The sequence below is a fragment of the Engraulis encrasicolus genome, unplaced genomic scaffold (genome assembly GCF_034702125.1).
Source record: "Engraulis encrasicolus isolate BLACKSEA-1 unplaced genomic scaffold, IST_EnEncr_1.0 scaffold_53_np1212, whole genome shotgun sequence".
NCBI classification, from domain to species: Eukaryota; Metazoa; Chordata; class Actinopteri; order Clupeiformes; family Engraulidae; genus Engraulis; species Engraulis encrasicolus.
Window position 1 is genome coordinate 349,942 of NW_026945852.1, and position 246,380 is coordinate 596,321.

The 246,380-nt window shown below is 42.4% G+C and overlaps 2 protein-coding genes and 1 long non-coding RNA gene across 3 annotated transcripts; 2 read left to right on the top strand and 1 right to left on the bottom strand.

The window, feature by feature from the left end:
- Positions 1–71,413: 71,413 nt before the first annotated feature.
- Positions 71,414–114,114, top strand: LOC134444378 (NACHT, LRR and PYD domains-containing protein 3-like). The gene is made up of 9 exons (XM_063193713.1): positions 71,414–73,199; positions 74,108–74,281; positions 84,421–84,594; positions 91,013–91,186; positions 92,540–92,713; positions 97,601–97,774; positions 107,025–107,198; positions 113,473–113,646; positions 113,965–114,114. The coding sequence occupies exons 1-9, from the start codon at positions 71,467–71,469 to the stop codon at positions 113,984–113,986; spliced, it is 2,973 nt and encodes a 990-aa protein (XP_063049783.1). The 5' UTR covers positions 71,414–71,466; the 3' UTR covers positions 113,987–114,114.
- A 13,251-nt stretch (positions 114,115–127,365) lies between these two features.
- On the top strand, positions 127,366–211,925 carry LOC134444387 (NACHT, LRR and PYD domains-containing protein 3-like). Its single transcript, XM_063193719.1, has 21 exons — positions 127,366–127,379; positions 129,050–129,158; positions 134,702–134,776; positions 136,168–136,293; positions 137,902–138,024; positions 138,559–138,681; positions 139,385–139,507; positions 140,674–140,796; positions 146,470–146,592; positions 147,300–147,422; positions 148,062–148,184; positions 151,424–151,540; positions 152,166–152,226; positions 158,050–158,245; positions 158,383–160,162; positions 192,970–193,143; positions 200,325–200,498; positions 204,183–204,356; positions 206,082–206,255; positions 209,699–209,872; positions 211,904–211,925. The coding sequence occupies exons 4-21, from the start codon at positions 136,169–136,171 to the stop codon at positions 211,923–211,925; spliced, it is 4,032 nt and encodes a 1,343-aa protein (XP_063049789.1). The 5' UTR covers positions 127,366–127,379; positions 129,050–129,158; positions 134,702–134,776; position 136,168.
- Positions 211,926–216,163: 4,238 nt separating this feature from the next.
- Positions 216,164–217,610, bottom strand: LOC134444388 (uncharacterized). The gene is made up of 3 exons (XR_010033951.1): positions 217,526–217,610; positions 216,519–216,593; positions 216,164–216,280 (listed from the first exon to the last, which is right to left on the bottom strand). It is a non-coding gene; the product is annotated as an uncharacterized LOC134444388 (long non-coding RNA).
- Positions 217,611–246,380: the final 28,770 nt, after the last annotated feature.

The following is a 246,380-nucleotide window of genomic DNA, read 5'->3' on the forward strand; positions in this document are numbered from 1 at the left end:
TAAGCGGTTAATTCAAAGCCAAGGGAAACCACCGGACGTCATGTCAAAACAATAGCAGACTCCTGTGACATATCATACTAATGTATACACTTTCATGTGACTGTAATCACTGTAGTATGCTTGTCCCTCCACTGTAATCACTGTAGTATGCTGGTCACTCTCCGTTTATTAGTGTGAATAAATACATAAATAAATGATGAATAATTCTTTAAAGTGGAATTCACCTTTTAAACTCCACTGTGGTGACTCTGCTGCCACTGTTTATAATATCTTCATATTACATATGTTTAATATGTAAACACTGTTTATAATATCTTCACATTACATATGTTTAATATGTAAACACTGTTTATAATATCTTCATATTACATATTACATCTTTTCATTGTTTTACTAACAGTTTTTCTTACGTTGTTTTTCTAACTTCCATTGAGGTGTCAATTTGCACTCCTATAATTTCACCTAAATGAAAATATATGTAATTCAAGTTAATCTTACGTTGTTGTTGTTGTAAGCAAAATGTTTCTTATCAAAAGCGGTGTACTCATTATTGCTGTGATGTGAGAGGTGGTTGTAAGCAGCCATGTCAACGATGTGTGTTTAAATTGATTATAATCCTGTTTGCAATTCACATGTCAACCGGGTTTAAGGCAACATTACATGATTGGCATAACACAGTGGCAACACATTAATAGTCTTTATTGTTAGAGAAATATGTGATTTGTTTTGAAAATCTGTGAACATATGTCTTGCCAATAGATTTTTTTTCTCACTGCAATCATTTTTTAATAAACGTAATTTTAAAAAAATGAGCATAGGCCTACTCCAAATATTTTCCCAAAAGGTATCGCTGTTTGCTAGCTGTCTGCTGATGTTGAATAACCTTTTGGATGCTTTTGGGAATAAATAAAAATGTTTTTTTTGAAATGTAAACAAAAGTTGCCCCCATTAGAATAGCTCATATCTCGGAAAGGGCTGAGCCAAAAAATGTGGCATCACCGGGTACTGACAAGTCAAGGGTAGCGTGAGCAATACAACAGCACATTGAAATTGGCAGGAGTTGCCCTTTAAGTCTACTCATGTCTGGATGATTCTTTTAACAACATTATCATGAAGGAACTCTCAAATCCCATTGTGAGTAGCACTGTGTGCATCCAGGCTGAGAGCACATTGGATGAAATGCCTGAATATGATGAATATGCACTGACCAAACAAAAAAAAGTTTCAACCCAAAAAAATAGGTCTCTCACACTGTAATATGTTGTTGGTGCACCTTAAGCTTTTACTATGACACAAATTTGCTGTGGCATTGTTTTGATTAATGTCTTTAACCAAAGTGTTCCCACACAGTTTGTCCCCCTCGTGGCCACAAAGTTGCCACCTCTTAGTCAACGCATCAGTGGGAGGCACAGTACGATACCGCTGAGCTAAAGTACCGGCCCCATAGCCCAACGCTACTGCTCTGTATGGAGCTTCGGGAGGGAGGTCTACTAGCGGTCCCATAGCCCAACGCTACTGCATTGTATGGAGCTTCAGGAGGGAGGTTTACTAATGTTCCATCCACACCACACACTGCTAGTCGGCCTCCATTACACTCAACCCCAAACCTCACTCCCACCTTGGTCATGGCACCAGTGTAACTGAGGTGTTCCTGCACAGTCCACCCCCCACAGGGCCGCGAACTCAACACCAAGTCATCAAGGCCTCAGTTCGGAATGGGAGGCACAGCATGATACCGCTGAGCTAAAGAACCGGTCCGATAGCCGCACTGTATGGGGCTTTGGGAGGGAGGTTTACTAATGTTCCACGTTAGGCTAGACTCTGCTAGTTGGCCTCCGTTACATCTGCAATGTCACATTTAATTCATTGTTCATTAAGATCTTTACTGATGATGGTAGAGTCTGAAGGCNGCCCAAGGCCTTCTCCACGTCATCCCAAAGATTCTCATTTAGTAGAGTAGAGTAACTTTATTGATCCCCAGGGGGGAAATTCAGGTATCCAGTAGCTTACATAAATACACAAATACACAAAAGCCCACATGGACATTTCAAGACAAAAATAACACAGGAATAGTCATCAGGGCGGGGAAAATAAAATAAAAAGTAGAGATAATAAATGTAGAAAAGGTAATTATGCAAAAAGACATTCTGTGAGTTGGGATAGACCAATGCAGAAAAAACATACTCTGTCAGTTAAGGTAGACAATCATTTAGCGCATTCAGGCTGACTGAGAACTGTGCTGGAGCCCATTCCCGCGTACTAATCGCGAACAGGCCGCCGTGCTCATGCAACAGATATCGCGAACCGGAAAGTTGGTTCGCGATGAGGAGAACGTTGGGGAGCCCCGTTGAAATGAATGGAGCATTCGACCGATGACGTCACACCATATAATAATGGTAGGTAAAACTCCAGTTCCTCTCTTAATGGCTGCAGTGCCTATTGCTAATCTCTGAGCATGCCACTACAAGTAGTCTAGCTAAGTAGGCCTAATGGATGACAGTGGAGGGGTAAATTGTGAGCTGTCTTATAAACATATAAGCCTAAAATGTAGCCTAATAGCACTTCCTTATCAATTCAGTTGAAAACCACAAATGTTGTGTTTTTTATAATTAGTTTCCAATGTTATATAGCCTAATGCCATTCATCTTTGTGGGGAATGGCTGAGATGGGCCTACATGATGGTGAATCTATTTTTAATGCAGAAATTGGAATACGCCTATGAAATTGAGCTGCATTGTTATGCTGTTGATCTACTCCAATAGGCTATAGGTGTTAGGCCTACTATCTAGGATTGTAACAAAGGCACACTCTGCATCATATGATCACACAAATTATGTGATAGGCCTAATAGGCCTAACTGAAGAGATTTTAAATGTCATTTATAGTAGACAAATGAATGTGCATGGCAAAAAGTTCTAGTGGCTTTTAAACAAATGACCATTTTGGATGCATTGATACCGATACTTTATAGGCCTACTATCATGCCTGGCCTCATACCCATTTTCATACCTGTAGATACCGATGACCCCCCCCCCCCCCAAAAAAAACTATCCCCCGTCGCGTTGCGTTGCGTTACGTTAAGTTGCGTCACGGTCTGTCTGATCAAAAAAGTCATAGTTTACCCACCTCTAATTTGACCACTACAGCCCTGCTAATACTAAAAAAAATACATCATGCTCATCTAAGGCATTTAATATTCTAAAAGGATTTAAATATTTTTTTTTTAATGAGATGTACTGTCTGTATACTATGTCCTAGTGGGAGTGCAGATATTGCAGGATTAGTTGTAGTCGTCATAGTCGTCACTCCAGGTAACACTCTTGTTTTTGACGCAGAATTCCAGTGTGATGACGTACGCTATGGCTATGCTAACGCCATATATTACACAAAGACAAATGTAGAGCAGGAATAATGCCAGGTCCAACTTCTCAGCAAATGCCCTGTACTTCTCCTCCTTCTCCTCTTGCTGCCTCTTGGCCTTTAGGATGTACGCCATGCTCCCCAGTGAGTCCTCCTGGATGGGCTCTGCGGTGTTGTCCTGGTCTCCACCAATGACTCTTCCATTGCCTCCTGGAAGACAAGGGGTAGATTGGCACCTCACAATTGTGATGTGTTAGAGTCAGCCACTGCCTAACCACGAAGACTGTTTGGTGCATACTCTCTTTGATACACTTTGTGTCTTGAACCTGGTGGGATGGGAAGTGCATTCATTTGCTGAGGCTGGTAAACCAGCGCCACCCGCTGGACGCCGAAGTAATTACTCTGGTCTCACATTTAGGCTGGTTTATCAGGCTATTCATTTGCCCCTTTTTATAGACATTGTAGAGTACACCCTTCCTGCTAATCAGGTTCCTACAAGACAGCGGCTAATCAGATCATCAGATGAGAGATCAAAAGAGACAGTCTGAGGGGTCCCAGGTTGTCACCAGTCATCTACAGCTGTGTCTCTCCCATTGGGGGGTCAGCCCTATGTTCCCACAGCCCTATGTTCCCACAGCCCTATGTTCCCACAGCCCTATGTTCCCACAGCCCATTGGGGGGTCAGCCCTATGTTCCCACAGCCCATTGGGGGGTCAGCCCTATGTTCCCACAGCCCATTGGTCCCACGGCTTATTCCTGCTGCTCCATGTTCCCACATTTTAAAGAAATTATTCAAATATAGGCCCTATGCTATACAACTCCATGTTCCCACATTTCCAAGTAAACTAACAGAACATACCTTTGTAACATCGGGCCTAAATTTTAATTAATTATTAGAAATGTTGGAACAGAGAGCAGCAGGAATGTGCTGTGGGACCAATGGGCCTGAAAAATTATGTTAAAAATCTTAGTGATGTGGGACCAATGGGCTGTGGGAACATAGACACGCTCCCTGTTATTGGAAGCCAAAGTCGCACGATATCAGTGGGACCCAAGACTTAAAAAGAAAGAAAAGAAAATCCAAAAAAGGCCTGCCTATTCACTCCAATTGGTTGTTTTTTTCCCAAACTTGGATTCCATGGAGGGGCACTGCTTATAGGCTAAATGGAGTAGTAAGCGCTCCAATTAATCCATTTTGTCCTGGAGCAACATTTACGCTGCATTCAAGTTCTTGAGATTTGAGCTGTTTTATTAAAAATATGGGTAAGTTAGAGCTGAATGAACACATTCTAGTGCAAAATGAAGGTTCTAGCTTTTAAATGAAAATTATTTCATTTTTTTATGTGCTACGGAGGCTGAGATATTTAGGTTTTAATAGGGAGAGGGCACCTTTTCCCAAAAAAGGGCTAGGCTAAAATGGGTTAAGCAAGTGTTTTCTGAGGGATACTCATATTGGAACAAGAAGCTGATTTGTCCTCCCTTCCTGATTCAAAAGGATTAGTGCTACTACACCTGACCAATCAGTTCAATCAATTGTTACTGTAGATCCCCTGTTGTCCACCTGGTATCCTGGGGGTGTGAAGACTAGCGCATCTCCATGATGGCCCGTAAGGGCTGTAATGTAACTAAAACATGTTTCATTTATATATAATCCACCAGAACCAATACATCTAGAACTGCACATACAAACTGAGACACAGTAGAGCGGACAGCATTCCTACCAGAAAAGCAAGGTTTTTCAACAGTTTCTTCCCAGCAACAGTGAGACTGATGGCAAAAAAGAACATTTGATCCACCTTTTTTTATTATTCTTTTGATCTCTTTTATTGTTATCACTTTTTAATGTATTTTGTCTTCCTATTTTTCTATTTAATTCTATTTATTGACTCAGAGGGCCTGCACAAGAGTTCCTATGTGCTTGGACTACTAGTTTATGCACAAATGGCAAATAAAGTACTTTGAACTTTGAACTTTTGAACTTTGAACTTTGAAATCATGTTTGAGACAAATCAGGTTCCAAGAGGTCCAGGTTCTACAGATTCAGTCATACTACAACTTGGTTAGTGTCGTAGGACAGACTGACCATTCCACTGAAAATGTTCTACAGTGTATCATCACCCATTTATTATCACCTTCTTACATTCCATTTGATGTAGTGTTTAGGTACAAGAGCTCCCTGTACATGTGTGACGGAGGTCATCTTGCACCTGTTCACCCCCCTCGGGGATCGAACGTGCAACCTCGTCAACTACAACGGTTCGGCAATGGGAGACACAGTACGATACCGCTGGGCCAAGAGACTAGTCTCTCGGCCCAACGGCACGAGACTGTATGAAGCTATCGGAGGGAGGTTTACCAACGTTCCACGCCAACTCTGTGTTAGCCTCTAGTTAGCCTCCGTTACACATGGCATGCAGCTGTGATGAGAAGGACTGCAGCCCTTACCCTGCTGTGTGTGGGTCCCGTCCAGGAGGTTGTCATCCTTCCCCTTCTTACAGGTACGCAGGCAGGACAGGAAGGTACAACCACCTACCATGTGGGTGAGCACCATGGAGCTGAGCATACTCTGTAACATCAGTAGCAGGCTTACCAGGTAATGGTACCCTGAGGTGAGCAGACAACAGCGTAGAACAACTCAATCGACATGCAATCGATGGTACGAGACTATGAAAGCACCAAAAAGACATAATCCACATAAAAACTTCATATATTAAAGGGACACTGTGCTGGAAATGGTCAAAAAAGGTACTGCAACTATGCTGCTCATTGAAACTGTGTCGCCTATTGCCAAATTTGACCTTTTCATGATAGTTTACTAAGTAATAAACTAATATTTTCTAGTATGGCCCAAGTACAGTCATTTTTGCAGCTAAAAATGGCTATTTCTGGAAATTCAAAATGGCGGACCATGGAGAAGATCCCCCTTTTCATGTATGAAAAGTGCAATTTTTCCAGTCATAATGAATACTTGGAATTTCATGGTGGTGGTAAATATTAATGAAAAAGCTAACATTAGTAAATGGGTAGCATGAATTCTGGAAATAAACAACTAAAAATCTCACACAGTGTCCCTTTAAATAATGTGGTCAAATAGACGTAGGTGCATAGAGTGGCCCATTGACTGTTCTGACTGAACAGCACTCCAGAACACCTCTCCTTTCAAGTTTCATCTTTTTATAGTATGAGTATTGACAACATACAGTAGATCCCAAGTAACATGTGAAACTCCCTTTGTGTTTGCTTCTGTAGGCGTTGTTTTACTCAAAGCAAAACTAGTCAGTGTCATGTAGGGGTGTAACAAGTAGGAGAGGCCATTTTAAAATGTGTGTGTGTGTGTGTGTGTGTGTGTGTGTGTGTGTGTGTGTGTGTGTGTGTGTGTGTGTGTGTGTGTGTGTGTGTGTGTGTGTGTGTGTGTGTGTGTGTGTGTGTGTGTGTGTGTGTGTGTGTGTGTGTGTGTGAGAGAGTGCGAGCCGTGCGTGCGTGCGTGTGTGTGTGCGTGCGTGTGTGCGTGTGTGTGTTGCCTGTTGGCCATCGATATAGAACATTAGATGACACGTTCAGCCATTTGGCATGGGCCCTTGGGACTTTTATGCTGTTCACACCATTTCAATTGTGTTGTACTGCCACTAACAGGGTGATTTGTACACTGCATGCCTGTTGTTCATGCAAGCAGGGTAGCCGACAGGGGGGGAACAAAGGGTTAAGGTGTCCTGGACACCAGGGATAGAGGGGGCACAGAATTGGGTCCTCCTCATAACATTATCAGAGAGGTGGCCTTTCACATGACTTTGTCCCCGGCTCGGCCAAAGCTGTCAGTGGCCCTGCATTAAAGCAGCGTTACTTCCGTACAAAGATGGCTGTATACACTGCATAGCGGCCAGCTTATACATACATTTAGCGTGTTGCAGGGCTGTAGTGGAGGGTAAACGCCGTTTACGCACCTCTGGAATTTAGGAAATAGCGTTACCCACCTCTAAATGCGTTTACGAAGCTCTTAATGGCAATTACGCACGTCAAAGTTCCTTGCGCCTTGTGATCTGCCGTTGGAATAATCCAAAATAAATTTGGTGTCATTTAAAAAATATTGTTGAACATACTTAACGCTTTAGTAGGAATCATTTTCATCTGCTCTGTATTCGGTTATGTGACCTTCCAATCAGTGCCTTTCAGCTGCGGCGGTGACACCAATCAGGATCCAGGGAATATGTAAACACATACACGTTGTGTAGTTGCCTGCCTGTCTACCTGTTCAAACTTAATCATCATGGATATTAGGAGATATTTGAAGAGACCATCCAGTGCTTCCACTTCCGCAGATGCCAGCAAATGGCCTCAAGTACAAAGTAAGACTGACAGAGATCAATTTACATGAGTCGTTAAATGTGCTTTATAAATAAGTTTGACTTAACGAATTATGGCAATGACAGAACGAGCTTTCAGATCAGCTAATGCGTAGTCATGCTATCCTTGTATTGCACTCGTCACCCATCGCTAGTCATTCTACATCACGAAAGCAAGCAATATGCCACCAGTGTAATTTTACAACAATAATTCGACGTTCTCGTGCTTCAAGGTGAAATGAGAATAGCAAATCAAACAAAAGGTCAATTGTCATTCTAAATACCGCAAAAATACGATTTATATGAAGGCTTATATATTATTTTTTGTGTAAAACAAAAATAGCAATCTTATATTTTCTAAATATAAAACCATATAACAAAAAAACGTGCTGTATAGGCTATTTATGCTGACATAGGTAGTTATAGCCTACATGAGTGATCCTTTAACTTATGTTGTCAGTGTAATTGGCAGGCTGTTTAACTGGTGTTCTCAGCCCCACAACTCTTAAATTCTACTTTTTTCAGGCAGTGATGGCCCTACAGGCAATGAGGCAGAGATCACAGGGAGAGGAGAAACACCAGGAGACCAGATAGAGATAGAAGAGGAAAGAGGAGGAAATGAAAGAGGACCAACAGAGAATGAGGAAACAGAGGAAGATGAAATAGGAGATGAAGAAACAGGTAGTGCGAGAGGAGACACGCACACACACACACAGACACGCACACACACACACACACACCATATCTACTGTAGATAGTTCTTACTCTACACATACTTTTCTTTACTGTTGAAACACACTGCAAACTACAAACACATTTGTTGACTGTCATTGATTTAATATGACTTTAACTGATAACGTCATGGAATATGGCCAGGACAGCCATACAGATTTGGGACACCTTGCGTTGCTTTGTGCTCCGTCGCGTTGCGTTGCGTCGAGTCGCGTCACATCACGTCGCGTCGCGTCACGGTCTGTCTGATCAAAAAAATCGTAGTTTACCCACCTCTACAGCCCTGACTCTAATTACATGTGGATTCCTGTTGCTACTGTTGCTATAGCCACCCCAACCCAGGGGGTGGGGCTACATGGACCCAGCTCGAAACACCAGCTGGGGGCCACCGGCGGGGAACAAGTCAAGTCAAGTCAGCTTTTATTGTCACTTTCTTGATATGCACACGTCATACATGGAAAATGAAATTACATTTTCTCTCTACACCATGTCAGGACAAAAAAATATACGAGACTGGCATTCAAGTCAAGTCAGCTTTTATCGTCACTTTCTTCATATGCACACGTCATACATGGAAAATGAAATTAAATTTTCTCTCTACACCATGTCAGGACAAAAACATATACGAGACTGGCATTCAAGTCAAGTCAGCTTTTATTGTCACTTTCTTGATATGCACACGTCATACAAGGAAAATGAAATTACTTTTTCTCTCTACACCATGTCAGGACAAAAACATATACGAGACTGGCATTCAAGTCAAGTCAGCTTTTATTGTCACTTTCTTCATATGCACACGTCATACATGGAAAATGAAATTACATTTTCTCTCTACACCATGTCAGGACATAAACATATACGAGACTGACATTTTACAGACTGACATAAAGTGAGGGCGGCCTGTGCCCGCTACGAGAGCAGGTGTGGAAGGAGGGGCACAGTCGCGGCGGCTGGTGGTCACCGGAGTAAAACGCTCAAGTGAAAGCCCAACTGCTGTGACACAGCACTCCACAGCACACAAGTGAACACAGCACACTGCACACACTGAAATTGCATTTATGCCTCACCCGTGCAAGGCATTGTGAATTACTCTCCTGTTGCTACTGTCGGGTAATATCCACCCCAGGCCAGGGCCTAAATGGACCCAGCTCGAAACACCATCTGATCTGGGAAGTAGCAACGGGTTACGCTTTGTTCATCTTAACGTGCGCAGGCTATTAAACAAGATAGACTCTGTTTGCATTTGGGCATGGCTGACTGGGATGTCATGGTTCTTTCATTTAATTGATTGATAAGCATGAGGAGATATCCCAGAAACCCAGTAGACCGTATCACCACGTCCACAACACAGGCATGCATGCACGCACACACACGCATGCGCACGCACACGCACACGCACACACACACGATTGAAAAGGTGAATGTGAGGTATACAATGTTAAGTGTGCACATGCGCGCACACGCACACACACACACACACACACACACACACACACACGATTGAAAAGGTGAATGTGAGGTATACAATGTTAAGTGTACACACACACACACACACACACACACACACACACATACACACGCATGCGCACGCACACACACACACACACACACACACACACACACACACACACACACACACACACACACACACACACACACACACACACACACACACACACACACACACACACACACACAGACACACACACACACACACACACACACACACACACAAACACACACAGCATCACCTTAACATCTTTGTGGAGCCCACCCATTGACTTCCACTCACATTGTCCCTAAGAATAACTAAAAAATGCTCAACTGTGCCCAAACCAAAACAATTCGGAATTCTAACCTGTCAATGAGTAAATGAAACAACAAAACTACCCCTGCAAAAGGGGTCAAAATGGGGTCAAAGATTTTGGGTGTGTGTTACTGCTCAGTCACTATCGTACTGAAGCTGTATACATAATGTCCAACACTGGGTAGCCTATGTGTGGTGTACAGTCAGGCTCATACTTTGAACTGCACCGTAATTGCTCCTTGGAAGGTAGATTAGATTAGATTAGATTACCTTTATTGTCTCTACAGGAGGGACATTTTGTGTGGACATTAGGTGTGGTTTACAATGGACAAACAAAAATTAGACAAGAGTTGGGTACCACAGAGGGAACACACAGGAAACATCCAGTAGGCCTACAGTATATGCTACACAAAGAACAAACATGTAAACATAGATGGATACACAGTCTAGTTTGCCAACAGTCATAGCCCCACAGCAGACAGTCATTTTATAATGAAAACCACCCTTCCTCTTGACCCTGTCATCATCATTAATACTACACCTTTGGATATCCATTGTACATACTCTTCTCCTTCCTTAAGGCCTTGTGTCGTGTTTTAGTAGTGTAGCACTGTGGTAGTTAACTTTTCAATGACTGTTGTTACACTGGTGGAACGGCGTGCCGGTTGCCCCTTAGATTTTCATCTCAGCATGTAGTGTTCAAATTGATCTCTCCAAATCCAAACCCACCTGAGCGATGCTGACCCAGCTCATTATAGCCTGACTGATGCCTTGCATATGACATGATGTTACTGTCCCTTTAAGATGGAGAATGGCCTTATCTAAGACACAATAAAGCTTTGAAAACAGCTTGCTTCAGGAAGACAAAGTTCATTCTGCAACAGGTATCAACAAGCTCAGGTGTGTTCTTATCGACAAGCTCAAGTGGATTATGTGGTGACACGAAGGTCGAGGTGGGTGCAGTTATTTGTCTTCTAGAAAATTGTGAAATAGATTCAGAATGTAATTGGAAATTATAGTAGAATTCAATGATACACCTGGCACTTAACGGTTTTTGCTGTTGTTACGATTCACTTACACATTTCATTGGCATTATTGTAAAGGCAGATTTTTAAAAAATATATATGTTCTATGTATGTCTACTGTTGCCCAGTCTTGCACTTTATATGTCTGTAAGGGTATTCTATAGGTACTCTAGATGTAATGTATGTGTCTATGTCTAATTGTCTATGTCCACACCTAGAGTCTAGAGTCTATGTCTGCCTGCATGGGAAAGTAAGAAACGTAATTTCAATTCTTCGTATGACCAGCGCATGTAAAGAAATTGACAATAAAACCGACTTGACTTGACTTGACTTGACTTGACTTGACACATGGTAGCATCTGGATTTTGATGGTCGGTTGTTTTTCTCAACTACAATGTAATAGTTTAACCAACACCTGCAGTGAATGCCTCATTCATATTTCTAAACCCACATGTTGCCCTAACGAGTAACGAGTTTCAAATTTGTACATTAACTGAGTGGAGGTTTTATGTCCCCTCATAGGCAGAGCTGTCATTCAAAATGGGTTCCGTATGTGTCAGTATCTGTCGGTGGGTGGTGCTTGACTGAATAAAGGTTGGCTGTTGGCAGTTGAGTTATCATTAACTGTGTCAGGCGCTAGACTCATATTCACTATCTGGACAAATCTCACGGTTTTCCATTGCAAAATGTCTTTACTGGCAGGAATTAGCGTTAGGGATGGGTTTTGATCCAGAAACAAACATTATCTGTTGATCAAAAATACACTTTCTTCATCGACAGGTTAGAATTTTGGTTTAGGCACAGTTTGACATTGATCTCAGATAAAGAACCTGTGAGGAGAGAAATGTCCATCTTGATGATTTCATGAGCAGAGAGTTTTTGTCCGCATTTGTCGGACGCTCACTAACGTCATGTGAGAGTACTGATGGTTGTCTGCCTAAAATGGCATATTCATGGCCTTGGCATATAGACCACTTTCCTGTTTGTACACAGATGTGACGTAATCAGGCTGTGCGCATTGCACACATTGTTAGAGCAGACACCACCATGTACTGCACATTTGTAAAGAACTAGCCAGGTTATTTTGTTTCCGAAATAAGAAAATGGATGGTCACAATAACTTCAGATATGAAGTGGGCTCCATGCACACAGGCATTCCTGATGGTGTTCTCAATCCAGTCGGTACATTTAATTTCTTGTAACCACAAAATTCTATGCTTCTGGAACTGCCTATTCCCCCTCAGAATAGCGTAACAAATTTAGGATCTCTATTTTATACTATACACTTCGGGATGGCGCACACACACACACACACACACACACACACACACACACACACACACACACACACACACACACACACACACACACACACACACACACACACACACACACACACACCCCTCTTGTGGTCTCTACTCTCCCATAAGCGACCTGTTTAGAGCCAAAGAGATGAGTATTCTTATGCCATGCCAGTCCAGAGGGGGTTCACTCACTGGTGGTCACCGGTGGTACTGCACCTCGCAGGCAAGTGAATGGGTGTCAATGGGGTTTTCATTTGCCCGCGTGGACACCCAAGTTTGCTGGCTACAATGCGAACCAATAGGAGTGAAGCTTCTCCTCTATACTAATTTCCCTGGCCAGTCTTTGGCAAGAAGTCATAAGCAGTCATGCCATATTGTGCTGGTGGCATATGTGCACATGCATGTCTGATATCCATCTCCTGCCTCTGAAATGTAGGCCTGTATGTGTACCATGTGCTGTGTGTAGTCACCTGTGGCCTCTCTCTGTTTCACAGTCATGTCACGGCACTCTGACTCATCTGCAGAGAGCTCTGTGTCATTGAGGAGTGACAGGTCAAAAGGTGGAGTCCATCCACGCTTCCAAGAGGAGGGTGTGTCACATGACCAAAGGTATGTATTTGAAGGGCTCTTCATGCCTGGTGATGACAGGGCAGTAAAGAGTAGGGCAGGATGCCAGAGAGAGGGAGACGGGGCAGCACTGGGAAATGACCCAGGCTGGNCACGCATGCACNTTAGGGTGCATCAAATGCCCCATATGAAAAGATATTGCCTTGGCCCTAAAGTAAAAATGTTCTACACCCAGTAAAAACACACTGTGTAAAATACTTTGAAATCTGGATGATGTCTACCGGCGCCACCAGCCCCATGAAAATAGAAAATAATGATGATAGTCAAAATCTTGGATAAGACATTCTTGAAAAAACACAAGTCATTCTAAGGAGCATTCATAGCTTTAGTACAGATGTTCCACCAGGTATTAACAGCTACCTGTACAATCATGTAGGCCCACAGGTGAAACACACAAAAGTCATACAGCTTCGCAATCTCTTGCTTGATACAGTTGGTCAGCTGGTTCATTATATTGGCTTTAATTTGATTATGTGGCACTGGACTTCAGCTTTGGAATCCAGGTTGCCCATCACCATCACCATTATTTTGTATTTTCATGGGCCTGGTGGACCCGGTAGAATTCATCTAAATTTCAACATATTTTACACAGTGTGTTTCTACTGGGTGTAGAACATTTTTACTATAGGGCCAAGGCAATATCTTTTCATAGGGGGCATTTGATTCACCCTAATGCACATGACAAATCACATGTGGGGGCTGTAGCGTGCTGTACCACAGTGCTATCCTCCAGCAATCCTGGTTGCTTCACTCCACTCTCTTACAGTATGTTGCTCTTTCTGTTCCACAGATTGAGGCCACAGAGACCGCTGTCATCTGCAGAGAGCTCGGTGTCATTGAGGAGTGACAGGTCAAAAGAGGGAGACCTTCCATGCTTCCAGGAGGAGGATGTGTCACATGACCAAAGGTATATACAGTATTTTATTTGTATTTTTTTGTGTCTGTTGATGATAGGAAAGTCCAGAGTATGACAAGATGAGAGTGAGAGAGAGATGGGGCAGGGCTGGGAAATAAAGTGTGTGTGTGTTGGGAATACTCATCACCAAAGCGATACGATACACATCTCGATACACATGCCAACGTTTCAATACATTCACGATTCATGAAATTACCAATGATAAGATACAATACGATTTCCCTATTTGCTGTGATGCAGTACGATATGGTGCGATACAGTACAGTTAAAGGCTGTTCTTATTACTTTACAAATACTGGAAAACAGAGATGTATAGTAAAAGTAACGAAGTACTGTAATTAAGTACTAAACTGCAGTATCTGTACTTTTTTGAGTAATATTTTTTTCCTCATACTTGTACTTTAACTGCACTACATTTTTCTGATGAAATTAATACTTTTACTCCGATATATTTTTCATGTGCTGCTTTCGTTACTCGTTACTCGTTTCTATGCCCGAGCGCTAGATGGCTCTGTCATCACCAGATATGATGGAACGTGTTCACGGTCAGTGGGCGATGCAATGGTAGGGAAATAAAAGCAGATTGCATTCTCGCGCATGTCTTTTGGCGCAGTCAGTGACGCTCAGTTGCCATTGACACTGGCATGTTGGCAAGATGGATGAGGTAGACGATTTTTGATATTTTAATTAATTTGATTATTTTTTTTATGTGCACTTATGACTTTAAAAAAAAAAAAAATACTTGAAGCACAATGAGCTGGTTGGAAGCACTGTTTTAAGCAGTACAACTACTGCCGTACGTTTTCTTAAAAACTGAACTTGTGTTACAAAGCTGTTTTAATAACCAACCATAATGGTATTTGCACTTCATAAGAGACTTATTGTACAAACCAAATGGTATTCAAACTTTTGACTGACTTTTCCCCACCCCCAATTTTTTTTAATGCAGTACTTTTACTTCTACTTCTACGTTTTACTCAAGTAGCAAAACTTGTAATACTTCTACTTGCTTTACTTAAGTAGAACACATTTTGAATACTTTTGTCCTTCTACTTGACTAAGGTAAGGAAAGGTTACTTTTGACTTTTACTCAAGTCATTTGACAAGATGATACTGGTACTTCTACTCCACTACTTTTCTCCAGTACTTTATACATCTCTGCTGGAAAAGCAACAGAAAGCAGGGAGAACTCCTTTTTGCTGGACACACTTTGCATAGCAAATTAATTCTTTAAAATATCTCTGGAAATGATACAAATTAAAATAGCGTTAAATCTTTTTAACCAACAAATGGGAAAGCAGATCTTCTGCTCATATTGGAATATTGTAGACCTACAGATGGGATTATTTAGTCAGTGGACATTCCAAGAACTAGACTTACATGAGCTCTGAATTTATCTACACTTGATCCAAATTAGAAGAATTTAGGAGATGTAGGGAATAGTGTTACTAAAACCAGAAGGGGGAAATAACGTGCTCATTGTTTGAATAGGCTACTTACAAATGGAGTTTGTACAATTAGCAATCAACCAGACTACTGTGTACTGTACAGGGGTGCATTTATCAAAACCAAAGTTGCTTACTACATTAGCTACTTTGTTGCTTTCAATGCATTTTCCCATTGGCAACTACCGAAGTTGCTAACAGGCTAACAACTTCCCTTTTGAGAAACTCACCCCTGGGGTTCCACACTGCTGACAACAAGGACATACAAAATGTTTGATTCGCCACCTGGGACTAAGGTGCCACTTATTAAGTTCCCTGGTCACTGGAAACGTAACATTAGATAAACAACAGACACGTATGCCCATACCCTTGCCCCCAATAGCTTCATGCAGCTACTACTGTAGCCATGCTCTTCCCAAGGGGTCCATACACAGAAATCAAGCCAGCCATGCTCTTTCCAAGGGGTTCATACACAGAAATCAAGCCATGCATATTAAAACACTGCAGGCTCTTTCCGAGGGGTTCATACACAGAAATCAAGCCATGCATATTAAAGCACTGCATGCTCTTTCCAAGGGGTTAATACACAGAAATCAAGCCATGCTCTTTCCAAGGGGTTAATACACAGAAATCAAGCCATGCTCTTTCCAAGGGGTTAATACACAGAAATCAAGTCATGCTCTTTCCAAGGGGTTAAGAAACAGAAATCAAGCCATGCTCTTTCCAAGGGGTTAATACACCGAAATCAAGCCATGTAATGCATATAAAAACACTGCATGCTCTTTCCAAGGAGATAATACACAGAAACCAAGCCATGTAATGCATATAAAACACTGCATGCTCTTTCCAAGGGGTTAATACACAGAAATCAAGCCATGCATATTAAAACACTGCAAGCAACAGAAAAGCACACAAATTAACAAAAAGAAAAGAAAAAGAAAACTCATGCAAATGTAAATGGAAGCAAAGCACACACACACACAAACAAAAAGCAAAACAATTAATAATTGCTAACGGAAAGCAACCAGGCACTGCAACTTAGCAGCACTTAAAACAAACATAATTAAATAAAAATACATGCAAGAAAAACAAACAGAAGAATCAATTGGAAGTGCAATACATGTAACCAGTTGCAGCTATAAGCTGACGAAGGACAAAGAGCAGCAAGCAGCAAGCAGAGGAGGACAAACATGGGAGGATCCAGTATGGGTCTTATGGCAACTAAAATGGGCCTGTAATCAATTGGCCCATAAATTGCTTTACAAGGTGAAGGTGCACTGTGTAGGATGGTGGCCAGAATAGGTATTCTAAGTAAGTGTTAAAGGAGGGATTCTGCAGATTTATGCCAAATTGTCGTGACCCAGCACTAATTAGCCCCACACAGGCGAGTTTTTCACAGTTTATTTTACACAGGTTGGCAAGGTGCACACATTTCACTGTCCCACAGAGAAATCCACAGATGGTAATGAGATGGCGATTTACAGACCCAGAATAAATCAGTCCCCACTACCCAACACCACTATTTACAGGCACGAATCAACGGAAAATAAATCAAGTACAGGATATAATAATTCCCCAAAATAAAGGCACAGCAAACACAAGGCAGCACATGAGTTATAGCACACGGCTAGCTAGGAGCACACAGTAAGATTAGTACACGCAAAGTGTGTTTACAAACAAGAGTTCATAACAAAAACATGCACAGTGAAAACCCAGAATGTGACAAACTAATATTTGCTTGCATGACCAAAGTACACAATGCACCTTTAATGATCATGTCATAATAATGTGGAAATGAAATGAATGGTAAAAGTTGGGCAAACAAAGGCAAACTTTAAATGTGTATTTCTATGTATTTTCCATCAGTAGCCCCGTACGATTTTGTTGCTGTCGACCAACATTGACGGAAGCACATGAGCGAGAACTTGTTGTCACGATGTGGGTGTTGGGTCATTCCACGCCAAATCAACAAGAGCCCGCGCACTTAGGTCTCAAAAAAGTCTGAAAATATTACCAAGTGTACCCATGGTACTTAAAAGAAACACTGTAAACGTATTTGAATGTAAGATGTATACTCTCCGTGTTACAGCCAATTTTACTGGGGGAGGGGGGTGCCCATTTTATTCACACTCTTTTTTTGTCAAAGTTCACAAGCCCGTACCTCAATAACTAAACCAAGTAGGAAGCTCAGATTTGGCATGCTGGTACATAGATAGGAATAGTTTGTTGCTAAACTGTCAGTTTTGGTCTGTATGATCCTGCATCGTCATAGCATTCCCTCAAAGATGATACAAATTGTACTGGAGTTTTTGGCTGTGCTCTGTTTAGGCCTTCAGAAGACATATTTGTGCCCAACATAGCCTCTTTATTTTTTCCCCTTGTAGAGACAAGTAGGAACACTCTCATAAAAAGCTATACATAGAAAGGAAACCCCATCAGTGTTTGACCAGAAGACCTCACAAGTCTGACAAATCATTTTGGATGTCATTTTCAGAGCTCCAGAGCCCCTTGTGGCATTGTCCACAGATTTTTATTTTATTTTTTTCTTCATTCTCCATGAATTCTTCTTTTTAAAAATGTCAATGAGACTTGTCTTATGTGATGTTTTGTTTTTTTAATTTCCAACCTGAAAATTTCCTCCTTACTTAACCTAGGGCAGGGATTTTAACAGTACTGAGCCCCAAAATAGTGGCATACCCCTTTAACATTTTTCATGCAGACGGCCTCGGAACAAAATATTGATACTTCTGCATGAATAATCTATATTTAGTAGAGATTTTAGGATCCTGCCCAGGCCGTAACCAGACATTTTCAAATACCGAGGACAAATATGAATACAGATGTTAACAAGTTAATAAGCATGTTATTGGACACTTGTAAGGGTATTACTACCTGCTTACTAGTGACTATAAACGCTTATTAGAAGAACCTTATTCTAAAGCGTTACCGATACTTCTGCATGAATAATCTATATTTAGTAGAGATGCACCAGATCCTGATTTTTAGGTAACTGCCGGATACCGGATCCACTGCTTAAGATCCTGCCGGATACCGGATCCACTTTTTAAAATCCTGCCGGATACGGAACCGGATACCGGATACCGGATACCAGATCCTACGAAAGGGTTGAAACACATAGCCTACTCGCACATGTGGGCCCTTTTTACTACGTTGGCTCAAACTATTTTTTAGAGTCATTGGCTTACTGCCACACTGCCTGCAACAGCTGCTTCCAAAGGGCTTTTGCAGCGATTGGGGTTGTGAAAGACTGACTGAAAAGCCTAGGCTACGTAAAAACTAGAGATGCACCAGATCCTGATTTTTAGGATCCTACTGGACTCCGGATCCACTACTTAAGATCCTGCCGAACCTGGATCCTGTGAAAAGCGAGCCCTATTATCCTGCCGAATCCGGGACCGGATCTTAGATCCATGTAATTAGCATAGCCAAATTAGCATAGCCAAACATTAACCAGAGAGGTGGTTACCAGTCACCACAGAAGCCATCATATCTCCAAGAGAAGCTAAAACCAAACAAAGCTAAACGAGTGTACATATGTGTAATAAGACGCCAATGTTGAGCTCACATGATTCTAAGAACTTGCATTGATTTGTTCCTCTGTGTTTTCAACGTGGTGCAAAGCACTGTATGCTTTGAGCTGTAAGCTTCCGACAAGATTGGCAAAATTAAATTTTTTCTTAATAGGGCAAAAAATCACTCCAAATTTTCATAGGTAGTAGTTTGTCCTATTGTGTAAGCTGAAACATGTGTCTGGTGTGCAAGTTCAGCATCATATCTTTGTGGGATTTTCTTAAAAACTCGTCTATGGGAGTTTCAATAGGATCGCCCTGGTAGTGGAGTCGTAGGCATGTGCAATTTTTCTCAGTCATTTCAAATTGGTGTTAAAGTTTGGTTTTCACTTCCAAGTTTAAGTTTAGGGTCTATAGAACAATTTGAGTTCGAGTGTCAAACACACAGATAACAAAATGGCCTGCGGGGGGCGCACTAAAATATATAAACTGCTATAACTTTTGATTAGTTAAACCAAATTTAACATATGAGGTATGTATGGATTCAGCATGAAGAGGAGGGGCTGGTGAGCTAAGTATTCCGTCACCAGATTAAAGACACACTGTAATAAACACACTTTTAGCCCATGGACAACAAAATTCAGGGTTTTTTTAAGATAAAGGGTGAAAATACCCTCAAAGTTGCAAAGACACATAATTTATTGTTACAAGCTATTGTAAATAAAGCCTGAAGTACAAAGATACCTAGTGTACCTATACGCAAATATGGCTGCATAAAGCCTGTGATATTTACGACCCAGCTTGCAACTTTGAGTTTATGAATTTAGGATCATGAGTACCAGCTTTTTTCAATCAAGCCATACTCTATTAACACATAAAATCACAAAAAAATTATATCTGGAAGAAAATAAATCAATAGTATTATTATTATTATTATTATTATTATTATTATTAAGACTGCATTTCCGGAGAGACAATGCTATTAGTATGCTTGTGGCTTCTGCACACACACACACACACATACAGAGCTGTCGTATACACACACAGAAACACGAGGGAAAGAGATAGAGCTCTGTGTGTGTGTGTGTGTGTGTGTGTGTGTGTGTGTGTGTGTGTGTGTGTGTGTGTGTGTGTGTGTGTGTGTGTGTGTGTGTGTGTGTGTGTGTGTGTGTGTGTGTGTGTGTGTGTTGGCGCGTGCATGTATGGAGATGCTTCAGGTGCCTTTCAGCAATGGGTGGGTAGGGAGAGGTAAGGGTGGGATTCAAACCTGCAACCCTCTGACAGACCAACACCTGATACCCAGTAGGCCACTGCCACTTACTGTATAGAGTGGCCACAGCAGCATATTAGGCCACGGTTGTCCAGGTTCTACAAGGCTGCATGTGTGTGTGTATGAATGAAGATTCTAAAGGTGACAGTTTGGCAGTCAATAGCTGAGTAATATGTGCAGCCTTATCTCCAAAAGTTTTACAAGTTGTCAAATGGTATTGACGCACAAATGGCATAACCCTGTTCTTCATGTCAAAGCTGAGATCACTTTTCTAGGCCAAATGGTTCAGTCAAAAAGTGGACATATTCAGGCCTATGCGCTGAGCTGTTCACACATTTTTAGATGCGTCCCAGCATCTCTATAAGAGGGTCTGACTGTCCGTCCGTCCGTCTGAAATGTATTCCTTCAATTGTTCCTTCCTGTGCCCACAAGGCGGCAGAGTTGCCATTTTGGACCGGAGCGAATGCGTGCAAGCCAGAACGTATGCTATGTGTTCCTGTGGCCACAAGGTGGCAGAGTTGCCATTTTGGACCGGAGCGAATGCGTGCAAGCCAGAACGTATGTTACCAAACAGGCAAGACTAACTGACGAAGCATTGAGAGACAACTGAGGGGGGCATTCAATTTTCGCCATTGTTTTGCGTTTGGACAATGGGAGGGAACTTTATTTTGGTTCGTCAGAAACTAGCGGAAATTAACGATTTAGAAGTCGGCAGGCAGTTTTTGACACAGATGTTTGTGCTCGGATAGAGGGGCGTTTGCATTGCACAACGCTCCACGACATGGAACCGTAATTAGTTGACAGGCGACCCGCAGCGCATAGCCTACAGCTCTTCCTCTAAACGCTGACCTGTAACATTTGGTTAACATTCACATTTTCCTTTGTGCTTGGATAGAGTGGCGTTTGCATTGTATAACGCTCCACGACATGGAACTGTAATTAGTTGACAGGCGACCCGCAGCGCAGCTCTTCCTCTAAACGTGGACCTGTAACATTTGGTTAACTTTTTCTTTCTTTCATAACATTCACATTTTCCTCCACTTTTCCCCAGTCCACAAACTCGGGTTCAGACGTCTGTGTGTAGCCTACGAGCCCCCCTTTTAATATTCCCAGCAAGTTTAGGCTACTTAGTTCTGCCTTTTCACTCGAACAACAAGTGGACAGCTGGGCCATTTGACATACGGTGTGTTACTCGTAGCCTACAGAGGGAGGTTTTATCGTTGGCGGGCTCGTACCCCACAGGTGCTTTTCGTTGCGCTCAGAGAGAGCACAGGAGAGAACGCGTCTTTCGTAATTGCTTTGCAGTCGTGTGCATTTGATAAACTCTGGCACGGAAGTTCACTGCTTTGTGCCTTGACGGTGAAGCTGGTATTGAAAAAAAAGGTCCATAATTCACCTAAAGGGTGAACCCATAAGCGCATGATTCACCCAAACGGTTTTATTTATTTATTATTTGTCGATGTTTAGATTCTTTCCCACATGCACATAATGCTGAAATGGCGTGATACTAAAGGTTGTTAGGCCTAATAAATGTCTGGTAATTTGTAATGTAGCCTATACTTGATCTAGGCTATGTGAAATTTCAAATCATAGCCTATGGTTCTTTTCCAAATCCAAGAATGATGATAAGCTTATTATACCCTAAACTGCAAAAAATAAAGCCATGTCTCGCCATTTTGCTGCCTGCCACATTATTTGGAGTGTCCATGATGACCAATAAACAAAAAGTATCCTCGGGGGGCGTTGACAGGTTAGGAGGAGGCCAGGGGGGCGTTTGGGGGGAAAAATGGCATAGTTGGAACTGGCATAGAGGGACGCATCTGTTGTCCGCCTGTCGGCCTTGTTTCTAAGTGAATGGGGTCACATCATAGGGATTTTAAAACTGCTCTCTCTCAAACATTTTTAAGAGTTGGCTAATGCTCTTAACACAGTTTGTATTCAGAGCCAAGACCTCTCTGACAATGCCTTTACCTAGTCGAAAAGTGAAGCGGTTTATTTTATTTTATTAAAAGCCCCAGGACAGGTCATCTCTCACTCTAACTGCCACAGTTTGTGACATCATCATCTTGACCATTCTACCATTTATTTCAATGAGGGGGAAAACCGAGAGAAAACTGAGGAAAACGAGTCTGGTGAACGAATGAAAGGGGGTAGGCCAGCGAAAAATACACCACCTTGAGCCCTTTTCGAGCTGTTCGTTTTGGCACTCAAACCGTGTCTCTATCTCTAACGCTGCAACGATTCAAAGCTACCATACTAATGAATGGAGGTGAATGGAAATACGTAGAATAATAATGAACTGTCGATGAACAATTAGTATGCTTTCCTGCAAGCATATTGAATAATAAACTGTCGGACAACAATTGGTATGCTTGCTGGGGGCAAGCAGAGGCCTTTGGCAAGCATACTGAATAATACTATAGGACTATTTCATACATGGAAGACACAATCATCTGCTGTTATGAAGACATCTCTGTCATCTGGGAACTGTCCATTTGTTACCAGCACAGTTGACAGGAATAAAAAATGTTATTATCTGCATTTGCCAGAAATGCCTGCCAATCTGGTAACAAATGGACAGTTCCCAGATTTGGACTACACTACCAAAGATGCCGTTGCCAAAGATGTATACTACTAGAGGTGAAGCGCAGCTGTACTAGTACTTGTACAAATATACCTGCCAGATCTTGGTGCAAGTGCATGAAGGCAGAGTTAAAGTGCACACGTCTGTGCAAGTGCACATGCAATTTCTAAGACTGACCACTGACTGTTATTGTATCTGTTCTCTGTCATAGTTATTGTAGAGTGTAGTATTGGGATAAATGTTAGCCATATGTCTTCTCGTTGTTTTTGAATGCCGGAAAAACTGTTGTTCCTCATAGTATATCATCATCATCATTATCCTCATCATTATCCTTATCATTATTATTATTATTATTATTATTATTATTATTGATTTACTTTCTTTTAGATATTAAGTTTTTTGTGAATAAAATGATGGCTTGATTGAAAAAAGCTGTTACTCATGATCCTAAATTCATAAACTCAAAGTTGCAAGTTGGGTGATAAGTATTAGTTGGGTGCTAAGTATGCTAAGGCTTTATGCAGCCATATTTGTGTATAGGTATCCTAAGTATCTGTGTGCTTCAGGGATATTCTGAACAAATCAAGTTAAGTGATAACCCAGGCTTTATTTACAATAGCTTGTAACAATAAATGATGTTTCATTGCAACTTTGAAGGCATTTCCACCCTTTATCTTAAAAAAGCCCGGATTTTGCTGTCCATTGGCTAAAAGTGTGTTTATTACATAGTGTGTCTTTAATCTGGTAACCGAATACTTAGCTCACCGGTTTCACCTCTTCATGCTGAATCCATACATACCTCATATGTTAAATTTGGTTAAACTAATCAAAAGTTTATATATTTTAGAGCGCCCCCCGCATGCCATTTTGTTATCTGTGTGTTTGACACTCGAACTCGAATTGTTCTATAGACCCTTAACTTCAACTTGGAAGTGAAAATCAAACTTTAACACCATTTTGAAATGACTGTGCCTAATACGACCCCACTATGGTGTTTGGAACGTAACCGCTAGGATCGCTGTTTTCCACATTCCCTCGCTATTAGATGGTCAGCTACTGTCCCATGAAATGCTAAGGGGCGGTACTTTCAAGCCCTAAAATCGTTTGTGCGCGCGTGTGTGTGTGCGTGTGTGTGTGTGTGTGTGTGTGTGTGTGTGTGTGTGTGTGTGTGTGTGTGTGTGTGTGTGTGTGTGTGTGTGTGTGTGTGTGTGTGTGTGTGTGTGTGTGTGTGTGTGTTGTAGGGACAGTCGCGTAAGAATCTGAGTTCTCACAAGGACCACACCACTTATGCAATTGAAGTTGCGTTAATGTAGGGGAAGCTGATAGTGGATTTACTCCTCATGCGGCTATACCAGGAATTGAAGGTAAAAATCTCGTTTGGGAATTTAATTAATTATGAATTAATTAATATTAATAAACAAATTAATTAAAATGTAATTTAAGGACCGTCTCATAAAATCCTTGGATTATCAATCACAATATTCAACAATAAATTGCTAAACACAGAATTAATAATAAGTTTTGTACTGGGGTTACTCAGCGGGGCACAGTGAACAGTAAGGCCTATTCTCTGTGATCAGCTGGGGTACACAAGCACAAAAGTTGATCTGAAGGCAAAGTTCTATAGTAGGTTGGTTGGGTGTACAAAGCAACAAGGACAACAAAATGCAATCAAATGGTTTACTTTTATTAACTACTAGGATAACTAATAAAATGCATTACATTCAAAGTCGGTTAAATGGAATAATAACAATAATAAGGCACAATAGTATAAAACAAGAAAGAAAGTAAAAGAGGGGACAAGAAAGAAAAGGGGGACAGGCTTTCAGCCTGTGTGTGTGGATGTGCGTGTGTGTGTGTGTGTGTAGCAGAGGTCTGGTTGCTATAGGCTATCACGTGTGTGTGGTTGACTAAGCTAGCATTAGCTACAGAAAACATAGACCATGGAAAGGCTACTGATAAGTAGCCGCTTAGCAAAGGCCTAATGTCGATTAGGCAGGGCCCAATGGGTCCACAACAATGTCTAGGTTTCTGTAATAAATGCACACAATTCCGAGTGGAATGGAGAGAGATATGAAGGGGGATGAGAGAGTAGTAGTCAGTGGGAGGAACTCGCACTGATTACTATTTGTGTGTCTGTTGCTGGGCAACAATGGCGTCCTCTCGGCTAGGTTAACGTTAGCATCAGAACCGTGAACAATAGGGATAGCTAGCAGCTATGTAGCAAGTAAACCGTGTGGTTTCAGGCGCTTCAAGTCCCTTAGTGGACGCACGAATGTATCAAATGGTTCTGGAATTAACGATAACAAGTCCGAGTAGAACAGGGAGAGAAAGAAAACGAAATAAAAGAAATAGCAAGTGGGAGACGTTGCCGTCTACGCAGCCATTACGAGTTGTAAAACTACAGGAAGTGGGGTTTCAGCGTGCTAGTGTAGGCGCTGCAAGCCCAACTTGGCTAATGGCTAACTTGCAGAGCGCTCCGAGCAGAGTTGACTATTCAGAGAATGGTTTACTACAGATTATGCACTCAAAGTGTATAAAAGAGTACCGAAATGCTCTGAGGGTTCTGAGGGTCTAGTATTTCGAAGGGGAGAGAGAGAAAGACAGAGAGGGGAAAGAGAGATGGAACTCTAGTGGCTATGCGTGTCTGTGTAAACAAATGGTCTTGCGGTGAGCTAACCTAGGGCCTGTTACGGCCTGTTACTACAAAAGGCGCAGCGCATGTATTTCTGGACTAGTAAGCAAAACGGCCACGCTATGACGATCCTCGGAGAGTTCCGAACATTGATGGTTAATCAATACTTGAACTATTCCGTGCGCACGCCACAAGCGGGGTCGCTAGGCCTAGTAGCCATTAATACAGAATAGAGCTTAGATCGGGCCTAAGGAAACAAACCCGACCCTTCCGAGCCCGTGCTCATTTGAGCCCGGTCCGGCCCGGCCCGTTACATTAACTGTAAATTATGAGCCCGAGACCGATTTAAGCCCGCCCATTTTTTTTATGTGGGCCGTTATAGCTGACGTTTTAAAACTTCAATTTTGAGTTGCTTGAAGTGAACCACGGAAATTGGTTAACAATTACCCTGAGGAACAATGCAACAAGGACAACACGTATAGCCTAAATGTGTGTTTATTCGTAGGCTAATTGGATCGCAGCCTACATCCAAATAAAAAGACTTAAAATAACCACGATGATAAACACAGAACATAACCATGATGATTAACACAAAAATAGGCCTACACTATTTTGGAGGCTTATTGGCCTACTTGGCTAGTACAGTAGAACAACAGAAAGTTTCAGAATATTTGTAGTCTAAATAGGCTAAAATAAATTGCCTATTGAAATAGGCAAGGCTGGGCTATAAAACAAAGTCACAGTGCAAGCACGATTAATGTCCATATTTTCACTAATATACAAAATTTACACTAAATAACAATAAATTGGCAAAGTATAAAATCGAACAAGTTGAAAAAAAAACCAGCCTACTCATTAAATCAGGCATAGCCTTGCGCAACAACTCGAAGAGTCCTATCGAAGAGTCAAGAAGATTGGGGCGGTATCAGAGCCTTCGCTCGAGACACTAAACGATAACATAAGGATTAACAACGTAGGCTAATTATAGGACTAAATAATAATAAAAAGAATTATGCTTATTAAACTGCAGGTCCACCCCAGGTTTACGTCCTGTCTGTTGATTGGAGCCTCCTGCCTGAGGATATGAAGGGAAATTAATTAGACCAAATAGGCTATGCTGCCTGCTAGTATAACGTAACAAATAGGCCTAATAGTAGCCTACATTCATCATAAAGATATAGCCTACTTACGAGGTTCTACATGTTGTTATTATTATAGTTGCAGGTTTTAGAGCCGTCCTTCTCTGCTCAATGGTTCGTCCGGCTGCACTGAAGACGCGCTCACTGCTGCTGCTGCTCGCTGGAATGCAGAGGACGGACCGTGCCAGCCTGGAGTCCGTTTCTCGATTCTTGCCTTTGCTAACCGTCTTAAGTCGGTCTTGAGTTGGTCGTAAGTTGCTCTTGAGTTGGTCTTAAGTTGGTCTTAAGTTGGTCTTCAGTTGGTCTTTAGACGTAAGACCAACTTAAGAACAACTTAAGACCAACTTAAGACCAACTCAAGACCTTGGTTACAACGTTGGTCTTAAGAACGAACAAAATGGCTAACGTCGTTAGCAAAGGCACTGTCGAGAAACGACCCCCTGGCTAGTTTTGGGTATACCAATCCATTGACCTTCCACCACTTCAATAGGTCCCTGTCGTCCTCCATGACATGCCTATTAGCATTATATTTGGTAACTTCATCGTCATCTTGATCAATGTCGTCATCTTTATTCTCCCACTCAGCAAAGTCAGCGTCTCTCCTGGGCCTGGCTGTCGGTGGTGTGAGGCCAGTTCTGTCAGCCGCTGCTGCACCTGCAGCATCCTCATTCATTGGCCAGCAGGGCTGTAGTGGAGGGTAAACGCACGTAAACGCCGTTTACGCACCTCTGGAATTTAGGAAATAGCGTTTACCCACCTCTAAATAGCGTTAACCCACCTCTAAATAGCGTTTACGCAGCTCTTAATGGCAATTACGCACGTCAAAGTTCCCTGCGCCTTGTGATCTGCCGTTGGAATAATCCAAAATAAATTTGGTGTCATTTAAAAAATATTGTTGAACATAGGCCTACTTAACGCTTTAGTAGGAATCATTTTCATCTGCTCTGTATTCGGGTATGTGACCTTCCAATCAGTGCCTTTCGGCTACGGCGGCGACAATCAGGATCCAGGGAATAGGCCTATGTTTACAACCACATAGGCCTACACGTTGTGTAGTTGCCTGTCTGCATAGTTAATCATAGTTAGCCTAATCATCATGGATAGAGTGACCAGACGTCCTCTTTTTCCCTACTTTTGAGACCTAAAAAATGTGCGGGGGGAATTTCAGAAATGTCCGGGATTTTGTTGGACTGCCTGAAATATAGACCTAATTCATCTGCATTATAATGTTCATTCCGTTCCATTTGACTCCACTGCAGGTTTCTCCCTACCGTTCGCAAATTAGTCACACCCTTCTCATCAAATCTAGCCACTTCGCACCGTGTGTCCGAAAGAAGTAGGGGACAAGCCAGCGCCCCATGTTTACAAGCGAAAGCGCATCTGTCCGCCGGTTCTACACAGGAGTAAGCCTGGTAACACCACCAAACCCATCATTTAGGGAGGTACACGTTTTGTTACACTTTGTCACAAGATTCTTTCATGATCTGACATTTCCAAGTTATTTGCAAAAGCAAGTTCTCAGAGCTAGAAGTACTCATTCCTGAGTTAAGAAATTAAGCTTCTTCTTCATCAGCTTCTTCTTCTGTCTATTGCCTTTGCAGTTATTGATAACGCTGTATGGGTTATCTTATGAATGGTAAAACTCCAGTTCCTCTCTTAATGGCTGCAGTGCCTATTGCTAATCTCTGAGCATGCCACTACAAGTTGCCTAGCTAAGATGACAGTGGAGGGGTACATTGTGAGCTGTCTTATAAACATATAAGCCTAAAATGTAGCCTAATAGCACTTCCTTATCAATTCAGTTGAAAACCACAAATGTTGTGTTTTTTATAATTAGTTTCCAATGTTATATAGCCTAATGCCATTCATCTTTGTGGGGAATGGCTGAGATGGGCCTACATGATGGTGAATCTATTTTTAAAAACCTAATGCAGAAATTGGAATACGCCTATGAAATTGAGCTGCATTGTTATGCTGTTGATCTACTCCAATAGGCTATAGGTGTTAGGCCTACTATCTAGGATTGTAACAAAGGCACACTCTGCATCATATGATCACACAAATTATGTGATAGGCCTAATAGGCCTAGCTGAAGAGATTTTAAATGTCATTTATAGTAGACAAATGAATGTGCATGCCAAAAAGTTCTAGTGGCTTTTAAACAAATTACCATTTTGGATGCATTGATACCGATACTTTATAGGCCTACTATCATGCCTGGCCTCATACCCATTATCATACCTGTAGATACACAGATACACCGATGACACCCCCCCCCCCCAAAAAAAAACCGTGTCGCGTTGCGTTACGTTGCGTCGCGTTACGTTGCGTCGCGTCACGGTCTGTCTGATCAAAAAAATCATAGTTTACCCACCTCTAATTTGACCACTACAGCCCTGTTGGCGAGAGTAGGGTGCGAACATAGGCGTGTACTTCGGATACTTCCGCGATAGACATCATCCTCAACTTGCTGAATTTTGGCCACAGAAAAAGAGCAACTTTGTGTAGCATGTCCACTTTGATTTTTTGTCGTATGAAGTCAGCATGTCGCTGGCGCACGAAGGCTTGCTGAGGAGAGTCGATGGGAGAGAGCTCGCAGTGCTTCTTCAGCCTCTCAACCCAGAGGCAGACCAGGTTGATAGTTGGGTATTTGTCGCCTTCCAGCTCTCTTTGGGCATGATAACAAGGCTCCAAAAAGGTGACAAGAAAGTCCAATAAGTCCGGGGCGATGTTTTCGATGCGCTGAAGCTCACCGCGCGTCTCCAGTTTCTCCCATAGTTCATGAAAGATGTCCTGCACTGACTTAAGCGTAAGGTAAACGGTGCTGAATCGTGTCTCTCCCATCTGTAGCACTGTCTTCGATAATTGCGCAGCGAGGCCAGATTGTTTGAGATGTCTCACGAGTCCTTTCTACGGAAGACGAGAGCGGCCCATCTTGTAGTACTCTTTTAATTCACCTTGTTATCCCGAGATAACGATATAATTAATTCGAGACCTCGAGAAAACGCAACAATTATTCCGTGATCTCGAGAAAACACAACAATTATTCCGTGATCTCGAGAAAACACAACAATTATTCCGTGATCTCGGGAAAACGAATCATTTTTTTATGATCAGTAAACAGCTGACAAATGGGTCATTCATAGGCACCACGGGAAGAGCTTTTGATGACTTCGGGGTTCTCATAGTTGCAACGCTTGTCTTTACAATGTCTGGAATAATGGATAACCTAATAAGGCAATATTTTGATCAGGGGATGACACAGGCAGAGATTGCATTAAGTCTTTCAATAAGGAATAATTTCAAAATTAGTCCGCGGCACCTCCGCAGAAGACTGGCCCGGCTTCGTCTATCGACGGAGATATAGCGATCCAGCTGAGGTCGTAGAGTTCATCTCGAGTCTTATGAACGGACCAGGACGGCTTCATGGCTACCGTATGATGCACGCAAGGTGCCTTTTAGCTGGATTCCGTGTCAGTCGGGATGTCGTTGCGGAGATCCAGACCACCCTTGATCCCGTGGCCGTGCAGCGTCGGAAAGGCAGGCGACTGCGGCGAAGATCATACAGTGTTCCGGGGCCTAATTACGTATGGCACATGGATTCATATGACAAGCTCAACCCCTTTGGCATTGGGGTGAACGGCTGCATCGATGGATTTTCGAGGTATATAATTTGGATGGAAGCAAACTCTACCAACAGCAACCCGTGCGTAATCGCAGCCTATTTTACGCAAACTGTCTCTAAACTCGGAGGCTGCCCCAAAATCCTGAGATCATGGAACAGAAAATGTCCATGCCAACAGACTACAGACTTTTTTCAGGGAAGATGACACTGGAGAGGCCCCTGGGCCCCCTTGTGTTATACAAGGAAGGAGCACGGCAAACCAGAGAATCGAATGTTGGTGGGGGATGTACAGGAGACAGAACGTGGACTACTGGCGAGACGTCTTCAGAGAGTTCCAAGCTACGGGTGATTTCAGCGGTGATTTCGTCGACAAGGGTCTTGTGCAATTCTGTTCCCTGAAGATTATACAGGTAAGGAATCAATACGCAATATGCTATTTATTTTGAGAGTAAAACGGTTGAAATAAAGTGGTGGATGTGTGCGTAATATTGTGCGTAACGGTTTGGCCATTGTGCGCAACTAGCCCAATTTGCTAGCCTGATTATCATCGACATTCAAATCTCTTGAGGGTGTTGCGTCACTAGGGGGGCAAAGTCTGACTACCAATTTGCAACCATTGCAAGGTGTTTGGGTGACCCATTTTGCTTGAGAAAAGAAATATCAGTTATTATTGTTTCACATTGACATTCACTGACTTTGGTTCATTTTCTCAGGGGAACATATAATCTGAAAGCAAAACGAGAGACCCCCCTTGCTAACCCCATTACATATTTCTATTACACCGGAGGTGTTGCTGGGTCATTTTGACCAGTATCATTTGGGGGGGTTATAGAGCAATATTGTCTAAACTCTCTGATATAATAGTGATCCCATGTTGGGTCGACAAGGCAGGGGGTGATATATGTGGGAAAATGAGCGCCAATATTTTTGGGTTGTGCATCAATGTTGGCTCAGTCTGAGAGCCTGGACAGTGACTCACTTTCTTCACCATTTCCTTATCTTTCGCTCTCTGAATCTCTCACTCAAAAATATATTTACACAGAAATTCACAAGCATGATGAAGGGAACATGGTGAATACGAGCTATGCCCCCCCCTAACATTATTTTCCATAGGCCCGGGTCAAAATGACCAACACCTTCAACAAAAACACAAACACCTTACAAGGGTTAAAGCCGTTAATTATAGTTGTAAACAATGCTTCTCACTAATTGCCTGCCTTACAGGACGAGCTGGACACAGTGGTGCAAATGTGGGACAACCATCGCATTCGTCCGGGAAGGAATGGACGTGATGTCTACCATGGCAAGCCAGTGATGATGTACAACGTACCTAAGCTGTGTCATGCACAGAATTATCTGCATCCAGTTGAACTGGACAAAATAAGCACAATCGTAGGTGAAGACATTTGCCAGTGGAAAACAGATATTTCATGTGACATTGACCTACATGACTTGTGCTTGATGGTGATGGAGGAACACAACTTGACTCACCGCCCTGGAGCTGAAGGAGCCATTAAACTCTACAAAGACCTGAGGCCATTGATAAGGGCACTCCTAGAAGAAGCGGATGACTGATCAAACATATTACTGTTATCATCTGGGTTCATTGTTCCTAATGCTAGACTCTTGCCTTAATCACTACACTGCCTTACTTGCTCTAGGCTACCATCATACAGTCACACAGCATTTTGTGCTACTGAATCACAGGGTCAGGGCTGAAAATGTATCATTGTACATATTATTGTATACCGTATATTAAATGTAGTACTACTGGAGCACAGGACTGGAGAAGAAGTACAACAAGCACTATATAAAAATAAGTTTTGCAGCGAAAATGTCTGGAAATTCAAAATGGCAGACATGGAGCATATCCATCTTTTCAAGAATGAAAAGTGCTCTTTCCCAATCATAATGAATAAGGCTGACAATGTGAGATTGTGATAAGCAGGCTTGTTCGTGAAAGGTCATTTGCGAATGGGCAGCATGAATTCTGGAAATGATCTGGAAATGTTACACAGTGCGTCTTTAAATATTAAAGAAAAACTCTACTACTGAAAGGAAAAGTTAAGAAGTAATAAAACAGCCCTGATGCACAATTGCCATCAAGGCAAAGGGATCTCAAACAGTTAACCACTGCCTCCAGGTTAACTTACTCAGATTTGTCTTTTAACTGTCCTTATCAAGTAGTTATTTCATCATATGAAAGTGGAAATGGGTGTAAACACTACTCCAAAAGTTCAGACACTGTATTGTAGTAGCCTACTACTTCCACCTCGTTACTCTGACATCTCTAGTGCCTCATGCTTGCATACTTCAGTGGTTATTCTCAGTACTAAAGTGGCATATACTGGCAAATGTTGATATTCTAGGGTCTATATGTGCGTTCCAATCACAAGTGTCCTCCACTTGTGCTTGTGGCCTCGTACCAGGAAGTAATACATTGTAATGACATCAAAAACAACAGCATTATATTTCAATATCTCGCAAAACTCAATTGTAAAGTCATTTTCAAACAGGATGGTAAATTAAGAATAGTCCCCCAAAAATTGTTTTGGCTAGGCTGACAGCGGGGAAAACGTAATCGTTTTCTCCACAGAGGCGGGGCATCATCAAAACGTGAGGCCACAAGCCCAAGTGGAGGACGCAAGGTCGCATATTGGAAAGCACTGCTGTGTCACCAGGCAAAAATGCCTACTTGGAATTTACCCTAGCAACCTTGAGGAGTTGGGACACACCACCAATAAGACACACGGGACTACAGAATTAAAGGGTTGATTTTTTTAAATTTAAAACGAGACCACACAATGAGAACACAGCAATCCATGTAAGGAGGGTGAATAACTACCGGTATACACAGCACACTGTAGGTCAATCAACTTGGGCGAGCTGGTTGGAAGGGGCAGGAGAGAACAGCACTAGTCCACAGGTCAGGGGGTGGATGGGAGCCCGATGAGGTCCCCGTCTTTGGGGGAGGGGAAAGCAGCAATAGTCCGATCTGTTAGGTCCCGTCCGGTACCAGCGGGCTGTGCAGCTACATCAAATGTGACCTGAGAGGAGGCATACAGAACACAACACTGTAATCAGGTTAGGCACAAGTGTCATTACAAACTTACGCGTGATGACAAACCCACGCCAGGAGAGGGACAAAGCCTGGGCAGCAGCAGAGTAGGGCAAGTACAACGGGCCAGGGCAGGTTGCCGTTCCTAGTTCCAGCATGCATACAGGTAGGGCTCAGGGGTAGTGAAAGAATATGCATTGATGGAGCAACAGAGACAAGCACAGCACTGTTGCAGCAGTTCAGGTGGTTAAAGGGTTAACAGCATGCATAGGGGCAGGGATTGGCACTTGGGGGATAGCAACAATTGCACTGGAAGAGATGGGGGCAGCAACAGCAGCATGGATCAGGCCGGCTCCAGTCACTGTCCAAGTAGGGGTGGGGTCTCCTGGTCAGCTACCCGCATGTATAAACATGGCACACTTAAGGTCAGGGGTGGGTAACCTATGTGTTGAGGACCGTTTGCAGCCCTTGAAGCGTTTTATCCGGCCCCCGATATAATTTTAATGTTATGCATCCTTCACATGAAATATGACATTGTAAAACTGCATTGGCAATACAATCATGTTATATTAAGGGGGGCTAGAGAAGGTGTGGTCTCTTTTAAAGTTTGCTGCCTTCAATATAGACATGAAGTGCAGGGGAATATGCTGGTTTGTGTTCATAGTACAGCCCTCTGAGAACTTCTACGGCCCTTGGAGGAATTTGAAGTGGCCCCTCGAATGAAAAAGGTTCCCCATCCCTGCTTTAGCTCAAGCAGCACAGCTGATAGGCTAAAGTGGGGAGAGGGAGCATAATAACACTACAGACTCACACGTGAAGACAGACCAACGTTGGGGAGATGTGGTGGCGTTCCGGCAGGAGTGGGCGGGGTACAGTAGGTCGGAGCCGCCTGGTTTCCTGTGGGCTGGGGCTAGAGAAAAAGAGATGGGGAGGTTAGCAAGGTAGTTACGCCAGAGGGGCAAGAGGGGTAAGCACAGCACGGTTGCAGTAGTTCAGGTGACTAGGTTAGTAGCCCATGCAAAGGGAGGGGCCCGGGGGATAGCAGCAGCTCTTGCAATAAGGGGACAGCAATGGTAAGCACAGCACAATTTACAGCCATGTTGGGGAACTATAGCAACAGTCATACAGGCAAGGGTCGGGAATAGTAACAGTAGCACATGCAGTGGGCAAGCGCTTCAGAGTTTTAGCAGCTCAGGTGGCTAGGGGAGTAGCAACATTAATGCAAGCAGGGGTTGGGGGAAGCGATTGGGTTTGTGTGCGTGTATTGTATTGTAGCCTACATGTCTATATCAGTATGACAGAGTTTGAAAATTGCACATGTGTGAGTGTGTATTGTCTGTGTACTGCACATGCTGTGAATGAATGTGTCAGAGAAAGAATAAGCTTAGTAAATTCATGTATGAGTAGGTTAGTGTGTGTGTGTGTGTGTGTGTGTGTGTGTGTGTGTGTGTATTGCACATTGGGGACTCACTGCACATTGGAGACTGGTCAAACGCAATTTCAAACTGGTTCTGTGCCAACACTGTTACATAGATTTTTGACAATAAAGTAGGCCTACAGTCAGTGTCGGCGCTATGGGGGGGCATTTGTAGGCAGTGCCCCCCCTAGTGGCCACTGGTGCCCCAGCACCCAACACAGGACAAAAAATATACATATAACACACTTTAAACCATTGCATTAAGACTGTTTAACTTTAATATCCTTTTTATATTACACGTGCAAAGTAACATCAATACAATTAAAATGGGGAAAATGTATTTTGTTTTGCTTGCATTTTAGCCATCTGGCACTAATGACATCGGCATGTGACAGTCTGTGGGTAAAGCAAGTTTGTCCTCAAAGGCATACCGTAGTTGTGCACGTCACCCATCCTACTAGCGCGCGGTATCTCCCTCAACAGTAAACTAATAATGATAGTAGTACCTAATAATACCTATTGATTTGTTATAATGTCCTGATAGTTAAGACAACACAAGTAACCCATCCACATATGACATATTTCTGGATGTGGGTAATGCAAAAATGTCATGATGACATTGTCATCTAGCCTGCTGGAGGCGGAATGGGAGACAAGAAGCAAAACAATGTTAGCAGTTTGCTAGCTGGGTTGGATATGTCAAATAGTGTGAATAATTGCGAGAAGCACTGTAATCAAGACAGCATTTTAAGGTAAGGAAATTTGATTATTGAATTTGCCCGCCGCGGCATGTTGACTTGGGTCTATTTGATTTTGCCTGGTGCGATTGTTGCTACTACTAGCCCCTCATGCTTTGAAGTTTGGCTAAGGATGGGTGCGCTTATCTAGACAGAGTAGACTCAGACGTAGCAGCTCTATTCTTTTTGAAAAGATTTTGTGCACATTTAACTCTGTGCCCGTGCTCATCACGTTTGCGTTTACTTTCCTCTATGAAGAGTTGAATGAAAAAACTCCCTCAAGGCTATTGAAATGTCAAAACGACAGCGGAGTAGGCACGTTGTCAAGATGAGTTGTTTGAAAAATAGATCGGTTGCACAATGCATGTGTTTTACAGTGTTTCTCTTGTGAATTTCAGGCGTAAGCTTAACCTATAACGTTGTTTGATATCCTAACGACGCATAGTTACACAAAAAAAAATCAAACGCTGTATTAATAGGCTACACGCTTTGAGGTTCGGCTTGTCTGACATTTTTTTTAAATATCCTTCCTCGAGACAAACTACTGAATATTTCAGCGTCCATACCACCTACATCTAGCCTGGGTCCGCTATTGGTATCAGTGGTATGACGCTTAGTGAAGATGAGTGGGATAGTTGAAGGCTCTTTGGAAGAAGGGATGTCTGCAAATGACGCACCACGCCGTGCCTATTTAGTGACTGTCTACTCTAGTCTTTTCTACCGGAGGTGGTAGCTGTCCATGGTCCATAGCACGTCTGGCTTAGCTATTTCACAGGCTACCAGAATGATAATCCCGATGGAGTGTTATTCCGTTGTTGAATGCATAATGTAAATTGTTGCTGTAAGCGGTAGCCTATTAAAATGCAAACATTCGGATCTATATTTTGGAGTGGTGTAGTGAAAGCAACGCTGAGAAGCAGAGCTCAAAATCAAAAAGCGTTTTTGTCCAAAATGCTCGTATGGCGTGGGTAGCGTCCCCTGTTGCTGTGAAATGCCTTGTTGTATCTTGACGGCCTATAAAAGTACAGTATAATCCTGGACACATATCACGTCTGTGCTGAATGTGGTTTCCACCTTGCACTAAACAATCTTGCTTACAGACATTGGTGTTTGGTAGGGAGGAGGAAGTGTTTTCCACAGTAGTAGCGCGATCAGCCTGAACTAAACGTGACTCTGCCACCAATTCTAGGCTATAGGTGAACTTGACTCAAACTTGTTAAATGGCAGTGCCCCACCGTTGTTTACCTACGCCCCACCATGAGATGTGTGCTGGAGCCGACTCTGCCTACAGTTGACTTGACTTGATAGCAGCACACACAGAAAGGAGTTAACAGGGCGAGCACAGCAGTTCAGGTGGCCATGGGCCAGCAACATTATTATAATGCTGGCAGGTATCGGGGGTAGCGACAGCAACACAACGATGGGTTACCAGGGGCAAGCGAAGGCAAGGAGGCAATTGCAAGCACAATGGTAAGCCTACGGTGGCGGTGTAGCGAGCAAGGGCCAACAGAGCATTAGGCAGGCAGTGGCAAGGGGGGTATATCGCACAAAGTGACACTTACCTTGCCCAAAGGGTAGAAGGGGGGCTCCGTCCACCGTTTCCCGTCCGTGATGGAGTCCTCCACAGCGATTTCACAGTTTACAACTCCTCCAGTTCTTCACTGTTCCCTCTCGGCTATGTTCCTCTCCGGATAGCTGATGCTTTTAAATTGCACTCTTGCCTACCGCTAGAGTGGTTAATTACTAAAGTGGCTCTCATGGCTTTGCTTTACATTGATTAACAAACTGAATTGGCATGCCAGCGTTTACCAATGAGCTGTTGTTTACCTGCACCTCAAGTGTCGCTGTAACTATTGTTCCCCTCGGAAACAACGTAAGTGAATGCAGTTCCGCCTGGTGACACGACATTATTGTTTTATCGAGATCTCCAATTAATTATACCGTTATCTCGGGATAACGAAGTGAATTAAAAAGATGATACTGAGGCCGCTCTTGGCTTCCGTACCTTTCGCAGCAGATATTGTCTCTCCTATGTCAGACGCATTGTCGGCCAGTGCGTCGGGATGCAGGCCATGGCGAAGGACAGTATTAATCAAGTGATCGAGACAAGAAAGCCTCCTGTATATCTCCAGTGCTTTGATTATGTTGCTTCCTTCATCTGTCACCCACACTATTCGATTGAGGGAGCCAGGTTCGAGGCCAAATTTGTTCACCAGCAGGCGATTTATCTCACGTCTTATGTTCTTCCCTGTTTTCGCATCCTCAATGGGAAACATTGCTGTGGTAAGAGTTTTACCAACTAATGCGAAGTCGTCGGTGATGTAATGACACATTATTGCGATGTAGCTTATCTTTTTGTAGTCATCGGTCCACATGTCTGTGCTCATCCCCACGTCTCCATTCTTCAGAGCATCTTTGAGCGTCTGTATCAGAACTTCCCTCTTTTCCTCTGCCTTTTCTAGGCAAGCCTTGGAAATTGTGCTGTGGTGAGGCAGGGTGGACTGGGCTGACACACGACCATACGCAGCGCCAATGTTGATTAGTTCTTGGGCTAGCTCCTGGAAACCCTGGCCATTTACAACGTAAAATGGCCTTATGTCCTTGCAACAAAACCCAACGCATTTCTCTGTGAGGGCTTGCTTCGCTCTCAGGGGTATGCTTGGAGAAGTTACAAAAGATGACATTGACGGCTGACTATCATCCTTCTTTGCATGGCAAGCCTGCTTCATGTGTCTGTTCAACGAAGAAGTACCCGTTTTTTTGCTATCATAACTGAGCAGCATGCCACACTTGTTGCACTCCACAAAGCCGACACATGCATTGTCATTATCCACGACTTGCTTAAAATATGCCCATACCTCCGACTTCCCTTCAAACTTGCTCAATTTTAATTCTCCCGTTTTTATTTTTTTCTTAACTTCTTCAGGCTCCATGTTGCACGCCAATTCAGCACAGCACAACCGGGCAGGCTCGTTTTTACGCTTGCCAGTGGAGGAAAACTGCGCATGTCACGTTGCCTTTTGCAATTTCGTAGTCTGACTTCTGCAACTTTGTATTCATTCAGAAAATTATCTATACAGAATATTTCATCAAAGTAATAAATAATTGTGCCCGTACCTATTAAGATAGTAATAAAATAAAAATAATAATAATTAAAAAAAAAAAACAGAAAAGCTAATTCAAGCCCGGTCCGGTCCGACCCGAAAATAGTGGCGGGAAATGCCGACCCTACCCGGCCCACGGGTCGGGTCGGGTCAGTTCGGGCTCGGGTGCGGGCTGTGAATCTAGACTCTGATACAAAATGGGTTAGCAGAGGGGAACATGAGCTGGAGCAGGAGGATAGACAGAGAAGCAGGAGAAATGCAAATAAACATGTGCACATGAAAAATAACTCAAGTCATAGTTCAAAAACACATCTATCTCAGTACATAAGCTATGCCCAGTGCCTACTGTGTGAGATGAAAGGGATCCAGTTACCAAAGGGCTCGGTGCGTCCGCCTGGAAATGGGGTTGCAGTCCAAAGTTTCGTCCTCTCGAGAGTTTGGAGCTGCAAAAGTCTTTGTTGCGGCTGTGATTCGTCGGTTGAATCCCAAATGCAAGAAGTTTGTTCCACGGAGGCGTGCGTGGATATTTCTCGCAGTGAGCTCGCCTTTAGCTCACAGTGTCCGGATAAAGTCTTTAGATATGACCAGGCAAGATCTAAGACTTGACGTGAGGAATTCTTTGCAAAGGTGTTTTAAGCTTACAGTGTGTGTAAGATGAACTAAGCAGTCTATGTTTGTTATTCGGCCGGATATCAAACAATACTTTGTCCAAAGTCGTTGCGCATTGCTCTATGCGGTGTTGATCGTCCAGCGGCCAAACCAAGAGTGAGGAGTTGGGGCAAGATATTGGGTTATCAAAGGTCATTGATAACCAGGTGATTGTGAATGGGGCTTTAGTCACAGCGCCTCCTAAAGGAGGAGGACTGAGAACAACATGGCTAGGGACCCTGGGCCAGCCATTTGGTGATCAGAGGGGAAGTAACTCTTATACTAATGATTAGTGATGACCTTCGTCTCAATCATCAACTTTGTCATGAGTTTCTCTGCGTAGAGAAGTGGCAGGAATTGTACCTACAGTGTGTATGTGGGTAGATGACAGGCAGAAAAAGTTTTTTTTTTTTTACAAAACATTGTTTATGAGGGAAAAAGTATATGTCTAGATAGTGCAGAAATTAATCTATCAAAAATCCAAGTGGTCACAATGTTGGTGTATTAATTACCTCCGCCAGGAGGTTACGGTATGTGAACACCCGATTTCTGTGTTAGCATGTCTGTCCGTCTGTCGCTCTGTTCATTCGCTGCTATTTCGTGGCCTGCCGCAAGGTGGCCGAGGTTAATTGAGCAATGACAGGGCGCGCCTGCGAGGTGGATTGATGGACAGTGACCACACAGCCAGAATGTATTACGCATAGACATAGTCTATGTCTATGGTATAACGCGCAGATTTACTGTGCCTACATGGCTGCGTAGCCAATAGCATACCAAATGATATATAATAGCCAATATGCCGACAATATGGCACACATATCGTCGCAGAGTTCTCCGAGTGTTTACCCTGTCAACCAAATCAGCGTTCACGGAGTTAATTGCTCTCCGAGTTCACGAAGGTTGGCGATATTAATAACAGCGAACAGTGTTCAACAGTGAACCAACAGCACCAAGGAGGGAAAGGTACCCAGTCTTCTACATGAAAGGTTAAATAAAGTTGTGTTGCGACAGTCACCACAAAGACAAACAGAATGCACAGCGGGCGGATTTGCTGTGCCTGCATGGCTGAAGCCATAGGTGCGTATAGTCAATAAATAGTCAGCACCAAAACACAATGTAAATAGGCTATGTAGACTAATGGCATGCATATCGTCACAACTTTCGCGGAGTTAATTGTTCTCCCAGTGTTTTCCATGTCAACCAAATCAGCTTTCTCTCGCCTGTTGAAGTTTGTAGCCCACGGAGGGAGGAAAAAAAAAAAAGCCTAATAACGGTGAAGTTGGCTATCAATGATGATGACCAGACAGCGCCAAGGAGGGAACGGTATCCAGTTCACTACATTTAAGGTTAATCAAAGGTTGTGTTTGACAGTGATACCAAATCGTGAGAGGGGGTTAGATCATTTAGTGGCATGTGGCATGTGTCAGTGACATGCGGAAGTGCCGCAGTGACATGTCCATTGATTTTATATTAACCACAGACTTATACTAATTATTATCAATAAGTGTAATAATATTTATTAATAAAAAGTATTATTTTTAATTATTTATGTATTCTAGGTCTGTAATTACAACAGTTAACGGGCATGTCAAGCGCCGTCACGGTTGGCATGTCACGTTGGTTACTATGGTTACAGTGGCTACTACGATGTCAAACTGTGCCTAACCCTAAACTTATTCCTAAACCTAACCTGTCAGTGAAAAAATGTGTGTAAACCAACCGAACTGTGCCTAAACCAAAACTAATTCCTAAACCTAACCTGTCGGTGGAAAAATGTGTTTTATAGTTGCATGCCAGTGATGCCACTTCCGCATGTCGATGTCGAACTGTGCCTAAACCAAACTCATTCCTAAACCTAACCTGTCAGTGAAAAATGTGTGTACACCAACCTATAAACATGCCGAACTGTGCCTAAACCAAAACTCATTCCTAAACCTAACCTGTTAGTGGAAAAATGTGTTTTATAGTTGCATGCCAGTGATGCCACTTCCGCATGTCACTGGCACATGCCACATGCCACTGAATGATCTAACTCCTACTGCAAATCGTTCTCAAAGGCCAAGGTACCCCCGTAGTCATATCATTCACTATAGGCTATATTATGGATTGATATTAATAGCTGCGCTATTCAATATTGTGGCAAAACAATTATGTGATGAAAGGCATCATGCTTCCAATCATGAAAATGTTTATAACAACACAATGAATGAACAATGATACCAAGGCTACACACAGTATAGCGATGGGATACAATATTTTTCAAATTAGGGCCTTTAGCCTATGGCATGAGCAATCACATTTGCCAATCACACAATGGCAGGTGAACTAATACCAAAGCTAACCAGGTGAGGTGACATAAGCCTTAGCTAATAAAAGAGACACATAATTTGGTTAAAATTGAATGTTCACTTCTCTTAACACTGTAGGCCTAGCCTATGAATAGCCTAGGCATGCATGGATTATATCACTACATGTCACAAATACTACAACCAAATTCAGCTTCCTTGGCGGAGGTTTGCACTCTCTGAGCGCATTTCTAGTTGATTATTTATTTACGTTGATAAAGCAATTTGCTGAAAATATGTCCTTTGGTGTGACGTTAAGAAATGAATATATTAAGTAATGTAGAAATGGCTTGATGGCGTTCTATGAACATTGTTACACTCTTCATATTTCTTGAATTTTTTTTAAAGTCTTAATTTAATGAGAAATAACCATTTAAGGATTTTTTCCCCATTAGAGGTGAGCTTATTAGAAACCTTCGAGGAAATATAGGGATATCTTTCTTTTTAAATGTTCAAAATTGTCCGAATTTATACTAACATTTCAGGGATGATAATTTGTTCTTCCCTAATGCAATATTCAGTGTTTATCAAATTTATTGTTAAGCTCAAATTTAATAACAATATTTGAGCGTTTTAAAAATGTCACACCGTAGGACATTCATGTCACACTAAAGAACAGAAATGCAAAACTGAGCCAGAAACAAATCAACATGATTATTTTGTCTTTTGATCATAATGTAATGTTGTAGTCAATATTGACCTACACTTTATGCTTATAAGTCTTTAAGTCATAGATTATCAGCCTATCGTAACACTTAATGACAGCCATGCGGTCATTAAATTTAAACTGCAGAGCTCATAAGACTCATACTGAAGGGTGACGTTGGTATGACCATCACACCTCACCCTCTTTGTAGGTATGCTTTGTAGGTATCACACCATCGAACCTGTAGTGTGTAGTGTCTGTAGTTGGTATCTCAAGCTGGACAGCACATTTATGCTATATTGAGCTCTCCACAGCATACTTTATTCATCTATACTTCTCTATACTCTCTCACTCATCTTTCCTTCACTGTTACCGTTGTATTTTATGGTTTCAAAGCACCAGTATCTAGAATCAACAGCAAATATTCATCAACAATGCATCAAAGTATAAATTCCAATGACCAATAAAGGAATAAGTAATTTGAATACACAATATTTATCTAGTCAAACAACAAAATAAACCAAAAAATTACAACCAGTTGTTTTAAAACCTATTTCTCAGATATCTAGTCCTTTGGTGTGACCTGTTTGTCCTTTGGTGTGATAAGTGTCACACCATAGGACTTTTGAGTTAATTTAAAGCCATGTCGTTGCCAACTGAAATACAATTTCACCTTTAGTAAGATGCATTTTCATACATCTACATAAGAAAAAAATATGAAAAATATACACTATTGTCAAAATGTATTTTATGGCTGTCACACCAAAGGACTACAAAACCAATACATCTTGTGGTAGCAAAACATAATTGATTGATTGAAGAACTCTGAGAGAAAAACCTAAAATCCACCCTTGCCATTGGCTTCTTAAGGGTCTAAAGTCACAATTTATGTACCGCTGGAGCTTCAACAATAGATAATTATCCACAGAATTAACCAAAAATATGATGTCACACCACAGGACATTGTTTTCTGTGACAAAGTTTCATAAGTCCATACGGTCTCAGAAAAACAGGAAAAATGTTAAGCATTACTTGCTAAAATAGACACCTTGAAAAACATGCAGGGCTGTTTAGACAAATGACTGAGCTCTGATTATTTATTTAAAAATGTTTTAATATGGAGAACCAGGCTTGCCTCAGTCACACCATAGGACAAATGTGACATTTGACTCAAAATTAAGTATACTTATTTAAGCTCTGGATTTATTACACATTACTTTTTCACAACAACGACATTAGTTTAATCATTTAAAGCATTGACAATTTTGAAAGCATGAATTTACTAAATTTTAAGAGCCTGCGACAGCAAAATTTACACGTCACGTCATCTACCCATGTGTGTGTGTGTGTGTGTGTGTGTGTGTGTGTGTGTGTGTGTGTGTGTGTGTGTGTGTGTGTGTGTGTAGGCTCTCTGGCATCAGTCAGTGTAACATTACAGGTTTTCTCTGTCTGTGTAGTGCACTAAATCTCTTGTTTTGTTCTTTCTGTTCCACAGATCATCTGTACAGAGCTTGGTGTCATTCTGGAGTGACAGATCAAAAAGTGGAGACCATCCACGCTTCCAGGAGGAAGGTGTGTCACCTGACCAAAGGTATGATTTTTTTGTTTTTTGTTTACTTTTTCTGTCTCTATTAATAATATGGCCCCCAAGGGAGCAGTGCGGCGGTGTGGTACCATCATGGAGGAGGATGGAGGAGAGCACTGGTTAATAGCACACCCCACCAACCTGGCAGGTCAGGAGTGAACCACTGGGCTACAAGTCTGATGCCATAACTGCTTACCCATGACTGCCCTTTTGACTTGTCATTTAAGATGAGTGTGTGTGTAGGCTCCCTGAGCCAGTGTTTGACATTTGAGTCATTCCAGGAGGAATACAAAGGTGTGTGTGGTGCACTGCATCTCTTATGTTCCACAGATTGATGCCACAGAGACTCCTGTCATCTGTACAGAGCTTGGTTTCATTCTGGAGTGACAGATCAAAAAGTGGAGACCATCCACGCTTCCAGGAGGAAGGTGTGTCACCTGACCAAAGGTATGTATTTAAAGGGCTCTTCATGCCTGTTGATGCCAGGGCAGTAAAGAGTAGGGCAGGATGAGAGAGAGAGAGATGGGGCAGCACTGAGAAATGATAGCCTGATTATCATCGACTTTCAAATCTCTTAGAGACTTGGTCTGACCAGGAGCATAACAATTAACATTTCCAAAACGGCATTTCCCAGATGGCCTCCTTTGATTTGCTAATAATTGTTTGCTTCCCAACAAAGTGGGAGGAGTTCCCGTATTTGCGGGAACTCAGAAAGTTACTGACCTGACTGGTAGCAACGCTGAAGCTGTTGCGTCACTAGGAGGGCACGGCCTGGCTAGGAATGACCAGCACTGGGGGGTAGCCCGAAATGCATCAAAGTTTTATGACAAGAAAGTTTGATGCACTTTATAATAAGGACCCCTTGTTAAGCATACAGTAAGTTAAGGTTTATTTTAACATTAGTTAACGCTTAGTGAATCACGAGTTAGCCATTATGTAAGTGGGTGGTTGACGTTTAAGGGCGTAACGCAAAAAAAAAAAAAAAGTTGTTCAAATTCCTGAAAAAAATGATGGATAAAAATTGGAAAAAAATTGAAAAAAATAAAGCACTTAGTGGGCTGTGGAATTTCACCTTATTTTTGGCATTTTTGGGAAAATGTGTCCTGCATCAACTCATAGCATAGGCATGTCACACCGCAGGAAAATTGAGTCACACCATAGGCTATTCACTGCATTATGGCCATTTTAATCCTTTTGTATACATGACTGACATCTGAGCTCATGCTAACTTGATAATGATATTATGTTTAATCTTAATATGTGTTTTCATTAATAAAAAACTTTTTTTTCCTCCTATAAGAGCAGTCACACCACAGGACACCATAAAATGAACCTAAGCATTGCGTGACAGAAAGATTGCAATATGAAGACATATTAAGAGGTTAAGAGTCACCTTAAACTTCCACAGCACTCTCCAATAACTGAGGTACTGACTGGTTAGGAGCCAGTCTTTAAGACCCTTGTAGTTGGCCTTGCAGCTGCCCATTCACAAACATTGACATACATGTCACCCCACAGGACGCAATTTGTGTTACGAAATTGAACTTGTAGTTAACATTACTGTCTTGAGTTTTTTCCACATTCACATATCTTAATCTAAAGTTAAGATTTATGCAATCATGCCAAATGCTTCATACATTATTCAAAATGTTGTTGGTTAATTTATATATATATTATTATATATTGTTTCATTAATGTTACAGTCACACCACAGGAAATTTGACATATAAACCTTTACATAAATCTTAACAAAAATGTTTCTTCTCATCTAAGACTAATATGAAACATAATGTACCACATCTTCTTTCATTGACATTTGTTTTTTAAAGGAAAATAACAGTTTTGTAGGTTTTTAACCAATGTTACGAAAAAACAAGGCGTCACGTCTCCCACCCAAGTATTATTTCTCATTTCTTAATCATTAAGTACTACAGTTAGTAAATGTCTTGTGTGTGCTGATGTAACGGTTCGCTAAGCATTCATTAACTCTCATTGAAATATAAGTTAACCATGTTTTAGTCATGAGTTATTCATTTGTATGTCTTGTTAATCATTAACGAGTTATGTTACGAAATGATTTTGTTTAAGTGATTAACCGGTCTGCTAAGCATTAGTAAACTGTAATTATAATGTAAGGTAACAGTCTTTTAATCAAAAGTCAACCGTTATGTAATTATTATTTTTCATTCATTAATCATTAAGTATCACTGTTGGTAAATTATTTGTTTGTGCTGATTTCACTGTCCGCTAAGCATTAGTAAGCTATCATTAAAATGTAAGTTAACCGTCTTTTAATCACGAGTTATTAATTTTGTATTTCTTGTTAATTATTAAGTACAGTCAGGCTTTTAGGCAGGATTTTTTTTTAGGGTGTCTAACTTTTTTTAACCTGTCATTTGTGCGTGGCGCACGGCTTTGCCGCACGGCTTTGCCGCACGGCTTCGACCCGCAGGCAAAAGTGTTTTAGGGCGATCTTGGGGTATTCTCCCCCGCAAAATCTTTACACTTCTAATGCTCTCAAATGCAATTTCCTGCAATTTGGGGAGCAAATTTTGACCAATACAACCAAGTGTTTTTGCCTTTGTTAAAACATTTTTGTACCAACAGTAAGGCTGGACTGGGGGGAGGCATGTGTGCAACTAAATAACAAACAAAAGCCTAAAATAACAAACCAAAGAAATGCAAACAAAACACATCTCAAGTAAAACCATTTTCTTATTTTCATATTATAAAATATATTACAAATAATCCCACCAGTAAAAACACCCCTGCTCAAAATGGTTTGGTCTGCCAAACGGCGGACACCCCCTCTATTTTACTCAGATTGGAACATTCACTTGTTGCTGAACGAGGAAGTGGCAGCATGCCGGTGACCTGGTCTGTTAAATGTTACAGAAATGTTTTACACAGTATTTCTAACCAAATAAACGTCTATGAATATGCCAGTTTGCAAGTGATGTTTGTTACTCATTAGAGATCGCTAAACAGATGGAAGTTGATAAATTAATGACGCTACGAAATGCGTGTTTTGAAACGCGGTGGAATTTTACACTGAAACATGCTGGAAGGCACTCGTTACAACGCTAGCCGGTTAGGTGTATTTTATATTTTATCTTCTAAAACTTCCAAAATGGCGTTGTAAATAAAAATTGTCCATCGTTGGAAAGCTCGGACTCTGCGAATTTTGAACACGAATGCTTACGAATGCTTAGCAAACAGTTACATCAGCACACACAAACCATTTACTAACGGTAGTAGTTAATGATTCAGAAATGAGAAATAATACTTACCGTCAATTTCCAAATAATAGACCGGGCTATTATATTACTTGTCTGAATCGCGTGAGAGACCAGGCGAATATTTGAGACAGGCGGCTATTTGGGACAGGCGATTAATTCCTTCTTCCCAAAAATTATTTCCCTAAACTGGGAAAATATGGTTCTCAATTGCTTTAAGCAATAGTAGGCCTAGGCTATGTTATTGTTAAATGTACGACTAACAGTTAACACAGCGGGTGCTATTGACATGCACGATTTTGAAGACTTGTCAATTGAAGAACATTAGGCTATCGGGGAGGATTGAGGATAAATCTTACACCTTTCCTTATTAATGGAAAATTAATTCCATGCTTTAGAAAGTATTCAAGAACCTAAACAATATGTAGGCCCTAATTGCTACACAGTTCACGGGTTAGGCTATTTATTCAGTGAGGTTGTGGATATTGACACCTGTCCTCCGCGACCACAGATAGCCCCTACCTGGAAGAGAGCGCGCAGTTCAAGAGACAAGTAGCCTAAACAACTGCTAAATGTTCAGCGGTGTCTGTAGTCAAATTATCACAGCGGTGGTAGATGATTTTATGAAGACCTGGAAGTCTTGTCTATCCTACTTTGCAGCAGACAAAAACCAGCAGACAAAATTGCTGAATGTGTATGCAGTAGTCCCTATAACGAAGGATTCTCCTGCCAGGATAGCGTTGGACCAACCAGAATTAACCAATTTACATGTTGAATGTTGAGAGGAGGCATTTTGAAAAGTCGAAGTCCTATTCACAAGGATATCATAGCTACCTTTCCTTGTGTCCTATGCACTACAAAATATTCAAGCACCTCCTCATCTGTGATAGGCTAAACACGATTTATCCAACAAGCTTGTGGATATTATTGCCACCTTTCCCCTCTGCGGTAACCAGTTGCCTTCCCAGAAGAAGCAATCTGAATCTGAAAGAGTGTGCACTGTTCAAGACCGCAATGGTCATCTGGTCCGTGGTGTCAGCATTCAGCCAAAATGGTGACAGTTTTTTATATAAAATACCTTATCCGCAGCAGCCAAAATCAGTCAGACAATAAGTGCTTAACAAGTACGTGCAGGGTAGCGAATGCTCCTTCTACCAGGCTAAAGTTTGTAAGAGAGGGGTGATTGAAGGGCTAAATTAAGTCCAAATCAAAACGATCAAAATTCGGTCGATTTATTTACAATACTATACATAACACATAGCACAAAATAACACTCACCCACAGAAAACTCCCCCTCCCCCCCATGATCAACCCCTTTACCTGTGTTAAGAGGACACTGGCCACCATCAACCCACGCAAAGCAGCTGGCCCAGACAACATACCAGGCCGAGTGTTGAAGGATTGTGCAGAAGAGCTGAAGGATGTCTTCACAGACATCTTTAACATCTCTCTGGAGCAAGCAGTCATCCCATCACTTTTCAAAGCTGCTACCATCATACCTGTGCCGAAGAAATCATCACCATCATGCTTCAATGACTACCGTCCTGTAGCACTGACGCCCATAATCATGAAGTGCTTCGAACGGCTAGTCCTGTCACACATCAAAGCCACCCTACCCCCCACCCTAGACCCCTACCAGTTCGCATACCGAGCCAAGCGATCCACGGAGGATGCAATTTGCTCTGCCCTCCATCCAGCCCTCACCCACTTGGACAATAAAGACTCATATGTGAGAATGCTGTTCATTGACTTCAGTTCAGCATTCAATACCATAATACCACAACAACTCATCAGAAAACTGGACAAACTAGGTTTCAGCACCTCCCTCTGCAACTGGCTGCTGGACTTCCTGATGCAAAGACCACAAGCAGTACGGGTAGGGAACAACACCTCAAGCACCCTGACCCTGAGCACGGGGGCTCCGCAAGGTTGTGTTCTCAGCCCCCTGCTGTTCACGCTGCTGACACACGACTGCACAACGACCCACAGCACTAACCATCTAGTGAAGTTTGCGGATGATACAACACTGGTGGGCCTCATCACCAAGGGCGATGAGACTCACTACAGAGAAGAAGTAGACCTGCTGGCCAGATGGTGCAAAGACAACAACCTCCTGCTGAATGTCAACAAGACCAAGGAGATTGTTGTCAACTTCCAAAGGGTCCAAAAACAACTGCCACCACTGACCATCGACGGCGATGCTGTGGAGAGAGTGAGCAGCACCAAGTTCCTTGGAGTGCACATCAGCGACGACCTCTCTTGGACCACCAACACTACATCACTGGCGAAGAAGGCCCATCAGCGTCTCTACTTCCTGCGCAAACTAAAGAAGGCAAGTGCTACACCCTCCATCATGACAACATTCTACAGAGGAACCATAGAGAGCGTCGTGTCCAACTGCATCACAGTGTGGGGAGGAAGCTGCACGGAGAAAAACAGGAAGACACTCCAGCGTGTTGTGAACACAGCGAAGAAGATCATTGGAGTACCACTCCCCTCCCTGCAGGACATTTACACCACACGCCTCATCCGGAAAGCACTGATGATCATCAAAGACACAAGCCACCCTGCACAAAAACTGTTCAGCTGTACTGTACTGGAAAGAGGTACAGGCGCCTCCGTTCCCGTACCACCAGGCTGGCGAGCAGCACAATGCACCAAGCGATCAAGATGCTGAACACTCAACCCACTCTCCCTCCACTGTCAGCCTCTAGCCAGCAAGGCCACTGACAACCCCCCCCCCATCCCCCACCACCATATCTGCGACTGAACATTCCACCTGCACTACTATACTTGTGACTGAACTTTCAACCTGCACTAACTCAAAACATGCACACACACACACACACACACACACACACACACACACACACACACACACACACACACACACACACACACACACACACACACACACACACACACACACACACACACACACACACACACACACAAGCACACTGCACTTTCTGCACTGAACCCAAACATACACACACTGACACACACTGACACACACACACACACACACACACACAGACACACGAACACACACACAGACGCACACCGCACCTTCTACCTGCACTAAACACATACACACACATACACACACACACACACTGCTGCTGGTGTACTTGACAGACCTTTTTAATATTTATTTTTCTTCAAAATGCTACTATTACCATGTCAGAACGCTATAAAGGACTTTTTTAGGAAAAGCACAAAAGCACAACAATACCTCTTAATGTATGTCCTCTACAAGTCTTCTGTTGTCCAGTCTTGCACTTTAAATGTCTGTATGAGCACTGTCTATGTCCATACTGTCTTAAGTCCATGTATAAGTACTGTCTATGTCTATACTGTCTATGTCCTTACCTAGATTAGTCTATGTCTGTATGGGAAAGCAAGAAATGTAATTTCAAATTCTTTGTATGACCAGTGCATGTAAAGAAATTGACAATAAAACCTACTTGACTTGACTTGACTAACAGAAAGAACATGTGTAGGAGGTCAACAGAAAATAACCTTACCTGAGCACTAAAGGCAATGTCAAAGTAAAATACAAACACAAAATCAAACAAAGTTTTTTTTTTAATGTGGCAACACTTCAAGTTTCACAAAACCCACTGGTTAGCAGCAGGTTTTACGCACACATTTCGAAACGGGTAATCACAGATGCCGCTCTCTTCCTTGCTCTCCCAAACCCCAACTTACACTGGGTTTAATACACCCTGCAATACTGGCAAACTACCATTTCATTTGTCCATGCAAATACCTTTACGCAGTGGTTAACTAAAAGTAGCTTATAGGCCGAATTAAGGTAGACTACAGCCTAACACAAAACGGTTTCCATCTGCACACAGATGCCACATATTAATAGGCTACCATACAAAAAAATGCAAAGCTAGCAAATGAAAATAAAAAGCATTTAAATTAACATCCCACTAAACAATCTCTTCCCCAAAGTCAAAGTTGCAAAGGTGTGCGCTTCCGCCTCGCAGATTGATGCTTGACTGCAGTGTGTTGATCAGTGCAGTGCGTGCAGGGTGTGTGCGAGTGCGTGTGCTTCGCCATGCACATTGAAGACAGTTCAACATGTCAACAATGTCTCATGTGTCCATATAGTGCACAAAACATTAGAAGCATTGTAAGAGAAAATGCTTGCCAGTTTAGTGCGAAGGGAGGAGAATCCGAGACCTGTGTGAAGTTGGCACCCCATATGTTGAAAATCTGAATAAAAGCATTTTGGTTCGTTTGTGCATCGTTTCTGCAGGCAAAATGAGCGTTTGTGCACAAACCCTCTTTAAGATATTTACATTTTAAGAGGTTGGTGACCTTAGGTCACTCAGCACCCCATTAACATCCAAATGACTCAAAAATGGTTGGAATCGTTTGTGCTTCATTTGAGCATGTTTGTGCAGGCAAAATTAATGTTTGTGCACAAAACGTTTTATGTTATTTAACTTTTAATTTTTTGAAAGTAGTTCACTCAGCACCCCATTAACATCCAAATGACCTCCAGACTGATCCTCCATTGAGGCAGTCGATTCATATGTCATATCAAATAGGGAGGGTCACAGGCAGCCTCAAAATGAATGGCAGTGACCCTCTTCACACTTTACAATTCAATTCAATTCATTCTTTATTCCAGACCCAGGGGGATCCATATCACATTAAAAAGGCAAAGCATCACAACAAAGTACATATCTTAAAAAACAAAAAGCAAACAAACAAAAACCCGGAACAACTGACAAAGAAAAAGAAGGGAAAAAAAAAAGCCAGAGATGTATCATAATTCTCAAGTCATTGTCCCACATACAAACATGTTTCCACATGTTTGAGAAGAGTCTCACAGAGCTACATTTAGGGCTGGCCAGGACAGCAACTAGGGTATTTTGTGACTCAGATGCCCTGCACATGAATTTATACATAAGATTACGCAGCACAGCTGCACAAGTAGGTACCCCAGCATTGACAAACATTTGGCTGGCACTTGACCTCCTAGGAATTCTGAGCAGCAGCCTCATGCTGTCGTTGTATGCCACCATGAGTTTCCTCATGCGGCCCTGTTTGTAGTGGCACCACAGGTGTGCTGTATACAATGGTGTACAGTATGCTTTAAAGAGTGAGATCTTGACCAACTCAGAGCACATACTAAATTTGCGGCACAACATGTTTGCTTGCACATACAGTTTCTGCCGTTGCCTGTAGATATCGCCATCATCTGTCAAGTCATTTGCAATTATGTGGCCCAGATATTTGATCTCACTGCATTGAGAGAGTTCGGTGCCAGCCAGATTGATGTGAGTACCAATAGACCAGTATTCTGGTTAAAAACCCAGGTACCCCATTTTCGGTCAGTTTTAAAAATAATTTCTTATGATTGATGCGGTCAAACGCCTTGGAAGCATCAATGAAACACATGAACATTGAAGTATTTTGTGCATTATATCTATATAAGATTTCCTTTAAAACATATATAGACAGGTCTGTGCCAAGTTTTTCCTTAAACCCAAACTGGTTGTCTGTAATCCAGACATACTTCTTTATTCTATCCAGAAGCACTATTTCAAGTATTTTAGATAGGACACTTGCCAGGGCTATTGGCCTATAGTTATCTGAGCTATTTATTTTCCCAACTTTATCTTTTATTACTGGTACCAGCACAACTGACAGCATGGAGTCAGGTAAGACTCCATGTAGACCTGTGTAGCACATAGCCAACAGAGGACACAATTTCTGACCGGCATACTTGATGTGTTCTGCAGTAATATTGTCCAGACCGCATGACTTATTCTCTTTTAGCTTCACCATTGCTTCCTGAACTTCAGCAGGAGTTACAATAACATCATTATTAAACTCAACATTATCCACTATAAATAAGTCACTTTTTACACAGTTTAGCAGGTCAGAATAACGTTGACGCCATAATTGTGAGATCTCTTCAAGCCCACTCACACCATCTATATTGGAGGGTAGAGGGGTTTTGCAATTATTAATAGATTTTATTTCTTTCCAAAAGTCATTAACATTATTTTTTTGTAGCTTCCTTGCTAAAGAATCATTCCTCATAGTATTTTCATTCCTTGTAGCGTAGTGCACATTTAAACCGGGCATTTGTGCGTTTTTTGTCCTCAAACAGGGGGCCATGTCTACTTTTCCCTGCCTCAGCCCACTTTTTAAGAGCATTTCGGGCCTCGCTTCAACATGGTCCTTCCACCCTGGTTTAACATTAGATGCTTTTGTTCTGCGTCTATACAGAGGCTTGCTTGCCATATAAAGAGACCTCACAATAGCTTCATACATAGAACACAACTCTTCACCATGTTGTACATTATTACAGTTCATATTCTGACATAATACATCTTTCGGGATTTTGATGTTACCCAGCAGAGCATCAGACTGATGTTCATACATAGCAAGGTCAGTCTCAGACAATTTTGACCACTCTATTTTGCCAACATCAGTGTTGTTATCTATAGGCAGCAACACAGGTAAACTGCCTGTGTTCAACACCAAAAGGAAAGGTATGTGGTCTGCAGTAGCCATATCATAATCAATGTTTATGTCTTTGATGGAGTTGTGGGCATCCACAGTACACAGGCAATGGTCTAGCCAGGAAGTGGAGTGCCAGGCCTCACTTACATATGTGTAGCTATCATTGGGTAAAAGTATCTTGCTAGATAACATCAGCCCACTGTCAGAACAGAACTGATTTAAGTGATTACCAAACAAAGAATTTGCATCAGTTACATCAGCATTCAGATCCCCAACAATATAAATAGATGTGGTAGGATTGTCCTGAATAAATGCCATTATAAACGCCAGTCTGCTGAGGTACTCATCCTCATTTTGCCTACATTCATATGGTGTGTAAACATTCAGAATTATTATTTTCTTGTCGTCACAGCACAGCTCAATTGCAATAGCCCAGTCAACTCCTAACCTTATGACTTTAACTCCTTGGTCAAGTTTTTTATTCCACATCGTGGCCACTCCTCCTGGAATCCTTCCCCGGACAACTTTAGCCCTCAAGTCTGTTGTTGATTCCCCTGCCCCGTGAAAGTCAGTATGTATGGAATTGGAAATGGAAGTCCCTCCAGATCTTGCTTAGCCAGGAACGTCTCCCGTACGCACAAGATGTCGCATCTCTACAATAGCTTGTCTACCACAAATCTGCGTGATTTATCAGTTTCGCTGTGGCCAACACGCAGCCCGCGCGCATTGTAAGACGCAACACAGGGATTAAAGTTCTCCGGCCCCGTGCCGGATTTCCGGCTTGCAGCGATTGACCGTGGGTTAAAAAAATAATAAAAAATACTCGAAAATAAATTGACGGCAAATAAATAATAAATAAAAAGATAACCGAAATCCCTCCTGCGTTTGTCAGCCAATGGTAGCAAAGGAGCGCACTAAAACTAGCATTGTTAACCAATCAGAAGAAGAAGGGGGCAGGTCTTAGGAAAGCTATCTTGCTCGAGTCGGACCACCACAGCCAGCCGGTCTAGAACTACTCACAGTCGCCTACTCGCCGCTCTCATGCCGCGGTCACAGAGCAGTGTCAACTCGCTCTACATGGCAAGGCACCTTGCACCGTTTACTGCTCTATGAGCAGAAATATGTGTAAAGATAACTAAACTGCATGCTATGGATTGGTGATGCCGTTGTCGTCAAAAACATACCGGTAAATGAAACTGGACATTGTGTTTGGACATACAGAATGTCCATAAAAATAGGGTGACCGGATTTTTGTAGTCAGAAACCGAGACACTTTGAGCGTGAATGAAGGAAAATATTTGGCGGGTGCGTCTGGGGGTCCTCCCCCAGGAAAATTTGTATTTTTTAGATGCAATTTCCTGCATTCTAAGCAATTTTAGAGGTCGGAATGACAAATTGCAACTGACTCCTTCAGACTTTCTATACAAGCGCTGGCTGCCATTAATTGTGGCAGGTAAACATGTAATCTTTTCCATATATTTACCCTGATAGACAAGGCGTAATGTAGTGGGTGGCCAAAACCGGGACATATTTGTGTCCCGAGAGAGTTTGCTCGGGACATGGGACACACAACTCCAAACCGGGACTGTCCCGGTCAAACCGGGACGTCTGGTCACCCTACATAAGCACTACAGTGCTGAGCTTCTCTGCTCAGTGCTAATAATTAGCTGTCAACAACAACACACAAGGTTCTGTTTTTTTCCACAGACGTTCGATCCCTCTGTGTCTTTTCATAATTTCTGAACCCAATTTAAAACCTAATCCAGAGCTGTCACAGCATCTCCCGGAGTGTGGAGCGGGCGAGCGGAACGTTTATCTGTGTCTCATCTCCCAATGTCAACCACTGTACACCTGTGCATTATGCTACGGGTAGTTCCATTCATAATAATGGCTGGATACCGTGATTCCTGAAACTTTCTGGGGTTGTTGGAAGAGGTTATAGGAAGATGTGCTTCAATCTACAACTACGTGTGAGAACACCAACAGTAAGAGAATTATTTGTTGTTAGAATTTAACCAAAAAAAAGCTTAGTTTCACTTCAGCATGTTGCAGATGCCACACTCATGCTGAGTTTTGTTAGCGCGCTTACTACCGAACTTTTATGCTAATGTTTTAGCTGAGAAGAGTCGGGTTACTTATACACCACCTACATATTAACCATATTATATCCGATGGAAAAACAATGCAAAAGTATTGTAACGAGTCTGGGTTTTGCCTATGTTGTGTATGTCATGTTCCATAATTCTGTTCTGTTCTATTTGTGTGTGCGAGACACTGTTGGGGTTCCAGTAAGGGGAGCGGGAAGTTCTGTGTTGTACTGCGAGATATCTAGCAGCTGTACTACAGTTGGGTTACCGGTAAGCTGTATAATTGTTCTCTATTTTATGTGGCGTGGCTGTGGCCAACAACAGTCTCGATTAAACGGACACTTCTGTCTACATCCTGTGTGTTCCCTGGCTACCAAACGCTACACTGGTGTCAGAAGAAAACTTCGGTTGGTTATCTTGTCTCGGTCAGCTGTCTGTGTTTCGATAGCTAGCATCTGTTAGCTTCCCGTTGCTGCGGTGATGATGGACAGTGTGATTATCAAAGTGGAGGAGGAAGCTGACGATTACCCTCACTGTACGCCGGTGGTGAGGAGAGGACTAGACACACAGAGATTTTCCGAGGCACAAAGTCGGTTTCCTGGGGTAAACCATGACTTCGCAGCTGCTGGTAGGGTCGGGCGGAATAGAGACGTTATCCCTCGCGCACAATCGGAATCCCTCAGAGCTCGCAAACCGGTGACGTCAGTCAACGCGCCGAGCCAGAATGTCAACAAAGATGGCGGCGCCCTGGGACAGGAAGTACCGGTAGGAATTAAGACTCCCAAATACACTGGAAAAGCGGACTGGGATGCTTTCCAGGCTCAGTTCGAGTTGTTGGCTTGTGCGAGTGGCTGGTCGGATGAGCAGAAGGCACTTCAGCTCGCGCTTTGCCTGACGGACGATGCTTTATCTTGCTTGCTGCTGCTGGACCCGAGCGAGCGAGCTGACTACAGTGCGCTTACCGGGGCGCTAGGGCGGCGCTTTGGGCAATGTTTTCGGTCCGAGCTCCTGCGGTCTGAGCTGCATGGACGTCTGAGGCGAGGAGGAGAGTCACTGAGGGCCCTGGCGAATGACATTGAGGCGCTCACCCGGCGGGCTTATGCACACATGCCCAACACTGTGCAGACTGAATTGGCTCGTGATCAGTTCCTCAGAGCCCTTTCTCCCCCTGATCTGCGTGTGCACACTCAGCTGGCCCGGCCCAGCACACTGACTGAGGCACTGGAATATGCATTGGAGAGGGAGATGGTGATGGGCGCTGCGCTGCATGGTGCTGCTCCTCTGGTCCGAGCAGCTGGAGAGTGTGAGGCTGTCCAACGACCACCGTGGGTGGATGAGGTGACGGAGCTGATCAGGGGGCTTGCTCTGCCTGCTGGGCGGCGCCAGGGGAATCACTCCGGGGACCTGCACACACCGCGGGAGGGCCAGACGCGCCTCTGCTGGGCCTGTGGTCGGGCCGGGCACCTGAAGAGGAACTGCCCTACCCTGTCTAGAGCTGCGGAAAACGGGATGGGGTCACAGTAAGCGGGACGCTGTGTGGCCCCAGGACAATGTCCCGTGCACAACCCATTCAGGGGGCTCAGGTCCCAAAGGGCGGTTGTGATGGGGAGCAACAAGTGGTGGTGGTGGGAAGGACTTCAATTTCGGACTTTTGCCATATTCCCATATGCATAGAGGGGGTTCCATGTACGGCCTTGGTGGACACTGGATCTACAGTTACAGTGGTGCGGCCTGAAGTGGTGCCTGTGGGAATACAGCTGGAGCACACAGCAGTTCAACTCCGTACTGTTACTGGTGAGCTAGCACCAATGAAGGGGAGGGGTCTGCTGAGGGTCACAGTTGGGGGGCGGACTATGACACACACTGTGTGGGTTGCGGAGGTACAAGACTCCTGTATTTTGGGGCTGGACTTTTTGCGGGAGAAGGGTTGCCAATTAGACCTGGGTAAAGCCACACTGAGTTTTAGTGATGGACAGGTTGTCAATATGAGGCCCCTAGATACCCATGCAACAGCGATGTCACCAGGACCCCACAGCTGCTGTGTGGGGGAGGCCCAACTAGGAATCCGGGAGGTTACGGATGAAAGAACCCCCCGTGAACTGCAGTGCGGGGCGGAGCAAGCCGCCGGTTGCCCAGCTGTCCCTGTGAGCACACCACAATCTTCGGCGCCGGAGACGGAGGGCTGTGGAACTACACCAGGCTGGACGGCGGAAAGACAGCGAGCACTGCGTGAGGTATGGCAACAGAGTGCAGAGGGCCTTGATGCACAGCAGCAACAGCAGCTGTGGCAGCTGTTGACCGAGTTCCACGACTGCTTTTCCTGTGACGAGACAGAGCTGGGACAGACCTCCCTGGTGCAACACTCCATCGACACAGGCACTGCTGCACCAATACGACAGCGTCCCCGCCGCCTGTCACTGGCCAGACAGGAGGCAGCCGACCGGGAGCTGGCCTACATGCTGCAAGCGGGCGTCATCGAGCCGTCAGAGAGCCCCTGGGCGTCGCCAGTGGTTATGGTGCCAAAGAAGGGAGGTCAGTGGCGTTTCTGTGCTGATTACCGCAGACTCAATGCTGTAACCACAAAAGACTCTTTCCCCCTCCCACGTGTCGATGAGTGCCTGGATCTGGTGGCGGGGTCCTCCTGGTTCTCTTCCCTCGATCTCCGGAGTGGTTACTGGCAGGTCCCACTCTCTCCGGAGGCGCGTCCCAAGACGGCATTCTGCACGCGGGATGGGCTGTGGCAGTTTAAAGTGCTCTGTTTTGGACTGTGTAATGCCCCCGCTACCTTTGAGCGCCTTATGGAGAAGGTGTTGGCAGGTGTTCCCCGGTCTGAATGCCTGGTCTTCCTCGACGACATCCTAGCCATGGCAGCTCATTCGACACTGCTATGGGCGCACTGCGACGGGTACTGAGGCGGATTCGTGAGGCCGGGCTGAAGCTGCACCCTGAAAAGTGCCGGTTGCTGCGACAGGAGCTGACCTTCCTGGGTCATCGTGTGGGAGGCGATGGAATCGGCACCACAGAGGACAAGGTCAGTGTCATACGGGAGTGACCAACCCCTGCGGACCAGGGGGAGCTTAAAAGTTTTTTGGGATTGGCTTCCTATTACAGGAAGTTTGTGCGGGGTTTTTCCTGCATTGCTTCTCCCCTGTACAGACTCCTGCAAAAAGACCAGCCATTCTTCTGGTCAGAGGACTGTGACCAAGCTTTTCGCTCACTGCAGCAGGCCCTGATGAGCGCACCAGTCCTGGCACCCCCTGCACCTGACCTGCATTTTGTTCTGGACACAGATGCGAGTGGGGTGGGTGTCGGGGCTGTCCTGTCACAGGTGTGGCCGGAAGGGGAGAGAGTCGTCGCCTACTACAGCAAGGCCCTGAGCAAAGCAGAGCGTAGGTACTGTGTCACACGCAGGGAGCTGCTCGCAACCGTGTTTGCGATTCGGAACTTTAAGTACTACCTGTGTGGCCGTCCCTTCACCTTGCGCACTGACCATGCCTCCCTGCAGTGGCTCATGACCTTCCGAGAGCCAGAGGGGCAGCTGGCACGTTGGCTGGAGGAACTGCAGTGCTATGAGTTCAACGTCATCCATCGAGCAGGAGTGAGCCATGGCAATGCAGATGGACTTTCCCGACGTCGGCCGTGTAGTGCCGACGGCTGCCGGTACTGCGATCGCCGAGAGGAGAGAGAGCAGGAGCTGAGTCAGGAGCCGGGGAGCTGCGTGCGGTGTGAACTGAGCAGGGAGCTGCGGTTGGTGGACAGCACAGAGTGGGCAGAGGGGCAGCGACAAGATCCAGACCTGCAGCCGGTGGTGTTGTGGGTGGAGGCCCAGCAGCGACCCCCATGGGAGGAGGTGGCCGCTCTCTCCCCGTGGACAAAAGGGCTGTGGTCTAAATTCGCACACTTACGGTTGCAGGATGGTGTTCTCCAGAGGGCATGGGTGGAGCCCGCTACTGGGGAGGGGAGATGGCAGATCGTGGTGCCCAAGAAAATGCAGAAAATGGTCCTGGCCGCCATGCATGGCTCTGCTGGGTCGGGGCACTTTGGGGTTAAAAAGACTCTCCGCCGCCTGGGCCAGGCCTTCTACTGGGGTCTGATGAAGGTGGATGTGGAGGACTTTTGCCGGAACTGTGACCCCTGCACTGCTCGCAAGGGTCCACAGGGCCAGTCCAGGGCTCACCTACAACAGTTTCCGGTGGGAGAGCCAATGCAGCGCGTGGGGGTCGATGTAGTGGGGCCATTGCCATGCACAGAGAGAGGGAATCGCTACATTCTCACTGCAGTGGACTATTTCACTAAATGGCCTGAGGCATATGCGCTGCCTGATCAGGAAGCAGAGACAATAGTGGATGCACTGCTTGGGGGAATGTTTAGCCGGTTGGGGGTCCCAGAATCCCTCCACAGTGACCAGGGGCGGAACTTTGAGTCGAAGGTGTTTGCCACAATGTGTTCCCGCTTAGGCATCACAAAGACCCGCACCACACCCCTCCACCCTCAGAGTGATGGTTTAGTTGAGAGGTTCAACCGCACTCTGGGGGAACAGTTATCCCTACTCACCTCCAGCCACCAGAGGGATTGGGATATGCACTTACCCCTAGTTTTACTGTCGTGTCGCACAGCAATCCAGGAGTCCTCTGCCTGTACACCTGCCCTCCTCATGCTGGGTCGGGAGCTGAGAACGCCTGCAGAGTTGGCTTTCGGGAGACCTCCGGACACTCCGCCCATCCCAGCAGGTCCTGCCTATGCCAAGCGTCTGCAGGATCGCATGGACTCTGCGCACGCTTATGCTCGCAGGCAACTGCAGGTTGCAGGGGTGCGGCAGAAACGCAACAATGACCTGCGAGCAAAGGGGCGCCATTTCACCTCCGGGGAGCTGCTTTGGGTATATTCACCCAAGAGAAAGAGGGGCAGATGCCCCAAACTGGACAGTCCATGGGTTGGGCCGTGCCACATCCTGGAGCGTCTGGGGGAGGTGGTGTATCGAGTGCAACTACCCTCCAGGGGGCACAAGGTAGCGCTCCACCGGGACCGTCTGGCACCGTACAGGGGCTCTGCAACACCGGGAGGGACTACGGGGACTGCCATGCCCACTGGACCACCCGCCTGGAGAGCATCGGAAGCGGGTCCCCATCTGCGAGTCCTGGGCCTTCTACACCTCCTGCAGCCAGCCCAGGGGATGCAAACCCCTGGCCCTCTACACCTCCTGCAGCCAGCCCAGAGGATGCAAAACCCTGGCCCTCTACACCTGCTGCGGGCAGCCCAGGGGATGCCTGGTCCGGGGCCCTGCCAGCAAGCCCCGGCCCATCTACACCTCCCGTCGAGAGGGGAGGTACCACCCCTCCCAATGCCACTCCCCGGGGGCGGCCACAGCGGAGGAGACGTGTGCCTCCAAGATTCAGAGACTTCGTCCTCGGGGACGAGGACTTCAGTAACGGGGGGGTAGTGTAACGAGTCTGGGTTTTGCCTATGTTGTGTATGTCATGTTCCATAATTCTGTTCTGTTCTATTTGTGTGTGCGAGACACTGTTGGGGTTCCAGTAAGGGGAGCGGGAAGTTCTGTGTGAACTGGGAGATATCTAGCAGCTGTACTACAGTTGGGTTACCGGTAAGCTGTATAATTGTTCTCTATTTTATGTGGCGTGGCTGTGGCCAACAACAGTCTCCATTAAACGGACACTTCTGTCTACATCCTGTGTGTTCCCTGGCTACCAAACGCTACAGTATTGACATTGGCGCTGTGTTCTCAAATAGCACCTAGCAAGATGGCATGCAGACAGCAGCAAGTTTCATCCCACTAGCTGTAGTATAATACAGGTTTGGTTGTTGGGTGTATTATTCTTGTCATTGGCACATTTTAGTCTACATTCACATCTGAAGGTGCCGTTTTCATGATGATTGTGAGATTGTTTAATAATATGTCACATAATGGCTTGTTGATGGCTTTTAACAATCTGTTAATGGGCTTTAGTTTTCAGTGGAATTCTAGTCATTGATTGAAGGCTAACAATAACACTGCTCTCTGGTGATGGACAGAACAACTTGAGCTTGATGATGAAGCAAGGCAGTCTTTTTTCTGAGAATAGCCCAATAGGAGAGTAGCCCAAATATTTACAGGGCAGGCACCACAAATTCTGACCTAGAGCTAGCTCTATCCATGGCTCTATTCAGACTGACTGTACAGCTGAGAAACCTAGAACCCATCTATCTACAGACACAGACAACATAGTCCAGTAGCCACCAAAATTACATTAATGAATTAAGTTGATTTGCATGTGTAATTCGTTAAAACTAAAAGTATTTTGCATTATTATTCAGCCATGTCCAGGCATTTGCATTTTCTTTTCTTTTAAGGCAGGATTAAGCACTTAGGCCTAAGTAACCAAAGATGCTTTTACCTCTGTTATGTATCTAACATGTCATGGTATTTCAGTCTTTGTTGCTCATATTCTGCTACACATACTTTTCTAATGCTTTTGTGATGAAATAGCCTATGTAACTACAATATTATGCATAATAAGTATGTAATTATGTAATAAGGGTTAGCGCTATTGACACCCTTGTGGTCTCCTTGGTAGGCCCTATTTGAGTTGCAAAAGTTATTCAAGTCATTCATCATTTTGACCCTGACATGGCACCCACATAAGAATAAGATCACTAAGATAAACATAACTGTAAATACTAAGCTTAAAAAGCAATGAAATTCTCGTTTCACCGTGTATCGTATAGGGTCGCGTGGACGGACCAAAAAGTTTAGGCTCAGGATTTTTTAAAACTTTAATCCCTGCGCAACACAGATGTTCATAGATAGTCTTTGGATTCACTGCGCACCTATGAAGACACATTCTCATGTTGAGCAGCAGGTGTGTCATTGTATTTCAGCTCACTGACCCCTCGTCACTAAGGACTCTTGGGCCACGAGCTTCATATAAACGGCGCACATAAACCCCAGCAGGCCACAGTTTTGGGTCATACATGTCCGCAACATTAATACATTCAGCAGTAATGTGGAATGAACCATACCTGCTGCGAGCCGACTCAATCTTTCGACACGTCACTGTTTCATTCTCCAGAGAGATACACACGCAGCGTGTCAGCATCCAGGCTGGGAGCAAACTTGGTGGCAAAAACATTCACCACCTTTGTTTTCACCACTCCAATGCTGCTCTCAGTAGCGATTCCAATAATCCCATTACTCCTCTGTTCGCGTTTCATATGCGCCTGTCTGCTTTGAGATCTCGATGGCCCCGTTGCTTTCACCTTCTTGATTCCTTTTCTCACGACATCATTCCACGGTGGTGACAACTGTTGTAGCCGTGGTGAAGTGGCTGCTACGTCCAAGCGATCATGCTGTAGAGCGGCGCCCTCCGGTTCATTCACCCCCTCGCACGAGGTGCCAGCAGCAATCCCTGGGTTCAACGCATCTTCCCAGCAGCGGGGAGCGTGGGTGATTCCTCCTGGAGTCTAGGGCCTGTTGGTCTCCGCTCCCCCTCTCCTGTGGTGCAGACAATCTCAGGGTCGCAGCCCGGCGTGCGGTAGCTGGTCTCCACTGCTGTTACTCGCGGTCCATGGCTGCAGCAACTGACCCCAAGTTTTCGCTCACTTCAGCCTGAGTCTCCACTGCCTTCCTCAGGCCAGCTACTTCTTGGCTTAGTCGCTCAACTCGGCTGAGTAGGGCAGAGGCGTCCATATTGCCAAACCCCACAGGTGGAAGTTCATCCAGATAATGTGATACAAAACGTGGAATGTTTTCCCCGCATTCATTTAGAACTTTCAGGCAGGCTTTGATATTATTGACATCCTTCTGCGCGCCTTTGTGCGCGACACAGCGCAATGAACTCGGGCAAATGTCAAACAGGAGTCGTTTGGACTCCTCGATCCACTCCGATGAAAAATTGTTTGTTGTCAGCAAGATAATTTCATTGTGGCATAAGGTCTTCATTTTAACCACAATAAAGTTTAACAGTTCATCTTCAACAATCACCTTGCCATTTTCAGTTTTGTAGATTGTAGGTTTTACGCGAGGACACCTCTACCTGCGGCACCTGCTGTCGCCGCCATGACTACACTTCACACTTCAAAAAAGTGGGACAAACAGATGACCACGAGCACTTGTAGAATCCACAGCCCTCCCCCCATTTCTTAGTTATTTCACTTTTAATTTTGTGAAAGTAGGTCACTCAGCACCCCGATTTTCTTGTGTACAATATGTCATGCTTAATGATTATATGGATTTTCTACTTTTTTTGTATTTGTATTGCTATGTTTCTTTATGGATGCTATACATAGAAATGATCTGAACAGGAAAACAAACAGCACTTTATCTGAAGAATATATAAGACAAAATGTCTGGCAACTATCAAACGGCACAACAGCGTGTGAACATGTGAAACCAACAACAAAACTGGCAGAACTGATCAGACTGTAACGGGCTTGGTATAAACAAGGCAGACTAGAACATGAAACATTTTGTCTGGCAGTGCAAGATTCAAAAGTGCAGGCTGTGGGTTGCTCCAAACCATTCAAGCTGCCTCTGCATGTTATGACCAACAAAATCAGCAGTAATTCAAACGTGTGGAGGACGGATTTGTGACAAACCTCAAATGGGAATATATTCCCTCAAATATTTCCCTCATTCAGGGCTGTTTTATTAGTTTTCTTGTTGAACAAAATCAATCTTTGGTGTAGATGACAACATGCGGTAGGATGACAGACTTGTAACAGGCCATTGTAACGTTTTTGGCAAGGTCATCATATTCCTCCTATCTACATGAGGATTGCTGACAGAGGGCCACATAATGCCCAACCATTTTTGAGTCATTTGGAGGTTGACGGGGTGCTGAGTGACCTACTTTCACAACATTGAAAGTTAAATAACTAAAAAATGGGGGGGGGGGCTGTGGATTCTACAAGTGCTCGTGGTCATCTGGATGTACCTATGTTTGTCCCACTTTTTTGTCATTTCCCTGAATTCATGAGGTAGGCTGTGAACTTTGAAGGAAGTTTCCCTAGACTCGTTCACTGCCATTCACTTTGAGGCTGCCTGTGACCCTCCGAGTGCTCCGCCTCCCTATTTTGCATATGAACCGACTGCCTCAATGGAGGATCAGTCTGGAGGTTGACGGGGTGCTGAGTGACCTACTTTCGAAAAATTAAAAGTTAAATAGCATAAAAACGATTTGTGCACAAACGTTAATTTTGCCTGCACAAACAAAGCACAAACGATTCCAACCATTTTCGAGTCATTTGGATGTTAATGGGGTGCTGAGTGACTTACTTTCAAAACATGTAAAGTTAAATAATAAGTAAAAATGGTGTGAAAAATGAGGGATGGTAATTACATGGTTACAACATTTTTCACAGAAACGCCACTACATACCCTACCTACACTCGCCTTCACGCACAGACACTTTCATTCAGACACTTTAATAGAGTTCTTCAGTAACGCGGAAGCATGTAGTAGATTGTAGTCTTTCATGTTAGCATTAGACTTCCTGGTTCGTATCGGCTTCCGGCCTCCATTGGGAATGAATAGGGGCCAGTTTCAAATAAGCTCCGAGTGCAAGCACGCGCTTAGCGAACCCCCGCAAACTGTCGAGGGTGTTAAAAATAGGCTGTAGGTATGACATGGTTGATCATTTTGTGTCAAACTTCGACATAAATACGATGTTGCGTCCATATGCTAAACCCGGAAACTTTTGGCGACTACAGAAGCGGCGCCTGTATCTAACGTCATGTACGTGCGGAGGGTTGTACCCATGGCAACCAAAGGAAAGCGTGTAGTTCCGAAGTTTTAATGATCAGAAAGGGGTTAGCAATATTGAATTATAATCGTCAGGATTTAACATGTGAATACACCAACATGATGATACGATCCGTTCCACTAATGAGAAAGGGATGCGGGGACACGCTAATGTTCGTTGTTGTCGTGCAACTTATATTTTTGCCAAACCTGAATCTCTATGGCGTGTTGCAATGTAAAAAAATCGCCATAGAACCGGAAGTCCAAACGCCGCATACAAGTTGACGTCAACGCTGAAGAACTCTATTCAGACACTGACACACACGCGCATGCGCACGCAGCACCTGTAGCCTTCCAAACATTCATTCCTCAGAAGTTTACTTTTACCGCGGTTAGCGCGAGATGACACCCACACGCAGTAACATGTACGCATTTGTCTAAACATTCATTTACTCACCATCTTAGCAAGCAACGCGGTACCCGTTGTCTTAGCTCCATAAATCCACACGCATTTCAACAACATCACGCTACATTCAAACATTCCGCTCTACTCACATTCTGGTGCGTCAGCAATTGGGTCCGGGGGGAAACCAGAGCCTCTCGGAACCAAAGTTTTTAAACACTGATCTGGCAGTGTTGAGAACGTTCGGCACCCGGAAGTGGAATGTTTTGAGTAAATGTTATTATATCTCGTTATTGCAAACATGTAGGAATGTCAGTATTGTTTGTGTCTTTTGTAATATTTTTATTGTTGGTTTGGGAATATTGTGATATTTTGTATGGGGATTTGAAAGTGTGTTTTTAATACTTTTTGTAACTTTATTTTCCTATTGGTTGAGTTGTGAACCAATCAGCAGCAAGTGGAAGATTGTGAGCTCTTTAAAAGGGCAGGCCTTTCTCATTCTAGAGAGAGAGGGTGAGGTTGACACACGCTTGCTGCGAGGCTGTGTTAGAAAGAAAGTAAGTGCAAGGAAGTTTGTATCTTGAAAGTATTTTGTTATAGTTGAAATTTAAGTTGCCTGATTGAGGCCGGTTTTCTTTTGCGTTTATTCAGTCTTTTTTGTTTATCATATTTTTGTATCACTTCCGCACTGTAAATAAATCTGCACCCGTATCCACGATATTTTCAGTTGCCAAGTTTCCGTCTTCTTTTAACCGCTAGTTGTAAGGGCCAGTCCTGACATGAGTTGGGGGTAGAGAAGCCCCTTTCTCACAAATGGTTTGTGCACAAACATTAGTTTTGCCTGCATAAACGTGCACAAACGAAGCACAAACGATTCCATTTTTGAGTCATTTGGAGGTTAATGGGGTGCTGAGTGACTTACGGTCACCATCCTCTTAAAATGTAAATATCTTAAAGAGGGTTTGTGCACAAACGCTCATTTTGCCTGCACAATCATGCACAAACGATGCACAATCGAACCAAAATGCGTTTAATCAGATTTTCAACATATGGGGTGCCAACTTCATACAGATGAATCCGAGTGCACATGTCTAGGCTACTCGTTTTAAATGTGGATTTTACCCACATTAACCCGTACTACAGTGTTAAACCCTGAAACACCTGCTTCCCCCGAGTTCTAGATTGCAAAATTTCCGACATTTAGATTCACTGACGCATCCTAAAAACTAAACAAAACAACGAGGCTAAGACTAAGGGGGGAAACATGCAGTGCCAGTGGTCAAGCCTTCTTCCTTGATTCATTTAATGATTATTTAGACCGGGCTTTTATTCAGAACCGGCCATTATCTGTCCAAATATCCTTGTGCACCCGGCCCTTAAAGGGAACCCGGCCGCTAATTGGAACTCGGCTATTGTATGGAACTTTACGGTACATAATGACTAACTCATGATTCACTAAGGGTTAACTAATGTTTAAAAAGGGTTAACTAATGTTAAAATAAAGCTTAACTTATCATTATTATAAAGTGTTACCAAAAAGCTCAGAATACTATGAATTAGCATCTAGCTAAGTCTAGCTTCTGATGGAAACCCGTAGGCCTACAACAGATTTCCATTTAAAAAACTTTGATGTAGCTACTCAAAAATAGGACTATAGGCTGGCAAGTGTATGTTTAAAAATCAACTCAAATATTTTTCCCTGTGCCTTAGACACACTGAGTGGATAGAGACACCACTTCGAGAAGCTCTTGCAGAATGTATACTAACGTATAGCTTTGAAATTCTTTGTTTACTCTGTTGTTCCTTCAGAGAGCAGAAGAAAGGTACCAGCGTTCACCGGGAGCAGGGGAATCTAACTTGTGTGTTCCAGGTAAGTGAATGTGTTTCAGTGCCATGAAATGAACCAAAGTAATGGCAAATACTTCAGTCCTCAAGTATCACAAGTCCTTAAGCCTCACCATTCTAGTCTGTGAGATTGTTTATATAATAGTTTTAGTGACTTTAGCTGATTTTGCGGAACTCTTCACACTGGAGTGGTTAAGCCTGAACCAGGCTACAAATGTTTTCTAAACTAGCTGTGCACTACCAAAGTCCTCTATGCCTCGGTTTACATGTCAACAACCCCGCGACTCTACAGAATGAAGTATTGAGTAACTTTGAGCCTTGTAAATGGGTGGAAAATACAGATTTATATTTATATGTGGTGCTGACAGACTCGATGCAAAAGAGGAATGTTGGCATTGGCTAACTAGCGCTGGATTTCTGAATGCAGGGGACTTAAGCAGGTTAGGTATGTGGCAAAAAGTTAGCACTATTTAACACTATTTAAGCCATTTCACACTGGATTCCCCCTTTAAGCCTCCGAGCCACCAGTTTTGGGCTACAGCATAAATTACCGTGGGAACCCTAGATTTCATTGTAATTCCAAGCATGCTTTGCAATCCTTTGGTGTGAGGTTGTCATGTGAAGAGTTATGCAAAAACAGCAACAATAAGAAACAAAAAATAAGATTAAGCTATCAGAAAAAGCTATTTGCATACTGTACATGGATTTTGTGGTGTATTGTGTGGCTGTGACTGTGGTGGCTAATTATTATTTTATTATAATACACTGAATATCATTTTTTTTTTGTATTGTTAGTGGCCTATTCATCTTCCGGCAAATAATTGTTTTTGCTTCAGCAGGACTACTATAACATTTTTTAAATCTTTATTTTTGTTTTAATATACAAATGTTAGAACCAACTTTACAAATTCTACTCAGAATGTGCACGAGTCTTCCAGCGACACCCCCGCCCCCTTCTAAACACACCTCTCCCATCCCATCAGCAAAGCTACTTTCCCAACCAATTCATCCTTTAAACAGGACAACTGTGTCAACAAATTTCATGTTGTAGGCTATTAATGTAGGCCTACAGCAGGCTATGCAACAGTGTGTGATATCGCTCTAGAAATTTTAAGACGACCAGTCTCGTGGTGGTTTTGCATGTCTAAACATAACTTGAGTCCAAGCGCGGTTTTGGGGCGTGTGATATTGGTAAGCAAGAAACCAGGTAACCAAGCCAAACCAGGGTCTCCCCCAGATTAGATATTTTTTTAGAAGCGGCGCTCTGAAATGGTGATTCTTGAACTCTTCAGATAACCTCCCTGCTACTACTCAGTCATTTTTCTACCACGCTGCGTTTCATATCGCATCCTTCACTCCACCACTTGCAATCCACATGTTTGCATTGTAATGCTGCTTAACAACAGTTTACAGTAAATGCATCCAACAGCATAACACCACCGCCAGACGTTGACAGCATAGGCGACAGACCAAGGGACAGTGAACACGACAGCTACCTGTGTTAGCTACTTGATTGACAGCTGTCATGGCATGACAGAAAGCTGTCTTTTCACTCAAAAACAGGCCTACAACCTAGAGACCAAAAAAGCCCTTCTGAACTATTAACAGCAGTTAACTTCCAGCAACTACAAACAGCGAAACAGCGGACATGAACCCATTGGCTTACCTTAAAACGTTGTCTTGACCGCAGAATTTATCCCAACTTTTAATCCATGCGTTTCCACCACCATCGTTCACGTTCCATAGTTTTTGTAATCCACATCATAGCTAGCAAGAAAGGGACTGTCTTCGAGATTAACTTTAATTATAAAAGCAACTGGTCTGAGCCAAAAATGTAATGTAAATATGACGTCTGTTCTTAGCTCCACTTCTTGAATCTAGCCCTGTGTCAGCTCAAGCCAATGACCGTGAGAAGCAAAAAGCTTATGGCGCTTCAAATCTGGGACTTCAGTGGCTGTTAGCCAATCAAAAAAATAGATTTACTGCCATTAACTTCAATTCATTTGCAATACCTCACCACACCATCGCAAGCATAGAGATTCTATGTCGCTACCTGGTGTCACTGTTGAGTCAGCTGACACAGAGCCGTTTACAGAGTGTAGTTCCGTTTTTTGCCACATATGAAAGTGAATGGTCCAGGGAGGCGCTATTTCGCACATTGCAAAATGCAAAGGCAGAAATCTGATATTTTCTCCACAAAAGTGAGGGGGACGGGTCCAGGTGAATGAAAATCTGGGTATGTCAAGTCCCCCCGTCCCCCCCGCTATCTGCGCCCATGGTCGTGTACGGCTTCATCAAGTTGTTCACACCATGGTTGTTGTTAGCGCAAGCCTGCTAGCTACTTAATGGAGGTGGGATGGCATAGCTGTCTGGCTACCGGTAAAAACAGGATGTTACCCTACAGCTCTAAATGTTTGAAACGCAGCAACAGCCCAAAACGTAATGCTATTAAAGTAAGGATATTTCCAGCAATCATCGTTGGTTCTAATATGCTGTGCAACAGTTATTACGGAAACAGACAGACTTTCACACCGACAGGCTACCTAGCTAGCAGGCTCGCCACCACTAATAAATAATTAGCCTCAGGAACAAACGTCAACACGTTGTATTTGGTCCTCATTGACCATGGCTTTCAGTCCACCTCTCGTGCACGTTTCCATGTGGGGGTTTAAAATATACTGTACACTATGCTGAGTTTACTTATTGACATCCGTTTCAGGTGTCATTCTGCTGTAGTTACGTGGTGGTGAGCTAAACGCTGCCTTGAAACAACAGCCACCCCACCCCCCACGTGCGCACCACGGCCGCCTTGAAACTGTTCGAAGCTTTGCGTGTTGATTGGTTATATTCCGTGTGCCAAACCAATCAGACGCTGTGACGGGCGGGGCAATGCTCTCATGAACTCAAAGTAGGGAGAGAGAGCAGAATAGAAGACGCATTCAGAACGAAGCGGCTGCAAAATTGGTTGTGAAAATTATATAAACTTATCGGTGGAAATTTATGGAAAGAATGGCCGATACCGATATCCCAAAAATGCTAAATATCGGCCCGATATATCAGTGCGGTCGATAACCGGTCGGGCCCTATTAATTAACCTACCCAAACCCCAATGACGTTTTAATACATCACAGATTAATTTGTCCTTGTATAGTGTGCTACAGGTGAGTGAGGAAAAGACCATTGTGTTTGTGAAGAATGAGATGCAGAGATTTAAGAGGATTCTTAATCCAGACTACCAAGGAAACTTTGCAATGTATCTACACAGATTTGCTGATTGGTGTGAGGTTAATGTGTTTCTGTGAAGAGTTCTGCAAAATGGCTAAAATTAAAAAAAAAAAGGGATTTGGCGAGAAAAAGAAAAAATATTCATATACTACACATGGATACTTTTGTCCTTGTATGGTCTGCTCCAGGTGCTTGAGACAAAGATCTTCACATTTGTGAAAAATGAGCTGCAAAGATTTAAGATGATTCTTAGTCCAGATTACCAAGAAGACTTAAAGAGAAAAGATGAGGATGAGAGTGATGCCAGTGAAGGAGCTCTCAAGATGGCACTACACTTCTTATGGGAGATGGAGAGAACAGATCTGGCTGACAAACTAAAAGAACGTAGGAATTTTTCATTATTTTTCATAATCTCATGTCATTTCCATACATTATTTGAATCATTTAGGTATACCATTATGGAAAAGGTTAAGTTGCTATTGCTTGTGTCAGTGAATGTTAATATTCCTTTTGTTTGTGCACCAGATGAGCTGGATGTACTTTGTCGAGCTGAACTGAAAATGCATCTCAAGAACAAGTACCAGAGTGTGTTTGAAGGAATAGCCATGCAAGGAAACTCTGCCCAGCTCGAAAAGATCTACACAGAGGTCTACATCACAGAGGGAGGAAGTGGGAAAGTAAATGAGGAGCATGAAGTCAGGCAGATTGAGTCCAGATCCAAAATACCAGTTGAAAGGGAGAAAAAAATCAAAAGCAGGGACATCTTCAAGCTCTTACCTGGTCAGGATAAATCAAGCAGAAGAGTTATGACAAAAGGGGTAGCTGGCATTGGTAAAACCATCTCCATTCAGAAGTACATCCTGGACTGGGCTGAGGAAAAAGACAACAGTGATATCCACTTCATTTTTCCATTGCCTTTTCGGGAACTGAACCTTGTGAGAGATGAACATCACTCTTTGATGAGTCTTCTTCACCACTTCTTTCCAGAGCTGAAGACCTTAACCTTTGGCAATCAAGGAAAGTATAAAATATTGTTCATCTTTGACGGCCTGGATGAATGTCGACTCCAACTTAACTTTCAGAAGAATGACATTTTGACCAATGTGACAGTTCCAACTTCCCTGGATGTACTCCTCACAAATCTCATAAAGGGAAATCTGCTTCCCTCTGCTCTACTTTGGATCACCTCTCGACCAGCAGCAGCCAGTCAGATTCCACCCGATTGTGTTGACCTTGTCACAGAGATCCATGGGTTCAATGACGCACAGAAGAAGAAGTACTTCAGGAACAGGTTTAGTGATGAGAGTTTTTCTTGCAGAATCATTTCTCACATTGAATCATCAAGAAGTCTCCACATCATGTGCCACATACCAGTGTTTTGCTGGATCACTGCCTGTGTTCTTGCAGAGATTCTTGGCTCTTCAGGAGGACGACAGCTTCCAAAAACTTTGACAGAGATGTACACATATTTTCTGATCTTCCAAACAAAACAGGCCAGTCAAAAATTTGACAATGTGCATGACCCTGAGCCACAATGGAACAAGAATCTTATCCTTTCTCTGGGAAAGTTAGCTTACGAACAGTTGGAGAAGGGAAATCTGATCTTCTATAAAAAGGACCTGCGAGATTGTGGCATTGATGCTAGAGAAGCTGCAGTGCGCTCTGGTGTCTGCACCCAGATCTTCCGACAGGAATCTGGAATTTTTCAAGCAACAGTGTTCTGCTTTATCCACCTGAGTGTCCAGGAGTTTCTAGCAGCTTTGTATGTGTTTCTGATGATGGCAAACAAAAGGCAAAATGTGATCTCCAGACACCAACATCCCGAAGAAGAATCCATGACCATCTTACACAAGAGTGCTGTGGAAAAAGCTCTGGAGTATAAAGATGGCCGCTTTGACCTCTTCCTCCGGTTCCTTCTTGGTCTTTCTCTGGAATCCAACCAGACTCTCCTGCATGGCCTACTACAGAGAGAACAAAACCAGATGTGCAATGATGAAGCGATCAGTTTCATTAAGATCAAGATTAGGGAGGTTCCTTCATCAGAGAGGACAATCAACCTATTCCACTGCCTGAATGAACTGAATGACCACTCCTTAGTGGAGGAGATCCAGAGCTTCTTGGGTGCAGAGAATCTTTCGGAAGCCCAGCTCTCACCTGGCCAGTGGTCGGCTCTCGTCTTTGTGCTGGTCACATCAGACCAGAAGCTGGATGTGTTTGACCTGAAGAAATACGTCAGATCTGATGAAGGTCTCCAGAGGTTGAAGCCAGTTGTGGAGGAATCCAAAACTGTTCTGTAAGTTTTTTTTTATTTTTAGTTTTACCTTTATTTAACCAGGGAATAAAATCACATTGAGAATAAAATTGTCTTTTTCAAGGGAGCCCTGGCCAAGGCGGTAGCACACATTACAATTTTACAGACAAGGACACAGACAAAACAGAAAATGTTAAAATGGATGTAGAGATAAAATTACGCAATAAAACCATTATAATAATAAACATAAAACAAGATTACAAGGAGATTACAAGATTAAAAGCAAGTGCAGACAGATTTAAAAGTGTCATTAAGATAGGCTTTAAACTCAGCTACAGACATAAAAACAGCAAGCTTAAGAGATTTTTGAATCTCATTCCAAGCAGTTGAGGCACAATGAATAAATAAAAAGCAGTTTTACCAAATTCTGTTTTCGATGGTATTGAGTACTCTTAGGGGGATAAGGGCTGTTGACTGTTTAGGAGCATGTGTTTTTTTATAATTACCATCTTTAAACAGTAGTTATATATGGTTGTTATCCCGTTTCAGGCTTGATAGGTGTGGACTCGGTGAAATGAGCTGTGAAACGATGGCATCTGTCCTCTGCAACACATTTTCAAAAGTGCAGACGTTGGATTTTAGTGACAACAGTATTGGAGATGTTGGAGTCAAACATCTTTGTTGTGCGCTGAGGAACTCAAAATGTATACTAGAGACACTCCAGTAAGACATTTTAATCCTTTTAAAAATACTAATTCTGCCCCACTTTCGCTTCTTACACCTTAGTCCGCCTTACTCCACAAATGTGCATGTTAATATGAAATGTTCTGAACATTATCTTGCTTTCTACGTAAAATACTGTACATAAATTGTAGGATCAATAGTATTATATAGTGTTGTACTAATACAATAGCAATGAACAATTAATCACTAAACACCCTTCTGTTCAGACTGGCGAACTGTGGTGTAACAGGTGAAGGATATGCTGCTCTTGCCTCAGCTCTCAAATTAAACCCTTCACATCTGGAGGAACTGGACCTGAGAGGAAACGACCCTGGAGACTCTGGAGTAAAGCTGCTTTTGGAATTACAGCAGGATCCAGCCTGTAAACTTCAGAAACTGAGGTAAGATAATGCTGTAAAGCATCTCCCGATGCAAGTGTCTGAGATTTTGAAGTTTTGAAACTGAATCTGGCTATCTGAAATGTGTCTGTGTAGTTCTTTTTTTGCAACTTTCTGTGAAAGCTCATCACCCACATTGAGGGACATTTTATTGTAAGCTGTGTTTTGATGTTGGATGTGATGTCTGAAGTCTCTCTGCCAGGGATTAGTAAATAAGTTTTGACACAGGCAAGATTTTCTTTCTGATAGTTCCATCGCAGGCCATGACCATACTTTATTTAACTTCAAAAAATGAACTACATTCCGTTTCCAATTTAATTTTGCTTCATAAACTGATGTCCCCACAGAGGTGTGAACACAGAATATTAAAGGCTTGGAGGCTGAATATGCAAACAGCAGCGAGATCTTGATGCAGTCATTCTCGGTCCAGTGCAGCAGAAGTTTTTGTCTCTATTTCCATTTGCAGGGAATACCACTGGAGATGTGGGACACAAATTGTTGCATCTACATCAACTGTCATTTGTCACAATAAAATTAATTGTGACAGACGGGGGACGTGTCATGATTGGTTGCCACAGGGGTTTGTTGGCCCATTTGAAGGTGATTATGCAGAGATAAAGCAGAGGAAAAGCGCTGGAGTGCTTCTGTGCGGTATTACAGTAGGCAAGACTAAAAGGTTTTTGAGATTGTGCTTATGAGATGAAATGCCAGACTCCTGGGACATCTTTTCCTCTCTATCCCTGTTTATTCATTGTCAGGTTCTGTGGACATTTTTTGTTTGTTGTTCATTTATCTGGCCACTAGATGTCACCATCAGTCTTTGTATTTTCTGTTTTACCCTTTGCATTTGGTTACACTTGTCATCTTGCCATTTGTTAATTGAATGTACAAGTTTTATATGAATTATGAAAGATTTTATATGACAGAGATTTTTTTTGTATTTTTTGGTAGATAAGTGTAAAATGAAACATGTACAATTTTGGCAACTGCTAAACTTTTATATGATTCCAGTCCCTCATACATACAAATAACAGAAAAAGTTCTTTCTTACAACACAGTTTTTTGTTAGAAATATGTCAAATGAAACATACAAAGTTCTGGCAACTGCTAAAGTTGTATATGATGACAGTCCTTCATAGAGTATCCATGCAAATGTCAATAAGATGTAATTCCTTAACGACTCAGGCTATGACTACACTGGGGTGCCTTTCTCGAAAGTGTAGTTGTTTGCCAGTTAGCAACCTGGGTTGTTGTCAATGGAAAATTGCATTCCAAACAACAAAGTAGCTAACATAATAAGCAACTATGGTTTTGAGAAATGCACCCCTGGTGCTCTACCCCATCCTCCTCCATGACTCAGGTACCCTGAGCATGGTACTGTCCTACCGCGCTGCTCCCTTGGGGAGCCACTGGGGGCTGCCCCCTTGAATGGCTGAGGTATCGATTTGCTTTAATATCATTCAAAAAACATTGAAGGTCATCATAGAACATACAATTTGTACTGTATTTATAATAGTTTTACTTAATACTTTGTATGAGATATCACTGAAGGGGCCACTTTCATACATGACATTTATATTTTTTATACAATATTTTACAAGGATTTACCATTAAGACAGTGGTAAGTTCTTACAAGTTCTGAACACGTTCTTTTCATAAGGAATGTGTATTAATTTTATATATATTTTCCGTATGGGTAATGCAGGGGTTGAGGAGAGGGGAAAATGCAGGAGTGCTTCTGTGTGGTATTACAGTAGACAAGACTAAAGGCTTTCTGAGATTGTGCCTATGAGATGAAATGTATGACTCCTGTGACATCCTTTCCTCTCTATCCCTGTTTATTAATCATGTCTATTGTTCTGTCCACTGTGATAAGGAAGAAATCAAGGGAGGACAGTATGGGTGTTAAGGGCTATATGTTCATGGGTCTGGAAATGTGAGATAAAGTTTGGGGAGGTGTATGCATTGATATTGTGGCCAGTGTGTTGTTCTGTGCTGTGGTTTGATGGGGTGGTAGCATTAGAGAGAGAGACGCTGGATATCTGGACAGCCTGGGAAGGTGTATCTGCATTTATATTGTGGCCAGTGTGTTGTTCTATGTATGCATTTATTAATGTGTATCATGACATTAGGACATGGTGTATACAGCTGGGAATGTGGGATATTGGAGAAGGGATATTAGTAGTAGTGTTGTATGTTAATCTGTTATGGCAGTGTGTTGTTCTATGCTGTAGTGTGATGAGGTGGTAGCATTAGAGAGAGACTAGATGACTGGTTAGGTGAGGAAGGCAGGGTCTGTGGTGGGCATGGAACTGGAGACTCTCACTACAGAGTAGAACCCTCTCACTACAGCAGCCCAGAGTAGGACCATGAGCAGACTACACTCCAGCCATTATCTTCATCATCCAGAAGAGTCTAATCAGATACAGACTCTTGCCCATCTTCTTGATGAGGTGGTAGCATTAGAGAGAGACTATAGGCGAGTACATTTAGGGTTTAACCCCAAAAAAATTGATACAAAAGGTTTTTTTATGGATTCTATTACTTGCTAAATGACCTGCTAAATGACATACTAGAAAATCTAGTAAAATCTGACTTTGGGAAATGAGTTTTTTCAACATGGCTGCCATAGGCTTATTATAAGGGTCAAGAAACACTCCAGGTGAATAGGCCAAAAAATTTAGCTTGCCGATATCACCATGAAACTTAATCCGGTAATTACTCATATATTTTTGAGAAAAAAAAAGTATTGCAAGTTTTCTGAATTGTTATGTTTTAATATGGTAATTGGACTATATCTAATTAAATATGCATTACATTTCAAAATGCAAAACCTCAAAATCTGAAAAAGCCAAGCTCAAAATTACTCTTTTATTTTGTTTCTAGTAAGCCAGAAGATATCTTCAGAAAATATTATGGACATCTCTTTTTGTTTTGTAGTAAATCTAAAAATCTTTGTGCAGACACACCAGCTAGCATTTTTTTTTTCAAAACATGATTATTTAACATCTCTCTTAGATAAATAATTGAGTTTTATGTGTCTCAAGTTCTTCCAGACATTCTTTGAGTCTGGTGGTATCATTCTTAGCATGTATCAAGGGCAAGGTCAGCTGTTCTCAAATCATAGCCTCTCCACAGAGGTGTCCTAAGGGCTGGTGCTGGGACTCCTATTTGCCATGTACACCACATCACTGGGCCATGTTATCTGTTCTCACAGCTTCTCATACTACTGTTACACCGATGAAGCACAGTTACTTTGTGCCAGATGACTCCACGGTCACACACATTTCCGCTTGCCTCTCTGAACTATCCACAAGTATGAAGGAATGCAACCTTCAGTTGAGCCTCGCCCAAACGCACTGCTGGTGATCCCAGCCAAAGATTTAGGTTGCCATGATATCGAGCTCAATATGGATTCTGCTACTGTTGCCTCAAATAAGGCCACAAGAAATCTAGGTGTCATTGTTGATGACCATCTATCATTCTCACCGCATAGCCTCAGTTTCCCAGTCATGTCCTCTTTTTCATGCCCTAATTGAATACAAGGCCCTGACCCTTGCCTATGAAGCTACAACAGGCCCTATTCTGGCTTACCGGAAAGCTATGCTAATGCCCTATGTCCTTTCAGGACATTGTCTGTCTCCAGTACCAACCGTTTCACCTTGCCCTCTACTTACACATGTAGTGGCTCCTGTCTATTCAGTTCAGCTGCTGAAAGACCCAAAATACCTAGTGACACCATGATTCATCACTGATGATGTGCCCTGACAAACAGCACATTGATATTATCATAGCAGTAGTGTCTTCATCCACCCAAACAGCACTCCAAACAAATAGATCCTGAAAACATGTTAGTTCATGCCAATGTAATTATGATGTAGTAACCTTTATTTTAAAAAACTTTGATCTTGAAAATGACACCTTTCCTGAAGTCAGATTTTCCTAGATTTTTAGTATGTTATTAAGGACACTTAGAGGTAACAAAATCAGTTGAAAAACTTTTTGTATCAATTTTTTTGGGGTTAGGTCTTTTTTTTTGCATAGATGTACTCGCCTACTAGATGACTGGTTAGGTGAGGAAGGCAGGGTCAGTGGTGGGCATGGAACTGGAGACTCTCATTACAGCAGCCCAGAGTACAACCATGAGCAGACTGCACTCCATCATCATCAGTCTGGACAAGGCCAGCCACTCCATGCACAACACCATCATCAATCTGTCTGGACAAGGCCAGACACTCCATGCACACCATCATCAATCAGAGGGGTCTGGTTAGCTACAGACATAGAGGACTGAAGTGCACGATCCCCCTGCCAGTCCCTCTCCTACAGGACAGGCAGGTTACAGAGGTCATTTGTCCCCAAGGTCATGCAGTTGTTTAATGCCACACATCATAGAGGGCTGAAGTGCATGACCCCCCTGCCAATCCCCTTCTAACCTTGTGGAGGCAGCTAGATCCAAACCTCCCAAATGCCCCATCCAGGATGATCACTGCACTAAGGCAGTGGTTCCCAACCTATGGGTCGGGACCCAACCTATGGGTCGCCAAAGATCCACAGGGGGTCACGAAGACTTCTTGATTTTAAGGGGTTTCATTTTAAATACTTTAAATAGCCGATGCTGAATAAATGTCAAAGCATTTATTTAAATAATATAGGCATAGAAGCAACAAAATGTAAAAGTACAAATTTAATCTATATTTGACCAAAGACGAATAAAGGAATAAAACAACTAAAAAAAATGAAAAAATAAACAGAGGGTCATGTGACTCCCTCTCGTGCAGGCTCTCGTGCAGTTGGGTCATCAAAGTTTACAATGGTAAAAACATGGGTCCCTGAAGAAAAAGGTTGGGAACCACTGCACTAAGGGACTCTCATAGCACTGGATAGTCTTCCCTCAGGACACTTCCGATACAGTATTTATTTTTCAAAAGAAAGAAGTCTACCGCACACTTTCTTGACTTTATCGCTCATTTTATTAGAGTGAACAACGCGTTTCGCCTGAGGTATTACCTGAGCTCTGTCAGGTGTGGCTTAAATAAAATTTTGTCACATGGTTTTCTCTTATTCTTCAAATGCAACATATAATACATAGGCTATAATACGTAGAACTATCTACAATAGAAAAACGGAGCAATCCCATCCAGTGTGGACAACATTATATCAAAAAGACCATCAGTAAAACCATATTCAATTACAGTCATTTCATTAAAGTTAGTCCAAATGTTACAAGATGAAAATCTGCACAATTTACATACGCCAACATATTTACACAATATTCACAAAAAACAACTCAAGTCCTCATTCAGTCCCAATGGTTCAATAGTTGACAGTTCATTAATCCAGTACGCTTCCCTCCTTAAAGGGACAGTTTGGTCAATTTCAACATGCAGTTGTATTGCTCACGCTACCCTTGACTTGTCAGTACCTGGTGATCCCACATTTTTCGGCTCAGACCTTTCCGAGATATGAGCAATTCTAATGGGGGCAGCGTTTGTTTACATTTTTAAAAAATGAAACATAGGCCAACTCCAAATATTTTCCCAAAAGGTACTGCTGTTTGCTAGTTGTCTGCTGATGTTTTATAACCTTTTGGATGTTTTTGGGAATTAATAAAAATGTTTTTTTGAAATGTAAACAAAGAGCTGCCCCCATTACAATGACCAGGATCTCGGAAACGGCTGAAGGCACTCACAAGTCCAGGGTAGTGTGAGCATTACAACTGCATGTTGAAATTGACCAAACTGTCCCGGTAACACTTTATTTTAGGGACACATCTATTAGCACTAATACATAAAATATTAATGCATGTGTAAGTAACTTGTAAGGCATGTACTAAGCAAAATAAGACAGTTGTTAAGCATGTATTCACAAATGTCTTGTTCATGCACAATAAGGGATTTATTACCAATATAACCTTAGTAAGGACCTAGTAGACCTAGATTTCTATTTATGTGTAAGCAGTAAGGGCCAGAATACAATGTGTATAAGCTCCTGGTACACTGTGTGAACAAACCCTGAACAGTGTGAAAACAGATGTGGAATAAGGGTCCCTATTCTAAAGTGATGCATTGCTCAGCCCAGATGGCTTAGGGCCCCCGCACTACCTAGGGCCCCCACTCTACGTGTCCCCCCCGGGAAGCAAAGTGTAAGAACATTTCAGAATCTACATTAGTCTCAATAGGTATGAAGATCTCACTTATTCTACTCATTATATCAATGAGTAATTGGAAGCATTATATAGCAAGGATTGGACGTAAAGTTATCAATGACGGTGGGTGGTGAGATGTCATTTTTTCATACACCAATTAGTTTTAATTGTAAAAACCCTACAATAAATGCAGAATATAACGATGAATAATAGTTTGGAAGCGAAACTAAGCTATTCCTTTCTGATAAATAAGTTAATGTTTGAGAAACTTAGCTACAAGAAGTGCAGTGCATGATGGGTAGGCTACGCCCTTAGTCAGAAATGCAATGCATGGCCAATGCAGCAATGATAATATTTCTGTTGTTACGTACATGGCAAATTGTTTGGATAGCAACTAAATTTCACAAGTGAGGGGAGGAGCTAAGGACGTAGGCTCAGAGCTGGGTAGGTTGTCTGTTGGCCTAGATTGCGTACCCATCATGCACTGCACTTCTTGAAGCTAATGTTCTCAAACATTCACTTAATTATCACAAAAGAGTAGTTTAGTTTTGCTTCAAAACTATTATTCTAATGTTCTGCATTTATTTTGGGTTTTTTTTTACAATTAAAACTCAGTGGTACATGAAAAAAAATTACATCTCACCAACCCACCGCCATTGACAAGTGTACGTTCAATCCTTGCTATATATAGGCTCTTGTTACCTCCCTCTCATTGATATGAACAAGAGAAAACTAGATGACTCAGCTGGGTAAGTATTCATTATTTGATATACCCTTACACTTTGTAGATCGGGGGGGGCTAGGTAGTGCAGGCCTGGGTGGTGTGGGGGCCCTAGGACTTTGGTAGTGCAGAGGCCCTGAGCCATCTGGGCTGACCAATGCATCACTTTAGAATAGGGACCCTTATTCTGCATCTGTTTTCACACTGTTCAGGGTTTGTTCACACAGTGTGTCGGGAGCTTATACACATTGTATTCTGCCACTTACTACTTACTAATAAATAGAAATATAGGCTTACTGGTCCTTACTAAGGTTATATTAGTAATAAATCCCTAATTGGGCATGAACAAGACATTTGTGAATACATGCTTAACAACTGTCTTATTTTGCTTAGTACATGCCTTAGGCATTAATATTGTATGTATTAGTGCTAATAGATGTGTCCCTAAAATAAAGTGTTACCACTGTCCCTTTAGAAGTTGCTTGATTCTGTTGCCACCCTTAGGATTGGAAGTTTAAGGTGACTCTTAACCTCTTAATATGTCTTCATATTGCAATCTTTCTGTCAGGCAATGCTTAGGTTCATTTTATGGTGTCCTGTGGTGTGACTGCTCTTATAGGAGGAAAAAAAGTTTTTTTTATAGATGAAAACACATATTAAGATTAAACACAATATCATTATCAAGTTAGCATGAGCTCAGATGTCAGTCATGTATACAAAAGGATTAAAATGGCCATAATGCAGTGAATTCCCTGTGGTGTGACTCCATTTTCCTGCGGTGTGACATGCCTATGTTATGTGTTGATGCAGGACACATTTTCCCAAAAATGGCAAAAATAAGGTGAAATTCCACAGACCACCAAGTGCTTTGTTATTTTTTCTTTTTTTTTTTTCTTTTTTATCCATCATTTTTTTAAGGAATTTGAAAAACCTTTTTTTTTTTTTTTGCATTACGCCCTTAAACGTCAACCACCCATTGATATTGTGGCCAGTGTGTTGTTCTGTGCTGTGGTTTGATGGGGTGGTAATATTAGAAAGAGAGACGCTGGATATCTGGACAGCCTGGGAAGGTGTATCTGCATTTATACTGTGGCCAGTGTGTTGTTCTATGTATGCATTTATGAATGTGTATCATGACATTACGACATAGTGTATACTGCTGGGAATGCGGGATATTGGAGAAGGGATATTAGTAGTAGTGCTGTATGTTAATCTGTTACAGGTATGGCAGTGTGTTGTTCTATGTTGTAGTATGATGAGGTGGTAGCATTAGAGAGAGACTTGAGAGGTGAGGAAGGCAGGGTCTGTGGTGGGCATGGAACTGGAGACTCTCACTACAGAACCCTCAGCAGACTGTACTCCAGCCACTGCACTTCATCAACCAGAAGAGTCTAATCAGATACAGACTACAGTCCATCTTCTTGATGAGGTGGTAGCATTAGAGAGAGACTTGGTGAGTGATGAGGAAGGCAGGGTCTGTGGTGGGCATGGAACTGGAGACTCTCACTACAGAGTAGAACCCTCAGCAGACTGCACTCCATTCTGGACAAGGCCAGCCACTCCATGCACACCATCATCATCAGTCTGGACAAGGCCAGCCACTCCATGCACACCATCATCATCAGTCTGGACAAGGCCAGCCACTCCATGCACACCATCATCATCAGTCTGGTCAAGGCCAGCCACGCCATGCACACCACCATCATCAGTCTGGACAAGGCCAGCCACTCCATGCACACCATCATCAATCAGAGGGGTTGATTAGCTACAGACATAGAGGACTTGAAGTGCATGATCCCCCTGCCAGTCCATCTCCTTTAGGACAGCCAGGTTACAGAGGTCATTTGTCCCCAAGGTCATACATTCATTCAATAATACACATCAAAGGGGACTGAAGTGTATGATCCACCTGCCAATCCCCTTGTGGAGGCAGCAAAACCAAACCTCCCAAATGCCCCATCCAGGATGATCACTGCACTAAGGGACTCCCATAGCACTGGATAGTCTTCCCCCAGGACACGTCCAATACAGTATTTATACAGAATACAGAATCTATACAACTCCAACTTTCTTTTGTTTACCACATGGCACCTTATCACATCAGATCACCTTCTACCTCTTAAGACGTTTTGGACTTTTGTTTTTAAAATTATATTTTTATATTGTGTCTTGTACAGTATTACACTACCCACTATAGCGTATACAGTATAATACACACACAGCTGTGTAACATGTTCGATCTATCATAATGTCTGTACAATATGTGTATATATGCATTTGTGTGCAATATGTTCGATTTGTCTTCGTATGTGGCCCAGTGTATACGCATGTGTGTTTGGAGTGTTGGTGAAAAGCATTAGTGTGGAAGTGAGTGAAATTAGTGATTCGTCTGTTGTTTCTGTAGGATGTTGAAGAGTGATGCTGCAGACCAGGCCTGTGCCTATCTGACTTCAATTCTACATGAAAACCCTTTACTGCTGACAGAGCTGGATCTAACTGGGAAGATACCAGGAGACTCAGGAGTGAAGCAGTTCTGCGCTCTACTGGAGGACCCACACTGCAGAATCAAGAATCTCAAGTTAGTTGAGTTTGATCAGTATACGTAACTTGTAATACAGAACCTGTGCTCTAAGTATGTGTGTCATAAGAACAGAAATCAGCATTCACCAGTTATAGCCATGTAGTAGTGGAGCAAGTGTACATCATACAATACACACACATGTGCGCACACCCAACGTGCACACACGAACCTTATACAGCTATTATCCTATAGATGGCATGGCAATATGAGGAGGAAGATACTAAAGGGCTTAAAGTGCTCAGGAGACTTTGCAGGGTAATATTACTCAGGTGCTCATCTGTACCGGGTGAAATGTAGGCCCAATGAGGAGGAAGATGTTTAATTTATGATAGAATGTTGACTGCTTTATTAATAACAGTAGTGGTAAGTAAAGTAGACTATGTAAAGTAAAAGTGAAAGCCCATTGGGAAACTCCAACGATCATTTTCATTGTGACACAGCACTCCACTGCACACAACGAAATTGCATTTATGCCTCACCCGTGCAAGGGAGCAGCCCTCAAGGGCGCCCCAAGGGAGCAGTGCGGCGGGACAGTACCATGCTCTGGTGTATGTGGAGGCACCTGTACCTCTTTCCAGAGGGCAGGAGGCTGAACAGTTTGTGTGCAGGGTGGCTTGTGTCTGCATGAGTCCAAAATGTCCAGTGTCCTGCTTTCTCTGTCTCTTATTCTCTGACTCTCTACCCCCCCCCAGGCTTGTTAACTGCAGTATAACAGAAGAGGGCTGTGCTGCTCTGACGTCAGTGCTGATTTCAAACCCCTCACATCTAAGATATCTGCATCTGAATGGTAATAAACTTGGAGATCCTGGTGTGAAGCAGCTATCAGCTCTACTCAGGATGCCAGACTGTAAACTACAGACACTGTGGTAAGCAAAGAGACAAAGAGTGTGTGATGCATCAGAATAAACACTGTTATAGTCGTCATGGAAACACTAGAAATTATACTTTTACAGCTAGCAGGTCTTGATTACAGTTATGCAGAAATGTGAGCTAAGTCTGGTCTGTGTAGGAGCCATATTTGATTTTTTAGGCCACTCACTGTGTGTTCGACAGGTAGGATGGTAAAGATGGTAAAGTCCAAACTTACTTTGGACAAATTGCTATATTTTCGGTTTATTTGGAACAGCAATTTGATTTGATAAGTCAACCGGACCACTTGAGTAAAGCAACAACATCTCTTTTTATTCAACTCTCTGTGCTTGCTTAAAACCTTGGATAGTGCGTCGGAACAACTTGCCACCTGCCTCACTTGGCGTTTGGAGAAACGCCTTTACAGTCTTAAGTCAAGTCAAGTCAAGTCGGCTTTATTGTCAATTTTACACTGGTCATACAAATAATTAATATTACGTTTCTTACTTTCCCATGCAGACATAGACATACTTTAGGTATAGACATAGACAGTATAGACAAAGACAGTACACATACAGTACAGTACCCATACAATTCACATACAGACATTTAAAACACTAGAACTACCACGGAGGGGTCAATTGACCTTTTTACCTAAAAGCCCCACAAGGGGGTCATTTGACCCTTTGGACCCCCTGTGGACACTCCTTTTGTTGTGGAAATGTGGCTGTTAGCAGCTCACAGCTGTCACTTGAGACACAGAGTGTGTGTGTGTGTGTGTGTGTGTGTATCTCTCTGTGTGTGTGCGTGTGTGGATCTCCAATGCCTGTTGAGTGCTGTATCTCTGCATCTTCGTTCCTTGGAGAGGAGCTTCTTTCACCACAAAATTCTTGAGGGAAATGAAGCAGTAGTCCACATGCACTGGTATTTATCCATCTAACAATTGCCAGGTTGCATTCACATGAGTCATTATGGTCACATGGCATGGGAGATTCACACGTTAATTTTTTTCTCGATTGGTTTGGCTAATTTCTCGAAACTGAGATGACATTCTCAAAACAACACGGACAAATCCCCAAACCAACTTGCGATTTCCCAAAACAGAATGGCATTTTTCATTGCTTTCATCAGATATCAAATGCTTTGTACATGTCTCAAATGTTTAGTACATCTCTGCAGATGGATATGTACAAATACCCTTCAGTTGACACATTCAGCATACATTTAGCACATTTTCCAAATAAATTGACCTTGCTTATCTAAACGAATTAGACAACTCTCAGTCTAATGGTTGCCCTCTCCAAAACACGTCAGCATTATTTCATTGTGTAAGTCATCATATGCAAAGTGGTCTACGCAATTCCCAAAACAGTCAAGGACATCATATTTTAAGAATTTCATTACATAGTAAATACATGACAGGTCAGATGGTATTGTAACTTTACTAGTTAGTAGAAAATAATTTTACAACCGTGTATACTACAGTTTCCTCTGTTATTTGGCTAATTTCATGACATTTTTTCAAACGACATTCTGTTTTGAACAATTGCTAGTTGCTTTGGCATTTATCCATGTTATTTTGAGAACGTTATCTCTGTTTTGAGAAATGAGCCAAACCCATGAGAAACCTGTGATATATGGGCATTACTTTCTGTATATGAATTTACAGTAAAGAAAGTTACTGATAAATGTCCTTGGTAAATTATCTGTGTTGTCAAACTTCAATGGTTTCACTCACTTTTTCATTTTTATACATAGTCGAAATCTGTTAGCTGAACGTAGATAAAACACCTAACCATTTTGACTGGCAGTGCTTACACAATGGCAAAGGGACAATGTATTTTGGGGGTACTGATGATATATGTGGGGAAGAAATTTAGCTGTGACACATGGGTAAACTGTTTTTGGGGTGATATGAGCGAGTGATGAGGATCCATATAGTTATGCTGAACCATCCAGTTTATTTTGACAGAAGGACTAAATGAATGCAAATGAGCCAAAGCAATTGAGAAGGATCTATGCCATTTTGATGGTACTGACTATTTATATGTGAGACGGTTTAGTGCTGATGCAAGAATGAGGTGTTTTGGGAGGTATATGACATTTTGCTAGTTATCTGAACTGTTGTGCAGAAGTGTAAGAATGTTTGGCCAAATGACCTGATGGTTATAGGAATGTCATCTCAGTTTCAAGAAATGAGCCAAACCAATCGAGAAAAACTGTAATTCAACCATTATCTGGTTGCAGCCATATGATTCGTCATGATCACATGGGACATTCACACATTCATTGATGACTTATATGAAGAAAATGTGCTGACATGTTTTCAGGACAACCATTACACTGAGAATCAACCAATTGGGATAGATCAGCAAGGTACATTCATTTGAAAATTCTACTAAATGTAAGCTGATTGTGTTAACTGTAGGATACTTGTACATAGCCATTTGCAAGGATGTACTAAATGATTGAGACATGTACAAAAGCATTTGAAATTTGATGAAAGCAATGATAAATGCCATTCTGTTGTGAGGAACTGCAAATTAGTTTTGGGATTTGTCCATGTTTTGAGAATGACATCTCAGTTTCAAGAAATGAGCCAAACCAATTGAGAAAAACTGTAACACACTGTCTGCCAAACTGTGCTATCTGTCTTTGCTGCTGATATCTTCATGCAAGTTGCTATTTACCTGTGGTGATTTTGGAGGCTGACAGCCCTTGGGAAGAAGCTGTCTGTCCCTGTTTGTCTTGGCTGTTAGCACTGTAAGGTGTGACCCCCTCACCCCTCACCCCACACACGGCCCCTAACAGCCTCATTACCATAACAAAATGAGTGATTAGTGTATTAGGTAAAAGCTGCGGGGTCAAATGACCCCTCTCTGGTACTTCTAGGTAGGCAGAAAAATCCTGGTAGTTCTAGTGTTAAAGTGCAAAACTGGACAACAGAAGAAATGTAGAAAACATATATTAAAGAGGTATTTGTTGTGCATTTTTCAATATGCGTTCTAGTATGACAATTCTGACATAGTAATAGCAGCATTGGAAACATTAATAAATATTGGAGTAAGTAATTTGTAATGTGCACATATTTACATTGTCCTAGTATGACATTCTACTTTAGTGGTAATAGTATTGGCACATAGAAATAAATAACAGTTTGCCACAGCTAGACAGCTAAAGTGTTTTGTGTGTTTATTATTTACATTTGGGTTGGTAGCTAGTTATTCAGGACAGTCATTCAAGCATAAAAGGCATGGAAAGCAGTGTGTGTGTGTGTGTGTGTGTGTGTGTGTGTGTGTGTGTGTGTGTGTGTGTGTGTGTGTGTGTGTGTGTGTCATGGCCGTAACTACCATTGAGGACACAGAGGTCATGTCCTCTGTATTTTTTTTCAGTAATATAAAATGTTTCATGTTTCAGTCTGTATATACCAACCCCATTTATCCTCAAGGCCGTGATTTATGAAAACAAACTTAAGAGTCTGACTGAATTGTTTGAAGCATTCTAAATGTACAGCATGCAGTCAGTGGTGGACAGTAACGAAGTAAATGTAATTCGTTACTGTACTTAAGTAACATTTTCATACTTTCATACTTTACTCAAGTATTTTTATTTGGTAAGACTTTATACTTTTACTTCACTACATTTCAAAGCGAAATTTAGTACTTTCACTTCGTTACATTTACAGAAACACTCGTTCCTTACTCGTTCCTTTTTTTTTTAATTTAAGGCGATACACGTCAGGTGAATTAATTAATTTTTAATGCCCTGGTCAAATGAAATCTGAGATTTCACCCTTGTGTGAAGAAAGTGAAACTGAATTCGATTGGCAGACTCAGAGATTCGCCATTGTGATTCGTTGTAATGTGTCACGTGATAACACGCTCTACTGTACAGAATTAGTTTTAGAAGGAAAGCGAGCAGAGCAAGACCACTGATGTGTCCACTGTTGAGACTTGCGAGACGAATTGAAATAAGAAGAAACGGTACTTTCTAGTAACATGCGGAAAGCACAGCAAGACAATAAAGCAGGCGACAATAACGTTGTTAGAGTGTATTAATCTGCACGTCGTATTCGTTGTGTGAGGGGGGAGAGGTTTAGCTCGCAGGCTGCATTGACAAGACGAAATTTGTCAGATAGGCTTCGAGTTTGAACTGAATAATCAGCTAATTGATACTTAATGTAGGCCCTACTGCTTATTTGACTTACTGTGCTATATCTGTGTTATGACTGAGAGTCACGGAGTCACGTAATTGCCGCTTTTGTAGCGTGTTGGTTTCTTGAGTCAAGTACACAGGATGCCTATGCTGCTTATTCCAAACCATCCAGGCGCACAACTCCGTGATAGCATTCTTTCCCCTCAATATATTGCAGTATTTTCTGAAGTAGTTGGGGATATCAATTACTTGTCTAGTAGACTCCCCTGTCACCAAAAAATGATTTGCTTCAACTTTATGGAAAAGAGGCTTGTGTAAAGGGTTTGCATCTTTACATGAGGATTGCCATGCCCACCATGTTGCAAAGTGAGGCTACATGCAACATGTAGGCCTATCCTTGCAACACAAATCCTTTCCTTTAAGTCAGGTCAGTAGGCTACAGTGGATATGAAAAGCACTGGCAATACCACCAAAGTGAGGTTGTAAAAAACAACAGTAACAAAGTAAAAAAAAGAGAAAAAAGTGGACTTTGGCTAAATATTGGCCCAGTGATGTGCACAGGCACAAAAGGCTTTTTCATGACCAGACAGATAAGTGTTCCAATTAAGTTGTATCAAGTAGGCTATTGTAAATTATTGGCATCTAGCAAATAGAGACCATTACAAGTAGGTCTATATGAAGATGTTCCTATCTTTAAAGGTAGCTTAGAATCGCAAGAAATCTGTTTTGTCCATACATAGGCCTAAGCCAATTAACATAACCAAACACTACATAATAATAATAATAATAATAAGAAGAAGAAGAAGAAGAAGAAGAAGAAGAAGAAGTCTACCAAAACCATAATTATAACTATAATAATTATAAAAATTAAATTATTATTATTATTATTATTAATAAATTATAAAGTACTTTATTGGCTACTACTCTAACTCCTTGCTGTCACAAATAAGTAGGCCTATACTGGACTGTAGGCCTACGGCTGGGGGGTATTGTAGTAGTTGTTCTAATAGGCATATAATCAATTTCAGCCTAATCATTTTTAATATTAATGGCCCTTTCATGTGTTCTTTTGGGCATGTTAGGGTCAGTATTAAATGTTTAGAGAGGTGAAAATTAACTTCTGATGCTATAACATCCATGGACAGTGTTTCTAAGGCCTGTTATGGCCTAGTTCTAACATGTTGGTATAGCCTATGCAAATCAGAGGATATTGAATTAGATATGACCAAACTAGGCCTACAACACTTAAATATTAAAATTGCACCAAAAGCTTCATTTTTAAGTTTTTACTTTTTACTTTTAGTACTTAAGTATTTTTGACGGCAGATACTTTTGTACTTCTACTCAAGTAAAAAAGTGAGGTGAATACTTTCACTTTTACTTGAGTAGTTTTCAATGCAAGGTAATTGTACTTTTACTCAAGTACATAACTGGTGTACTTCGTCCACCACTGATGCAGTACAGCATGCAGTATTTGACCTCTGTATTTGAAAATGTCTGGTTACGGCCCTGGTCTGTGTGTGTGCGTGTCTTCCTGCGTGCGTGCGTGCGTGTGTGTCATATAGTCATATTTCAGTAATATAAAATGTTTCATGTTTCAGTCTGTATATTCCAACCTCATTTATCCTCAAGGCCGTGATTTATGAAAACAAACTTAAGAGTCTGACTGAATTGTTTGAAGCATTCTAAATGTACAGCACACAGTATTTGACCTCGGTATTTGAAAATGTCTGGTTACGGCCCTGGTCTGTGTGTGTGTGTGTGTGTGTGCGTGCGTGCATGTGTGTGTGTGTGTGTGTGTGTGTGTGTGCGTGTGTGTGTGCGTGCGTGTTTTGAGTTTGTGCAGGTTGGATGTGCAGTCATTTCAAATATAACAGCATGATAAGCAGTGGTAACGTGTGTGTGTGTGTGTGTGTGTGTGTGTGTGTGTGTGTGTGTGTGTGTGTGTGTGTGTGTGTGTGTGTGTGTGTGTGTGTGTGTGTGTGTGTGTGTGTGTGTGTGTGTGTGTGTGTGTGTGTGTGTGTGTGTGTGTGTGTGTTAGTGCAGGTAGGATTATGCAGTCACAATGCAGTGTGTGTGTGTGTGTGTGTGTGGGGGGGTCATTGGTGGGAGAGTGGGTTGAGTGTTCAGCCTCCTGATTGCTTGGTGTATGTGGAGGCACCTGTACCTCTTTCCAGAGGGCAGGAGGCTGACTGAACAGTTTGTGTGCAGGGTGGCTTGTGTCTGCATGAGTCCAAAATGTCCAGTGTCCTGGTTTCTCTGTCTCTTACTCTCCCCCAGGCTTGTTAACTGCAGTATAACAGAAGAGGGCTGTGCTGCTCTGAGTTCAGCTCTAGCATCAAACCCCTCACACCTCAGAGGTCTGAATCTGGAAAAGAATAAACTTGGAGACTCTGGAGTGAAGCAGCTCTCTACTCTACTCAGGATGCCAGACTGTAAACTAAAGGAACTGTGGTAAGCAAAGAGACAAAGTGTGTGATGCATCAGACTAAACACTGTTATAGTCACCATGGAAACACTTTTACACTTCTACTTTTACAGCTAGCAAGTGCCTTGATTACAGGTGTGTGTGCGTGTGTGTGTGTGTGTGTGTGTGTGTGTGTGTGTGTGTGTGTGTGTGTGTGTGTGTGTGTGTGTGTGTGTGTGTGTGTGTGTGTGTGTGTGTGTGTGTGTGTGTGTGTGTGTGTGAGTGAGCTGGTGAGCAAAGAAAGCAAAGTGTGTGCTGCAGTAGACTCAACCCAATTGGAGTCATCATAGAAACTCTTGATTACAGTTGTGCAGAATGTGTGTCTGTGTGTGTCTGTGTGTGTGGTTCAATTTAGATTAATACTTCACATACAGCATGAGCTGTAGGCATATAACACGCAGCTAAAATAATGTGACGTGTAAGCAAACAAATGCAAACAGGGTTGCAGTGCATATGCGAGTCCTTAGTAAGTGAATGAAGGCTCTTGCGACCACTTCCACGGTCCGCTATCAGAAAACCCAACAAACCCAACATGCAACTTTTGGCAGCGCGGTCGTGGGAAACACTTCTCATTTGAAAACATTGTTTTATTTACCGTATTCAGATTTGTATCAACTGCTGGCATTCCGTGATGAAAAACAGTCTTACATCAAGTTTATTTTAACAACATTTTTTCATTACGGTGTAGAGTTAGAGACAAGCATGCCATGGGCACCGCGCAAACCAGGTCATCCTACCTTGTGTCCTTTTATCAAGAAACGCAACATATCACACCAACTAGAACGAGGTTCACAAGTCGCAGGATGTCATCGTAGCGCAGACTGGTAGCGAAATTTCCATCACATAAACAAAATGTCGACCTCTCTACACTTAATGCACATTTTAAATCATGTCAGTTTATATCTTTTTTCATATTACAATGTAACAATCTCCGATGCCCTTTCCCTTTCCCCTCCGCGCCAGGGAGGTGTGTTTCTTACAGTGCAGTTCAGTTCAGTTCAGTTCAGTTCAACTTTATTGGTACCCGAAGGTAAACTGGGTTTGCAGTTTAAAATGAAAGATGGCTGTCCTTACATAAAAAACACACAAGACACATGACATATAACATGGAGTCTAAAAACACATATGGGCTACACAAAGAATAAATAAATAATACAAGGACATTTGACTTATAACATACAACATATATACAAGGGGCGGAAGTGCAGTTTTGGAGCACAACACTTCATACAACCTTCAGAACACTTCAACCAATGTGTGTGCCTGTGTGCGTATGCGTGTGCTTGTGCTTAGTCACTCTGATTCTCTGACCCCCCCCATCTCTCTCTATATCTCTCCAGGCTTCCTGACTGCAGTATAACAGAAGAGGGCTGTGCTTCTCTGGCTTCAGCTCTGGCAACAAACCCCTCACACCTGACACATGTGAATCTGAGTGATAATAAACTACAAGATTCTGGAATGAAGCAGATATCAGCTCTACTCAGGAATCCAGGCTGTAAACTACAGGAACTGGGGTAAGTAATAACACCAAAGAGTGTGTGAGGAAGCACACTAAACACTATTATTGTTCATCATGGAAACAATAGGATGGTTGTGTGTGTGTGTGTGTGTGTGTGTGTGTGTGTGTGTGTGTGTGTGTGTGTGTGTGTGTGTGTGTGTGTGTGTGTGTGTGTGTGTGTGTGTGTGTGTGTGTGTGTGTGTGTGTGAACTTGTCCTCTTGTCTCTCATTGTCTCCCATCCCTCTATGGCCCGGGGTATACTGTACTTGCTGCAGGATACACACATGTGTGCATGAACATGTTGCCATGTGTATGTTATGTCAGCTTTGTATGACACCACTGACACAAGGCACAGGTGCAATATGGTGCATTGCTGCTCACACAGTACTCTAGTAAATGCACTTGGTTAAACAAACACAGTTGTGTACATGCAGTAATGCAGCAAGCATCTCCCTGTGTGCAGCAAGCAATCCGTGTGTGTGTGTGTGTGTGTGTGTGTGTGTGTGTGTGTGTGTGTGTGTGTGTGTGTGTGTGTGTGTGTGTGTGTGTGTGTGTGTGTGTGTGTGTGTGTGTGTGTGTGTGTGTGTGTGTGTGTGTGTGTGTGTGTGTGTGATGTGAATAAACAATGAATGTGTGGGGACCTTTTCCTATTCAGTCTCCCTCATGACATGTGTGGGGGGGGGGGGACCTTTTCCTATTCAGTGACCCTCATGTGTGGGGACCTTTTCCTATTCAGTGACCCTCATGTGTGGGGACATTTTCCTATTCAGTGACCCTCATGACATGTGTGGGGACCTTTTCCTATTCAGTGACCCTCATGTGTGGGGACCTTTTCCTATTCAGTGACCCTCATGTGTGGGGACCTTTTCCTATTCAGTGACCCTCATGACGTGTGTGGGGACCTTTTCCTATTCAGTGACCCTCATGTTAACTCTCTGCTAAGGTGTAGAGGGGACTCCCCCCTCTGTAACATGGAGACAAACACAGTGGGCCACAGACTACCTCTCAGTCTCCACCCCCTGGGCCAGAACCAGTTGTTAACTCTTTGGTGTCGGAGGGACTCCCCTCACTGGAATGTGTACATGAAGAGTTCAGATGCAAAACCCCCTAACTCCATTTCTGAAGACCTGCACTTCTATATTTTTAGAGAACCCTGTTGTTGGTTTGGTTTACATTCATGTACTTGATAATACATATTAATAGTTATATTACATAAATAAAATGCAAAAACATGCAATTTTGATAGCATTGTATTAAATAAAAATGAATTAAGATTATTTTCTGAAAAGGCACTTAGGGGGTTTTGCATCTGAACTCTTCACATACACACAGTAGACCACTGCTTAAGGCTGATGCATAGTCACGCGGTGCCGATTGCGGGGTAAAGCATAGACGTACTGTCAGCGGGGGGTATTGCCTCATAGTCGACCTACATGCGAATGCGTGCGAAAGGGCGTGGTGTTTTTTTTCCCGCCGAAAATTCAAGAGTGGGGCAAGGGGGGAGGGAGGAGGAGATTTTAATGACGTCAATTCACCTCCGTGACAACAGGGGGCGAACTAACTCATTCAGTTGAGCCCAGTCCCTAGAATGAATCACAAAGCTAATCAGCTGGCTATGTAAAACGTAATATTCCACTAGTAGCCTACTTCTAAAAGTTGGGGCATAATTAGATGGTACAACATCAGTTTATTTTTGGTCAAGTACTACATGAGATTAAATGCAAGACAAACGCCATTTTAAAAGACAATAGACAGCATGAATGGCCATTCACACCTGGGGCCTAGTAGTAGCTAGCCAGCTAAATCAGTCATTACAAACTCAAAGCTAGTTGACTAGCCACCTGAAACGTAATTCTACCACTAACAAAGAGGCTTCTTGCTATTAATTTAAAAAGTTGTGGCGTAATTAGACATGAATGATAGCATACAAGATTCTCTCTTTATTCATGTTTTACAGTTCAGGTGGTTAAAATGCCAAACAAAAGCCGTTTTAAATACAATACATCTAATGGCCATATTAACAGCTAGCTTAGCAACTGTCAGCCAAACCCATTCAAACTCTACAGGACATTAGCGAACCCTGTTTTAGAAGCTAGCTAGCCACACTACTTGTACTATATACTGTATCAACAAAGAGGCTTCTTGCTATTAATTTAAAAAGTTGTGGCGTAATTAGACATGGATGATAGCATACAAGAGTCTCTCTTTATTCATGTTTTACAGTTGAGGTGGTTAAATGAAACAAAAGCCATTTTTAAATACAATAGATAGCCTATCTAATTAACAGCTAGCTTAGCAACTGTCAGCCAAACCCATTCAAACTCTACAGGACATTAGCGAACCCTTTTTTAATGAGCTAGCTGCCACACTACAAAAGAACAAAGAGGCTTCTTTGCTACTACCACACTACAAACATATCATTTCCATGATGGCCTTTTATGGATATTTCTAATTGATTTTTTGGAAGTTGTACTACTGAAATAAAAAACAGTTTCTCTTCTCCCTGTCAAGTAAACTCCAGTGATTTCCTGCCAAGTCATCTGCATCGTGTTTTTCGTTTTCCTTCAAACCTCCGCGGTAGGGTAGAAGAATAGAACACAACTGACCTATCAGGGCTGAGTTCCCCCCGGACTGCCGTAAGCGCATTGACCAATCACCGTCTTCAAGCATAGCTCAGCTCACGGACATTTCAGCCTGGGAGAAACATGCGTGTACTGCAGCCAGGGGTCGTTTTGTCGCTGCACAGGGGGGCGCTGTGGCTCATTCTCTGTGCAGAACCCCCGCGAACGCGCGACTCTAAACCCCCCTTTAGTCTGAATGGTGGTCCCTGGGCCAGAACCAGTTGAAACCTCCCGGTCTCAGTAACAGAAGGTGCCAAAACAGTGTCCTGTTCTCTCTGTCTCTCATTATTTACCCTTCTACCACATCTTCTTTATCTCTCTCTCTCTCTCTCTCTCTCTCTCTCCATGTGTGTGTGTGTGTGTGAGCAGCAGCTGATGTGTGTGTCCATTCCAGTGTGCTTGTGTTTAGTTATGTGTATGTGCACCTGCATGTGTGTGTGTGTGTGAACTTCTTCTTGTCTCTCATTGTCTCCCATCCCTCTATGGCCTGGGGTATACTGTACTTGCTGCAGGATACACACATGTGTACATGAAGATGATTCCATGTGTATGTTATGTCAGCTTTGCATGCGGTAGGACACCTGACACAAGGCACACGGTGCAATATGGTGCATTGCTGCTCAGACAGTACTCTAGTAAATATGTGCACTCGGTCACACACAGTTGTGCACACACAGTCACGCAGGAAGCATATCCTGGGCCTATCCCTCAATCTCTCTGTGTGTGTGTGTGTGTGTGTGTGTGTGTGTGTGTGTGTGTGTGTGTGTGTGTGTGTGTGTGTGTGTGTGTGTGTGTGTGTGTGTGTGTGTGTGTGTGTGTGTGTGCGTGTGTGCGTGCGTGCGTGCGTGCGTGCGTGCGTGCGTGTGTGTGTGTGTGTGTTGTATTTCCTACAGTGGTTGGGTGTTTGTGTTAAGTCAGGTGTGTGTCTGTGTCTGCCTAAGTAAGGGGGTTTTCAGTCAGTGTTCTGCTGCCCACTAGTGGTCCATGGCAGTATTGCTGATGGTCTGTAACTTGCTATGTATTTAAACTACTGCACTGCATGTATTCAAACTAAAGCTACACTTTACTGCACTTTAGGCACCATTTAGTTCTTTTGTACCTGTTGGGTATTACATCCCTCCATACTAGTTTTTGTTTTCATAGCAAATGTCCTTAAAGGAACAAATGTCCTTAAAGGGTCACAGGCAGGATTAAAAGGTAAGTAATGACTGTCCTGAGTCAGCTGATGCTATAATGAGTCATTAGTTAGTGAATGGTGACTCTCCAGACCACTTTCACACTCTGCTGTCAGAATTCCCCACATGGAACTTTTTATGGAGTAGAATGAGCATCATGGGGATAAAATCTCATGAGAAAAACTGACTTCACGTGCTGCTGGAGACATAGCGGTATTCACATTTGTGTTGATTGTTGGTACTCTGAGATGAAAAACATTAACACCGCGAGGGGACTTAAACAGCATTTGTTTAAATTATTGTGTAGATTTTGAGACAGCCATGCCACAGGCACCCTGCAAACTCACCCAAACTGCAGAGGATGACTTTAAGTTGATATGTATATTCCTTGATATTACAGGTAATTCTAGTGACTCATCAGAAGATATCATGTGATAGTTTGCTACTCCAGTGTATTAGCCATTTATTTGGAGGTGGGGGCTCCTTAAACTGGAAGTAGGGGGTGGTGCCTGTGGGGGACCTTTTCCTATTCAGTGACCCGCATGTGTGGGGACCTTTTCCTATTCAGTGACCTTCATGTGTGGGGACCTTTTCCTATTCAGTGACCCTCATGACATGTTTGGGGGACCTTTTCCTATTCAGTGACCCTCATGTGTGGGGACCTTTTCCTATTCAGTGACCCTCATGTGTGGGGACCTTTTCCTATTCAGTGACCCTCATGTGTGGGGACCTTTTCCTATTCAGTGACCCTCATGTGTGGGGACCTTTTCCTATTCAGTGACCCTCATGTTAACTCTTTGCTAAGGTGTAGAAGGGACTCCCCCCTCTGTAACATGGAGACAAACACAGTGGGCCACAGACTACCTTTCAGTCTCCACCCCCTGGGCCAGAACCAGTTGTTAACTCTTTGGTGCCGAAGGTACTCCCCTCACTGGAATGTGTACATACACACAGTAGACCACTGCTTAGTCTGAATGGTGGTCCCTGGGTCAGAACCAGTTGAAACCTCCTGGTCTAAGTAACAGAACCAAAACAGTGTCCTGCTCTCTCTGTCTCTTATATACCCTTCTACCTCCTCTTCTTTATCTCTCTATCCCTCTCTCCAGGCTTGATGACTGCAGTATTACAGAAGAGGGCTGTGCTGCTCTGACTTCAGCGCTGATTTCAAACCCCTCACACCTGAGACACCTGGATCTCGATAAGAATAAACTTGGAGACTCGGGTGTGAAGCAAATTTCTACTCTACTCAGGATGCCAAGCTGTAAACTACAGCATCTGAGGTAAGTAATGACACCAAAGACACTCTTACAGTTCATCATGGAAACAATGAGATGGTGTGTGTGTGTGTGTGGGGGGGTGCGGGGCAACAGCAGCTGATGTGTGTGTGTCCATTCCAGTGTTCTTGTGTTTAGTTATGTGTCTGTATGCACCTACAGTACGTGTATGTGTGTGTGAACTTGGCTTCTTATCTCTCATTGTCTCCAATCCCTCTATACTGTACTTGCTGCAGGATACACACATGTGTGAACATGTTGCCATGTGCATGTCATGTCAGCTTTACACATCTGACATAAGGCACACGCTGCAATATGGTGCATTGCTGCTCAGACAGCACTTTAGTCTGTGCACTCGGTCACACACAGTTGTGCACATGCAGTCATGCAGCAAGCATCTCCCAATCTGTGTGTGTGTGTGTGTGTGTGTGTGTGTGTGTGTGTGTGTGTGTGTGTGCGCGCGCGTGTGCGTGTGCGTGTGCGTGTGCGTGTGCGTGTGCGTGTGCGTGTGCGTGTGCGTGTGTGTGTGTGTGCTGCCAGATCCAGCTCAACGTACCAATGACTGTTTTAGTACTTAGTGGGTATTACATCCCTCCCTACCAGTTTGTTTCATAGCAAATGTCTTTAAAGGAACAAATGTCCTTAAAGGGTCACAGGCAGGATTAAAAGGTAAGTAATGACTGTCCTGAGTCAGCTGATGCTATAATGAGTCATTAGTAAGTGAATGGTGACTCTCCAGACCACTTTCACACTCTGCTGTCAGAATTCCCCACATGGAACTTTTGATGGAGTAGAATGAGCATCATGGAGATAAAATCTCATGAGAAAAACTGACTTCACGTGCTGCTGGAGACATAGCGGTATTCACATTTGTGTTGATTGTTGGTACTCTGAGGTGAAAAACATTAACACCGCGAGGGGACGTAAACAGCATTTGTTTATATTATTGTGTAGATTTTGAGACAACCATGCCACAGGCACCCTGCAAATTCACGCAAACTGCAGAGGATGACTTTAAGTTGACATGTATATTCCTTGATATTACAGGTAATTCTAGTGACTCATCAGAAGATATAATGTGATAGTTTGCTACACCAGTGTATTAGCCATTTATTTAGAGGTGGGGCTCCTCATCTATTAAACTGGTAGTAGGGGGTGGTGCCTGGTTGGTTAGTTTTCACCTCATACTTACTTTTCAGTTAGGCAGGTAACATATGGTATACACCCTGTCCAATGAAGCAAGTGATCACAGACTGTAGAACAGGAGACAACCTGCTCACATACATGAACATAGATGCTCATGGCAGCACGGGGTGTGGGGACCTTTTCAGTGACCCTCATGACATGTGTGGGGACCTTTTCCTATTCAGTGACCCTCATGTGTGGGGACCTTTTCCTATTCAGTGACCCTCATGTGTGGGGACCTTTTCCTATTCAGTGACCCTCATGTGTGGGGACCTTTTCAGTGACCCTCATGTGTGGGGACCTTTTCCTATTCAGTGACCCTCATGTGTGTGTGGGTGTGTGGGGGGGGGGGGGGGACGACGTGTGTGCATGAACATGTTGCCATGTGCATGTTATGTCAGCTTTGCATACAGTAGGACACCTGACACAAGGCACACGGTGCAATATGGTGCATTGCTGCTCAGACAGTAATGTGCACTCGGTCACACAGTTTTTGCACGTAAAAAGTCATGCAGCAAGCATATTCTGGCCTCTCTCTCACCCTGTGTGTGTGTGTGTGTGTGTGTGTGTGTGTGTGTGTGTGTGTGTGTGTGTGTGAGAGAGAGAGAGAGAGAGAGAGAGAGAGAGAGAGAGAGGAGAGAGAGAGAGAGAGAGAGAGAGAGAGAGAGAGAGAGAGAGAGAGAGAGAGAGAGAGAGAGAGAGAGAGAGAGAGAGAGAGAGAGAGAGAGAGAGAGAGATACTTTGAATTGGGTGGGTTGAGCAGAAGCCAAGTGCACTTGTGCTAGTGTGGTTGTATTTCTGTGTTAAGGTGTGTGTGCGTGCGTTCGTGCGTATGTGCGTGCGTGTGTCCACATCCAAATAGTCTTCACATGAGGGCAGTCAGTGCTTGAGAGTGTTTATACATTGTGTCTTGATCTCAGTATGGTGTGTGTGTGTCTGCATGTGTCCACAATGTCCAGTGTCCTGCTATGTCTATGATTCTCTAACTCTCTACCCCCCCACACCACCCCCACCCCCCACACAAACAGGCTTAATGACTGCAGTATAACAGAAGAGGGCTGTACTGCTCTGACTTCATCTCTGGCAACAAACCGCTCACACCTGGGAGATCTGGGGCTGAAGGGGAATAAACTTGGAGACTCTGGAGTGAAGCAGCTATCAGCTCTACTCAGGAATCCAGACTGTAAACTACAGTGGCTGTGGTAAGACAAAGAGATAAAGAGTGTGTGATGCATCAGACTAAACACTGTTGTAGTTGAGATGGAAACACGAGAGAGAGAGAGAGAGAGAGAGAGAGAGAGAGAGAGAGAGAGAGAGAGAGAGAGAGAGAGAGAGAGAGAGAGAGAGAGAGAGAGAGAGAGAGAGAGAAGAGAGAGAGAGAGAGAGAGAGAGAGAGAGAGAGAGAGAGAGAGAGAGAGTTAGAGTTAGAGAGAGAGTGTTAATTGGGTTGAGCAACAGCTGGTGTGTGTGTCCATTCCAGTATGAGTGTGTGTGTGGGGGTGTGTGTGTGTGTGTGTGTGTGTGTGCGTGTGCGTATATGCAGCTGCATGTGTGTGTGTGAACTTGGCTTCTTGTCTCTCATAGTCTCCCATCCCTCTATGGCCCGGGGTATACTGTACTTGCTGCAGGATACACACATGTGTGAACATGTTACCATGTGTATGTCAGCTTTGCATACGGTAGGACACCTGACACAAGGCACACGCTGCAATATGGTGCATTGCTGCACACAGGTCAGACAGTACTGTTAATTCAATACTTTAGCGTGTGCGTGTGCGTGTGCGTGTGCGTGTGCGTGTGTCTGCATAAGTAAAGGTGTTTTCAGCCTGTGTTCTGCTGCCCACTAGTGGTCCATGGCAGTATTGCTGGTGGTCTGTAACTTGCTATGCATTTAAACTACTACTCTTAAAATAATACTGCCAGATCCGACTTTATGCACCAATGAGTGTTTTAGTACCTGGTGGGGATTACATCCCTCTGTTTTTTTCTATAGCAAGTTTCCTTAAAGGGACACTAGGTTGGATTTAAAGGTACCTAAGTAATCACTGTCCCAAGTCCACTGTTGTCTGCTGCCTGAATTCCCCACATGTAACTTTTGGCTGATGGAGCCGAATGAGCGGAAACAAATCTCAGGGATTGAAAGGTAAGTAATGAGGAGCAGTTTCTCCCATTTAGTCAATTATGTAGAGTGAAGCGTATTTGTAAAACACCTGAGAATTTTAGGAGAAACAGCGATGAAATGATCACCAACTTTTCAAGAAGGGGTTACCATAGAAAGGTTTTGAACAATGCCATAGAAAAAGTAGAAACCATCCCAAGGTCCAATTTACTTTCAACAAAAAATAAGGTTAAATCAAATAAAAGGATAATATTCTCAACTGAATACCATAGGCAATCAGTGACTTTACGCAGCATCATAAATAAACACTGGCATATTTTAAAATCAGATACCCAACTCAAAAGCACATTTCAAGAACATCCTCTCATAGTGTACAAAAGAGGTAAAAACTTGAGAGATCAGTTGGTGCATTCCTACCTTCCTCCTAACACTTCTAGTTCCCAACCGGTGTTAACTCCTATCCCAGATGGGAATAGACGATGTGGATCTTGTACCCAATGTAATTACACCTACAAATGCAGCAAATTTAAACATCCACACACAGGAAAAGATATCCAAATTAAAGGAAAAATTTCATGCAACACCACATCTGTAATTTATTTACTTACTTGCCCTTGTGGTAAATCATATGTGGGCAAAACATCTAGAGCTCTAAAAACCAGGATTGCAGAGCACAGAATTTAGCCTGGTACACACCAGACGGTGTATGTGTAGCTTCGGTGCACCCTGGTGGAGCAGAGCTTCACACACTACCGTCTGGTACACAGCCATAGAGCACGCTCCGTCTCCAACCAGAAAATAAGCTGAGAATTTATTGCTTCTGCACGGCCTCCTCACCAACAAATTCCTTCAAAAACCTTCCTGTTAAATAGTCTCTAATCTGTCTTGTGACTCCTCAATGTGAGTTACCGTTTATATTGAAGAAATAAATGCTCCGTCTATTTTCTGGTTGGAGACGGAGCGTGCTCTATGGCTGTGTACCAGACGGTAGTGTGTGTAGCTCTGCTCCGCCAGGGGGCGTCAAAGCTACACACACACTGTCTGGTGTGAACCAGGCTAACAGAAGTACCATTAGATGTAAGAATTTAAATTATCCTGTAGCAGCTCATTTTGTGGAGTTTAATCCCCCATTTCTTCATTAAAATACATTGGAATCGAGAAGGTGACTTTGCCCCCTAGGGTGGGGGAACCTAGACCTGTTAAGTTACTATCAAGAAGGGAGCAATTTTGGATTCACCATCTTAAAACTCTAGCACCTCACGGTTTGAATGTGGACTTTGATTTAAAATGTTAATTGTGATTGAAACTTGACATGTAGACCATGATTAACTGATGATATTATTAATGATGATCCATTTGGACTGATGCTGTAATATTGTGATATTGCTGTAATATTGTAATACTGTAATAGTTTGATCTTTTTCTTTTTTTTCTCTTTTATCTCTCTTTGCTTTCTAAAGTTTTTTTGTAAAAAAAAAAAAAAAAAAAAACAGAATGTAGTACTAAGGATGTGAACCATGAGTGAAAACACTTATGTTGATTGTTATGTGAATGTGATGTCCATTCCTTCATTGTAACCAATAGAACACTAATTGACACCTGTTTGTAAGCTAATTATGTGTCAGGTGGGAGCAATTGAGCTTCCCCTTTAAAAGGCAAGGGACTACCTTTTATTTCACACGTGACCTGAGGAAGGCCGACAGGCCGAAACATTGTCACATTAAAAACCTGTTTACTTAACTCGAGAGAGTGTGGCACTTCTCTCTTCCTGCAAGTAATGAGGGGTAGCCATGGCTCAATGGATAGAGCGCTGGCCTTTAAATCAGAGGGTTGCAGGTTCAAATCCCATCCTTACCAGCACTGTCACCTGAAGTGCCCTTGAGCAAGGCACCTAGCCCCACATTGCTCCAGGGTCTGTAACCAATACCCTGTACCTAAATAACTGTAAATCGCTTTGGATTAAATAGTGTCAGCTAAGTTTAATGTTATGTAATGTAATGACTGTCCTGAGTCAGCTGATGCTGTAATGAGTCATTGTAAGTGAATGGTGACTCTCCAGACCACTTTCACACTCTGCTGTCAGAATTCCCAACATGGGACAATGGAGCCAAATGAGAGACGCTGGAAAAATTCTCATCAGAAAAACTGACTTTACGTGCTGCTGGAGACTTAATGTGCTGCTGGAGACGTATTCACATTTGGCTGTTGGTACTCTTAGACAGGTCATCAGCTGGGAAAATTAGGCCTTTCGTCCTACCGCACTTTTCTCTGTGGATTACTGACCAGAAGCCCTATTGGAAGAAATTAAATCATGGGGCCACGCCAATTTTTGCTCAGAATTCAATATGGCCGCCATTTTCCAAAATGACTTGTTTTCATGCATTATTACATTGTACTATAAGGTGATATTCATGAACGATGAACTACTTTCAGCACTATTCTGTCCTATTTCTTTACATACATGTTTACAAAGGTTGACTAAACTAAAATAAATGAAAATAAAGTTGGCCACCTTGCAATATCCAAAGGAAAGTGCTGAAAATAATGATTGAAATGCACATACAGAGTCTATGACTGGGAAAATTAGGCCTATTGTCCTATCAGGGTTTTCACAGTGGACTATAGACCAGAAGGCCTATTGAAAAAGATTAGAACTTGGGGCCATATGTGCTCCAAAAGTCAAAAGGTTCTATGTTTTTCAGAATGGCAGACTTTCACACATTTTTCTCAATACTGTAAGGCCATAATTACCAATAAAGATTTTTCAGTTAAATTGTCTTATCTCCTTACAGACGTGAGTATAAAGGTTGTCTAGAAAAAGGCATGAATATATATACAGGGGGTGGACAAAATAACTGAGACACCTGTCATTTTAGTGTCATTTAGTTCCTCCTGCGTCCACATTGAATCCTGTTGGATGCGGTTCATCCTTCTTGGTGGTATGCAGACATTACCTTGGATACTGTGGCTCTTGATACATCACAAAGACTTGCTGTCTCGGTCAAAGATGCAACAGTTACACAGAATTTCTCCTTTTTGAACTCTGACATGTCACCCATAATGTTGTGTGCATTGCAAAACTTTGAGCAAAACTGTGCTCTTAGCCTGCTAATTGAACCTCCACACTTCACTTTACTGGTGCAATGTGCCATTAATGAAGATTGGCCAACAGGCTGGTCCACTTGAGCCATTAAACTTCCAACACTAAAATGAAAGGTGTCTCAGTTATTTTGTCCACCCCCTGTATCTTGCCACTTTGAAATATCCAAAGGAATGTTGTCAAATGATTGAATTTCACAAACACAGTGGACTGCTGAAAAAAAGGCATATTGTCCTGCCAAACTGTGTGTTTGTGTGTGTGTGTGTGTGTGTGTGTGTGTGTGTGTGTGTGTGTGTGTGTGTGTGTGTGTGTGTGTGTGTGTGTGTGTGTGTGTGTGTGTGTGTGTGTGTGTGTGTGTGTGTGTGTGTGTGTGTGTGTGTGTGTGCGCGCGTGCGCGCGCTTGTGTGTGTGTGTGTGTGTGTATGTGTGCCTGAGTGCGCTTTTCTCAAGTGTGTGTGGCCAGTGTGCTTCTTTACATACACTGACATAGACACAGTAGACAGGGTGTGTGTGTGTTGGGGGGGGGTAGGGAGGACCGAATGATGTGGAGGAGCGGGGGGATGAATGAGGGGATGAGTGGGGGTAGGGGGGCAGAGTGGGGTTGGGGGGGAATGAGTCGGGGTTGAATTAGGAGGTGGGGGGGCAGAATAGTGTCAACTTAAGGAAGAAGAAATCCGCACTCACAAACTGCGTCTCATTATTTATTTATATTACCACCATGTCCAAAAAGCAAACGCGTTTCGGCTAACAAGCCTTCATCAGTGCGTGGTACAGAATAGTGTGTGGGGGGTTCGGGGGGGCAGAATAGTGTGTGTGTGGGGGGGGGGGGGGGGGGGGGGGGGTAAGTTGAGTGTGTGTGTGTGGGGGGGGGGGGGGTGTTGACCTGCCAAACTTGTCACATTGGGTGGGGGGTGGGCGAGTATTTTGTGGGGGGGTGGGGGAAGAATGAGTCAGGGGGGTTGAGCGTGGGGGCAGAATAGTGGGGGGTGAGTGAGGGGTGGAGGGGCAGAGTAGCATGGGAAGGATAAGTGAGGGGGTTGGGGGGCAGAATAGTGTGTGTGTGTGGGGGGGGGGATGAGTGAGGGGGTGGAGGAGGCAGAATAGTGTGTGGGGGAAAGACACTGTAGAGCAGGGGAAAGATGAGCGGGGGATACGCACGCACACACGCACGCACACTCACCCTTGCTTTATGCAAAAAAATGTAGGCCTGAAAAACTTTTGGTCAGAAATCTAATGTGAAAAAATTGGCAGATCAATAGCCTTTTTTCAGCAGCCAACTGTGTATGTGTAATTTAATCATTTTCTGACAACAATCCTTAGGGTATTGTCTATAGGAAATGTACATCTTTCTGTTGCCAACCTTTGTACTCACGTCTGTAGATAGGAGATTTCACTGACAATAGGTTATCTTTATTGATAATTATGGTCTTATAGTATTGAGAAAAATGTATGAAAGTCTGCCATTCTGAAAAACAGAGAACATTTTGAATTTTGGAGCACATTTGAGATGGCAACCAGCTGGTGAATCTTTTTCAATAGGCCTTCTGGTCTGTAATCCATTGTGAAAATCCTGACAGGACAATAGGCCTAATTTTCGCAGCCATAGACTCTGTATGTGCATTTCAATCATTATTGTCAGCGCTTTCGTTTGGATATCAAGGTGGCTGACTTTATTTTCATTCTATTTTGTTTAGTCAACCTTTGTAGACATGTATGTAAGGAAATACCTGTAGGACAGAATAGTGCTAAAAAATAGTCATGAATATCACCTTATAGTACTTATATTATATTATAATGCATGAAAACCAGTAATTTGGGAAAACGGGGCCATATTGAATTTTGGGCAAAAATGTAGATGGCCCCATGTTTTAATCTCTTCCAATAAGGCTTCTGGTCAGGAATCCACAGAGAAAAGTGCGGTAGGACAAAAGGCCTAATTTTCCCAGCTGATGACCTGTCTATCTTAGATGAAGAATATTCACACCGCGAGGGGACTTCATTTTTTTTACTAGTCTGTAGATTTTGAGACGGGCATGCCGCAGGTATCACACACACTTAAGAGTGCAACTTTAAGTTGACATGTTCCTTCATATTACAGATACAATTATATTACATTATAGTTCCTTGATATTACAGATTACTCATCCAAACATAGCGTTTGATAGTTTGCTACTCTATTGTATTAGCCATTTATTTGGAGGTGTGGGCTGCTCACCTGGTAAACTGGAAGTAGGGGGTGGGGCTTGGTTGGTTAGTTTCACCTCATACTCCACACACTCACATTTCAGGCAGTGAGTGTACATATCTAAGGCACCGTGTCTTGATAATAAGATCAGTGACCACAGATATCTGAACAGGAGACAACCTGCTCACATACATGAACATGGACATAGATGCTCATGGCAGCACGGGGTGTGGGAGTCATTTTATTTGGTGCCAAAGGGACTCCCCCCTCCGTAACATGTTAACACAGTGGGCCACAGACTACCCTCCGTAACATGTAAACACAGTGGGCCATAGACTACCCTAACATCCGTAACATGTATGTATATACACAAACACAGTGGGCCACAGACTACCCTCCGTAACATGTATATACACAAACACAGTGGGCCACAGACTACCCTCCGTAACATGTATATACACAAACACAGTGGGCCACAGACTACCCTCCGTAACATGTAAACACAGTGGGCCACAGACTACCCTCCGTAACATGTACATAAACACAGTAGGCCACAGACTACCCTCCGTAACATGTATATACACAAACACAGTGGGCCACAGACTACCTCTCAGTCTCCACTCCCTTCTACCACCTCTTCTTTATCTATCTCTCTATCTCTCTCCAGGCTTCAGTCCTGCAGTATTACAGAAGAGGGCTGTGCTGCTCTGACTTCAGCGCTGATTTCAAACCCCTCACACCTGAGAGAGCTGTATCTGACTGGTAATAAACTTGGAGACTCGGGAGTGGAGAAGATATCAGCTCTACTCAGGAATCCAGAATGTAAACTACATGAACTAAGGTGAGCACAGACACATCGAGCTCAATGAAGTTTAATAAGAAAACTCAGAAATAGTTTTTAACCCACCACCATCAGACTACTGAAGTGTGGCTATCTGCTAGGTATATGGGTGTGAATGTATGTGTGTGTGTGTGTGTGCGTGCGTGCGTGCGTGCGTGCGTGCGTGCGTGCGTGTATATCACTTCCTACTGCTCTGAACGTTGAGCATCATGGAACGTGTGTGTCTGATTTTGTCTGCATCATGTTATGACCAGGGACGGACTGGACAGTCTGGCATTTGGGCACATGCCAGAAGGGCCGCGGCCTTTTAGATAACCTTCGCGGCCCTTCCAATGCTCGTTGCGGCCCCATAATCATATGTCTGGGATCTATGAAGCAAATATCACACTGTCTGCGTTCAAAGTTCGATTCAAAACTGCGTCCTATAATCATCGTTTCGCTATTTATACCACTGACACTGCCATACATTACACACGGACGGTGGCATATTGATGGGTGGGTCTCATTATGTTTCATGTTGTATTTTTCCTGAATATATATTCCAATGATGTAAAAGTGTTCAAAATAATACAAAAAAAAAAACTATAGCCTACCTATTTATATTTTGCTTTTGTTTGAGACAACTGTAGTAAAGCATTGCTTTGTGGGATTTTTTTTTTTATTTACGTTCGGTTCCCGCCATAAGAAAAAGAACGTAGGCCTAAAGATTCATCAACATTCTGAAGCTTGTTGTAGAGAAAAACTGACGGTAGATGTCGCGACGCGAATGGACAATTATAGCTATTAAGAAAAATTAATGAAGGTCCAGGAAGAGGAGGAATTAAACGAAAGAAGGGGGAGCGGCAATGGAAATTGATAGCACATTTGACTTGACTTGTGGAGGTGTTTGGTGGTCACTACGCGGTGAGATGCTGCCATCTTGTGGTCTTTTCAGGTATTTTCTTAATCAGTTCAGTCCTCCGTTTCCCTAGTGACTGACGATAAACTTCCTGTGAGCATTGCGGTGTGTGGCGGACAAGAAGTGTCCCATAAATTCAAGGTTGTTGTCACTGAAAACACGGTGTTCTGTTCGAATCTATGTCTTAGTATCTATTATGCCAGCTTCTTGGCTTGCTTGGAAGAAGACCATGAAGAAGTGTGTTGTTTTGTCTCTGCAATCGCCAAGAAATCACAAGGCCATTCACACATGGAATAGCAATTGTCTCTCTCGCCCACACAAATATGGATATTAGAAGATGTGTTGCACCGCCCGACGCTACGAATAAGACCAGGTAGGGCTGAAGGATTTCCATTAATAAACATTGTTTGTGTCCGCCGTGACACTTTTTTTTATTTCACGTAAGGTCGCGTTTCTACTGTCATAAGCCAGTCCGTGGCTAGTCTCGCTACTAGCCAAGGTGATGTGATCTGTAAACCTTTTTAGCTTGTGGTAATCTGGGGGCTGTTATAGTTTTTCTTATTCGTACTGTAAGCTTATTCTTAACTTCATGACTTGGTAATGGGCTCTCGAATTGGTGGCTTGTCTTGCTGAAATACATTTTAGTAGCCATATCGATGTAGCCTACGGTATGTTGTTTTGCGTTCAGCTCTGGACTGGTTAGCATAGAAGTTGGACTGACTCCCACTCATAGTCTTGTCATCATATAGCTGGGCCACTGTCCAGCGTTAAGAAGGGGCTTTTGCGTAAAGAAGCGGTGCGAGAGCAAAGCGGACATCAAAAGTGGTTGGTTCATTGATTTTATAGTGTGTGTGTGTAGGCACGTTGATGCACGTTGAACACTTCAGTGTTTACTAGGCCTACTATTTCATTAATAGTCACAATTTCTCTCTGTGTGGGGCGGGCCAACGAGTGCAGAGTGCGCTTGTTATAACGCACCGTTTTCGACGTGTAGGATGCACCATGCACCTAGTTCTAGTAGGATCAGGATGCACCTTGTGTTTACCAATGTGTTTTCATGTGGTGCGCGGTCACCAAGTTGTTGCAACTTCCGCGAAGTGGTGTGTGTGTGTGTGTCTCTCTCTCTCTGTCTGTGTGTGCGTGGGGTGGGGTGTGGGGGGGGGCGCTACTGGGGGGTCTTGGGGCCGCGGGGCCGCGTTGTGGGTCAAAATGCCAGGGCCGTTTCTCTATCCCAGTCCGTCACTGTGTTTGACTCTGGTGTTTTGTCTGCATCATGCTGGCGATTTGTCTGCATCATGTCTGACTCTGGTGTTTTGTCTGCATCATGTCTGACTCTGGTGTTTTGTCTGCATCATGTCTGACTCTGGTGTTTTGTCTTCATCATGTCTGACTCTGGTGTTTTGTCTGCATCATGTCTGACTCTGGTGTTTTGTCTGCATCATGTCTGATTGTGGTGTTTTGTCTGCATCATGTCTGACTCTGGTGTTTTGTCTGCATCATGTTGGACTCTGGCGTTAACTCTGCACTCTGTGCTGCCATGTGTCTCACTCCTGCACCACATCCACTAGTGCTGGGTGATGTGGGGAAAAGAATATCACAATATGGATTACTTCTAGTGTGTGTGTGTGTGTGTGTGTGTGTGTGTGTGCGTGTGTGTGTGTGTGTGTGTGTGTGTGTGTGTGTGCGTGTGTGTGTGTGTGTGTGTGTGTGTGTGTGTGTGTGTGTGTGTTGTGTGTGTGTGTGTGTGTGTGTGTGTGTGTGTGTGTGTGTGTGTGTGTGTGCGTGTGTGCGTGCGTGTGTGCGTGTGTGTGTGAGTGTGTGAGTATTTGGTGAACACACTGCATTCCTATTCACTTCACTTTGGAGTATATCACTTCCTACTGCTCTGAACATTGAGCATCATGGAACGTGTGTCTGACTCTGGCATTTTGTCTGCATCATGTTGGCATTTTGTCTGCATCATGTCTGACTCTGGTGTTTTGTCTGCATCATGTCTGACTCCGGTGTTTTGTCTGCATCATGTCTGACTCAGGCTTGTCTGCATGCATCATGTCTGACTCTGGTGTTTTGTCTGCATCATGTCTGACTCTGGTGTTTTGTCTGTCATGTCTGACTCTGGTGTTTTGTCTGCATCATGTCTGACTCTGGTGTTGTGTCTGCATCATGTCTGACTCTGGTGTTTTGTCTGCATCATGTCTGACTCTGGCTTGTCTGCATGCATCATGTCTGACTCTGGTGTTTTGTCTGCATCATGTCTGACTCTGGTGTTTTGTCTGCATCATGTCTGACTCTGGTGTTTTGTCTGCATCATGTCTGACTCTGGTGTTTTGTCTGCATCATGTCTGACTCTGGTGTTTTGTCTGCATCGTGTAGGCATTTTATCTGCATCATATTGTTGTTTTGTCTGCATCATGTCTGACTCTGGCGTTAACTCTGCATCATGTCTGACTCTGCCGTTAAAGGGACAGTTTGGTCAATTTCAACATGCAGTTATAATGCTCACACTACCCTGGACTTGTCAGTGCCTGAGATTTGTTTTTCTTCTTCTTCAGCCGTTTCCGAGATCCTGGTCATTGTAATGGGGGCAGCTCTTTGTTTACATTTCAAAAAAACATTTTTATTTATTTCCAAAAACATCCAAAAGGTTATAAAACATCAGCAGACAACTAGCAAACAGCAGTACCTTTTGGGAAAATATTTGGATTTGGCCTATGTTTAATTTTTTAAAAATGTAAACAAACGCTGCCCCCATTACAATTGCTCATATCTCGGAAAGGGCTGAGCCGAAAAATGTGGCATCACCAGGTACTGACAAGTCAAGGGTAGCGTGAGCAATACAACTGCATGTTGAAATTGACCAAACTGTCCCTTTAAGACGCACTGTGTGTGTGTGTGTGTGTGTGTATGTGTGTGTGTGTGTGTGTGTGTGTGTGTGTGTGTGTGTGTGTGTGTGTGTGTGTGTGTGTGTGTGTGTGTGTGTGTGTGTGTGTGTCCATAGTGTGCCTACCTCCACGGCAGTACTACCTGCATACATGATATTTGTCATTGTGCTTCCTGGACTGTGCACCTGGGGGTGGCGTGTCCCTTTAAAACAGACGTTTGTGTATGTCAATACCAGTGGTTGTGTACACATATTCGTTTCAGTTATTGTGATCAATGTGTGTCTGCATGAGCCTTTGAGTAACTTTAATGCAGTGCTCTGTCTTTCCGTCTGACTGTCTGACTGTCTGACTGTCTCTCTTACTCTCTCTCTGTCTGTCTCTCCCTTTCACTCTCTGTCTGTCTGTCTCTCTCTCTCTGTCTCTCTCTCTCTCTCTAGCCTTAGGGCTTGCAGTGTAACAGAAGAGGGCTGTGCTCATCTGACATCAGCTCTGGCATCAAACCCCTCATCACACCTGATAGAGCTGTATCTGGATAAGAATAAACTAGGAGCCTCAGCAGTTAAGCAGATCTCTGCTCTGGTGGAAGACCCAAACTACAGACTTGAGAAATTACAGTAAGTAAAACCATGCAACATCATGTGTGCAATATTTATGTGATTGTTAACTGACAGAGATTGTTAGTTATTGGTCTTGAGAAATACTGAAATAATTGAAATAATTTCTATTACAGTTGAAAAAAAATCAGAATTATACTATTATTATTATTTATAATATCAGTGTATTCCCGGCAATGTGACAGCATCACACTTTAACCACCTTAATCACTCATTACCTGTCTGTCTATGTGAGTAACCTGTTGCTAAATTGGCAGTCATACCCTAATAGCTGTATACCTTATTGTCAAATCTTTGTGTTTTTAATATCTTTTTCAGCTTGGAAAACCCTGGGAAGTAGCCTCTTAGTGCAGATGGGGTCGCCGGCGGGCCTATTCACTATTTGCTGAAAATACTCAACTACATCATAACAACATTGCTATGACATTACAGAGAGCCTTTAGTAATAGTCTAAGACATAGCCATTACAATTTTCGTGACAGTAACGTTATAACGTAGGCTCTGGTGCCAGTAAGGTTATAACATATGCTCTGGTGACAGTAAGGTTATAACATATGCTCTGGTGACAGTACGATTGTAACATAGGCTCTGGTGACAGTAAGGTTATAACATGGGCTCTGGTGACAGTAAAGTTACAACATAGGCTCCGGTGAAAGTAAGGTTATAACATATTCTCTGATGACAGTAAGGTTATAACATAGGCTCTGGTGACAGTAAGGTTATAACATAGGCTCTGGTGACAGTAAGATTATAACATAGGCTCTGGTGACAGTAAGGTTATAACATAGGCTCTGGTGACAGTAAAGTTATAGGCTCTGGTGACAGTAAGGTTATAAATAGGCTCTATGCTAAGCGGTTAATTCAAAGCAAAGGGAAACCACTGGATGTCATGTCAAAACAATAGCAAGCGCCTGTAATATGTCTTAATAATGTATATACTTTCATGTGACTGTAATCACTGTGATCACTGTTATGTAAGTACTGTTATGTCGCCCTCTCCATTTATTAATATGCATGAATGAATAAATGAATGCTGAAATATTCTTTAAAGCGGAATTCGTCTTTTAAACAACTTTGTCATCACTATATCTGATCATGTGCTAATAGAGGAATTGTGCTGCCACTGTTTATAATATTTCTATTAAATATTAAACATGTTCATGTCTTTTTCTAATGTTGTTTTACATTGGGGTGTACTTGCTGTTGCACCGCATGATTTCACCAAAGTGGAAAAATATGTGTAATTTAAGGTAATTATTAACCTTTCCCGTTGTAAGCAAAATGTTACTGTTCAAAAGGGGTGTACTCATTATTGCTGTGAGGAGCGAAGTGGTTGTAAGCAGCCACGTCAACAATGTGTGTTTAAATTGATTATAATCCTGTTGTCAGTTCAGGTAAACCGTGTTTAAGGCAATATTACATGATTGACATTACGTAGTGTCAACAAAGAGGTGAGTGTGTGTGTGTGTGTGTGTGTGTGTGTGTGTGTGTGTGTGTGTGTGTGTGTGTGTGTGTGTGTGTGTGTGTGTGTGTGTGTGTGTGTGTGTGTGTGTGTGTGTCCATAGTGTGCCTACCTCCACGGCAGTACTACCTGCATACATGATATTTGTCATTGTGCTTCCTGGACTGTGCACCTGGGGGTGGTGTGTCCCTTCAAAACAGACGTTTGTGTATGTCAATACCAGTGGTTGTGTACACATATTCGTTTCAGTTATTGTGATCAATGTGTGTCTGCATGAGCCTTTGAGTAACTTTAATGCAGTGCTCTGTCTTTCCGTCTGACTGTCTGACTGTCTGACTGTCTCTCTGACTCTCTCTCTGTCTGTCTCTCTCCGTCTGTCTGTCTGTCTCTCTCTCTCTCTCTCTCTCTCCCTCTCTAGTCTTAGGCGTTGCAGTGTAACAGAACTGGGCTGTGCTCATCTGACATCAGCTCTGGCATCAAACCCCTCACACATGAGAGAGCTGGATCTGGATAATAATAAACTAGGAGACTCTGGTGTGAAGCAGATCTCTGCTCTGGTGGAAGACCCAAACTACAGACTTGAGAAATTACAGTAAGTAAAACCATGCAACATCATGTGTGCAATATTTCAGTGATTGTTAACTGACAGAGATTGTTAGTTATTGGTCTTGAGAAATACTGAAATAATTGAAATAATTTCTATTACCGTTGAAAAAAAATCATAATTATCTTATTATTATTATTTATAATATCAGTGTATTCCCGGCAATGTGACAGCATCACACTTTAACCACCTTAATCACTCATTACCTGTCTGTCTATGTCAGTAATCTGTTGCTAAATTGGCAGTCATACCCTAATACCTGTATACCTTATTGTCACATCTTTGTGTTTTTAATTCCTTTTTCAGCTTGGAAAACCCTGGGAAGTAGCCTCTTAGTGCAGATGGGGTCGCCGGCGGGCCTATTCACTCTTTGCTGAAAATACTCAACCACATCATAACAACATTGATATGACATTACCGAGAGCCTTTAGTAACAAATTAAGATATAGCGTTTACAATTTTGGTGACAGTAAAGTTATAACGTAGGCTCTGGTTTATAATATGGGCTCTGGTGACAGTAAGGTTATAACATGTTATAACCTTACTGTCACCAGAGCCTATGGTATAACCTTACTGTCACCAGAGCCCATGTTATAACCTTACTGTCATCAGAGCATATGTTATAATCTTACTGTCACCAGAGCCTATGTTATAACCTTACTGCCACCAGAGCCTACGTTATAACCTTACTGGCACCAGAGCCTACGTTATAACTTTACTGTCACCAAGACAGTAAGATTATAACATAGGCTCTGGTGCCAGTGAGGTTATAACATAGGCTCTGGTGACAGTAAGGTTATAACATAGGCTCTGGTGACAGTACGATTGTAACATAGGCTCTGGTGACAGTAAGGTTATAACATGGGCTCTGGTGACAGTAAAGTTACAACATAGGCTCCGGTGAAAGTAAGGTTATAACATATTCTCTGATGACAGTAAGGTTATAACATAGGCTCTGGTGACAGTAAGGTTATAACATAGGCTCTGGTGACAGTAAGGTTATAACATAGGCTCTGGTGACAGTAAGGTTATAACATAGGCTCTGGTGACAGTAAGATTATAACATAGGCCCTGCGACAGTAAGATTATAACATAGGCTCTGGTGTTAATTCAAAGCCAAGGGAAACCACTGGAAGTCATGTCAAAACCATAGCAGGCTCCTGTAATATGTCATAATAATAATGTATACACTTTTGTGACTGTAATCACTGTGATCACTGTTATGTAAGTACTGTTATGTCACCCCTCTCCATTTATTAATATGCACAAATGAATAAATGAATGCTGAAATATTCTTTAAAGCGGAATTTGTCTTTTAAACAACTTTGTCGTCACTATATTTGATCATGTGCTAATAGAGGAATTGTGCTGCCACTGTTTATAATATTTCTATTAGGCCTAAATATTAAACATGTTCATTTATTTTTCTAATGTTGTTTTACATTGGTGTGTAGGCCTACTTGCTGTTGCACCGCATGATTTCACCAAAGTGGAAAAATATGTACACTATGTACATATTATTAACCTTTCCCATTGTAAGCAAAATATTACTCTTCAAAAGGGGTGTACTCATTATTGCTGTGAGGAGCGAAGTGGTTGTAAGCAGCCACGTCAACAATGTGTGTTTAAATTGATTATAATCCTGTTGTCAGTTCAGGTAAACCGTGTTTAAGGCAATATTACATGATTGACATTACGTAGTGTCAACAAATTAATAGTCTTTATTGTTAGGGAAAGATGTGATATATTTAGAAAATCTGTGAATATATGTCTTACCAACAGATTTGTTTTAACCACTGCAATCATTTTTAATAAACTTAATGTTAAAGTTCATACAATGTCTGGGTGTTTTTTCCAACAATATCATTGTGGCACTCTCATGGTGGCCATCTTACCAGCACTAGGTACAGTAGGTATCCAGGCTGGGAGCGGATTCAGGAAATTCCTGTATATACGGTACAGTACACTGCCCAGCCAAAAAACAAGTTGCAACCCAAAAACAGGTCACACATCCTGTATACAGGGCTAATAGTTTTCAGGCTCCATGACTGATTTCAGGCTTGACAGAGTTTGCAAAAATAAAAACATTGATAATAATTAGCCATTCGGTTATTCTTATCTCAGAAAGTGTTACAGGTTCAGGGATTTCTTCTACTATCAGGCTTGAATAATGGTCATACACTATTAAAGGGGTATGCCACTATTTTGGGGCTTAATACAGTTAAATCGTTGGTAAAGTGTCTTATTGTTCATGTAAGCCGTTGTCTTGCTGTAAGACAAGTTAAAAGAGGGAATATGTCGCTAAGCTAGTGAAAGTCAATGTATCCGTGTAGCATGCTACAATGCTACACGGATACATTGACTTTCACTAGCTTAGCGACATATTCCCTCTTTTGACTTGTCTTACAGCAAGACAACGCTTAACATGAAAAATAAGACACTTTACCACCTTTATAAACCCCAGCCAACGATTTTAACTGTATTAAGCCCCAAAATAGTGGCATACCCCTTTAAATGTTTGAATAATGTGTCAAAAAAATAGGCCTACGTTACGTCACTATGCAGTATCTTGTCGTCGTCATTTGAGCAGGGGAAAAAGTTCTGGCTCAGGATTTTTTTTCACTATCTCCCTCGTGCGTGCGTGCGTGTGCGTGCGCGCGTGTGTGTGTCAGCTGGTAATGGCTGGTATTGGGAGTTTAATGAGCGTTTGAACAACACTGCAAACACTCTAATGCAGGGGTCCCCAAACTTTTTTCTCTGGGGGCCACACTATCATTCCTGACTGTGATCAGGGGCCGGGATCAATCATGTGGGCTCATGTGGGCTTTATACTAGGACACTGCCTGTTGTAACCATAATTTCTAGCACAAAATAGTTCATTACAAGTGATTTGCAAAAAAGTGAGTACTTCACATGTTTTTCAATTTGAAATACCACAGGTATTCCTATTAAATTCTAATGTAAAAGTACCAAGGAAAGGTTAGAAAAATATGGTGATTGACAGTTTATGAGTGATACAATAGAAATGGTAGGCCTGTTTATATTACAGTGAGATGAGAAACTATCAAGACAAGATAGGATTGCTTCTTTGGGGCAGTTCAAATGGTGAGGTGCAGAGAGGTGGAGGGCCGGTCAAAGGGGCGTGGCGGGCCGCATCCGGCCCCCGGGCCTTAGTTTGGGGACCCTTGATCTAATGACACACACACACACACATACACTGCAACATGATCTCCAAAAATTCTGTGCTCCTGGACACAGAATTATTTTCCGTGATGGACACACAGAAGTGCTCTCTCTATACTCTCACAGCTCTATGTTTCCACAGTCTTGTGTTTTCTCAGGATTTTTCTCATTTCAAATATTCAAAATATTCTTACTGACAGGTTAGGGTTAGGGATTGTTTTGGTCTGGGCACAGCTAGTTTTCTCTATTGTTAATGCAGTTACCACAGAGGTAGATCACTACAGTCTATACTAACCAGTTACCACAGAGGTAGATCACTACAGTCTATACTAACCAGTTACCACAGAGGTAGATCACTACAGTCTATACTAACCAGTTACCACAGAGGTAGATCACTACAGTCTATACTAACCAGTTACCACAGAGATAGATCACTATAGTTACTAACCAGTTACCACAGAGGTAGATCACTATAGTTACTAACCAGTTACCACAGAGGTAGATCACTATAGTCTATACTAACCAGTTACCACAGAGGTAGATCACTACAGTTACTAACCAGTTACCACAGAGGTAGATCACTACAGTCTATACTAACCAGTTACCACAGAGGAAGATCACTATCGTCTATAGTTACTAACCAGTTACCACAGAGGTAGATCACTATAGTTACTAACCAGTTACCACAGTGGTAGATCACTATAGTTACTAACCAGTTACCACAGAGGTAGATCACTATAGTTACTAACCAGTTACCACAGAGGTAGATCACTACAGTCTATACTAACCAGTTACCACAGAGGTAGATCACTATAGTTACTAACCAGTTACCACAGAGGTAGATCACTATAGTTACTAACCAGTTACCACAGAGGTAGATCACTACAGTCTATACTAACCAGTTACCACAGAGGTAGATCACTATAGTTACTAACCAGTTACCACAGAGGTAGATCACTATAGTTACTAACCAGTTACCACAGAGGTAGATCACTATAGTTACTAACCAGTTACCACAGAGGTAGATCACTATAGTTACTAACCAGTTACCACAGAGGTAGATACCTACAGTCTATACTAACCAGTTACCACAGAGGTAGATCACTACAGTCTATACTAACCAGTTACCACAGAGGTAGATCACTATAGTTACTAACCAGTTACCACAGAGGTAGATCACTATAGTTACTAACCAGTTACCACAGAGGTAGATCACTATAGTTACTAACCAGTTACCACAGAGGTAGATCACTATAGTTACTAACCAGTTACCACAGAGGTAGATCACTATAGTTACTAACCAGTTACCACAGAGGTAGATCACTACAGTCTATACTAACCAGTTACCACAGAGGTAGATCACTATAGTTACTAACCAGTTACCACAGAGGTAGATCACTATAGTCTATACTAACCAGTTACCACAGAGGTAGATCACTACAGTTACTAACCAGTTACCACAGAGGTAGATCACTACAGTCTATACTAACCAGTTACCACAGAGGTAGATCACTACAGTCTATACTAACCAGTTACCACAGAGGTAGATCACTACAGTCTATACTAACCAGTTACCACAGAGGTAGATCACTACAGTCTATAGTTACTAACCAGTTACCACAGAGGTAGATCACTATAGTTACTAACCAGTTACCACAGAGGTAGATCACTACAGTCTATAGTTACTAACCAGTTACCACAGAGGTAGATCACTACCGTCTATACTAACCAGTTACCACAGAGGTAGATCACTATAGTTACTAACCAGTTACCACAGAGGTAGATCACTATAGTTACTAACCAGTTACCACAGAGGTAGATCACTACAGTCTATACTAACCAGTTACCACAGAGGTAGATCACTATAGTTACTAACCAGTTACCACAGAGGTAGATCACTACAGTCTATACTAACCAGTTACCACAGAGGTAGATCACTATAGTTACTAACCAGTTACCACAGAGGTAGATCACTACAGTCTATACTAACCAGTTACCACAGAGGTAGATCACTACAGTCTATACTAACCAGTTACCACAGAGGTAGATCACTACAGTCTATAGTTACTAACCAGTTACCACAGAGGTAGATCACTATAGTTACTAACCAGTTACCACAGAGGTAGATCACTACAGTTACTAACCAGTTACCACAGAGGTAGATCACTATAGTTACTAACCAGTTACCACAGAGGTAGATCACTATAGTTACTAACCAGTTACCACAGAGGTAGATCACTATAGTTACTAACCAGTTACCACAGAGGTAGATCACTACAGTCTATAGTTACTAACCAGTTACCACAGAGGTAGATCACTATAGTTACTAACCAGTTACCACAGAGGTAGATCACTACAGTTACTAACCAGTTACCACAGAGGTAGATCACTATAGTTACTAACCAGTTACCACAGAGGTAGATCACTACAGTCTATACTAACCAGTTACCACAGAGGTAGATCACTACAGTTACTAACCAGTTACCACAGAGGTAGATCACTATAGTTACTAACCAGTTACCACAGAGGTAGATCACTACAGTCTATACTAACCAGTTACCACAGAGGTAGATCACTACAGTCTATAGTTACTAACCAGTTACCACAGAGGTAGATCACTATAGTTACTAACCAGTTACCACAGAGGTAGATCACTATAGTTACTAACCAGTTACCACAGAGGTAGATCACTACAGTCTATACTAACCAGCTACCACAGAGGTAGATCACTATCGTCTATACTAACCAGTTACCACAGAGGTAGATCACTATAGTTACTAACCAGTTACCACAGAGGTAGATCACTACAGTCTATACTAACCAGTTACCACAGAGGTAGATCACTACAGTCTATACTAACCAGTTACCACAGAGATAGATCACTATAGTTACTAACCAGTTACCACAGAGGTAGATCACTATAGTTACTAACCAGTTACCACAGAGGTAGATCACTACAGTCTATAGTTACTAACCAGTTACCACAGAGGTAGATCACTATAGTTACTAACCAGTTACCACAGAGGTAGATCACTACAGTCTATACTAACCAGTTACCACAGAGGTAGATCACTATAGTTACTAACCAGTTACCACAGAGGTAGATCACTACAGTCTATAGTTACTAACCAGTTACCACAGAGGTAGATCACTATAGTTACTAACCAGTTACCACAGAGGTAGATCACTACAGTCTATACTAACCAGTTACCACAGAGGTAGATCACTATAGTTACTAACCAGTTACCACAGAGGTAGATCACTACAGTCTATACTAACCAGTTACCACAGAGGTAGATCACTATAGTTACTAACCAGTTACCACAGAGGTAGATCACTACAGTCTATACTAACCAGTTACCACAGAGGTAGATCACTATAGTTACTAACCAGTTACCACAGAGGTAGATCACTATAGTTACTAACCAGTTACCACAGAGGTAGATCACTACAGTCTATAGTTACTAACCAGTTACCACAGAGGTAGATCACTATAGTTACTAACCAGTTACCACAGAGGTAGATCACTATAGTTACTAACCAGTTACCACAGAGGTAGATCACTATAGTTACTAACCAGTTACCACAGAGGTAGATCACTATAGTTACTAACCAGTTACCACAGAGGTAGATCACTATAGTTACTAACCAGTTACCACAGAGGTAGATCACTATAGTTACTAACCAGTTACCACAGAGGTAGATCACTACAGTCTATACTAACCAGTTACCACAGAGGTAGATCACTATAGTTACTAACCAGTTACCACAGAGGTAGATCACTACAGTTACTAACCAGTTACCACAGAGGTAGATCACTACAGTCTATACTAACCAGTTACCACAGAGGTAGATCACTACAGTTACTAACCAGTTACCACAGAGGTAGATCACTATAGTCTATAGTTACTAACCAGTTACCACAGAGGTAGATCACTATAGTCTATAGTTACTAACCAGTTACCACAGAGGTAGATCACTACAGTCTATAGTTACTAACCAGTTACCACAGAGGTAGATCACTATAGTTACTAACCAGTTACCACAGAGGTAGATCACTACAGTCTATACTAACCAGTTACCACAGAGGTAGATCACTACAGTTACTAACCAGTTACCACAGAGGTAGATCACTATAGTTACTAACCAGTTACCACAGAGGTAGATCACTACAGTCTATACTAACCAGTTACCACAGAGGTAGATCACTACAGTCTATACTAACCAGTTACCACAGAGGTAGATCACTATAGTTACTAACCAGTTACCACAGAGGTAGATCACTATAGTTACTAACCAGTTACCACAGAGATAGATCAATATAGTTACTAACCAGTTACCACAGAGGTAGATCACTATAGTCTATACTAACCAGTTACCACAGAGGTAGATCACTACAGTTACTAACCAGTTACCACAGAGGTAGATCACTACAGTCTATACTAACCAGTTACCACAGAGGTAGATCACTATAGTTACTAACCAGTGACCACAGAGGTAGATCACTATAGTTACTAACCAGTTACCACAGAGGTAGATCACTACAGTCTATACTAACCAGTTACCACAGAGGTAGATCACTATAGTTACTAACCAGTTACCACAGAGGTAGATCACTACAGTCTATACTAACCAGTTACCACAGAGGTAGATCACTATAGTTACTAACCAGTTACCACAGAGGTAGATCACTACAGTCTATACTAACCAGTTACCACAGAGGTAGATCACTATAGTTACTAACCAGTTACCACAGAGGTAGATCACTTTAGTTACTAACCAGTTACCACAGAGGTAGATCACTATAGTTACTAACCAGTTACCACAGAGGTAGATCACTATAGTTACTAACCAGTTACCACAGAGGTAGATCACTATAGTTACTAACCAGTTACCACAGAGGTAGATCACTATAGTTACTAACCAGTTACCACAGAGGTAGATCACTACAGTCTATACTAACCAGTTACCACAGAGGTAGATCACTATAGTTACTAACCAGTTACCACAGAGGTAGATCACTATAGTTACTAACCAGTTACCACAGAGGTAGATCACTACAGTCTATAGTTACTAACCAGTGACCACAGAGGTAGATCACTATAGTTACTAACCAGTTACCACAGAGGTAGATCACTATAGTTACTAACCAGTTACCACAGAGGTAGATCACTACAGTCTATACTAACCAGTTACCACAGAGGTAGATCACTATAGTTACTAACCAGTTACCACAGAGGTAGATCACTATAGTTACTAACCAGTTACCACAGAGGTAGATCACTATAGTCTATACTAACCAGTTACCACAGAGGTAGATCACTATAGTTACTAACCAGTTACCACAGAGGTAGATCACTACAGTCTTTAGTTACTAACCAGTTACCACAGAGGTAGATCACTATAGTTACTAACCAGTTACCACAGAGGTAGATCACTATAGTTACTAACCAGTTACCACAGAGGTAGATCACTACAGTCTATACTAACCAGTTACCACAGAGGTAGATCACTATAGTTACTAACCAGTTACCACAGAGGTAGATCACTATAGTTACTAACCAGTTACCACAGAGGTAGATCACTATAGTTACTAACCAGTTACCACAGAGGTAGATCACTACAGTTACTAACCAGTTACCACATAGGTAGATCACTATAGTTACTAACCAGTTACCACAGAGGTAGATCACTACAGTCTATACTAACCAGTTACCACAGAGGTAGATCACTATAGTTACTAACCAGTTACCACAGAGGTATATCACTATAGTTACTAACCAGTTACCACAGAGGTAGATCACTACAGTCTATACTAACCAGTTACCACAGAGGTAGATCACTACAGTCTATACTAACCAGTTACCACAGAGGTAGATCACTATAGTTACTAACCAGTTACCACAGAGGTAGATCACTATAGTTACTAACCAGTTACCACAGAGGTAGATCACTACAGTCTATACTAACCAGTTACCACAGAGGTAGATCACTACAGTTACTAACCAGTTACCACAGAGGTAGATCACTATAGTTACTAACCAGTTACCACAGAGGTAGATCACTATAGTTACTAACCAGTTACCACAGAGGTAGATCACTACAGTCTATAGTTACTAACCAGTTACCACAGAGATAGATCACTATAGTTACTAACCAGTTACCACAGAGGTAGATCACTACAGTCTATACTAACCAGTTACCACAGAGGTAGATCACTATAGTTACTAACCAGTTACCACAGAGGTAGATCACTACAGTCTATACTAACCAGTTACCACAGAGGTAGATCACTATAGTTACTAACCAGTTACCACAGAGGTAGATCACTACAGTCTATAGTTACTAACCAGTTACCACAGAGGTAGATCACTATAGTTACTAACCAGTTACCACAGAGGTAGATCACTATAGTTACTAACCAGTTACCACAGAGGTAGATCACTACAGTCTATACTAACCAGTTACCACAGAGGTAGATCACTATAGTTACTAACCAGTTACCACAGAGGTAGATCACTATAGTTACTAACCAGTTACCACAGAGGTAGATCACTATAGTCTATACTAACCAGTTACCACAGAGGTAGATCACTATAGTTACTAACCAGTTACCACAGAGGTAGATCACTACAGTCTATAGTTACTAACCAGTTACCACAGAGATAGATCACTATAGTTACTAACCAGTTACCACAGAGGTAGATCACTATAGTTACTAACCAGTTACCACAGAGGTAGATCACTACAGTCTATACTAACCAGTTACCACAGAGGTAGATCACTATAGTTACTAACCAGTTACCACAGAGGTAGATCACTATAGTTACTAACCAGTTACCACAGAGGTAGATCACTATAGTTACTAACCAGTTACCACAGAGGTAGATCACTACAGTCTATACTAACCAGTTACCACAGAGGTAGATCACTATAGTTACTAACCAGTTACCACAGAGGTAGATCACTATAGTTACTAACCAGTTACCACAGAGGTAGATCACTATAGTTACTAACCAGTTACCACAGAGGTAGATCACTACAGTCTATACTAACCAGTTACCACAGAGGTAGATCACTATAGTTACTAACCAGTTACCACAGAGGTAGATCACTATAGTTACTAACCAGTTACCACAGAGGTAGATCACTATCGTCTATACTAACCAGTTACCACAGAGGTAGATCACTACAGTCTATACTAACCAGTTACCACAGAGGTAGATCACTATAGTTACTAACCAGTTACCACAGAGGTAGATCACTATAGTTACTAACCAGTTACCACAGAGGTAGATCACTATAGTTACTAACCAGTTACCACAGAGGTAGATCACTACAGTCTATACTAACCAGTTACCACAGAGGTAGATCACTATAGTTACTAACCAGTTACCACAGAGGTAGATCACTATAGTTACTAACCAGTTACCACAGAGGTAGATCACTATAGTTACTAACCAGTTACCACAGAGGTAGATCACTACAGTCTATACTAACCAGTTACCACAGAGGTAGATCACTATAGTTACTAACCAGTTACCACAGAGGTAGATCACTATAGTTACTAACCAGTTACCACAGAGGTAGATCACTACAGTCTATACTAACCAGTTACCACAGAGGTAGATCACTACAGTTACTAACCAGTTACCACAGAGGTAGATCACTACAGTCTATACTAACCAGTTACCACAGAGGTAGATCACTATAGTTACTAACCAGTTACCACAGAGATAGATCAATATAGTTACTAACCAGTTACCACAGAGGTAGATCACTATAGTCTATACTAACCAGTTACCACAGAGGTAGATCACTACAGTTACTAACCAGTTACCACAGAGGTAGATCACTACAGTCTATACTAACCAGTTACCACAGAGGTAGATCACTATAGTTACTAACCAGTTACCACAGAGGTAGATCACTATAGTTACTAACCAGTTACCACAGAGGTAGATCACTACAGTTACTAACCAGTTACCACAGAGGTAGATCACTACAGTCTATACTAACCAGTTACCACAGAGGTAGATCACTATAGTTACTAACCAGTTACCACAGAGGTAGATCACTATAGTTACTAACCAGTTACCACAGAGGTAGATCACTACAGTCTATACTAACCAGTTACCACAGAGGTAGATCACTACAGTCTATAGTTACTAACCAGTTACCACAGAGGTAGATCACTATAGTTACTAACCAGTTACCACAGAGGTAGATCACTATCGTCTATACTAACCAGTTACCACAGAGGTAGATCACTATAGTTACTAACCAGTTACCACAGAGGTAGATCACTATAGTTACTAACCAGTTACCACAGAGGTAGATCACTACAGTCTATACTAACCAGTTACCACAGAGGTAGATCACTACAGTCTATACTAACCAGTTACCACAGAGGTAGATCACTATAGTTACTAACCAGTTACCACAGAGGTAGATCACTATAGTTACTAACCAGTTACCACAGAGGTAGATCACTACAGTTACTAACCAGTTACCACAGAGGTAGATCACTATAGTTACTAACCAGTTACCACAGAGGTAGATCACTATAGTTACTAACCAGTTACCACAGAGGTAGATCACTACAGTCTATAGTTACTAACCAGTGACCACAGAGGTAGATCACTATAGTTACTAACCAGTTACCACAGAGGTAGATCACTATAGTTACTAACCAGTTACCACAGAGGTAGATCACTACAGTCTATACTAACCAGTTACCACAGAGGTAGATCACTACAGTCTATACTAACCAGTTACCACAGAGGTAGATCACTATAGTTACTAACCAGTTACCACAGAGGTAGATCACTATAGTTACTAACCAGTTACCACAGAGGTAGATCACTATAGTTACTAACCAGTTACCACAGAGGTAGATCACTATAGTTACTAACCAGTTACCACAGAGGTAGATCACTACAGTCTATACTAACCAGTTACCACAGAGGTAGATCACTATAGTTACTAACCAGTTACCACAGAGGTAGATCACTATAGTTACTAACCAGTTACCACAGAGGTAGATCACTACAGTCTATACTAACCAGTTACCACAGAGGTAGATCACTACAGTCTATACTAACCAGTTACCACAGAGGTAGATCACTACAGTCTATACTAACCAGTTACCACAGAGGTAGATCACTATAGTTACTAACCAGTTACCACAGAGGTAGATCACTATAGTTACTAACCAGTTACCACAGAGGTAGATCACTATAGTTACTAACCAGTTACCACAGAGGTAGATCACTACAGTTACTAACCAGTTACCACAGAGGTAGATCACTATAGTTACTAACCAGTTACCACAGAGGTAGATCACTACAGTCTATAGTTACTAACCAGTTACCACAGAGGTAGATCACTATAGTTACTAACCAGTTACCACAGAGGTAGATCACTATAGTTACTAACCAGTTACCACAGAGGTAGATCACTATAGTTACTAACCAGTTACCACAGAGGTAGATCACTATAGTTACTAACCAGTTACCACAGAGGTAGATCACTATAGTTACTAACCAGTTACCACAGAGGTAGATCACTACAGTCTATACTAACCAGTTACCACAGAGGTAGATCACTATAGTTACTAACCAGTTACCACAGAGGTAGATCACTATAGTTACTAACCAGTTACCACAGAGGTAGATCACTATCGTCTAGCTACTAACCAGTTACTCAGTGCAGTTACTTGATACAACATACAAGATATTCTATTTGTCATGATGAGTATATATATATGAAACATATATATACAATGAAAAGCTTCCCTGCTCTGAGAGTCCCAAAAAAGGTTAAAAAAAGAAAGTAAAGCGGCAAAAATAGGAAAAAAATATATTTAAAAAGTTGAAAGCTGCATTTTTTTTAAAAGGCAGGTTGGAGAAAGGGGAGATGTGATGAGTGGATTCCTTACTATGTTGACGTTTTTTTAATTCAACAGTCTGATACATTGAGGGAAGAAGCTGTCCCTGAGTCGGCTGGTGTGAGAGCGTATGCACCTGTATCTCCGGGCAGATGGTAGAAGGGTGAAGTGTGTGTAGCTGGGGTGGTGCGGATCAGCTATAATTCGTTTGGCCCTCCTCAGACACCGCTGATTGTAAAGATCCTGGATGTTGGGTAGGTCTGATTTGATTGTCCGTTGAGCAGATTTGATGACTCGCTGGAGGTCTCTTCTGCCTTGGGCAGTGGTGTTACCATAGGCCTACTGGTATCGAATGGGTAAACAAATAAATACAACTGGACATGACTTAGACTCTGTACACACAAGAGCCACCTGCAAGAGGAAGAGGAAAATCAGCAAGGCAAAAAATAAGGAAAAAAAACACTCTCTCTTTCACTTCCCCCATAGCCTAGGCTACACGGTGTAGCCTACACCCCCTGTCCGTAACAGTTTTGAAGAGGTACCAAAGCTTTTGCGTCTTTCGCAACGGCCGCGGAAGAAGTTGAAATCACATGCCTACTTTGACACGGGCAGGTCTGTTGCATTCGTCGCCTACTTCTCATTCGGGTAAGTAAGTAAACTATCGGCTACTCTATTATATTCATATTATCTATCCAATCTTGGCTATTATTCAGCTTACCGCTTCCAGCACGGTGCGTGGCACCGCATCTTAATTAAAGGACATCGCATCTTAATTAAATAGGCCTAGTTCAACGGTCAGTAAAGTTTGCTGGAGAGATGCGTTTGTGTTAAATATTATTCTAAAATATGCCAGGCCTAATAGATAATCGCCAAGGCGTTTGACATTTGGATAGGAGTAACGGGTTGTCTTCAGTGTGTCCTCGTGTTAACATCTAGGCCAAGGCTGTAGATTTCCAAAAGGTGCATCCCGTGCTAGACCTAGTCGGTGCTGCTGACAGCTTTGGCTGGGCCCAGGACAAAGACATCTGGAAGGGCCCCTCATCCAATACATAGGATGTAAAGAGAACCCAATTCTGGGCCCCTTCTGTCCCTGGGCCCTAGACAACTGTCCCCTTTGGCCCCCTGACAGCTTCCCTGGGCCTATAGTTATAACTACATGGACGAGGTGGGGACTGGAAACGAATCGGGGTGATGGCAAGATTTTGCTGTTTGAAAGTTTATTAAGGCTTTTTAACAGGCCTATAGCCCTATTAATAGCATTTAAGAAAAACAAACAAAATAGGCTAGGCTGTAGGCCTACAAGATTATAGCAAGTGTAAAATCGGGGTGGTGATGGCAAGATTTTACTGTTTGAAAGTGTATTTATTTAACACAGGCACAGCGTATCACTTTGAAGAAAAATGCAAAATACAGCCTAAGCCTAGGCATGCTATTCTGTTAAAAACAGACACATGCTGGACAAAATCACACACTTAGGTTGTGAAATAACTGGAACAGAAGTTAAAAGTATCAGGCAAATCTCTGATGAGTAGCCTACACTACCTGCTTGGCATTAAAAATAGTAGATGATCCATCCCACACCCTTGTCTTTGAATACTCCCTCCTCCCATTTGGACTTAGATAGCCTACAGGTTACCCTTTAATTTTTAAAATAAAAATAAAAAAAATAATAGAGGGTTAACATCCTTTGTGTCTAAGCATCCAACTGTTGAATAAGTTAAGTGCAGACAGAGTTAATGTAATAACTTTAATATACTGAATGTATAGCCTGGCCTATAGGATTTTTAATTGAATTTAATTATTTCTATTCTGCCAGGACTTTATTTTTATTTGAATACTTTGTATGTTTTTTTTTTTTTTAGTCTTGTCCTTGTATAATGTTGTAATTGTCTGTATGTTCAAGTGTTCCCAAAACGCAAAACAAATTCTCCCTGGGGCAATAATGGTAAGTCATATTCATGCATAGCAGGTGTAAAATCGGGGTGGTAATGGTTATGAAGTTCTAATGCCAATGACGAAAGATGCACTTCTGATAACCAGATAGCCAACATTGGACTTCAAGGCCAACTCGGTGCATATCATGTTTCTGTTCAATGCAGAATCCGAAATTATTCTGGAGTATCATGTGTCATTTGTTAGTTTTGGTAGAGAGTTGTCTGTGTTTTATTTGTGTTTTCTTAAGTGAAAAAAGAGTCACGTGCTTAGGAACAGCCTAATAGAAGGCTAACTGAGAAGTAGGGCAAGAGATAAGAAAACATCTCTCTCTTTCTCTACCCCCCCCCCCTCCCCCCACCTCTCCCCCCCCCCTGCCCTTTACAGTTTCGAAGAGGAACTGCAATGGGTTTGAAGACGGGGAAGATGGGAAAGAAGTTGAAATCAAAAGTAATTTGACACGGGCGAGTCTGTTGCATTCGTCTTTCTTATTTGGGTAAGTAAACTATTGGATACTATTTTATTTATATTATCTATCTTATCTATTATATTTCCATCTTTTACCACAACGAGTGGCACTGGCGCCGTATTAATTAAAAAGTTCAAAAGCAGTGAGGAAACCAATACATCTTAATTAAAGCACATCCCATCTTAATTAAAGCCTCATCTCATCTTAATTAAAGCACACCTCATCTTAATTAAAGCCTCATCTCATCACCTCACCTCATCTTAATCGGACAGTTCAAAGTCTGTAAGGGAAGTTTCCAAATACACAAAATGCCATAGTAAGACGGTCGGTAAAGTCTGCATTAATATTCTTTGAAAATAGGTTAGATTAGGCTATCGCCGGAGGTGTCTTGGATTCTGTTTTTTTTTTTAAGTGACTTGAGTGGAAACCGTTGCGTTGGAGACTAGACGGACGTCAGTGAGCTACTGAGAGTGCGTAAAAACAAGAGTCACGCGGTTCCCCAGGGGCCTGATTATCATGACTTTCAAAGCTCCTTGAGACTTACTTCCCCACCGACTGCAGAGCCCGTTCCTTGATGGGGAAGTGCTGCTCTAGGACAGCAGCGGTGTTGTAGGCTAATCTATAAAGTATTGAAATCTCATATTCAAGTACAAATATGGGTGCCCCTCCAAAATATGACTTTGGTAAAAGTAAAAGTCACTGACTGAAATGTTACTTGATGTCACGATACGCACACATAACTTTAGCTATGCAATACAGAGCTCTTTGAAGCGTGTCTTCATTAACTTGTCCAACTAGTATTCAACTAGTGACCGGAAGTACGTCACCGCGTAAAGTACTGTAATACCTAACGTCAATACATCATTACATTACACTTGAGTTAAAGTCTTAAAGTATCTGACAATTCGTGTACTTAAGTAGCCTATGCCAAGTAGGCCTAATGTAAAAAATACTGCAATCAAGTAGGCTAATGTAATGAAAAGTAGGCCTACAAGTAAAAAGTAAATAATGCAAATGCAGTTTGAAAGACATTTTTTGTATTTTGGTAAACTTTCAAAAAAATCAAAGCACTTCAAATATGTACACACAACCAATTTCAGTCTAAATTTAGACAAGGTTTAGAGAGAAATTAAACTTGACTACCTACGCCCGGAGCCCAGGCATCATGTCCTCACTTCGTTGCAGTAGGTGGGGTCACGGGTTTTTTTTTCTCTTTTCTCTCTATTTTTAGCTAGTAGGCCTAACTAAACTGAACATTGAAAATGTAGTAGCCTAGGCCTAGGCCTAGAGTAAAAGAATGCAATTTAGTTCGGAAATGTAGTGAAGTTTAAATTAAAAAAAAAAAAAAAAAAAACATAGACTGCTCTCTTTCGCTTCCCCCACACACCACACACCTCCTGTCCTTAACAGTTTTGAAGAGGAACCAAAGATTTAGCATCTTTCGCAACGGCAGCGGAAGAAGTTGAAATCACATACCTACACGGGCGGGTCTGTTGCATTCGTAGCCTACTTCTTACTCGGGTAAGTAGGCTAAGTAAACTATCGGCTACTCTGTTATATTTATATTAGGCGATCTATCTAATCTATTATTTTATTTGCCTACCGCTTTAACCAACACGATGTGTGGCACCGCATCTTAATTAAATAGTTAGTATAAAAAATAGTTTTTTAAGTTGTCAAATTTCAAAGCCGCGCCATAGAGAAGCGTTTGTGTTAGGCCTAAATATTATTTATATGCTAGGCCTAATAGATTATCGCCAGAGGCGTTTGACATTTAGATTTAAAGTAACGGGTCGTCGTGTTAACGTCTATTTCCGAAAGGTGGACCCCTTCCGTAGACCCAGTCAGGGCCGCTGACGGCTTTACCTGGGCCCAGGACAAATACATCTGAAAGGGCCCTCACCCAATACATGGGTGGTTGACATGACGCCCTGTTTTTACATAGGTAACATTAGTTAAACACCTACAAAATTGATATTTTTCCTCTAGAAAACAAATGTAAATGAAAGAAGATATGGTACATCATGTTTCTTATTAGTCTTAGATGTGAAGAAACATTTTCGTTCAGATTTATGGAAAGGTTTAAATGTCAAATGTCCTGTGGTGTGACTGTAACATTAATACAACCTGGAATATATACAGCTATAAAATAAACCAACAACACTTTGAATCATTTATAAAGCATTTGGCATGATTGCATAAATATTAAGTTAACCTTATATTAAAACATATGAATGTGAAAAAAAACTCAATACTGTTGTGTCCTGCGGGGTGACATGTAAGTCAGGTTTGTGGACGGGCAGCTGCAAGGCAGCTGCAAGGCCAACTACAAGTGTCTTAAAGACAGGCTCCTAACCAGTTATACCTCAGTTATTGGGGAGTGGTGTGGAAGTTTAAGGTGACAATTAACCTCTTAATATATCTACATTTTGCAATGTTTCTGTCACACAATGCTTAGGTTCATTTATGGTGTCCCGTGGTGTGACTGCTCTTATGGAAGGAAAAAAAGTGTTTTATGAGTGAAAACACATATTAAGGTTAAACACAATATCATTATCTAGTTAGCATGAGCTCCGAGGTCAGTCACGAATACAAAAGGATTAAAATGGCCACAATGCAGCGAATTTCCTGTGGTGTGACTTCATGTCCTGTGGTGTGACATGCTTCGACATTGTGTTACTCAATCCTTACTTATTTTTCATGCATCATGCAAGGATATAAGGATACCAGGAGATTTATTTTTCACATTCACAAAATTATTACATGTAATACAGTGAAACCATGCAGTGAAATCGCATAGGCGTGTGTGGGTGGGGGTTGGGGTGCGGGTGGGCAGCAGTGTGTGTGGGGGGTGGGGGTTAAAGTAACAATAGCGGAAATAACATATGTTTGTGCAGATTATTAATCGTTTTATTGTATCTTACAGAAATATCACACCAATGATGTCACACTGCACGACACACTTTCCCAAAAATTGCAAAAATTAGGCGAAATTCCACGGACCACATGCCCTTTTTTTTTTTCTTCAAGTTTTCCACCCATTTCGTCAGGAATTGGTATATGTTTCCTCCTTTAAGTGTGTTACGGCCTTAAACGTCAACCACCCACATACAATGTAAAGAAATCCCACCCTCTGCCCCTGGGCCTGGGACACTTGGAATGGGCTAAACAATTCAATGTTAGGCTACTTGTCTTGACTACTTGACTTAATAGCCTACAAAACAGCAGCCACCTACAAGAGGAAGAGAGACGAAAATCAGCAGGTCAAGAAATAAGAAAAGCAATAAGAAAAGAAATAAGTCGCTGCATGTAGTTTCAGATAACTGCTACAGAATCCGAAAAATATTCTGGAGTATTAGGCCTATGTGTAATTTGTTAGTTTTGGTAGAAACGTGTTTGTCTTTTGTTCGTTTAGGGACTTGAGTGGAAACCGTTACGTACAAGACGGATGTCAGTGTGGGCTACTGAGCGTGCGTCAAAAAGACCCGGCCCGCACGCTTCTCAGAGCTCGTTCTCTGATGGGGAAGTGCTGCTCTAGAACGGCAGATAGGCTACCCGGATGATACCCCGATGTGGAGAGGGCCAGTGCGATATCTTATCGTGCAGCTTTATTCGCCTCTGAATCAGAGTTTCTAAGAGTATTATGTTTCTGTCTGAATGGTTCTCCTCCGGTTGGGTTTTATTTTCATTTTGTGCCACAATTTCATCTCAACAAGACTTGGCGTCTTTTGATAACCTTCATACGATTTTTGTTGGGAGATGTCTATGTCAGAAAAACAAACAACATTAGCACACACACACACACACACACACTCCCTCTCTCACACACACACACACACACACACACACACACACACACACACACACACACACACACACACACACACACACACACACACACACACACACACACACACACACACACACACACACACACACACACACACACACACACGGCCCTCTTTTATTGTGTAAGATGAAGTATCTAGAAGGGGACCACCTTCTCTCTGTGTGTTCACACACACACAGTGTTGGGCAAGTTACTCAAAAACTGTGTTACTGTCTTTTCAAAATAATCTTACACTACAATATTACTATATTTAAAATGTAAGGCATTACACGACTTTTGCATTACTTAAGTTACTTTCGCCAAAAGAACTATAGGCCTAAATATGGATCTGACAATTTATTACCGTATAAATCAAGCTCATGAGCCATGCTTTTTTCACCTCCCATTCAGGAGGTGTTTTGGCAGCATGCAGACTAAAAACTGCCAGGTTCAGGAATAACGTCTTTCTGACCCACCACACTAAATGCCACTAAAATCCAGGTCATTGTAATGCAATTGTAACTGAAGTTATGTAGCATTGTAACTAAGTAAATAGGCCTACTACAGATTTTTGCCCTGTAATGCCTTACATTACTGCATTGCAGCAGCAAGTAATGCATTACAGTAATTAACTAGACCTGTGCTGTCGCCTTAGACTGCTTAAGTTCTATCCCCTAAACGCGACGCTTCCAGCCCCCCGTCATTCCTACCACTCCTGTCCACCTTTTCATAAACGTATATGATAAATACAAAATATAAAAGAAATATATTTAATATCTATACATAGATCAATGACGTGCATAGGCTTAAAACCAAACGACTATTGTGAAAATGAAGCAAAAAAATGGGGCAAATGGTAACACTGTTTTAATGGTTCACTATTACAGTGGATCTACCACATTAGGTACAATGTAATAACCAGTGCAACAATATTTAATACCGTGTAATATCAGTGTAACATAACGTACCAATTTTGTACTTACATCATGTATTTGTGTGTAAGTGGTATTACATGGTATTGTTACACTGGTATTACACTGTACCTGGTATTGCATATTGTTACACTGGTATTACACTAGTATTACATGGTATTAAATATTGTTACACTGGTTATTACACTGTACCTAATATGGTAGATTCACTGAAATGGTGAACCATTAAAATAAGGTGTTACCGGGCAAATCAATCCACCCAGTCAGAAGTTATGGGCCAAATGAAGATTCTGCCATTTTGAGAGTGTTGACCTCCAAACTCGAATCAGTTCATGAATCTACCCTAGAACATTAACACACCAAATCTGGGACAAATCCATCCAACTGGTCAGAAGTTATGGGACAAACAAAAATTCGGCCATCTTGAATTCAGCCATCTTGAAAGTGTTGACCTTCAAGCTCAAATCAGCTCATGAACCTACCCTAGAGCATTCACACACCCAATCTGGGCCAAATCCAACCATCTGTTCAAAAGTTATTGCGTTAACACGAAAGACCTAACGCGGCGGTGCACGCAAAACCATTACATCCCCGACGTTCCGCGTTTCGGGGATATAATTAGGCCTACTTTTGTAATCGTAATGCATCACTGCCCAAAGCTGCACACACACACACACACCTAGAAATAAATTATCGTCTGTACGTGAGGATGAGAGGGGGAGAGGGATTCCTCCCATCTATACTCCGAACTCTGGAAAGTTTTGAACATTTTTTTCAATGGTACACATGGTCCGTTTGGTTTGTTTCAGTGTGTAGGGAGACCCGTCCATCTAAGAGGAGACCACCCTCTCCTGCACCCACCTGTGTGTCTATGGACTTCAACAGTAAGATCAGCACTCTGTTTCATTCTCTCTCTCTCTATCTCTCTCAGATTCAAATATGTGTTATTGTCATCAGTGTATCACTGTTGCTAAAGCATACATATCAATAACAACAGCATCTCACTCACTAGCGTGAACATGAGAACTTTAACTTCAACAAAGAACACATACACACGTACACACTCACACACTCACACGCACATATGCAAGCACGCATGAACGCACACCCACAAATACACCCAGGTCCAGAGTAACGCACATGCTAGATATAGCTGTAGCCTTGAGGCCTCCACCTTTACAAGAACAAAAAGAATCCCTCACATTACACCGATCTTAAGGTCCCTGCATTGACTCCCACTAAGCTATAGAATCAGCTGTGGTGAGGTAGCCTTTAGCTACTATGCTGTAAAGCTTTGGAATCAGCTTCCAGAGGAAGTCAAAATGCCCCTTTTGTTGATAGTTTCATGACCAGACTGAAGACAAAGCTTTTCTATGCCTTCTCTTAGAGATCATTTTCTTTTGATATTTTTTTGTCTTTTCTCCTTATTTCTTGTTTTTACTTTTACTCCTTTTTATTTTATTTTCACTTGAAAGGTGAAAAAGTTGATTGCACTCGGGTTCTTCTTTTTCTCTTTTGTATTTACATAGCAGCAGAGTAGACAAACGTTTCGGCTGTTGCCTTCGTCAGTGTCTCATCTTACTAAGCTAATTCCTAAGTTTTCCTGAGTGATAAAACTCAGGAAGTAGCTTAGTAAGATGAGACACTGACGAAGGCAACAGCCGAAACGTTTGTCTACTCTGCTGCTATGTAAATACAAAAGAAAAAAAAGAAAAAAAGAAGAACCCGAGTGCAATCCACTTTTTCACCTTTCAAGTCATTCAACTGGAGACGCACCACACGGAAGAGAGCGGTGTATGAACTACTATTTTATTTTCACTTGCCATGCCTTGTGCTTTTATTTTTATTTTATTTTATTTCATTTTATTTTTATTTTACTTCATTTTATTTTACTTTTTTGTTAAACATATTGAATTGCATTTATGTATGAAAAGCGCTACACAAAAGGGCCCCCTGATTGGTCAAAAGGGAAAAATTGCAGAATTGTGACAAAATGCAATGTTGAAAAATGTTTCTATCTTGATGAGTGAAGTTTGCTTTCTATATAACACTCCTCTTTGGTAGACTTGTTATTCTTAATTCCTAGCATGTAATTATGAGACTGGCTGTCTGTGTACATATGTCATGAAATTTGCCCTACGGGGGGCCCCACAGAAACCTGTAGCCTAGGGGCCCCCGTGCATCTTAATCCAGCCCTGCGCGCATGCACACACGCACGCACGCACGCACGCACGCACGCACGCACACACACACTCATCCTTCTGTTATTGTCTAGAATGGAGGAGTTTGTCTCTGAGGGGAGACCACCCTCTCCTGCACCCTCCTGTGTGTCTATGAAGAGTGATGCCTCCAAGGATCCAACAGGCATTAATTTCAAAGGACCAGACTCTTCACTTCAACAGTAAGATCAACACTCTGTTTTATTATCAAATCTCTCTCTCTCTCTCTCTCTCTCTCTCTCTCTCTCTCTCTCTCTCTCTCTCTCTCTCTCTCTCTCTCTCTTTCCATAGAGGTAGAAAATAACACTAGAGAGGACACAGCAATTTGCGACAGCACTGGGAAATGGCAGATGGAGCTTCCCAACTTCCGTAGGTAGTGTAGGTACCTTCAGGCAATGCAAGTCAATGGAGAACACGCCCACCCCTGTCAAAAAATTGACTAAAACTGTGTGAATATGAAGTAACACATTAATCAAAGACCAGATTTGAAATGTCAGGCTAAATATGATATGAGTTGATAAAATACATTTTAAAATCAAATAATATCTTTTATGAACAAAGTTAGCAACACACTTCAATTATTGTCCTTGTATAGTGTGTTGATGGACATTTTCACATGATTAAGCCACTTTTGACAGAGGTGAGCCTCGTTCTCCGTTAATTTCCATTTCTCTGATCTATCTACAGATAATGGCCGCTACAGATTGCCGTAAAAAGGGGGACGGGGTCACCTCTAGTGTTATTTTCTACCTCTATGTCTCTCTCTCTCTCTCTGACACACACACTCATGTTAATCAACAAAACACAAAGGAAGAAAGGAAATCCGCACACTGTTACTGCTCACCGATTTATTGAACACAACGTTTCGACCTCAGGCGGTCTTCGTCAGGTGTATAGGTGTGTGTCAGCCCGTGAGTGACAGTTCTTATAGATAAGGAAGGGGCGGGCATAGGGTCAGCTGATATGAAATAACAATGTTCCCAAAATGACACATTATCCCAAGGAATTGCATAATTACAATGTGAAAAGACAAGAGAATTACAAAATGAAAGACAATAATAATTTATGAATTAGTGAATAAATATATACACGTCACCAATACCTTAGATTGCCAGTGTTACCAAATCAATATTTACAAGATTACACATTTCAACAAGCCTAATGCATAACAGAGGTTCTGCAGAGCTGAAGTTAAGTTCAAGTTATAGGAAAGGCTTAATGTCAAACTCCTCAATTAATCCATGTGGGGACATAGTATTCAGAAGATGGATGTCGTATGTCTCCCGTTGTAAAAGAAGGTCATGGTTGCCCCCTCTAGGGGGCCTCTCCACCTTTTCAATGCCAGTGTATCTGAGAGTGCATATACTGTGTCCTGCAGAGAGAAAGTGTGCCGCTACAGGTTATTGTCTATTATTGACTTTCATTTTGTAATTCTCTTGTCTTTTCACATTGTAATTATGCAATTCCTTGGGATAATGTGTCATTTTGGGAACATTGTTATTTCATATCAGCTGACCCTATGCCCGCCCCTTCCTTATCTATAAGAACTGTCACTCACGGGCTGACACACACCTATACACCTGACGAAGACCGCCTGAGGTCGAAACGTTGTGTTCAATAAATCGGTGAGCAGTAACAGTGTGCGGATTTCCTTTCTTCCTTTACGTACGCTTGATTGATCCAGCACCTGTTTTACTGGATGTGCGCGCATCACCTACACTTCTTACCAACAAAACACACACACACAAACACACACACACAAACACACTCATCCTTCTGTTATTGTCTAGGATGGAGGAATTTGTCTCTGAGGGGAGACCCCCCTCTCCTGCACCCTCCTGTGTGTCTATGAAGAGTGACCGGTCCATGCCTTGCTTCATTAATTTCAAAGGACCAGACACTTCACCTCAACAGTAAGATCAGCACTCTGTTTTATTCTCTCTCTCTCTCTCTCTCTCTCTCTCTCTCTCTCTCTCTCTCTCTCTCTCAGATTCATTTGCGTTATTGTCTTCATTGATCTCGGTGACCAAAGCATACATACAGTACAGTATGAAGAACAATGGCATAGCAATAGCATGGAGTAAGTTGTGAGTAGAAAGTCATTTGTTGGAACGGTGTGGAGACATTTAGTTAGAATCAAAAACATTCATACTTTCAAACTTTCTATGTATGAAAAGCGCTACACAAATAGAATTGCTTGCCCACCTGCAAGGGGCCGCCTGATTGGTCAAAAGGGACAAATTGCAGAATTGTGACAATGCAATGTAGCATGTCATTATGAGACTGGCTGTCTGTGTACATCTGTCACGAAAATTGGCCTCCGGGGGCCCCACAGCAACCTGTAGCCTAGGGGCTCTGTCCATCTTAATCCAGCCCTGAGCGCGCGCACACACGCACGCACGCGCACACACACACACACACACACTCATCCTTCTGATATTGCCTAGGATGGAGGAGACTGTCTCTGAGGGGAGACCACCCTCTCCTGCACCCACCTGTGTGTCTATGAAGAGTGACCGGTCCATGGATCGCGACATTAATTTCAAAGGACCAGACTCTTCACCTCAACAGTAAGATCAGCACTCTGTTTTATTCTCTCATTTCTAATTATCTAATTATTACCTAATTGCTATTTTACAAGTCTGTACTGCAGAGTGTCTTGTCCTTTGGTCTGGTCTGTGTCTTTGGTAGTATGCATAAACAAGATCACGATAAATTGCAAAGGATTATTAAAACAGCTAGTAGAATAATTGGGTGCAATCAAACATCAGATGCTCATCTGTTTTAAGATATCATACTACACAAGGCTGAAAGCATTCTTGCAGACACTACCCACCCTTTACATAACAGAGTTCAGTTACGCCAACGTGGCAAGGGTAGGCTACTACAAAGGAAAATAAGAACAACCAGGTTCAGTCAGTCATTTGTTCCCTCTGCAATCAGAATTGTTAATGAAAGACACGGTCCTCAACAAGGGATTTAACATTGTGGTGGTGTGTCTGTGTATGCGTGTGTGTGTCTGTGTGTGTGTGATGTGTGTGTGTGTGGGTGGTATGCAACAGCCTAGTTGTGTGGAAAGGAGCTAGTGTGGTTTAGGGGGGGGGGGGTATTTAATTGTTTTACTTATTTATCTGTTTTTCTAAGTCTTATCTTGACCATTTGAATTTCCCTTCTGGGATGCTATGTTACCTTTGCCTTTGACCACACACACTCAACAAATCACTCACACACTCACACACACAGACACACACTCATTCTTCTGTTATTGTCTAGGATGGAGGAGTCTGTCTCTGAGGGGAGACCACCCTCTCCTGCACCCACCTGTGTGTCTATGAAGAGTGACTGGTCCATGGATCGCGACATTAATTTCAAAGGACCAGACTCTTCACTTCAACAGTAAGATCAGCAATCTGTTTTATTCTCTCTCTCTCTCTCTCTCTCTCTCTCTCTCTCTCTCTCTCTCTCTCTCTCTCTCTCTCTCTCTCTCTCTCTCTCTCTCTCTCTCAATATTCAGATTCATTTGCATTATTGATCTTGGTGAACAAAGCATACATATATTATAATTAGTGCTGGGACATTAACACGTTAATTTCGATTAATTCACACGATTCAATTAATTCATTAACACGATTAAGAAAATGAATCGCAGTATAATATAGCTACATAGTTCTGGATTAGACCAGTGGAGGGCAGTATTATGCCTGATGGTGAACAGCCTGTTGAAATTGAGAAGAGTTCGCCTTCTTTTAAAAATGAATCATATTCTTAGATTAAGTTAATTTATTGAAATTATTCAAAATCCATGTGGGGAAAAAAATGTCACTGTTCTCAAGTCAGATATTTAAATGGGATTAAAATGTGATTAATTCGACTAATTAATTTCAAAGCCTAAAGATTCATTCGATTAAAAATTTAAATCGAGTCCCAGCCCTAATTATAAAGAACAATGGCATAGCAATAGCATGTAGTAAGTCGTGAGTAGAAGGTCATTTGTTGGAACGGTGCGGACAAACTTTTAGTAGAGAAAGTGCGCTCAACTCCGAAAAGTTTCTTACAAGGTCTTTGGGTGCGAGCAAACAGCAAAGTTCATGCATAGTAAAAAAGCCGCACTCCTGGATCAATTTCTTGCAGTTTTAATACTGGGTTAGCATGGCAGACAGACAGACGTTTCGGCCTAAGCCTTCTTCAGCGTCTTTACCGAAACGTCTGTCTGTCTGCCATGCTATCCCAGTATTAAAACTGCAAGAAATTGATCCGGGAGTGCGGCTTTTTTACTATACATTGGAACGGTGCGGAGACATTTAGAAAGGAATCAAAAACATTCATACTTTCAAACTTGTAAAATTTGGGATAGAATTAGCTTTTTACCTTTACAACAGTCAAATTAAATTGCTTTGAAATAGTTACTTTTCAAATGGTTAATGTTGACTCATTTTCGTTCGCTGCCAGCGGCCACACACACACACACACACACACACACACACACACACACACACACACACACACACACACACACACACACACACACACACAAACACACTCATCCTTCTGTTATTGTCTAGGATGGAGGAGTTTGTCTCTGAGGGGAGACCACCCTCTCCTGCACCCACCTGTGTGTCTATGAAGAGTGACCGGTCCATGCCTCGCATCATTAATTTCAAAGGACCAGACTCTTTACCTCAACAGTAAGATCAGCACTCTGTTTTATTATCTCATTTCTAATTATCTAATTATTACCTAATTGCTATTTTACAAGTCTGTACTGCAGAGTGTCTTGTCCTTTGGTCTGGTCTGTGTTTTTGGTAGTATGCATAAACAAGATCAAGATAAATTGCAAAGGATTATTAAAACAGCTCGTATAATAATTGGGTGCAATCAAACATCAGATGCTCAGTTGTTTCAAGTCACAAGGCTGAAAGCATTCTTGCAGACACTACCCACCAGACATGTGGACTCGAGTCCAGTGACTTTGACTCGAGTCAGACTCGAATAAGCGGTGTGAAGACTTGCGACTTGAAATTTTAAGATCAGAAAGGACTTGCGACTCGACTCGACTTGCACGCCTTTGACTCGGGACTCGACTTGGACTTGACAGTTGTAACTTGCAATGACTTGGCGTGACTTGCCATATTTGGTCTAGCCTAATTTTTTTTTTTTCGGAAACAAGTCAGAGCCCGCCCACATTCGTTGCTTGAATCACGTCATTGTCCGAAGCGGTGCTTTGCAGCCTGGACGCAGCGACCAGCTGCAACAGTGAAACACCATTTGCGAGTCTTCAGAACAAACATAGCCCGCATCACGGAAGTTAATTTGTCTCCCTCTCACCCCCAACTCGTTTTGCATTCTTGTATGGAAGTTTGATCAGATCTCTGATCTCGACACTCTGATCAACAAATGTTTTCTATCAATGTTGTAGGAAGAGTGTGTGGTGGGGAACTGTGATGTGCAACAGTAATGAGACTGAGCTGGATCAGGTATTTGCTGGTTATGGAAGAGTCCGCCACAACGTTATTAATGGGGCGTCTGGCAACGGAGATGCAGATTTGACAACCGAGTTTGAGCATAGCCTACACAGCTAAAAGTAGCCCATGTAGGCTATTGTTCTTAAAACGATATGAAACCTACGAAGTCGGACAACAAGTCAGAGCGGAGCATTGCGCAATAAGCATAAAATTGCCTTTGACTCTTCCGCCATTCGTGTAGACGAAAGAAATGTGACTGTGAAGTTGAGGGGAAATCCAGTTGGAAGACAGCTGGCATAAGTTCACGCTTGTTGTGGGTTAGAGTCAAAGTTTAAACATTTCTTTCAATATAGCCTATTTAACGTTATTAAATGGGCATCAGGACGCGATTTCTCAAACTATCTCACTGAGCTCATTCAATGAGTTCATGGCTAAAGAAACGTAAGCCGACGTAAGCTCGAGGCGCAAGACATGGGCATGGCTCGGCTTCCCGTGGATAAAATGCCCCTGTGCCCAACCTCTCTCGCGCTGCTCCCACCCCAGTCCTTGCGCGCGTGAAACTTGTAGGCTATCTCATGATGTCGACTCCAGTTTATCTTAAGTTCGAACATGTTTTGGTTGGTAATTTTGGAAGTTTGGAGTGGCAATTGCCGTTGCTTGGAAATGACATGTTAGAGCAGCACGGCGCCAGCACTGGGGGAGAACTGGAATGTTAACCCTGTTTTCCAAATAAACAAAAATTAGGAAACGTATACCAGAACTTTGTTTGGCTGCAATCTGTGACGTGCACGGTGAAGTTATTCTTTCTGAAGAGGCATGAACAGAACAGCATACAAGTGACTTTGTGGGGGAGGAGAGGGCGATTGAGGGAGGACAGCGAGACGGGGGCGCGAGGCGCACAGAACAATGCGACACATTTTGACGTGACGTCGGGGATTGAGTAACTGGATACTGGATACTGGCTACTGCAAGAGGCACACCAAACGGCACAGGGCAGATTCGTCCACTTTGGAAAAAAAGAACTTAGGAAAGAGCAAAATGTTGGATAGGGCACTATACACCTTAATTCTTCCTATACTGTAGAAGCGCAGAACAAGTTTGGCTCGTTGCCATAGCCTAACTAACATTCTGGAGGCTAACGCCACGTTTGATTTGCATTATTTTAGACTAGGCCTACGGCCGCGTGCAGGCAAATAAGCTCTGACAAGAAGTCTAGTAATATAATTAACAAGACGTGGATTAATGACCATCATACAAGCGAATGTTCTAGTTAGCGTGGACTTTGACGCAGTAGCCTAAAATGTTGGGTGATGGGCGATTGCGGCGAGGGGGGAAAGCGACAATGCCGATATCAGCTTCAACAATTATCAGGAATTTAATCCAACTAACCCTACTTTGTCCTCATTTCTTTGCCCACATGAATAAGTGTCTACTAGGCTAAATACTGTTGGCACATAGCAATGCATGTGGTCATTGGTGGGTTCACAATTATGACACTGTCAATGGTCAGCTTTTGTTTTTTAGATAATGAGATAAAGTGAACATCATGGACCTAGTTGTTGCTGTTTACTCATCATCCTGCCTCACATGTGTATCCCCCCCCCCCCCCCCAAACACACACACACACACACACACACACACACACACACACACACACACACACACACACACACACACACACACACACACACACACACACACACACACACACACACACACACACACGGGAGGAGTAAAAAAAAGAAAGTCTGTGTTTTCAGGTCGTAATATGCCCCCCTAATGTCTTGGGAAAAAACCTTTCCCCTGCCCTGTCCACTTTTCACCTCAGCATCCCTGGCTTAGTCTATTTTTTTCCCCCATTGAAATGAAATGGTCTTAAAACAGTCAAGGCTTGTAGTTTCGGGGGGGTGGATTTGGGGGGAGGGGGTGCATTCAGAGTTTTTGGTCCTGGGCCCAGCCAAAGCTGTCAGTGGCCCTGCCTGTACTCCTAGTGAAAAAGTTAACCATAGAGCCCTGCCCTTAGTGTTATGATGCTAGAGTCTGTATACAACCTTGACTAGATATGACCGGTCTTCTGCAGTTGACCCATCACCTATGCACATGCAAGCCTGTAGCCATGCACAGCCCACCACCAAGACCATCAGAGTGAAATAGGTTTATGGCAGATGATGGAACGGACACACACACATACACACGCATGCATGCAAACATGACTATTTGCCCACTGGACAGTAAATATTTGGCATATGGTTGCTCATTTGTTTAAGTACAGATTCACATGAAATGTATTTTTATGTGAAAAACATATGAAATAATATGACATTTTATTTACACAACACAAGCAGTAGTTTGGTTTAGACTGATTACTCAGTAACTGTTTTAGTAATTGTCATCCTTTTACTCAGGTCTCATTATTATACTAATGAATTTATGATCGAAATTGTGATTGCAAATAGAAAATCCCTTTGTGACTTGTTAAAGTGTTTATGAAACGAAAACAAACGGTCATTCCCATTAAAGCCTTGTTTTTTCTGATAGCATCGATGAGACTTTGAACCCAATCATCCTGGAGGAACTTGTGAAAATGGCAACTGTGAATTCTGTGAAATTTGGTGTGACTAATGAGCTGGGCTGTGACATCAAAGAGGAGAGTCCCTGGTTTGCTAGTATGGCGATGTGAGAAAACAACACACATTTGATGGACCCACATCTTATAAAGGAACCAAAATTCTGATACAAACATCAGCGTGTCGAAAAACCACACATCCAACCTCATGAGAAAAAAAAAACAGCAGCACAAATCTATTTCAGAGGCACTGATACATCTGCAGAAAGTGACATGTCTGACAGGCGAAGTGACGATTGTTGACATAGCCTGACAGTTCTTATGTTTATGGTTACGGTTGCTAAGGACGCTTTGCCATGACCCAAAGATGACATGGCATGTGTATTTGTTGACAAATGGGGGGCTTTTTAATTTAATTGCGCGATATAGTGTGATTGAAATGCATGTAGGCTACATGCAAAAATATCATCAACTAGAGAAAAAACGGAGGTATAAGGCTGTTGGAAAAACACCCTATATAGCCTGAGTCCTCAGCATATTTTTAGCGTTTATCATTATTATTATTTTTTGTGCTCAAAGTCACAGGCGTTGCGTGTCCCTCAGCCTGACTCTGAGGACGAGGTGTGTCCAAACGTCAGCCACACATGCACCACAATACTAAAAACAAACAATCAACGCTTCAAAGTAGGCCTACGCTATGCAGTAGCAGGACTTTTTCTAGGATTTTTTTGGCATCAGGGAGCATCATGGCAGGTTACAGGGGGTGAAGGGGGGTGTTCCCCCCCATGAATGAGAAATTAATTAGGGGCGCTCAAATATATATAATATAAAAATAAAAGTATGAGGGTGCACCCACGGAGGTATGAGGGTGGAGCGCCCCTATTTCCCCGTTCATAAAAAGCCCTGAGTAGCCCAGTCTGTGAGTTGGCTGTCCTCGACCGAAAGCACCACGCTGATGCGCGGATATCCTCCCAAAACCAATATATTGACCAGTTGAATGGCAATCAACAAAAAGTGCATATTCCGAGAGCATTCACAACGGTTTGGCATGTAATGTGCATTACCCTTTCCTGAAAACAACATACAAAGCAGATGGACAAGGTAAAACAGGGGCAGTTTCAGTCTGCACGCCGGCGATGTCAATTGTTGGAACTGCTTGAGGCAATAGCATTCTCTTCAGTCCAACCATGCCCGCGACCTCCACATTTGTGGTGAAGCACAAGGGGTGGAAATGTGCCGAGCACAACAGTGACCACAAGCTTGCTTCAAAAAGACGCATTGGATCCACAGAGCCTTAGCTTGACTTAGCCTTCTCCTTGTTGGCCACAGTTCCATCATTCGTCACAGAAGGGAACTTGTGTAAAGATATTCCTTCTGTCAAGTAGCCGTTTTTGCAGCTGGCACCGTTCGGCTCTCCAGCAACACACTGCTTGACACTGCGCTTTGTTTTGGTACTAGCCGCCATTGATCTGAACAAGGTGGAATGAGGTGAACTCACCCCTTCTATGTCACGCATATCATTTGCATAAAATTTGCATGTCACCAAAAAAAACACTTTTTGGGAACGTTTTAACATGACTTTTAGGACAAAATATCACCCAGACAATATCCCATTTTATTCACAAGGCTTAGAACTTTCAGAATCTGTCCTGGAAATGGTCAAATTCCTTTACTTTGTTTTCGTTTCATAAACTCTTTAAGGACTTGAAAAAAAATTTGACTTGGACTTGGACTTGACTTGACTGGGGTACGACTTGGACTTGGACTTGACTTGGTCAGATGCGTCTTGACTTGTGACTTGACTCGGACTTGAGTGGAAAGACTCGAGACTTACTTGTGACTTGCACATTAGTGACTTGGTCCCACCTCTGCTACCCACCCTTTACATAACAGAGTTCAGTTACGCCAACGTGGCAAGGGTAGGCTACTACAAAGGAAAATAAGAACAACCAGGTTCAGTCAGTCATTTGTTCCCTCTGCAATCAGAATTGTTAATGAAAGACACGGTTCTCAACAAGGGATTTAACATTGTGGTGGTGTGTCTGTGTTTGCGTGTGTGTGTCTGTGTGTGTGTGATGTGTGTGTGTGTGGGTGGTATGCAACAGCCTAGTTGTGTGGAAAGGAGCTAGTGTGGTATAGGGGGGGGGTATGTAATTGTTTTACTTATTTATCTGTTTTTCTAAGTCTTATCTTGACCATTTGAATTTCCCTTCTGGGATGCTAAAGTTTCCTTTGCCTTTGACCACACACACTCATGTTCAACAAATCACTCACACACACTCACACACACACACACACACACACACACTCATCCTTCTGTTGTTGTCTAGGATGGAGGAGTCTGTCTCTGAGGGGAGACCACCCTCTCCTGCACCCACCTGTGTGTCTATAAAGAGTGACCGGTCCATGGATCGCGACATTAATTTCAAAGGACCAGACTCTTCACCCAAACAGTAAGATCAGCAATCTGTTTTATTCTCTCTCTCTCTCTCTCTCTCTCTCTCGTTCTCTCAGATTAATTTGCGTTATTGTCTTCATTGATCTCTGTGACCAAAGCATACATACAGTACAGTATGAAGAACAATGGCATCGCAATAGCATGGAGTAAGTTGTGAGTAGAAAGTCATTTGTCGGTGTGGAGACATTTAGTTAGAATCAAAAACATTCATACTTTCAAACTTTCTATGTATGAAAAGCGCTACACAAATAGAATTGCTTGCCCACCTGCAAGGGGCCGCCTGATTGGTCAAAAGGGACAAATTGCAGAATTGTGACAAAATGCAAAGTTGAAACATGTTTCTGTCTTGATGAGTGCAGTTTTCTTTCTATTTAACTCTCCTCTTTGGTAGACTTGTTATTCTTAATTCCCAGCATGTAATAATGAGACTGGCTGTCTGTGTACATTTGTCATAAAATTTGGCCTCTGGGGGGCCCCACAGCAACCTATAGCCTAGGGGCCCCAGTCCATCTTAATCCAGCGCTGCGCGCACACACACACACACACACACACACACAAACACACACACACGCACACGCGCGCATGCACGCACGCACGCACACACACACACACACACACACACACACACACACACACACACACACACACACACACACACACACACACACACACACACACATTCATCCTTCTGTTATTGTCTAGGATGGAGGAGTCTGTCTCTGAGGGGAGACCACCCTCTCCTGCACCCTCCTGTGTGTCCATGAAGAGCGATCAGTCCAAGGCTTCAGGCATTAATTTCAAAGGACCAGACTCTTCACCCAAACAGTAAGATCAGCACTCTGTTTTATTCTCTCAATGATTCAGATTTAGATTCAAATGTGTGTCATTGTCATTAGTGTATCACTGTTACTAAAGCATACATATACAAACCCCAACTCCATAGAACTTGAGAAACTAGGTAAATTGTGAATAATAACAAAATACTGTTTTCAAAACGTCTGATTCTTACATTTGATGGAGAACGGTACAAAGAAAACAATAGGATATGTCCCCTGTTCTCTGAAGGAGAATGAGAGAGACTACTCTCTACAGGAGGTCATCTTTGTACGGGACATCCACTGAACACCATAACATCACCACTGACAGGAAAAAAGACTGCTAGGCCCCAACATTGCCACCTTCCAAGAGCATGCCGCCTGCACAATTCCTCTTCCACCACGAGATCACTGAGCTTTCTGGACAAGAAGGGAACGGTAGAGCGCAGTCTCTCTCATTCTCCTTCCTAGAACCGGGGATATATACATGTCCTTTTGCTGTCTTATCAGTCGAATTCATTCAACTGCTCTCTCTACGGGATATACAAACATTCCTGATAGTAACACCAACGCTAGGTAGAGGAAACGCAGAGGAAAACAGTAGAGCCCCGTAAGGCACAGCCAGTTTCATCCTTCTGTTGTTGTCTAGGATGGAGCAGTCTGTCTCTGAGGGGAGATCTCCCTCTCCTGCACCCACCTGTGTGTCTATGAAGAGCGATCAGTCCAAGGCTTCAGGCATCAATTTCAAAGGACCAGACTCTTCACCTCAACAGTAAGATCAACACTGTTTTATTCTCTGTCTCTCTCTCTCTCTCTCTCTCTCTCTCTCTCTCTCTCTCTCTCTCTCTCTCTCTCTCTCTCTCTCTCTCTCTCTCTCTCTCTCTCTCTCTCTCTCTCTCTCTCTCTCTCTCAGATTCACATTATTGTCATCAGTGTAACTATGTTGCCAAAACATACATACAAAGAACAAGAACATATCTATCTATTACTCTCTCTATCGCCCCCCCCCCCTCTCTACAGCAAAATCGTCAGCCTTATGGTCAGTTCAAACAAAGGATTGCCTAAGGCCCTCTGTATGCTTGCTGTAGGATACGTGTGCGCGGGAACGATTCCTGATTCCTGCATGACCGTGTTAACTTTGCGAAGGTCATGTCAATGTTACCAGCTACTGCTGTTTAGTCAATGTTCCACAGGTAAACTAATCCATTAAACTTCTCACATAAAAGGAAAATGTAGTCAATGTTCCACAGGTGAGTAATCTATTGAACTTCTCACACAAAAGGAACGTTCAGTCAATGTTCCACAGGTACAGTAAGAAGGCTACATTTTCAAGCGTTTTCCACAAAACTCTCTGCTGCAGAGGGGTCATTTCATGTGAAATCAGACACTTTGGGACCCGACCGACACAGATTTCAATGATACTTGCTGTGCCTGTTTAGTAGCAAGGCAGCACCCCAGAGCTGCCTTTGTGTGAATCTGACACCAATATTAAGGGAGAAACAGACTAGCAAAGGTTTACATATGAGGGTAGGACACTATACATTCAGCCTTGATTATTCATTCATTCTTTATTCATTTTAGAGATAATGGGACATAAAGGTTGAAATGAGTTGTAATAAAGCAGCAATAGAGTAGTGTCAGGGACAGGACTGGACTGACCATATGGCATAACGGGCATTTTCCCAGTGGGCCCTACACCCTCGTCGGTCCTTATTCCATGTACTCAAAAACTACACAGCTTCTGTCCATTGTCAATGGACAGAGTGGAAGCTAGACCATTTTCAGCATTCAGAAAAGGCAGGGTTGAAAGAATAAGCTCAGTAAAGGATATATGAAGAGTTCAGATGCAAAAACCCCTAAGTGCCATTTCAGAAAATAATCATAATTTATTTTTATTTCATACAAAGCTATAAAAATTGCACATGTTTTTATTTTATTTATGTAATATAACTATTTATATGTATTATCAAGTACATGAATGTAAACCAAACCAACAACGGGGTTCTCTAAAAATATAGAAGTGCAGGTCTTCAGAAATGGAGTTAGGGGGTTTTGCATCTGAACTCTTCATTTTTAAATGTTCAAGGATCAAAGTGATAAAAAGTATATGATGTCAATTAGTGGCTAGCATGTGTTGAGGAGTGTATGCCGAGCACTGGAGAGGTGAAACTGGACTTCCTGCATCCTCATGGACCATCTCCATCCTTCACATATTCCGATAGACATACTGTCATGTGATATTACTATGCTATTACCATATTATTACTAGGTGATCTGTATGATGCCATATTTTTGAGTCCCATCATCTCTGAAATGAATAAAGAACCAAACACCAGCATTTCAGGTGTTGTTCATGACATTGCAGGCTACGTTTAGACAAGGAACTGGCCATTTTAAAATATATGTTTTTTTGATATTCAATTTTGAATTTTTCAATTGATCCTAATTCATATTCTGAGGGTTGTTGTATTCCATGCTGTTGTGTAATTTATAGAGCCAGATAAGAGCTTTCTTTTTGTGACTTACACTGATTGTGACCTACCCTCATATGTACCCCTTTCCTAGTCTGATTCTCTGAGAAGTGGCTGGCAATCCAAAGCTTCCAGGTGGTGTTGAATGGTCACTACTCCTTCCATCAATTTATCCAGAGCACGGTGACCAGCCACAGAGATTTCCAAAACAAGGTTCAGAACCACAGTCTGAGCACTGATGGAGCCGCCCACCTCATCCAACATTCCAGGCAAATTCCTTAGATCAAGAATAATCCAATCATCTACAAGCTGGAAATCATGAATCCAATCATCAAGAAGTTTGAAATCATGAATCCAAAAATGTAAATATCTTTTAAGTCCTCAATGGCCATCGGAGATTGACACATGACACACCATTTCACCTACGAGTCCATCACGTAGCCTGTTGCTTCGACCCCATCTGGATAGCTGGGCTCTCTCAAACCCTCTTTAATATTTGAGAAGATGGTGTCAATTGCATTAATCGACCAGTTCATCAAAGCCATGTTTGCTTCTGTTCAGAAAAACAAGACAGAAGAAGTCTACAGGGTAGGAAGACAAGGCAAGACTGGCAAAGCAGGGAAAACAGATAGGAGAGGGAGAGAGAAATCAGAAGTGTGTCCGCCTCCGACAAGAGCCAGACAGAGTGAGAAGATGGCGGTGGGGCTGGTGGTGAAAATCAGAAGTGTTACTGCCTCCGACTCCACCAAAATCAGAAGTGTGTCCTCCGACTCCACAGAGAGAGAGAGAGATGGTGGCAGGGCCGCTGACACTCCCCCCCCCTTCAGGTTCCCTGGATGGTGGTGGTAATGGGGAGAAAAACAGAAAGCCAATGGCCAGTTGGAAAGAATACGCAAATAGTTCAATATTTAGATGTGCAGAGTGGAAAAGTAAGAGAATGGCCTCTGAATCAAATGTTGACAATGTAATTACTATCAATATTTGACAGTCCACAGAAAACAAAAACTGAAACCCCCAGCTATAACGTTAAAGGGCCAAGTGTAAGCATTCTGCTCACATCTGACCCTCAGCTGGTATAATGTGAGGATGTGAGTCGTGAGATGTGAACTTTTAAATCCTGTGATTCCCTCGTACAGTATGAGCAGGAGCTGAATACCCACAACTGAAAGTATTGCACAGTGTAAGCCTGGCTTAAATATTGCACAGTGTAAGCCCAGCTAAAGTATTGCACAGTGTAAGCCCGGCTTAAGCTGCAAACCTGGAAACAGGAGCTCAGTGCAGAATAGAGATGCAATAGCAGGTAGCTAAGCTGAAATACCAATTCCAAAACCTACACTCAAACACACACATAACATTGTGTGTGTGTGTGTGTGTGGGTTTGTGTTTGTGCGTGCATGAGTATGTGCAGGTTTTATAGACCTCTCTATGGAAGCCGACAGACGGTTTCTGACACTTCAGGAATCATCAAAGAGGAATACGGACTCTGAAAGGTGTGTGTTTAGTGCACTGCAACTCTCATGTTGTTCTTTCTGTTCCACAGATTCATGCCACAGAGATCACTGTCATCTGCACAGAGCTCGGTGTCATTGAGGAGTGACAGGTCAAAAGATGGTGCTCTTCCACACTTCCGTGAGGATCCCATGTCTTCTTCCCAAGGGTATGTATTGTTTGAAGGGCTTTTTGTGTCTTCATTGATTATAGGACAGTCTGAGTATGACAGGATGACAGTGAGTGAGTGAGTGAGTGAGTGAGTGAGTGAGTGAGTGAGTGAGTGAGTGAGTGAGTGAGTGAGTGAGTGAGTGAGTGAGTGAGTGAGTGAGTGAGTGAAGTGTCCTAGGCTTGTTCCCCATGGATATGCAAAATCATATTTGGGGAGTTTAGCATAGTGCAGTCGTTCCCAAACTTTTCTGCGATGACCCCCATTTGGAATTTTTTCGTGAACTCACACTCAATACTCATTTCTGGAGGAATGTTCATTGTTAACCTGTATATGTCTTAATTGGTGACTTAAGACTCACTGTGTTGTCATAGCAATGTTGGTATGATGAAGTGTTGTTAGGTGTTTTCAGCGAAGACTTAATAGGCCCATCGACGGGCTCATCTACAGTAAGAAACTACAAATCAACTCAAGTGATTGTGTCTGTGGCTTACAGCTACTGAGAAAATATTAGATGTCACTACTCTTACAGATTGTATAGTAACTAATAGCTTTGTGACTCTTTCTATACTATTTTATTATTGATTATGTGTATCTGTCTTTGTTTACTCTGTTTTCTCTTCAGAAAGCCAAAGAAAGGTACCAGTGTTCAGCATGAACAGGAGAGTCTAACTCATGTATTCCAGGTAAGTGAATGTGTTTGAATCTGTTCAGTGCATATATTTTCAATATGAATGAACCAAACTCATGGCAAATACTACAGTCCTCAGGCATAATCATTGTAGATAGAGAGGCCAGTGACCATTTGAAACAGGAGTTTAACAAAAAAAATTCATATGCACATTCTACTTACACTAACTCAAAACAAACACACACACGCACACGCACACACTGCACTGACTCAAAAGCACACACGCGCACGCACACGCACACACACACACACACACACACAGGAGTGATTCTACGATTCCCCTACGCTTTTGGCAAAAGCAAAATGTCAATTATCAGTATTTTTTTTAACTAAATGACCTATATGTTTACATAGTGTATATATTTAAGTTTCCAAACAAACAAATTGCCAAGCTTAATCTTAAATCATTTGATAAATACTCTAATGAAAGCGAACATTTGCTTAATTATTTTGTCAACAGTGTTATGGACAAATACTATGTCATTTCAAACATATATAAAAATACTACAGAGTTGAAACAATATATGTTTGAAAGTGCTTATGTCCCTTAGCAGTAATGTTGTCATTAATCTGTGCAACTGATATAGAAAATGTGATTGTTGAGCTTCATAAGTAGGCTTTTATGAGTCACTGTGATACAGACTGACACATTTTTCATCATAAATCTCTGTAACGTCTAATTTGAATATAGTCACCCTCCTTACACAAGACTTCCTTCTCCAGAGATAATCCCTAGTGTATGTTCATAGGATTTTTCCAACACATAAGGGATCAATAGCGCAAAAACACTTTCAAAACAGTCAACCGTGTTACTCAACTGTGTTACGGTCAACAGTGCAGGGGAACAAGTCGGCACTTTTTTAGGAGAAAACACAGAGCAGACAAACCCATCTCCCTAGAACACAAATTATTTTGTTTGTTTGTCTGTCAATATGGATATAAATTGGCAAAAACATACTCCTCCTCAACTGTCATCAGTGTTGCCAGCATCTATCAGAAAAACCTGCCCACTGCCATATAAATCAATAGAATTTGGCGCATTTTTAGGGCGGATTTTGATCATTTTTTGGGCTGGAAATCATCAGCCTCATCTGGCAACCCTGACTGTCATACTTAATTGTAACACCATTGACGGTTAACACAGTTTTCGTGGACACACATAAAATGGCAAATTTCATGTATAATGGAAAGGACAGTGGTCTTTCTGACAGTTTTGTCATATTGTGATGATCAGTGTTGGGGGTAACGCGTTACTAAGTAACGTCGTTACATAATTTAATTACTTTTGGCACTAACGTAGGAACGTAACGCATTACTCTTCAAATTTCAGTAATTTAATTACAGTTACTGCGCTGCCGTAACGGTCGTTACTCGTTATAAATTTCAGCCTTGAAATCATCTTAAGGTCTGCTGTTATTAGTAGGCTAGTTCTAGATGCGCGAAGAGCTCTGTCGGGGCTGTTTTCCCCAGCCCTTCTCGAGCTCTCGGAAGTGGGTGTGTGAGAGCGCGCACGCAGACTGCTGTTCCTTCCTCGTGCATGCAAGGTATTTCACTGGGACTTTCATGGGCCCATTGCGCTGTGATGTGGTTAACCTATACTACAATACTTGGAGTTCCACCATCATTTTTTTCCCTAACCTTTTAATTTACGCCATAGAGGGAAAGTGAAAGTGATTCGCTGCGCAGTTAAATCTACAGTCATTCCGAGTTCATTGTTACGCAAATGCATTCTAAAACAGCTGTACCCCATATCGCAAACGCCATAGCCTCTTTTGTGCTCACTGATGACAGTTAAATAGGCTACACGGCAAAAAAAAAAAAAAAACTATTTGGGTAGCTCCGTCAGCAGCAGCAGCCAGCGCGAGTCAAGTAATTGGGAATAATAACGTGAGAACAACAGCGCAAGCAACACCAACGCGTTGAGGTAGTCTCGTTCTTCAGGCTATTCAAATGTAGCCTACCTGATCAAACCGTCTTCCAGCACGAACGGATTCTGCATTCGGCAGAATCTTTAATAATAATGTTGATGCATATGCAATGCAATGCGCAGGAAACTGACAGGCTTTGGAGTAGCCTAAGCTGCAACATCTAGGAGAGGATGTAAGCAGAGTGTCCTACCTACAACATTTCTGTTTGGTATGGCCACCTCATCTTACTCATTCTGTTTTTATTCTGTGAGACCAAAAGTAATTTTAATGCTGACATGACAATAAAAGACAATATTCTATTCTATGGCGTAATGTTAGACTAAATTCAAATGTATTGACACTTTTATAAACAGGCCTACAGGGCAACCATGAAATGCATTTTAGATGTGAGAATGACAAGGCCTATATGAGGGATTCCATAGAGGTAGGCCTACAGTACAGATTAAAATATTAGGCCATTTACACAGCCGGCCTACAAGCTTGGGAAGCAGGTGTATTATGAGGTGTGCTGGTTAAAATCAATTTTCCCGCGAAAAAGTAAAGTAAAGTAATAAGTAACAAGTTACTTTTTAAATTTAGTAATAAGTAAAGTAATTCAGTTACAATTGAACGCAGTAACTAAAGTAAAGTAACTAACTACTTTTAAAAAGTAACTTACCCAACACTGGTGATGATTACTGTGAATCAACATTTGCAATCGTCTTGGGCAAAACAAGTTTCTTTACATGCTAATATGAAGACTGAATCTGACATTTGGAAAACAGGATGGCATGAAAACGCCCAAAACCAGTATTAAATATTCATTCTTGCTGAGGGAAATAATGCTATGTCTACACTTTCTGTATTATATGAAAGATAAATGTTTTCTAATGTCCAAAACATCATTGGATGCAGTTAATAGTTAGTGGAATTGCCAAATAATATCCACTGACTTAAAAGTGTAGGCGAATTAGAGAATCACTCACATACATACACACACACGCACACGCACACGCACACGCACACGCACACGCACACACATACACACACACACACACACACACACTGCACTGACTCAAAAGCGTGCGCGCGCACACACACACACACACACACACACACACACACACACACACACACACACACACACACACACACACTGAACTAACTCAAAGCACACACACACACACACACACACACACACACACACACACACACACACACACACACACACACACACACACACACACACACACACACACACATGTTGACACAGTTGCTACTTCATGCCTATTACTTGAATGACTGTAGGCCTACTGAAAATCTAGCAACCAACTAGCTGTAAATATTGCACATTACAAATTGCTTACTTTATATGTACTATTATTCAAAATTCTACTATATCAGAGTGTTAACATTAGGACATAACTGGAATGCAAAACACTACCTCGTTTTTAATGTTCTGTATCTGCTGTTGCCCAGTCTTGCACTTTATGTCTGTATGGGTATTGTATACTTTGTACTACTCTCGGTGTAGGTACTGTCTTTGTCTAATTGTCTATGTCCACACCTAGAGTATAGAGAGTCTATATCTGTCTGCATGGGAAAGTAGTAAGAAACGTAATTTCAATTCTTTGCATGACCAGCGCATGTAAAGAAATTGCCAATAAAACCGACTTGACTTGACTTGATACTATAGGTTACATTAGGGTGACCAAACATCCATGTGACCCAGGATGTCCTGATTTCAGGTGCTGTCCTTGACCTCCCAGTTTTCACAACATTGGATCATTAAAACCCCTTTGGTTAACGTATAACACTGCTGTAAAATAGCTTTTAATTAAAAAATATGTCCGAGTGTCATCAACATTGTTTTGAAGGCTGGGGAACACAATTAAACAGTGTTAACTGCCCTGAAGAAGGCACTCATGCCGCTACGCGTAACAAGCACTAGCTCAGTCATTCCAAGTCAAAGAATTGAAATGGCATGTCTTACTTTCCCATGCAGACATAGACATACTTTAGGTGTAGACATAGACAGTTAGACACCTAGAGTACCCATACAATACAATGCCCTTATAGACTTTTAAAGTGCAAGTAAATTGATAATAAAGTAAAACATTTGTAATGTGCAAATAGGCTATTTACATTGTCCTAGTATGACATTCTAAATAGTGGTAGTAGTATGTGGCATAGATATGTATAAATAACAGTTTGAACCATTTTAGACAGCTAAAAAGTGGGTTGTGTGTATATTTATATTATATATATTAGCAGGTAATCTTAGCCTCTTTTTTAGCCGGGCAGATAGGACCTGTCCAGCAGCATACAAATAGTCACTATAAAACGTAACTACATACCAGTAAACTGTTGGCTCTGTGCTGTGGTTGTGTTTAATAAATTCCGCCATGGGACAGCTCGTGCTCACATTTATCATTTTTATATATTGAGTGATCGTATCGCCCCATACAATACGACACCAATAACACGTATGTGAGTAGTGTGTCGGGCGGGACTGGGCGCAGTGTTTCCCACAGAAATTTTGGAAACTATGGGGGCATTTTTTTTGTCCGGGGGGTGTCTTTTCACGCTGCCCTTTTTTTTTTGGGGGGGGGGGGTGTATTCGCGCAGTGTAAATGCAAAATGGCAAAACAATGAGTACAGTATGACATTGGCGCATGGAGAAACTATAGGCCTAGGCCTACATTTCAGCCATTTATATTTTGAGAAATAAGGCTACATAATACACATGCAGGGGTCTATGTATAATGAAAAAAATAATAAAACAAAATAGGAGCAGAGCTAAGAATTTCAGATTACTGTGAAATTGTTAACGCATAAACAAAAAGGGTCTAAGAGGGTAGGCTATGCCTTTTCCCCACACACACATAGGCGTACACTTTCTACATGAGGGGTGCTGGTCACAGGGCCAGTTTTTCAAAATTCCTCCCATTAAAAGGGCTGAACAACATATTACACATTTATGTATATTCACATTCATTACACATTAATTTCTATATGCAGCCCGATGTCTCCTCTGCCTTGTCAATGAAGGCCTGTCACCTAACTCATTACAACTGTAAAACAAAGCCTGGGGAGTGTTAGTAAACTCATCCCAACTGTCCCTTCTCGGAAGGGTTTTTTTATTGCTCTCAAACCCAAGTTAACTACAACAACTTCACTAGGCTTTTGATCCCTCTGTATTTCAAGCACTTGTGGTTTTCTTTATAGGATGTATTTACTCCAGGAGGAAAATGCGAAGGAAATCGTAATTCAAATCGTTTTTAACAAAAACGGCAATCGTAAAAAAAAAAAAAATTTAAAGTAAAAAAAAATATATATATATATGTATATATATATTTTTTAACATTTTCGGAAACTATGGCGGCCAAATTTAAACTATGGCGGGCCGCCATAGTTTCCTCAATGTATGGGAAACACTGGGGCGGTTAACCAGTGGCAGAAAAATGTAACCGGTCAACGTTGATCTGGTCGACTACTGGTTAAATGGCTACCGGTTAACATCCCTATACGGGAGCGGAGACACCTGTACCTCTTTCCAGAGGGCAGGAGATTGAACAGTTTGTGTGCAGAGTGGCTTTACCTGTAGGCCTATATTCTGTACAGTCACCTGGTTGAATTGGGGAAAAAATCCTCATTATCACGTGTTGAATATGCTCACCCTAATATACATGGATTCATTTGTCCTTGGCCACCCCAATATATATAACAGTGCATGGTATTCAAAATTAATGAACCAAACAAATGGCAATTGCTTCAGTCTTCAAGCATCATCATTCTATGTAGATGGGTAGGTCAGTGATCACTTGAAACAGGAGAGTATAAAGAAGAATCTAAGATTGTTCATATTATCCATATACTGGATTCATGAAGACTTGTATGATGTGCTTCAGGTGATTGAGAAAAAGATCAACACATTTGTGAAGAATGAGCTGCAGAGATTTAAGATGATTCTTAGTCCAGATTACCAAGAAGACTTGAATAGAAAAGATGAGGATGAGAGTGATGCCAGAGATGGAGCTCTCAAGATGGCACTGCACTTCCTATGGGAGATGGAGAGAACAGATCTTGTTGACAAACTGAAAGAACGTAAGAATTCTTCATCATCTGTAATTTCCGTACATTACTTGAATCATTTAGGTATTTTTAAAATACCATCATGGGAAAGGTTAAATTGCTATGGCGTGTGTCAGTGGTTGTTAATATTAATTTTATTTGTGAACCAGATGAGCTGGATGTACTTTGTCGTGCTGAATTGAAAAGACATCTCAAGAACAAGTACCAGAGTGTGTTTGAAGGAATACCCATCCAAGGAAACTCTGCCCTGCTTGACAAGATCTACACAGATATCTACATCACAGAGGGAGGAACTGGAAAAGTAAATGACGAGCATGAAGTCAGGCAAATTGAGTCCATATCCAAAAGATCAGTTAGAAGCAAGAAACAAATGAAATGCAATGACATCTTCAAGCTCTTACCTGGTCAAGACATGCCAAGCAGAAGAGTCATCACAATGGGGGTGGCTGGTATTGGTAAAACCATCTCCATTCAGAAGTACATCCTGGACTGGGCTGAGGGAAAAGACAACAGAGAGATCCACTTCATTTTCCCATTGCCTTTTCGGGAGCTCAACCTCATGAGAGGCACACAGTTCTCTTTGATGGGTCTCCTTCACCACTTCTTTCCAGACCTGAAGCAGTTAACCATTGACAGTCAAGAGAAGTATAACTTACTGTTCATCTTTGATGGTCTGGATGAATGTCGACTCCAACTTAACTTTCAGGAGAATGAAAGTTGGACTGATGTGACAGGTGTCACTTCTTTGGATGTTCTCCTGACAAATCTCATAAAGGGAAATCTGCTTCCCTCGGCTCTACTTTGGATAACCTCCCGACCAGCAGCAGCCAGTCAGATTCCACCTGATTGTGTTGACCTTGTCACAGAGATCCAAGGATTCGATGACACACAGAAGGAGGAGTACTTCAGGAATAGGTTCAATGATGAGAGTTTTGTAAGCACAATAATGTCTCACATTAAATCATCAAGGAGTCTCCACATCATGTGCCACATACCAGTGTTTTGCTGGATCACTGCTTATGTCCTTGTGGTGATTCTTGGCTCTTCAGAAAAACGTCAGCTTCCAAAAACTTTGACAGAGATGTACACATATTTCCTGATTTTCCAAACAAAACAGGCAAATCAAAAGTTTGGCAATGTGCATGACCTTGACCGACAATGGAACAAGAATCTTATCCTTGATCTTGGAAAGCTAGCCTACAAACAGTTGGAGAAGGGAAACGTGATCTTCTATGAAGATGACCTGAGAGAGTGTGGCATTGATATCAAAGAAGCAGCAGTATTCTCTGGTGTCTGCACCCAGATCTTCCGACAGGAATCTGCAATTTCTCAAGCAACAGTGTTCTGCTTTATCCACCTGAGTATCCATGAGTATCTTGCAGCTCTGTATGTCTTTCTGAGGATGGCACGCAAAAGGGAAAATGTGATCTCCAAACACCAGCGTTGGGAACAGCTTTTTGGAATAGAATCCATGACCACCGTACACAAGAATGCTGTGGACAAAGCTCTGGAGTATGAAGATGGAAGGTTTGACCTCTTCCTCCGGTTCCTTCTTGGTCTTTCTCTTGAGTCCAACCAGACTCTTCTGCATGGCCTTCTGCAGAGTGGAGAGAGGCATATTGGAAATGCTGAAACAATCAGTTACATTAAGGACAAGATCAGGGAGCTTCCTTCATCAGAGAGGGTGATCAACCTCTTCCACTGCTTGAATGAACTGAAAGACCACTCCTTGGTGGAGGAGATCCAGAGCTTCCTCAGGGCAGGGACACTTTCTGAAGCCCGGCTCTCACCTGGCCAGTGGGCAGCTCTAGTGTTTGTGCTGCTGACATCAGACCAGAAGCTGGATGTGTTCGACCTGAAGGAGTATGCCAGATCTGATGAAGGTCTCCAGAGGCTGAAGCCGGTAGTGGAGGAATCCAACACTCTGATGTAAGTATGATGGCACTGAGTATTCTTAGGGAGAATGGGTTGATGACTTTTCCGCGTTTTCTATATTGCCTGCCTGTATAGTCACTGTTATTCCCTTTCAGGCTTGATAGCTGTGGGCTCAGTACACTTAGCTGTACAACAATGGCCTCCATCCTCTGCAAAGCATCTTCAAAAGTGAAGAAACTGGACCTCAGCCACAACAGTATTGGAGATACTGGAGTCAAAGAACTTTGCAGTGGGCTGAAGAACTCAAACTGTGACTTGGAGTCACTCCGGTAAGAAATGTTAATATTTTAGCATTAAGTCAATCTTACATAAAGTGCTGCACTGGATGTTTTACTGTACTCAGATACCTCTTAAAGATTTGTGTTTTAATTAGGGGTGGGCAAACTTGAAAATCTTTAATTGCATTAACTCAATGACTTTCTGTGATTAATCGTGATTAATCGCATAGCGCGCGGAACCCAAATATGAATTCAAAAGCAGCTTCAAAAGCGCCAATATATTTGAAAATGTCAGCTTACCAAATCACTGACTACACTGTAATTATATATCACCGACGACCACAGAAAGAAATGGAATCTTTGCAGGGTTTTTTTTAACAGACTATCTACATTGACATGTTCTAAGATGAAGTAGACCCATCATAATCATAATTTCCATATGTAGGCTACTGTAACCTCTGTAATAGGCCTATATCTATCTTTCAAAATAGAAATGGGCCTATTTGCCAATCTAGGCCTACATATCACACTAAGTTATAAAGCATGCCATTGCCCATAAAACAAATTATTGTAGAGGAGAGGGGTTTTTTGCATTAGGCCTACCAGGCTATTTAAGATTAGAGTATCACCATTATTGCATACAATTATTAAACTATAGGCTATTTAGATAGAACTGAAGATGAAATATTAGAAACTCAAATTAGGATAGTCTACATGTGCTGGTAACACTTCCAAATAAGGGGCCATAATTAACAGCAAAGTAGCTATAACCTAATACTTTAGTAAGGGTTAATAATCATTACTTAACGCCACATTAGACACATATTAATTGTTATTATTATATGGTGTGACGTCATCGGTCGAATGCTCCATTCATTTCAATGGGGCTCCCCAACGTTCGCACGTCTGATATTTGAGATAACGGACGGGTTGGTCTATATCAGACCGCTGTCAATGGCAACAAGACTTTTCACTGCTGAAGCGACTTTTCAACAAGACTCTAATCAGCTGCTGTGATAGACAACACCTGTTGTCTAGGCTACCTGTTGCCTAGCAGTGTTCCACAACGGCACTGTTTTGTTTTGCGCAGCAACAATCTTTTGACATGAAAAATTATAATAAACGTAACATTAAATAAAGAAATGTCCCCGCCATGTGTGAATCATTTAAGTATATCCATATAATAAGCGGGTTAACGTTCGGCGAGTCGGTCGCTTTGTGGAATAGCAGCACTTCAGAGAGAACAAGACCCCTCCGCTCCACGTCGGGGTCTAAAGATTCTCTCTGTCGTGCTGCTATTCCACGGTAGCGACCTTCTCGCCGAACGTTAACCCTTACTTAATGCATATGTCAAACATTAGCAAGCAGTAACTTAACTATTAGATAACTATTACCTTGTGTTACAAGTTCATAGCATAACAATTATTTAACTAATAGATAAGTTAGGGTACAGTAATAGTTAAGTAGCTATTAGGTCATACTTAACTTAGGACCAAAATTAACACTTACTTAATACAAAAGTAAGGCACAACTAATGAATAAATAATACCGAAATATTGTCTGTAGATTGAGTACCCATCATGCACCGCACTTCTTGGAGCTAATATTTTCAGACATTAACTTAATTATCACAAAGGAATGGTTTAGTTTCGCTTCAAAACAATTGAAGAGTTCAGATGCAAAACCCCCTAACTCCATTTCTGAAGATCGGCACATCTATATTTTCAGAGAACCCCATTGTTGGTTTGGATTACAATCATGTACTTGATAATACATATAAATAGTTATATTACATAAATAAAATAAAAAATATGCAATTTTGATAGCTTTGTATTAAATAAAAATGAATTAAGATTATTTTCTGAAATGGCACTTAGGGGGTTTTGCATCTGAACTCTTCAATTACTCTTCATAATGTTCTGCATTTATTGTAGGGTTTTTACCATTAAAACTAATAAGTGGAACATGAACAAATTACATCTCATCACCCCACCATCACTGAGAAGTGTACGTCCAGTCTTGCTATATAATGGCTCCTGTTGCCATTATTACAGTGATTTGAACGAGTAAATGCTAGACGTCACAGTAGACTAATTACTTGACTATTAGGTATGCGCAGCCAACTCTATTATAACTTATAATATAAGGGTCCCAAACACCAATATCTATGGATTAATTAGCCATTAGTTATCTGCAGCCAACTCTAATATAAGGGTCCCAAACACCAATATCTATGGATTAATTAACCATTAGTTATCCTCAGCCAACTCTATTATAAGGGTCCCAACTCCCAATATGTATGTATTATTTATCCATTAGTTATGCCATAAGTTTGTATTAAGTATTAATTTTGGTGCTTAGTTAAGTATGAGCTGATAGCTACTTAACTATTAACTGTGCCCTTACTTATCTATTAGTTAAATAATAATGTGCTATTGTTATCTAAAAGTTAAGTAATGCTCAACATATGCATTAATAACAATTAATATGTGTCTAATATGGCATTAAGTAATGATTATTAACCCTTACTGAAGTATTAGGTTATAGCTACTTTACTGTTAATTATGGCCCCTTATTTGGAAGTGTTACCCATGTGCTTACAAGAAACAAAACTTGTCACTCGGAATGGATTAGGCAAGCAGGTGTGTGTCTGAAATGCCCCTCCTTCCCTCTCTGTCAAGAGCGTGGAGTAGCCTAGAACTCTACCGTCCACTCTCCCGTCCTCATCTGTAGCTATTATTTTGGTGTTGCAGCGACTAGAAACTAATCGACTGACTGTTAATTAGGCTACAACATTCAAATCAATAACGTTGGCATGACAAAATAATAACATAAACGCTGACAACGTGAGGTTGCTGATGTCGGGTGAATTTTTGGGCACGGCGAAATCATACTATATTGGTGTCGATATGAATGCTGAATGTAACTTTGTGAGACGCAGAAGTTAAACGCAATTAGACTCCAGCTAAGATGCATTCTTTTACCGCTGACTTTTCAACTGTGCCTCTTCTGCTAGCCTACCATGCATGCGCAATGCCAGATGTAGGTAGAAACCAAAACGTTGTCTGAGGAATTAATATCTCGCGGTCAGCTTTTTGATCAAGGCTTTAGTTATCAGCTATGCACACTGTCAGTCCGTGTGTCATTATTGACAGCTGATTTTTTTTTCATAACCTTGCGAGTTGCCAAGGCGAGCCACATGCTGTTCGAGAGCTACGCAATGAGGGCTGTAGAACTTTGTACCGAAAATGTCCATTCAGATGTTTTGCCTACTTTATAGACTCTGATGTCTCTTTGTCTGTCAGCTGTCACTGGTGGTCTCCAACTGCTGTGTGCGAGGGGCAGGGCTTTAACACTAGAACTACCACGGAGGGGTCAATTGACCTTTTTACCTAAAAGCCCCACAAGAGGGTCATTTGACCCTTTGGACCCCCTGCGGACACTCCTTTTGTTGTGGAAATGTGGCTGTTAGCAGCTTACAGCTGTCACTTGAGACACAGAGTGTTTTTGTGTGTGTGTGTGTGTGTGTGTGTGTGTGTGTGTGTGTGTGTGTGTGTGTGTGTGTGTGTGTGTGTGTGTGTGTGTGTGTGTGTGTGTGTGTGTGTTTGTGTGTGTGTGTGTGTGTGTGTGTGTGGATCATTTCCAATGCCTGTTGAGTGCTGTATTTCTGCATCTTCGTTCCTTGGAGAGGAGCTTCTTTCACCACAAAATTATTGAGGGAAATGAAGCAGTAGTCCACATGCACTGGTATTTATCCATCTAACAATTGCCAGGTTGCATTCACATGAGTCGTTATGGTCACATGGCATGGGAGATTCACATGTTACAGTTTTTCTCGATTGGTTTGGCTAATTTCTCGAAACTGAGATGACATTCTCAAAACAACACGGACAAATCCCCAAACCAACTTGCAATTTCCCAAAACAGAATGGCATTTTTCATTGCTTTCATCAGATATCAAATGCTTTGTACATGTCTCAAATGTTTAGTACATCTCTGCAGATGGATATGTACAAATACCCTTCAGTTGACACATTCAGCATACATTTAGAACATTTTCCAAATAAATTGACCTTGCTTATCTAAACGAATTAGACAATTCTCAGTCTAATGGTTGCCCTCTCCAAAACACATCAGCATTATTTCATTGTGTAAGTCATCATATGCAAAGTGGTCTACGCAATTCCCAAAACAGTCAAGGAGGACATCATATTTTAAGAATTTCATTACATAGTAAATTCATGACAGTGTTCAACAGGTCAGATGGTATTGTAACTTTACTAGTTAGTAGAAAATAATTGTACGTGTATACTACAGTTTCCTCTGTTATTTGGCTAATTTCATGACATTTTTTCAAACGACATTCTGTTTTGAACAATTGCTAGTTGCTTTGGCATTTATCCATGTTATTTTGAGAATGTTATCTCTGTTTTGAGAAATGAGCCAAACCCATGAGAAACCTGTGATATATGGGCATTACTTTCTGTATATGAATTTACAGTAAAGAAAGTTAACTTACTGATAAATGTCCTTGGTAAATTATCTGTGTTGTCAAACTTCAATGGTTTCACTCACTTTTTCATTTTTATACATAGTCGAAATCTGTTAGCTGAACGTAGATAAAACACCTAACCATTTTTACTGGCAGTGCTTACACAATGGCAAAGGGACAATGTATTTTGGGGGTACTGATGATATATGTGGGGAAGAAATTTAGTTTAGACACATGGGTAAACTGTTTTTGAGGTGATATGAGCGAGTGATGAGGATCCATGTAGTTACGCTGAACCATCCAGTTTATTTTGACAGAAGGACTAAATGAATGCAAATGAGCCAAAGCAATTGAGAAGGATCTATGCCATTTTGATGGTACTGACTATTTATATGTGAGACGGTTTAGTGCTGATGCAAGAATGAGGTGTTTTGGGAGGTATATGACATTTTGCTAGTTATCTGAACTGTTGTGCAGAAGTGTAAGAATATTTGGCCAAATGACCCAATGGTTATAGGAATGTCATCTCAGTTTCAAGAAATGAGCCAAACCAATCGAGAAAAAACTGTAATTCAACCATTATCTGGTTGCAGTCATATGATTCGTCATGATCACATGGGACATTCACACCATTACACCATTACACTGAGAATCAACCAATTGGGATAGATCAGCAAGGTACATTTGTAGAGTTTTCTTGGTTTTGTGCTTCTCTTTCCATATCGATCAGCAGCACATTTTCCTCATCCATGAATCAATAAAGACGGCAGCAAACATTACCGTGATTTTCTTCGAGTTGAAGTGTATTTATTTTCCTTCATATAACATCATTTTTGTTACAGCAGCGGCAGCTGAAGTGAACCGTGCCGCATTCACTTCACAACTGAACATTGGGATACAATAAACTCCCATTTCCTGTAGCGTCCACATGTGTCATAGTAAAAGTCCTTGTTATGACACTGACATATCACATACAAGTGAAGACATTTACATGGCCGCATAATGGCAGAAAATAACAGTAAAATAATCAGAAATAATATTCACATGAGAACATAACTTAACACGCCCCCTTGTTCTCATCTTCATAAACCCATATAGGCCTACAATAATGTAGACCCTACTGGAACTTAATTTCCAAACAGGACATTCTTAAACTGAAGGATCCTAACTTTAGTTACAGATTTTGTCAGTATGTCTGCGACCATGGTTTCTGTAGGACAGTACTTAATATTTATTCTTCCTGCCCTCAGTACATCACGGATAAAGTGGTATTTCACATCAATGTGTTTACACCTTGACCTATGCACTGGATTTTTACTCAGTGCTATTGCTCCTTGATTGTCACCATAAATTGTTGTGCAATAATACACATTCGAATCCAAGTCATTCATTAGCTGCATTAGGTATAAGCTTTCCTGAGTTGTGTTAGCTAAACCAATATATTCAGCTTCACAGGTGGACAGTGCCACTGTCGGTTGTTTCTTGGACTTCCAAGAGATAGCAGGGCCTTGTTTTGTCAGACTAAAGCAGTAACCTGTGGTACTACGTCTATCCTCTACTGAGGATGCCCAGTCAGAATCACTGAATGCTGTCAGATTTAAGGCCTCATCAGATTTCTTGAAACACAGCTCATAGTGGGAAGTACCTTTCAAGTATCTTAGAACATGTTTGGCTGCTACTAAGTCTTGTACAGTAGGTCTCGCTAAGGATTGTGACAGTTTGCTGACAATCCAACTGATGTCAGGCCTGGTGCATGTCATTGCATAGATCAAGCTTCCAACAATTTCTCTGTAATCCTTGGGGGTTTCCAACTCAGTGTTATTTTCTTCCATATTTTTGTTACACTCAATTTTCAGCTCATTTGGGCTAGCTCTAGGCTTACAATCAGACATCCCAAACCTTTCCAGCATTTTTACAATGTATTTTTCCTGGCTCATTTTGATTTCTCCTTCTTTCTGTTTAAACTGAATGCCCAGAAAGTTTGATATTTGACCAAGATCTTTCATGTTAAATTGGGACTTCATGGCTTCTTTAAATCTGTTCAGCTGATCTTCACTGCTTGCTGCAATGATCAAGTCATCTACCCAGATGATTACAATGATTGTGTCACTTCCAGTCTGCTTCCTGTAAACACAGTGATCAACCTGATTTCTCACAAAATCATTCTGTTCCAAGTGATCGTTTAATAATTTGTACCAATTCCTCCCAGATTGTTTGAGGCCATATAGGGACTTTTTCAGCTTGCAAACTAATTTCCCACCTGTATTTGACAGCTCTTCGAAACCTTCTGGTTGATCTAAGCATAGGCGCCGTCTTCAAGTCAACATTGGGGGGGCAGATTTTTTTTTTTTGGGCGGTGGGGGGGGTATTGCGTGAAGTCAACGTTACCTCTGTGTTTCAGTGGCGCATTTGCACGGCATTTAGCCAGGTCCGTTATTTACTGAATAGCCTATACAGACATTAAGACCGTTAATAGGCTACTTGGTTACCATAAAGACGTTTAGGACTAGATATAGCCTACAGTGCAAGCACGTTGGCAGATTTCAAAGTAGGAAAGTTCTCCGGAGCATCTGAGGAAGATTATTCTCTGCTTTTATTTTGAGCAGTGCCGAGGATGCCACATCTTCGGCTCCGATGAAGAAATGGTAAATTCGAAACGTTAGTTTAACACTGCTCTAAATAAAAGCAGAGAATAATCTTCCAGATGCTCCAGTGGTCTTACCTAGGCTACCTTGAACTCAGCCTTCCCGTGACGCACCGGATTGCGAAGAGCGCGGCACCTTTTCCACGTTGGCAGAATGTTGGCATATAGCCTACTTGATTAACAAACGCGAAAGCGCATGGACCACTTCAGATAGCATGTTGTGCATAGACAACAAACATGCAAGGATTATTTTTGGGAATTAGATTGTTTAGTGCGAACTGCGTTTCAAACCTGTCTCAATCTTGCAACCGTATAGTCTCCATCATTTTCGCCAGAAATTAAACGGTGCGCAATCACACAATCAGAATCGCAGATGTGGATGTGCGCGGGACTATTGTAGCCTATTATTACTGGACATCTGTATTCGACCAAACAGGTGGAATTATTACGCAGTAGGCCTAAATCAGACATAGCGTGCAATGGGGTTTGCTTGTGAATAACTTTGTCAACAATTGGAATAGCCAAATTGCAATGAAAACTGAACAGGGGCGGGTCATGTCTGATCATAATATTTTAGATTAGGCTACGTGTCATTCAAAGCTAGGATATTATTTGTTTAGTTGTGAGAACACGATTACCTCCATGTCATGGTTGGAGTGAAATACAGCCGTTATTGAGATGGAGTTAAATACAAAATAGTGAGGCCTTTTTATAGACACCAGAAAATAAATGTTCATGTGGCCGACAAACCAAACGAAGTTGACAACTCTGAACTGGCAACGGGAATCCAACATCGAATGAATTAATTTCGCTCTGTTACACTTCAGCAGCAAAGCCCAGAACAATGCTTGCACCGCAGTTTAACGCGAATCCATATGCCTACTAATCACCTTTGCTCTCATTAAGGACTGGCTTAAATACACACATTTCTGAGGGACAGTAGGCTATAATTTTTCACTTATTCAATTCATCACTTTACCTATGCTGCGCAGCCTGCAGTTCCTTAAACTTCCTGGACCATCGCAAACAAAAATCGCCAGTGCGAATACAATAATCACGCAAACACATAACACAACATTGTCCATGTACGCTACAGCCTTCACAAAAAATAAACATGTTGGTCAACATTCCCACTGCTTTCTCTGCCCAAAGAGGATGGCGTTCTGCCACTCAAGTAGGCTATGCGCGCTCCCGCCGATTGGCCATGATCGACGCTGCAGATAGGCCTATTCCCTGTGCGTGCTCGCTCGTATCGACGACAGTTCAAACACAAATTTGTTCATGAATTCGCCGTTTATGAGGTTTCTTTTTTAAAATAAATGAAACTGTGAGAAAGGGGATAGGCTACAGACTTCATATTTTCATAGTGGGTTTAAATCATCAGTGAAATCAGCTATTTTTAACGTGTCATTATTGGGGTGTTTTTGCCCCCCAACTTTATTATTGGGGGGGCAAAAAGGTCCGTGCCCCCCCATAGTCGGCGCCAGTGGATCTAAGTATATCTCTTCATCAATGGGAGCATGTAGATATGCTGTTTTCACATCCATCTGATGTACAGAAAAGTCATTCTGTACAGCTATCTGCATCAGTGCACGTACTGACGTGAGATTTGCTGTAGGAGCAAATGTTTCATGGTAGTCTATTCCTTCTGTTTGTTTGTACCCTTTTGCGACATACCTCGCTTTGTAAATGTTTCCAGTATCTGCATTTTCTTTTAAAGCATAGACCCATCTTCCCCCCACTGTGTTTTTATCCTTTGGCAAAGTCACCAGTTCAAATGTGTCGTTTTCTTTCAGTGAAGACATCTCTTCCTTCATAGCCTGTTCCCACCTAGAGGCTTCAGGTGACATGATGGCCTCCCTATATGTTTGAGGAAGTCCAAACACTGCCCTGCAACAAGAATCAACATTCGCATTGGTCATCTTATCTTTGGAGCATGTTATGTAATCTTCTAAGTATTTTGGGGCTCTCCTTTCCCTTTCTGAATGGTATCGTTGTTGATGTGTTTCTGTTGATGTTTCTGCAGTATTTTCACAATTTTCATCCATTTCTATCTCTGTGTGGTCATCCTCTTTTGATTTGTCTTTGTCACCTGTGTTTGTCACCTCATTGTCTGTATCTATGACCTGGCCCTCACTTTGTGATTTCTCATTTTTGTTTTCACCATCACATGTTATCTCTGTGTATTTTGGGAGCTCATAGTCACCATCGTCAGTTTGGGTCTCTTGTTCCACACTGCTCTTTGTGATGAATTTCACTAATCTGTGTTTTGAAACCTTTCTGGTTTGAGGGTGGTAGACCAGATACGCAGGGCTGTTTCTGCTATATCCCACAAATATCCCCTTGTCACCTCTCGAATCCAATTTGCTGTGGTCCTGCCTGTACGCATAGCAGTCGGACCCAAAAACCCACATTTTTGAGAGGTCAGGCTTCTTTCCTGTTAACAGAAAGTATGGGGTATTTTGTGTCCTGCTATTAAAGCACCGATTTCGAATGTGTGCTGCAGTTTGGACGGCGTAAGGCCACAGAGTTTTTGGTAACTCCTTCTCTAGTAGAAGGCACCTCCCCATTTCAAAAATGGTTCGCCACTGTCTCTCGGCTGTACCATTCTGATGCGGGGAGTAAGGCGATGATGTCTCATGTCTTATTCCTCTCTCTCGCAGTAGTGACTGGAATTCATTGCCTGTGTACTCTGTGCCGTTATCAGATCTGATGCATTTAACTGCACCATAAGGTGCTGTGTCTGCGAGGAATTTTTCTGTGGCTACAGTAGTGTCGCTTTTATTCTTAAGGAAATAAACAGACACGGCACCAGAATAATCATCTGTGAATGACACTGCATATTTGTACCCCTCGTGAGATATTGGTTCAATAGGGCCAGCTAGATCTGTGTGTACAAGCTCTAGAATTTTCGTAGCTTTAGGATCAGGCTTCCTGTTCCTGGTGTTTGTGAATTTTCCCTCAGTGCATACATTGCAGTCTAGCTTTGTATTGCCAGTAATTTTCATACCATCTACCACTTCAGGTAATTTTAACACGTCATCAACATTGCAGTGCCCCATTATCTCATGCCATGTTTTAACATCACAAGTTAAATTGACCTTATCTGGGGACATCATATCATTAACAGAGGCACTAACATTGTGTTTGAGGTGGTTTACCGTTTTCAGGTAGTACAGTCGTTCGTGCACTTCAATGTTGAACACTCGCCCATCTCTGTCATTGGTCGCTGCTTGCACGGAGATGATGCTCTGGGGGTATGTTGGTATGAACAGGGCCTTCTTCAGAGTGACTGTGACGTTTCTTCCTCGCACGTCCTGCAGCTGCACCTCTGCGTCTCCTCTTCTCAACGCGACGTTGTTCATCCTCGTTCCATCCGCCAGTTCCATGTAGTGGGAGCTTGGGTTGAAGCCGTCTTCAAATCGTGTGAAACAGTTCATGTCCGTCAGGATGTGGGAGGTTGCTCCACAGTCCACCATCAGTCCAAGATTTTTGCTGTTCTCGGGGAAGGTTGTGTGACTGACAGTAAACACAAAAGTCTTTTCTTCTTTGTCAGGTTTTTGTCTTTCAGCTGTTTGTTTTGCGTCATCTTTGTGTTGGTCTCTGTTTCTGCATGTCTCGTCGTTGTGTGTAGAGCTTCTATGGTAGCTGCACCAGTTGCCACGGTCCTGTCTTTCTGCTGTTTGCCTCGCCTCATCTTTGAATTTGTCCCTTCTGCACGTCTCGTTGCTGTGCGTTGAACTCTTGTGGTAACTGCACCACTTCGACGCCCCCTTCTGTCGGCAGTCGCGAGCTACGTGACCTCGGCCTCCACACCCGTAGCACGTGACTGTTGAGACATCCACTTTCATCACGTTGTCAGCTTTGGTTTTACTGTCAAACTTTTCTGTTTCTTCGTAGCTTCTTAAGTTGCTTTTGAACTGTGTGAATGTGATTTCTTCAGTACTCTGTGCTGTATGAATGGCGAAAGGTTTGTAAGATTCTGGCAAGCCTTTTAGAATCATGGCTATAATTAGTCCATCACTGATCACTTCTTTTGCATTTCTCAGGGAAGTCACTGCTTTCTCAGCTCTGATAATGTAGTCTGTCGCCGTCTCGTTGTCAGCTTTCTTTAAAGACGTTAATTCCGTGTACAGGGCTATGATTCTGGGCTTACCCTGGCTGGCGTAATGATCTTGTAGTATCTGTAGAGCCTTTCGGCCGTCATCTGTGGCATCGTGCATGACGAGAGATAAACTCTTATCGTCAAGAAACTGAATCAATTCAGCGTAGCATTCCTCATTCTTTTCTCTGTCGACATTTTCTTCTTTAGACAGTATTGTGTCTTTCAAACCCAGCATTCTCAAGTGTCCAAGGAATTTTACTTCCCACAGTTCGTATTTGTTTTCGTCTCCGTTGAAAACTAACCTGTCCCATTTTCCTCCTGGCGTTTTGGCGCGCCTGGGCCCATAACCTGTAGAGTTTTCTTGGTTTTGTGCTTCTCTTTCCATATCGATCAGCAGCACATTTTCCTCATCCATGAATCAATAAAGACGGCAGCAAACATTACCGTGATTTTCTTCGAGTTGAAGTGTATTTATTTTCCTTCATATAACATCATTTTTGTTACAGCAGCGGCAGCTGAAGTGAACCGTGCCGCATTCACTTCACAACTGAACATTGGGATACAATAAACTCCCATTTCCTGTAGCGTCCACATGTGTCATAGTAAAAGTCCTTGTTATGACACTGACATATCACATACAAGTGAAGACATTTACATGGCCGCATAATGGCAGAAAATAACAGTAAAATAATCAGAAATAATATTCACATGAGAACATAACTTAACAACATTCATTTGAAAATTCTACTAAATGTAAGCTGATTGTGTTAACTGTAGGATACTTGTACATAGCCATTTGCAAGGATGTACTAAATGATTGAGACATGTACAAAAGCATTTGAAATTTGATGAAAGCAATGATAAATGCCATTCTGTTGTGAGGAACTGCAAATTAGTTTTGGGATTTGTCCATGTTTTGAGAATGACATCTCAGTTTCAAGAAATGAGCCAAACCAATGGAGAAAAACTGTAACACACTGTCCGCCAAACTGTGCTATCTGTCTTTGCTGCTGATATCTTCATGCAGGTTGCTATTTACCTGTGGAGATTTTGGAGGCTGACAGCCCTTGGGAAGAAGCTGTCTGTCCCTGTTTGTCTTGGCTGTTAGCACTGTAAGGTGTGACCCCCTCACCCCACACACGGCCCCTAACAGCCTCATTACCATAACAAAATGAGTGATTAGTGTATTAGGTAAAAGCCGCCGGGTCAAATGACCCCTCTCTGGTACTTCTAGGTAGGCAGAAAAATCCTGGTAGTTCTAGTGTTAAGAGCGCTGAGGCTTTCAAAATAAAAGTCAACGAACGACGCAACGGTCATAAAAGACTAAAAAAATCACACACAAAAAAAGCCAATGCGTTAAGCGTTAACAAAATTGTTGGGCGATACTGACCTTAATAGTTAACACGCTGTTAACGCATTAACCCTCTGAGGTCTAAGGCCTTTCAGAGGCTTCTAGGCTGCTTGCACCACCCTGACATTTTCAAGTATTTTCAACTAACAGTAAGCATCTATGCAAAAGTTGAATATATGGTTGTATTCTGAAAAGCCTGACAAGAAATAATCTGAAAGAAAATTGGATGTCATACAAACATGTTTCATTTAAATTGAGTATAAACACAACTGTACAAAAAAACAGGTTTCAGAGGTCTTCAAAAAGTGCAAGAAAACACACAATAAATATGTCTAGCCAAGACTTTTGAAGTTTGAATCTTGTAAACAAATGTGTTGGTTGCATAAAAGTAAAAAGGGCATTTAGAAATGTTTTGTTGTTTTCATACAAAATGCAAAAAAGAAAGACTATGCCACTGCCACTGCCTGTCTCATTTGAATACTAATGAGATAGGTGTGAAAAACCTCTAATGGCCCACCCCCCTTGTCAATCTCCATGTGCTCTGATAGCACACCCCCCTGTCACTCTCTTTGTCCTGTGGCAGGACACTGTGTTTTGCCTAGCTGAAAGGGGCGTGTTGTCACCTCTGAATAGCCACTCAAGCACCAGTACTTTACATGTGAATAGCTATAGGTGTGGCTGCTACAGGCAGAGTACAGAATATGCAAAGATTTCTTTTCACTTTCTTTAAATTGGGCCAGCTATATAATTTATTTAATATATATATATATATATATATATATATATATATATATATATATATATATATATATATATATATATATATATATATATATATATATTTGAAATATTGGAAGGTCTGAGGTTTCTAATGGTGTGACTTATATGGTTCAATGACAAAAACTCACAGAATTACATATTTGTTTTTGGAGACATGTCAAATTGCCCTCTGAAGGGCATTCAGTCCTCTGTGTGTTAACGTTGCCCAGCCCTAGTCATTGTAAAAAAGAGAGGGCTGGAGGGCTGTGGCGTTCAAGTAGTATAACTGGTGGTGGCTAAGAAGCTGCAAATATATTTTTTTAAAACAGGGCAGGACGCCAAGCCACTCTTCTAAGATAGCACTAAAGGTTACACCTGTAACCCCGGTTCTCTTAGGGAGACGAATGAGACATAGGGTATAGTTCATCTTGTGTGAGATATACCGAAGCCATCTTTTCTATCATGCTGCCAGGCCAATGAGCAGCGCATATTCTGGATTAATAGAGGTTATATAATAATCCAATCCAATCCATAATTATCCAAGTATGCACGTGACGTACCCGAGAGGAGCTTGTTTCAGCAAACTATGTCACCTAGCGGTCTGCTCAGCAGTGTAACCTTCTGGACCCCAGACACTGCTGTGCAGGGCGCATGAGCTGAATTGGAACGATAAATAAACCAGCATAGGAGGGGCTAAATCAGGCCCCCATGGCACAACATTTGACTTTACTTTTAAGATTGCAATAGCTAACTTTCTATTGTTGTGGTTGCTTTGTATGTGCCTTGTAGCTCTGCAGGAGTAGACTCTGTCTACGCTACCTGGTGTCAATCTGCTGACGGATTCCTTGCCCTGATGAAGGCCCTGTAGCTGGCCAAAATATTTTGGCAGTAATTTATTTTTTTAAGTTCAAACATGAACTAGCATTGACATTAAAGCCGTTTTATCTTAGAAGAGTGCCTTGGCGTCCTGCCCCTTTTTTGATATATCCTAATTATTGTCAGTGTTATAAAATGCATGCAGAAACTGTATATATTTTCAACATAATATGAAAAAAACTATGCTCTTATGTTCAGACTGGAGGACTGTGATTTAACAGGAGTAGGATATGCTGCTCTCGCCTCGGCTCTCAAATCAAACCCTTCACATCTGGAGGAACTGGACCTGAGAGGAAACGACCCTGGAGACTCTGGAGTAAAGCTCCTTTCAAATTGTCAGCAGGATCCTGCCTGTAAACTTCTGAAACTGAGGTAAGATAATGTCATAGAACATTTTTTGATGCACGTGTCAGAGTCTTTGGAGTGTATGTTAGGATTTGTTTGACACATTTCTGTGTGCCCTACCTACCACGAGAGATGATACATTTTATTCTGTTATGATGTTGGATGCTACACATCTCTATATCAGGGGTTTATTCTGTAATGATTTTGGATGTAATAGTTTCTATGTCAGGGGTCAGCAAATAAGTTTGTAGCCGGGCCATTTCATCACGGGCCATGACCATGTTTTATTTAACTTTAAAAATGAAATGCATTCAATTTAATTTGAAACATTAGTATGCTTATATGTGTAATCAACACTATGTCACCCCATTCTTGCAAAATAATCCAAAATGACCCCAAATAATGCCCATCCTTCATTACAGCCACTGACAGTAGGCTGCTGCCCATGCACACACGAGCTCTTTGTCAAATACTTGTCTTTTATTTTATTTATTTCAGCTGCATCAAGGCAAAGCATAACTTTTCTTACCTTGGTAGCCATTGCTATAAAAATGAACGGGGATAGATGCAAATGAAATTGATTGATAAGACTGGTTAATTGTCTGCAGGGCTCTAAATTTACTTTTTTCACCACCAGCCAATTTGGCTAGTAAACATTTTTTCTTACTAGCCAAATGGAAGGTCAACTAGCCATTTTTTTCTTACCAAAATGAACCATGCATTAATTATGTTGCTTTTATTTATTTTATTAAACTAGGCTATGTCCTCAACACAGATAAACAATATAAATATTATACTCAATATAATTCAGTCTATTCTATAATTATTTAGTAATTATATTTTTATTTCCTGCATTTCATTATTTTTCATTCAATTTCCATATACTGCACAGACAGCCAAACACTAGCCTATTACCTCACACACCATCACCCAAACCTCACATACAGTATAGGCCTACAACTCACACAAACACAGCATGCCTTCAACACTAATGTCACACACACACCAGACTTTCAACATACACTAGCCAAACACACACACAACCAAACACTGCAAAACCTAATATCCCCTACTCAGCATCACTTCACACACAGTGGTCCAAATACTATGGACAATGCACAGAAGACAGGTGAAGGGGAGAAGAGATGAAGGGAGGAGAAGGAGACGGAGAGGAGGACAGGAGACACCCGCGCGCGCGCGCGCGCACACACACACACACACCTACACAGTGCGTGAATGATGTCTGCATTGTGTGTTTATGCTGCTGCTGCGTGACACCTTCAAGTTCCTCCAGGTCAAATTAATATTAGCTTTACTTACAATGCGCTTGGAATGACAATTACCTTTACGCTATCAACTAGATATCCAATAACACCACGGAGACCATGCTTACTTTGTTACTTTCGTCGCTAGTTTTTGTTATCTTTTTTTTTCACTTACTCGTATATCCATGTCAAACTCGTGCAGGGTCTTTGCGATGGCGTGGGCGTTATTAGGAAACGACAATTCCATCGTTTGTAGTTGCGAGGACCTCGCAAATATCAGATGGCTTCTGACGGCAACGACACTGTTTTGACAAACAGCTGTCCTGTCCCTCCACTCACTCACGCCGTTTTCGCTCCACCAATTCTCTATTTCACCGTCACAACAGTTACGCTGCTATTAATTGCAGACATCGACACATAACCGTGCTTTAAAGTGTACCTCCGGGATTTTGGACACCAGACCTCATTTCCGAGTCAGCCAGGGTGTAAACAATGTGTCCAGAACGTTTTTTTCACATTCCATGCAGTCCTTGTGAATTCTCATATCCATGTTGCTAAGCTAGCGCAAGTGAACGGGGATGGTAGTAGCCTGCCCCCAAAAATAGTCTTATCCCGTTTAAACAACATTCAAAACAAAACCGTTATTATACCATACTGCAAGTGTAAATACTTGTCTTGATAGAATGAAGTTTGAAATTAAACCAACATTGCAATCAGGGTTCTAAATTAACACACGCCAACCCGCCAAACACGGGTGAAAATTAATTTTGGCTAGTAGAAAAAAATACCTACCCGCCAATTTGGCCAGTAGCGCCTGAGTACAGTAAATTATGAACGGTAAACCGCTGCTATGACGAACGTGCGCACGTTAAGTATGCAGAGCCCTTAAGGCGAGATTTCCTACATTACCCATGGACACTAGCGTCACGACGTAGCCTCCCACCGTGGGCTTTCCAGTGCAGCAAGCGGCAACTCCATGCTGTTGCGCGCGCCAGCATTGAAAACATTTCAGACGACCAGCCTTCTGTCAGCTACGCTCACACTATTCTGACAGGCAGCTCTCCTCCTATGCTCTCGTCGATTTCGCTACAACCTTTTTAACGCCACTACTGCTATTATTACTAGGCTGAACCTTGCTGTAACAGGCTGCCTTTTTGAAGCAGCGAGGCCCTGACCGTTTCAATAACATGACTAACGCAGATTATGTTTTGTGCGAGTGATGAGAATGTGGCGGTGGTTAGAGCAAAGTTCTGTGTGTTGGTGAATGCTAGTAGTAATTGTAACCGTAATAATAGTGACGTTAAAAAAGGAGTGGTTGTGGAACGAAATAGCGACAAGGGCAGAGGAGGAGAGCTGACTGTCAGAGTAGTGTGAGCGTAGCTGTCAGTTCAGTTGTCTTCTGAAATGTTCCGAGTCCTGGCGCAACTTAGTTGGAAAGCCCACGCCATCGGAAAGAAAACAAATAACAAAAAAGCAACCAACGACGAAGCTGTGGAAGTAACAAAGGAATCGAAGATTCCCGTGATATTATTTACTTTTAGTTAAACTAGGCTTCTTGTCATTTTGTTGCGCGTGGTAGATAAGAGAAGAGCTCCTCCTCTCTCCTCTCCTTTTCCTCTCATCACTTCTCCTTCCTTGGGGTGTGCGTAGGCCTATGTGAGGTTTTGGAGAGTTTTGCTGTGTGCTTGGTTACTGTATGTTAAAGGTCTGTTATGTGAGTGGCTTGTGTGATGTGATTCAGCTGTTTTCAGAGGAATTGAACAAAAACTAATCAAATTGATTTGGCCTAAGTAATGAAAGTTAAAAATAAAGCAGAAGTTAAAAAATAATGAAAAAATATATAGCCTATAATAGGCCTATAGTATGCAGGCCTATATATAGTGTATATAGTGTAATTGTTGAACAAAATTACCATAATTAAAAAAAAAAAAACTAGCCTAACACATAGTTTATTTTGGCGAGATTGAAAAAAAATGGCTAGTTGAACTTCTGTTTGGCTGGTAAGAAAAAATGTCCACTAGCCAAATTGGCTGGTGGTGGAAAAAGTTAATTTAGAGCCCTGATTGTAATCATGTTTGATCACCATCAGCAATTTGTGTTCCGGTTTGAAAGCTTGACAGCCGCGGAGTGATATTCCTAGTACAAATCCTAGCTTCGTTTGACACATCTATAACTTTTCCATAGAGCGAACTCCAACATCTTTGAAGTTTGTAAAACTGAACGATTTCCCCCCCCTCCCTGACCTCGCTCGCAAACATCAAGAGTAATGCTTTCTGTCCGACTTTGTAAACCTTTCGTAACATTGAAACATATGCCATAACAATGTTTGGTTGTTACTAGATGACCCGTGTGTCTACACAGCATGTTGGCGAACAGAACGCACACTCTTCTCCCTTTCATCCTCCCATTCCATCTCGTCTCAAAAAACATTCCATGTAATAATAACTAGAGCTACGAGTGACATATTTCACAATGTCAAGCCAGATCACATAGCGTTGCGTAACTTATGAATCCAAAGGAATACGGCAAGTCATGTCTAATTATATGCCATATTTGTCACAGCAATTACACAAAATAACAGTAAAGCATTACAATATGCCAATCCAAAGGGGTAACTTCTAGCCCAAGTTTTGGCTAACGTAGGCGAAGCCATTATACCACTGGGCTACCATCATAGAAGCAAAAAGCATAGCAAACCTGTTCTTCGGAGACTGTTGGTGCGCGCCACAAAATGTAGATCTGGGAATGCGGTTGGCACCGCGGACACTTTTAGAGTTTTCCGTGTAGGTATTAGACTTCGAGAAGGACTTTGTGAAGTCGTCGGGACTGAAATGGTCACTGCAAAGCACCGGGGTAGCTTACGGAGCGTCTCCATCGGTGTGTTGGTGTAGCCCTGCAGCCAGGAGCCAGAGTTTGGTTCTTTCAACATCTTTCACGGAAACCAATGGAAACTTGCCGATACCCATCTGTGGGCTTTATTATTGCAGTTGGTATATACACACTGATGTACCATGGTGCGATGTCGTTGGGTTTTAATCCACTATTCGATCCGAAAGCAGTTGTAGAACTAGCCTTGATTTGCAATGTCTCTTGCGGGTCCCTGCAGTGGGTGGGTGGGCTACATCACAACTGAAGAGAGCAAAGTAAAATTCCGCCGACCCCGAGAAAATAGTCTCTCAACATGGCAAAATCCACGCAGTGCAAGGTTGGTTTAATTTCAAACTTCATTCTACTAAGACAAACATTTACACTTGCAGTATGGTATAATAACGGTTTTGTTTTGAATGTTGTTTAAACGGGATAAGACTATTTTTGGGGGCAGGCTACTACCATCCCCGTTCACTTGCGCTAGCTTAGCAACATGGATATGAGAATTCACAAGGACTGCATGGAATGTGAAAAAAACGTTCTGGACACATTGTTTACACCCTGGCTGACTCGGAAATGAGGTCTGGTGTCCAAAATCCCGGAGGTACACTTTAACCACTGCCACATTATTTTTCATCTGACCAAAACCTACAAAACCAAAGTAATCCGCGCTAGTCCGCTCACTGAACATATTTTATCAACACTAGTTCCAGCGCGCGGGTATCAAACTCGCAGCCATGTGGATGTGAGGCTGCCTTATTGTGATTAACGGTCAGCCAATGGGTGTGGGCTACATCATGACGGTAGGACTAATGTTCATGGGTAGGCCTAATGTAGGCGACGTTTTAACGTTCATCAGACGGCAGCTACAGAACTGTGCGGGCAGCTGTTTAACGTTCAGTCGGAGGCGCGCTACCGGCCAATTTGGCTAGTGGATGATTTTTTCTACCAGCCGAAATGATTTTTCACCCGCATTTGGCGTGTTGGCGCCCGTTAATTTAGAGCCCTGATTGTCTGTATAATGATGTTGATTAAGTGCTGGTTTATTAGGAAAGCATTACTGCAATACTGGTTAAGGAATTGCTGGGTTTCAAACTGCCGCTTCGCTACGTTTCACTAACAGCAACAGTAACATGCAGCAGTACCCAGTGGATTAGTCTTCATGTTATTACACCAACTGCAAAGAACTTTTAAACCAACTGTGACACTGTTAGAACTGAAGAATTAGACACAACAATTTATTAAGGACACCAAGCACATGTCTGCATACCAGTGCTTGACACTAACTTTTTCCCTTACCGGCCATTTTGGCTAGTGGTTTTCCTGACTCACTAGAGATTGGGCCTTTTCACTAGCCATAATTCTTAACCATCATAGCAGCTTTAATGAGTTATATAATAGGCTGTAATAATGTAATGTAGGCTAATATAACATAACATAATATAGGCCTAATAAAATAGAATAGAATAGAATAGAATAGAATACAGTATAATATAATATGCTATAGGGCCTAATAATTGGAATTGTTAGGCCTATTAACTGGTCAATGCATGCATGCTATGGAAAGAACAGATTTACTGATCTGAGGAATGGCATAGCCTATATTGACCATGCAGAGACACCAAGCACAGTGTTGTGGAAGGGCACAAATGTAGAGTAGACTTTTATTGTCACTATACAAATATAGCGAGATTGTGTTTAGTAGCAACCCACAAATGCCCACAAAATAAAAGATTAAACAGTAAATAAATAATATATAAAAAATCCATAAATATCCATGTGCATCTCACAGTATCGATAGCCCTGAAGTATTGAGGGGGGGCAGGTGACGTATTGCGTTCAAGAGTCTAATGGCAGTTGGATAAAAGCTGTCCTTCATTCTCATAGTGCGGGCACGCAGAGTCCTAAAGCGCCTTCCAGATGGTAGCATGGTGAAGAGCCTGTGACCAGGGTGTGTGTGATCTTTAAGGATGTTTAATGCTCTGTTTGTGCAGCGTGTATGGTGAATCTCCTCAAGTGTGGGTAGTTGGCACCCAATGATTCTCTCTGCTGTTTTAATGATGCGCTGTAACATCTTCTTGTTGTCGTGTGTGCAGCTGGTGTACCAAGATGTAATGCTGTATGTAATTACTGATTCAATTGTACACCTGTAGAAGTTAGTGAGCAGATCTCGTGGTAGCTGGGCCTTCTTTAGAGTGCGAAGGAAATATAGCCTTTGGGATCCCTTTTTAGCCATTGCAGAGGTGTTGGCGCTCCATGACAAGTCCTCGCTGATGTGCACACCCAGGAATCTGAAGCTCTGTACAACCTCCACTGGCTCCCCTCCGATGTTGATGGGTTGGTGGTAGTGGGTGCCCTGGCCACACCGTCTGCAGTCCAAGATCACCTCCTTCATTTTTGTGGAGTTCAGGGCCAGGTTGTTGTCTTGGCTCCAGCGTGCCAGCTGCTCCACCTCCTCTCTGTAGGCCGTCTCGTTGTTGTCAGAGATCAGGCCAATCACGGTTGTGTCGTCAGCAAATTTAATGATGGTGTTTGTGCTGTGCTTAGGATCACAGTCATGAGTGAAGAGGGAGTACAAAAAAGGGCTCAACACACATCCCTGCGGCGCGCCTGTATTTAGGGTGATGGGTCTTGAAAGATGTTTTCCCATGCGTACAGACTGAGGTCTGTTACTGAGGAAGTCCAGTATCCATCTGCAGACATGGGGACTGAAGCTGAGGTTGTACAGCTTAGTGGCCAGCTTGATAGGGGGAATGGTGTTAAAAGCGGAGCTGTAGTCAATGAACAGCATTTGCACATAGCTGTTTGGTTTCTCCAGGTGTGAGAGGGCAGTGTGAATGGCCAATGAAATGCCATCCTCTGTAGATCTATTCGCCCTGTAGGCAAATTGATGCGGGTCGAGGGATGGTGGAGTGATGGACTTGAGGTGTGCTAGCACCAGTCTTTCAAAGCATTTCATCACAATAGGTGTGAGCGCTACAGGGCGGTAGTCATTGAGAGACTTGATGGCCGCCTGCTTGGGAACAGGAACGATGGTACTGGTTTTCAGACAAATGGGGACTGCAGCTTGTTCTAGGGAGATGTCAAATGTAAGCTACATGAGAGCAAAATATTTTCGTCTTTGATCTGAAGGGCACTTTCTTCATATCATATGGGCCTAGGCCTATCTGTGGAGGTCGCCATCCAAATTGATGCGCAAAGTAGATAGTGCAAAGTCATTGCCAAGTTCGCCTGTCCTTGGTCATGGATGTGGAATAACACCTCTTCTCGAATATTTTTTTATAAAAGCAGTGGTGTAGTAAAATTGATTGATCCATTGTTTAGAATAGCATAAATATATAGCCTACAGTATACCCACTTCAAAAAAATACTGGAATACACAGTATACCCACTTCAAAAAAGTAGAATACACCGCTGTATAAAAGTATCCACTAGAAAGCACACCGATGCGGTAACTACAGAAGGGGCTACGACTTCCTTGTGTAATGTACAAGACAGGAGAACCAGATGCGTTTATCACGAACACCAGAAGGGCTTTTATTGTTTAGGGAAAAGGGGAATGAAGGAATGAGGGTCCAGGGGTTCCAGGGGGTCCAGGGGGTCCATGGGTTCTCAGGGTTTGGGGGTCACCAGGGTTGTCAGGATTGCAGGGTCACCAGGGTTACAAGGGGTGTAGCCATTGTCGCCATTCTTCCAGGGCAAGTTTCACGGCTAACAGTTCCCGGTTCCCAATGTCATAGTTTTGTTCTGCAGAAGTCAGTCTACGGGAAAAGAAAGCACAGGGGTGCAACTTGCCGTCTTCTGCAGCGCGCTGGGAGAGGACTGCGCCGACGCCAATATCCGATGTGTCCACCTCCACCACAAACTGCCGCTCGGGGTCTGGCATTTGGAGGATGGGTGCAGAAATGAAGTGGGTTTTGAGTGCTTTAAACGCCTTGTCCGCCTCTGGAGTCCACCGATACAGATAGCGTGTTCCATTCTCCACACTGTGCACTGTGTACAGTGCACTTTCCACCCTCAGAGTGTGGGTGAGAATCGAGAGCTGAGTGTAGTTCCAATGATCACACTGCCTGCCGTACTTACCGGAAATTACGCTTGCCGTGCCCACAGAAACCGCGAAAAATAAAATAATGCCAAAATGGATGCCACTGTCAGTATTCTCATTGTTTTCATCAACAATTTCTTTTGGATTCGTTGTCGTCGCCGCCGTCGTCAACGGGTCTTGCTTGTTGCCAACAACCCACTGATGTGTACAACTATACGAAGGTTATTGCATAATAGTGAATATGAAATAACAGCCGGGGGCTTTAATTTGTCTGAATTGCGTGTGCGACCATGCGTGTATTACCAGACGATTATTTTGGGCGATTAATTCCTTCTTCACACAAAAAAACTCTTATCCCAAATATCGTGTGAATTACCACATGCTGAACGTGACTACCAGTGCTATTACCAGTGCTATCTATTGTGCAGGCCTAATACGGTAGAAAGGGCCCATACATAAAATTACCTAGGGTCTACATTTAAGTAGCAGCTATACATGTGTACCAGGTGCAGACCAGTAATACAGATCAACCATTCGCTGAGCACAACACCTCTTTTATTGCAATAAATCATATCAGTAACATAACAAGGTTTATATTACACAAAAGATGCAATGTTTTATGACCTCCAAAAAGGCAAAGACAACTATTCACTTTAAAACAACATACAATGTTTTGATTTGTGAATAATATTAATTGGGAGCAATTCAGAAATAACCCTGGATTTGATTATAGCTTTTATGCATCTTAGCACGCTCTCCTCCATGACAGGGTCTTGATCTGTTTGTCCTCCATCCCATACCTAATACATACTCAATTATGAAAGAGACATTGCACACTGCTTGCTGCTCTTTTTTATATATATATATTTTTAAAGCAAACGAGTCTCACACAGTGCACTATCAGGTTTAGAATCTAAACATGTTGGTGCATTTCATAAAGTGTTAACACTATTGTGCATTTACTGAACGTTAATAAATAAATGAAATAAGTAAATAAATTAAATAAATAAATGAAATAAATATATAAATTACATGAATAAGATAAAGCATTAATACCTGAATTGTATTAATAACATTAAGAAGTTCAAGCATTCAGAAGTTAATAAGTGAATAGCTAAGTGTAAACAAAATGTAAAGCAATAAATATATAAACAAACAAACAACTGCAACAAATGTTCCCTTACAGCCTGATCCTGAACACCCAAGAAGATATGTTGTCATTAACAACACGGTGCCTCTGCTCTGGATATATTGCGACGGCGTGAGCGACCTACGCACTGATTTCCGGCTGACCCGCAACTCATTCCACGCCCTCATGGATACAATAGGGAGGGAGGCAGACCATGGATGGTGGACGGTGGACGATGGACAGTGACATTGAAACACTGTTTTTTTTGTTTTGGCTAGCATGTGGGACCTCCTACAGGGTTGTGTCCCGCGCCTTCGATATTCCCCGCACCACAATCCACAGGGCAGTCCATAACAGCAGCAACAGGATTGTGGGCCTGCTACAAAGAGTCATCAGGCACCCCACCAGGCAGGAGTTGCCAGCCATCTGCGCGGGCTTTGCGCGTATGGCCGGATCGCCCATACTTGGACGTGTTGTGGGCAGCATAGATGGGTCACACATTCGGGTGATACCCCCTCAAGAAAATGCTGACTGCTATTCTAACAGAAAGCTATTTCACTCTATATAACTGCAGGCAGTGTGTGACCACACCACCCAGTTCTTAGATGTCTGTGTGGGGTGGCCTGGGTCGGTGCACGATACCAAGGTGCTGAAAAACAGCCCCCTCTTTTTGGAGAGGAGATACCCTCCGGCGGGGTACTACCTCATTGGGGATGGGGGGTACCCCTGCCTGACGCAGCCAATGGTTCTAATGACCCCTTTTAGAAGACCATTGCGGAACCCCATGGAGGCAGCCTACAACAGAGCCCTCTCACAGACGAGGCAAGTGGTGGAGAGGTCTTTTGGCGTCCTGAAGGTCAGATGGAGGTGCATTTTCACCAAGGCCCTAGAAGTGAACATTTATTTTGTGCCGAAAGTAATCACCTGCTGCACCATCCTGCACAATATCTGCTTAAGCCAGGGCGATGTTCTGGAGCCAGAGGAAGGGGGCCCACCGGAGGACGAGGAGCCTGATGATCCCGAGGAGGAAGCAGAGGATGTGTGGGGGGCAGAGCTCGATGGCACGGTGTCTGGGGTAGAGGAGAGGCTCCGGATCGCCAACTGCTTCCAGCCGACACACCAACACGACCATGCGTATCTGTAACACACACACACACACACACACACAACCTCCAACAGAACACAAAACACAACACGTAAACATAATACAAAGTTCAGTGAATTGTGTCAACGGTCACAAGCGAAACCAGAATCACCACTGCTTTGACTTTGCAGACGTTAGCAGACTACCGACACACAAAAAAACAAGTAACAAGTGTTTAATTCAATTTTTAATTAAACTTACCCCGTTATTTTCCTTAAAACTGGGCTCACACTGTGCGACTTTTGCCCCGATTTGGCACTCGCACGACTTTTTGGGCCGATTTCTTGCTCAATCGCAGGTCAATCGTGAGTCTCTCATCGTGCAGTGTACATGGGGTAAGGACAAGCGATTTCGCCTCACGGTCGTGCAATCGCAGGGTCGCAAGAAAATCAAAACGGTTTGAAATTCTGCTCGTGGCTCGTGCGTAAATCGCACAGTTAAAGCAGTGCTACGACCCGATTTGACACTTCACATGTACAAATTAATAGGGCCGTGCGATTCGCTGTTGAGCGCGACCTCATCTCCACCTCAGGTGCGCATGTTACCTCCTCTGCAGACCGGGGAAACATGCATGTCGCGTCGTACGGTGGAAGCATTTCGCTCGCATCCGACTGTCGGCTCGTATAGTGTGAGGACGTGAGTCGTGAGTTGTGAACTTTTAAACAGTGAAATTCCATCGTGCAGTGTGAGCAGAAGCTTAAAGCAACACTCCGGTTTTTTTGACACAGGACCTCATTTCCGAGTCAGCCAGAGTGTTAGAAGTGTGTCCAGATCGTTTTTTTGAAATTCCATGCAGTCATTGTAAAACCACAGGTCAAGACCCAGTGCGGGTTGAAACCGGTTGGCGGTTTTATCTCTGTAACAATGCCCATGGATTAATAAAGGGTTTTTATACTAAGGACAATCCTTGTCGGCCTGTAGAGTTGCCTAAAGTCGGCCCTAGTGCCAACACGCTCTAAATGAAAGGACTTAAGTCTTCTTACTTCAAGAGCACCCACAGTTTGGAGTTTACTAAGTTGGAGAACAAGAGCGCTCAGTCAACCTTTCCTGTTTCAAATCAAATCAAATTTTATTTTATTAATATTTTTACAGAAAATAAAAACAACAACAACAACAAACCAACAAGAACAGTGAAAAAGTAGGTAGGGAGGGGGCATCTTCGTGAAAATAATGTCTGAAAAGTAATTGCTCAGGTGAAAAAAGGTGAAAACTGGGGACAAAAAAAATGTAACACTTTCAGTGCCGCGCCAAGGCCTCCAAGATGGCCAGCAGGCGCTCGTCCCTCGACGCGGCCTCCCTGTCCCTCCTCTCCTCTCTTGCCCTCATCTCCTCTCGCCAACACTCCTCCCTCTCCATCGTCTCCCTCTGCCATGCCTCCTGCCTCTCCAGTGCCTCTCAGTGCCTCCTCTCCTCCATTTCCTTCTTTCTCTCCTCCCTCTGCCTCGTTCTCTCCTGCTCCTGCACCATGTGTTGCCACTCCTCCTCCTCCTCCTCCTTCCCTTTCATATCCTCTAACACCTCCGCCACGTCCAACCTACGCCGCTTCCTCGCCTTCGTCTTCCGCACTGGTGTCCCTTGAGGTCGCAGGCCCCCCTCTCCTTCCTCCTCATCCTCCTCCTCCTCCTCTACCCTAACGGCAGAGGAGGGGGTGTCCACCACTGTGTCCTGGCTCCTGGATGTGGTGGCAAAGAGGACCGGGGGAGTCGTGGAAGGCAACCCCCCCAGCACCTCATGCATAATGTCAAACCACTTCCAGGACACAGCAGTGGTGTCTCCCCCCACCCTCTGTACTGACCCCAGTTGGTGGGGCCTTAAGCTCCTATATCAGGGGTCGGGAACCTATGGCTCGCGAGCCACATGTGGCTCTTTTGGGAACTGCATGTGGCTCTCGGACAAACCTGTCATTTGTTTACTCAATAAGCCATGAATAATTTTGTTACGGCACTAAATTAAAAATGGACCTACTGAAATCGAAAAGTTAAGATAATATTCAAAATATACAGTATGATCGCGCATTTAATCCATCCCAAGGCCGATCAGCTGAGCCAAGCACAGGCCTTCGATGAAGGCTGCTGTACATATATGAAAAACGCGTTTTTTTATTGGACAATGCCGTGCCAGCGCTGGGTCGTGTCGTGTGAGATAACATTCCATCCGTAATGCTTTACCTAAAGTTCAGCTGGCTAACGGTTGTATCCAAAACAAAGAAACTGTTCACGACCGTGCCATTATGATGGCAAATCAAGTGGAGGAAACGCAAGTGAGGGATATAAATGCAGCGCTGTACTTCTCCCTCGATTACAGGAAGAACTTTTGCTGAATCAACTGACGTAAGTCTTTCCCAGTTTAGTGTGATTGCGAGATAACTGGTGCCACAATGCGAAGGCAAACGTAGGGTTGCCATTCGTCCCTTGAAATACGGAATCGCCCTGTAGCCTATTTGGCGGTTAAATCATGCGTTCTGTATTGGGGACGCATGTCGGTAAGGGACGCGCTTTGTAGGGCATTTTCGCGAATTACTAAAAATAGACATGTCAGCCACATATCAACTGTAAAATGTTAACTATGTCAGCGCGACCAAGATGAGCATCCTGTCTTGAAGTTCTCTCTCCCTCCCTCCTCCCTCCTCATGCACCTTCCCTGTGTCTGTCTGATGGCTAGAATAGAAGCACCTCCGTCATTCTCATTGCTCATTGGCAACTCCGATGCATAAAAGATAGAAACTAAAGGTAATGCATGCGCGTGGCTTCTTAAATGCACATCAGCACATCTACAAGTAGTTTTAGTTCTTCTTTCGTTAGCTCTCCCTTCTTGTCCCCAATGCAAGCGTTACTTTTATTCCCTTCTGTGCATGACAATTAGCATTAGAAATAATGGCGAAAATGGTATGGCTCTCACAAAAAATATTTTTTAAAAAATGGGCGTTTATGGCTCTCTCCACCAAAAAGGTTCCCGACCCCTGTGCTATATAAAACAGACACAGTAACTTTACTTTACTTCTACCTTTAACCAATGTGTACAAAAATAATTTTAGACTGGAACACTACATGTGCACCCAAACTGGATGCACCATATAGCCCTAGTGGTAGATCTCTTTACATTCGACAACTCAGACAACCTGCAAGTTCTGTACTGCTTTTTTTTTTTTTTAGCCTGCAAGTACTCTCCCTCCAGTTACACATGCAATTTCTATGCATACACATAATACACAATGTATTAACAATTTCCATACAAATCCTTACAACTATTAAAAAATATAATAATTTATTGCCCTACTTACCTTGTACTTTTGCTTGAGGTTTTCCCACTTCTTTTTCAAGAAGTGGGTCGTTAATTTACCCTGTAGCCCTCTCTCCTCGAGGTACATGCTGGTCATCATAACATGGACAAAAAAAAAACCACACAGCCAGTGATGATTAGTAAGTGGGATCAGGGATGTGCATTTAAATATAAGATTGGTAGCTTATACTAGTAGGGACATATGAAATCCGTTTTAATTTTTCTCAAATTCTGTTTTATTTTTTCTCAAATTCCGTTTTTTCGGATTTATTTTTTGCGAAATCGGATTTATCCCTTATTTTTCCCTTCCCCCCCTCCAAAAAAACAAAACAAAAAAAAAACAATTCTAGTTCAAACTGGTGGGTGGACAGAGCCCATCACTCATGGTGGAATGATAGGTAGAGAAAAGAATTAAATTACCTGCTAGTTTTTTATCAGCCCTTAAAAATATTCCAGGTAATACGGTAGCTGAAATGTACATGCGCATATATTCTATCATATACACGTGACGCACCCAACTAGAAGAAGGCGAATTCACTTCTGATGCATTCAAGTTGGACTCGCATCGGGCTGCATCAGGTTTCCTCGAATAAGTTTGGCTATATTGCAACGTGCAGCTAACATTAGAGACATTTTTGGTCACGTTATATGTAGGCATGAAATAGCCTTGCGAAGTCCCTATCTACCGTTTCACACAAACACATGTTTTACAAGACGGCCGTTTTCTTCTGATAATGACTTGACCCTTTTTCAAAGTTGCTGCTAACTTTTGGTCACTATGCTTCGTGGCCAACAAAGTTAACAAGACATGATCAAAGCATTGCCTGTTCAGTTTTTATTTTACAGCGGTCACGTTTGTTGTAACAAACTCCAAACTTGTGCCTCGCATCGGATGATTCCATTGTTCATTAAAGTGCAGTGGAGAGCCGCCCGTCCTTTCTGTGTCGCATCGTATAGTCTTGGTAACAGACGGTCAGGACAACGCGTTTATGCCTGACCTGTTCTACTAGGCAACATTTCAGTTTTAAGATTTCTTCAATGCTCTGACGGCCAGTGTTAGGACGCGGGAGACAATCGGAAACGCCCCTTGGGAGAGAGATGCGTTCACTGTCATCATGCGCTGACATGGATCATGGATCTGCATAGAACTTTTGCGCATCACCTCGCGTGAGCCAGATATGATATCGTGGCCATATTTTGTGTTTGAAATGTCTTTTAGACTGATAAATGATGACGGAAATAATGGATTTTTAATTTTATCATAAGAAATGAGCGAATTCCGTGCAATTCCGCGTTTATAACCAAATTCCGTTTTAATGTCCACATTCCGTGATTCCGTCCGTGTTTTCCATATCGCGGAAATCATATGTCCCTATACTAGGGTTACAGATAATGCTACCAGCTCTATTCAACAGATAGAACGAAGAGCAAAGCATCATCTCATCTGCCCTTACTTGTAACCAGCCACATTGGTTGTCCGACCTCCAGTGAAGACCGTTTTATTGGCCACCCTTCACCGAATAAAATGTGTGGTGTTGTCGTCTGTCCCTGAACAGAAAGAAATCGTCGTTTCGAAAGTACATCAAGGAGTCGAGTACAACTTCTATTAACTTCGATATTAACTGCTGACAGTTCAATCATTGTTATCTACCGATACAGCTCTACCTATATCGTAACGACATGTTAATCGATCTGTATTCAGTTACAACAAGCTGAAAGGCAGCCTCCAGGGCTGATGTATTCATGTGTTTGTGTATTTTGGTCGTTTTTGAGACCACTACTTTTGATGCTGCGCTACATTAACATGTTGTATTGCATTATCAACATTATAGTTGTTTTTAAGTAGGCTACGATGGTCCGGCTTCAAGCTAGCATGGTCCTAGGGTACACAGTTAAGTTAACAACAAGGCAACAAAGTGACTCATATAAATGTGTTAAATGTGTACAAATGTGTTTTGTGCACATTTTATCACAGAACAAATTGCCAATGATGTGCAAACATTGTAAACGTAAGAACTTACATCTGTACGAGTTGGGACTCGCCGCTGTCGCCGTTATATTATTATTACCATATATTATAATGTATTACACTATGCACTAGACTAATACTGGTTAGCCTATGTGACTACCTGAAGGAAATTTTGCATCATTTTTGGATTACATGCATAGCTGTGTAACAGGTTTGATCTATAATAATGGCTGTACAATATGTGTATATATGCATTTGTGTGCGATATGTTTGATTTGCCTATGTATGTTGGCCTATGTGCAGTCATATGTGTGTGTATGGAGGGTTGGTGAGAAGTGTGGAAGTGTGTGAAATTAGTGATTCTTCTGTTGTTTCTGTAGGATGTTGAAGAGTGATGCTGCTGAACAGGCCTGTACCTATCTGACTTCAATTCTACATGAAAACCCTTTACTGCTGAAAGAGCTGGATCTGAGTGGGAAGTTACCAGGAGACTCCGGGGTGAAGCAGTTCTGCCCTCTACTGGAGGACTCACACTGCACAATCAAGACACTCAAGTTAGTGGTTTGAGTTTGATCAGTACAACTTGTAATACCGAAATTATGTTCTATGTACAGTATGTGTGACATAAGAACAGAAATCAGGCTGAAGCTAGTAGTGGAGTAATCTGAAGCACTTCTGTAAGTATGTTCTGTAATTTGTCTTAGAGAGAATGGGTTTGATGACTATTAAGTGTTGCCTATATTGCCTGCCTGTATAATCGCTAATGGCTGTTATCCTCTTTCAGGCTTGATAGCTGTGGGCTTAGCGATACAAGCTGTACAGCAATGGCATCTGTCCTCTGCAAAGCATCAAAAGTGAAGAAACTGGATCTCAGCCACAACAATGTTGGAGATATTGGAGTCAAAGAACTTTGTAGTGGGCTGGAGAACTCTAACTTTGCATTGGAGTCACTCCGGTAAGACATTTTAATATTTTAGCTAGTGCTCTCAATCGCATAGATGCCATAGTTAACTTGTGATTAATCACATTTTAATCACATAATTGTGTCTAATTGAAAATCATTTTAATCGTACTAATACTATTATATTGCTATTAGTACTAATAGTGCTAATACTCTTATTGATGTAGAGAAAAACTTTTTTTTCAAATTGAAAACTGTCAAACCCATCAAACATTTCCTTGTATGACATGTGCATATGAAGAAACTGACAATAAAAGCTGACTTGACTTGACTTGGCCTGACTATTGTCACGTATGGCTCTTATCATCTTTCAGGCTTGATGGCTGTGGGCTCAGTGAAATGAGCTGTACAGCAATGGCATCTGTCCTCTGCAAAGCATCAAAAGTGAAGAAACTGGATCTCAGCCACAACAGTATTGGAGATATTGGAGTCAAAGAACTTTGTAGTGGGTTGAAGAACTCTAACTGTGCATTGGAGTCACTCCAGTAAGAAATATTAATATTTTAGCATTGAGTCAGTCTTACATACATACTTCTCTGGGTCTTCTACTGTACTTACACACCTCTTAACCCTCTGGTTGTGTTAGAAACTGGGTTACGTTCATGGTGTTAATGGTCAAAATTGACCGCCTACACAAAAAAGGTAATAATACATTGATTACAAATCTAATTTGCATAGCTTGTGATTAATACCTTTTAGACATCCTTTTGAAACATTTCCAATGTGATTTAAATGTTATTCTGCTTTGTTTTAGTGATTTGTAGGCTTTTTTTATTATCTTGCACCAATTCGTTTTATTAACCCTCTGGAGTCTAGGCTAGGGCCTTTCAGAGGCTTTGAGGCCGTTTGGAACACCTTTACTTTTTTCAAGTATTTCAACTAACTGTAAACATCTATACTAATGTGGCACATATGGTTGTATTCTGAAAAGCCTAACAAAAAAGAATATGAGAGTAAAGTGAATGTAATATAACTGTATATAACTTTGGGAGATGTAAATTAATGGTCCGGTCATTTTTGACCGAAACACCATGAATGTAACAAGTTGGTGTATCTTCCACAATTCTTTAGGAATTTCATTATATTTCATTTTGACCATTGGAATAGGTCTGCTGGAGGATATCATGAAGTGTTATTTGTGTATGATGAAAAATAGAGAAGTTATTTAAGAATGAAGATTCAAAACGGTCATTTTTGACTAACACAACCAGAGGGTTAAAGATTTGTGTTTTAATATTAAACCTCCTGGACATTATCTTGGCTTATAACACAGTGTTATAAAATGTATGCAAAGAATGTATATTTTATACATGAAATAGGAATAATAAATAATTAAGACTCTTCTGCTCAGACTGGCAGACTGTGGCATAACAGGTGTAGGATATGCTGCTCTCGCCTCAGCTCTCAAATCAAACCCTTCACATCTGGAGGAACTGGATCTGAGAGGAAACGACCCTGGAGACTCTGGAGTAAAGCTCCTTTTAGAATTACAGCAGGATCCTGCCTGTAAACTTCAGACACTGAGGTAAGATAATGCCGTAAAGCATCTCCCGATGCAAGTGTTTGAGATTTTTAAGTTTTGAAACTGAATGTGGCTATCTGACATGTGTCTGTGTAGTTCTTGTTTTGCACCTCTCTGTGAAAGGTCATCTCCCACATTGGGGGACATTTTATTGTGAGCTGTGTTTTGATGTTGGATGTGATGTCTGAAGCCTCTCTGCCAGGGATTAGTAAATAAGTTTTGACACAGGCATGATTTTTTTCTGATAGTTCCATCGCAGGCCATGACCATACTTTATTTAACTTCAAAGAATTAACCACATTCCGTTTCCAATTTAATTTTGCTTCATAAACTGATGTCCCCACAGAGGTGTGAACACAGAATATTAAAGGCTTGGAGGCTGAATATGCAAACAGCAGCGAGATCTTGATGCAGTCATTCTCGGTCCAGTGCAGCAGAAGTTTTTGTCTCTATTTCCATTTGCAGGGAATACCACTGGAGATATGGGGCACAAATTGTTGCATCTACATCAACTGTCATTTGTCACAATAAAATTGATTGTGACAGACGGGGGACGTGTCATGATTGGTTGCCACAGGGGTTTGTTGGCCCATTTGAAGGTGATTATGCAGAGATAAAGCAGAGGAAAAGCGCTGGAGTGCTTCTGTGCAGTATTACAGTAGGCAAGACTAAAAGCTTTCTGAGATTGTGCTTATGAGATGAAATGCCAGACTCCTGGGACATCCTTTCCTCTCTATCCCTGTTTATTCATTGTCAGGTTCTGTGGACATTTTTTGTTTGTTGTTCATTTATCTGGCCACTAGATGTCACCATCAGTCTTTGTATTTTCTGTTTTACCCTTTGCATTTGGTTACACTTGTCATCTTGCCATTTGTTAATTGAATGTACAAGTATAATATGAATGATGAAAGATTTTATATGACAGAGATTTTTTTCGTATTTTTTGGTAGGTAAGTGTAAAATGAAACATGTACAATTTTGGCAACTGCTAAGCCTTTATATGATGCCAGTCCCTCATACATACAAATAACAGATAAAGTTCTTTCTTACAACACAGTTTTTTGTTAGAAATATGTCAAATGAAACATACAAAGTTTTGGCAACTGCTAAAGTTGTATATGATGACAGTCCTTCATGAGTATCCATGCAAATGTCAGATGAGATGTAATTCCTTAACGACTCAGGCTATGACTACACTGGGGTGCGTTTCTCGAAAGTGTAGCTGTTTACCAGTTAGCAACCTGGGTTGTTGTCAATGGAAAATTGCATTCCAAACAACAAAGTAGGTAACATAGTTAGCAACTATGGTTTTGAGAAATGCACCCCTGGTGCTCTGCCCCATCCTCCTCCATGACTCAGGTACCCTGAGCATGGTGCTGTCCTACCACGCTGCTCCCTTGGGGAGCCACTGGGGGCTACCCCCTTTAATGAGTGAGGTATCACTTTGCTTTAATATCATTCAAAAAACATTGAAGGTCATCATGGAACACTTATATGATATATATATAATATATATATATATACATTTCACACAAAAAATGTACAAATTATTTGTAAATGCCATGTACAATTTGTACTGTATTTATGTATGGAATAGCGGCCAACGAGGTGTCCCGATATCAAGGGAAATAATGGACGAGGCAGAGCGTTCTAAACAGCCCGACGGCGCAGCCGAAGGGCTGTTCGCTTCGCCAAGTCCTTTTTCCCTTGATATCGGGACACCTCGAAGGCCGCTATTCCGCTTATCACCCGGTTACCAGCATTTAAGTATTAATTTATTAATATGTTGATCTAAGGCTTCGTGAGAAAGTAGATTCACCACTGCGCTTGGTACGTTGCTATGGGCACCACTTCCTAATCTAGTGAGACACGCCTCTATCGGAGGCATGTAAGGATGCGTGCAGAATGTTGGGGTGACTTGACAACCAAATGCGATAGAATTGACGACTGGGTTTTTGACTTGACAACCAGATGATATAGAATTAGTAACGGGGTCTTGACTAGACAACCAGATGCGATAGAACTAGTAACGGCACTTCGCCACAAAGTTAGAAAAGAAGTAACTTGGACGCCCGCACGCCCGCATGACATCATAGGTGTCCTGCTACCGGGGAATAAAGGACACCTCCTCAGCCAATCAGAAGACGTTCCGTCTGCTCACTGGGTGATAAAATAGTTTTACTTAATACTTTGTATGAGATATCACTGAAGGGGCCACTTTCATACATGACATTTATATTTTTTATACAATATTTTACAGTGCTCTCCCCCATCCTCCTCTATGACTCAGGTACCCTGAGCATGGTGCTGTCCTACCACGCTGCTCCCTTGGGGAGCCACTGGGGGCTGCCCCCTTTAATGAGTGAGGTATCACTTTGCTTTAATATCATTAAAAAAACATTGAAGGCCATCATACAGTAGAACACTTGTAGTAGATATATATATATATATATATGCATTTCACACAAAAAATGTACACATTATTTGTAAATGCCATATACACTCTGTACTGTATTTATAATAGTTTTACTTAATACTTTGTATGAGATATCACTGAAGGGGCCACTTTCATACATGACATNTCTGTCAGAACCATTTCAGTCAAGAAACACAAGAGAAGAATATAAATGAAATTTCTTTTATTGAAATTATGCATTACTGTACATTTGGCGGTATAGCTCTGTTCGGAGGAACCCCCTTATTTCCATGAGCAGCATGGAAAAGCATTTAGTCAGGGGGCAGCAGCAGTTTAGGGAATTCTCACCCCAGCAGGACAGGGCGAGAGATAACCCCCCATGAACAGAGCCAAGCGACGTGACAAGAGAACATGTCACATCATACACGACAAGGTGGAGCAGGGGAGGTGGTGGGTAGCAAAAACCGAGCAGCATACAGTTGAGAGGAAGTGGATAGAATTTAAAAGGCGTGCCGAAGCCGTGTGGCCAATCGATAGGGAAGAAAGATTATCAGCTGAGGGAATGCACCTGGATCAATTAGGAATTAATTAGACCAGTGCTTCCCAAACTTTTTCACATGACGTACCCCTTGGAGCACTTCATGTCCATCCGCGTACCCCCCCCCCCCCCCCCCCCCAAAAAAAGAAAAGAAAAAAAACCCCACCAAGCACAAAAAAAACTGTGGAGCTCTGCATCCAGTTGAAGAGGGTGCGTGACAGGAACTCTTGTGACTGAAATCCTGGTTAATGTCAGTCGTCTGCTACACACAAGCAACACAAATAAAAGCAGAGGGAGGGGTCGCTTTCGAAAGTAGGCACAGTTAGGCCTATATTTTTGTTCTCCCGCGGCGTCAGCCGGCTTTAATAGGCCTATTAACGGCTGATGATCAACATTCAATGTAACAAGGAAGGATTGACTTCACATACTTCCTGTTGTGAAGGGTGCTTGCTGAATAATGCTCAGAAATTATATTAATTTTGGTGCTCTTGTGAATATAAAAGACGACAAGATTGTTATCTATAAAACACCACGTCGCCTGCAGAACGGAGGTCTCAGCTGTCAATCAATAGGGCCTACCGTCAATCGCGCAAGGAAGAGAGAACGAGAGGGAGAGAAAGAAAGTAGTTTTCCAACTTAGTCCTACAGCTTTCCAACGTGACTGCTCTGGTTTTATCCATGTTCAGTGTTCCTTTCCCGTTTGACCGCGCCAGGTTAGGCCTAAACGAAAGTGATTTGACGACACGGTCACCAAGTGCTCTTATCCAGCCATAGTCCAATTTGCGTGAAAGATTATAGCTATAGCGGCCAGGCACACACGCAGCATGGCGGATGGAAATTACTCCTTTGTTGTGAAAAACATTTGCGCATTTCAATTCGGAGGGAAAATGTTGCCTTCTGTAGGCTATGCGCACAAGTCAAACAACAAAGTGGTCCGTAGGCCTACGTGCCAGCAGGTGGACCGCTTTAGGGAAAAAAAACACGTCTTGATTTAGGAGCCCTATACTTGGCGTAGGCCTAATGTAGATGACTCTCATGAAGTGTTCATTATATATTTATGTAGGCCTAGCACATTTTTTAAAAATGTAGGCCTATTGATTATGCCAGACTAGGCCTACATTTTCCCTCCTAGGCTACGACCATGCGAGCAGACGCGTAATGAGTTTCCTACATTTGCATGTAGGCTATTAGTTCTTCCCTCCTCACCTACAACTTTGTACATGCATAGTAAAGTGCTGGGACTGATTGCAGGGTTACTTTTTTATTGTATTAAGCCTACGTTGCCATTATTCTTTGCCATTTGATTTTTTTCCCCTGCATTTTTTTCTTTTAAATTCCAAATCTTTTCCCGTACCCCTTGCAATGACGTCGCGTACCCCTAGGGGTACGCGTACCCTAGTTTGGGAAACACTGGATTAGATGAAGGGGAGGGCGGCAAGCTTCTTGACTACCATGGCCTGGCCAGAACTGATGTCAGTACTTTAATTTATATTTTTTATACAATATTTTACAAGGATTTACCATTAAGACAGTGGTAAGTTCTTACAAGTTCTGAACACATTCTTTTCATAAGGAATGTGTATTAATTTTATATATATATTCCGTATGGGTAATGCAGGGGTTGAGGAGAGGGAAAATGCAGGAGTGCTTCTGTGTGGTATTACAGTAGGCAAGACTAAAGGCTTTCTGAGATTGTGCCTATGAGATGAAATGTATGACTCCTGTGACACCCTTTCCTCTCTATCCCTGTTTATTAATCATGTCTATTGTTCTGTCCACTGTGATAAGGAAGAAATCAAGGGTGGACAGTATGGGTGTTAAGGGCCATTGTTCATAGGTCTGGAAATGTGAGATAAAGTTTGGGGAGGTGTATGCATTGATATTGTGGCCAGTGTGTTGTTCTATGCTGTGGTTTGATGGGGTGGTAGCTTTAGAAAGAGAGACGCTGGATATCTGGACTGCCTGGAGAGGTCTATGCATTGATATTGTGGCCAGTGTGTTGTTCTATGTATGCATTTATTAATGTGTATCATGACATTAGTACATGGTGTATACAGCTGGGAATGTGGGATATTGGTGTAGGGATATTAGTAGTAGTGTTGTATGTTAATCTGTTATGGCAGTGTGTTTTTCTATGCTGTAGTGTGATGAGGTGGTAGCATTAGAGAGAGACTAGATGACTGGTGAGGTGAGGAAGGCAGGGTCTGTGGTGGGCATGGAACTGGAGACTCTCACTACAGAGTAGAACCCTCAGCAGACTGCACTCCATTCTGGACAAGGCCAGCCACTCCATGCACACCACCATCATCAGTCTGGTCAAGGCCAGCCACTCCATGCACACCACCATCATCAGTCTGGTCAAGGCCAGCCACTCAATGCACACCATAATCATCAGTCTGGTCAAGGCCAACCACTCCATGCACACCATCATCATCAGTCTGGACAAGGCCAGCCACTCCATGCACACCATCATCATCAGTCTGGACAAGGCCAGCCACTCCATGCACACCATCATCAATCAAAGGGGTCTGATTAGCTACAGACATAGAGGACTTGAAGTACACAATCCCCCTGCCAGTCCATCTCCTACAGCAGTGGTTCTTAACCTGGGNGCGCCAGAGATTTCAGGGGGTGCACAGAATTTTGTTTGTGTTGAGGTAACCAAAATTCTGCTACATTATAATTAGGCCAAATCAAAACCAAATTAAAATGTGTTTTGGTCCCCAAAGAAGTGAAGGTATTTATTGAGGTCTCAAGTAAAAATCACTTTAATGACTTTTTAGTCTGTATACACATGTAGAAGTTGCAGTTGGGGGTGCACGGCTTGTCATGGGCACAGGTAAGGGGGTGCATTAAGAAAAAAGGTTAAGAACCATTGTCCTACAGGACAAGCAGGTTACAGAGGTTATTTGTCCCCAAGGTCATACAGTTGTTTAATGCCACACATCATAGAGGACTGAAGTGCATGACCCCCCTGCCAATCCCCTTCTAACCTTGTGGAGGCAGCTAGACCCAAACCTCCCAAATGCCCCGTCCAGGATGATCTATACAACTCCAACTTTCTTTTGTTTACCACAAGGCACCTTATCGCACCAGATCACCTTCTACCTCTTAAGACGTTTTGGACTTTTGTTTTTAAATTATATTTTTATATTGTGTATTGTACAGTATTACACTGCCCACTATAGCGTATACACTATAATACATGCACAGCTGTGTAACATGTTCGATCTATCATAATGTCTGCACAATATGTGTATATGTGCATTTGTGTGCAATATGTTTGATTTGTCTTCGTATGTGGCCCAGTGCATACGCATGTGTGTTTGGAGAGTTGGTGAAAAGCATTATTGTGGACGTGTGTGAAATTAGTGATTCTTCTGTTGTTTCTGTAGGTTGTTGAAGAGCGATGCTGCTGAACAGGCCTGTGCCTATCTGACTTCAATTCTACATGAAAACCCTTTACTGCTGACAGAGCTGGATCTGAGTGGAAAGATACCAGGAGACTCCGGAGTGAAGCAGTTCTGCGCTCTACTGGAGGACTCACACTGCAGAATCGAGACACTCAAGTTAGTTGAGTTTGATCAGTATACGTAACTTGTAATACAGAACCTGTGCTCTAAGTATGTTTGTCATAAGAACAGAAATCAGAATTCACCAGTTATAGCCATGTAGTAGTAGGGCGAGTGTACATCATACAATACACACACAGGTGCGCACACCCAACGTGCACACACACACTTTATACACAGTACTGTGAAAAAAGGACTGGTGTAACCCCCAGATATCGTGATCATGAACAAACCAGAGAATGATAGTACTGACTTGCAGCTATTATCCTATAGATGGCATGGAAATATGAGGAGGAAGATGTTTAATTTATGCTAGAATGTTGACAGCTTTATTAATAACAGTAGTGGTAAGTTAAGTACGTAAAGTAAAAGTGAAAGCCCATTGGGAAACTCCAACTCCCATTGTCATTGTGACACAGCACTCCACTGCACACAACAAAATTGCATTTATGCCTCATCCGTGCAAGGGAGCAGCCCTCAATGGCGCCCCAAGAGAGCAGTGCGGCGGGACGGTACCATGCTCTGGTGTACCTGTAACTCTTTCCAGAACAGTTTGTGTGCAGGGTGGCTTGTGTCTGCATGTGTCCAAAATGTCCAGTGTCCTGCTTTCTCTGTCTCTTCTTCTCTGACTCTCTACCCCCCCCCACCCCCACCCCAGGCTTGTTAACTGTAGAATTACAGAAGAGGGCTGTGCTGCTCTGACTTCATCTCTGACATCAAACCCCTCACATCTGATGACTCTGACTCTGGAAAAGAACAAACTACGCGATTCTGGAGTGAAACAGATCTCTGCTCTACTCAGGAATCCAAACTGTAAACTACAGGTTCTGGGGTAAGCAAAGAGACAAAAAGTGTGTGATGCATCAGACTAAACACTGTTATAGTCACCGTGGAAACACTTCTACTTTTACAGCTCGCAAGTGCCTTGATTACGCGTGTGTGTGTGTGTGTGTGTGTGTGTGTGTTTGTGTGTGTGTGTGTGTGTGTGCGTGTGTGTGTGTGTGTGTGTGTGTGTGTGTGTGTGTGTGTGTGTGTGTGTGTGTGTGTGTGTGTGTGTGTGTGTGTGTGTGTGTGTGTGTGTGTGTGTGTGTGTGTGTGTAAATACTGTGGAAAGCAAAGTGTGTGCTGCAGCAGACTCAACACAGCAGAGTCATCATAGAAACTCTTAGCTGTCATTAATTGTCTTGATTACAGTTGTGCAGAATGTGTGTCTGTGTGTGTCTGTGTGTGTCTGTGTGTGTGTGTGTGTGTGTGTGTGTGTGTGTGTGTGTGTGTGTGTGTGTGTGTGTGTGTGTGTGTGTGTGTGTGTCGTTTCTCCATCTCGTAAATAATAAAATAGCATGAGCTGTAGGCATATAACACACAGCTAAAATAATATGACGTGTTAGCAAACAAATGCAAACAGGGTTGCAGCGCATATGCGAGTCATTAGTAAGTGAATGATGGCTCTTGCGACCACTTCCACGGTCCGCTATCAGAAAACCCATCTAACCCAACATCTTGGGAAACACTTCTCATTTCAAAACATTGTTTTATTTACCGTATTCAGATTTGTATAAACTGCTGGCATTCCGTGATGAAAAACAGTCTTACATCAAGTTTATTTGAACAGCATTTTTTCATTACGGTGTAGATTTTGAGACAGGCATGCCATGGGCACCGCGCAAACCACGTCATCCTACCTTGTGTCCTTTTATCAAGAAACGCAACATATCATCCCAACTAGAACGAGGTTCACAAGTCGCAGGATGTCATCGTAGCGCAGACTGGTAGCGAAATTTCCATCACATAAACAAAATGTCGACCTCTCTACACTTAATGCACATTCAAATCATATCAGTTTATATCTTTTTTCATATTACAATGTAACAATCTCCGATGCCCTTTCCCTTTCCCCTCCGCGCCAGGGAGGTGTGTTTCTTACAGTGCAGTTCAGTTCAATTTTATTGGTACCCGAACGTAAACTGGGTTTGCAGTTTAAAATGAAAGATGGCTGTCTTGACATAAAAACACACAAGACACATGACATATAACATGGAATCTAAAAACACATAAGGGCAACACAAAGAATAAATAAATAATACAAGGACACTTGACTTATAACATACAACATATATACAAGGGGCGGAAGTCCAGTTTTGGAGCACAACACTTCATACAACTGAAAGCAATTGAGTCGAAACCCACAAAGTTGTTTCAGAGTGTTTCATCTCTGTTCTTTTGGTATGCGAGTACCATCTGTGGTTGATGGCTATCTTAAGCCTGTCTGCCCCTCATACAAATGCTAAGAACTTTTTGGCCACTTTGAATGTTAATTCTCATCTCTAGGGGGGGCAGACTGCCAGTCTACCACCCCCAGGTGAGGACCCATACAGTGCATTTCGCATATAGCCTCTTGTTGTGCTGTATCCATCTCTGTAACTCCCAATTTGTTGAATATTCATTTTAGGGCTGTCCCATGGGGAACTGCCCCTCTGGTCCCAGACTGTATATATTTTTGTATACTTCTTGTGTAAGTTAGAAATATTGGTAACACTTTACTTAAAGCCAACAATATAAGCGCATTTATAACAAATTATAATGCACATTAAAATTACAGCTCCAGGCCTTTTTATTAGAATACCATGAAAAAGTTGATTTATTTCCATAATTCCATCAATAATGTTAAACTGTCATGGATTGTAGATTCATGGCCCAGTTTTTTAACTATTCCAATCATTATTTTTTTTCTTTTTATATACCTTGGCCTTCCAGCTCAAAAAACCCATGAATTGGGGAATTCGCATTATTAGAATATTGTTATAAAATCACATTTTTCTTCATCAAAATTCGGGTCACATTAAATCAGTTGAAATTTAGTACTTTCTAGTAGAATCTACATAACATGCAATGGTCAATACTTGGTTAGGACATTCTCTGTCTTCATAATGGCCATGATGCGTTTAACATTGAAGTCAATGGAAAAACAGTGCATGGGAGTTATGGAAGCCCAGATATCCTTGATGCTTTGCTGTCAGCTGTTCTTGTTTGTTGACCTGGTACCCCACACTTCACTCTTCAATATACCCTGTAGATTTCCATGCCACGTTTTGGCGCTAACTCACCAGTTTAATTCTAAATAACCAGAAATGAATCCCCATTGAAAATGAATGGGGTTTAATTTCTGTTGAGTCAGAATTAAACTGGTGAGTTAACACCAAAACGTGGCATGGAAATCTTCGGGTATATTGAAGAGGGAAGTGTGGGGCACCAGGTCAACAAACAAGAACAGCTGACAGCAAAGCATCAAGGATATCTGGGCTTCCATAACTCCCATGCACTGTTTTTCCATTGACTTCAATGTTAAACGCATCATGGCCATTATGAAGACAGAGAATGTCCTAACCAAGTATTGACCATTGCATGTTATGTAGATTCTACTAGAAAGTACTAAATTTCAACTGATTTAATGTGACCCGAATTTTGATGAAGAAAAATGTGATTTTATAACAATATTCTAATAATGCGAATTCCCCAATTCATGGGTTTTTTGAGCTGGAAGGCCAACGTATATAAAAAGAAAAAAAATAATGATTGGAATAGTTAAAAAACTGGGCCATGAATCTACAATCCATGACAGTTTAACATTATTGATGGAATTATGGAAATAAATCAACTTTTTCATGGTATTCTAATAAAAAGGCCTGGAGCTGTACATACAACGTATTATGACTACACTCATAATGCTTCATGATGCTTTATATTAACAGTTATGAATAACTATGAATCTAGCTTATAATGCTTTATAAATCCAAGGGTGTCATGAGTGCTCATGACTGGCTATAAACAACAGGCTGCCTGATGGGGCTTATAGTACATTATGAGTACCTATACCCCTCTATGCACAGACTAGGATGATAAACTGTCATAAGGGCTCATACAATGCAATAATGTTTCATGTGAGATCACAAGTCGTCAATGTGTGCTCTAAGTAAAGTGAAGTTCATATGGATGCATCTATAATGCACTGTATAATGCACATCTATAATGCATCATAATGTACTGTAAGCCCCATCAGGCAGCCTGTAATTTATATCCAGTCATGAACACTCATAATACCCTTGGATTTACAAAGTATTATAAGCTAGATTCATGGTTATTCATTACTGTTAACATAAAGCATCATGAAACATCATCAGTGTAGTCTTAATGTGTTGTAAGTAATTATAATGTGCATTATAATTTGTTATAAATGCGCTCATAATGTGCTATAGATATGGGCTTCATAGAAAGTGTTACGGAAATATTTGCTGAACTGCTTGTGACGCTGTGTTTCTCCATTGATGCATCAGTGCAAGAATTAAAGCCTGGATTCTGTTTGTTGTCCTTACACCAAGTCTCCCAGAGTCTACTTTTGGTAAAAATTACCATCACAACCTTCACAACACTTCAACCAACTTGTGTGCGTGTGTGCTTGCGCTTAGTCAATCTGATTCTCTGACTTTCTATCCCCCCGCCCCCCCTTCTCTCTCTCCAGGCTTAAAGGCTGCAGTATGACAGAAGAGGGCTGTGCTTCTCTGGCTTCAGCTCTGGCAACAAACCCCTCACACCTGACACGTCTGAGTCTGAGTGATAATAAACTTGGAGACTCTGGAGTGAAGCAGATCTCTACTCTACTCAGGAATCCAGACTGTAAGCTACAGAGCCTGGGGTAAGCAAAGACACCAAAGAGTGTGTGAGGAAGCACACTAAACACTATTATAGTTCATCACGGAAACACTAAGATGGAGTGTGTGTGTGTGTGTGTGTGTGTGTGTGTGTGTGTGTGTGTGTGTGTGTGTGTGTGTGTGTGTGTGTGTGTGTGTGTGTGTAAGGTTGTGTGTGTGTGTGTGTGTGTGTGTGAGTGAGTGAGTGAGTGAGTGAGTGAGTGAGTGAGTGAGTGAGTGAGTGAGTGAGTGAGTGAGTGAGTGAGTGAGTGAGTGAGTGAGTGAGTGAGTGAGTGAGTGAGTGAGTGAGTGAGTGAGTGAGTGAGTGAGTGAGTGAGTGTGTGTGTGTGTGTGTGTGTGTGTGTGTGTGTGTGTGTGTGTGTTGCCAGATCCAGCTCAACGTACTAATGAGTGTTTTAGTACTTGGTGGGTATTACGTCCTTCCATACCAGTTTTTGTTTCATAGCAAATGTCCTTAAATAAACAAATGTCCTTAAAGGGTCACAGGCAGGATTAAAAGGTAAGTAATGACTGTCCTGAGTCAGCTGATGCTATAATGAGTCATTAGTAAGTGAATGGTGACTCTCCAGACCACTTTCACACTCTGCTGTCAGAATTCCCCACATGGAACTTTTTATGGAGTAGAATGAGCATCATGGGGATAAAATCTCATGAGAAAAACTGACTTCACATGCTCCTGGAGACATAGCGGTATTCACATTTGTGTTGATTGTTGGTACTCTGAGGTGAAAAACATTAACACCGCGAGGGGACGTAAACAGCATTTGTTTAAATTACCGTGTAGATATTGAGACAGCCATGCCACAGGCACCCTGCAAACTCACCCAAACTGCAGAGGATGACTTTAAGTTGATATATAATATATATTCCTTGATATTCCAGGTAATTCTAGAGACTCATCCGAAGACATGTGATAGTTTGCTACTCCAGTGTATTAGCCATTTATTTGGAGGTGGGGGCTCCTCATCTATTAAACTGGTAGTAGGGGGTGGTGCCTGGTTGGTTAGTTTTCACCTCGTACTTACTTTTCAGTTAGGCAGGTAACATATGGTATACACCCTGTCCAATGACGCAAGTAATCACAGACTGTAGAACAGGAGACAACCTGCTCACATACATGAACATAGATGCTCATGGCAGCACGGGGTGTGGGAGAACTTTTCATTGACCCTCATGACATGTGTGGGACCTTTTCCTATTCACTGATCCTCATGTGTGGGAACTTTTCCTATTCAATGACCCTCATGTGTGTGTGTGTGTGTGTGTGTGTGGGGGGGGGGGGTGGCTTTTCCTATTCAGTGACCCTCATGTGTCATGTGTGGGGACCTTTTCCTATTCAGTGACCCTCATGTGTGGGGACCTTTTCCTATTCAGTGACCCTCATGTTAACTCTTTGCTAAGGTGTAGAAGGGACTCCCCCCTCTGTAACATGAAGACAAACACAGTGGGCCACAGACTACCTCTCAGTCTCCACCCCCTGGGCCAGAACCAGATGTTAACTCCTTGTTGTTGGAGGGACTCCCCTCACTGGAATGTGTACATCCACACAGTAGACCACTGCTTAGTCTGAATGGTGGTCCCTGGGTCAGAACCAGTTGAAACCTCCTGGTCTAACAGAAGGTGCCAAAACAATGTCCTGCTCTCTCTCTCATTATGTACCCTTCTACCACCTCTTCTATATCTCTCCTTCTCCCTGTCTCTCTCTCCAGGCTTAAGGACTGCAGTATTACAGAAGAGGGCTGTGCTGCTCTGACTTCAGCGCTGATTTCAAACCCCTCACACCTGACAGAGCTGTATCTGAATAAGAATAAACTTGGAGACTCGGGAGTGAAGCAGATCTCTACTCTACTCAGGATGCCAGACTGTAAACTACAGATGCTGATGTAAGTAATGACACCAAAGAGTGTGAGGAAGCACATTAAAGACTATTATAGTTCATCAAGGAAACAATAAGATGGTGTGTGTGTATGTGTGTGTGTGTGTGTGTGTGTGTGTGTGTGTGTGTGTGTGTGTGTGTGTGTGTGTGTGTGTGTGTGTGTGTGTGTGTGTGTGTGTGTGTGTGTGTGTGTGTGTGTGTGTGTGTCCATTCCAGTGTGCTTGTGTTTAGTCATGTGTGCGTGTGTGTGTGTGTGTCCATTTCAGTGTGTGTGCGTGTGTGTGTGTGTGTGCGTGTGTTTTGGGTTGAGCAGCAGCTGATGTGTGTGTCCATTCCAGTGTGTTTGTGTTTAGTTATGTGTGTGTGTGTGCACCTGTGTGTGTGTGTGTGAACTTGCCCTCTATGGCCCGGGGTATACTGTACTTGCTGCAGGATACACACATGTGTGCATGAACATGTTGCCATGTGCATGTTATGTCAGCTTTGTATGACACCTGACACAAGGCACAGGTGCAATATGGTGCATTGCTGCTCAGTGGTCAGACAGTACTGTAGTAAATATGTGCACTCAGTCACACACGGTTGTGGACACATAGTCATGCAGCAAGCATAACCAAGGCCTACATCCCTGTGTGTGTGTGTGTGTGTGTTTGTGTGTGTGTGTGTGTGTGTGTGTGTGTGTGTGTGTGTGTGTGTGTGTGTGTGTGTGTGTGTGTGTGTGTGTGTGTGTGTGTGTGTGTGTGTGTGTGTGTGTGTGGTATTTCCAACAGTTGTTGGGTGTTGGTGCTAAGTCAGGTGTGTTAAGTTACTGTAAGTGTGTGTAACTACATAAGGGGGTTTTCAACCAGTGTTTTGCTGCCTACTAGTGGTCCATGGCAGTATTGCTATTGGTCTCTAACTTGCTATGCATTTAAACTACTACACTTAAAAATCTGCCAGATCCAACTTACAGTATTTCTCAATTGGTTTTGTACATTTCTCGAATCTCTCTCGCAATTTGCAAAACATAATATTCGTTCTCAAAACAGCTTTAACAAATGGCAAAACACGGTGGATAACCTGCAAAACCGAGTCTCTTGCTCAAAACCCTTATTTGTCTTTCAAAACCAAGTTTTTTGTGTCAATAAACGTATCAGCGCCAGCAGAATGGTTAGTCATTGTGTCACAGTGTATGGACAAGCTAGTCAAATCAATTTCTCATGTTGTCAATTGAATAGTACACTCTTGAGGATCTTTTCTGAAGCGAAATGCTGTTTAGATTGGATGGGAAATGTTGTAAATTCAGTTTTATATTACATTGATCAGATAAGATTGAGATAGTTGCATGCATTCAGTGACAAAGCTTTTTGAGTGATATGACAAAAGCAATTGATAATGTACGAAATCACTGAGAATTGTACACAGCCATGGCATGGTGGACGAGAGCATTTGCTATATGCCGAAAACAATGAGAAACTGATTTGACCATGTGCACAGGTAACACCAGGAAGTCACAATTGAACACAGACTTTTGAGAATCATTATTCTGTTGTGAGAAATGTACAAAACCAAATGAGAAAAAATGTAATAACAAATGTCCTTAAAGGGTCACAGGCATGATTAAAAGGTAAGTAATGACTGCCCTGAGTCAGCTGATGCTATAATGAGCCATTACATTAGTTAGTGAATGGTGACTCTCCAGACCACTTTCACACTCTGCTGTCAGAATTCCCCACATGGAACATGTACTCTGAGATGAAAATCATTAACACCTAGAGAGGACTTAAACAACATTTGTTTAAATTATTGTGTAGATATTGAGACAGCCATCCCGCAAACCCTGCAAAATCACCCAAACTGCAGAGGATGACTTTAAAGGATTTATCCGGAGTTGGAACAATTTTGCCTGATTTTTGCATGTTTGGGATGAAATACAGTCACTCTAGAGCAAAATCAAGGCAAAAGGATGCGTTTTGAGAAAGTTTGATAATATCACGTTAGCCTCGTTAGCCATATCAGCTATGCAATATGAAAGATTGCGGGCATCGTTTTTCGGCGGTTACACACATTTCAAAAACACAACATTTTAAAGTCTTGCACAGCTCAAAACAACGTCACACGTACCTCATAATATGTTGAGGGTATCCACACATAAACCGAAGTGTCCAAAGCCCTTCATGTATTCTTGAAAAGTCTGCAAAATGTGTTTTGTGAAGCTACTACCTTGAGAATATCTAAATGGGGCACCTAAGTCACGCCCTCTACTTCCTGGTTTATGGGGCAGGGGGAGTCGAAAAAGAATTACTGGGCTTGAAAATTAGAGTTTTTCAATCCAAACCTTGGACCTCCATCTATGCACCACAAATCCAAAAATCACTAATTTTCAAGCCCAGTAATCATTTTTTGACTCCCTCTGCCCCATGAACCAGGAAGTAGAGGGCGTGACTTAGGTGCCCCATTACGGTCAAGCCAACTATTTGACACTAAACTCCACCAAGTAGATTGCCGAGTGCGTCGCATCATCAACTATGATTATTTCCATAGCGAGTAACCAGAGCTGATGATGCGACGCACTCGGCAATCTACTTGGTGGACTTAAGTGTCAAATAGTTGGCTTGACCGTAATTTAGATATTCTCAAGGTAGTAGCTTCACAAAACACATTCTGCAGACCTTTCAAGAATACATGAAGGGCTTTGGACACTTCGGTTTATGTGTGGATACCCTCAACATATTATGAGGTACGTGTGACGTTGTTTTGAGCTGTGCAAGACTTTAAAATGTTGTGTTTTTGAAATGTGTGTAACCGCCGAAAAACGATGCCCGCAATCTTTCATATTGCATAGCTGATATGGCTAACGAGGCTAACGTGATATTATCAAACTTTCTCAAAACGCATCCTTTTGCCTTGATTTTGCTCTAGAGTGACTGTATTTCATCCCAAACATGCAAAAATCAGGCAAACGTGTTCCAACTCCGGATAAATCCTTTAAGTTGATATGTATATTCCATGATATTTCAGGCAATTCTAGTGACTCATCAGAAGATATAATTTGATAGTTTGCTACACCAGTGTATTAGCCATTTATTTGGAGGTGGGGGCTCCTCATCTATTAACCCATTTTGTCCTATGCCCTTTTTGGGAAAGGGTGCCCTCTGCCTATTAATCCTGAATATCTCAGCCTCTGAAGCACATACAAACATGATGTGTGTGTCCATTCCAGTGTGCTTGTGTTTAGTCATGTGTGCGTGTGTGTGTGTGCACCTGTATGTGTGTGTGAACTTGGTTTCTTGTCTGTCATTGTCTCTCATCCCTCTATGTCCTGGGGTATACTGTACTTGCTGCAGGCCAGAACCAGTTGAAACCTCCTGGTCTAATTAACAGACACAATATCCTGCTCTCTCTGTCTCTCATTATTTGGCCTTCCACCACCTCTTCTTTATCTCTTCCTCTCTCTATCCCTCTCTCCAGGCTTCAGTCCTGCAGTATAACAGCAGAGGGCTGTGCTGCTCTGACTTCAGCTCTGAGATCAAACCCCTCACACCTGAGAGAACTGAGTCTGTCATATAATGAAGTTGGAGACTCTGGAGTGAAGCAGATCTCTGCTCTACTCAGGAATCCAGACTGTAAGCTACAAAAATTGTGGTAAGCAAATCTGGTGTAAGCAATGAGACAAAGAGTGTGTGAGGAAACACGCAAAAACACTATTATAGTTCATACTGGAAACAATAAGATGGTGTGTGTGTGTGTGTGTGTGTGTGGTGTGTGTGTGTGTGTGTGTGTGTGTGTGTGTGTGTGTGTGTGTGTGTGTGTGTGTGTGTGTGTGTGTGTGTGTGTGTGTGTGTGTGTGTGTGTGTGTGTGTGTGTGTGGGCCAATAAGGACAATTCAAAAAAGACTGCTAAATACTGCTCAATTTCTGCAACAATTGGTAGTTTAGCAATATGGCGAAGGAGGTGCCATGTCTACCCCTAAACAACTTTAAATAAACCATTCTGACCTGTAATGTATTACATTGGACCCTATGATTCTGATCAGTCCCTACTGATTGCTATGACATTTGCTTCCATCACTATTTGGATTTGTAATGCTGCCTTCTTGGTGAGATCCAAATAAAAGTACTAAACTGTGTGTGTGTGTGTGTGTGTGTGTGGTGTGTGTGTTGTGTGTGTGTGTGTGTGTGTGTGTGTGTGTGTGTGTGTGTGTGTGTGTGTGTGTGTGTGTGTGTGCAGGGGCGCCGCTAAAAATGTTGGGCCCCATGAAAGATTCAAATTTTGGGCCCCCAAAATGACAAATTATGTTATCAGCATCCTTCCAGGGGCCCTCTCGGTGCTGTCGGGCCCTTAGAATCTGTACCACCTTTCCCCCCCTCGCGGCACCCATGTGTGTGTGTGTGTGTGTGTGTGTGTGTGTGTGTGTGTGTGTGTGTGTGTGTGTGTGTGTGTGTGTGTGTGTGTGTGTGTGTGTGTGTGTGTGTGTGTGTGTCAGGGGTTTTCAACCAGTGTACTGCTGCCCACTGATGGCCCATGGCAGTATTGCTGGTGGACCATGACTTGCATTTGAACTACTACCAATACATACGTACTTGCCAAATCCAACTTTATCCTTGTGAAAAGTTAATTAAACTACATGCTGGAACTTCACTTTAAAAAAAACAGAGAGAAAAAAGAACAGTATCCAGTGTGTGGTCTCCAGTGTACCGCCTCCTCTTTATCTCTCCCTCTCTATGTGTCCATCTCCAGGCTTCAGTCCTGCAGTATTACAGAGGAGGGCTGTGCTGCTCTGACTTCAGCGCTGATTTCAAAACCTTCACACCTGACAGAGCTGTATCTGCGTGGTAATAAACTAGGAGACTCGGGTGTGAAGCAGATCTCTGCTGTACTTGGGAATCAAGACTGTAAACTACAAAAACTAAGGTAAGACACAAACAGTTTAATGAAGCAGAGCAGACTAGACATTTGTTTAGAAGAATCAGAAACCATTTTCACCCATCAGACTACTGAACTCTATCTCTGCAAACTATATGGTTGTGAGTTTGTGTTTGTTTTTGTTTTAGTTCTCATGAGCCTTTTTGTAACGTTTTATGCACTTCTCTGTCTGTCTTTCCGTCTGCCTGCATCTCTCTCTCTCTCTCTCTCTCTCTCTCTCTCTCTCTCTCTCTCTCTCTCTCTCTCCTCTCTCTCCTCTCTCCTCTCTCTCTCTCTCTCCAGCCTTTGGACTTGCGATATAACCGAACGAGGTTGTGCTTTTCTGACATCAGCTCTGGCATCAAACCCCTCACACCTGATATATCTGGGTCTAAATAATAATGAACTAGGAGCCTCAGCAGTCAAGCAGCTCTCTGCTATAGTGGAAGACCCAAACTACAGACTTGAGAAAGTAGAGTGAGTAAATCAATTGAGGCATCATATTTATCAGTAATTATAAAGATATTGTGATTAGTTGTTTGTGTTGAGAAATGTTTTCTTTATTTGCACTGAAATAATTTTTATTACAGTTGAGAAAATTGTATTGATAGTAAAATATTATTTATTAATATTCCCGGCGATGTAACAGCCTCACGCTTTAATAGCCTTAATCATCCATTACCTGTCTGTCTGTGTCAGTAACCTGTGTTGCCAGTCGTCCCATGTACCTACATTGTTTTCACATCTTTGTGTTTTTAATATCTTTTTCAGCTTGGAAGACACTGGGAAGTAGCCTCTTAGTGCAGATGGGGTCGCCGGCTTGCCTATTCACTTTTGCTGAAAATACTCAACTACATCATAACAACATTGACATGATATTACAGAGAGTAACAGATTAAGACAGTACGGTTATAACATAGGCTCTGGTGACAGTAAGGTTATAACATGGGCTCTGGTGACAGTAAGGTTATAACATGGGCTCTGGTGACAGTAAGGTTATAACATAGGCTCTGGTGACAGTAGGGTTATAACATAGGCTCTGGTGACAGTAAGGTTATAACATAGGCTCTGGTGACAGTAAGGTTATAACATAGGCTCTGGTGACAGTAAGGTTATAACATAGGATCTGGTGACAGTAATGTTATAACATAGGCTCTGGTGACAGTAAGGTTATAACATAGGCTCTGGTGACAGTAAGGTTATAACATAGGATCTGGTGACAGTAATGTTATAACATAGGCTCTGTTGACACAACCGTATCTCACTCATTTCGTGAAGTCTTCACGAAAATAATTTATTAATTTTCGTGGTGCATTCACGTTATTGCCCGCCTTTCGTAAAGTCTTCACGAAAATAATAGATTAATTTTCACGCTGCCTATTCACTTGAATTGCCCGACTGTTGCCTAGCGACCCACTAGTTTGATGCCCTTTCGGTAGCCCATCACATGGTAATCAAACATTTCAAACAAGCAATTTAGGGTTAGGTTTAGGGTCAAGGTTAGGGTTAAGGTTAGGGTTAAGGTTAGGGTTAGGTTTAGGGTTAAGTAGGGTTAAGGTTAGGTTTAGGTTTAGGTTTAGGTTTAGGTTTAGGGGACATAAGGAGTAAGTACCGAAAGGGCGTCGAATTAGTGAGTCCCGAGTGTATCAGCAGTGTTCTGTCAGCACCCCCTCCCCGCCCCTGCAGACGTTTGGATAATCATAGCAGCAGTGGGGCAATTCAAGTGAATAGGCAGCGTGAAAATTAATCTATTATTTTCGTGAAAACTTTACGAAAAGCGGGCAATAACGTGAATGCACCACGAAAATTAATATATTATTTTCGTGAAGACTTTACGAAAGGCGTGAGATAGGGCTCGGTGACAGTAAGGTTATAACATAGGCTCTGGTGACAGTAAGGTTATAACATAGGCTCTGGTGACAGTATGGTGACAGTAAGGTTATAACGTAGGCTCTGTGCTAAGGGATTAATTCAGATCCAAGGGAACCACTGGAAGTCATGCCGAAATCAAAACAGACTTCATATATATTATATATTGTAATAATGTAATGTATATATTTCCATGTAGTACGTATGCTGGTCCCTCTCCGTTTATTAGTGTGAATGAATAAATGAATAAATTATGAATGATTCTTTAAAGTGGAATTCACCTTTTAAACTCCATTGTGGTGACTGAGCTGTCGCTNTTTTTATTTTTTTCATAGTAAATATTTAAGCAATATGACCCGAGTGGGAGGGATGATGTGCACTGACATCCTCCCTGGTGTGGTTCGGCCATAGGCACGAAGCCGAAGGCAATAACAGTTTTTTGAATATTGCTTTTCTTATTTCTATTGGGGTGTCACTTTGCACACCTATAATTTCACTGAAATGTACAAATATATAATTTGAGGTGTATTATTAACCTTACTTTCTTGTTGTAAGCAAAATATCACTTGTCAAAAGGAGTGTACTCATTATTTCTGTGTATGCGACCTGGAGAGGTGCTTGTAAGCAGCCATGTCAATGATGTGTGTTTAAAATGATTATGATCAAAACAAACAAACAAATTTGCTTTAGATGGCGTCAAGCATGTGTGGTGGTAAACAAGTGAGTTCTACAAAAAAGGTGTATCCTCTCAATAGCCAAGCATGGTAGTGGGATTGACATGGTTTGGGGATGCATGAATGCTGTCAACATTGGCAATCTGAAATGCACCTAAAAGAAGTATGCATGACATCATGCACTGTGACTACTGAAGCAGATCATGATATTCTCCATAGGATTGCATTCAAATCTCACACCAATCTATTTAAGCCAGATGCAGACTCAAAATGTAAAAGTTCAATGCAAAGAAAGGTTGAAACGCACACTGATGACCTCCCTTTTCATCCCTTTTCATTTCGTTTCATTTCGAGACGATTCGAGCCAGCACAGCCCCTTCTCTACCGGATTTTAATCTGGGGTGTACTCACTTTTGTGAGTACATGTTCAAACATTAATGGCTGTATTTTGTTCTTTTCTGAGTAAGCAAGAAATTTAAGTGGTTAAATGTGTTGTTAAAAGGTCACTAATCATTGTGTCAAAGTGAAATTTCTGCAATGCTTTCCTATGAAAAGATATACTCAAAAATCTGCAAAACTGTGAGGGGTGTATTCACTTTCGTGATATACTGTATCTATCTATCTATCTATCTATCTATCTATCTATCTATCTATCTATCTATCTATCTATCTATCTATCTATCTATCTATCTATCTATCTATCTATCTATCTATCTATCTATCTATCTATCTATCTATCTATCTATCTATCTATCTATCTGCCTGCATCAGTGCACATTCACGTAAAGTGTTATAATGCATTGAAAAAAAAAAGATTTAATACATTTTATCAATTCACATTTTATTTTCCATAATGCATATCTTTCCAATGTGTTTTCAAGTACTGTTATTACATCAGTATACATTTTGACAAAACCGTAGTAAGACTACGCAGACTAAGCCCTCTACACTTGAAATAAGATGCAATGCTGAAAGCCATTTATGATGAATATGGTTTGTTTATTGCAACACTGTCAGTCACACAGCTCATGTTAGTTTATAATAATAATCCAACAGACAGAGTGATTGGCACCGTACTTTATTCCCCCCAATGGGTAACTAGCGGTAAAGTGTGGTGTAATTTTCTAGATTATTTCCAGAATTTAATGTTTCATACAGTATTGGTAGAACATTAGTAAACCTCCCTGCTGCAGCCTCATACAGTATTGGTAGCGCTGAGCTATTGGTCTGGGGTCCGTTTCTCGATTCTTGTCGTTGCTAACCGTCTTAAGACCGTCTTACCATTCCATTGGATTTAGTTGTGAGCGTCGCTGTCGAGAGAGAGTTGAGTCGCTCTTACGAAGGACGTTGCTACTGAGATACGGACCCCAGGACCTTTAGTTCAGCTGTATTAGTATTAGAGATGCACCGGATCCTGATTTTTAGGATCCTGCCGGATACCGGATCCACCGCTTAAGATCCTGCCGGATCCGGAACCGGATACCGGATCATACGAAAGGGTTGAAACACATAGCCTACTCACACACGTGGGCCCTTTTTATCACGTTGGCTCAAACTATTTTGACTGAAAAGCCTCGGCTACCGGATCCTGGAACCGGATCCAGATCGTCTGAAAAACTCTATTATCCTGCCGGATCCGGAACCGGATCTTGGATCCTGTACATCCCTAATTAGTATCTTGCTGTGCCTCCCACACCAGACTGGAGTGTTGACTGGCAGGTGGCAGGTTCGAGTCCCAGGTGCTGAACTGATGATTACTCAATTACACTCAGCTGCACTGAGTTAGGAAACTGTTTATGACATCAGAAGCATGTTGAGCAGGGCAGACCAGGTGGATATTCATGGAAAAGATCATGTGTGTGAATGAGCAGCACACATTCTGGAAATAAACTACGGAAATGACACAGTGGCCCTTTAAGGCACCACGTAGCTTATATTGCACTTCTGGTATAATTCTCATACAACACAATCAAGTACAGTACAATACAGTAGCCTACATACTATATGGCCAGGTGCTACATCTGAAATAGAGTGTGAGTGTGAGTGTGTGTGTGTGTGTGTGTGTGTGTGTGTGTGTGTGTGTAACTTGAGTGTTACGCTTATACTGGAGTGAGGAAGTCATGTGTGTGTCCGTATGTGTATGTGTGTGGGAGTGTGTCCGTGTGTGTGTGTGTGTGTGTGTGTGTATGTGCGTGTTTCCATGTATGTATTAGTGTCTGTTCATGTGTGTGTGTGCATGTGTGTGCTGGGCAGGGCCTGGGACAAAACCTTCTGAAGGGCCCCCTCACCTAAAACATGCAGAGTACTGTGAAGCCAAATCCGCCCCCATCCCCTCTCACTGGGCCTGGGTCAACTGAACACCCCCCGTAGGCTTCCCTCTGTGTGTGTGTGTGTGCGTGCGTGTGTGTGTGTGTGTGTGTGTGTGTGTGTGTGTGTGTGTGTGTGCGTGTGTGTGTGTGTGTGTGTGTGTGCGTGTGCGTGTGTGTGTGTGTGTGTGTGTGTGTGTGTGTGTGTGTGTGTGTTAGTAGATCTTCATGGATGCTGTGAAGAGTTCAGCCAGGTCCTCTTCAGTGTGAGCCCTGGGAGACAGCTTGGTCACACGCTCCTGTCAACACACACACACACACACACACACACACACACACACACACACACACACACACACACACACACACACACACACACACACAGTTTTTCAGAAGGTGAGTCTTTTAGGAGTAGCATAGTGGTATTGTGAGCGTGTGTGTGTGTGTGTGTGTGTGTGTGTGTGTGTGTGTGTGTGTGTGTGTGTGTGTGTGTGTGTGTGTGTGTGTGTGTGTGTGTGTGTGTGTGTGTGTGTGTACCTGGGGTAGAGTGCCCTTCACCAGAGCTGGAATGTCATTGGTTCCGTATCCCAACGCTGACAACCCATCATCTACCTGCAGACGGGAAATAAAGGGTTAAATACACACAAAGTGCACACACACACACAGACACACACACAGCGTATCTCAAGCGTCATACTTGTGCACTTCAGTGCTGAAAGTTCTGTGCGCTGAGTGTCTGGATGCTGCCTTAACAACGGCCGAATGAATAATGGACACTGCACATACTAAACAGCCGCCATTTTGTTTACGTAGCGGAAGAAATGTGACGTTCAGTTCAGGAGAAGAGCTATGTCAACAGTCTCTAATTTCTATCACTTATGTCAGTGTTTCTCAACCTGTTTTTTCATGAAAAATTTCAAGGCACCCCAAGCCAACAAGCCGTAACATGGCATCGCATCCGATACCACACAAGCTTAGAAAAGTAACACATTTGGGGACGTCACACGACCAACTTTCGAAGTTGCAGCTGACTGGGGCGACCTATATTTACTTTATTGTGTGTAAATGGCAGATGAAAGATTCCACTGACTAGCATTAACTTATCAATTTAGACAAATATGTATTATATTACATCATTTATTCATCAGCCACGTTTCCGCGGCACCCCTGAGGGGGGCCCGCGGCACCCCTGTTGAGAAACACTGACTTATGTTCCTGAGACGACCAATAACCAACCTTTTCATGTCAAGTGACATAGTTACCATTTGGGGTGAAGGAAGTGTTAACGCTGTGTAATGTAAACCGTAGGCCTATTTTGCAAACAATATTTTGGCGAGCTAATGCTATGCTAGTCCAAGGCTTCCAGTACGTTACAGTAGTGTTGCAAGCTTTTCCTGTGTGCACTCTGCACTCTGCACTACACTACCGCTTGACACACGCTGTCTTGTCCCTGAAAGGCGCACACACACCCACACCCACACCCACACCCACACACACACACACACACACACACACACACACACAGACACACACACACGTGGTACCTGCAGGTCGTAGAGGAAGCTCCTGAGTGTATCAGCCAAGACGAGGCCAGCATCAGCCCTCTTCACATTACTGACATCAGCCCCTACACACACACACACACACACATACACACCACACACACACACACACACACACACACACACACACACACACACACACACACACACACACACACACACACACACACACACACACACACACACACACACATACAGTGCATGAAGTGTGTGTGTGTGTGTGTGTGTGTGTGTGTGTGTGTGTGTGTGTGTGTGTGTGTGTGTGTGTGTGTGTGTGTGTGTGTGTGTGTGTGTGTGTTAGAGTGTGGCTCGGGCCATTTTTTTCTGTCCGAGCCCGGCCCTCAGCCGACAGAAAAGAGATCGACCCCGACCCGAGCCCGAGACGAATTAAAATGTTTGTGTCCGAACCCGTCCGAAGCCCGAGACCACTGTAATAACAACAGAACCTGTGCGCAAGCAAGATTTTCTATGTGGGCTCCTCCATACTCAAAATAGATAAATAGCCAGGATATGCAAAGACGTTAGGATGTGGCAATTTGCAGTAGCCTAATTACGCACGCATAGTAAGTATAAACACACACACACACACACACACACACACACACACACACACACACACACACACACACACACGTGACAGCGCACCTTATGTTTCTTTCGGTTAGACTAACCAGAGATGTTGGGTGCGGTGATCAAATGCATGGGAGGGGCGTGAGAGGATAAGAAAGGCGAAAACTAACGAATACGTTTTGGATGCAGTCAGCACGGCTATCGAAGCATTTGTTACGTTACTAATCCCCGCGAGCCCTGTGAAGCTGCCGCTCCTTGTCGTTAAGAAGGATGGGCTATAAGTTAACCCCGAAGAACAGTAGCCTGTTCGGCCCTCCAAGAGAATGTAATTTCCCCTGATGTCCATGCGGTCAATATAAAATCAGGAAAGGTTGCACGCGCATAGTTACAACTGTACAGTAAAAGTGACAACAATTAAGAACCTACGTGAAGGACATGACATGTCACAGCGGACAAAATAGTAACAGGAAACCTCTCCTACCTTAACTCCACGTAGCGTGTGCGTCTTCTTAGTTATCCATATTATGCTCCTTGCTAGCCCATGCTGGAAATGTAATCCTTGGTGAACAATGCAGTGACAAACTTCGTCATTTTATGTTCAACATTCAAGACAGCCTCGAAGGCATGCTAAAACATACATACATACAGTCCCAGGAAAAAGTTTGTACACCCTTTGAAATTTCTTACCTTTCTGTCAAAATTGGTCATAAAACATGGTCTTATCTTCCCGGAAATCACAAGAAGGAACAACCAGAGTCTGCTTTAACTAATTCAACCCAAACATTTACAAGTTTTCATATTTTCATTGGCCATAAGATGTAAACATTCACAGGACAGCAAGGCATAAGTAAGTACACCCTTGCATTCAATAGGTTTTAACCCTAAGTTAGTCGCAATAACCTCAACCAGATGTTTCCTGTAGTTGCAGATCAGATTAACAAAACAATCTGGATGTATCTGGTCTCCCTCTTCTTTAGAAAACTGCCTCTCGTCAGCAAGGTTTGTGGGATGTCTGGAGTGCATAGCTTTCTTGACTTCATGCCATATAATCTCAATTGTTTTCTGTCAGGGCTTTGACTGGGCTATTCCAGAATGTGTATTTCATTATTATGAAGCCATTCTAAAGTCGATTTGCTTCTAAAGTATGGGTTATTGTCACATTTCAGCACCCATCCTCTTGTGTGCTTCAACTGTGTGACAGACTACCTCACTTTTTTTCTGTAAAATATCTCGATAAATTCTGAGTTCATTGTTCCACTGATAATAGCAAACTGTCAAGGGCCTGAGGCAGCAAGGTAGCCACATATAATGATGCTCCCGCCACCATACTCAAAGGTGGAGATGATGTTTTGGTGAAGGTGTGGTTCTCCAGTTCTCCTCCAAACATGACATTGTGTGTTCCCCTGAACAATTCAACTTTGGTTTCAACGTTGGTCTACAGAATATTTTGCAGTAATTCTATGAAGCATATAAATGCTTTTTCGCAAACCTCAAAGGTGCAGCAATATTTTTTTGGACAGAAACCCCATTAATTTTATATTGGCAGAATGAATCCCATTTTTAGCTATTCTTGGTTACATCTCCTCTTCTGAGTATGGTGGCGGGAGCATCATTATATGTGGCTACCTTGCTGCCTCAGGCCCTTGACAGTTTGCTATTATCAGTGGAACAATGAACTCAAGTTTATTGTGATATTTTACAGAAAAAAACTTGAAGTCTGGCACACAGTTGAAGCACACAAGAGTATGGGTCCTGAAATGTGACAACAACCCATACTTTAGAAGCAAATCGACTTTAGAATGGCTTCATAATAATGAAATACACATTCTGAAATAGCCCAGTCAAAGCCCTGACAAAAAACAATTGAGATTATATGGCATGAAGTCAAGAAAGCTATGCACTTCAGACATCCCACAAACCTTGGTGACGAGAGGCAGTTCTCTAAAGAAGAGGGAGACAAGATACAAAACAGATTGTTTTGTTAATCTGATCTGCAACTACAGGACAAGTCTGGTTGATGATATTGCAACTAACTGAGGGTTAAAACCTACTTAATGCAAGGGTGTACTTACTTATGCCCTGCTCTCCTGTGAATGTTATGGCCTTATGATCAATACAAATATGATAACATGTAAATGTTTGAGTGGAATTAATTAAAGCAGACTCTGATTGTTCCTTCTTGAGATTTCCGGGAAGATCAGACCATGTTTTATGACCAATTTTGACAGAAATGTAAGAAATTTCAAAGGGTGTACAAACTTTTTCCTGGGACTGTAGGCCTACACTAGGCCTACAACAAAAGACCATGCGTTCACTGACAACTGTTGATTTGGCGCTTATTAAGAAAGCAAGTTGACTCGGCATCGGCTGACTGGAGTGAGCGTCCATGTTGCCACTGGTAACTGGCGCGTGCATACAGCCAATAATAATCACTCGCACGAGTAGCCTACTAACATTTTCATAATGCATATTCAATTACTTATTTTTTAATCACAAAACTGCCGTTTGCATGAACTGAAAGGTTTCCTTTGGTTGCTTACAATTTTCACAATATCTGTTTGCTTCAGCCCGAGTCCAACCCGCCAGATATTCTATTTTTTTTTGTCCTAGTCCCGCCCGACCCGACGGGTNCCGACCAGGCCCGTCGGGCTTCGGTCGGGTTGCCATGCTCTGGTGTGTTTGTGTGTAGGTGTGTGTGTGTGCGTGCGCGTGCATGCGTGTGTTTGTGATTACCCAGTATTTCAGCTGCCTCTAGGTGGCGCTCTGGACACATGCTGGCGGTGAAGGAGAACACAGCTGGAGACGTCACCACCACCGACAGACCGTGAGGCTACACACACACACACACACACACACACACACACACACACACGCGCGCACAAACACGCGCGCACAAACACGGGCGCACAAACACGGGCGCATACACACACACACACACACACACACACACACACACACACACACACACACACACACACACGCGCGCGCACAAACGTGCACGCACACACACACACACACACACACACACACGCACAAATACACACATACAAAGGAATTACAATACATCACTTCAAAACCCCTATTTGTATTTATCTTCGTCTCATACACATACTAAGGATAGACTGATTATCGGCCGAGCTGATATATATCAGGCCAAAATTTGCGTTTTTAAAGTGTAGCGTATCAGCCGATACACGTGTGGTTTCGGCAGATACGCAATACTTATTATTATTTTATGTTATTCGGGTTTTTAAAAGCACTTTTTATTACTTGATTTTTAGACATGACTTGATTGTTATAGTGTGTTTAAATGTTACACGTTCTACCTAAATTTGATCATGTTAAAAAAATAATAATAATAACTTGAGACCTGGAATATTTGTCATTTTTTAATCCTTTTTTTTTACCCGTATCGGCCATATCGGGCATATCTAGTATCGGCCAAGGGTGATGAAAAAAAAAATCGGTATCGCATTGGCCATTCGGCCTAACGCACGCACACACACACACACACACACACACACACACACACACACACACACACACACACACACACACACACACACACACACACACACACACACACACACACACAGCCAGTCATATTGTAAGGAGTGTGTAGGAGTGCTCACCACAACAGGATGGTCCACATTGTACTCTTTAGCTTTGTAGGTCTTCACATTCCCAGCTATGGGGTAGGACATGCCATGGCTACACACACACACACACACACACACACACACACACACACACACACACACACACACACACACACACACACACACACACACACACACACACACACACACACACACACACAAACAGATACACAAACACACACACACACACACACACACACACACACACACACACACACACACACACACACACACACACACACACACACACTAAACAGATAGACACAGAGAGAGAGTGTGTGTGTGTGTGTGTGTGAGAGAGAGAGAGAGAGAGAGAGAGAGAGAGAGAGAGAGAGAGAGAGAGAGAGAGAGAGAGAGAGAGAGAGAGACATACGCAAACACACACAAACACAAAACAGTGTTCACATACAGGTATATATTCACTATTAGCTGATGACATACTATGTTGTGAATATCTGAAATTCATCATAGCTTTCATGATACATTTACGTTATGTTATGTTATGTTATGTCATAGTAGCGTAATAGCCTACTATGGTAGTTAACTTTTCAATGAAACCCATTTTCTTTTTAATTTGCTCATCAGTTATCTGCAGTCTCGTTCATCATGTTTGCTGGCCAGCATGATAATTTACTAGCAGCTGACAGCCAGGTTTTAGCAAGCTGCTTAGACAAGAAAAGCAATTGAGTCTCTTCCCTCTCTTGCAAGTCATGAGAAATCCAGACCCTAAACCAGGTGTCACCAACATTGTGCCCGCGGGCGCCAGGTAGCCCTCCAGGAGCTTCTGAGGTGCCCACCAAGGATGTTAGTAAACAGTGACGACTACGAGATTTTAGTCACAGTTCATGTTTTTCTTTATTTAAATATGAGATTATTTATTGTTTATAACCTATAAGCAAATTATCATTCAATAATAGTGATTTGAGAATGATACCAAGACGTCAATAGAGGATTTTGATCACTAGATCACTATAGTCTATACTAACCAGTTACCACAGAGGTAGATCACTACAGTCTATACTAACCAGTTACCACAGAGGTAGATCACTATAGTCTATACTAACCAGTTACCACAGAGGTAGATCACTACAGTTACTAACCAGTTACCACAGAGGTAGATCACTACAGTCTATACTAACCAGTTACCACAGAGGTAGATCACTATAGTTACTAACCAGTTACCACAGAGGTAGATCACTATAGTTACTAACCAGTTACCACAGAGGTAGATCACTACAGTCTATAGTTACTAACCAGTTACCACAGAGGTAGATCACTACAGTCTATACTAACCAGTTACCACAGAGGTAGATCACTACAGTCTATAGTTACTAACCAGTTACCACAGAGGTAGATCACTACAGTCTATAGTTACTAACCAGTGACCACAGAGGTAGATCACTATAGTTACTAACCAGTTACCACAGAGGTAGATCACTACCGTCTATAGTTACTAACCAGTTACCACAGAGGTAGATCACTACAGTCTATAGTTACTAACCAGTTACCACAGAGGTAGATCACTATAGTTACTAACCAGTTACCACAGAGGTAGATCACTATAGTTACTAACCAGTTACCACAGAGGTAGATCACTATAGTTACTAACCAGTTACCACAGAGGTAGATCACTATAGTTACTAACCAGTTACCACAGAGGTAGATCACTACAGTCTATACTAACCAGTTACCACAGAGGTAGATCACTATAGTTACTAACCAGTTACCACAGAGGTAGATCACTACAGTCTATACTAACCAGTTACCACAGAGGTAGATCACTATAGTTACTAACCAGTTACCACAGAGGTAGATCACTACAGTCTATACTAACCAGCTACCACAGAGGTAGATCACTATCGTCTATACTAACCAGTTACCACAGAGGTAGATCACTATAGTTACTAACCAGTTACCACAGAGGTAGATCACTACAGTCTATACTAACCAGTTACCACAGAGGTAGATCACTACAGTCTATACTAACCAGTTACCACAGAGGTAGATCACTACAGTCTATACTAACCAGTTACCACAGAGGTAGATCACTACAGTCTATACTAACCAGTTACCACAGAGGTAGATCACTATAGTCTATACTAACCAGTTACCACAGAGGTAGATCACTACAGTTACTAACCAGTTACCACAGAGGTAGATCACTATAGTTACTAACCAGTTACCACAGAGGTAGATCACTACAGTTACTAACCAGTTACCACAGAGGTAGATCACTATAGTTACTAACCAGTTACCACAGAGGTAGATCACTACAGTTACTAACCAGTTACCACAGAGGTAGATCACTATAGTTACTAACCAGTTACCACAGAGGTAGATCACTACAGTCTATACTAACCAGCTACCACAGAGGTAGATCACTATCGTCTATACTAACCAGTTACCACAGAGGTAGATCACTACAGTCTATACTAACCAGTTACCACAGAGGTAGATCACTATAGTTACTAACCAGTTACCACAGAGGTAGATCACTACAGTCTATAGTTACTAACCAGTTACCACAGAGGTAGATCACTACAGTCTATACTAACCAGTTACCACAGAGATAGATCACTATAGTTACTAACCAGTTACCACAGAGGTAGATCACTACAGTCTATAGTTACTAACCAGTTACCACAGAGGTAGATCACTATAGTTACTAACCAGTTACCACAGAGGTAGATCACTATAGTTACTAACCAGTTACCACAGAGGTAGATCACTATAGTTACTAACCAGTTACCACAGAGGTAGATCACTATAGTTACTAACCAGTTACCACAGAGGTAGATCACTACAGTCTATACTAACCAGTTACCACAGAGGTAGATCACTACAGTCTATACTAACCAGTTACCACAGAGGTAGATCACTATAGTTACTAACCAGTTACCACAGAGGTAGATCACTACAGTCTATACTAACCAGTTACCACAGAGGTAGATCACTATAGTTACTAACCAGTTACCACAGAGGTAGATCACTACAGTCTATACTAACCAGTTACCACAGAGGTAGATCACTATAGTTACTAACCAGTTACCACAGAGGTAGATCACTACAGTCTATAGTTACTAACCAGTTACCACAGAGGTAGATCACTATAGTTACTAACCAGTTACCACAGAGGTAGATCACTATAGTTACTAACCAGTTACCACAGAGGTAGATCACTATAGTTACTAACCAGTTACCACAGAGGTAGATCACTACAGTCTATAGTTACTAACCAGTGACCACAGAGGTAGATCACTATCGTCTATACTAACCAGTTACCACAGAGGTAGATCACTATAGTTACTAACCAGTTACCACAGAGGTAGATCACTATAGTCTATACTAACCAGTTACCACAGAGGTAGATCACTACAGTCTATAGTTACTAACCAGTTACCACAGAGGTAGATCACTATAGTTACTAACCAGTTACCACAGAGGTAGATCACTATAGTTACTAACCAGTTACCACAGAGGTAGATCACTACAGTCTATAGTTACTAACCAGTTACCACAGAGGTAGATCACTATAGTTACTAACCAGTTACCACAGAGGTAGATCACTACAGTCTATAGTTACTAACCAGTGACCACAGAGGTAGATCACTATAGTTACTAACCAGTTACCACAGAGGTAGATCACTATAGTTACTAACCAGTTACCACAGAGGTAGATCACTACAGTCTATACTAACCAGTTACCACAGAGGTAGATCACTATAGTTACTAACCAGTTACCACAGAGGTAGATCACTACAGTCTATACTAACCAGTTACCACAGAGGTAGATCACTACAGTCTATACTAACCAGTTACCACAGAGGTAGATCACTATAGTTACTAACCAGTTACCACAGAGGTAGATCACTACAGTTACTAACCAGTTACCACAGAGGTAGATCACTATAGTTACTAACCAGTTACCACAGAGGTAGATCACTACAGTTACTAACCAGTTACCACAGAGGTAGATCACTATAGTTACTAACCAGTTACCACAGAGGTAGATCACTACAGTCTATACTAACCAGTTACCACAGAGGTAGATCACTACAGTCTATACTAACCAGTTACCACAGAGGTAGATCACTATAGTTACTAACCAGTTACCACAGAGGTGGCCCACACAGCAAAAGTACACCGTAATGGATCCGCCCCGGAGTCCACCATCCGGAGGCCATCCTCCGGAACGGATCCGGTAAACGGGGCCGTATCGGCGTCCACTTGCACGCCGCCTATCGTCCGACGCGGAGGCGTGGTGCGGAGTCAAAAGGGACCCGTTTGTCACCCGCAACGGATCCGCGTGCAGAAGCGTACCTCCGCAGTGAGCCCGGTTCGGAGGCGCGACATCCGATGCGGACTCATTACGTGTCCACTTATTGCATCCGTCACGGTTCCACTACTTTTTATCAGTTACGGACCCATTCCGGACTCATAGATGTTCCGGGCCGGGACCATTTTGGATCCGTGCTCATAAAGTTACTTTCTTATTATGCTATAATCCCAATAAACGAACACTAAACCAGTTAACCGTTACATTTAGATTTAATTCTACAGATAACACAGACCTGGCCTAGACACCGTTTAAATAAGATCCCGAAAAAAACACAACCTGACGAAGAACTTCACTCATCATGATTTTTTATTTATCTTGACATTATTTTTCTGTCTCACTGTCATGTTGAACAATCGCGTGTCGTGGCTGCCTTCTCTTCCTTCCCTCATCAGTCGACGGGGAAACATCACATCAGCGCTCAGATCTGAAAAGGCAACAGAGCTAAACTTAGAGCTTTCATTTAAATTTCGTAAGATGACAATCAGACATTGCATTGCATATGGAATGGACAACGCTCTTTCACATCTCTATCCCGTGACAGTAATGATGTTGAATATTATAAGATGTACAATGTCCTACTTACTCTTGGTCGTAAAAGCCGGGAGGCAGGCGGGCATCACTGTAGCAGGGTGGATTACAGCTGGCTAGCCCTGTCCGACCCAGAGGTAATTCCACCTGTTTACTGTTGCACAAGATTAAGAACAAATTCAGATATTTGTAGCCCAACCACGGACATCTGTATCAAACTATGAGCCCAGCTACTTCATCCATTCACCAATGATGGACAGCATATGGGACGAGGGCGCAGTTCATGGCCATCCATTAATTGCTAATAAATAATTAGCCTGGATTTCGTTAACGTGAGGAAAACATGATGCCACCGCTTTAGGATTTGTGCCGTTAAAAACACAGTTGGTGCCAAACCTGTTGAGAGCATCACCAATCCGTGTAAAAGTGTACCACGAGCCAAATTCAGACCGATATAGCCGTTTCATAAGAGTATTTGAACACTTAGACCTACGTTTAACTTTACACAAGTTTGCTTCAGTCAACCGGTTTGCTAGTAGCTGGTTAGCAAGCTAACGTAAACAAGGCTGTTAAAATGGGCACAATGTAGATAATTTTTATTCAACTGCACTTCCTCCATGTATCGGATGGCATCATATTTTAACAGCATTTAGGAAATACTACAATAGCCAATGTAGTTCTCCATGTCTTTGAATGAATTAACTAGCTGTCTCGTTTTGAAAACAACTAGGGTTAACATACACTTTTTAAAGTCATAAAACAAAATCCTACGAAATATCAATAAGCATTGATAGTATAAAAGCTTCAGATATACTTTTTGTACCTTTGTGTATCACCTAATATAAATAAATCAATACTTACTGGAGAGCGCTGTTCGGTCGTGTCTGCCCCAACAAAAACTGTACCAACGTCCGTTAGATTTTACAGCGCGTCCGCGTTTGTGAATCAGATATGGATGCGATTATGGTCCGCGTTTTGACAGTAGAATTTGGGGCGGCGCACGGTGGCGACCCTGATCCACCAAGTGGAACCCAAAGGAATGTGACAGTGACACGGATGTGGTGACTTGAACGCGGCTCCGCATCGGAGTCCTCTGCTGTGTGGGAGATCACTACAGTTACTAACGAGTTACCACAGAGGTAGATCACTACAGTCTATACTAACCAGTTACCACAGAGATAGATCACTACAGTCTATACTAACCAGTTACCACAGAGGTAGATCACTATAGTTACTAACCAGTTACCACAGAGGTTGATCACTACAGTCTATACTAACCAGTTACCACAGAGGTAGATCACTACAGTCTATACTAACCAGTTACCACAGAGGTAGATCACTACAGTCTATAGTTACTAACCAGTTACCACAGAGGTAGATCACTATAGTTACTAACCAGTTACCACAGAGGTAGATCACTATAGTTACTAACCAGTTACCACAGAGGTAGATCACTATAGTTACTAACCAGTTACCACAGAGGTAGATCACTACAGTCTATACTAACCAGTTACCACAGAGGTAGATCACTATAGTTACTAACCAGTTACCACAGAGGTAGATCACTATAGTTACTAACCAGTTACCACAGAGGTAGATCACTACAGTCTATACTAACCAGTTACCACAGAGGTAGATCACTACAGTCTATACTAACCAGTTACCACAGAGGTAGATCACTATAGTTACTAACCAGTTACCACAGAGGTAGATCACTATAGTTACTAACCAGTTACCACAGAAGTAGATCACTATAGTTACTAACCAGTTACCACAGAGGTAGATCACTACAGTTACTAACCAGTTACCACAGAGGTAGATCACTACAGTCTATACTAACCAGTTACCACAGAGGTAGATCACTATAGTTACTAACCAGTTACCACAGAGGTTGATCACTACAGTCTATACTAACCAGTTACCACAGAGGTAGATCACTACAGTCTATAGTTACTAACCAGTGACCACAGAGGTAGATCACTATAGTTACTAACCAGTTACCACAGAGGTAGATCACTACAGTCTATACTAACCAGTTACCACAGAGGTAGATCACTATAGTTACTAACCAGTTACCACAGAGGTAGATCACTACAGTCTATACTAACCAGTTACCACAGAGGTAGATCACTACAGTCTATACTAACCAGTTACCACAGAGGTAGATCACTACAGTCTATACTAACCAGTTACCACAGAGGTAGATCACTACAGTCTATACTAACCAGTTACCACAGAGGTAGATCACTATAATTACTAACCAGTTACCACAGAGGTAGATCACTATAGTTACTAACCAGTTACCACAGAGGTAGATCACTACAGTCTATACTAACCAGTTACCACAGAGGTAGATCACTACAGTCTATACTAACCAGTTACCACAGAGGTAGATCACTATAGTTACTAACCAGTTACCACAGAGGTAGATCACTACAGTCTATACTAACCAGTTACCACAGAGGTAGATCACTACAGTTACTAACCAGTTACCACAGAGGTAGATCACTATAGTTACTAACCAGTTACCACAGAGGTAGATCACTACAGTCTATACTAACCAGTTACCACAGAGGTAGATCACTATCAATGGCGTATTTGCCATTGAGGAAAGGGAGGACGATCCTCCCTCAAAATAATAAAGCCAGATCTTCCAGTATAAATTACAGAAAACAAAACATATTTATTATATATTTGTTATATAATTGTTGGTATTTTATAGCTATTTAGCAATAAAAACATACTCCAGCGCTTCTAATTCACATAATAGACCTTAGAGGACCGTCCTCCCTTCCATCCTCATTGACTTCCATTATAAATGGTGAAAACCCGGGCGTAGCGCGGGCTTTACTTTTTAACATTGAAGTGAATGGAGCTTAGGGAGGACTTTCCTCCCTTTAGGCGGGTCTAGAGCCATGGAAGTAATCTGCCTATCAGCGAAGCTGAATTTATCGAAAGCCAACCAGAATATGACGAGTTGGGTTGACAGACGACAAGCATGGACTCGGTCGTCATGACAACGATATACAAATCTACCGTGTGAGAAGAATGCGGCAGCAGACAGTGGAAAGTTTGGAGTAATTGGCGAATGTTTTATGAACCCTTAATAAATACAAACGAAAGATCAACTGTTTTCATGTTGTGAATCGCGCAATATCACTCCCTGGATTTAGATTGAAAACCGAGTGGAAAGGTCAGTGTGTTTATATCAGTCTCTCACGTCACTCGATCACTACACAATGCAAGCGAAGCACGGAATGCAAACGCATTCATGATTCAAATGGTCGGACACCATCACCAACGTTTTTAAAAGGTAGTCTTGTTTCAGCATGTCCTACGTGCACAAATAATAGTCTCAATGCTTGTATTTGCGTTTCTCCTTCGTGATTTTCTCCCAAAAGAGGGTTATTTACAAATGGGAATAAGAATGCTTTAGGCTGTGCATGAATGCACTGACCCTAGACAGGAGTTCTTTTCTCCCTCCTCAAGACGAGAAACAGCACGAAGCCTTAACCTCTTCATAAAACGTCTCTGGCTTAACTTCCAACGTGTAGCCTACATCATGTTATGTAGTTTCATTTGGGTGGAATTAGGAATACTCGGATTTACAAAGTAATGTACGACATATTTTGTATTCGGAACCTAGTGAAATAGCCGGACGCACGCCGTTCCACAACGCTCGCCAGCTCCTCCTTCCACAGCTGCACAGCTGCTGTCGCTCTCAACGCAGACTCAAACGCAAAACGGATAGGCGACCACAACGTCGTAAGCCATGTAGCCTACCATGTTATGGATCATAAATAAGATTTTAAAAAATAAGATAATGGAAGGGGTTTAAAATGTTTGAAAATCTGTAAGAATATGTTGGAAGGAGTTGAGTTTAAAACCCTTAGGCCTAGGCTATACAAGTCACTCAATGTCCTAGGCATTCCCAGGGTCTTCAGAATTGTCCATTTGTGCCTATGGTTAAAAAAAAAAATAAAAAATAAAAACACACAACTGACAGGATGAGATGCCAGCTGCCTTTGGTCAAAGTTAGATATACTCCCTGAAGAAATAATGTGTGGTGCACCCGAAAAAGGACTGTATGATAGGGGCTGGATCAGATGTACAACAAACACCACAGGCTGTCCGGCCAGAACAGTATGAAGATGTCCAATGAAGTCAGACACACACAGATGGGAATGCAAACCGTGAAAACCGTGGTTTTACTAGAAAAGTAGAACATACAAAACAAGACATAAGATACATATACATAATAATAATAATAATGCAACAAGCAAAATACATATACAGATTATATACAATATAATATACAATATATACAATGAGGAGATGAGGATAGCTGCCTACAGCTGCTATCTTACCAAGGGGGAGGGAAAATATGAAGGTGACTGCCTACAGGCAGCCATCTTAAGCAGGGAAGTGAGGAGGGAACATGACACAGCTACCTACAATAGCTGTGCAGACTGGGGCATGGATATGTGCCTGCCTAAAGCAGACACACAGAGCATGCATTAAACAGACATAGAGATGTAATCGCTACTCCACCACAGTAGCACATTACTGACCCAATGCACTCTCTGGCAGAACCGCGACATGGAGAAATGAGTACATATACTATGCAGCTACTAGTCAACACAAACTGTACAATAAACACAATACAATACAGACAGTCATAACATGGTAACAACATAATACAGACACTCACTCTCAAAGACGCACGGAAAGAGTACATGAGTGGACGCTGGGATCCTGAAACGTCCAAGATGATGAGAGAGATGGATCCCAAGTGTGCATGGAGTCCCCGTCCGATGAGTGGTCTGTGGTGACCTCTTGTCCTGGCCCTATATGCTCCCAGCAGCACAGCAGGGTGCCGAGCCAGGGGTGTTACCAGCAGGCCAGGACCCACCTCTGGAGCCGGAAGGTCTGCTTGCTGGGCCAATCACTGCCTACCCACACACTCGGTGCATGACGGAAAAGTACCGGGTCTGTAGGTCAGTGAAAGGGGTCTGTATGTCAGTAGCAGGGGGAGCGCCTGTTGCCGAGGGCCCCTAGCAACCCACTATAGGGCCACGAACGGAAAATCACCGAGTGCACAGGTCAAGCAGAGGAGAGCAGTAGAAGGAGGGGGGACACAGGTAGCCCACCAGCAACGGGGGATGGGCAACCTGCTAAGAGCAGTGAGGAGATGCCTGGCTGTTGAGGGCTCAGGGGACTCAGGGCTCACAATTCTTAACAGCCGCCCCCAACTTTGTGTAGCAAAGTTGAAAATGGTGAGGTGAAAGGGGTGCCGATGGGATGCTGATGGTTCAGAGGACAGGTGGCGTGTGGTCAGGTCCGAGACCCAAGCCGTACTGCCAACTGCCACCAGCTCCTGGCACGGCTGGGATGACAGGAAGATCAGGTCGGATGTCTGAGCCGCCCCATCTGCCCACGGCGACTGGACCGATGAGGCTCCGACGCTGGAGTGGAGGGATGCTGGTGTAGCTGCTGCTGCTGCTGCTCCTGCACATGGCTGTGTTGAACAGGTGACCTGGGGTGGACACTCGGGGAAGGACTCCTGATGGCGGCGCTGAGGGTGGCCGCCCCATGACGGGCTCTGACAGGTGTGCGCCGTGGCTCCTTCCTGCCACTGGTGATGCTGACGCGACGCACAACCTGACCCGGGGATGAGGGGTGAAGCTGAGACAGAGGGGGGCGCCAGTTGTGGCTGTCAGCTGAGTTGCTGGCAGAACTGACTGCCTCATTGTGGACCTCTGGATGCTTCCATTGACCATGCCTGCTAGCCGCTGCCGGAGCCAGCCTGCCTGAGGTGTGGCGCTGGCGCTTGGCAGACTGATGACGGCTGGCAGGTGTCTGTTCCTCGGTGAACAGACAACTTGAGGGTGACTGCTGAAGCTGGGCTGGTCCTTGGAGCGCCCAACCGAGTCGAGTCTTCATTGCTGCTGGCCCACCTGTAGGGCCCAGGCGCACTGGCTTGACTGGCGTGACTGGCGTGAGGAGGTGAGGGCAGTCAGAGCCAATGAGCAGCAGGGGCTGAGCTGACGAGATCTCCTGTAGAGGCAGACCTCTGAGGTGAGGGTAGGTCTTCTGAAGGGCCTCTACTGGGTAGGAGTGGCTGGACAGACGAAGCTCTGATGATGTGCATGCCTACCTGATAGGGAACTGATTCAGGGGCTGATCAGCAGGGGAAACAGAGAAGGAGACTGATCTCCTTGAGACATGCCTCTGTTTCTGACGTATAGTCCTGAGTGAGACCTCCTCCTTCTGCCCCTGGGGATGTAGCCTCCAAGCTGCACTATGAATGAGGATGGTGCGCTCTGACCCATCGTCCAGGATGGCGTTAGTTTCCACCTTCCTCCCGTGGTGATGAAGGCGCACCTTCACCATATTGAGTAGTACCTGTGCTACTGTGTGCTGAGGTGACGCAGTAGTTCACAGGCTCACGGGCGGTGGCTGACTTCTGTGAAGTGGAGGTTGAGGTTGGACTGTTGACCTCATGTAGAACGTCGAGGTGTGTGCGGTTACACTGCCGACAGCGAGCCTTCAGGTAGCACTGTGCAGTCTGGTGATCCCGACCACACCTCAAACACTTGTGTCCAGCCGTGATCCATTCCACTCGCTGCTGAGTGGAGAACGCTGTGAAGACAGGGCACTGGTTGAAGTAGTGCTCTGTTGTCCTGCAGCACGGACAGAACTTCTGTGGCTCTCTCTGACGAGCCGAAGAAGACGATGATGACGACAATGATGATGATGAGGATGATGACGACAATGATGAAGATAGCTCAGCAGACTTGACAGTACACGTCTCCTGATGCAGCGGAGATGGTGGTCTCGCTGACTGATGCGAGGACTGCAGCTGCGTGTGCTGGTCCGAACCCGTGGCCTTCTGGTCTGCCAATGAGTGAGGCGCAGCCTGCTGTCTCTGTGCAGATGAGGGGGGTCGTGAGCTGTCCACTGGTGGCCGTTGCTGACTCCTCATGTGCTCTGTTGGTTCTGCATACCCAGGCGAGGAAGGATGCAGCAGTGGTGGCACCCGGGGTGGTGACTCTGCTGCATCGCCTGGAGTGTAGTACACTGGAGGAGGAGGCGGCGGGAAGTTGTCATCATTCAGCTGTGCAGGCTGAGGAGAAGGGGGGCGTGCCTCTGGTCCTGGGACATGCCGGTGATCCCTCACTGGATGACCTGGGCTGTGATGTCCGACAGAAGAGGACGCTGGAGCAGCTGGCACCTGGAGACCGGCTAGGTGCTGCTGCATGAGGAAGTCCACGTCTCTCCTCAGCTGCTGATTGGCTGCACGCATCAGCCTGCTTTCCTCTCGCAGTGCCTGGAAGGTCTGCCTGTGTTCCTCTCTCAGCTGCTTGAGAGCGGTGAGGATCGCTGCTGATGCGTCGAGGTGGGTCTGAGCAGCAGGGGGAGACGGTGTCACCTCCCGGGGCCTGCTGTGTCCCACGACGGGGATGTCCATGCGTGTGTGTGTCTGATCCTCAGGGAAGGACATCTTCACTGTGGCAATTGTTGCATCCGGTTCGAAGGACCATGAAAAAAAATGGGTGCTGTGTGGTGCACCCGAAAAAGGACTGTATGATAGGGGCTGGATCAGGTGTACAACAAACACCACAGGCTGTCCGGCCAGAACAGTATGAAGATGTCCAATGAAGTCAGACACACACAGATGGGAATGCAAACCGTGAAAACCGTGGTAAACCGTGGTTTTACTAGAAAAGTAGAACATACAAAACAAGACATAAGATACATATACATAATAATAATAATGCAACAAGCAAAATACATATACAGATTATATACAATATAATATACAATATATACAATGAGGAGATGAGGATAGCTGCCTACAGCTGCTATCTTACCAAGGGGGAGGGAAAACATGAAGGTGACTGCCTACAGGCAGCCATCTTAAGCAGGGAAGTGAGGAGGGAACATGACACAGCTACCTACAATAGCTGTGCAGACTGGGGCATGGATATGTGCCTGCCTAAAGCAGACACACAGAGCATGCATTAAACAGACATAGAGATGTAAGCGCTACTCCACCAAAGTAGCACATTACTGAACCAATGTACTCTATGGTAGAACCGCGACATGGAGAAATGAGCACATACTATGCAGCTACTAGTCAACACAAACTGTACAATAAACACAATACAATACAGACAGTCATAACATGGTAACAACATAATACAGACACTCACTCTCAAAGACGCACGGAAAGAGTACATGAGTGGACGCTGGGATCCTGAAACGTCCAAGATGATGAGAAAGATGGATCCCAAGTGTGCATGGAGTCCCCGTCCGATGAGTGGTCTGTGGTGACCTCTTGTCCTGGCCCTATATGCTCCCAGCAGCACAGCAGGGTGCCGAGCCAGGGGTGTTACCAGCAGGCCAGGACCCACCTCTGGAGCCGGAAGGTCTGCTTGCTGGGCCAATCACTGCCTACCCACACACTCGGTGCATGACGGAAAAGTACCGGGTCTGTAGGTCAGTGAAAGGGTCTGTAGGTCAGTAGCAGGGGGGGTGCCTGTTGCCGAGGGCCCCTAGCAACCCACTATAGGGCCACGAACGGAAAATCACCGAGTGCACAGGTCAAGCAGAGGAGAGCAGTAGAAGGAGGGGGGACACAGGTAGCCCACCAGCAACGGGGGATGGGCAACCTGCTAAGAGCAGTGAGGAGATGCCTGGCTGTTGAGGGCTCAGGGGACTCAGGGCTCACAATTCTTAACACTCCCTATGAAACTTTCTACTTTCTATAATATTTTTCTTCACTCTCTTTCTTTCCCCTCAAACACTTTGGGCAGTTATGTATGATAATATATTATACAAAGTTTGTTTCAATTATTTTATAGATGTCATAAGTCAGCTTTCCAGACAACACAATGCCATATCAATTAAGTTACCTAGGCTATAGGCCTACAACCTAATACTAAACATCTGCCATTACTAACCCCATTTTCCCGCATCTACCGACTGACCATCTCCTTGTCCTCCCTAATTTTTATGACCAAAAGACGCCACTGATCACTATAGTTACTAACCAGTTACCACAGAGGTAGATCACTATAGTTACTAACCAGTTACCACAGAGGTAGATCACTACAGTCTATACTAACCAGTTACCACAGAGGTAGATCACTACAGTCTATACTAACCAGTTACCACAGAGGTAGATCACTATAGTTACTAACCAGTTACCACAGAGGTAGATCACTATAGTTACTAACCAGTTACCACAGAGGTAGATCACTACAGTCTATACTAACCAGTTACCACAGAGGTAGATCACTATAGTTACTAACCAGTTACCACAGAGGTAGATCACTATAGTTACTAACCAGTTACCACAGAGGTAGATCACTATAGTTACTAACCAGTTACCACAGACGTAGATCACTATCGTCTAGCTACTAACCAGTTACTCAGTGCAGTTACTTGATACAACATACAAGATATTCTATTTGTCAAGTGTATATATATAAGTAAAGCGGCAAAAATAGGAAAAAAATATATTTAAAAAGTTGAAAGCTGCATTTTTTTTAAAAGGCAGGTTGGAGAAAGGGGAGATGTGATGAGTGGATTCCTTCCTATGTTGATGTTTTTGAATTCAACAGCCTGATACATTGAGGGAAGAAGCTGTCCCTGAGTCGGCTGGTGTGGGCGCGTATGCACCTGTATCTCCGGGCAGATGGTAGAAGGGTGAAGTGTGTGTAGCTGGGGTGGTGCGGATCAGCTGTAATTCGTTTGGCCCTCCTCAGACACCGCTGATTGTAAAGATCCTGGATGTTGGGTAGGTCTGATTTGATTGTCCGTTGAGCAGATTTGATGACTCGCTGGAGGTCTCTTCTGCCTTGGGCAGTGGTGTTACCATAGGCCTACTGGTATCGAATGGGTAAACAAATAAATACAACTGGACATGACTTAGACTCTGTACACACAAGAGCCACCTGCAAGAGGAAGAGGAAAATCAGCAAGGCAAAAAATAAGGAAAAAAAACACTCTCTCTTTCACTTCCCCTGTCCGTAACAGTTTTGAAGAGGAACCAAAGCTTTTGCGTCTTTCGCAACGGCCGCGGAAGAAGTTGAAATCACATGCCTACTTTGACACGGGCGGGTGACGGGTCTGTTGCATTCGTCGCCTACTTCTCATTCGGGTAAGTAAGTAAACTATCGGCTACTCTATTATATTCATATTATCTATCCAATCTTGGCTATTATTCAGCTTACCGCTTCCAGCACGGTGCGTGGCACCGCATCTTAATTAAAGGACATCGCATCTTAATTAAATAGGCCTAGTTCAACGGTCAGTAAAGTTTGCTGGAGAGATGCGTTTGTGTTAAATATTATTTTAAAATATGCCAGGCCTAATAGATAATCGCAAGGCGCTTGATATTTGGATAGGAGTAACGGGTTGTCTTCAGTGTGTCCTCGTGTTAACATCTAGGCCAAGGCTGTAGATTTCCGAAAGGTGCATCCCGTGCTAGACCTAGTCAGGCCCGCTGACAGCTTTGGCTGGGCCCAGGACAAAGTCATCTGGAAGGGCCCCTCATCCAATACATAGGATGTAAAGAAAACCCAATTCTGGGCCCCTTCTGTCCCTGGGCCCTAGACAACTGTCCCCTTTGGCCCCCTGACAGCTTCCCTGGGTCTATAGATATAACTACATGGACGAGGTGGGGACTGGAAATGAATCGGGCTATAGCTCGATTAATAGTAAATAGCCCTATTAATAGCATTTAAGAAAAACAAACAAAATAGGCTAGGCTGTAGGCCTACAAGATTATAGCAAGTGTAAAATCGGGGTGGTGATGGCAAGATTTTACTGTTTGAAAGTTTATTTATTTAACACAGGCACAGCGTATCACTTTGAAGAAAAATGCAAAATACAGCCTAAGCCAGGGGTGTCAAACTCATTTTGGTCCGGGGGCCGCATACAACCCATGTGGACCTCAAGCGGGCCGCATTAGTAACATCATCGCAAAAAAAAAAAAAAACGTAACGCAGATGATTAGTGTTCAGTACTATCACATTTTAAGTGTGTTGAATATGTAGAAAGCAATGCAATACTGATAATCCTATGCAAAATTTCCTTGACTTCATTCATTCATTGGCAACCGTCAATTAATTAAATATGGGACAGTTCATTTTGGCAGGGGGTCTGGGGGTTTCCCCCCAGAAAATTTTGTATTTCTTATATGTAATTTCCTGCATTTTCACGCATTCTAACATCCCGTTTCCAGTTTGAGCTTAATAGGAACCAATACAAATCCTATTATATTTATTATTTAATTACAACCAATACCAATACAATACGAATAAGAAGTATTAACATTTTATCTCTATATATGAGGTCTATAATATATGAGCTTTATGAAATGCCTGTTACAGTACAAATTCACTATTTATAATAGAAGTGTGATGTGCACTTTACTACATATATACAGTGTAACAGAGGGACCATTGGGTTAATGTCATGCAGGTTTCGATTTGCCCCGAGGGCCGTAATTGCGCATTTCGGTTATTTCATAAAAAAAAAAATAAAAAAAAAAATAAAAAAAAAAAAAAAAATTTTTTTTTTTTTTTTTTTTTTTTTTTTACATCCGGGCCGGATGGAACCCTCCCGCGGGCCGGATGCGGCCCGCGGGCCGTATGTTTGACACCCCTGGCCTAAGCCTAGGCATGCTATTCTGTTAAAAACAGACACATGCTGGACAAAATCACACACTTAGGTTGTGAAATAACTGGAACAGAAGTTAAAAGTATCAGGCAAATCTCTGATGAGTAGCCTACACTACCTGCTTGGCATTAAAAATAGTAGATGATCCATCCCACACCCTTGTCTTTGAATACTCCCTCCTCCCATTTGGACTTAGATAGCCTACAGGTTACCCTTTAATTTAAAAAAATAAATAAATAAATAAAAAAAAATAATAGAGGGTTAACATCCTTTGTGTCTAAGCATCCAACTGTTGAATAAGTTAAGTGCAGACAGAGTTAATGTAATAACTTTAATATACTGAATGTATAGCCTGGCCTATAGGATTTTTAATTGAATTTAATTATTTCTATTCTGCCAGGACTTTATTTTTATTTGAATACTTTGTATGTTTTTTTTTTTTTTAGTCTTGTCCTTGTATAATGTTGTAATTGTCTGTATGTTCAAGTGTTCCCAAAACGCAAAACAAATTCTCCCTGGGGCAATAATGGTAAGTCATATTCATGCATAGCAGGTGTAAAATCGGGGTGGTAATGGTTATGAAGTTCTAATGCCAATGACGAAAGATGCACTTCTGATAACCAGATAGCCAACATTGGACTTCAAGGCCAACTCGGTGCATATCATGTTTCTGTTCAATGCAGAATCCGAAATTATTCTGGAGTATCATGTGTCATTTGTTAGTTTTAGTGCTTAGGAACAGCCTAATAGAAGGCTAACTGAGAAGTAGGGCAAGAGATAAGAAAACATCTCTCTCTTTCTCTAGGAGACTAGACGGACGTCAGTGAGCTACTGAGAGTGCGTAAAAAGAAGAGTGGTCACGCGGTTCCCCACGGGCATGATTATCATGACTTTCAAATCTCCTTGAGACTTACTTCCCCACCGACTGCAGAGCCCGTTCCTTGATGGGGAAGTGCTGCTCTAGGACAGCAGCGGTGTTGTAGGCTAGTTCTGAAATCTCATACTCAAGTAAAAATATGGGTGCTCCTCCAAAATATGACTTTGGTAAAAGTAAAAGTCACTGACTGAAATGTTACTTGATGTCACGATACGCACACATAACTTTAGCTATGCAATACAGAGCTCTTTGAAGCGTGTCTTCATTAACTTGTCCAACTAGTGACCGGAAGTACGTCATCGCGTAATGTACTGTAATACCTAACGTCAATACATCAGTACATTACACTTGAGTTAAAGTCTTAAAGTATCTGACAATTCGTGTACTTTAGTAGCCTATGCCAAGTAGGCCTAATGTAAAAAATACTGCAATCAAGTAGGCTAATGTAATGAAAAGTAGGCCTACAAGTAAAAAGTAAATAGGCCTAATGCAAATGCAGTTTGAAAGACATTTTTTGTATTTTGGTAAACTTTCAAACAAAATCAAAGCACTTCAAATATGTACACACAACCAATTTTAGTCTAAATTTAGACAAGGTTTAGAGAGAAATTAAACTTGACTACCTACGCCCGGAGCCAGGCATCATGTCCTCACTTCGTTGCAGTAGGTGGGGTCACAGGGTTTTTTTTTCTCTTTTCTCTCTATTTTTTGTAGCTAGTAGGCCTAACTAAACTGAACATTGAAAATGTAGTAGGCCTAGGCCTAGAGTAAAAGAATGCAATTTAGTTCGGAAATGTAGTGTTTAAAAAAAATAAATAAAAAAAAACCATAGACTGCTCTCTTTCGCTTCCCCCACACACCACACACCCCCTGTCCTTAAAGAGGAACCAAAGATTTTGCATCTTTCGCAACGGCAGCGGAAGAAGTTGAAATCACATGCCTATACGGGCGGGTCTGTTGCATTCGTAGCCTACTTCTTATTCGGGTAAGTAGGCTAAGTAAACTATCGGCTACTCTGTTATATTTATATTAGGCGATCTATCTAATCTATTATTTTATTTGCCTACCGCTTTAACCAACACGATGTGTGGCACCGCATCTTAATTAAATAGTTCAAACGCAGTGAGGAAAGTTTTTAAAGTTGTCAAATTCCAAAGCCGCGCCATATGACGGTCCGTAACTTTGCAGGAGAGAAGCGTTTGTGTTAGGCCTAAATATTATTTATATGCTAGGCCTAATAGATTATCGCCAGAGGCGTTTGACATTTAGATTTAAAGTAACGGGTCGTCGTGTTAACGTCTATTTCCGAAAGGTGGACCCCTTCCGTAGACCCAGTCAGGGCCGCTGACGGCTTTACCTGGGCCCAGGACAAAGACATCTGAAAGGGCCCTCACCCAATACATGGGTGGTTGACATGACGCCCTGTTTTTACGTAGATAACATTAGTTAAACACCTACAAAATTGATATTTTTCCTCTAGAAAACAAATGTAAATGAAAGAAGATGTGGTACATCATGTTTCTTATTAGTCTTAGATGTGAAGAAACATTTTTGTTCAGATTTATGGAAAGGTTTAAATGTCAAATGTCCTGTGGTGTGACTGTAACATTAATACAACCTGGAATATATACAGCTATAAAATAAACCAACAACACTTTGAATCATTTATAAAGCATTTGGCATGATTGCATAAATATTAAGTTAACCTTATATTAAAACATATGAATGTGAAAAAAACTCAATACAGTTGTGTCCTGCGGGGTGACATGTAAGTCAGGTTTGTGGACGGGCAGCTGCAATGCAAACTACAAGGGTCTTAAAGACAGGCTCCTAACCAGTTATACCTCAGTTATTGGGGAGTGGTGTGGAAGTTTAAGGTGACAATTAACCTCTTAATATATCTACATATTGCAATGTTTCTGTCACACAATGCTTAGGTTCATTTATAGTGTCCCGTGGTGTAACTGCTCTTATGGAAGGAAAAAAAGTGTTTTATGAGTGAAAACATATTAAGGTTAAACACAATATCATTATCTAGTTAGCATGAGCTCCGAGGTCAGTCACGAATACAAAAGGATTAAAATGGCCACAATGCAGCGAATTTCCTGTGGTGTGACTTCATGTCCTGTGGTGTGACATGCTTCGACATTGTGTTACTCAATCCTTACTTATTTTTCATGCATCATGCAAGGATATAAGGATACCAGGAGATTTATTTTTCACATTCACAAAATTATTACAAGTAATACAGTAAATCCATGCTGTGAAATCACAGTTGTCTGCATGTACGATGCATAGGCTTGTGTGGGTCGGGGTGCGGGTGCAGGTGGTTAGTAGTGTGTGTTGGGGGTGGGGGTTAAAGGAACAATAGCAGAAATAACATTGGGGATATGTCTGTGCAGATTATTAATCATTTTATTGTATCTTACAGAAATATCGCACCAATGATGTCACACTGCACGACACATTTTCCCAAAAATTGCAAAAATTCCACGGACCACATCCCCATTTTTTTTTTTTAAGTTTTCCACCCATATCGTCAGGAATTGGAATATGTTTCCTCCTTTAAAGGGACAGTTTGGTCAATTTCAACATGCAGTTGTATTGCTCACGCTACCCTTGACCTGGTGATGCCACATTTTTCGGCTCAGCCCTTTCCGAGATATGAGCAATTCTAATAGGGGCAGCGTTTGTTTACATTTTTAAAAAATGAACCATAGGCCAACTCAAAATATTTTCCCAAAAGGTACTGCTGTTTGCTAGTTGTCTGCTGATGTTTTATAACCTTTTGGATGTTTTTGGGAATAAATAAAAATGTTTTTTGAAATGTAAACAAAGAGCTGCCCCCATTACAATGACCAGGATCTCGGAAACGGCTGAAGAAGAAAAAAAAAAATCTCAGGCACTGACAAGTCCAGGGTAGTGTGAGCATTACAACTGCATGTTGAAATTGACCAAACTGTCCCTTTAAGTGTGTTACGGCCTTAAACGTCAACCACCCACATTCAATGTAAAGAAATCCCACCCTCTGCCCCTGGGCCTGGGACACTTGGAATGGGCTAAACAATTCAATGTTAGGCTACTTGTCTTGACTACTTGACTTAATAGCCTACAAAACAGCAGCCACCTACAAGAGGAAGAGAGACGAAAATCAGCAGGTCAAGAAATAAGAAAAGCACCCCGCCCTTTAGTTTGTAGGAGGAACTGCGACGTCTTTCAGTCACAGTGCAACAGACGCGGAAGAACTTGAAACCGAAAGTAGCCTAATTAGACACGGGCGCGTCTGTTGCATTCGTCATTCTTATTCGGGTAAGTAGTCGCTAAGTAGGCTACTCTGTTGTATTTCTAGCTGTTACTGATGCGATGAGTGGGATAGCATCTACATCTTAATTAAAGAGTTCAACGGCATTGTTTAAATGTAGGCTATGTCTGATACAGAAGCGGGAGGCTACAATAAGAAGTGAAATTCCAAAGCAAAGTATCCAGTCAGTAGCCTAGGCCTAAAGTTTGCTGGGGAGAAGCGTTTGTGTTTGTGTAGTAAAAAAAATTATATCGGCAGACAAACAACTCAGGTGGTAAGCACTGCAGATTTTATTGTTAACGGCCGGAGAAGTTACTGCGTGGAGACAGGAAGTATTCCACCCAGCAAGCTCTGAAGTGAATACAAAGGCCCCCAGTATTTAACCATTTCCCTCCCCCACAGTCCATGTCGTCAGCTTCCTCTGCGCATGTGGGGTCCCGCATGGCCGGATGTCCACTGTCCATTGTCTTGTTGTCCAGCATATGCCATTTCATATGTGTTGTTCAGCAGCCACATCAAGTAGATGCACATGTTTCCAATAATGTTGAGTGTCCAGTGACCCATTACAGAAAAGCTTACACACAAGAATATGTCACTATATGGGGACTTCCCCAGCCAAGTCATGAGAATAAAATGAGAATATAATATAAGAATAGTAGAAGGTTAAGAAAACTCAGATGAAACTAAAAATTTCTCCACATTCTTCCCCCTTTGGGAGTTCATACTCACATTATAAAAGTAACTACTGAATACACATTTGACTGGTAATCAAACATTTCTTTCTAAATGTCTTTGGTAACCTACACCAGACCACACACATCCTAATTGACACCCAGACGAACAACATACCATTCATGGACAGACACCCAGAAACGCCAGCAGACGAGCGGGACACACCATGCCATATTGCTTGTGCCTGCCCCTTTTAATTTCTCTCCCCTGCCCCTTGGAGAGTGCTACTGTGGTTTAGCTGTGTCCACAGCAACTAGCTGTCCGTTGCATGATTGACAGCCTGGTAGTCCGCATTCATCCACCAACATCCCAAATGTCCACCACAACTAGTCTATCATCCACTAAGCGCCAACTAAGATATATGATGCATTGTCATCACAGAGTATCCATCTGGTCTTCTTAAATTTCAACAAGTACAGAGTGATACTCTCAGGTTGGAGCAAAAACCCAACGGCTCAGTCAAAAAACACTACCCACCAATGAGCAGTGAAAAATACTGACCAATTTGGACTAATTTGGGCAAAATTCTCCAACGGCCCAGCTAAAGCTGCAACCCGACTTTGTCTGCTGAGAGTAAACTCCAGTTACAAAACAATATGTGGATATGTATATAAAACTAAATAACACATGGTCATGTGTAAAATAAAACATCCTAACTATAGGTATAAGTAATTACTAATGAGTAAAATAATAAGGTAAAACACTCATTCACAACTTTGTGTCATAAAAGAAAAGTCAATTGTTTAACAACAATACTATTTGGCATTGCATGTATGATATCCGTATTCTGAAATATTAAATTACCTCAGACTAAGAACCAGAATGAAAAACTAATTTCTTGAGAAACACTGCCTTCTTCAGCTACCTCTTCACCAGTTGTTGTAGCATGTCCTTGTCTATGCATAGTCAAGTGATAAACATTGGTAAAATGGGACCATAACCTTTATTAAATTTTAAGTGACTGGTTCCGTTGCTTGCTGGTAATTGTCATAATGGTGACTGGTGCCATTGTCACAGTTCTCCCTTGCTGAGGCCTAATGCCCCCCTTGGATAATCTGCTAATTTACAACCCAGTCAACAGACAACAGAGGTCATCCAGAGATCGGTCAAGGCCTAGGCCCTTCCATCTAGCCGTAAACTGCACCCAACACATTCTGTGGTCGAACTGATGATGGTCACATGATCACCAGATGGCCCCATGCCTAATTTCCTTGTCCTTCCTGGTAACTGGCCCATGGTCTTCTCCTCTGCCAGTTGATGAATGGGACATGTCCTCTTCACCCCCCTTACTGCTACTGTGTTCCTCCAGTCCTTAGGTAGCAACACAGGCCTGGATTGTCCTGGATGTTGGGGGTTGTAGTGTTCTCAGAGTTCTGTGGAGACACAAAATAGAGAAAAAACAGCAGCATCCATTCTTGGGAGAAACATTGTCCTATATTTGATACCAGTGTAAAACAATTTCGTCTTCACATTAATCACATATTACTCTTTTAGACTTGGCAATTTGGTTTGATGCACAAGAGTGACAAGAGTGTCATCTTTATCTCAATTCGGCCCTTTCATCTTTGTCCTTTTACAGTTGCATATTGTATTACACTGTTATCAATAGCTCAAATTGAGTCAGTCATCTTCACAAGTTTGACAAATACATATATGTTAAAAACCAGTTTAAAATCATTGTTGAATTTAAACATTTGGGAGTGACTTTTGACTCCACACTGAGATGCCTAAGAAGAAAATCTGCGTAACATTGTGAAAGTATTCACAATTTCCTAATTGTTGTTGATAAGACCAAGCTTAAGTCTTGCACAAACATCCTTAATTTTACCACTGTGCCATAATAGACATGTATAACTTGCTCAGTTTTGATAACCTCATCCTTTATTCTGATATATGACTCATGCACAAAATTATTTACGACATTACTTCACCATCTTTGAAAACCTTTAGCCAACCCTTCTCTGAACACATTGACAGAGCCACCAAGGGAAACTGTAGTTTCTCAAGTTGGAGTATTCTCCCACTCATCTAAACAATTTCTCACACAAAGTGAAAATCACTATAAGTGATCATTATGGTTCATACGTGTATTTATTACTTTGCACATAGTCCCTGTCCAAGTAAACCAAATAAGCTAAAACTTGAATTATGCTTCATGTATCCCCCAGCATTTTCAGAATTTGCAACCTTGTATAATATTCTGGATGAAAAATAACTTTCCTCACGCTGAGGAAGGATAATACCTCAAACATCTGACTCGTATACATTTCTTCATCATTGTATTATAATCATTTCTCATTTGGATTCTTTGCATGTGTCGAAGTATACCAGAAACCTTTATAGATGTGCTTAGAGCTCACCAATGTTAACCATTTCTAGTTCAATGCTTGATATTTTTGTTTTTAATTCCCATTTTCCCTTGTTTGAACCCTGGCCTGTCCAGTGGCCTATGGCTCTGGCTTGTGAACAAGCCCATTCACAACTGCTCTGGTTGTAGGAAGTACGATGTTTGACAGACGCAAATAAGAAAACCTTTGTGTTGTCTAACTCTATCTACAGGGTGACAGGGTTCCTCCAGCTTTCTACAAGCTCAATTCATGACCAATTTAAGACAATTTCAAAAACCACATTATTGTTCATACAATTTGTGTGCACTCAAGTTGACACCAGTCATATGCGCCAAAGATTGTATATATCTTCTCAAAGACATTCTTGTTGTATTGCCTTGGGTAGCGCTGCACATCATTTGAGGCTCAGACATCCAAGTGAGATTACGTTATTCTTTCCGAATTCATTAACTCAGTTTTTTGAAGACTCTGTAGGAACCCTGATTTCTTTAATGTTCTATCCCCATTTCTACAGTTGGAAGCCATATAGCCAGGGTATTCATAAGACATACTGGTGTTATATTAGACAACATCTTGTCAAGTCAGTGGGGAGGGTGTTTAGAGTTAGTCTGGGTTAAACAAGAATGGGGATGCAGAGTTAGGATAGGGATTTCAGACAAACAGTTTTCATGCAATAGGATTTGCACCATGCATTCTGGCTCCAACTGTTGAAATGGCTAACATGTATTTTTAGATTTTGGAAAATCTTTTCTATTTCATATTGTCTCAAATTTCATTCTTTCATCTCATATC

What these genes read in the sequence shown, in the direction of transcription:
- LOC134444378 (XM_063193713.1), top strand. Translation starts at nt 71,467, where the DNA reads ATGCATCTCAAGAACAAGTACCAGAGTGTGTTTGAAGGAATAGCCATG. An exon ending in GAGGAATCCAAAACTGTTCT is followed by an intron (nt 73,200 to 74,107) that starts GTAAGTTTTTTT and finishes CCTTCTGTTCAG; the next exon opens with ACTGGCGAACTGTGGTGTAA. An exon ending in TGTAAACTACATGAACTAAG is followed by an intron (nt 107,199 to 113,472) that starts GTGAGCACAGAC and finishes CTCCCTCTCTAG; the next exon opens with TCTTAGGCGTTGCAGTGTAA.
- LOC134444387 (XM_063193719.1), top strand. Translation starts at nt 136,169, where the DNA reads ATGGAGGAGTTTGTCTCTGAGGGGAGACCACCCTCTCCTGCACCCTCC. An exon ending in GTCTAACTCATGTATTCCAG is followed by an intron (nt 152,227 to 158,049) that starts GTAAGTGAATGT and finishes GATGTGCTTCAG; the next exon opens with GTGATTGAGAAAAAGATCAA. An exon ending in TGTAAACTACAGGTTCTGGG is followed by an intron (nt 200,499 to 204,182) that starts GTAAGCAAAGAG and finishes CTCTCTCTCCAG; the next exon opens with GCTTAAAGGCTGCAGTATGA.